The 278,016-nt window shown below is 39.0% G+C and overlaps 6 protein-coding genes and 1 long non-coding RNA gene across 13 annotated transcripts in view; 2 read left to right on the forward strand and 5 right to left on the reverse strand.

The window, feature by feature from the left end:
- The window catches only part of LOC307000435 (uncharacterized protein), a 17,748-nt gene extending 5,747 nt beyond the window's left edge, over positions 1-12,001 (forward strand). Inside the window, exons 2-4 of one of the 2 annotated variants that reach the window (XM_079616041.1) lie at positions 281-524; positions 995-2,498; positions 10,938-11,997. In XM_079616041.1, the coding sequence (XP_079472167.1) occupies positions 491-524; positions 995-2,498; positions 10,938-11,004 (1,605 nt within the window). In that variant the 5' untranslated portion in view covers positions 281-490 and the 3' untranslated portion in view covers positions 11,005-11,997. Of the gene's footprint in view, positions 1-280; positions 525-994; positions 2,499-10,937 lie in introns of both variants that reach the window. The other variant, XM_079616040.1, reaches the window with a different exon arrangement.
- Positions 12,002-18,490: 6,489 nt separating this feature from the next.
- Positions 18,491-232,922, forward strand: LOC307000367 (uncharacterized protein). 5 transcript variants are annotated; one of them, XM_079615922.1, is made up of 3 exons: positions 210,406-210,494; positions 217,151-217,455; positions 230,737-232,596. In XM_079615922.1, the coding sequence occupies exons 2-3, from the start codon at positions 217,422-217,424 to the stop codon at positions 232,305-232,307; spliced, it is 1,605 nt and encodes a 534-aa protein (XP_079472048.1). In that variant the 5' UTR covers positions 210,406-210,494; positions 217,151-217,421; the 3' UTR covers positions 232,308-232,596. The 5 variants fall into 5 exon arrangements, with proteins under 5 accessions (XP_079472045.1, XP_079472046.1, XP_079472049.1 ...); XM_079615921.1 differs by lacking the exon at positions 210,406-210,494 and adding an exon at positions 213,009-213,056 and having other exon boundaries at positions 230,707-232,922; XM_079615919.1 differs by lacking the exons at positions 210,406-210,494; positions 217,151-217,455; positions 230,737-232,596 and adding exons at positions 18,491-18,767; positions 140,048-142,313.
- Positions 58,688-66,350, reverse strand: LOC306988813 (uncharacterized protein). The gene is made up of 2 exons (XM_079593959.1): positions 64,393-66,350; positions 58,688-59,555 (listed from the first exon to the last, which is right to left on the reverse strand). Exons 1-2 carry the CDS (start codon positions 64,579-64,581, stop codon positions 58,761-58,763), a joined length of 984 nt encoding a protein of 327 aa, XP_079450085.1. The 5' UTR covers positions 64,582-66,350; the 3' UTR covers positions 58,688-58,760.
- On the reverse strand, positions 203,564-210,334 carry LOC307000916 (uncharacterized protein). Its single transcript, XM_079616883.1, has 4 exons — positions 210,237-210,334; positions 207,842-208,017; positions 206,780-207,002; positions 203,564-205,235 (listed from the first exon to the last, which is right to left on the reverse strand). The coding sequence occupies exons 3-4, from the start codon at positions 206,811-206,813 to the stop codon at positions 204,166-204,168; spliced, it is 1,104 nt and encodes a 367-aa protein (XP_079473009.1). The 5' UTR covers positions 206,814-207,002; positions 207,842-208,017; positions 210,237-210,334; the 3' UTR covers positions 203,564-204,165.
- Positions 232,923-259,844: 26,922 nt separating the features above from the next.
- LOC307006673 (BEN domain-containing protein 5-like) lies at positions 259,845-270,891 on the reverse strand. Its single transcript, XM_079627874.1, has 4 exons — positions 270,881-270,891; positions 270,181-270,391; positions 269,499-269,624; positions 259,845-259,951 (listed from the first exon to the last, which is right to left on the reverse strand). Exons 2-4 carry the CDS (start codon positions 270,371-270,373, stop codon positions 259,929-259,931), a joined length of 342 nt encoding a protein of 113 aa, XP_079484000.1. The 5' UTR covers positions 270,374-270,391; positions 270,881-270,891; the 3' UTR covers positions 259,845-259,928.
- A 534-nt stretch (positions 270,892-271,425) lies between these two features.
- On the reverse strand, positions 271,426-273,299 carry LOC307002690. 2 transcript variants are annotated; one of them, XR_013798519.1, is made up of 4 exons: positions 273,220-273,299; positions 272,523-272,707; positions 272,188-272,282; positions 271,426-271,706 (listed from the first exon to the last, which is right to left on the reverse strand). It is a non-coding gene; the product is annotated as an uncharacterized lncRNA (long non-coding RNA). The 2 variants fall into 2 exon arrangements; XR_013798520.1 differs by lacking the exon at positions 273,220-273,299 and having other exon boundaries at positions 272,523-273,091.
- Positions 273,300-274,037: 738 nt separating this feature from the next.
- The window catches only part of LOC307009839 (GTPase IMAP family member 7-like), a gene marked incomplete at its 3' end in the record, with an annotated part of 7,417 nt that continues 3,438 nt past the window's right edge, over positions 274,038-278,016 (reverse strand). Inside the window, exon 4 of the mRNA XM_079633986.1 lies at positions 274,038-274,124. Within this exon, the coding sequence (XP_079490112.1) occupies positions 274,038-274,124 (87 nt within the window). The remainder of the gene's footprint in view (positions 274,125-278,016) is intronic.

Consider the following 278,016-nt stretch of genomic DNA (forward strand, 5'->3'; position numbering starts at 1 on the left):
ATTAGATTTTTGCTATTTTTAAAAAATATAATATCAAAAGGATTAACAATGCAGATTTATTTTTTACAGCCATCTTTGATCATATTTACCAAGGGGGCAAATATTTTTGACAAGCACTGTATTTGTTGGTTACTATATGTAGCCTATGTTTATTTCTGTTTCTGCTTTATAATAAATAATAAACCATTATTTATATTTGGAATAATTGACATGATTTTATTCTGTTATCCATGAGCATAAAAACAAACTCAGTAACTTTATATATTTTTTATTTTAACAGATCAACTCCTCACATCTTCAGTGAAGCTCCTCCCACTGTAATTCGTCATCAGTGAAGCTCCTCCCACTGTAGTTGTCCAATAAATGCTGGTATATTCCCATCAGCTGCAAGTGAAGACGAGCAGCAAAGCATCAGGAAGAGCTGAAATCTGCAGAGACTGAGTTTATTAAAGAGGACAGTGAGAACACGAGTGATCCAGAACCCTGCAGAATGAAACACACTGAAGATCCTGAAGAACAAAGAGGTGTGTGTTTATTCTTCATTCATTCATGATGCTGGAGAACATTCATGTTAGAAACATTCAAGCACTTCATCACATTTAGATTAACAGTTTTACTGTGAAATCAGGTCAAACTAAATTTACATATTTTAACTGTTTTATTTTTACATTTATTTTATATCTGGTCTACAATTTGTAACAGTGTTACCAGAATTTTGACCAGAATTTTGTGTATATTTTTACAAACATGTATAACAAATAATAATAATTTCAAAATGTACAAATTTACAATCTACTCTGCTTTTCTGCAAACATATTGATAGTTTCAAGGACGTATAATTCATTTATAAAAATACTTAAATTATTGTAATATTTTATAGCAGTTGTCTATTACATCTGGGATCATTTTTATCTCCATTCACTCCATATTTCTCTCTTTGAATTATTTTGATTATTAAGAAAATTTGAAAATGAACCTTTTTCTTTCATTTCAGACCCGATGGAAGAGAGTGAGGAGAGTGAAGAACTGAGTGAAGTGGAGGAGGAACATCATGTCAAACCTGGAGAAAAACCGTTGAGTCGCTCAAAGACTAAAAATAATTTTTTAAAGAAAAGAAAAGACAAGAAATCTTTCACCTGCACTCAGTGTGGAAACAGTTTCGCATGCAAACGTAATCTTGAGCGTCACATCAGACTTCACACCGGAGAGAAGCTGTTCACCTGCAATCAGTGTGGGAAGTTATTCGGCCGATCAACACACCTTGAAAGTCACATGAGAGTTCACACCGGAGAGAAGCCGTTCATGTGTGAACAGTGTGAAAAGAGATTCTCAGACAAACATTCTCTTAAGAGACACATGAGAGTTCACACCGGAGAGAAGCCGTTCATGTGTGAACAGTGTGAAAAGAGATTATCAGACAAACAATCTCTTAAGCTTCACATGAGAGTTCACACTGGAGAGAAGCCACATCTATGCAATCAGTGTGGGAACAGTTTCAGTCATTCAGCATCCCTTAAGAAACACATGAGGATCCACACCGGAGAGAAGCCGTTCACATGCCATCAATGTGGGAATAGTTTCAGTCAATCATCATCCCTTAAAAGTCACATGATGATCCACACCGGAGTGAAGCCGTTCACATGTGATCAATGCGGCAAAACATTTCTTAGTGCATCAGACCTGAAGACACACCTGAGAGTTCATACAAAGGAGAAGCCACATTCATGTTCTGTGTGTGGAAAGAGTTTTTCACTGCAGCAAAATTTACATAGACATCAGAAAACTCACACTGGTGTGAGAGAGTACATGTGCTTTGAGTGTGAGAAGACTTTTGCTAGAGGTAAAAATTTACAACTGCACCAGAGAATTCACACTGGAGAAAAACCTTACAAGTGTTCACACTGTGACAAGAGATTCAGTCAGTCAGGACATCTGAAATTACATCAGATTATTCACACTGGAGAAAAACCTTACAAGTGTTCACAATGTGACAAGAGATTCAGTCAGTCAGGACATCTGAAATTACATCAGATTATTCACACTGGAGAAAAACCTTACAAGTGTTCACACTGTGACAAGAGATTCAGTCAGTCAGGACATCTGAAATTACATCAGATTATTCACACTGGAGAAAAACCTTACAAGTGTTCACACTGCGACAAGAGATTCAGTCAGTCATCACATCTGAAAATACATGAGAGGATCCACACTGGAGAAAAACCTTACAAGTGTTCACACTGTGACAAGAGATTCAGTCGTTCAGGACATCTGAAATCGCATCAGATTATTCACACTGGAGAAAAACCTTACAAGTGTTCACACTGCGACAAGAGATTCAGTCAGTCATCAAATCTGAAAACACATGAGAGGATCCACAGCAGAGAGAAGCTGCACACGTGTGATCAGTGTGGATTGAGTTTCTCTATTAAAAGTCTCCTGAAGATACACATGAAGATCCATGCAGTGGAGAAACCACATCACCACAGTCTGAGATCACGGTAAGTAGTTCATCTTTATGTGCTGAGCAAAAAAAGGAAACCACCTTTGAAAAAGTACGGTACGGCACGGCACAATTACAAACCGTTCTCTGCCCTGAACTCTCAGCACACTTGGCTACCCGTGCCGAACCGTGATGGTAGATTGTGTGTACTAGTGGTGGAAATTTGTATTCTTTCCAGAGATTCGTTCATTTTCAGTTCGTTCACCAAAATGATTTGTTCAGATTCATTCACTGATTCGTTCAGTGACAATTTCTTCATATTTACATAAATACATTACAGAAAAAGAGTGTTTTATGTGTTATGTCTTAAGTCAACTAACGTTTCCTTCTAACAAAAAAAAACTGATTTGGCTTTATTAAAATGTGTGCCAAATTTACTCATTAAATTAATTAAAATAAGTCGAAGTAGAATAAGTGGTTCAGATGACCAAAGCACAAGGTTTTCTTGCATAATTAACATTTTAATTGTTTGGTCAGACATTTACACATTCATAAATCTGGGATTATGTTAAACGTTGAGTTATGTTCTATGTTAAATATGAATATATAAACAATCGTATGTCCACAGTACCGATAATTGCGCTTTGCATCCGCTTTCTGCCGATTGCTGAATGAGATTGACTCGCATGCTAAATGACTGACCTACCCGTTACACTCTCATTCATTTAATTCAGGATTGAAAAGTACAAATTTGTTCAATTCGTTCACGAACGAGATCTCTCTCTCGTTCAGTCTCTAAACGGAGCAATCTCATTCAGTGATGGGCGTATTCGTTCAGGAGATCCAACCAAGTACATGCCCTTCACAGCCTGAACTGAAATGCTATTTGCTGACCTAACCAATGCTGTTATATTTTTTTGTTAGTTTTACAGTTTTTAGAGAAGTGCATGACATTGATCAAACGTAATGAATTCATTTTTGATAAATAATAATACAAAATCAAACACCAGTGCTTACAGTATTGTACAGTAGTCAAGGAAATTGTTCAAAGTGCAAAATACCACAAAACTAAGTCTAAAACACACACATAAAATATAAGAAAAGCAGGTAAAGAGTAGTGTAAAGTTAAATCATGTTAATTTGTCTTTGTTACATTTAACCATCAGCTTGCGTGATTAAACGATTTTCATTACAATGCTAAAGTGTAAATTTCTTTCTTTGATGTAAATATGCCAACTACACTGTTCGCCATCATTATAGTTCAAACAACTGGTTCTTTTCGTTCACGAACGACATGTACCAGTTTGTTCAACTCGTTTACGAACGAGAAGATCTCTCACGCTCAGACTCAAAAGCAACTCGTCACGGTCGGTCAGTGAAGGGCGTATTCGTTCACTACATTCAACAGCGCGTCTACACATCGACGTCGGCTGAGTCTAATCCTCTAATAATAATAATAATACATTTTATTTGATGGCGCCTTTCAAGACACCCAAGGACACCTTACAGAAACAGAAAACAAGACATTAATACAAGCCCAACAATAATATCAATAGTAAAATCAAATGAATATGTACGATCTTGATGCTAAAAACCATTAAGTCCAGTAAGTTGAATTGTAATGATACAAGTTATGTAGGATGAGCTAATCTAAACAGATGTGTTTTAAGTTGTGATTTGAATTGATGGAGAGAGTCCAATTGGCGAATGTGAAGTGGGAGAGAGTTCCAGAGACGTGGGGCAGAGCGACTGTAGGCTCTAGCCCCCATGGTGCTAAGTCTGAATGTTGGTACAGTTAAAATTTCAGCCGTGGAGGAACGAAGTGTTCGAGAAGGATTATAGGGAAGAAGCAGGTCTGAGAGGTATGAGGGGGCAAGGTCATGGAGGGCTTTGAAGGTAAGCAGCAGAATTTTGTAATTAATCCGGTGAAAAACAGGAAGCCAGTGGAGCTGCATAAGAAGTGGTGTAATGTGGTCAGTTGATCTGGTGCAGGTGATAATCCGAGCTGCCGAGTTCTGAATGGACTAGAGACGATGGAGAAGTTTACTTGTGGAGCCAATGAGGAGGGCGTTGCAGTAGTCAATGCGGGATGTGATCAGGGCATGAACAAGGACCTGTGTACTGTGTTGGGAGAGGGAAGGGCGGAGTCTAGAGATGTTGCGGAGGTGAAAGTAAGAAGTCCGAGTGATATTGCTGATGTGAGGGCCAAAGGAAAGTGTACTGTCTAGAATGACACCGAGACTTTTGACTTGGGAGGAAGTGGGAATCGGAGAACCATCAACGGACATAGTAAACGGTTGACTTTTGGAGAGTGTGGCCTTTGAACCAATGAGGAGAACCTCACTTTTATTTCCATTGACTTTGAGAAGATTGATTGACATCCAGTTGTTGATAGCTTGCAGACAGGAGGTGAGAGCGGAGGGGGGAAGAGAGGTGTTAGGTTTTGTGGAGAGATATAATTGTGTATCATCAGCGTAACAATGAAAATTAATCCCAAAGGAACGGAGAATGTTGCCTAGAGGTAATATATAGATGATAAAAAGCAGTGGTCCCAGCACTGAGCCCTGAGGAACACCATGGGTGACTGTTGTAGATTTTGATGTGACATTTTTCCCCTGAATTAACTGTTTTCTATTATGTAGATATGACTTGAACCAGGCAAGTGCATTGTTAGCGATCCCGATAGCAGTCAGACGGTTCAAGAGAATTGTATGAGAGATGGTGTCAAATGCTGCAGTGAGGTCGAGAAGCATTAGGATGGATAAAAGGCCATTGTCAGCTGCAAGTAGAACATCATTTGTGATTTTTACCAGGGCTGTTTCAGTGCTGTGGTTGTGGCGAAAACCAGACTGAAAAGGTTCGTAGAGGTTATTGTTGTGCAAGTGGGCTTGAAGTTGGGTCGCTATAGTCCGTTCCAAAAGTTTGGTGATGAATGGGAGATTGGAGATGGGGCGATAGTTATTTGGGTCATTAGGATCCAAACCAGGTTTCTTCAGAATGGGGGTGACAGAAGCAGTTTTGAGAGATGTAGGAACAGTGGAAGTAAGTAGAGAGGAGCTGATTATAGACGTTATGATCGGTAAGATAGAGGGGAGACATGTTTTAACCAGGGGGGTAGGGATGGGATCAAGCAGACAGGAAGAATTCTTGGACTTATTGATGAGTATAGTGATTTCTTCAGCTGATGGAGGCTGGAAAGTTGATATAATGGAGAGTGGTGGAACCCATGTGGTACTCAAGGGTGGGCAGCTGAATGCAGAGACAGGAGAATTCAACTGATGGTGAATATTGGTAATTTTTGTACTAAAAAATTCCAAAAAAGTGTTGCACTGAGCTGTAGAGTTGAGGTGATTAGCAGTGTCTACAGGTTTAAGTAGATTCTTGATAGTAAAAAATAAAGTCCGGGTGTTATTTTCATTGATACTGATAATGTCAGAATAAAAAGAGGATTTAGCAGCAGTCAATGCACTTTTATATGAAATAAGATAATCAGTATACATTTGTTGATGAATGGTTAGACCCGTTTTCTTTGACAGTCTCTCAAGTCGTCGACCCATCATTTTCATATGTCGGAGTTCAGGGGTGTACCATGGAGAAGACCTAGTAAATGAGACTGTACGAGTTTTCAAAGGAGCTAAAGAATTTAGTGAATGAGATAAACAGTCATTGTAATGATCCACCAGGTTAGCAGTACAAAGTGAAGAGGGTGTAGGACAAACAGAGGTATTAACAAATCTATTAAGATCATCTGGGTTAATGTTTTTAATATTGCGGAATGATATTGAGCGCTTCATATTTAAATTTTGGAGTGGCAAACTAATATCAAAGAAAACCATTTTATGGTCTGAGATGGGAAGCTCTGTGGAATTAAAATTGCATGGTGTCACTCCTAGGCAACAGACTAAATCTAAAACATGGCCTTTATTATGAGTAGGGAAATTAATGTACTGAGTAAGGCCAAAACTATCTAAAACAGAAATAAAATCTTTAGTACTCGTGTCAGTTTGTTTATCACAATGGATATTAAAATCACCCATTAAAATGACATTGGGACACAATGCACATAAATCAGATAAAATGGCAGTAAGTTCGCTAATAAAAATGGCAGAGGTTCTAGGGGGACGGTAAATAGACACAATAAGGGTTGGAGTACGAACGTTAAGTTGAACAGTCAGGATTTCAAACGAGGACGGCTTTGTGACTGAGGCCCCGTTTACACGATGGGAAAACGCAGATATTTCTCTGCGTTTTGGCCTGTCATTTACACGAAAACGTCGTTTTTATCCCAGAAAACGATTATTTCTAAAAACTCCGGCCAAAGTGGAGATTTCTGAAAACGCCGGTTATGTGTTGTCGTGTCAACTGGGAGAAACGGGGTTTTAGGTTCTCTCTTGTCGATTCTGAGGATTCTGATTGGCTTGCATGGCTTTATCCTTCTCCCTACACTGCCGCCCATAGGTTTGGCATAGTTATAAAGGCGCTCGACGGCGTATTTATGCGGGTTGTGTGCACGATGTTATTATTGAAAACGGAGGGGGGGAAATATTCGTTTCTCTAAATACCCGGCTATGTGTAAATGTGGCCTGAGACTAGTGAGATTTTAAGGTTCTCACGATAGATTAGAGCGAGACCACCACCTCTTCCAGAGAGGCGTGGTTTGCAGGTGTAAAGAAACCCCGGCGGCAAAGCATGGTTGAGGTGGAAATAATCCTCGGGTTGTTGCCAAGTCTCAGTAAGACACAGAATGTCGAGTATTGAATCCACGATGATGTCCGCGATTAAAAGCGCTTTATTGGAGAGAGATCGGATGTTAAAAAGAGAAAATTTGAATCCTTTAGATCAGTGTTTCCCAAACCTGTCCTGAAGGACCCCCAACACTTCACATTTTCTTTGTCTCCCTAATCAAACACACCTGATTCAACTCATCAGCTCATTAACCCATTACATACATGTAATAATGAGCTGATGAGTTGAATCAGGTGTGTTTGATTAGGGAGACAAAGAAAACGTGCAGTGTTGTGGGTCCTTCAGGACAGGTTTGGGAACCACTGCTTTAGATGGAACAGCGGGGTCAGGTAGCAGAGAAGCTAGAACACTATGGTCAACCTTTCTCTCTATCCTGTGGGGTTTGCGGGGACCAATAGACCAAAAGGAGCTGATGGAATTAGAGTTATTGTACGAGAAGTTCCTGCGGGATCCACGGTGGATGTATTTTGGTCGGCGGAGAATGTCACGATGGCTGAAGAGGCAGGAAGAGGCCACGGAACGTAATCGAAGCTGGTGTAGTTCCGCTGCCGAGTACGACAGCCGTGGAATGGCAGTTGCTATGTTAACAAGTAGGATAATCCAGAGTAGCATTTTAAACGTCCACATATTGCCGCCTCGGTGATGCTGCAGGATCGTCAGAAGGCTCCGACAGGTAGCCTACACCGGCGGCGTTTATAGTTGACGTGGAAGCAGTCAGCAGCAGGGTAAGCCGATAATATTCCCAAACATAGACAGCAAATACCACAGCGGTAGAGAAACAGGTTTAAGAATTAACTTAGCACAGTAATAGTTCAAACAAACGTCCGGTGAGCAGCGGCAGCAAGACACGCCAGCGTTCACTCCCGCGACAACATGCGCCCTGTGTAAGTTTACTGAGTCTATACTCTATACTCTATACTCCAGCACGTCTACACATCGACGTCGGCTGAGTCTAATCCTCTATACTCCAGCACGTCTACATAACGACATCAGCCGAGTCTAATCCTATATACTCCAGCGCGTCTACACATCGACGTCGGCTGAGTCTAACCCTCTATACTCCAGCGCGTCTACACATCGACGTCGGCTGAGTCTAATCCTATATACTCCAGCGCGTCTACATAACGACGTCAGCCGAGTCTAATCCTATATACTCCAGCGCGTCTACACATCGACGTCGGCTGAGTCTAATCCTCTATTCTCCAGCGCGTCTACATAACGACGTCAGCCGACTCTAATCCTATATACTCCAGCGCGTCTACACATCGACGTCGGCTGAGTCTAATCCTCTATACTCCAGCGCGTCTACACATCGACGTCAGCTGAGTCTAATCCTATATACTCCAGCGTGTCTACACATCGACGTCGGCTGAGTCTAATCCTATATACTCCAGGGCGTCTACACATCGACGTCGGCTAAGTCTAATCCTATATACTCCAGCGCGTCTACACATCGACGTCGGCTGAGTCTAATCCTCTATACTCCAGCGCGTCTACACATCGACGTCGGCTGAGTCTAATCCTCTATACTCCAGCGCGTCTACAAATCGACGTCGGCTGAGTCTAATCCTCTATACTCCAGCGCGTCTACACATCGACGTCGGCCGAGTCTAATCCTATATACTCCAGCGCATCTACACATCGACATCGGCCGAGTCTAATCCTATATACTCCAGTGCGTCTACACATCGACGTCGGCCGAGTCTAATCCTATATACTCCAGTGCGTCTACACATCGACGTCGGCTGAGTCTAATCCTCTATACTCCAGCGCGTCTACACATCGACGTCGGCTGAGTCTAATCCTCTATACTCCAGCGCATCTACACATCGACGTCGGCTGAGTCTAATCCTCTATACTCGAGCGCTTACACATCGACGTCGGCTGAGTCCAATCCTCTATACTCCAGCGCGTCTACATAACGACGTCAGCCGAGTCTAATCCTATATACTCCAGCGCATCTACACATCGACATCGGCCGAGTCTAATCCTCTATACTCCAGTGCGTCTACATAACGACGTCAGCCGAGTCTAATCCTCTATACTCCAGCGCATCTACATAACGACGTCAGCCGAGTCTAATCCTCTATACTCCAGCGCATCTACACATTGACGTCGGCTGAGTCCAATCCTCTATACTCCAGCGCGTCTACATAACGACGTCAGCCGAGTCTAATCCTATATACTCCAGCGCGTCTACACATCGACGTCGGCTGAGTCTAATCCTCTATACTCCAGCGCGTCTACACATCGACGTCGGCTGAGTCTAATCCTCTATACTCCAGCGCGTCTACACATCGACGTCGGCTGAGTCTAATCCTCTATACTCCAGCGCGTCTACACATCGACGTCGGACGAGTCTAATCCTATATACTCCAGCGCATCTACACATCGACGTCGGCTGAGTCTAATCCTATATACTCCAGCGCATCTACACATCGACGTCGGCTGAGTCTAATCCTCTATACTCCAGTGCGTCTACACATCGACGTCGGCTGAGTCTAATCCTCTATACTCCAGCGCGTCTACACATCGACGTCGGCTGAGTCTAATCCTCTATACTCCAGCGCGTCTACACATCGACGTCGGCCGAGTCTAATCCTATATACTCCAGCGCATCTACACATCGACATCGGCCGAGTCTAATCCTATATACTCCAGTGCGTCTACACATCGACGTCGGCTGAGTCTAATCCTCTATACTCCAGCGCGTCTACACATCGACGTCGGCTGAGTCTAATCCTCTATACTCCAGCGCGTCTACACATCAACGTCGGCTGAGTCTAATCCTCTATACTCCAGCGCGTCCGCTGAGTCTAATATACAAAAACTACCCAAACATTGGGCTGATACGTCTGAACCAGGATCTGGGTAACAAAAACTACCCAAACATTGGGTTGATACATCTGAACCAGGCTCTGGGTAACACAAAAACTACCCAAACATTGGGTTGATGCGTTTGAACCAGGATCTGGGTTACACAAAAACGACCCAAATACTGAAAAAAATAACGCAAAAAATGTACCTAAAAGGCTCAACCCATGATTTGGGTAGAAAAGATAACCCAATATTTTTAGAGTGTAGTGATGGGAAAAACAAAGCTTTTCAAAGGTTCGAATCAGTTGAACCAAGTGCTAGTAAAGCGTTTGAAATGCCACACGCTGGTCAGAACAGTGTAAATGCAACAAAAACTCAGGCCAAACGTGCATAAAAACACTTCATGCAAACCATTGCAAATGTGTTATTGAAGGTAATCAATCAAATGCTATCAACAAATAATTTTATATCATAATATCATAAATATTAACTATAATATGTGGGTTTTAATACATTTAGCTTGTTTTGTTTGTTTGGTGGATTGCTCAGCTAAAAAGGCGAATACGAGACTATCAACTACTATTCTTTTTAAATGTCTCATTGAAATGTCTACAAATGTTTAAAACTGATCAGAGATCAGGTAAAACCCATAGACACTTGTTCAATAGTTTGCCAAATGATGGGTTCACAGAGATCATTGACATTTAAAACATTTTGAAACGGTAATGAGGCAACGAAGCCTCGTTTACTGAAATCACATGACTTTCGCAGTTTGATACACGCTCAGGAACCACTGATTTGAAACAAAAGATTCATAAAGGTTTCTGAGATTTGTGAAGAAGTGTTTCGAAATCGCCCATGAGTAAGACATGATTAGCAAGTTGTTCTCAGAAAATAGTCCATTGAAACTCACTTGATTTATTGTTTCTTTTAGACCTGATGGACGTGAACAAGAAAGGAAAAACAGAAGCCAAAAAATCTGTCTCCTGCCCTCGGTGTAAAAAACACTTCACATGTAAATCAAGTCTGGAGATTCACATGAGAGTTCACACTGGGAAGAAGCGGCTCAGACTTTCTCTCTGAAATCACTTCTGCTTCTCAGTCTGAAGAAAGATCATTTAACTGTGATCAGTGCGGTAAACAGTTTCATTGATCATCAGTCCTGAAGAAACACCTGAAGATTCACACAAAGGGAAAGATGAGTGCCAGCAAATTCACACTGGAAAAACCTTTGGAGGCAAAGTTCAGGGAAATGAAGAAGAGGCCATAAAATTTTTAAGAGAGACATGAATCTGATATTAATATTTAACTCGTTCTTCATTGTTTTTCCTTAGAACAGTTTCTCTTCCACTTCTACTCTTCATTGCAAACACATATACTTTCATGTATCTTTGAAGCTACACTTTTCTTCTCTTCTTCTCTTGAGATGCTTTGGCTCTTATAAGTCAGTACAGAGAGAGAATCTGTCTCATTCTCTTTCACTTTTACTTAATGTTTGTATTTGCTTCATGCAATTATTGATTAAACTCTTTAATCATTTTATCAACATCTCATTGTTATTGTCCATTTTCTTATTTTCTGCTGATTCTGCTTGAGTTAGGAATCATTTTAGTTCTGAAAGTCATGAAGTATCCTGATATGATTGCTTTTTGAGCATTTCCATGGTTTAATTTTCTCAATAGAGCTTTTAAATGCCTTACTGTGTGTTCACACCGCCGCCGGCGAGAGCGGCAAAATTCGCCGCCCAGCCAACGACGCCGTAGAAAGATTCGTGGACATTCTGACGTAGATCGAATACTTGGTCTTTTTTTAAACTTTATTTAAAGGGGCCGCAAAGCAAACAAGCATGTTGATCGTTATTTGTGCAGACTGACCAAGTAGGGTATAGTTAACCTCATGGAATATTTTAATTGTGAAAGTAAGAAATTGATAGATGGAAAGAACTTAACACTTATAGTGACATGTTTGCAAATTAAATAAACCAATTAAGAGCCATTTATGTGGTGTGTCTTTTGTGTTCATGGTTAAGTGCTAATCTAATTTGAATTCCCACTGAAAAACAAGCTTCCTAGCGTGGAAATGTTGCTTATAAATAGTGTTGCACGCCGCCTTATCAAATTCACATGATCAACCTCTCCTTTATTTTGCTTGGGAACTAATGTGGTCGGAACCAAAGTTTACTTGACTGCGTTTATTTATTTAAGTTTATTTGAATAGGGAAAAGTATCTTACATAAGTTACATACTACAACATTTAGCCGAAGCTAATTCTCAATGTTAGTCCCTAGTGGGCCTTTACATAAAATGAAACAATACATAGTTAAAATAAACATAATAATACAGTATAACACAATATAAATGCAGCGGACAGTAAGTGGTCACATTTCTGACCTCGGATTAAAGAGTCTTTAAGTTTGTGTTTGAAAAGGACCCAGTTTGACTCTCCTTTCAGTTCAGTGGGTAAACAATTCCAGGCTTTAGTGCCTTGTACAGAGAAAGCTGATTGTCCAAATGAAGTATTACATTTCGGGATCTGACAGTTCCCGTTCTGAGCTCCTCTAGTCCTTGAACCCACAGCCCTGAGAGAAACTATGCACTCACTCAAGACCTGTGGGGCTTGCTGATTTAAACATTTATGCATCAGCTTCAACAGAGAAAATTTAGTGAAATTCGCGATAAAAAGATCATGGGCCCTATTTTAACGATCTGAAACGCAAGTGTCAAAGCGCAATAACTTTGTGGGCGGATCCCGGCGCTGTTGCTATTTTCCCAGCGGGATAAATGACTACTGCGCTTGGCGCAAATCTAATAGAGCATCACAGTCCCGCCCACAGCCGGTGCCGGAAGTAAAAATTCAATACAATTTCTCCATAGACATTTGGGGTATAAGCCATAAAAACGTAACCATACATGGTAGACTTAAAACCAGCAACGGCTGTACTAAGCGATTGTATATGCTTATATAAACGACAAAAGTTCATGGGGCACTAACCTTGATTTGAGATAAATGCCTTTTATTCGCGATGTCTTGGATAAGTACTTCATTACCCACAATCCTAAACAATCCCACAATCCCACAGTGATGCATCTGATTGGTGGATGTCGTGTAAACCCCGCGAAGGTCCGGAGAGCGTTGCCATGGAAGCAGGATTCTAACAGTAGAGACTGAACGGACTGTTTAGCGGAAGCCATATAAATAGTTTTTAAATCAATACATTCCTTTTTAAATTAATATTTTGTGTCAAATTATTTATTTATTTGGTAGGTAGCCATGTAATAAGCGGGATAATGTATAGTGAGTTGGTTGTTATAGCGAATACAACTCCCTTCAGGCTCCTTCGGGCTCATAATCAGCCTTTCGCGAGTTGTATTCGCTATAACAACCGCCTCGCTCTACTTATCCCTTACTTATCGTTCACTTTAGATAGGCTACTGTAGCCTTCATATGGTATGAGTCATATCAAGCATTTTATGATGCCACTGTCAAAACAATATTAAGCCTAGGCATACCTCTTCATGCATTTACTGAACATTTGTGTAATAATTCATGGCAAGTTAATAAACTGAATATGACGGTCCAAGAGCAGACCATGCACCGGTCCAAGCATCAGACCGGTGGCACTGTGCACTTTCTGGTTTGCTGACCATCACTTTTTAATTTTCACTTGTTGTGGATATTAAGAAAATACATTAAATGTTATTACAATTAAGGATGAACTATAACATCATGAAAATGAGCATGGACCTCAACCTGTCCTGTCAGCAGAGTGTCCTGTGTCATAAAGGGCTCTGAAATAAACACACAAACTAACGTTATATACACTGACTGAACACACGTGTGTTGATGACTGAGCTGCACCATGTTGCTAACGCTATCGTTAACCGCTTTCACACACGCACACAATATATTATTATTTTTATTTACACGATTATTACTGAAAGAACTGCTATTAACTACACATTTACTATATAAAATTCACTCAAAAGGCTCTTTCGCGGTTGGCTTCAGTCAACTTCAGTGAGGCGCGGTGGTTTATGGGATGAGTAGTTCCATCGCTCGGAAATGAAAATATGTACACAGTCTTGTACCTTTGCCTTTTTTTGGATTTTCTCTTCGTTTTTTCACTCGAAATGATATGTTGTATGCTTATGAGTTCAGCCATAGCTGGTTATCCTCAGACATGCTCTAAAACTCTTTAGATACGGATTTTTCCAAAAGTCAATGGGAGAAATGAATGGGAAATTTACTTCCGGCACCAGAGCTCTCTCGGGCTGTGGGCGGGACTGTGATGCTCTATAGGGGTTGGTCTGAAGCAGCTTCATTATTCATAGGTGTGGTTTGGGCGTAACGTGAAATAAACCAATCAGAGCGTCCTCTCACATTCCCTTTAAGGGCCGGCGCGCTTGTTCCATGGAGGATCGCTATAACGGCGGATTTGCCAGCGCACGCCAGGAGCAGTTCACAGCCGAGGAGACCGACGTTCTTGTCAGGACCGTAAAACTCAGAGAAGTGACATTGGGGATGATGGGCGAAACCCACCCAAATTAGCTTCGGTTAAACAGGCGTATAATTTGGGTAAATGTGTAGCCTAATCTAGAATTAAAAAAAAAAAATCTAGATAGATCTTTTTCACATCTTCACGGACACAACAATGATTTCCCTCGTGTGCTAATATTTTTCCTTGTAATAATGTATGATATGCAAAAATGAAAACTGCTGCGTCTGTTTATATTAGAGAATCAAAGTGGATGCGCGTTAACATTATGGCCAAGCACGCGCCCTTAAAATACCATATCACTAACGCGCAACGCGCCGCTGTCTTTAGACTGTTTTTTTCCTGGTTAGTGGCGCAATTGCTTTCTAAAACTGGAAAATAGCACCATGGAAGTTTTGCGCCGGAACACGCTCCTCTTTGCGCCGAACCGCCCCTGCGAGCGCAAGTTCATTCCCTAATTTACCGACGTGCGTCTGTGGAGGGAAAAGTCCGCTGTGCGCGGGTGCAAAATAGGAATGATACATGCGTCGGTGTTCAAAGTCAATTGCGCTGGGTGCAAGCTAGGGCCCCATATGTTTAAATTCCTCAAACTAACACAATGATGATGTGACCTAATGGGCTTCCTATCTAGGATTTTAACCGCTCTGTTATAAATAATTTGCGGTGGCTTAACTGTAGTAACAGTAGCCTGTGACCATGAGCAGATGCAGTAACTCACATGCGAGAAGATCATGGCGTGCATGAAAGTGTGAGCAGCATGAAACGGTAGATAGTCCCTGATCAGTCTGAATGTGTAAAGATTTGCTTTGGCTACTCGACAGATTATTTTTAATATAACTGTCAAATTTAGGTTGAGAGTCAAGTACAAGGCCCAGGTATTTGACCTCTGAAACCTGCTGGCTCTTATGCCCATTTATCCGTAAATGTAGTTCTTCTGATATGGACTTGAATCTTGAGGCAAAGCAAACAGATAGTGGGCCCTATCTTGCACCCAGCGCAATTGACTTTGAACACCGACGCATGTATCATTCCTATTTTGCACCCGCGCACAGCGGACTTTTCCCTCCACAGACGCACGTCGGTAAATTAGGGAATGAACTTGCGCTCGCGGGGGCGGTTCAGCGAAAAGAGGAGGCGTGTTCCGGCGCAAAACTTCCATGGTGCTATTTTCCAGTTTTAGAAAGCAATTGCGCCACTGACCAGGGAAAAAACAGTCTAAAGACAGTGGCGCGTTGCGTGTTAGTGATATGGTATTTTAAGGGCGCGTGCTTGGCCATAATGTTAACGCGCATCCACTTTGATTCTCTAATATAAACAGACGCAGCAGTTTTCATTTTTGCAAATCATACATTATTACAAGGAAAAATATTAACACACGAGGGAAATCATTGTTGTGTCCGTGAAGATGTGAAAAAGATATATCTAGATAAAAACATAAAAAAATGTAGATTAGCCTACACATTTACCCAAATTATACGCCTGTTTAACCGAAGCTAATTTGTGTGGTTTCTCCCATCATCCACAATGTCACTTCTCTGTGTTTTACGGCCCTGACGAACGTCGGTTTCCTCGGGTGTGAACCGCTCCTGGCGTGCGCCGGCAAACCCGCCGTTATAATAGCAATCCGCCGTGGAACAAGCGCGCCGGCTCTTAAAGGGAATGTGAGAGGACGCTCTGATTGGTTTATTTCACATTACGCCCAAACCACACCTATGAATAATGAAGCTACTTCAGACCAACCCCTTTTAGATTTGCGTCGGGCAGTCTTTTATCCCGCCGGGAAAATAGCAACAGCGCCGGGATCCGCCCACAATGTTACTTGCGCTTTGCACTTTGACACTTGCGTTTCAGATCGTTAAAATAGGGCCCATAGTCTTTTTAACATTCAATATCAGACCCGCATTTTGAAACCAGACCGCCACAGTTTGCAGGTATTTTGCCAGTTCATCAATCGTCGCTTCAGTATCTGCGAACTCAAACATGTGTAAGTACCGAGCTTTTATACAGTGAGCATAAGAATATGATTGGATAGAAGTGAAGCAAAAGTTGACGTAGTAATTGAGTCTTCCCGGCAGAACTTATGCTAAAGCTTCCATTTCTCTGGACAATATACAGTGTAAAAAGCAAGTTCTCTGGACTCCTCTCAAGCGGAGGACTTCTACATTCCGATTGGTTGCCGACGAACCGCATCATAGCTCATTACCATAAAGTTGACCTAACTTCAACTTTCCTCGCCGCTCTCACCGTCCAAGACGCGCCGCGCTGTCCTCGCCGGAGATCGCCGCTGACTCTTATTGAAAATTAATGACTTCGGGCCACTTTGACGCTCTCGCCGGCAGCGCTGTGAACGCACAGTAATACAATATATTTCACTCACACATGACTGACATTGAATGAGATCTGTCTACATTATTAACAGTTTCACCCTTGATATCCAGTATTATATATACATTTCAAAGAGTTTGCTTGAGTCAGTTTGATGTTTCATTCACACCATGATAAGGCTTCATGAAGTCAGAACAATTACTATATGAACTTTAAACATAGACAGTATATAAACTGGACACAGCGACCCCATAGGTTTCAACAGAGAAAAGTGAAGTCAATTAGAAGCACTCACTTCCTGATGGCTGGGCGAACTGCGCAAGCTCAAACTGAGCTTGACGAGGTAGATGTGACGTGAGCCTGTCTGACAGCTGTCAGTCTTCTAGTCGCTGTGCCGAGAGAAATCTGAATCATTCCCTTCCGAATCTCGCAGAGACGGAGAGCGTGAGCATTAGCTGTCCATGAGCTAGCAGCAGGATCAACTTTATCACTCTCTATGGGCTTCTCCCTTCACTTTATCAGACTTTATGCCTCCACGTCCCCCCGATTGCCTGCGAGCTTCTCCGCCGGTCTATACGGTAATTTCTCGACTGTGCGACAGAGAGTCGTGTGGTTATGACGCAATCGTTAGCCTATTTTTACAAAAACTGCTTGTACGGGGCCATAACGTAAGATACAAGGTAACGGAGCCTTTTATACATTGTCGTGTTTCTTTAGAAATAAATAATGGACAAATGGAGTCTTTAAACGCCAAGTGAAATTCTTATTTTAAATATTATTCAATTGGAAATACCGCCCCATTGTTTATCGTGGAGAAGGAGCATTGTTAAAAAAAAGTTGTATGTTGAATTACATATTTATGTCTTTGTGTCAGTTTATTGTTTAAACTGGTCCTTTCGTGTGCGTATCCTGGATGTTTAAGGATGTCCAGCGTGACCTCTCCAACGTGATAACAGCTAAAACCTCACAATTTGGCATATTTGGTTATATCTAGTCAAATATGTTGTAAAAAAAAAATATAACAACAATTACATATATATATATATATATATATATATATATATATATATATATATATATAAGTAGCCTACTTTGTGGCTACATATAGGCATAAAAAAAAAACGGGTAGGAATAAACAATAAACCTCACAACTCTATAAATATACAATGATGGCATCAATAAACCTTGCAGTAGGACTTTTATCTGACTTTGAAGTGTGTGTGTGTGTGTGTGTGTGTGTGTGTGTGTGTGTGTGTGTGTGTGTGTGTGTGTGTGTTTTGCACAGTGGTTGATATTTAAAAAAAATGCTCAGTTGGCTCATTCAATTATATGTTTGTGTATATTTGTTTGACTGTTCTTTAATTTTTTAATTATAAAAATAAACGCTCCATTATTGGCTCATTCAATGGCTTTCAATGCATGTGTGTGTTCAGGTGGCAAACTTTAGCCTGGCTCCGCCCTCCTACGTACTTCCGCTCAATATTAATTTTCCTTCGATCAGTACTATAAAATGAAAACCAGGCTAGGCAAACGTAGGAAAAGTAGCAAAAAAAAGCATGCAAAGTCTTCTACCGCTATGTTTGATTATGCCCACATTTCACTCTCCAGTCCAGTGAGTGGCGCTAAGTCACAATCGTTTGTTTTCCGACCGCCATTAAACCTCAGAGGAAGAAGATTTGTTTTCAGCTTGATCTCTGGTGTTGTGTCGCGCTACTGGCATGACACAGACTGTTATGACTGTAGAAAGATGCCAATTTTGAGTCGGGTGAGTAAATGACTGTAATATTATCGTCCTCATAGACGTGACTAGAAGTTTTGAATCGAGCAGGAATATCTGGAGGTGCAGCAACTGAACTGAGAAGATGGTGTTTGTTAAAGAGGAGATTGAGGAGAACTCGAGTGAACCAGAACCCTGGAGAATAATAAAACACGAGGAACAAACAGGTTGGTGTCAATTCATCATTCATCTTTAGTGACTGTTGTGGTACATTAAGCTAACAGAGCTTTAGACAGGTATCCGCGGAAAAAGGTATCAAAACTAGAGCTTTCAATTTCAGATAAATGTTCTTTTGAACTTTCTATTCATCAAATAATTCTGAAATAAAAATGTAAATAACCGTTTTCAACATTGATAATAATCATAAATGTTTCTTGAGCATCAATTCATCATATTAGAATGATTTCTGAAGGATCATTCATGTGACACTAAAGACTGGAGTAATGATGCTGAAAATGCATTACTCATGAAGTGTAAATATATTACACTTTATATTATTATTCACATAGAAAACAGCTGTTTTACATTGTAGGCTAATATTTCACAATGTTACGGTTTTCTTCTTCTAAAAATACGTAAATGTATGTTTATTTGTATAAAACTGCTAATACTTTGTGCATGTCTGAAACTTAGTTACAACTTTGAGTAAAACATCCTTGAGAACCTAAAAGCAATCGTTTTAAAGTCGGCCACACTCAACTAATTACATTGCACAGTGTTAATATATTGTCACATTTTTCAATGTATGAAAAGTGACGATTCCTTGAGTATTATTCACGCAATATATTATTTCATATATTTTTCGATATATTTAAACCATTTAATAAATGTATATTGTAAATACAGTCAGCTTTTGAAGTGTATAACTTTGATGAAAGGGTTTGATCCACTTCAGATGGTACTGTATTGACTACTGTATAGCAATATATACTGAACAAAAAGTCAATTTTGAGCAGTGAGGGGATTCTAACTTAAATGCTTCTGATTGGCCATTGCGTTCAAGAAATCAACACATGTCTGTGATTGGCTACATCGCTCAACGCTGCCAACATGTTAGAAATAGATAGAAACTCTGGCCTGTAAATCGTTTCTATTTTATTTTAGTTGTTCTTGTTGCTTTTGTACAGCAGATGAATAACAATTTATTAGTTTTTAGATGTTTAATTTATAGATGTTTCTATTTTGCGGGAGTATTGCGGGCCATCAAAACTAGTCTTGCGCCGCACTCTGTTGCGTTGGTTACCGCGGGAGTGCAGGTCTCGAGTCTACATGTGCATAATACACAACTTTTAAAAACTGTCAAATGCACTGAAAGCTTTTGTTGACAGATGTAAGTTGAAGTTATAAATTAGGCTAAGTTATAAATTCAGTTGGCTGAACATTCAGCCAACATTCAGCTTCTGCTCCCGCTCATGGTGAAAATGACAATCTGGCTTTATCACATTTGTTATCACATAAAGCCAGACCACGTTCATCCAAAGTATGGGAATACTTTAAACTACGTCCGAACAGAATGGTGCTTTGTTCACTATGCAAAGCTGAAATGGCATACCATGGCAGCAAAACTGCTATGAACGAGGTCTGGCTTTATGTGATAACATAAATGTGATAAAGCCAGATTGTCATTTTCACCATGAGCGGGAGCAGAAGCCGCCATTACTCGATATTTAAACGTAAATAATTAATGTGACGCGTCGACGCATTTCACGCGTCAACGTATTTTCGTAGTTGACTTAATCGATGATGCCGTCATTGCGGCCCTAATCTGAAGTGTCAGCGCTCTCCGTGAAGCGTGTTCTCTGTGCTGCGCTCAGCCTCACGTGTGAAAGTAAACAACTCAGCCAGTGATACAGGGCTCTAGAGTGCGACCAAAATTTGTAAGGATGCGACTAAAAATGTTCCTAGGTCGCACTGGTGCACCTCGTCCTCGCATCCGCTGCCTCTCCAAGAACGAAGCACCTGTTCTCTATTGACGGAACTCACTCTCATGGTTGGATCATATCATGGTCTAAACCAATCAGAGACAGAGATGAGGCGGGTCTTTGCCTCTGATTGGCTGTGGTCCAGACATTCCTGTAGGCCTAAAATGCTCCGTGCTGTGTGATTGAAATTGCGACCTGGGCACCAGAGACTCAGTTATGGCAATCAGCATCAGCTAATGCCTAGTTCACACTACAGGATTTTAAGCCCGATTTTCAAATCGTTGAGCTCGCCGACAGGTCGGGTTGTTATCGCGTGCAAATCGCGGGGGATTCGCGGCCGATGAACACTTGCCAATCTGTTAGTATGAAAGAGCCAACAACGCATCAAAGACGCTCGCTGACGCCTCGCGGACGCGTCACCGAGCCCAGAAAATATCTAGCATGCTAGATATCCGGAGCTGTCGCACGACTCAACCACATGTGATGTCATGAGCTACAGCCAATCAGAGCAAGGTATGGGTTGAGGTCACCAGGAAACTACGCATTTTTTTTTTTTCAGAGCAAATCAAACAGTTTGCAGCACTAATTTCTGTCTGACGTCCATATTCAAACAAAGACTCGCGTGTTGTTTACTTGTGTTCTTCTTCGTCTTCTTCGCTGGGTAGTGGCGCGCGTGCTGTATTGCATCATTTCCGGTTCGTTTTATGGTGTTATTTTTCGTGACAAAACGTGGTTTGTAGACCAGATATAATCTTTGGGTGACAGGGTTGTTGTCAACTCGTGTAGTGCGTTACCTCCTGTTGCGGATCAATCACGTTGTGTCGTGTGGTGTGAACAGCTCAACAACTTGAACACTCCTGATTTCACAGAGAGCAAGTCATGTAGTGTGAACTGCACAGTTCAGCCCGACGTTTTAAAATCCTGTAGTGTGAACTTGCCTTAAATAAATGCAAGAAAACAGATGAAGAACAAACATTTAAAAATGTACTTGAACTAGGGCTAGGTAAAAAATATTGATTTCTCGATTTTAATCGATTCTCATTTTTACAAACTGTTATCGATTCTTAAATCCCAAGAATCGATTAGTCTCTCCTGTTTTCAGTTGATGAATGAAGGAAACATTGTAGCGCACATCCCATCCAATAAATCGCAATAATCTTTGTGCTTTGTTACTGAAACAAAGTCTCTGATTTTGAGACATTTGACAAAGATGTCAAATTTCAAAGTACGTCCATTTTCTTACGAAATTCAAAAACATAAATACCGTTTTGTCGCTGTGGCGTGAGATCGCTGTGGCGCAGCTCAAGAGAAGCAGCAGCACATGATCTTCTCTTCCGCCTTACTACCAGTTACAGCGCAAAATAAACATGAATGAGCATCTGAAAGTGTGTTAAAAGATAGAGTACAACTTCTCAAAATCCGTATCATGTCACATGGAATCGGATAAAAGCGTCTGCTAAATGTAAAATGTAAACTTCGCCGTCCATGAAAGACTTCTTGGGTTTTGCAAATACATGACTGACACGATAATATGCTATATTTGCAGCCTTACCCTTTGTGTTTGGCCTGGTAAAAATGGACTTCTGAGCTGCTAACTGCCCCTTCAATTCCCAGACTTTTCGGGTGCGTGGAGCTGATTTAGCTGGGAAATCTGCGTCATAGCTTTTGTGCACGGTCTTGAAATGCCGCTCCAAATTGCCCTTCTTCGGTAAGGCCACGCTTAAATTGCGAATAAGACAGATGGACTTCGAATTTGAATAAACAAAAAAGTAATCCTCTTCCCAGTCAGAATGAAAATATGTTTGTTTTTTTGGCTTCTGCCATAGTTGTGTTTTATTTTGCTGACGTCGCGACTCGCAGCTCTCTCAACGTCTCCATAGTAACAGTGAGTAGTGACGCGAATGAGGCGGCTCGAGGTGAACGTCGGGAGCTCGCATATCTGAAGAGCCGACTCTATTTTTAAAAATATTGCCTGTAGAAATTAAATAATTATGAAATAATTAAATATTGAATAATTTTATTTAAAAATAATAGTGTGTTCATGCTAGTTATAATGCTAGAGTGCTGGTTATAACATGGCAATAAAAAAGAGAGAAAAAAAGGGACCAGTTTAATCCTTTCAGTTATTGATTTTTCTGAAGATTTATTATTTTTTTCTTTAATATGGGTTCTATTATATTATTGTTTTGAATATTGTTTCTATGCATTAAAAATATGTATTTTAAATGGAAAGGTTTAGTATTTTTATAATTTCGCTGTTATTTTTTTCATAAATCAATGCTATTGATCAAACTTTGTCTGTCGGTGAATTTTACAAATATTTAACAACCAATGAAAAGCATTAAAACAGCTTGTGTTAAATCTTGTTACTCGATTAGACTGTCAGGCAAAACCTCACAGCTCATAGCTCCGCCCCTCCTCCTCCGGCCAGCGCATAGCTGAACGTAATCAATGATCTTGTAAGATTAAATAAATATATATATATATATATATATATATTTTTTTTTTTAAATAAGTACAGCGTTTTTCTTTACTCAATAAATACTATGTTTATAAAGGTTAATATTTTATGTTTTTGAGGTCTGAGACGCGGGAGCGGTGAAGAGAGAGAAAGGGCAAACCAGAGTACAATTTACTCTCACGATCGACTGGTAGACCGCGATCGACTTTTTTTTTTCTTGAGCACGTCTATTAACTGAAACAAAACTCTGTGAATAATTGTCACTCATACATGAAAAATATATCTTTATAAACATTAAAGTGTGTACTTTTAAATGATCTAATTCAAAACAAAAACAAATATTCTCTAAGTAATTTGTATGAAACCAAAATGATGCCCAGTTTCTCAAACGCGTGCTCATTAGTTATAATATGACCACACCCATGCGTGCAAAACAGATACACATGCAAATCGTCCTCATGAAAGAATGCAAACCTGTAAAGCCCTCATTACCTCAAAAACAAAGAATCAAACTTCATCAGTCCTGAGTCGAATTTAGATGAGCTCACATTTGATTTACCTCAGAAGAACGCAATTTGAAGAAGAGAAAGATTTTAAGGTAAGAAATGTATTTTGAATTATGTTAGTGTTATTGTTGCATAAACTTCACATTGTAGTTGAACTGTTGCTAGACTATAATGTATGAAATAGACAGAAACATGTTGAAATATGAACTATGGACAGGTTGGCAACCTTTAAAATGCTAAATAAATATACCGGACACAAGAATGTTTTTATGCTCTTTAATATTAAACGTAGCATGATATAAAAGTAGGCCAGTATGAGTGTTTAAACACTAACATGATGAATAGTATAATGTATAAACGTGTTTACTTTGAAATACTGTATGATAAATAAATATGTATGATAAAATGTATACTTTTAAAAAAGAAGGATTACACTTTTAAAGAAAAACTTGCGAAATGCATGTTCTCTTCTGTATACAACGTAATTAGTGTAACATTTAATTAAAGCATGTATATATATTGTTAGGGGGGGGCTAACAGTTATAAGACCCGAGACCCGATATGATGAAAGAAGACCAGGATTTGTGAAGTTCAATCAAAAAGATCAAAATTTACTGAAGAATAGTTTGCAGTTTCATTGGTAGAGCGAGCGTCAAAGTCTCACGAGGAGGTCGCAAGCCAACTCTACCTTACACAAAATAATACACCAATTATACCATTTTGCAAGGGCAAGCATCGCATCATCATACATCTGATTGGCTAAGAGAACATAAAACCATAAAAAATTTCACATGTGAGCAGATAAAATGTGCCTATCGCCATTAGTTAGGATAGCTGTCGCCAATCCGTAGATTTAGGTCTTGTGGTGACCTCGCAGGTTAGAGGAGGGCGCCCTCCTATGCGTCTGTGTGTTGTTGTTCCAAATGGTCAGGACCTACGTAGAAAGTCAAACACACACACACATAACACCACCAAATAACATCATCAAGGCCGAAGAGTGCTTGAGCTTCGTATTATCAGTTAGCCAAAACATAGCTCCTCAGGAGGAAAGGCAGAGAAATGGCATTGCTCTCAAGAGAAAAATATAATTTCACAAGCACAAAAGAATATAGAAATGATTATGTGATAATGCATATATTTGATTATTAATTTGTATAAAAGTAATGTAAGCATTCAAAAGGATATAGAATGAAATATATATATAAATGACTGAAGAGACAAGGGATTTTGACCAACCCTTCAATATATATATATATATATATATATATATATATATATAGATATATATTAGGGCTGTCAAAAGATTAATCGCGATTAATCGCATCCAAAATAAAAGTTTGTGTTTACATAATATATGTGTGTGTAGTGTGTATAGTTATTTTGTATAAATACACACACATTCATGTATATATTTAAGAAATATTTGCATTTATATACTGTATATACATTTATATAATTTATATTATATATAAATATAACCAATTTTTCTTAAATATATACATGATTGTGTGTGTTTTTATATATATAAATAATTATACACACTACACACACATATATTATGTAAACACAAACTTTTATTTTGGATGCGATTAATCGCGATTAATCTTTTGACAGCCCTAATATATATCTATATATATATATATATATATATATATATATATATATATATATATATATATATATATATATATATATATATATATATATATTAGGGCCGGGACTCGATAAAAAAAAAAAATCTAATTAGAGGCTTTGTAATTAATTAATCGATTAATCTTATATAAATATTTGACCTGAGAACAGTGAGAAGTAATTTTTTTTCACATGGATTTTTAGTATACCATTGAATAATGACTGAATACATAAGCTTAAGCAACAAAATATTGTTTATTTTTGTTTAACCAAGTCCAGCAGACCAGTGCTATTTTTGCCATTAAGTGTAACGTTAGCAATAGCCGTTCCGAATTCCTTGTTGCACAGCTTGCACACAACCATGCTCTTATAGGTTGTAAATCGTTTTTTCTTTGACACTGGTGGCTCATCCGATTTTGTTGTGTTATCCTCCTCGTCCATCTCTCCCCCAATTTCACACAATAGATGTAAATAGAACGTTTTTTAAAGCTAGCTAGCAACTGCTCACGCTGTTCAGTCCTGGATGTGTGTTGAAGCGCACGCGCGCGACCGACCGACCGACAGTGCAGGCAGTTGCTAGGCGATAAGTTGAGCTTCCAATCAAATAAAAGTAAACGCCTGGCATTGGCCAATCCACTGTTTTACCCGTTTACGGACACAGGATTGGATGTACACAACCATGAAGAAAACAAAGTAACAGTAGACGGAAACGGTTTAATTTGAAACCAGGAAATTCTACTTTAGAATTTTCACAAAAAAACGGGACAATTCGTGTCCCGGGAAAGAATATACATTTTCCGGGACTGTCGCTCAAAAAAGAGAACAATCCCTGGATAACCGGGACGGGTGGCAACGCTAGAAGTTATCGTTTAAATACTGTCTATGGAAGTTGTGAAAGCTAGTTGGTGCTCCAGTATAATCGGTCCGCCTAAACTCATCCAGTGAGAAACGTTCCGCGGTGCAAAAATAAGTGCGATTAAAATGCGTTAAAAATGTTTAACGCGTTATTTTTTGTGTAATTAATTAATCTTAATTAACGCGTTAAAGTCCCGGCCCTAATATATATATATATATAATATATATATATTTATTAGGGGTGTAACGATATTCGAACCAAACTTCTTCTTCGAGTCCTTTGCAACTTCAGATGTCGTTCTGCCAATATCTGGCGCAGGTTACAGCTGATGGGGTCGGTTCAGCCAAGTCCTGGGGGCTGCACTGGGGAGCATCCTCACACTCCAGTAGGTGGGACATTGTCTGTATTGCTCCACAGCTGCATGTGTCGTCTGTCTGATAGTTCCATGCTTTCATAAGTGCTTTGCACCTCCCTTGTTCCACTCGTAGTCTGTTGAGCGTCTTCCAAGTTAGCCATTCGAACCGAACTGAAAAAACGAGATACACCACCCACGATACGAATCGCGATACTCATGGCATACCGAAACCGCCCCGCCCTGCCTGTCTCATTGGACCTCATGTCTTATGTGTACACAACGAATACAGCTCCACATTTAATCACAATAAGCTCAGTGTTTTGATACTTTCGATAATAAGCAAGGTGTAATCTTTCAAATTCTGTCTATTTGATCACGAAATTCAAACATGAAATGTCGTTTTGGCGCTCTTTGATGTGGTGTGACAGATCACTGTACTAGCTCCTCATTTCATGCGGCAGCGCGAGTAAACGTGATCATCTCTTCCTCAGTTACAGAATAAACATGAATGAACACCTGATGGTATGTTGAAAGATACATTATAGGCCTACTTACTGAAAGGCATCATAACTCGTGTAATCGCTCGGTGTTCCAACAGCGGAAATGCGTCAATAAAACGTTTAGTTTTTCACATACCGGTAGCTTTATTTACCTCGGGCAAGTCATTCGGTGTCCACAGCTTGTTGGTTTGCTAAAGAAATTAACTCGTTCACTAAATAAATGCACTATATTAACCTATATATTATATTTTAATTAACCTGTTAATGATATCTTGATTATTTAATGTATGTTTAAATTATCTTTCATGAAAATGACAGCAGCTGTGTAAATTATTATATTTCAATAATTAATTAGAGTAAAAACGTGTTAATCTAAAAACTGCCTTATGTGCAGTTTACATGGTTTCATACAATTTGTTATTTGAGTGTTGATTATTATTATTATATCTAAAAATAAATAGCAACTGAATTTAGGCTAAAAGTCTAGGCTCTGTTGTTAAGCTTTAATGTTATAGTAATGTGCAAGTAACGGCTCCTATATAGTTTACAGCATTAGCAGAGAATTTTTTTATCCTTGCGAAACGTTTACTTGTAATTGAATTAATTTAAAGACAAGGATGCAATTTGTTAATTAAAGCACTGTTTAAAAAAGAAAAGAAGCAATTTTAACTTTCTAAACCCCCCCACCCCACCAAAATGAACCGAACCAATAAGTCAAAACCGTGGGACGTACCGAACCGTCAGTTTTGTGTATCGTTACACCCCTAATATAAATATATATATATATATATATATATATATATATATATATATATATATATATATAGAATATATAGAGCCGGGACTTTAACGCGTTAATTAAGATTAATTAATTACACAAAAAATAACGCGTTAAAAAAAATTTACGCATTTTAATCGCACTTATTTTTGCACCGCGGAACGTTTCTCACTGGATGAGTTTAGGCGGACCGATTATACTGGAGCACCAATAGCGTTCATAACCGTCTATGTTCATAACTTGATAATTTCAGACAACAACAAACCACAGTGCACATGAACAAAGAAGCTGACAGGACCGCTTTGGTCGGCCCCTTGGATGGGACATTTTGTTATAAAAAACGAACGGATGGAAGCGTCGATAAGAGCATGGTTGTGTGCAAGCTGTGCAACAAGGAATTCGGAACGGCTATTGCTAACGTTACACTTAATGGCAAAAATAGCACTGGTCTGCTGGACTTGGTTGAACAAAAATAAACAATATTTTGTTGCTTAAGCTTATGTATTCAGTCATTATTCAATGGTATACTAAAAATCCATGTGAAAAAAATTACTTCTCCCTGTTCTCAGGTCAAATATTTATATGCGATTAAAATGCGATTAATTTCGATTAATTAATTACAAAGCCTCTAATTAATTAGATACATTTTTTTTTTATCGAGTCCCGGCCCTAATAATATATATATATTGCGTGTGTGTGCATTCGCGCTTGTGAAGTCGAACTGCGCGGACATGGATCTATACAAAATAATAGCTTTTTACTTTTATCTGGGCTTTCAACAAAAGGAAATTCTACAGGTGCCAATCTACCAACATGGCATTAGGCTACCATTATAGGACGTTACAGTTCACGATTGTCGAGTTCACGCGCATAGGTTTAGTTACCTATGATGAGCATGAACTCGACAATCGACTACTTTGGACTTCGACCGAAAACAGGAACTAAATACAGGTCTGTGCGCTGGCTGATATAACATCATTTTTATTCATATCTTTCACATCTGCTGCAGTCAGATTCACTCGTGTTCACTCTGAAGGAATCACTCAACATGGCTGGGCACTTGTATGACACATCAAGGATGATAAGAGAAATAAAAGCAGGTTTAAAATTAGACCCCATTCAAGTCAATAGGGTGCAAATTTTAAAAAGAGGATAACACGGTGTAGGCAACACCGATTTTTGTCGTTGTTCTCTGTATTGACAGCACTCCAAATGTACTAAAAATTAGGGATGGCCCGATACTGAGCTCATGTACTCGTACTCGTAAAAACGCCCCGATACCAACAACCGATACCAAGCAGCGTGTGTACAGTGTTTGTGTCCAGACAAAGAAGCACTGACAACAGAAAGTATAATGGGGATAAAAAAGAAGGCTGTCTATGAAGTAAATGTATCATATTAGTGAAATATTAAACAAAATATAGTAATGCCTATATAGCTGTGGTGCGCCAGCTGATAAGAGAAAAACGCGCAGTGGATTGAGCGCGCCGCGGCACCGAAGCGCGAGCTGGTCGAGCGCATCAGACGTCAGTGGAAAGTTTGTAGTTCAGTCGGATGTCAATGGCAAAGAAAGTAAAATGAGGCATGTAGCTTATTATTAACCATAACTGACCAGAGAGAGAGAGAGAGAGAGAGAGAGAGAGAGAGAGAGAGAGAGCGCGCACTATATATATAGCGCACTATGTATATTTGGATTAAAACTAAATCGTATATGTAAGTAAAACATGAACTGTTACCTTATTTATGTTTAACGACATTATTACAGGACATTTGCAGGTCAAGAAGTTACATGAACTTCAAACATCCAAAGCGCGCGCCCCGAAAACCATCGCCTCAGACAGCGCGCGAACACTGAGTGGAAGTCTTTCACTATTGCGCTTGTACGGATGAATTCACACAAAACTATGTAAAAACGCCCGTCTTGGCGAGTATCCTAGTAAACAAAGTATATTATATGTCAAGTGAACGTAGACAGTATAATTCAAATGGGGTCCGTGCGTTCGGTCTTAACCCTTAATCACTGTTAGAAAAGGATAACACTTAAGATGTTTGGGGTCAGACTGACCCCAAGCATTTTAAAGAGCGATTGCATAAGGAAATATAATTTTTTTTTATGGAAAACTATATATAATTTTTTTTATTTACTTGTCAACTATACATTTATGCTGTGTTTTTGTGGAAATTTTTAAGTTTTTTACCTATTTACGGAATGAAAGTGCAATGACCACATGTATCCAGAGAGGGCCATAGAGACTCATTCATTTTCACTTTATTAGGTGTTCAAGCACGAAGTGTTGAAAACCTATTGTAATTGTACTGATTTTTATTAGGTGTTCAAGCACGAAGTGCTGAAAACCTATTGTAATTGTACTGATTTTTATTAGGTGTTCAAGCACGAAGTGCTGAAAACCTATTGTAATTGTACTGATTTTTATTAGGTGTTCAAGCACGTAGTGCTGAAAACCTATTGTAATTGTACTGATTTTTATTATTATTATTATTCTTCTGCCGTAAAACGCATCGTGCAGCCCAAACCGTAAGAGCTAGAGACTTGAAACTTTGCCAGTAGGTAGTACAAAAATCGAGGAGAGGTTATCAAATTATGAGCTCGATTGGCCCATAGGTGGCGCTATAGCGCAAAAAACAAAAAAAATTCACTATTTTGCTTATATCTCAATAACCCTTTGGCCTAGACTCAAGTGTCTTATATCATTGGAATCCTTGGCTCAAGACGAACAAAAAATCGCGCAGGTTTTTTTTTTCCGCCATGATAGATTTTCCGCCATTTTGAATTTTGTCAAAAACCTACTTTTGCGAACTAGTCCCTGGTTTTTTGCCCGATCGGAACCAAACCAGTGCAGAAATGTTCTCTGGAGTCTGAAGATCAATAATTATTGAAAAAAAGTTGAAATTTCGATTCACGGTTGCTAGGGGGCGTCAAAACGTTAATATGGGCGGAGCCTGTTTTACTAAAATGCCTATAACTCAAGTAGTAAATGAGATAACTTTACCAAACTTGGTACACATGTGTAGGAGGTCAATCTAAAGTCACGATAAAAAAACCGCGTCAATTGGCCACATGGTGGCGCTATAACACAGAAAAAACTTATAAACACCTGACCGTTTGTCCGATTGACTTGAAATTTGGTATGCAGGGTCTTGGCCCTAGGGACCATCTATGTCTAGAAGGATATTGGCGTATCTAAAAAAACATGGCCGCCATTGGCCAATTAAGTTTAAGACAAGGTTAACGATGGCCAATCAGAACGAAACTCAGTGGACATGTTCAACTCATGGCCCTAGAGGTCTGTAAGAGTTTTGAAAGAAATCGGCCACTAGTTGGCGCTAACGAGTTTTACGGCTCTGTAATCACGTGGTGTAACAAATATCGTCAGAATATGCATATCATTAGATAGATCTCCTCATGTTGAACAACTTTGCCTCTAGAACTAATGCTGTCAATCGAATTGTTCATTAATTATTCGCAATTACGTTAAAAACCTACTTTTGCGAACTAGTCCCTGGTTTTTCGCCCGATCGGAACCAGACCAGGCTAGAACAATTCTCTGGACTCTCTAGATCAATAATTATTAAAAAAAAGTGTAATTTTTGCATTTGGGTGGCTGTAACAGGGTCATTTTAAAAAATGGGCGTGGCAAATTACACTCAAAAGCCTATAAATCCTAAAAAAAAACTCAGAACTTCACGAAAATTGGTGGGCATATGTGAAATAACATCATTAACAAGCATGCAAAATTATATGGAGATCGGACTATAGATGGCGCTATAACAGTTAGAAACAGTTAAAAACCATATATTTCCTATGGTAAATTGCCTGTATTGGCTGTAAATGGTGTTTTCCATCTATGATCAAATAATGTTCATATCATAATGTTCAAAACCCGTGCAGAATAATTATCTGGACTCTCTAGATCAATAATTATCAGAAAAAGTTGAACTCCTGCATTTGGATGGCTATAATAGGGTCACTTCAATATGTAGCCTTGACCAAGTGTCCCCGAAAGCCTATATCTTTTCAATGAATGCTCAGATCTTCTTAAAAACAGGTCAGAACATGTGAAATAACATGATAAAGAAGCATGAAAACTGTGTGTGTGTGTTTGTGTTTGTAAGCATGCAGATTACTGGTGAAACCAAGTAGTTCAAAATGAAAGTGAGCCAATAAGTGGTCTTCTACTGCCCTCTGCTGGCCATACTAATTATTAATAGTCTTTTCACATGTGCTTTTGCATTCATATATTTAGACACTAAAAAATCCCTTCTATAACAATTACTATTATAACACAATCATATTTTGTCAGAGTTTATCATTTCATTTGTTCTGATGCTTCACATAATTGCTAGCAACGTGGTAAATCGTGGTAAATAACTCTAGAAACATGGTAAATCATAATAAATAGGGTAAATCATGCTAGAATCCTGGTAAATCATTCTAGAATGTGGTATATCATGGTAAATCATCCTGTAACATGGTAAATCAAGGTAAACTAAGATAAATCATGGTAAACTATGGTAAATCATGCTAGAATCATTAAATCATAATAGAATGTGTTCAATTGTTGTAAACCATGCTAAAACAGGGTAAATCATACTAGAACTTGGTATATCATGGTAAACTATAGTAAATCATGCTAGATTCATGGTAAATCATACTGGAACATGGTAAATCATGAAAAATCACACTAAAATGTGGTATATCATGGTAAATCATGCTAAAACGTAGTCTTTTCCATCTATGATGTCAGTGGTTAAATGCTTGCTAAATAAAATTTAATGTCTTAAATGCTTAAAGGCCTTAAAAGCTTGAACACCGACAAATGCTGCTTGCAGCTTTAATTATTATTATTATTATTATTATTCTCCTGTAAAACGCATCGTGCAGCCCAAACCGTAAGTGCTAGAGACTTGAAACTTTGCCACAAGGTAGTACAAAAATCGAGGAGAGGTTATCAAATTATGACCCCGATTGGCCCATAGGTGGCGCTATAGCGATCAATTGCGCGAAACTGGTCATAACTCCTAGACCGTATGTCGTAGACTCAAGTGTCTTATATCATTGGAAAGCTGACCACCTGACGTAAAAAACGTATATCTCCGATTTAATTTCCGCCATGATAGATTTTCCGCCATTTTGAATTTTGTCAAAAACCTACTTTTGCAAACTAGTCCCTGGTTTTTTGCCCGATCGGAACCAAACCAATGCAGAAATGTTCTCTGGAGTCTGATAATCAATAATTATCGAAAAAAAGTTCAATTATCGATTAACGGTCGCTAGGGGGCGTAAAATTAACGTTGTAGGCGGAGCCTATATTACTAAAACGCCTATAACTCAAGTAGTAAATGAGATAACTTCACCAAACTTGGTACACATGTGTAGGAGGTCAATTTGAGGTCACGATAAAAAAACCGCGTCAATTGGCCACATGGTGGCGCTATAACACAGAAAAAACGTATAAACACCTGACCGTTTGTCCGATTGACTTAAAATTTGGTATGCAGTGTCTTGGCCCAAGGGGCCATCTATGTCTAGAAGGATATTGGCGTATCTAAAAAAAAAATGGCCGCCATTGGCCAATGAAGTTTAAGCACCCATTAGACATGGTTAACAGAGGCCAATCGTAACGAAACTCGATGGCCATGTTCAACTCATGGCCCTAAAGGTCTGTAAGAGTTTTGAAAGAAATCGGCCACTAGTTGGCGCTAACGAGTTTTACGGCTCTGTAATCACGTGGTGTTACAAATATCGTCAGAATATGCATATCATTTGATAGATCTTCTCATGCTGAACAACTTTGCCTCTAGAACTAATGCTGTCAATCGAATTGTTCATTAATTATACGCAATTACGTTAAAAACCTACTTTTGCGAACTAGTCCCTGGTTTTTCGCCCGATCGGAACCAGACCAGTCTAGAACAATTCTCTGGACTCTCTAGATCAATAATTATTAAAAAAAAGTTGAACTTTTGCATTTGGATGGCTATAAGAGGGTAATTTAAGAAAAGGGGCGTGTCAAAATACACTCAAAAGCCTATAAATCCTAAATAAAAACTCAAAACTTCACAAAAATTGGTGAGCATATGTGCAATAACATCATTAACAAGCATGCAAAATTTTATGGAGATCGGACCATAGGTGGCGCTATAACTGTTAAAAAGCTTTTAAACCATATATTTCCTATGGTAAATTGCCTGTATTGGCTATAAATGGTGTTTTTCCATCTATGATGTCAGTGGTTAAATGCTTGCTAAATAAATCCTAATGTCTTTTGATGCTAATGTGCTTAAAGGCCTTAAAAGCTTGAACACCGACAAATGCTGCTTGCAGCTTTAATTATTATTATTATTATTATTATTATTCTCCTGTAAAACGCATCGTGCAGCCCAAACCGTAAGTGCTAGAGACTTGAAACTTTGCCACAAGGTAGTACAAAAATCGAGGAGAGGTTATCAAATTATGACCCCGATTGGCCCATAGGTGGCGCTATAGCGATCAATTGCGCGAAACTGGTCATAACTCCTAGACCGTATGTCGTAGACTCAAGTGTCTTATATCATTGGAAAGCTGACCACCTGACGTAAAAAACGTATATCTCCGATTTAATTTCCGCCATGAAAGATTTTCCGCCATTTTGAATTTTGTCAAAAACCTACTTTTGCAAACTAGTCCCTGGTTTTTCGCCCGATCGGAACCAAACTAATGCAGAATTGTTCTCTGGAGTCTGATAATCAATAATTATTGAAAAAAAGTTCAATTATCGATTAACGGTCGCTAGGGGGCGTAAAATTAACGTTGTAGGCGGAGCCTATATTACTAAAACGCCTATAACTCAAGTAGTAAATGAGATAACTTCACCAAACTTGGTACACATGTGTAGGAGGTCAATTTGAGGTCACGATAAAAAAACCGCGTCGATTGGCCACATGGTGGCGCTATAACACAGAAAAAACGTATAAACACCTGACCGTTTGTCCGATTGACTTAAATTTTGGTATGCAGTGTCTTGGCCCAAGGGGCCATCTATATCTAGAAGGATATTGGCGTATCTAAAAAAAAAATGGCCGCCATTGGCCAATGAAGTTTAAGCACCCATTAGACATGGTTAACGGAGGCCAATCGTAACGAAACTCGATGGGCATGTTCAACTCATGGCCCTAAAGGTCTGTAAGAGTTTTGAAAGAAATCGGCCACTAGTTGGCGCTAACGAGTTTTACGGCTCTGTAATCACGTGGTGTTACAAATATCGTCAGAATATGCATATCATTTGATAGATCTCCTCATGCTGAACAACTTTGCCTCTAGAACTAATGCTGTCAATTGAATTGTTCATTAATTATACGCAATTACGTTAAAAAGCTACTTTTGCGAACTAGTCCCTGGTTTTTTGCCCGATCGGAACCAGACCAGTCTAGAACAATTCTCTGGACTCTCTAGATCAATAATTATTAAAAAAAGTTGAACTTTTGCATTTGGATGGCTATAAGAGGGTAATTTAAGAAAAGGGGCGTGTCAAAATACACTCAAAAGCCTATAAATCCTAAATAAAAACTCAAAACTTCACAAAAATTGGTGAGCATATGTGCAATAACATCATTAACAAGCATGCAAAATTTTATGGAGATCGGACCATAGGTGGCGCTATAACTGTTAAAAAGCTTTTAAACCATATATTTCCTATGGTAAATTGCCTGTATTGGCTGTAAATGGTGTTTTTCCATCTATGATGTCAGTGGTTAAATGCTTGCTAAAAAAATCTTAATGTCTTTTAACGTTAATGTGCTTAACGGCCTTAAAGGCCTTAAAAGCTTGAACACCGACAAATGCTGCTTGCAGCTTTAATTATTATTATTATTCTCCTGTAAAACGCGTTCTGCAGCCCAAACCGTAAGAGCTAGAGCCTTGAAACTTTGCCAGATGGTAGTACAAAAATCGAGGAGAGGTTATCAAAATATGACCCCGATTGGCCCATAGGTGGCGCTACAGCAACCCAAAGTACTAAATTGCTCATAACTCCTAGGTCGTTTGTGCTAGAATCACAGTTTTCACATCACTGTAATCCTTGGCTCAAGACAAACAAGATGTATATCTCCAAATTCGATTTGGAGCAAAAAAAAAATGTTATGGCCAGTTTTGTCCAAAACCTACTCTTGCGAACTAGTCCCTGGTTTTTTGGCTGATCTGAACCAGACCAGGCTAGGACCATTCTCTGGACTCTGCTGAACAATAATTATTGAAAAAAAGTGTCATTTTTGCATTTGGCTGGCTATAAGAGGGTCATTTCAGAAAAGGGGCGTGTCAAAATACACTCAAAAGCCTATAAATCCTAAACAAAAACTCAGAACTGCACAAAAATTGATCAGCATATGTGCCATAACATCATTAACAAGCATGCCGAGTTTCATGGAGATCGGACCTTAGGTGGCGCTAAAACTGGCAAAAAGGTACCGTCATTATTAGGTGTTCAAGCACGAAGTGTTGAAAACCTATTGTAATTAGGTGTTCAAGCACGAAGTGCTGAAAACCTATTGTAATTGTACTGATTTTTAGGTGTTCAAGCACGAAGTGCTGAAAACCTATTGTAATTGTACTGATTTTTAGGTGTTCAAGCACGAAGTGCTGAAAACCTATTGTAATTGTACTGATTTTTATTAGGTGTTCAAGCACGAAGTGCTGAAAACCTATTGTAATTGTACTGATTTTTATTATTATTATTATTATTATTATTATTCTTCCGCCGTAAAACGCATCGTGCAGCCCAAACCGTAAGTGCTGGATCTCTGAAACTTTGCCATATGGTAGTACAAAAATCGAGGAGAGGTTATCAAATAATGACCCCGATTGGCCCATAGGTGGCGCTATAGCGATCAATTGCGCAAAACTGGTCATAACTCCTAGACCGTATGTCGTAGACTCAAGTGTCTTATATCATTGGAAAGCTGACCACCTGACGTAAAAAACGTATATCTCCGATTTAATTTCCGCCATGATAGATTTTCCGCCATTTTGAATTTTGTCAAAAATCTACTTTTGCGAACTAGTCCCTGGTTTTTCGCCCGATCGGAACCAAATCAATGCAGAAATGTTCTCTGGCGTCTGAAGATCAATAATTATTGAAAAAAACTTCGATTATCGATTGACGGTTGCTAGGGGGTGCAAAATTAACATTGTAGGAGGAGCCTATTTTACTAAAATGGCTATAACTCGAGAAGTAAATGAGATAACTTCACTAAACTTGGTACACATATGTATGAGTTCAATCTGTGGTCGCAGTAAAAAAATCGGGACGATTGAGCACTAGGTGGCGCTATAACACGATAAAAACATAAAAAGGGGTCTGGACACCTGACCGTTCGTCCGATTGACTTGAAAATTGGTATGCAGTGTCTTGGCCCAAGGCCCCATGTATGTATATAAGGACATTGGTGTATCTCAAAAAACATGGCCGCCATCGTCCAATGAATTTTGAGCACCTATCGAACAAGGTTAACGGAGGCCGATCGGAATGAAACTCGATGGCCATGTTCAACTCATGGCCCTAAAGGTCTGTAAGAGTTTTGAAATAAATCGGCCACTAGTTGGCGCTAACGAGTTTTACGGCTCTGTAATCACGTGGTGTTACAAATATCGTCAGAATATGCATACCATTTGATAGATCTCCTCATGCTGAACAACTTTGCCTCTAGAACTAATGCTGTCAATCGAATTGTTCATTAATTATACGCAATTACGTAAAAAACCTACTTTTTCAAACTAGTCCCTGGTTTTTTGCCCGATCGGAACCAGACCAGTCTAGGACAATTCTCTGGACTCTCTAGATCAGTAATTATCGAAAAAAAGTGTAATTTTTGCATTTGTATTGCTATAATTGGCTCATTTAGAAAAGGGGTGTGTCAAAATACACTCAAAAGCCTATAAATCCTAAGTAAAAACTCGGAACTTCACAAAAATTGGTGAGCATATGTGATATAACATCATTAACAAGCATGCAACATTTTATGGAGATCGGACCATAGTTGGCGCTAGAACTGTTAAAAAGCTTTAAAACCATATATTTCCTATATGGTAAATTGCATGTATTGACTGTAAATTGTGTTTTCCATCTATGATCAAATAATATTCATATTATAATGTTCAAAACCATGGCAGAACAATTCTCTGGACTCTCTAGATCAATGATTATCAGAAAAAGTTGAACTTCTGCATTTGTATGGCTATAATAGGGTCACTTCAATATGTAGCCTTGACCAAGTGTCACCAAAAGCCTATATCTCTTCAATGAATGCTCAGATCTTCTTAAAAACAGGTCAGAACATGTGAAATAATATGATAAAGAAGCATGAAAAATTTCAGACAGATCGGACAAAATATGTTTTTAACAGTTAAAAAAGATTAAAATGATATGAATAACATGCCATATTAAGCCAATAAGTGGTATTATACTGCCCCCTGCCGTCATTTCATCATATTACTCCCTAATATTGTTATATAATTCATATTTAGACTTTATAAAATAATTATTTTAACATTTACAATCACATTTTGTCAAAATCTATTGAAGTATTACTATTGACAATTGTCATATTGAGAAATGGGAATCCTGCAAATGCTTATTATACAGCATTAAAACAGATTTTCACAATAACATATCCCAAAAGTGTGTGTGTGTGTGTGTGTGTGTGTGTGTGTGTGTGTGTGTGTGTGTGTGTGTGTGTGTGTGTGTGTGTGTGTGTGTGTGTGTGTGTGTGTGTGTGTGTGTGTGTGTGTGTGTGTGTGTGTGTGTGTGTGTGTGTGTGAACATGCATCATGGAGTTAACATGAAAAAACTGTTTTGCTTTAATGTAGAATACTGGAGAAACCAAGTAGTTCAAAATGAAAGTGAGTCAATAAGTGGTCTTCTACTGCCCTCTGCTGGACATTCTAATTATTAGTAGTCTTTTCACATGTGCTTTTGCATTCATATATTTAGACACTAAAAGATCGCTTATAAAACAATTACTATTATAAGACAATCACATTTTGTCAGAGTTTATCACTTCATTTGTACTGACACTTCACATCAATGCTAGCAATGTGGTAAATCATGGTAAATCTTGCTAGAACATGGTAAATCAAATAATAATAGAACGTGATGTATCATGGTAAATCATGCTAGCACTGTGGTAAACAGTGGTAAATCATGCTAGCAATTTCATAAACCATGATAAATCATGCTAGAATTGTGGTAAATCATGTTAGCAATGTTGTAAACCTTGTTAAGTCATACTAGCAATGTGGTAGGCTAAACCATTGTAAATCATGCTAGAACAATGTAAATCATGCTAGATTGTGGTAAATCGTGGTAAAACATACAAGAAACATGGTGAATCATGATATAACATACTAGAATGTGGTATATCATATTAAAACATACTAAAACAGTAAATCATACTAGAACATAGTAAATCATGTTAAACTGGAAAATCATGGTTAACTATGGTAAATCATGCTATAATCGTGGTAAACTCTAGTAAATCATAATAGAATGTGGTACTGTTGCATTTAGATGGCTCCATTCATTCCTTCATTCTCCTCTAAAACCATGTTCTCAATTGTGCTACAGAATAATTACTGTGAACCCTGAAAATGGTGTTACAAAAAGGATTTTAATACCTATTATTTATTTATAGATCTGGTATTGCCCATAATTAGTAACATCTCTATATATTGTTTTGCACGAAGTAGAAACTTTACAAAGCTTTGTACATGTTGAGAACAAGTCAAGTTGAAGAAACATGCCAAATTTCTTGGACGTCAGATGCTCAGAGGGCTTACGGTACATTCTAAACTATCAATAATTTCAACTGTAAGATGGAGGCTGTAATAGCACTGTTGTCCACTAGAGGGAGCAGTAGGATTAGACATATTGTTTATGTTTTTATCAGCTTTCAGCATGGGCTAATTTGTATTGTCATGGTGCACTGTAATATACGTTTATATTATTGGATCACAAAGAAAAATATGAAATGCTTAATGACCATTAAACATTATTTGCACAATAACATATTTCAAAAACTTTGCGTGTGTGTGTGTACGCATGTGTAAAACTGTGTGTATCAAATATTATTGTTTAAGCTTCTCTTTTCTTTGGGTTTTAGCATATCCTTTTTCATGCACATTTAAATGCGCCAGCCATACATTTATGTACATTACAAGAAGCATAAATGGCAAATGTTTACAACTCCTCAAGGAATCGTCAAATTTCCTTAAAATAACTAAGTACAATAGACATATGACTCTAAACAAGCATGCACAATTTCATGGACATTGGGCAATAGCTGCCTCTATAAAAGTAAAAAAAAAACTAAAGAATAATAATGTTCCTATTATTTTATGGAAAATTCTCTGAAATTCCCACTAGATGGCAGTAGAGGATCACTTATTTTTTAATTGCGCTCATTAATATTGTAACAATTTTTTTTTTTCATTTCAAATCATATTTAAACTTTATAAAATCATTAAATAACATTACAAATACTTTATTTTTCAAGGTTTACCACTTTATTGTTCATTTGAGGCATGTTTTTTTTCAATAATATTACATGATTACAATGAAAAGTGAAGATTATGTTTTAAACGGGAAACCTGTAATAAGCATTTTTTTACGTATCATTTATTTTAAATATCTACATCTACAACAAAATGTGTGTTAGCACGTTTATTAGAGTTAATATGGAACATGTGCCATAAAAACAAGTACATGGAATCAAACCAAAAGTCAAAGAAAACAAAAATGTATTTAAAATTTTGAAGACAGAATAATAAAATGCATATGAAAATAAGAAATATGAAATTGTAAGACAGAATTAATTAATTAATTCAATTTCAATTTAAAATGTCAAATAGTACATATCAACATTTTTTAAATGTCAAATAGTAACCAAAAAAAGCACAAATGAAAGAATAATATATTTTAACTTAAGAGAAAAAGATTCAATAGTTGTAAATAAATATTCATTCATTCATTCATTTTCAATTGTTTGCACATATGAAAATGGCAAAGTCTATATTTGTTCAAAACTATATTGCATATTAAAAAGAATTTTGAAGTATGAAATAAAATGTGCAATTACAAAATATAAAAATTAATAAAAAACACTCAAAATATCAACAATAAAAAATAAACCATTCATTCATTCATTCCATTTGAATGCATTGAAGAAAAATTACATTTTAAAAGCAAAAATAACATGTTCAATTAAAAAGCATATTTGTTAAATAGCACATTAAAGAGCCAATAAAGAGTAAAAGACATTTCCACATGAAATGTGAAATTACAAAATATACAAAAAAAAAATTATAACTCAAAATAACAATAAAAAAATAAACCATTCATTCATTCATTCCTTTTAAATGCATTGAAAAAACATTACATTTTAAAAGCAAAAATAACATATTCAATAAAGTACAGTTATGTAGTACATTAAAGAAGAGATAAAGAGTAAAAGAGAAGTCCACATTCCTCAAGAGAATCTTGAACACTCATGTCTGAACAGTTAATCAAGGTGTTCAGGCAAACAGGCATGATACAGCAGAGTTGGGAAGTAAGGTAGGGTAGCCAAAGTGTAGGCCTACATAAAAAAATAAATAAAATACAAATAAAAAAATAATAAAAACCTTAACAAGAACTTGGGCAAGTGGTGACAGGGAAAGTGAAACTGAATATGATAATGAAAGTAAACAGAATGCTATTGTGACATAACCTCAAATCACACACCACCAAAAATGTTGTGCTCATGCTGCAAAATTTTCAACAGAGGTAACAGAGGTTGGCATTGAGGAGACAAATACCAATGAGACCCAGGATTTGGCAAAATGAAACATCACAGTGGAGATGATGGAGGAAGAAGCCAGGCAGGATGCAATAGAGGGAGGAGGCAAAGGATGATTTAGAGGAGATGGTGGAGCACGACAGAACTGATGGAGGTGAGAGGCAGAGTGGGACCAGCAGCCAGACTAACACAGGTGTAGTTGTAAACAGGGTAGATCCAGGCTGAGATGATGATGAAGGAGACTTGGAGATGACTGTAATCAGCTGCAGAAAAACACACTTGGAGCTGGGCAGGACCAGCGGTGATGAAGATTACTTTTGGCTGTACTGAAGCAGTGGCAACGAAGAGATGTAATGACTGGACATCCAGCAGAGATGAAAATATGCTGTAACTTGGAGATTGGAAGTTGGAACCAGAGGAAACTGAAGATCTTTTAACGTGGCATAATCCAGCTCATCGCAGGACAATAATTCAGTGGGCGGTCAGCTTATAGACTATCCTCAGTGATGACAGTGTGGTTGGGGATTCAGTCCATTGAGGACAACACCACTAAAATACCCTCAATGACAGACAACATTGGCCTCTGTCAAACACAAAAACTCATTTCAGAATGTTCAATACATGTTAATGTAAAATTACTAGATTATGTTGATTTCTTGTTGACAGACAAGAACAGAAAGATAAAGCTGCAATGAGCTCAAAATCACAAAAATGAACAGGGGATAATTTACCTTGTACTGTGATGAATCTGAATTGCTGCTGCCTTACAGATGTGGTCAGTATATGATACAGAGAGCAGGAATCCATGACTTTCCTTGAGTCAACAGTCTACAATGGTGGTGTGATGATCTGGACATTGTTGTCTGTAGTCAAACTGTTTCCCTGATTTGCATAAAATACAATCTTGAATATTGTCATAATAATGAAGATGTCTTCATCAAAGCAGCATAAGACATTTGATGTACCTATAGACAATGAGGATGTGATTAGGATATATATTTATATATCTATCTATCTATATATATATATTTTCACTTTACAACTTATACAAGTGACTTATGTACTTATAAAAATTGTTGTGGTTAAAGCAACCATTTATTTAATAGAATATCCTTATAACACAAGCATATAAACAGAGGCATATTATGTCCATGTAATAAAAGTTATAACCAATTTAAAAGATAAACATAGTCTTACCTGTTTATCAATATTTGAAGTATTTGAATATGAGGAGAATGAAGCAGTAAAGATAGTCTCATCATCATCATCATCATCATCAATCGCCTCTACACTCATTTGGGACATAGGTTGTCAACAAGAGCTCTCCAACAGTTCCGGTCCTGGGCCAGTTTCTCCAGTTGTTTCCATGACAGTCCCATTTTATTGGATTCTGGCTCCAAGTCTCGTCGCCAGGTGTTTCAGGGGCGGCCTCTTTTTCTCTTGCCTTCAGGGTTCCAGGTCAGCACCTGTCTGGTGATACTGTTAGCAGGTTTCTGGACGGTATGGCCAATCCAGCGTCATCTTCTTTGGAGGATTTCTTTCTCTATTGGCTGCTGTCTGGTTCTCTCCCACAGTTCCCTGTTACTAATGTTTACTGGCCATCTGATTCGTAGTATTCCCCTGAGGCAGGGGTTGATGAATGTCTGGATTTTCTTCATGGTTGAGTCTGATAGTCAAAGATAGTCTTATATTTCTTAAAGATCATATTTGATCATATTGATCAATTCAAAGAATTGGTTTAATTTTTTACACCAGATTTTAAAGTAGTCTATTATAAATTGGATTAGCGCCAAATGATGCAAGTCTCCATACAAATTCATTGTAAAAGGACATTATATAAAAATTTTGAACAATAAAACACATAAAACAAGAAATAAAGAGAATGAATGAATTAATTAATGAAAATGAAAACTAATAGAACATTTCGTTGGGTGTTAAGGCCAATGAATATATATATATATATATATATATATATATAATTGTTTTAATACATATATCTGTATTAAGATGCATGTTTAAATTATAAAATATTAACAGTTAATTATGAAAATTCAACAGGAATATGGAAATGTACTGTACGTGGCCTTAACACCCACTAACAATCCCATTGACTAATGCTGCCTTCACGTGCTATCGGAAATGTCCTATTTCTGACTCCTTAAGTCATGATTATGAGTTTGACATGTTCATGTTTTTTGTTGTCCAGAAAAACAGGATTTTTGATAGAAGGCAGGGTGATTCTTGCCTATTTATTTTGTAAATCTTATTGATCAACATCTTTTTAAAGATTTTTTGTAAATATTATGTTCATGTTAAATTTCCAAGTAAGAAAAATTATTTAAAATAATTTCGATAGCACGTGAAGGCAACATGAATTCCCACAGAGGCCGTCCAGTGTTAAACATCCACCTCTGTATCCCCCTCCCCCCATTTGTTGGACGTTCCATTATAACAGCCACTTCAGCACAACACAGTCATGATAGCTGAAGTACGTGGGCATTATGTCAATCTTTATTTGATCCAAGTCAATATCTTTAATATATACATGGTCAATTAATGTGCCATTTTCAGTTGTTGCATTTTCAACTATTTGTGTGAAGCCAAAATGCTGCATGACATCATGAATTGTTGATTTATTGAAAATGTTTTCATTGAAATCGCCTAGAATTATTTTGCCACCTGATAAGCAGTTTATTTGATTAATTAAGGTAATCAAGTTCTCTCTAAATAATGGCATGTTATATGATGATGGTCTGTACACGACTGCCACAGTTGTGTTTAAGTCTTGTATGTTGCACATTAGACATTCAATGTTAGTACAAGGTAAATCAACTAAAGCAGCTTTTACATTCTGTCTGTGATATATGCCAACACCACCATGATTTTCCTCTTTAAGTGTAGCAAAAACCTCTTCACTAGTGTCATATGCAACACTTCGTGGTTTGTTATGGAAATGATATCCAGAAAGACTGATATCGTTCTCCAAATAGTTTGGTTTTAGCCACGTCTCTGTTACACAAATCATATCTGCCTGACAATATCTGTTATCTTGCCGAATATCTAAAATATGTGGAATGAGCCCTTGGACATTGTGTAACATCATTTGAAATTTGAAATTTTCTATGGTTTCACATGGATCAATGAACAGAGGCATTCTCTGTAGAGCTTCCTCAATGTTGTCTTTAGCATAAATAGCTTTTTCTTTGAAATCTTCTATTATGAGTCCATCAAGAGAGGTCACTCGACTTAATGCTACATATGCTTGTCCTGGAGCAAATATCTTTTTCAATGAAACAACCGCTTTGCTCACTGTCAGACCTTGCACTTTGTGAACTGTGGAAGCCCATGCTAGCTTCAAAGGAAACTGTCTTCTGACACCACCACTGCTTGTCACTTTCTCTTCTTCAGGCTTGATTGCTGTGCTTTTCTCCAGTCCAGGTTTTAAACATGGATTTTTACCTCTAGCTTCTTTACCAGCTCGTTCATCATCAAATTCAACATATATTTTTGATGGAAATATTTCATCATTTTCATAACAGAAACACTTAAGTGTTCCAAAAATTCCGTTCACTAAACCATCTGATATATTTATATTTTTCAGTAGCATTACTCGAGCATCGATCGCTAATTCAAGGGATTTTTCCAAAGAACTGTTGTGAACTCTGAGATGAAACCCATCCTTTTTTTCCATTCGGCCAGTTTTAGCATTTCTCTCAAAATCTTGGGCGTTAACAGTAACCGTGTCAGAGCATATTTTGTGCACCATTTTTAGGTTATGTCCATCAACCTCACTATTAGTTGCATAAATATGGATATCTGTACTCTCATCACCATCACCTGTTTCACAAGTTTTAAGCATAGCAATATCTTCTTCAAGCATTACTTCATCTTTCTTACGTTGCCTTAAACGATTTAATAATTCGGCAAACTGTTTGTCCTTCTGGCGCATAATCTCTGTAAGTTCAACAAAACTGAAGTTAGTTTCCCAAAGATTCACACTGTTCACTGGTTCGGTGTAAAGTGGTTTTCCTTTCACAGGAGGCAGCTGATAAAAATCTCCAACTGCTATCACACAGACTTTTCCAAATGCAGAGTAATCACCGGTTTGTTTGATTTGTCTCAATCTTCCATGAATATATGCTAGAAGTTTATGATCAACCATTGAAATTTCATCGATTATTAATATTTGCAGTTTTCCAAATTTGGCTCTCAAGGAATTAATTTTTTCATCTCCAAGTGGCTGATATGGCAGTGAAGCATTTATTCCGATGCAGAGACTGGAATGTACAGTAGACCCGTTAATCTGGTATGCAGAGACTCCGGTAGGAGCCGTTAATAGCACATGTGTCTCATCTGGGTTGTCTGTTAACTTTGAAAGTATGCGAGAGGCTTCATAATAGATGGCTTTAATCAGTACTGACTTTCCAACACCTCCTGGACCAGATATGAACACATGAAATGGATCTGGGTTTTCACCTTGCACTTTTGCTAAGCACCATTGTCGCACTTTGTAAAAGATTTGTGACTGCTTTTCGTTCAAAGAGCGCAGTAAATCCATGGCATCTTGCTTTTTCATAGCAGATGGATTGTTTTCTATCTTGGAAGTACCCACATTTGGTAATAGATCAGGTATGATATCAACACCCTCTTCTGTTTCTATTTGGTCTTTCCTACTCTCCAGACATTCGAGACGTTCAAGTTCTGCTTCTGGACAGATTTGGGCCCAAGCATCTTCCATTGGTCCATGTTGTTCTAAATCATCTTGAGCTCTTTGTATTGTGTCTGCTTCTTTTTCAAATTTTGCCATGTTACTGTCCACTATCATTTTCACTGACTCAAGTTCATCATTTAAAATAGTTACAAATCCAGTCTCATAAAAATCCTTATGTGTAGTGAAATTTGTTGGTTTCAATTGTTCTCGCACAAAATGAGGCAAAAATAATTCTAAAATACTTTGATGATAATTCTCTGGATTTTTAGTGGGTGAAAAACGAGCATATCGCACAATAGCAGAGTCTGTACGAGTTCTTTTTCTCACAAATCCCATGTCATTTTCCAGTCTTACTTTGTCTGAACATTTTTCAGAAGCAGTCAAAACTCTGTAGTCTGATGCAAAGGTTGCTAAACACATTCTACTGAATTCATCTGTATGTGGACGGGCTCTGTATCTGTCTGAGATGCTTTTCATCCATATGCCATCACCGACATCTTCTCCACATTCAGCTTTTCTTTGTATGGTGTTTAAGGGTAAACTCATTCTTATTTGATTATTACCAGTTGGAATAAACACCACTTTCCTTGATCCTTGTTTTAGTTTCATGTTAGTCAGTCGATACACACTCTCTTGAGCTGAGACCTCACGATTATGTAAAAACACACTTCCTAGTTTTCTTAAAGCCTGTTTAGCATCCATATTACCTTGATTGTGTGCTTCTTTTTGAGCGTTAGCCAGCAGCAATCCCATTTCTCTCTCAGCTTTCGAAATATACGAAATGATATATACTATACATGAGTAAGCGTCAACAACAAACTGTATGTCCATGTTTGCATTCCAGCATCGTAACAGATCTGGGTTATATTGATTAACCCATACATCATTTGGCTTTCTCTTCAACACAACACTTGTTTTCTTCGTCATTTTATTGTAAGCCATTTCAAAAGTCTCTTGATTTATACCAATAGATGCAAACATAGAGTCAACTGAGTCAAAGACATCATCACTATTCAACAAACATTCTCTCACTCTTTTCATTATAGCTTCAGCGAGCTCTTTTGATATTTCTTGACAGTTGTTTGTCTTTTTGCATTTACTTTCATTTTTTTCCTCATCTGTTTCTTTTTCATCCTTATCACTCTTGCTGCTTCTTGTAATGAAAGTATTTTTGCTTGGTGGACGTGGAAAGTTAAATCTACACACAGTTCCTTTCTTTTTACATGTTTTTGAATGTCTTTTGCTGTGTTGTTGGACAGTGCTCACAATTTCATGCATTTCTTCCTCCTGTTCAGGTGGCATTTCACAAGTGACATATTGATCAACAAATGCTGCAACTTCATCATCGTCATCTCTGTCCACTTGAGGTGCATTTTCAACCCAAAAGAGACAATGTGTGTGAGGGGATCCACGTTGCTGAAATTCTATTCGATAGAAATAATCAATTATTTTTCCGATTGGCTGGGCTGGCGACATGATCACATCTTTTAGAAAGCAATGAAATCGATGGTCAAACATTCTGGCAGCAGTTACAGGATTGCGTTTAAGCATCCCACATCTATCAGACCAGTTCAGTTCATCAATAGGAGTTTCACAGCGTTCTTGTTTCACGATAGATTGCATTAGCTCTGGCCATCGCAAGTCTGCTGATGAAAATGAGCAAAACCATGTTGGGATACCTAATTGTCTCACCATTGCAAACAAATCTTTTTGAGCACTTTGCCAAAAAACAGGACTCCCTCTCACTGGCTTCAAAAATTTATAACCCTGATCAAAATGTAAAATCTTTTGCAAGGACTCTTTGTTAGTCAGCATTTCTGCAGTAATTTTTGTTTTGTTGCTGGTGTCATGGCCTTTCCTCAAAGCAATAGATACATTTGAGATAACTTGATTAAGCTCAGACAAATATTGTCCATAAAAGATGTAATCTAGGTTTTGAGCAAAACGTCCATCTGCATTTAGGATTCTATTATTTAAATATCTAGAGAGAGTTAATTTTTCAGGTCGTGGATCATGAAATGTACCTGTTCCTTTTGGGAAGAGAACTGGAAAACATTTGGCTTCATTGGTTTCATCCATTAACATTCTCACTGGATTATTGCCCTCTGCTGGTGCAAGTGACATAATTCCATCAAAATGTTGATCTAAAACCTCTTGTGCAATATCTACTGGCTGTAAGCATGAATCCATAAACAAACCATGTTGCTGTCGATCATGAAGTGTTTCATCAGTGATTTCTTCATCCTCATTCTCAATATTGTGCTCTTTATCAACACTCATGTCCTGACATTCATCCATATCATGTTCAGTGTTTTCACTTGTATCATTGACCTGTTCTTCTGTTTTACTCAGAGGATTAATCCAAGTTTCATTAAACTCTACATCTTCATACCATTTGTTATTTTCTTTTAAGTATTCCAGAGCACTTTTGACATGATCAGTGTGTACAAATTTGTATTCATAATGTCCTTTGTACGTTAATTTCCTCTTAAGTTTTACTCGTATCATTAAATCATCATTTTCTGATCTTGGTAAAACATTGACTACATCTGTGACATTAGACGGAACACAAGTCACTGGTCCATGGACACCATTCTGTCCTCCTCGTGGTAATGCCAGCATCTTCATGAATGGAATATTCTTTGCTATTAGATGTTGTTCAAGAGAGTTTAAACAGCTCAATTCAACAGGAATAGGATCCAGAGCAAGATTGTTTGCTACACTTTCAGCAGGCATTTTACCTTCACTAATCTTTCTATCACATGTGTGACAAATCCACAGAGATTCAGCTGGAGAATTGTTATAAACACAATCTTTACTGCAATTTTCATTACACTCATGCAGATAATCTAGTGTTATACATTTTTCTGCAATACAGCCAGCATGGACTGATTTTTGTAAATATTTACTTATTTTACAGTGTTTGACCTGCATCTTAAAGCAGCAACGATGACAAACTGAACAGACATAATCAGGACCAGTAGATATTTTTTCTTTAAATTCTTCAATTACACAGTCAATCTCTTTCCTTTTGATTTGCGCGTCTTGTCGAGTTTCAGCATTTCTAAGTTTAATACTTCTGGCAAAACTATTATCATTTTTATATTTTTCTGTGTTGTAATCAATCACCTTAGACTTGTGCATTATATTTTCATTATATTTTTGAATACTGTACTTTTTCACAGATTCTCTGTGTGATATGTCTTCTTTGTATTTGTCAATACTGGACTTTTTAAGTGATTCTCTGTGTGCTATGTCTTCTTTGTATTTGTCAATACTGGACTTTTTAAGTGATTCTCTGTGTGCTATGTCTTCTTTGTATTTGTCAATACTGGACTTTTTAAGTGATTCTCTGTGTGCTATGTCTTCTTTGTATTTGTCAACACTGCACTTTTTGACTGACTGTTTATGTATTTCATTTTCCTTGTATTTATGAATACTATAGTTTTTCACAGACTTTTTGTGTGTTTCATCTGTACTATACTTAAATATGCTATATTGTTTTACAGCATTACAATGCAAATCATTTGAATCGTATTTATCTGTGCTATATTTTTTAACTTTTTCTTGAAACTGTTCATTTTGCTTGTATTTTTCAATGCTGGATTTAATTTTTTTCTCTTTGTATATTTCATGTTCATGATATCTTTTCTTTGTCTCCATTTTTTTCACCTCTTTTAAGTTATCATTACTGCTGTATTGGACTTTCTCTCTATAAAGCTTACGTGGGTCTGACTTAGCTTTTAACGATGCATGAAACACCGAAGCTTCAAATTGTGACTTACAAATGGAAGCACAGCTATGATCTTTTCTCTTTACACATACAACAACTTCATAGTGACAGCTATTTACATGTTTCAAATAAATCCCCTTGTGTTGACAGCTATGACCATTAGATGACACATTTGAGGCTGAATATTTAAGCCATTTCTCTTCAGTAAATGTAAATATGTCCACACCAATTAAATCACTGGCTGCTTGTATTTCCATCTCTGTTGCCCAAGTTCCGACATATTTCATTCTTGAACTGTCAATGTAGTTCGCAACAGAAGAGTGTCCTTGTCTGAGATACTGAATGTACCTTCCTTCATTCTGCAGTATATGTGTTACAACAGCACGTCTCAGTTTTCTGTGTTCTCGTTCACTTCCACTTACAGCATAAGCTACCGATCTGAAAAAGCAGTTACCATCACCTACAATATCTTTGGTTTCACAAGGTTCAGCCATGTCAACAAGCTCATTTGGATTATTATGTTCTATTACAACGTGTACAATGTTCAGCTTCAAGCAAATACTTTTTTGTTGCTGTACAGTTAATGGACTAAACTGAAAAGAAACACTGTCAGTTTGTGAAATAAATTCAACCTCAGCTGCATTTTCATTGGGGCAGGTAGAAAACAGTCCTGTTTTCTTTATTTGATGTGTGCTTGTGAAATCAGTCAAAGAAACACTGCCAGTTTCTGAAATAAATTCAACATCAGCTGCATTTGTTTTGCTTGGGCATTCAAGCAACATTCCTGTGTTCTCTTGTGGTTCATTCACAGGCATTTGATCTGTGCTTATGAAATCAGTCAAAGAGGGACTGCAATTTGCCATTTCTGAGTTTACACCTTTACTCACTATTTCTGCATCAGTATTTTCCTCCACCACTGGATGGCACACCAATCGATCATGCTGAGTGTGTTTGTCAATCACATTTGCCTGTACACCAGTTACCTCAAATGGACGATTATGTGCTTTCAAGGACGCACCAAGTCTCCTGAAATGAATGACCAAAGAGTCTATGCTGGGATGGAAAACCACTACACTCTTACCACGACCGGACACTGTTCCATCAGTGAGTCGTGAATGTGGATCAATCACTGCATACCACGAACCTTGTCTGACAGCTGCACATATGGTTTGCTTAATGTTTACCAAACACGCATCAAACCTCTGGAATACTTGATTTAATGCTTCATCAAGTGACATGGCAACTCCTTGCAGACCAACATCATATTGATCAATTCCAAACAACCCAGTATATGACAAAGAATAATTTATTGAAAAACAAAACATTTTCAGTGTGTGTGTGTCAGGCAGCTCAGCAACTTCGATGTAGCCATTCACAAGATCGTTGATTTTGCCGGCGTCTCTCATGGCACTGTACAGGTCATCTCCAAGCTTCAGAACATCATTCAGGTCACTTGGGGTCCATCTCAACACATTTTTAACCTTACACATCAAGATTGCAGTTAAACTGTTTGAAGCACATTGTCTGCCACTATTGGGGACAAAACACTTATCCCCCTGATGGAAAGAGCCTCTGATGAAAGATTTCTGTGGACACAAATCAGAAACAGCTTTCATGGTCATATTAGTATGTTGCTTAAACAAATCAGAGTTTGGTTCAGAGTTTGGTTCAGAGTTTGGTTCAGAGTTTGGTTCAGAGTTTGGTTCAGAGTTTGGTTCAGAGTTTGGTTCATAGTTTGGTTCATAGTTTGGTTCATAGTTTGGATCATAGTTTGGATCATAGTTAGGCCCGTTGTGATGTACACAACGTTCAGTTACTTCTGCCAATTTTTTAAGAGGTGGCAGAGCCTCTTCAGGATCAGAAGCCATCCGGTCGGCCATCCTCTTCTTCGCTGCCTGGGAGCGTCGAAGCTGCTTTGTACGAGGCATCTGTACACACAAAAACAGAAAGACAAATTAAATAACACATTACTATATCACAATTCACAAACTGTACAAATGTAAAATGTTTTGAGTTTAAAATTCTATAGCTAAATAACTGGCAACTATTTAGATATGATAAACTGAGGTGTCCTATCTAAACAGAACTAAATTAATTTTCCACACATCTGACAAAGATAATATCATTACTCTACATAGTAATTATACTTTTAAATAAACTATTTAAGAAAACAAAAAGGAGTACAGTAAAAATCCTAATCATCAATGCATCATACTCTCAATCCCCAGATATAACCATATATCTGAAACACTTCTAAAAGCAACTACAGATTGCACAACCCTATTTTAGTTAGTTATACTGACATCTAGTGGTAAAACGATGGTATTTTATATTTATAACAATCAAGACTTAAAGGATCAGTTCACTTTAAAAAAAAACTTTTGCTGATAATTTACTCACCCGCATGTCATACTATGTCCATGTCTTTCTTCAGTCGAAAAGAAATTAAGGTTTTTGATGCAAGTATTCCAGGATTTTACTCCATATAATGGACGTCAATGGGACCCAAACGGTCCAAATGACAGTGTCAGTGCCGCTTCAAAGGGCTTTAAACGATACCAGACGACGAATAAGGGTCTTATCTAGCGAAACGTTCGGCCATTTTAAAAATAAATAAAAAAGTTTAAGTTTTATTAGCAAAAATGCTCGCCTTGCTCTGTTATGTGATGCACGTTCTTTTCAATGTAATTGCCAATTACGTGACGTCACAAACATGCATCACAGAAAAGAGCAAGGTGAACATTTGTGCTTATAAAACTTAAACTTTTTGATTTGTTTTTAAAATGGCATTGCGTTTCGCTAGATAAGACCCGTATTCACCGTCTGGTGTCGTTTAAAGCCCGTTGAAGCGGCGCTGACACTGTCATTTGGACCGTTTGGGTCCCATTGACGTCCATTATATGGAGGAAAACCCTGGAATGCTTTCATCAAAAACCTTAAGTTCTTTTCGACTGAAGAAAGAAAGACATGGACATCTTGGATGACATGGGGGTGAGTAAATTATCAGCAAAAGTTTATTTTTAAAGTGCACTAATCACAAATCTAAAGCTTACAATCTCAGCTTGTGCTAATGCATCTGATAATCACTTTCATCAACTACTAATGAGTACCGAGTAATCCCTCTAAAACAGAATGTACCGCCCACAAGCACCAATTACCTGCAAAAATATACATTATCATATTTTTAAAAAAATAATGCCTTGATTAACACAAAATTGGTATAATTTAAAAATCTGAGTCTGAACTTTACAGTAAATGTAGCCAAGTTAAAAAACTCCTAAGTATTGCTGAGTTATTTGCTGATACATATAATTTCTTTTTTTCATAATCTATAAAATACTTTTTTGTACTATTACTGCAATGAGTCAAAAACATCATACAGCTCATTAACTATTCAAAGATCATTAAAAATGCCAATGAATTTTATTACAACATATTATTTCAACTAAAATGAGCCCAACATGAACATAATCTATTGCTTTTATGATAAGAAATTCTTCATAGAGAAACAATTTTAAAAATGCCCATCAGGGGGCGTCAAGGACTGAACAAAAAGGCTATCTTGGAACCAAATGCTGTAACTTTTGATTCCTTAGTCCAATCACCACAAAATTTTATCAAGATGTAGCTCACATGTAGAAATTCCTCCTACTTTTTGTCCTTCCTGAATTATTCCATGACAAATAAAAAAAGATATGCAAAATCATTAAAAAAATATACATTTTCTGTCTTTTCTCAGCAGGAGAATGTCCAAATGTAATATAATTTATATTTTAAAATAAGTTGAAAAGTGTTCTTTCAAACAATACCTACCATTTGAGTCTCCTTCCTATAGTTTTGAAATTTTGAATATTTAGTTTTGTGTGTGTCACTCAGACAAAACAACTCTAAAAATGCCTTCAGTGCTTAATTGATATTTAAAATATCTTAAAGGGCACCTATTATGGAATTTTGAAATGTACCTTTCATGTAGTGTGTAACATAGATCTAAGTGAACAAAAACATCCTGCAAAGTTTGAAATATGAAAGTGCACCGTATATAAAGTTATTGTCTTTCAAAAGTTAGAGTCGACTCTGAGTCATTTTTATGAATCGTTGGAAGACCGAAGCTTTTTCTCTGACTAGATGACGTCAACTTGTAAAGTTATTTGAATACGATACGCCCACTTATTGCGCTCCAAGGCCAGCAGGGAAACATCAGGGCGACGAGACGCTGTGTTCTGAAGTGCGGCTCAAAAGACAACTTTTTTCATCTGCCCAAGGAGGAGCATTTGAAGACTAAGTGGCTACAATTCATATATACAACTATACCACAGAAGTATAGTCCGAGCCTTGTGCTGTGTTCGCGCCATTTTTAAGACGATTGCTTTTTAAATGCAATCAAACCTGGATTCGCGAGCCAGCTGATATTGAAGGAAGGTTCAGTTCCAAGTGTATTTGCATCAGCTTCCTCCTCCGTATCACAACCTGTAAGTGTTATTAATAATTGTTGCTTTTATATTTTATGTAGCATGCTTAATAATTATTTAGTTTGTTGTGTAAGCACCGTTTAGCTTCTAGGTCTTCAATGGCAATTGTATTGAGATATGTGAAGTGTTTGTCGTTGTTTTCGGAGTTGTCTAAAGAATAGAGTAATACCTCGTAGTAACGTAACTGCTTTTTTTTTGTGTAAAAACGTTATGTTTATGCATCGGGCTAACGCAAACAAAGACTGATTGTGCTTTTACAATATGAACTCTGGGCTATGCTCGCTAACATAACATTAAATTATTTATCTTATTTTTCGTTTTTTACTACAAACTATAAAGCAGTGGACTATAATCATTATTATAACACAATTTAATTGATAAAAGCATCATTGTACTCCGTGTTAAAAATAAGTATTATCTCTGTAAACTGCTGGGTCATCTGACCAATCAACGCAGATTAGCATCGCGCAAAGGAGGGGTTTGGGAAAACGAGTCGTTGAACGATTCATTTGGGAGTCGGTGAGCAAATCAGGTAAAAATAAATGCATATTATACGACAACAAAAGTGTTTTTTGTCATTGCATGCATGTAAAACTGTTGTTGGGGACTCCCTAAACAACATTAGGAACATTTTAAATGTCATAATAGGTGCCCTTTAAGATATTTAAGAAAAATTGGGCAATTTATTTAAGATCATAATTACGTCAGTATATAGCCGTTCAATTCCTCTGTCAGTCACTACTGGAGGTGTTACAACATACGGTGACATGTTCCGCAATAATGTCAGTGACACCAATGAAGACTGGATGTGCCAATAAACATAATGACATGCCATTGCCTTCTGTGCATCTGATGCCATGTCACTTAATGTTAATACCACCTCTCACATTTACACCTTTCCCAAATGGTTTCTTTTCTTATACTGTTGTACACTATTGCCTACATCATCACTGCATACTATGAAAAAAGTAAAATCTTACCTCAAATCAGGTTACACCGTCCACTGCAACATAAGAATAAAAAAAAAATTTAAATTACATTTAAGAACAATATCATATATAGACTTCACACTCACGCGATTTTAAACAATAAATATACATGCATTTATTTGAAATATATAAATTATATATATTCATTTGTGTATGAATAACACTGATCAATATGACCAAAATAAATCTCACAATACGAGGTATTTTATTTTACACTGATATATAAATATAGGCCTATATTTATTTGTTTGAGTGTGTGTCTATATATATATATACACACACACACACACTGAAGTCGATTGTATACAATACCACAAAAAATACCCTACGTTAATTTTAGCTTAACTTAACAATACAATGAAAGTAATAACAATAATAATTAAACAAAATCTGCATATAATAATTAAATGTAGATTTCTTTTTATTTAAACTTTTTTCGTTCTTTTAATGACACTTTCACTTTAAAACCTCACGCGCGAATTTAATATTAATTGATGCACTTGTTCATTTAAAATATAAGCGACTGCATTCACAAAAACACTACCCAAGACCTTTATTCACAAGCAATGTTTCGGCATTTAACCACTCAACTTCGATAGGTTGCAAATGCAAATTAATTCAGATTCAACACCAAGCACGTCCTGCTTCAGTTATGCATTTTTCATATTAACTACTTTAACAGCCATGCGCTGTACAGACACATTAACCTCTAAGTCTATAGAATTTACATTATCATCTTAATTTAAAAGAGAGCAAATAAATGGCAAACATGTTAGTCAGCATAGTTTTGTGAACAATAGTTTAAAATGTAAAGGTTATTTACAAAAAAACGTATATTAAACCATTCAATACTATTGTATGCATTTACTATTAAACTAATAAGAACAATCATAACAACAAAAATGTTTCAAGTAACAACTTATTTGTTCTTCTAATCAAAACGCTGGTCACACGAATTGCATGAATTTAATATTGGAACAAAACAGTGTCTTTATACAATTAATCAGAAAATACAACCACAAAACATTCAAACAGACAAATAACAACTTAGACGGCTAAGAATGGTAAAGATGATTAAGATTCACTGGATGATTAAGATTCACAAGATACACAGAGAATCACCGCATGTCTTACCTTTGCAGAAAGTACACAAAATGGTTTCCCTTCCGGTCAAACCGGACAGAGACAGAGCGTATTTAGGCCACGCCCACACCCAGGGGGAACACAATCAGACCGTCTCCATTGATTTGCATTGCAAGAGGCTGCCTCCTTGTCATTTATGACTTATAACAAAAAATAAAGCAATGTCTAAAACCTGCAATGTGACAAGTTGTACAGCAAACAAGCTAAATAACCCAGAAATACATTTTTATATGCTGTCAACCACAAAAAACGGTTGTTTCTGGACATAAAATTGGATCAATTGAGACAGAGCGCAACTCTCGACCTACTCTTGAGAACTAGCAGCTACGCCCACTGGAACGCGACATTATATTGTAAACATAACAAAACATTCATAATTTTAACCATGTCGATTGATTATTTCACCACCCTATGTGAACCTGAGAGGAATATTGCTAAGTTAAATTTTATTGGTCTATGTCAGTGCCCCTTTTTTGGAAAAATGATCCGACTGAATGGCCCAACGTGAAATACCCTGATATACGTTATACAACTATTTGATCGAATCACCATGTAACGGCTTAATTTCACCTACGATCAGATCAGATGTCAAAAACGATGCAATATTTGATTACATACAAAAAGGAGTTATTCTGTTTCAAACGAGTTAATTTAAGAGTCATATATGTTCAAAAAAGTATTTATTGATTTTAATGACTAATTCACTTGCAATTGAAGTAACTGATATTCTCTTTTGGGTCTGATTATTTTTAGTAACTATTTTAAATTTTTGGATAACGTAAATTGTTGCACTGTTTGAATGTGGACACAGCTGTATTGTATTGTTAGTTGTGGTGATTATATAATAAACCTCAGGGTATATTAAAACCTCTTTTGGTCAACCTGTTTTTTTTTTAGTATTCTAAAACATGTGAAAATATATGCTTATTAATTGGAGACACCTCGCTATATAACAAATTATATTACAACCATCTTCAAGGGAAAGACCAGACATTACCCTACACTGCTGGGATATCACGTCTCCTTTTTACCAGCATTAGCCTATACAAGTGTACCCAGCTGGAGAAGGTTACATCTCTCTAGCATTCATGTCAATTAATATTTGTATATCTACAAAAAGTCTCTACAAGTATGTCTACTGGTTTGACCTATATAAAGACATTTTTATTGCCACGCTTGACTCTTAAATGTCATAAATAAAAAAATGTCTTTGTAAACCAAAATGCTAGCACATTGCACACTAAGACCATGCATCTAATATTAATTTAAATGAAATATTTTTCCCCCCCGCATAATCGAACAATTTTGTTCAAGTTAACAACAGAGTTTCTATTTCCACTACATGCAAGTAGCCTGCCTGGTTTGCAAACCTCCACCCACCAATGTCTGATTGTGCCACACAAGATTAAAAAATACTCTCATTAATCAATCAACCTTTTGACAAACTTACACTGTGTTGTCAAACAAGTGTTTAATAATGAAATAGGCTAATTCATTAAGTAGGGTTTAGGATTACATATTGCCCCAATTAAGTGTCGTCCATAAAATAATTGTAATAAATATAACTTATTGCATCCTGTTCGTAAATAAAACTGAGGTGCAAATAGTTTCTGCTACAATTTAGAAGCATAAAAATAATCTAATAACTATTGGCACTTATTGCAAAGAACTGCTATTTTTAATGTAAATAGAATATATCGCTAAGAAAATATGCTTAGTGCAAACAGCCACTGACAGTTAAAATAAATATATGTAGCCTATATACACACACAAATATCAAGAAACATGTTGAATGACTGTTGATTTCTAAAGTTACACATGTTTAATGTTAACTACTGCAGCACTGGATAACCTATAAATGTAACAGCTGAAAAACAAACCGAAACAGCCAACTAACGCCGATCACTGATACTCCCTTCATTACGCATATATGTATAACACAAATTCAATACATTTAAAGAATTCTTTAATTGAAACACTTAAAACATCACAAAGCCAACAATACAAACAAACTTTCCAATTTAAAAAATACACTACAACTTAAATTTTCAATGATGTCAATTTAAAACTACATCTTTAAATGTCTAACATCTTTAAAGACATTTCAGAAAAAAAAGTAAACAAGTGCAAACAGTTAAAAAAATAAATTTAAATTACCACTACAAATAAAATTATAAACCACAACTGTCACACAACATATTTTTCAAGAAAACTATATATATATATATATATATAACAAAAAAACGTTTGTTGACCTACTCAGAAACTGCTCTGAGTTTTATTTGTTACTTGTAGTTGGCACAGGCTCCTCAAACAAATCAGCACCTTCAGGAAACCAGCCATCCATTTCAGTGGTTTCACCTTCATTAAGATTTTCCCCTTCAGCCACAGCCTCGACAGCATTCTCCACCTTCTCCACGTCAACCACAATGTTGTCCAGCATTTTAAAAGTGCACAATCCCACCTCAAACAAATGCTCCTCAACATCCTGTCCATCTGACAGTAGGTCAAGGAGCCCCTCTTTTCCCAAGTACTTTCTCAGTACTGAATTGGACACTTTAACCTCTTCTTCTCCAAAGTCTCCAGACAAGGAGACTTTGGCAGTCGCATTGGCCTGAAAGCTATCAAACCTCTGCAGCATCCCACACTTTTCACAGCGGTGATATTTCTTTTTTCCCTCCACCTCTGCCTGCCAGGCAAAGCACTTGGTACAGCATCGCCGTACAGTGACCTGTGCACCGGTAACATGGCCGGTCAATGTTCGGGTTTCACCTTCATCCACTTCAAATGAAGCATCCACCGTCACACCAGACAAAGCTGCCACCTCATTCATCTCGGTGAATCTATTGGCAGTCAGGAACAGCTCACCACCAAACTCCCTGGTAGACAAATTGATTATGTCATACCATTGACCACTAATCAACGCTCCCAGCTGCCTCTCCCACAACTGAATCTTTATATGATCCGTGTCATCAGCTATATGGCAGGTTTGCATCTCAACAGACACACCATTGTACTCCACCATTTTAGGCACAGAAGCGACATGAACCACCTTCACTTTAATAGCAGGAACCTGAAACAAACAGAAAATATTTTTATTAACCTAACAACAAAACAAACACAGAAAAACAACTATTACATAGTCATATTTTTTATATTCAGAATAAAATATATTTCAAACTTAAAAATCCAAAAAAAAAAAATTTACCCAAACAAGCAACTTTTTTTTATTCAAACACTTGAATGACTTATTTACTTACACATAACAAGACTTACTTACACATAACAAGACTTAATGTCTAGCCATGATTTATATGGATAAATGCATGCATGTATCTGTGTGTGTATATATATATATATATATATATATATATATATATATATATATATATATATATATATACACACACACTGTGCTGTAAAAACTAAATTTCTGCTAATAAATTACTGCTACAAAGTTAAAAAACTGACACTCAAGCCCCAAAATTATATAGGACAGCATAACAAAAGTAATTTTAGTATTACCATTTGCTCCAATAGTTAAATAAAACCCACACCATTTCTTTTCTGGGACTTTACGATTAATTTAATAATCATTTAAACGGTTGATTATTTTTTCCAATAATCAATGAATTGGATAAAAAATAAACATTTCCAACACTATATTAAAATACAGAACTGACAGTGCAAAGTGCACAAACTAATTGCTCCTTGAACATCTCTGAGCTGTTAAAGTAATAATAAAAAAAATATTACAAACACACACATGCTTTACATCTGCCAAATATATTGGCTTTTTTTAAATACAATGCACAAAAAGATGTATATGTTTAAAGGGACCTGAGCTGTCAGAACAATACATAATTTATAAAAAATAAAGAATAGGCTATTACAAATCAACAACTTAACGAAAAAATTTTGAACGTCAAAACTTGTTCTCTAGAGTCTACTCTACACTCACACAAACTTATTTTGTTGTTTTTTGTCAAAGATCTTATCTTTAACAAAATGTTTTACATTATTTCACAAGCACATCTACAAACGACAAATTACACGCAGTTGAATAATAATAAAGCAATAATAATTCTTATAACAGAAGATAATATGTCTAATCTATCCTAATATTAATTTTAAGTACAATGTAGTCGAACGCACACTCAGACACTCAATATATCTCTCGCGTGCGTTCTCGAACACACTCTCTCGTACTGTTAAACGCACTCAGACACAATCAGTCTCTCTTTTGCACTGTCGAGTACGTTCTCGGACACTCAGTCTGTCTCGCAAGTTCGCTTCACTTTTGTCCAGCGCATAATAGCTCTGCCCTGCGCTAAACTCAACTTTTTTTTTTAATTATACACAAAAATCTCCACGACTTATTGAGTGGTGCAATACTCACGCGACAAAATGAATCAAGTTCATAAACAATTATTTTGGCCAGGTCTCTCTTGCAAAAGAGGTTTTAAATCTCAATGAGATCATCTGGTTAAATAAAGGTAAAATAAAAAATAAAAAATTTTTAATAATAATTTTGTTGCAGCCCTATTTACAATAGAATAAAACATATGAAAAAAATATGTATGTGTATATATATAGCCTATTAATTACATTTTATCCATTAGACCAAGATTTTACAAACTCCTATGGACTGTTGAAAATTCTATCCTAGCCATTTATAAAGTATGCCTATCATACTACATATATTGAATAGTCATCAATTATTATATATATATATTAGAGCCGGGACTTTAACGCGTTAATTAAGATTAATTAATTACACAAAAAATAAAGTGTTAAAATTAAACGCATTTTAATCGCACTTATTTTTGCACCGCGTGTACACATTGATGACCTCAGACACGAAACGAGCGTTTTGTGTGAGAAAACGAACAGTATTTATATCGTTTTTACCTCTTGTAACAGCCACGTACAAGTGATCTGAGGGCGCGGGCGCATCCTTCTGTGTGACGTGTGCGCAGACTGGTGCATAGAAGTATACACTAGATGTCGCATTAAATACATTCGTTCCAATGAACTGCCGTAACCAATGTGACATCTATTGTATATATCTATGCACCAGTCTGCGCACACGTCACACAGAAGGAAGCGCCCGCGCCCTCAGATCACTTTGGACGTGGCTGTGTATAAGAGGTAAAAACTATATAAATACTGTTCGTTTTCTCACACAAACCGCTCGTTTCGTGTCTTAGGCCATCAATGTGTACTTACATTTACGAGTCATTAAATCATGTTTAATTTGGACTTCTCTGTGCATGCTCTTTGAGGTGGACCCCATAGACCTGCATGATATGACTGTCAGACAACGGTTTGACCTAAAAATATCTAAATTGAAAATACTGTGGAAACAAAGACATATAAAGCTAAAACAAATTAATTTTAAAGTGAACTATCCCTTTATTGGCAAAAATAGCACTGGTCTGCTGGACTTGGTTGAACAAAAAAACAATATTTTGTTGCTTAAGCTTATGTATTCAGTCATTATTCAATGGTAGGCTATAGCCTACTAAAAATCCATGTGAAAAAAATTACTTCTCTGTTCTCAGGTCAAATATTTATATGCGATTAAAATGCGATTAATTTCGATTAATTACAAAGCCTCTAATTAATTAGATTTTTTTTTTTAATCGAGTCCCGGCCCTAATATATATATTATATATATATATTAGAGCCGGGACTTTAACGCGTTAAGATTAATTACACACAAAATAACGCGTTAAATATTTATGCATTTTAATTGCAATTATTTTTGCACCACGGCAACTCATCACTGGATGGGTTTCGGCGGACCGATTATACTGGAAGCACCCGGGTTGCAGCGTTCATGACTTCAGACAACAAGCCCCGTGGATGGGAAATTTTGTTATAAAAAAACAACGTATACAAGCTAGAGCTGCATGGGCGATATATCGCATGACATTGTTAGGGGCATCTCGTCAGTAAAGCCGGTTCCTTGATTAGTAAATCGCCATCACCTGCTTTCAGATGTAGCGACATTTACTACACAGAGCCAGCCGTAGTTAACTGACAAGCTGAGCAATATCGCATAATTATCGCAGACGTATCGTCTGCGATAATTATGCGATATGGCTCAGGCAGCTTGTCGGTTACCTACGGCTGGCTCTGTGTAGTAAATGTCGCTACATCTGAAAGCAGGTGATGGCGATTTACTAATCAAGGAACCGGCTTTACTGACGAGATGCGCCTAACAATGTCATGCGATATAAGTTATCGCCCAGTCCTAATGCAAGCGTCTATAAGAGCATGATTGTGTGCAAGCTATGCAACAAGACATTCGGAACAGCTATTGCTACACTTAATGGCAAAAATTGGACCCACTTATAAACTGGAGAAAGTGTCTTGGTTGAACAAAAATAAACAACATTTTGTTGTTTAAGCTTATGTATTCAGTCATTATTCAATGATATACTAAACATCCATGTGAAAAAAAAAATCACTTCTCACTGTTCTCAGGTCAAATGCAATTAAAATGCGATTAATTTCAATTAATTAATTACAAAGCATCTAATTAATTAGATTAATTTTTTTATCGAGTCCCGGCCCTAATATATATATAAAATAAACGTTTGCAATTTATAAAAAACAAAATGCTACAAAAGCTACGCCAACAGCAGTCCGTGATTTTTTATTTTCTTTGATTACAATCACTGAAAGCACCAAACCACTGTACTATGCTGCACTCACTTTAACACCGACTGCACACATCAACTAATATGACTGACGTGCATCTAACGATCTACTTATTGTAAAAGTTAATTTAAAATATGACAGACTTTAAACGCTCGAGCACAGACTGAAAACTTTCACTGCGCACGCTTCAAGTAGCCTATATGGATCCACGCACGCTTTAAGCACGCGCATCGCACCATACAAAACAAAAACTCGCATTTCATTCTATATTCCTCTGATAAACCCTGACATTTAAATAAACATCTTAAACTTAATGCTTTCAAACTACAAGATTAACCACATAGAAGCTGGGTAACACTTTACAATAAGGGTGCCCTAATAAGCATTAATTCATGCTTAACTAATGCACAGATAATACTGAATTAATGTATTACTAATGATTATCTAAGCTATTCATTAATGATTGCCTCATTAGCAACTAATGAAGAGTCTGTCTGGTTAATTTATTAGTTCATATATTAATTGTTATTAATTAAATATGTAATTGTGGATAAATTCCAGAATACCTTATTTTATTAACTAATAGGCTAGTGTTCATTAATTTGTTAATTACCACAATGAGCCTAAAATGCATTAATACATTATTAATTACAACATTAGTAGTGTGTCAATTACTACAATTGCTAGATGAGTTAATAATGATGTGCCTCCCTCAACAAGTAAAGTCACAACGTAATGATTGTTAGCTAATGATTAATCAATCATTAATTACCATCACTATAGTTTATAAAAGCTGTTTATTAACCACTGGTTTCCAAAAACATAGTAATTGACACTACTAATGCTGTAATTAATCATGTATTAATTAGTTTACCTGTAGGCTATTAGCTGGAAGTTGAAATATAAGGCTGTGGCTCATTGTGGTAATTAAATTAACACTATTAGTTAATAAAATAAGGTATTATGGAATTAATACACACTTACACATTTAATTATTAACAATTAATATATGAACTAATATATTAACCAGACAGACTCTTCATTAGTTGCTAATGAGGCAATCATTAATGAATAGCTTAGATAATCATTAGTAATACATTAATTCAGTATTATCTGTGCATTAGTTAAGCATGAATTAATGCTTATTAGTGCACCCTTATTGTAAAGTGTTATCAACGCGGTATATACCCCTCTTAAACAAATTACTTCTAAATTAATAAAACAAATCAGTAACTTCTTACGTTCTGCTTCGGGGCCATTGACTTCACCTCGGCGATCTTCTTGTAGTTCAACGGTGGATTTTTAATCGGAAAGCCAAGGTTGGGCACCACAGAAATGTCGGTGGAACTACCGCACTGAATGTCAAATTCGCCGCCATCTCTACCTAGGAAAAAAGCCAAATTAATACACACATTAATAACCAGTAACATTACATAAAAGCGTAAATATTTTAATTAACGAATAGATAGGCTACTTACTGACTCCGCGTTTGAAATTCTTCAATTTCACTGCACTTTTATTTCTATTCGCCTGCAAAAACGAAGTCCGTTTCTCTGCCGCAAAAACTACAACATGACGAAAGTCATCGCGGCTAGTTTGAAACACGGCATTAAAAAAATAGTTACCAGTTTTAGCTTTTCTCATAGGACTAACATTGTGGACATATCCACAAATGTCGTCTTGAAATTCCTGGACCTTCACTTTTTTTACTGGAGGAGCCATTTTGCACGTTGTTAGCAGAGTACACAGACAATACCACAAAATACTGTTTCACAACTACCAGTCTCTCTGACTGGCACACTTTATTTAAGACACCTTTATTTAAGACACCTTTATTTAAGACACCTGCATTCATTCAGCCACTGATTAGGTCACATGACCTGGGTCACAAAAAAAATACAAAAAAAAAATACAAATGAAAGCATAATATTTGTACATCTTAACACCCCCACTTGCTCTCACATTTCTATTTTATCATTTTTGACATAAGTATACAAAGTTCATACACCAAACATAAACGAGTCAAATTTCATTAATGGTTCATTTCCTCAGCATCATCAGTGTAATTTAGTTTTTGTTCGCAGGGAGTAGCTCTGGACTTACAATTCTCCATGTCAAATCTCTCACGTATTTTCACAATATACCCCTGTTGTGACATTTTAACACAATCAAAATCTTACTCATAATCAATACCAAGAAAATGTGTAAATTTTCCCAAGTCCTTCATTCTAAATTTAACACTGAGCATCTCTTTCACACCATCAAGTACATTCATATCGTTGGCTGCAGTAATCAAGTCATCAACCAATATGATTATGAAAACTTAGTTTCTGTAACCTTTGTGTAAACACAATGATCAGCTGGATTTTGAACAAACTTGATTTCACAGAAATACTCATGCAACATTCTGTTCCAGTTCTTGCCCGACTGTTTAAGTCCATACAGTGATTTTTCCAATTTATACACCAGTTTTGTATTACCTTGACATTTTACCTCGTAACCCTCTGGCTGTTTCATATAAATGTCACACTCTATTGGCGCATGTAAATATGCGGTCTTCACATCCATAAGGGCGGAGCTAGACTCTCAGTACAGTGGGGGCGGAGCTTCATCATGGGGCCCTCTGCTACCAAGTAATTTTAAAATGAAAACCGTTAAAAAAACGTAAAATATCTGATGAATGCATATGTAATAATGTGGCACTTGTTGAGCCAAGTAAGCTTATATGTTAAATAAAACACAAAGAAAACCCAAATTTTTTGACAAATTTGTATTGACGAACAAAGAAAACAGTCTGCCAGTCAAGTAAAAAAGTTTTTAGCACCACGGACAGCGGCATGGAAACTTTGTGTAAAACAACTGATTTATTATAACACAGACTTATTCATAACTAAAATATACATTTTTAAAGACGATTTTTTTTCTTACCATTTTTTTTAAACAATCTTCCAAGAACAAATAAATCTAACAAAACTATATATACATATCATGGTCCCTTATTATTAAATCTTCATCCTCCTCTCCTTCATGGTGGCAAATCTGCCACCGAATTTCTCCCGATTTCCACTTGGACAACAATATTGCTACACCATCCGTCACTGGGCGCCGTTTCAGACTGAACAATAATACACCTCGAAGTCAAGCGCGGCAATCAGAACGGAAAAAGAAGCAGTCTATGCGCTGTCTATGGGTTTGCGAGCCTCCGCTGCGCGCGCGCGCGCGCGCCTCTGTTGACTGCGCGCGCCTCCCCAACAGGCATTTATACTTCGCGCTCGCCGGTTTACTATTCTTTGAAAAGACAGGGTGCGACTCGGTGTAATTGTCATCTAAACCATCAGGAATCAGCGGTGAGAAGAAGTAAGGTACACTCGTGAATGTTTATTTTAGTACACTTTAGTAGACTACACCAAACCCACACTACAAAAGAATCGTGTAAAGCAGTAAACCAGATTATTCCTTGTGACATTAGAAGAAAGAAAAAAAAGAACGTAACCTACAACTAAATGAACGTTATCTTACATAATTTCTAAACATTTTTATTTAGTTTTGTCAACTTTTTTATAAACCATGGCCATTTATTTTTATTTCAAGGGCTTATGTCTGCTATTGTAGGCTCATTTAGTTAATGTAAGCAACTAATTTAGACGCAAGAATTGGGTGAGAATTGTCTCACTACAACAGCTGTCTGGACTGCATAGGTCCACAGTATCTTTGGTAACCCACTTTCTATTAACATGCTCCTAGCCATGTCGAATACGGTTCTCCAGTTTTGTTCAGCAGTGCCGTTTTGGTGTGGAGAGTATGGTGCAGAGGTCTCATGTCTAATACCATTTCAACAATGCCTGGTACTCTCTTCCTGTGAACTCTGTCCCATTGTCAGACCCGATGCATTTAACTTTCATATGGAGCCATATCTGCGAGGAATTTTTCTGTGCCGGTCACTGTGTCACTCTTGCTTCTCAAAAAATATAGAAACACCGCACTAGAATAATCATCTGTGAAAGATAATGCATATTTATGTCCGTCTTTGGACATTGGATCTATAGGCCCTGCTAAATTGGTGTGTACCATTTCTAGAGCTGCTTTTGCTCTTGCATCTGGCGCTCTGCTTCTAGTCTCAATAAACTTCCCTTGCGTGCAAATCTTACAACGTGGGATATGTTTGTCTGCTCTACTCTTAATTTCCATACCATCAACAACATCCTCCAGCTTAATTATATCCCCATAATTGCAATGACCTAATATCTCATGCCATGTCTGCAAATCATAACATAGTACAGTTTGTTGTGCACGTGTATGGGGAATTCGGTACCGTCTTTATGTAGCAGGACGTTCTTCCCTTCTCTGAAGGGAAGAACCCCCATGTATGTGTAGATGTCCTGTAGATATGTTGGGATGTACAGCGCGTTTCTTAGTGTTGTTTTGAAACGTCGTCCTTTGCTGTCCACCAAACATACTAATGCGTCCTCTCTGTATTTAGCGACTCCGTTGCACCTTGTGGCATCAGCTAATTCCACGCATTGTTTACTATTCCTCTTCTCTTATCCTCATGCCTCCACATCTCAGCGTCGCTTGCCCGAAAAACATACTCCCGGTCACCCGTCTCCTCGGACACTTTTCTTGTGTTATCCCGCTGCTTTCTCCGCCTGCAGGTTGCATCGCGGTGAGTGGTACTTTTGCATTGATTGCACCACTGTTTACGCTGGCATGTCCTTGCTTTATGGCCTTTTTTGCCACACCTGTAACAGACAATGTCTGCACTTACAGCACAGTCAGAAAAAGTGGATTTCGTTCCAAGCTGCGCTCTTGCTTTCATTACATTATCCCCGGACGCAGTGCGCATATTCTCGATGTCCTCATAACTTCGGAGCTTTGTTTTAAATTCGGCAAAAGTCATTTTTTCGTCGCTCTGAGTAACATGGATAGAAAATGGTTTAAATGTATCTGGAAGTCCTTTCAAAATCATGCTATTAAGAGTCCGTCACTCAGATTCTCCTCTGCATTTCTCAAAGCAGTGATTGCAGTCTCAGCTCTGATGACATATTCCGTAACACTCTCACTGGGCGACTTTTGCAGTGAAGTTAGCTCTGTGTACAAGCTTATTACCCGGGGCTTCCCTTGCCGGCATAATATCCGCGCAAAATCAGCGTTTTTCGCCGTGTCTTCCTCATCTTCGTCAGAAGGCTCATATAAAATAGTCTCTTTCAGTTCCTGCAAAGGTGACCCAAAAATTTAGTTAATGGTAAATCATGAAAAATCATACTAGAAAAAGGTAAATGGTGAGCATATGTGCAATAACATCATTAACAAGCATGCACAATTTTATGGAGATCTGACCATAGGTGGCGCTATAACTGTTAAAAAGCTTTTAAACCATATATTTCCTATGGTAAATTGCCTGTATTGGCTGTAAATGGTGTTTTTCCATCTATGCTTTATGCTTGCTAAATAAATACTAATGTCTTTTGATGCTAATGTGCTTAACGGCCTTAAAGGCTTGAACACCGACAAATGCTGCTTGCAGCTTTAATTATTAGGTGTTCAAGCACGAAGTGCTGAAAACCTATTGTAATTGTACTGATTTTTATTATTATTATTATTATTATTATTCTGCCGTAAAACGCATCGTGCAGCCCAAACCGTAAGAGCTAGAGCTTTGAAACTTTGCCATATGGTAGTACAAAAATCGAGGAGAGGTTATCAAATTATGAGCCAGATTGGCCCATAGGTGGCGCTATAGCAACCAATTGCGCGAAACTGGTCATAACTCCTAGACCGTATATCGCAGACTCAAGTGTCTTATATCATTGGAAAGCTGACCACCTGACGTAAAAAACGTATATCTCCGATTTAATTTCCGCCATGATAGATTTTCCGCCATTTTGAATTTTGTCAAAAACCTACTTTTGCGAACTAGTCCCTGGTTTTTCGCCCGATCGGAACCAAACCAATGCAGAAATGTTCTCTGGAGTCTGATAATCAATAATTATTGAAAAAAAGTTCAATTATCGATTAACGGTCGCTAGGGGGCGTAAAATTATCGTTGTAGGCGGAGCCTATATTACTAAAACGCCTATAACTCAAGTAGTAAATGAGATAACTTCACCAAACTTGGTACACATGTGTTGGCGGTCAATTTGAGGTCACGATAAAAAAACCGCGTCGATTGGCCACATGGTGGCGCTATAACAAAGAAAAAACGTATAAACATCTGACCGTTTGTCCGATTGACGTAAAATTTGGTATGGAGTGTCTTGGCCCAAGGGGCCATCTATGTCTAGAAGGATATTGGCGTATCTAAAAAAAAAATGGCCGCCATTGGCCAATGAAGTTTAAGCACCCATTAGACAAGGTTAACGGAGGCCAATCGTAACGAAACTCGATGGCCATGTTCAACTCATGGCCCTTAAGGTCTGTAAGAGTTTTGAAAGAAATCGGCCACTAGTTGGCGCTAACGAGTTTTACGGCTCTGTAATCACGTGGTGTTGCACAAATCCCCATAATATGCATATCATTTGATAGATCTCCTCATGCTGAACAACTTTGCCTCTAGAACTAATGCTGTCAATTGAATTGTTCATTAATTATACGCAATTATGTTAAAAACCTACTTTTGCGAACTAGTCCCTGGTTTTTCGCCCGATCGGAACTAGACCAGCCTAGAACAATTCTCTGGACTCTCTAGATCAATAATTATTAAAAAAAAGTTGAACTTTTGCATTTTTCGCATGGTAAAATAGGGTAATTTTGAAAAGGGGCGTGTCAAAATACACTCAAAAGCCTATAAATTCTAAATAATAACTCGGAATTTCACAAAAATTGTTGAGCATATGTGCAATAACATCATTAACAAGCATGCAAAATTTCATGGAGATCGGACACCAGGTGGCGCTATAACTGTTAAAAAGCTTTAAAACCATACATTTCCTATGGTAAATTGCCTGTATTGGCTGTAAATGGTGTTTTTCCATCTATGATGTCAGTGATTAAATGCTTGCTAAATAAATCTTAATGTCTTTTAACGTTAATGTGCTTAACGGCCTTAAAGGCCTTAAAAGCTTGAACACCGACAAATGCTGCTTGCAGCTTTAATTAGGTGTTCAAGCACGAAGTGCTGAAAACCTATTGTAATTGTACTGATTTTTAGGTGTTCAAGCACGAAGTGCTGAAAACCTATTGTAATTGTACTGATTTTTATTATTATTATTATTATTATTATTCTGCCGTAAAACGCATCGTGCAGCCCAAACCGTAAGTGCTAGAGACTTGAAACTTTGCCAGTAGGTAGTACAAAAATCGAGGAGAGGTTATCAAATTATGAGCCCGATTGGCCTATAGGTGGCGCTATAGCAATCAATTGCGCAAAACTGCTCATAACTCCTAAACCGAATGTCGTAGACTCAAGTGTCTTATATCTTTGGAAAGCTGACCACCTGACGTAAAAAACGTATATCTCCGATTTCATTTCCGCCATGACAGATTTTCCGCCATTTTGAATTTTGTCAAAAACCTACTTTTGTGAACTAGTCCCTGGTTTTTCGCCCGATCGGAACCAAACCAGTGAAGAAATGTTCTCTGGAGTCTGACGATCAATAATCATCTAAATAAAGTTGAATTATCGATTCACGGTCGCTAGGGGGCGCAAAATGATCGTTGTGGGAGGAGCCTATTTTACTAAAATGACTATAACTCGAGAAGTAAATGAGATAACTTCACCAAACTTGGTACACATGTGTAGGAGGTCAATTTTTGGTTACGATAAAAAAATAGCGTCAATTGACCACACGGTGGCGCTATAAACCAAAAAAAACTTATACACACCTGACCGTTTGTCCGATTGACTTGAAATTTGGTATGCAGTGTCTTGGCCCAAGGCCCCATGTATGTCTAGAAGGATATTGGCGTATCTAAAAAAAAATGGCCGCCATTGACCAATGAAGTTGAATCACCTATTAGACAAGGTTAACGGAGGCCAATCGGAACGAAACTCGTCAAGCATGTTCAACTCGTGGCCAAAGAGGTCTGTAAGAGTTTTGAAAGAAATCGGCCACTAGTTGGCGCTAACGAGTTTTACGGCTCTGTAATCACGTGGTGTTACAAATATCGTCAGAATATGCATATCATTTGATAGATCTCCTCATGCTGAACAACTTTGCCTCTAGAACTAATGCTGTCAATCGATTCGTTCATTAAATATTCGCAATTACGTTAAAAACCTACTTTTGCGAACTAGTCCCTGGTTTTTCGCCCGATCGGAACCAGACCAGTCTAGGACAATTCTCTGGACTCTCTAGATCAATAATTATTAAAAAAAAGTTGAACTTTTGCATTTTGCGCATGGTAAAATAGGCTAATTTAGAAAAGGGGCGTGTCAAAATACACTCAAAAGCCTATAAATCCTAAATAAAAACTTAAAACTTCTCAAAAATTGGTGAGCATATGTGCAATAATATCAATAACAAGCATGCAAAATTTTATGGAGATCGGACCATAGGTGGCGCTATAACTGTTAAAAAGCTTTTAAACCCTATATTTCCTATGGTAAATTGCCTGTATTGGCTGTAAATGTTGTTTTTCCATCTATGATGTCAGTGGTTAAATGCTTGCTAAATAAATCTTAATGTCTTTTAACGCTAATGTGCCTAAAGGCCTTAAAGGCCTTAAAAGCTTGAACACCGACAAATGCTGCTTGCAGCTTTAATTAGGTGTTCAAGCACGAAGTGCTGAAAACCTATTGTAATTGTACTGATTTTTATTATTATTATTATTATTATTATTCTGCCGTAAAACGCATCGTGCAGCCCAAACCGTAAGTGCTAGAGACTTGAAACTTTGCCAGTAGGTAGTACAAAAATCGAGGAGAGGTTATCAAATTATGAGCCCGATTGGCCTATAGGTGGCGCTATAGCAATCAATTGCGCAAAACTGCTCATAACTCCTAAACCGAATGTCGTAGACTCAAGTGTCTTATATCTTTGGAAAGCTGACCACCTGACGTAAAAAACGTATATCTCCGATTTCATTTCCGCCATGACAGATTTTCCGCCATTTTGAATTTTGTCAAAAACCTACTTTTGTGAACTAGTCCCTGGTTTTTCGCCCGATCGGAACCAAACCAGTGAAGAAATGTTCTCTGGAGTCTGACGATCAATAATCATCTAAATAAAGTTGAATTATCGATTCACGGTCGCTAGGGGGCGCAAAATGATCGTTGTGGGAGGAGCCTATTTTACTAAAATGACTATAACTCGAGAAGTAAATGAGATAACTTCACCAAACTTGGTACACATGTGTAGGAGGTCAATTTTTGGTTACGATAAAAAAATAGCGTCAATTGACCACACGGTGGCGCTATAAACCAAAAAAAACTTATACACACCTGACCGTTTGTCCGATTGACTTGAAATTTGGTATGCAGTGTCTTGGCCCAAGGCCCCATGTATGTCTAGAAGGATATTGGCGTATCTAAAAAAAAATGGCCGCCATTGACCAATGAAGTTGAATCACCTATTAGACAAGGTTAACGGAGGCCAATCGGAACGAAACTCGTCAAGCATGTTCAACTCGTGGCCAAAGAGGTCTGTAAGAGTTTTGAAAGAAATCGGCCACTAGTTGGCGCTAACGAGTTTTACGGCTCTGTAATCACGTGGTGTTACAAATATCGTCAGAATATGCATATCATTTGATAGATCTCCTCATGCTGAACAACTTTGCCTCTAGAACTAATGCTGTCAATCGATTCGTTCATTAAATATTCGCAATTACGTTAAAAACCTACTTTTGCGAACTAGTCCCTGGTTTTTCGCCCGATCGGAACCAGACCAGTCTAGGACAATTCTCTGGACTCTCTAGATCAATAATTATTAAAAAAAAGTTGAACTTTTGCATTTTGCGCATGGTAAAATAGGCTAATTTAGAAAAGGGGCGTGTCAAAATACACTCAAAAGCCTATAAATCCTAAATAAAAACTTAAAACTTCTCAAAAATTGGTGAGCATATGTGCAATAATATCAATAACAAGCATGCAAAATTTTATGGAGATCGGACCATAGGTGGCGCTATAACTGTTAAAAAGCTTTTAAACCCTATATTTCCTATGGTAAATTGCCTGTATTGGCTGTAAATGTTGTTTTTCCATCTATGATGTCAGTGGTTAAATGCTTGCTAAATAAATCTTAATGTCTTTTAACGCTAATGTGCCTAAAGGCCTTAAAGGCCTTAAAAGCTTGAACACCGACAAATGCTGCTTGCAGCTTTAATTATTATTAGGTGTTCAAGCACGAAGTGTTGAAAACCTATTGTAATTGTACTGATTTTTATTATTATTTTTCTTCTGCCGTAAAACGCATCGTGCAGCCCAAACCATAAGTGCTGGAGCCTTGAAACTTTGCCAGATGGTAGTACAAAAATCGAGGAGAGGTTATCAAAATATGAGCCCAATTGGCCCATAGGTGGCGCTATAGCAACCAAAAGTACTAAATTGGTCATAACTCCTAGGTCGTTTGTGCTAGAATCACAGTTTTCACATCACTGTAATCCTTGGCTCAAGACGAACAAGATGTATATCTCGAAATTCGATTTGGAGCAAAAAAAAAAAAGTTATGTCGATTTTTGTCCAAAACCTACTCTTGCGAACTAGTCCCTGGTTTTTTGGCTGATCTGAACCAGACCAGGCTGGAACCATTCTCTGGACTCTGCTGAACAATAATTATCGAGAAAAAGTGTCATTTTTGCATTTGGCTGGCTATAAGAGGGTCATTTCAGAAAAGGGGCGTGTCAAAATACACTCAAAAGCCTATAAATCATAAATTAAAACTCAGAACTGCACAAAAATTGGTCAGCATATGTGCCATAACATGGCGAGGAAGCATGCCGAGTTTCATGGAGATCGGACCATAGGTGGCGCTATAACTGGCAAAAAGGTATCGTTCTTATTAGGTGTTCAAGCACGAAGTGTTGAAAACCTATTGTAATTGTACTGATTTTTATTATTATTTTTCTTCTGCCGTAAAACGCATCGTGCAGCCCAAACCATAAGTGCTGGAGCCTTGAAACTTTGCCAGATGGTAGTACAAAAATCGAGGAGAGGTTATCAAAATATGAGCCCAATTGGCCCATAGGTGGCGCTATAGCAACCAAAAGTACTAAATTGGTCATAACTCCTAGGTCGTTTGTGCTAGAATCACAGTTTTCACATCACTGTAATCCTTGGCTCAAGACGAACAAGATGTATATCTCGAAATTCGATTTGGAGCAAAAAAAAAAAAGTTATGTCGATTTTTGTCCAAAACCTACTCTTGCGAACTAGTCCCTGGTTTTTTGGCTGATCTGAACCAGACCAGGCTGGAACCATTCTCTGGACTCTGCTGAACAATAATTATCGAGAAAAAGTGTCATTTTTGCATTTGGCTGGCTATAAGAGGGTCATTTCAGAAAAGGGGCGTGTCAAAATACACTCAAAAGCCTATAAATCATAAATTAAAACTCAGAACTGCACAAAAATTGGTCAGCATATGTGCCATAACATGGCGAGGAAGCATGCCGAGTTTCATGGAGATCGGACCATAGGTGGCGCTATAACTGGCAAAAAGGTATCGTTCTTATTAGGTGTTCAAGCACGAAGTGTTGAAAACCTATTGTAATTGTACTGATTTTTATTATTATTTTTCTTCTGCCGTAAAACGCATCGTGCAGCCCAAACCATAAGTGCTGGAGCCTTGAAACTTTGCCAGATGGTAGTACAAAAATCGAGGAGAGGTTATCAAAATATGAGCCCAATTGGCCCATAGGTGGCGCTATAGCAACCAAAAGTACTAAATTGGTCATAACTCCTAGGTCGTTTGTGCTAGAATCACAGTTTTCACATCACTGTAATCCTTGGCTCAAGACGAACAAGATGTATATCTCGAAATTCGATTTGGAGCAAAAAAAAAAAAGTTATGTCGATTTTTGTCCAAAACCTACTCTTGCGAACTAGTCCCTGGTTTTTTGGCTGATCTGAACCAGACCAGGCTGGAACCATTCTCTGGACTCTGCTGAACAATAATTATCGAGAAAAAGTGTCATTTTTGCATTTGGCTGGCTATAAGAGGGTCATTTCAGAAAAGGGGCGTGTCAAAATACACTCAAAAGCCTATAAATCATAAATTAAAACTCAGAACTGCACAAAAATTGGTCAGCATATGTGCCATAACATGGCGAGGAAGCATGCCGAGTTTCATGGAGATCGGACCATAGGTGGCGCTATAACTGGCAAAAAGGTATCGTTCTTATTAGGTGTTCAAGCACGAAGTGTTGAAAACCTATTGTAATTGTACTGATTTTTATTATTATTTTTCTTCTGCCGTAAAACGCATCGTGCAGCCCAAACCATAAGTGCTGGAGCCTTGAAACTTTGCCAGATGGTAGTACAAAAATCGAGGAGAGGTTATCAAAATATGAGCCCAATTGGCCCATAGGTGGCGCTATAGCAACCAAAAGTACTAAATTGGTCATAACTCCTAGGTCGTTTGTGCTAGAATCACAGTTTTCACATCACTGTAATCCTTGGCTCAAGACGAACAAGATGTATATCTCGAAATTCGATTTGGAGCAAAAAAAAAAAAGTTATGTCGATTTTTGTCCAAAACCTACTCTTGCGAACTAGTCCCTGGTTTTTTGGCTGATCTGAACCAGACCAGGCTGGAACCATTCTCTGGACTCTGCTGAACAATAATTATCGAGAAAAAGTGTCATTTTTGCATTTGGCTGGCTATAAGAGGGTCATTTCAGAAAAGGGGCGTGTCAAAATACACTCAAAAGCCTATAAATCATAAATTAAAACTCAGAACTGCACAAAAATTGGTCAGCATATGTGCCATAACATGGCGAGGAAGCATGCCGAGTTTCATGGAGATCGGACCATAGGTGGCGCTATAACTGGCAAAAAGGTATCGTTCTTATTAGGTGTTCAAGCACGAAGTGTTGAAAACCTATTGTAATTGTACTGATTTTTATTATTATTTTTCTTCTGCCGTAAAACGCATCGTGCAGCCCAAACCATAAGTGCTGGAGCCTTGAAACTTTGCCAGATGGTAGTACAAAAATCGAGGAGAGGTTATCAAAATATGAGCCCAATTGGCCCATAGGTGGCGCTATAGCAACCAAAAGTACTAAATTGGTCATAACTCCTAGGTCGTTTGTGCTAGAATCACAGTTTTCACATCACTGTAATCCTTGGCTCAAGACGAACAAGATGTATATCTCGAAATTCGATTTGGAGCAAAAAAAAAAAAGTTATGTCGATTTTTGTCCAAAACCTACTCTTGCGAACTAGTCCCTGGTTTTTTGGCTGATCTGAACCAGACCAGGCTGGAACCATTCTCTGGACTCTGCTGAACAATAATTATCGAGAAAAAGTGTCATTTTTGCATTTGGCTGGCTATAAGAGGGTCATTTCAGAAAAGGGGCGTGTCAAAATACACTCAAAAGCCTATAAATCATAAATTAAAACTCAGAACTGCACAAAAATTGGTCAGCATATGTGCCATAACATGGCGAGGAAGCATGCCGAGTTTCATGGAGATCGGACCATAGGTGGCGCTATAACTGGCAAAAAGGTATCGTTCTTATTAGGTGTTCAAGCACGAAGTGTTGAAAACCTATTGTAATTGTACTGATTTTTATTATTATTTTTCTTCTGCCGTAAAACGCATCGTGCAGCCCAAACCATAAGTGCTGGAGCCTTGAAACTTTGCCAGATGGTAGTACAAAAATCGAGGAGAGGTTATCAAAATATGAGCCCAATTGGCCCATAGGTGGCGCTATAGCAACCAAAAGTACTAAATTGGTCATAACTCCTAGGTCGTTTGTGCTAGAATCACAGTTTTCACATCACTGTAATCCTTGGCTCAAGACGAACAAGATGTATATCTCGAAATTCGATTTGGAGCAAAAAAAAAAAAGTTATGTCGATTTTTGTCCAAAACCTACTCTTGCGAACTAGTCCCTGGTTTTTTGGCTGATCTGAACCAGACCAGGCTGGAACCATTCTCTGGACTCTGCTGAACAATAATTATCGAGAAAAAGTGTCATTTTTGCATTTGGCTGGCTATAAGAGGGTCATTTCAGAAAAGGGGCGTGTCAAAATACACTCAAAAGCCTATAAATCATAAATTAAAACTCAGAACTGCACAAAAATTGGTCAGCATATGTGCCATAACATGGCGAGGAAGCATGCCGAGTTTCATGGAGATCGGACCATAGGTGGCGCTATAACTGGCAAAAAGGTATCGTTCTTATTAGGTGTTCAAGCACGAAGTGTTGAAAACCTATTGTAATTGTACTGATTAGGTGTTCAAGCACGAAGTGCTGAAAACCTATTGTAATTGTACTGATTTTTATTATTATTATTATTATTATTATTATTCTTCCGCCGTAAAACGCATCGTGCAGCCCAAACCGTAAGTGCTGGAGCTTTGAAACTTTGCCATATGGTAGTACAAAAATCGAGGAGAGGTTATCAAATTATGACCCCGATTGGCCCATAGGTGGCGCTATAGCGATCAATTGCGCGAAACTGGTCATAACTCCTAGACCGTATGTCGTAGACTCAAGTGTCTTATATCATTGGAAAGCTGACCACCTGACGTAAAAAACGTATATCTCCGATTTAATTTCCGCCATGATAGATTTTCCGCCATTTTGAATTTTGTCAAAAACCTACTTTTGCAAACTAGTCCCTGGTTTTTAGCTCGATCGGAACCAAACCAATGCAGAAATGTTCTCTGGAGTCTGATAATCAATAATTATTGAAAAAAAGTTCGATTATCGATTAACGGTCGCTAGGGGGCGTAAAATTAACGTTGTAGGCGGAGCCTATATTACTAAAACGCCTATAACTCAAGTATTAAATGAGATAACTTCACCAAACTTGGTACACATGTGTAGGAGGTCAATTTGAGGTCACGATTAAAAAACCGCGTCGATTGGCCACATGGTGGCGCTATAACAAAGAAAAAACGTATAAACACCTGACCGTTTGTCCGATTGACTTAAAATTTGGTATGCAGTGTCTTGGCCCAAGGCCCCATGTATGTCTAGAAGGATATTGGCGTATCTAAAAAAAAAATGGCCGCCATTGGCCAATGAAGTTTAAGCACCCATTAGACAAGGTTAACGGAAACCAATCGTAACGAAACTCGATGGCCATGTTCAACTCATGGCCCTAAAGGTCTGTAAGAGTTTTGAAAGAAATCGGTCACTAGTTGGCGCTAACGAGTTTTACGGCTCTGTAATCACGTGGTGTTACAAATATCGTCACAATATGCATATCATTTGATAGATCTCCTCATGCTGAACAACTTTCCCTCTAGAACTAATGCTGTCAATCGAATTGTTCATTAATTATACGCAATTACGTTAAAAACCTACTTTTGCGAACTAGTCCCTGGTTTTTCGCCCGATCGGAACCAGACCAGTCTAGAACAATTCTCTGGACTCTCTAGATCAATAATTATTAAAAAAAGTTGAACTTTTGCATTTGGATGGCTATAAGAGGGTAATTTAAGAAAAGGGGCGTGTCAAAATACACTCAAAAGCCTATAAATCCTAAATAAAAACTCAAAACTTCACAAAAATTGGTGAGCATATGTGCAATAACATCATTAACAAGCATGCAAAATTTTATGGAGATCGGACCATAGGTGGCGCTATAACTGTTAAAAAGCTTTTAAACCATATATTTCCTATGGTAAATTGCCTGTATTGGCTGTAAATGGTGTTTTTCCATCTATGATGTCAGTGGTTAAATGCTTGCTAAATAAATCTTAATGTCTTTTAACGTTAATGTGTTTAAAGGCCCTAAAGGCGTTAAAAGCTTGAACACCGACAAATGCTGCTTGCAGCTTTAATTTGTCTTGTTATTGTTATTATTCTGCCGTAAAACGCATCGTGCAGCCCAAACCGTAAGAGCTAGAGACTTGAAACTTTGCCAGTAGGTAGTACAAAAATCGAGGAGAGGTTATCAAAATATGAGCCAAATTGGCCCATAGGTGGCGCTATAGCAATCAATTGCGCAAAACTGCTCATAACTCCTAGACCGTATGTCGTAGACTCAAGTGTCTTATATCATTGGAAAGCTGGCCACCTGACGTAAAAAACGTATATCTCCGATTTCATTTCCGCCATGATAGATTTTCCGCCATTTTGAATTTTGTCAAAAAACTACTTTTGTGAACTAGTCCCTGGTTTTTCGCCCGATTGGAACCTAACCAGTGCAGAAATGTTCTCTGGACTCTGAAGATGAATAATTATCGAAAAAAAGTTGAATTATCGATCTACAGTAGCTAGGGGGCGCAAAATGTACGTTGTGGGAGGAGCCTATTTTACTAAAATGCCTATAACTCAAGAAGTAAATGAGATAACTTCACCAAACTTGGTACACATGTGTAGAAGGTTAATCTTTGGTCACGATAAAAAAATCGCGTAAATTGACCACACGGTGGCGCTATAAACAAGATAAAACCTATACACACCTGACCGTTTGTCCGATTGACTTGAAATTTGGTATGCAGTGTCTTGGCCGAAGGCCCCATCTATGTCTAGAAGGATATTGGCGTACCTAAAAAAAAAATGGCCGCCATTGGCTAATGAAGTTGAATCACCTATTAGACAAGGTTACCGGAGGCCAATCAGAACGAAACTCGTCGGGCATGTTCAACTCGTGGCCAAAGTTGTCTGTAAGAGTTTTTAAAGAAATCGGCCACTAGTTGGCGCTAACGAGTTTTACGGCTCTGTAATCACGTGGTGTTACAAATATCGTCAGAATATGCATATCATTTGTTAGATCTCCTCATGCTGAACAACTTTGCCTCTAGAACTAATGCTGTCAATCGAATCAATCATTAAATATTTGCAATTACGTCAAAAAACTACTTTTGCGAACTAGTCCCTGGTTTTTTGGCTGATCGGGACCAGACCAGTCTAGGACCATTCCCTGGACTCTCTTGATCAATAATTATCGAAAAAAAGTTGAACTTTTGCATTTTTCGCATGGTAAAATAGGCTAATTTAGAAAAGGGGAGTGTCAAAATACACTAAAAAGCATATAAATCCTAAATAAAAACTCAGAACTGCACAAAAATTGATCAGCATATGTGTCTTAACATTATTAACAAGCATGCAAAATGTTATGGAGATCGGACAATAGGTGGCGCTATAACTGTTAAAAAGCTTTTAAACCATATATTTCCTATGGTAAATTGCCTGTATTGGCTGTAAATGGTGTTTTTCCATCTATGATGTCAGTGGTTAAATGCTTGCTAAATAAATCTTATTGTCTTTTGATGCTAATGTGCTTAACGGCCTTAAAGGCCTTAAAAGCTTGAACACCGACAAATGCTGCTTGCAGCTTTAATTATTATTATTATTCTCCTGTAAAACGCATCGTGCAGCCCAAACCGTAAGTGCTAGAGACTTGAAACTTTGCCACAAGGTAGTACAAAAATCGAGGAGAGGTTATCAAATTATGAGCCCAATTGGCCTATAGGTGGCGCTATAGCAATCAATTGCGCGAAACTGGTCATAACTCCTAGACCGTATGTCGTAGACTCAAGTGTCTTATATCAGTGGAAAGCTGGTCACCTGGAGAACAAAACGTATATCTCCGATTTAATTTCCGCCATGATAGATTTTCCGCCATTTTGAATTTTGTCAAAAACCTACTTTTGCGAACTAGTCCCTGGTTTTTCGCCCGATCAGAACCAAACCAATGCAGAAATGTTCTCTGGAGTCTGATAATCAATAATTATTGAAAAAAAGTTCAATTATCGATTAACGGTCGCTAGGGGGCGTAAAATTAACGTTGTAGGCGGAGCCTATATTACTAAAACGCCTATAACTCAAGTAGTAAATGAGATAACTTCACCAAACTTGGTACACATGTGTAGGACGTCAATTTGAGGTCACGATAAAAAAACCGCGTCGATTGGCCACATGGTGGCGCTATAACACAGAAAAAACGTATAAACACCTGACCGTTTGTCCGATTGACTTAAAATTTGGTATGCAGTGTCTTGGCCCAAGGGGCCATCTATGTCTAGAAGGATATTGGCGTATCTAAAAAAAAAATGGCCGCCATTGGCCAATGAAGTTTAAGCACCCATTAGACATGGTTAACGGAGGCCAATCGTAACGAAACTCGATGGCCATGTTCAACTCATGGCCCTAAAGGTCTGTAAGAGTTTTGAAAGAAATCGGCCACTAGTTGGCGCTAACGAGTTTTACGGCTCTGTAATCACGTGGTGTTACAAATATCGTCAGAATATGCATATCATTTGATAGATCTCCTCATGCTGAACAACTTTGCCTCTAGAACTAATGCTGTCAATCGAATTGTTCATTAATTATACGCAATTACGTTAAAAACCTACTTTTGCGAACTAGTCCCTGGTTTTTCGCCCGATCGGAACCAGACCAGTCTAGAACAATTCTCTGGACTCTCTAGATCAATAATTATTAAAAAAAAGTTGAACTTTTGCATTTTGATGGCTATAAGAGGGTAATTTAAGAAAAGGGGCGTGTCAAAATACACTCAAAAGCCTATAAATCCTAAATAAAAACTCAAAACTTCACAAAAATTGGTGAGCATATGTGCAATAACATCATTAACAAGCATGCAAAATTTTATGGAGATCGGACCATAGGTGGCGCTATAACTGTTAAAAAGCTTTTAAACCATATATTTCCTATGGTAAATTGTCTGTATTGGCTGTAAATGGTGTTTTTCCATCTATGATGTCAGTGGTTAAATGCTTGCTAAATAAATCTTAATGTCTTTTAACGTTAATGTGCTTAAAGGCCTTAAAGGCCTTAAAAGCTTGAACACCGACAAATGCTGCTTGCAGCTTTAATTAGGTGTTCAAGCACGAAGTGCTGAAAACCTATTGTAATTGTACTGATTTTTAGGTGTTCAAGCACGAAGTGCTGAAAACCTATTGTAATTGTACTGATTTTTATTATTATTATTAGGTGTTCAAGCACGAAGTGCTGAAAACCTATTGTAATTGTACTGATTTTTATTATTATTATTATTATTATTATTATTCTTCCGCCGTAAAACGCATCGTGCAGCCCAAACCGTAAGTGCTGGATCTCTGAAACTTTGCCATATGGTAGTACAAAAATCGAGGAGAGGTTATCAAATTATGACCCCGATTGGCCCATAGGTGGCGCTATAGCGATCAATTGCGCGAAACTGGTCATAACTCCTAGACCGTATGTCGTAGACTCAAGTGTCTTATATCATTGGAAAGCTGGCCACCTGACGTAAAAAACGTATATCTCCGATTTCATTTCCGCCATGATAGATTTTCCGCCATTTTGAATTTTGTCAAAAACCTACTTTTGCGAACTAGTCCCTGGTTTTTCGCCCGATCGGAACCAAACCAATGCAGAAATGTTCTCTGGAGTCTGATAATCAATAATTATTGAAAAAAAGTTCAATTATCGATTATCGGTCGCTAGGGGGTGTAAAATTAACGTTGTAGGCGGAGCCTATATTACTAAAACGCCTATAACTCAAGTAGTAAATTAGATAACTTCACCAAACTTGGTACACATGTGTAGGAGGTTAATTTGAGGTCACGATAAAAAAACTGCGTCAACTGGCCACATGGTGGCGCTAAAACACAGAAAAAACGTATAAACACCTGACCGTTTGTCCGATTGACTTGAAATTTGGTATGCAGTGTCTTGGCCCAAGGGGCCATCTATGTCTAGAAGGATATTGGCGTATCTAAAAAAAAAATGGCCGCCATTGGCCAATTAAGTTTACGCACCCATTAGACAAGGTTAACGGAGGCCAATCGGAACGAAACTCAGTGGGCATGTTCAACTCGTGGCCAAAGAAGTCTGTAAGAGTTTTGAAAGAAATCGGCCACTAGTTGGCGCTAACGAGTTTTACGGCTCTGTAATCACGTGGTGTAACAAATATCGTCAGAATATGCATATCATTTGATAGATCTCCTCATGCTGAACAACTTTGCCTCTAGAACTAATGCTGTCAATCGAATCGTTCATTAATTATACGCAATTACGTTAAAAACCTACTTTTGCGAACTAGTCCCTGGTTTTTCGCCTGATCGGAACCAGACCAGTCTAGAACAATTCTCTGGACTCTCTAGATCAATAATTATCGAAAAAAAGTGTAATATTTGCCTTTGGGTGGCTATAATTGGATCATTTAGAAAATGGGCGTGGCAAAATACACTCAAAAGCCTATAAATCGTAAATAAAAACTCAAAACTTCACAAAAATTGGTGAGAATATGTGCAATAACATCATTAACAAGCATGCAAAATTTTATGGAGATCAGACCATAGGTGGCGCTATAACTGTTAAAAAGCTTTTAAACCATATATTTCCTATGGTAAATTGCCTGTATTGGCTGTAAATGGTGTTTTTCCATCTATGATGTCAGTGGTTAAATACTTGCTAAATAAATCTTAATGTCTTTTAACGTTAATGTGCTTAAAGGCCTTGAAGGCCTTAAAAGCTTGAACACCGACAAATGCTGCTTGCAGCTTTAATTATTATTATTATTCTGCCGTAAAACGCATCGTGCAGCCCAAACCGTAAGTGCTGGAGACTTGAAACTTTGCCATATGGTAGTACAAAAATCGAGGAGAGGTTATCAAATTATGAGCCAGATTGGCCTATAGGTGGCGCTATAGCAATCAATTGCGCGAAACTGGTCATAACTCCTAGACCGTATGTCGTAGACTCAAGTGTCTTATATCAGTGGAAAGCTGGTCACCTGGAGAACAAAACGTATATCTCCGATTTTATTTCCGCCATGATAGATTTTCCGCCATTTTTAATTTTGTCAAAAACCTACTTTTGCGAACTAGTCCCTGGTTTTTTGCCCAATCGGAACCAAACCAGTGCAGAAATGTTCTTTGGAGTCTGATGATTAATAATCATCGAAAAAAAGTTGAATTATCGATTCACGGTCGCTAGGGGGCGCAAAATGAACGTTGTGGGAGGAGCCTATTTTACTAAAATGACTATAATTCAAGAAGTAAATGAGATAACTTCACCAAACTTGGTACACATGTGTAGGAGGTCAATCTTTGGTCACGGTAAAAAAACCGCGTCGATTGACCACATGGTGGCGCTATAAACAAAAAAAAACGTATAAACAACTGACCGTTTGTCCGATTGACTTGAAATTTGGTATGCAGTGCTTTGGCCCAAGGGGCCATCTATGTCTAGAAGGATATTGGCGTATCTCAAAAAACATGGCCGCCATTGACCAATGAAGTTGAATCACCTATTAGACAAGGTTAACGGAGGCCAATCGGAACGAAACTCGTCGGGCATGTTCAAGTCGTGGCCAAAGAAGTCTGTAAGAGTTTTGAAAGAAATCGGCCACTAGTTGGCGCTAACGAGTTTTACGGCTCTGTAATCACGTGGTGTTACAAATATCATCACAAAATGCATATCATTTGATAGATCTCCTCATGCTGAACAACTTTGCCTCAAGAACCACTGCTGTCAATCAAACCGTTCATTAAATATTCACGAATATGTTAAAAACCTACTTTTGCGAACTAGTCCCTGGTTTTTCGCCCGATCGGAACCAGACCAGTCTAGGACAATTCTCTGGACTCTCTAGATCAATAATTATCGAAAAAAAGTGTCATTTTTGCCTTTGGATGGCTATAATTGGCTCATTTAGAAAATGGGCGTGGCAAAATCCACTCAAAAGCCTATAAATCCCGAATTAAAACTCATAACTTCACAAAAATTGGTGAGCATATGTGAAATAACATCATTAACAAGCATGCAAAGTTATATGGAGATCGGACCATAGGTGGCGCTATAACTGTTAAAACGCTTCAAAATCATATATGTCCTATGGAAAATTGCCTGTATTGGCTGTAAATGGTGTTTTTCCATCTATGATGTCAGTGGTTAAATGCTTGCTAAATAAATCATAATGTCTTTTAACGTTAATGTGATTAAAGGCCTTAAAGGCCTTAACAGCTTGAACACCGACAAATGCTGCTTGCAGCTTTAATTTGTCTTGTTATTGTTATTATTCTGCCGTAAAACGCATCGTGCAGCCCAAACCGTAAGAGCTAGAGACTTGAAACTTTGCCAGTAGGTAGTACAAAAATCGAGGAGAGGTTATCAAAATATAAGCCAAATTGGCCCATAGGTGGCGCTATAGCAATCAATTGCGCAAAACTGCTCATAACTCCTAGACCGTAAGTCATAGACTCAAGTGTCTTATATCATTGGAAAGCTGGCCACCTGACGTAAAAAACGTATATCTCCGATTTCATTTCCGCCATGATAGATTTTCCGCCATTTTGAATTTTGTCAAAAATCTACTTTTGCGAACTAGTCCCTGGTTTTTCGCCCGATTGGAACCAAACCAGTGCAGAAATGTTCTCTGGACTCTGAAGATGAATAATTATCGAAAAAAAGTTGAATTATCGATCTACAGTAGCTAGGGGGCGCAAAATGTACGTTGTGGGAGGAGCCTATTTTACTAAAATGCCTATAACTCAAGAGGTAAATGAGATAACTTCACCAAACTTGGTACACATGTGTAGAAGGTCAATCTTTGGTCACGATAAAAAAATCGCGTAAATTGACCACACGGTGGCGCTATAAACAAGATAAAACCTATACACACCTGACCGTTTGTCCGATTGACTTGAAATTTGGTATGCAGTGTCTTAGCCGAAGGCCCCATCTATGTCTAGAAGGATATTGGCGTACCTAAAAAAAAAATGGCCGCCATTGGCTAATGAAGTTGAATCACCTATTAGACAAGGTTACCGGAGGCCAATCAGAACGAAACTCGTCGGGCATGTTCAACTCGTGGCCAAAGTTGTCTGTAAGAGTTTTTAAAGAAATCGGCCACTAGTTGGCGCTAACGAGTTTTACGGCTCTGTAATCACGTGGTGTTACAAATATCGTCAGAATATGCATATCATTTGTTAGATCTCCTCATGCTGAACAACTTTGCCTCTAGAACTAATGCTGTCAATCGAATCGATCATTAAATATTTGCAATTACGTCAAAAAACTACTTTTGCGAACTAGTCCCTGGTTTTTTGGCTGATCGGGACCAGACCAGTCTAGGACCATTCCCTGGACTCTCTTGATCAATAATTATCGAAAAAAAGTTGAACTTTTGCATTTTTCGCATGGTAAAATAGGCTAATTTAGAAAAGGGGAGTGTCAAAATACACTAAAAAGCATATAAATCCTAAATAAAAACTCAGAACTGCACAAAAATTGATCAGCATATGTGTCTTAACATTATTAACAAGCATGCAAAATTTTATGGAGATCGGACAATAGGTGGCGCTATAACTGTTAAAAAGCTTTTAAACCATATATTTCCTATGGTAAATTGCCTGTATTGGCTGTAAATGGTGTTTTTCCATCTATGATGTCAGTGGTTAAATGCTTGCTAAATAAATCTTATTGTCTTTTGATGCTAATGTGCTTAACGGCCTTAAAGGCCTTAAAAGCTTGAACACCGACAAATGCTGCTTGCAGCTTTAATTATTATTATTATTATTATTCTCCTGTAAAACGCATCGTGCAGCCCAAACCGTAAGTGCTAGAGACTTGAAACTTTGCCACAAGGTAGTACAAAAATCGAGGAGAGGTTATCAAATTATGAGCCCAATTGGCCTATAGGTGGCGCTATAGCAATCAATTGCGCGAAACTGGTCATAACTCCTAGACCGTATGTCGTAGACTCAAGTGTCTTATATCAGTGGAAAGCTGGTCACCTGGAGAACAAAACGTATATCTCCGATTTAATTTCCGCCATGATAGATTTTCCGCCATTTTGAATTTTGTCAAAAACCTACTTTTGCGAACTAGTCCCTGGTTTTTCGCCCGATCAGAACCAAACCAATGCAGAAATGTTCTCTGGAGTCTGATAATCAATAATTATTGAAAAAAAGTTCAATTATCGATTAACGGTCGCTAGGGGGCGTAAAATTAACGTTGTAGGCGGAGCCTATATTACTAAAACGCCTATAACTCAAGTAGTAAATGAGATAACTTCACCAAACTTGGTACACATGTGTAGGACGTCAATTTGAGGTCACGATAAAAAAACCGCGTCGATTGGCCACATGGTGGCGCTATAACACAGAAAAAACGTATAAACACCTGACCGTTTGTCCGATTGACTTAAAATTTGGTATGCAGTGTCTTGGCCCAAGGGGCCATCTATGTCTAGAAGGATATTGGCGTATCTAAAAAAAAAATGGCCGCCATTGGCCAATGAAGTTTAAGCACCCATTAGACATGGTTAACGGAGGCCAATCGTAACGAAACTCGATGGCCATGTTCAACTCATGGCCCTAAAGGTCTGTAAGAGTTTTGAAAGAAATCGGCCACTAGTTGGCGCTAACGAGTTTTACGGCTCTGTAATCACGTGGTGTTACAAATATCGTCAGAATATGCATATCATTTGATAGATCTCCTCATGCTGAACAACTTTGCCTCTAGAACTAATGCTGTCAATCGAATTGTTCATTAATTATACGCAATTACGTTAAAAACCTACTTTTGCGAACTAGTCCCTGGTTTTTCGCCCGATCGGAACCAGACCAGTCTAGAACAATTCTCTGGACTCTCTAGATCAATAATTATTAAAAAAAAGTTGAACTTTTGCATTTTGATGGCTATAAGAGGGTAATTTAAGAAAAGGGGCGTGTCAAAATACACTCAAAAGCCTATAAATCCTAAATAAAAACTCAAAACTTCACAAAAATTGGTGAGCATATGTGCAATAACATCATTAACAAGCATGCAAAATTTTATGGAGATCGGACCATAGGTGGCGCTATAACTGTTAAAAAGCTTTTAAACCATATATTTCCTATGGTAAATTGTCTGTATTGGCTGTAAATGGTGTTTTTCCATCTATGATGTCAGTGGTTAAATGCTTGCTAAATAAATCTTAATGTCTTTTAACGTTAATGTGCTTAAAGGCCTTAAAGGCCTTAAAAGCTTGAACACCGACAAATGCTGCTTGCAGCTTTAATTAGGTGTTCAAGCACGAAGTGCTGAAAACCTATTGTAATTGTACTGATTTTTAGGTGTTCAAGCACGAAGTGCTGAAAACCTATTGTAATTGTACTGATTTTTATTATTATTATTAGGTGTTCAAGCACGAAGTGCTGAAAACCTATTGTAATTGTACTGATTTTTATTATTATTATTATTATTATTATTATTCTTCCGCCGTAAAACGCATCGTGCAGCCCAAACCGTAAGTGCTGGATCTCTGAAACTTTGCCATATGGTAGTACAAAAATCGAGGAGAGGTTATCAAATTATGACCCCGATTGGCCCATAGGTGGCGCTATAGCGATCAATTGCGCGAAACTGGTCATAACTCCTAGACCGTATGTCGTAGACTCAAGTGTCTTATATCATTGGAAAGCTGGCCACCTGACGTAAAAAACGTATATCTCCGATTTCATTTCCGCCATGATAGATTTTCCGCCATTTTGAATTTTGTCAAAAACCTACTTTTGCGAACTAGTCCCTGGTTTTTCGCCCGATCGGAACCAAACCAATGCAGAAATGTTCTCTGGAGTCTGATAATCAATAATTATTGAAAAAAAGTTCAATTATCGATTATCGGTCGCTAGGGGGTGTAAAATTAACGTTGTAGGCGGAGCCTATATTACTAAAACGCCTATAACTCAAGTAGTAAATTAGATAACTTCACCAAACTTGGTACACATGTGTAGGAGGTTAATTTGAGGTCACGATAAAAAAACTGCGTCAACTGGCCACATGGTGGCGCTAAAACACAGAAAAAACGTATAAACACCTGACCGTTTGTCCGATTGACTTGAAATTTGGTATGCAGTGTCTTGGCCCAAGGGGCCATCTATGTCTAGAAGGATATTGGCGTATCTAAAAAAAAAATGGCCGCCATTGGCCAATTAAGTTTACGCACCCATTAGACAAGGTTAACGGAGGCCAATCGGAACGAAACTCAGTGGGCATGTTCAACTCGTGGCCAAAGAAGTCTGTAAGAGTTTTGAAAGAAATCGGCCACTAGTTGGCGCTAACGAGTTTTACGGCTCTGTAATCACGTGGTGTAACAAATATCGTCAGAATATGCATATCATTTGATAGATCTCCTCATGCTGAACAACTTTGCCTCTAGAACTAATGCTGTCAATCGAATCGTTCATTAATTATACGCAATTACGTTAAAAACCTACTTTTGCGAACTAGTCCCTGGTTTTTCGCCTGATCGGAACCAGACCAGTCTAGAACAATTCTCTGGACTCTCTAGATCAATAATTATCGAAAAAAAGTGTAATATTTGCCTTTGGGTGGCTATAATTGGATCATTTAGAAAATGGGCGTGGCAAAATACACTCAAAAGCCTATAAATCGTAAATAAAAACTCAAAACTTCACAAAAATTGGTGAGAATATGTGCAATAACATCATTAACAAGCATGCAAAATTTTATGGAGATCAGACCATAGGTGGCGCTATAACTGTTAAAAAGCTTTTAAACCATATATTTCCTATGGTAAATTGCCTGTATTGGCTGTAAATGGTGTTTTTCCATCTATGATGTCAGTGGTTAAATACTTGCTAAATAAATCTTAATGTCTTTTAACGTTAATGTGCTTAAAGGCCTTGAAGGCCTTAAAAGCTTGAACACCGACAAATGCTGCTTGCAGCTTTAATTATTATTATTATTCTGCCGTAAAACGCATCGTGCAGCCCAAACCGTAAGTGCTGGAGACTTGAAACTTTGCCATATGGTAGTACAAAAATCGAGGAGAGGTTATCAAATTATGAGCCAGATTGGCCTATAGGTGGCGCTATAGCAATCAATTGCGCGAAACTGGTCATAACTCCTAGACCGTATGTCGTAGACTCAAGTGTCTTATATCAGTGGAAAGCTGGTCACCTGGAGAACAAAACGTATATCTCCGATTTTATTTCCGCCATGATAGATTTTCCGCCATTTTTAATTTTGTCAAAAACCTACTTTTGCGAACTAGTCCCTGGTTTTTTGCCCAATCGGAACCAAACCAGTGCAGAAATGTTCTTTGGAGTCTGATGATTAATAATCATCGAAAAAAAGTTGAATTATCGATTCACGGTCGCTAGGGGGCGCAAAATGAACGTTGTGGGAGGAGCCTATTTTACTAAAATGACTATAATTCAAGAAGTAAATGAGATAACTTCACCAAACTTGGTACACATGTGTAGGAGGTCAATCTTTGGTCACGGTAAAAAAACCGCGTCGATTGACCACATGGTGGCGCTATAAACAAAAAAAAACGTATAAACAACTGACCGTTTGTCCGATTGACTTGAAATTTGGTATGCAGTGCTTTGGCCCAAGGGGCCATCTATGTCTAGAAGGATATTGGCGTATCTCAAAAAACATGGCCGCCATTGACCAATGAAGTTGAATCACCTATTAGACAAGGTTAACGGAGGCCAATCGGAACGAAACTCGTCGGGCATGTTCAAGTCGTGGCCAAAGAAGTCTGTAAGAGTTTTGAAAGAAATCGGCCACTAGTTGGCGCTAACGAGTTTTACGGCTCTGTAATCACGTGGTGTTACAAATATCATCACAAAATGCATATCATTTGATAGATCTCCTCATGCTGAACAACTTTGCCTCAAGAACCACTGCTGTCAATCAAACCGTTCATTAAATATTCACGAATATGTTAAAAACCTACTTTTGCGAACTAGTCCCTGGTTTTTCGCCCGATCGGAACCAGACCAGTCTAGGACAATTCTCTGGACTCTCTAGATCAATAATTATCGAAAAAAAGTGTCATTTTTGCCTTTGGATGGCTATAATTGGCTCATTTAGAAAATGGGCGTGGCAAAATCCACTCAAAAGCCTATAAATCCCGAATTAAAACTCATAACTTCACAAAAATTGGTGAGCATATGTGAAATAACATCATTAACAAGCATGCAAAGTTATATGGAGATCGGACCATAGGTGGCGCTATAACTGTTAAAACGCTTCAAAATCATATATGTCCTATGGAAAATTGCCTGTATTGGCTGTAAATGGTGTTTTTCCATCTATGATGTCAGTGGTTAAATGCTTGCTAAATAAATCATAATGTCTTTTAACGTTAATGTGATTAAAGGCCTTAAAGGCCTTAACAGCTTGAACACCGACAAATGCTGCTTGCAGCTTTAATTTGTCTTGTTATTGTTATTATTCTGCCGTAAAACGCATCGTGCAGCCCAAACCGTAAGAGCTAGAGACTTGAAACTTTGCCAGTAGGTAGTACAAAAATCGAGGAGAGGTTATCAAAATATAAGCCAAATTGGCCCATAGGTGGCGCTATAGCAATCAATTGCGCAAAACTGCTCATAACTCCTAGACCGTAAGTCATAGACTCAAGTGTCTTATATCATTGGAAAGCTGGCCACCTGACGTAAAAAACGTATATCTCCGATTTCATTTCCGCCATGATAGATTTTCCGCCATTTTGAATTTTGTCAAAAATCTACTTTTGCGAACTAGTCCCTGGTTTTTCGCCCGATTGGAACCAAACCAGTGCAGAAATGTTCTCTGGACTCTGAAGATGAATAATTATCGAAAAAAAGTTGAATTATCGATCTACAGTAGCTAGGGGGCGCAAAATGTACGTTGTGGGAGGAGCCTATTTTACTAAAATGCCTATAACTCAAGAGGTAAATGAGATAACTTCACCAAACTTGGTACACATGTGTAGAAGGTCAATCTTTGGTCACGATAAAAAAATCGCGTAAATTGACCACACGGTGGCGCTATAAACAAGATAAAACCTATACACACCTGACCGTTTGTCCGATTGACTTGAAATTTGGTATGCAGTGTCTTAGCCGAAGGCCCCATCTATGTCTAGAAGGATATTGGCGTACCTAAAAAAAAAATGGCCGCCATTGGCTAATGAAGTTGAATCACCTATTAGACAAGGTTACCGGAGGCCAATCAGAACGAAACTCGTCGGGCATGTTCAACTCGTGGCCAAAGTTGTCTGTAAGAGTTTTTAAAGAAATCGGCCACTAGTTGGCGCTAACGAGTTTTACGGCTCTGTAATCACGTGGTGTTACAAATATCGTCAGAATATGCATATCATTTGTTAGATCTCCTCATGCTGAACAACTTTGCCTCTAGAACTAATGCTGTCAATCGAATCGATCATTAAATATTTGCAATTACGTCAAAAAACTACTTTTGCGAACTAGTCCCTGGTTTTTTGGCTGATCGGGACCAGACCAGTCTAGGACCATTCCCTGGACTCTCTTGATCAATAATTATCGAAAAAAAGTTGAACTTTTGCATTTTTCGCATGGTAAAATAGGCTAATTTAGAAAAGGGGAGTGTCAAAATACACTAAAAAGCATATAAATCCTAAATAAAAACTCAGAACTGCACAAAAATTGATCAGCATATGTGTCTTAACATTATTAACAAGCATGCAAAATTTTATGGAGATCGGACAATAGGTGGCGCTATAACTGTTAAAAAGCTTTTAAACCATATATTTCCTATGGTAAATTGCCTGTATTGGCTGTAAATGGTGTTTTTCCATCTATGATGTCAGTGGTTAAATGCTTGCTAAATAAATCTTATTGTCTTTTGATGCTAATGTGCTTAACGGCCTTAAAGGCCTTAAAAGCTTGAACACCGACAAATGCTGCTTGCAGCTTTAATTATTATTATTATTATTATTATTATTCTCCTGTAAAACGCATCGTGCAGCCCAAACCGTAAGTGCTGGAGACTTGAAACTTTGCCATATGGTAGTACAAAAATCGAGGAGAGGTTATCAAATTATGACCCCGATTGGCCCATAGGTGGCGCTATAGCGACCAATTGCGCAAAACTGGTCATAACTCATAGACCGTATGTCGCAGACTCAAGTGTCTTATATCATTGGAAAGCTGGTCACCTGGAGAACAAAACGTATATCTCCGATTTAATTTCCGTCATGATAGATTTTCCGCCATTTTGAATTTTGTCAAAAACCTACTTTTGCAAACTAGTCCCTGGTTTTTCACCCGATCGGAACCAAACCAGTGCAGAAATATTCTCTGGAGTCTGATAATCAATAATTATTGAAAAAAAGTTCGATTATCGATTAACGGTTGCTAGGGGGCGTAAAATTAACGTTGTAGGCGGAGCCTATTTTACTAAAATGCCTCTAACTCAAGTAGTAAATGAGATAACTTCACCAAACTTGGTACACATGTGTAAGAGGTCAATCTGAGGTCACGATAATAAAACCGCGTCGATTGGCCACATGGTGGCGCTATAACACAGAAAAAACGTATAAACACCTGACCGTTTGTCCGATTGACTTAAATTTTGGTATGCAGTGTCTTGGCCCAAGGGGCCATCTATGTCTAGAAGGATATTGGCGTATCTAAAAAAAAAATGGCCGCCATTGGCCAATGAAGTTTAAGCACCTATTAGACAAGGTTAACGGAAACCAATCGGAACGAAACTCGTCGGGCATGTTCAACTCGTGGCCAAAGAGGTCTGTAAGAGTTTTGAAAGAAATCGGCCACTAGTTGGCGCTAACGAGTTTTACGGCTCTGTAATCACGTGGTGTTACAAATATCGTCAGAATATGCATATCATTTGATAGATCTCCTCATGGTGAACATATTTGCCTCAAGAACCAATGCTGTAAATCGAATTGTTCATTAAATATTTGCAATTACGTTAAAAACCTACTTTTGCAAACTAGTCCCTGGTTTTTCGCCCGATCGAAACCAGACCAGTCTAGGACAATTCTCTGGACTCTCTAGATCAATAATTATTAAAAAAAATTGAACTTTTACATTTGGATGGCTATAAGAGGGTCATTTAAGAAAAGGGGCGTGTCAAAATACACTCAAAAGCCTATAAATCCTAAATAAAAACTCAAAACTTCAAAAAAATTGTTGAGCATATGTGCAATAACATCATTAACATGCATGCCAAATTTTATGGAGATCGGACAATAGGTGGCGCTATAACTGTTAAAAATCTTTTAAACCATATATTTCCTATGGGAAATTGCCTGTATTGGCTGTAAATGGTGTTTTCCATCTAAAATCATATAATGTTCATATCATAATGTTCAAAACCAGTGCAGTACAATCCTCTGGACTCTCTAGATCAATAATTATCAGTAAAAGTGTAACTTCTTCATTTGGATGGCTATAATAGGGTCACTTCAATATGTAGCCTTGACCAAGTTTCCCGAAAGCCTATATCTCTTCAATGAATGCTCAGATCTTCTTAAAAACAGGTCAGAACATGTGACTTATGACTCTAAAATATAATGAAAATTTTCAGACAGATCGGGACTCTATAACAGTTAAAAAAGGTGGAAATTGTATGAATACCATGGCATATTAAGCCAATAAGTGGTATTTTACTGCCCCCTGCTGTTTAAAATAGTCATTTTGTCACACTACTCAACTATAATTCATATTTAGACTTTATAAATCACTATTTTAACATTTACTTATCAATCACATTTAGACAAAAATCATCTATTGAAGTATTACTATTGACAATTGTGGCACATTGAGAAATGTGAATCCCGAAGGAGACTTGCAGTAAACATATTGTTTCCATCAAATAGTTCAAATGTCTGTATCTACAACAGAATGTGTGTGTGTAGTCCTAGGTTTCTGAATAAATTCTGAATAATCTGATTAATAGTTTACAAAGACATCTGTGAAATGTTTATAGATCATATTTTCTCAATGACATTACAGTAGCATTGGAAAAACAAGTGTGTGTGTGTGTGTGTGTGTGTGTGTGTGTGTGTGTGTGTGTGTGTGTGTGTGTGTGTGTGTGTGTGTGTGTGTGTGTGTGTGTGTTAGAGAAAGAGAGCATGCATAATGGAGTTAACATAGAAAAACTGGTTTTCTTTAGTGCAAAATACTGGTAAAAATCAAGACTTGTAAAATGAAAGTGAGCCAATAAGTGGTCTTCTACTGCCCTCTGCTGGACATTCTACTTATTAATAGTCTTTTCACATGTGCTTTTGCATTCATATATTTAGACCTTATATAACAATTACTATTATAACACAATCATATTTTGTCAGAGTTTATCACTTCATTTGTTCTGATGCTTCACATTATTGCTAGCAACGTGATAAATCATGGTAAATAACGCTATAAACATGGTAAATCACAGTAAATAGGGTAAATCATGCTAGATTCCTGGTAAATCATTCTAGAATGTGGTGTATCATGGTAAATCATCCTGTAACATGGTAAATCAAGGTAAACTAAGATAAATCATCTTAAACTATGTTAAATCATGCTAGAATCATATTAAATCTAAACACGCATGCAAAATTTAATGGAGATTGGGCAATACGTGCCTCTATAAAAGTTAAAAAGGTCAAGAATAATAATTTTCCTATTTTTTTATGGCAAATTCTCTGAAATTCCCACTAGATTGCAACTAATTTCATTTGAAATCATATTTAATCTTTCTAAAATCAATATAATAACTATAAATCACATTTCTTTCAAGGTTTACCAGTTTATTTTTAATTTGAGGCACATTTTTTCAATAAAATTGTACAATAAAAACTGAATTTTGTGTTTTAAATGGGAAATCTGTACTAAGCATTTTTTTTTCCCTACCATTTATTTCAAATTTCTATATCTACAACAAAATGTGTTTAAGCATTTTTATTAGAGTTATATGGAATATAATATGGAAAATGTGCCATTAAAAAAATACATGGAATCAAAGTCATAGAAAACATAACTATATTTTATTGACAGAATAATACAGTGTTTCTTTTAAAACAATGCATATGAAAATAAGTAACATTAAATAGTAAGAGAAAATTAGTCAATTAATTTATTATATGTAAATTTTTTGCATATTGAAGTTTTTTTTATAATCACATTAAATGAAAATACATAATTGTGAAGTATTAAGATTTTAAATGACAGAATCTAGAAATAAAATTTAAAATACTACATATCAAAATAAAGAAAAAGTTAAAATAAAGAAAAAGTTAAATTGTAACCGAAAAAACCCATAAATTAAATAACATTTTTTAAACAAACTGTAAGAAAATATTTCAAAAATATTCAATAGTTGTAAATAAATATTCATTTCAATTGTTTGCACATATGAAATTAAAAAAGTATTTGTGTTAATATATGTTCAAAACTATATTGCATATTAAAATAAGAATAATTTAGAAGTATGAAATAATATGTGAAATTACAGAATATAAAAATAAACTAAAAATATCAACAATAAAAATAAAGTATTCATTCATTCATTCCTTTTAAATGATTTGAAAACATTTTGAAAGCAAAAATAACATTCAATAAAAAAGTATAGTTGTTAAATAGTACATTAAAGAGGCAATAAATAGTTATAAAAAAAGAAGTCCACATAAAATATGAAATTACAAAACATAAAAATTATTAAATAAAAAAACTCAAAACATCAACAATAAAAAAAGAAACCATTCATTAATTCATTCCTTTTAAAATGCATTGAAGAAAAACTAATTTTTAAAAGCAAAAATATCATTCAATAAAAAATTATAGTTGTTAAGTAGTGTAGGCCTACATTATTAAAAATAAATAAAAAACATAACAACAAACAAGAATTTGGGCAAGTGGTGACAGGGAATGTGAAACTGAATAATAATAATGCAAGTAAACAGAATACTATTGTGACTTAACCCCCAAATCACATACCACCAAAACTTTTATGCTCATGCTGCAAAATTTTCACCATAGGCAACAGAGGTTGACAATGAGCAGACAAAGACCAATGATACCCAAGATCTGTCTAAATGAAACCAGACAGTGGAGATGATGGAGGTGAGAGTCAGGGTGGAACCAGGAGCCAGACTGATATTGGTGTAGTTGTGAACAGTGTAGATCCAGGGAGAGATGGTGATGAAGGAGACTTAAAGCTGTGACCAGCTGCAGCAAAACACATTTGGAGCTGGGCAGGACCAGCGGTGATGAAGATGACATGGAACTGGACTGAAGCAGTAGCAACAAAGACATCTAATGACTCGGCTGAACCAGCAGAGAAGAAGACACCTTGTAAGTTGGCTGAAGCAGTGGAAACTGAAGACCTTTTAACGTGGCATAATCCATCTCGTCCCATGACAATAATTCAGTGGGCACTGTATCATAGGACAATCCTCAGTGATGACAGTGTGGTCAGTGCTTCACTCTAAGCAGGACTACACCACTACAATTCCATCAATCACAGACAAGATTGGCCTCTGTCAAGCACAAATACTGGAGATAAGCATTTCAATAAGTTCAATAGATGGTGATTTCCTCTTTTGAGAGCCAAGAACAGAAAGCTAAAGGTGCAATGAGCTCAAATATCACAAAAATAAACAGACAACAATAGAAAAATGTACCTCGGTCTGTGATGAATCTGAATTACTGCTGAACTGAGCCACACAGGTGTAGGGTCCGTAATTGATACGGAGAGCAGGAGGGAATCCATGACTTGCCTTGAGTCAACAGTCCACAATGGTGATGATGGTGTGATGATCTGGACATTGTTGTCTGCAGTCAAACTGTTTCCTTGATTTACAGAATGTAATCTTCAGCTGGTTCCGGAGTTGAATATTGTCCTAATAATGAACATGATCTGGTCATCAAAGCAGCGTAAGACTTTTGATGTACCTATAGACAATGAGGATGTGATTAGGACTTTTTTTACACTTTACAACTAATACATATTAATAATGTACTATTAAAACATTGTGCTTAAAACAATCATTTATTTAATATAATATCCTTATACCACAAACATATATTACAGAGTAATGAAAGTTATAACCAATTTAAAAGATATAAATAGTCTTACCTGTTTATCAATACTTGAAGAGTTGGAACATGATGAGAAGGAAGCAGTGAAGAGTGTAATATTTCTTAAAGTCCTTCTTTGCTTTCCTTTCTTTTTTATATATCTTCCCATTTCTTGTTTTGCTGCGAATATTTTTTTTTACACCACCTTTTGAAGTACTTAACTATAAATTAGCCAACTGTATGATGCAGGTCTCCATACAAATTCATTGGAAAATGACATTACACAGACATTTTGATCAATAAAATACATAAAAAAAGAAAGAAAAAAGGAATGAATGTATGGATAAATAAATAAATAATAAAATGTTTGTGTGGGTGTTAAGGCCATTGAATTAATATACATATATATATATATTGACATGTATATTTAAATAATAAAATATTAACAGTTAATTATGATAATTCAACGGGAATTTGGGAAATGTATTTGTAGGTGGCCTTAACACCCACTAACAATCCCAATGACTAATGCTGCCTTCACATGCTATCGAAAATGTCCTATTATTGCATAAATCTTATTGATTAACATTCTGTTGTTGAAGATTTTTATTAAATATTATGGTAAATTTCCAACAAAAAAATTTATTTACACTAATTCCGATAGCACGTGAAGGCAGCATGAATTCCCACAGAGGCCGTCCAGTGTTAAGCATCCACCTCTGTATCCCCCCCCCCCCCCCCCCCTTCTGGATGGACGTTTCATTATAACAGCCACTTCAGCACAACACAGTCATGATAGCTGAAGTACGTGGGCATTATGTCAATCTTTATTTTATCCAAGTCAATATCTTTAATATATACATGGTCAATTAATGTGCCATTTTCAGTTGTTGCACTTTCAACTATTTGTCTGAAGCCAAAATGCTGCATGACATCATGAATAGTTGATTTGTTGAAAATGTTTTCATTAAAATCTCCTAGAATTATTTTGCCACCTGATAAGCAGTTTATTTGATGAATTAAGGTAATCAAGTTCTCTCTAAATAATGGCATGTTATATGATGATGGTCTGTACACGACTGCCACAGTTGTGTTTAAGTCTTGTATGTTACACATTAGACATTCAATGTTAGTACAAGGTAAATCAACTAAAGCAGCTTTTACATTCTGTCTGTGATATATGCCAACACCACCATGATTTTCCTCTTTTAGTTTAGCAAAAACATCTTCACTTGTGTCATATGCAACACTTCGTGGTTTGTCATGAAAGTGGTATCCAGAAAGACTGATATCGTTCTCCAAATAGTTTGGTTTTAGCCACGTTTCTGTTACACAAATCATATCTGCCTGACAATATCTGTTATCTTGCCGAATATCTAAAATATGTGGAATGAGCCCTTGGACATTGTGTAACATCATTTGAAATTTTATATTTTCTATGGTTTCACATGGATCAATGAACAGAGGCATTCTCTGTAGAGCTTCCTCAATGTTGTCTTTTGCATAAATAGCTTTTTCTTTGAAATCTTCTATTATTAGTCCATCAAGAGAAGTCACTCGACTTAATGCTACATACGCTTGTCCTGGAGCAAATATCTTTTTCAATGAAACAACAGCTTTGTTCACTGTCAGACCTTGCACTTTGTGAACTGTGGAAGCCCATGCTAGCTTCAGAGGAAACTGTCTTCTGACACCACCACTGCTTGTCACTTTCTCTTCTTCAGGCTCGATTGGTGTGCTTTTCTCCAGTCCAGGTTTTAAACATGGATTTTTACCTCTAGCTTCTTTACCAACTCGTTCATCATCAAATTCAATGTATATTTTGGATGGAAATACTTCATCATTTTCATAACAGAATAATTTAATTGTCCCAAAAATTCCATTCACTAGGCCGCCTGATACATTGATATTTTTCAGTAACATTACTCGAGCATCGATCGCTAATTCAAGGGATTTTTCCAAAGAACTGTTGTGAACTCTGAGATGAAACCCATCCTTTTTTTCCATTCGGCCAGTTTTAGCATTTCTCTCGAAATCTTGGGCGTTAACAGTAACCGTGTCAGAGCATATTTTGTGCACCATTTTTAGGTTATGTCCATCAACCTCACTATTAGTTGCATAAATATGGATATCTGTACTCTCATCACCATCACCTGTTTCACATGTTTTAAGCATAGCAATATCTTCTTCAAGCATTACTTTATCTTTCTTATGTTGCCTTAAACGATTTAATAATTCTGCAAACCGTTTGTCCTTCTGGCGCATAATCTCTGTAAGTTCAACAAAACTGAAGTTAGTTTCCCAAAGATTCACACTGTTCACTGGTTCGGTGTAAAGTGGTTTTCCTTTCACAGGAGACAGCTGATAAAAATCTCCAACTGCTATCACACAGACTTTTCCAAATGCAGAGTAATCACCGGTTTGTTTGATTTGTCTCAATCTTCCATGAATATATGCTAGAAGTTTATGATCAACCATTGAAATTTCATCAATTATTAATATTTGCAGTTTTCCAAGTTTGGCTCTCAAGGAATTCATTTTTTCATCTCCAAGTGGCTGATATGGCAGTGAAGCATTTATTCCGATGCAGAGACTGGAATGTACAGTGGACCCGTTAATCTGGTATGCAGAGACTCCGGTAGGAGCCGTTAATAGCACATGTGTCTCATCTGGGTTGTCTGTTAACTTTGAAAGTATGCGAGAGGCTTCATAATAGATGGCTTTAATCAGTACTGACTTTCCAACACCTCCTGGACCAGATATGAACACATGAAATGGATCTGGGTTTTCACCTTGCACTTTTGCTAAGCACCATTGTCGCACTTTGTAAAAGATTTGTGACTGCTTTTCATTCAAAGAACGCAGTAAATCCATGGCATCTTGCTTTTTCATAGCAGATGGATTGTTTTCTATCTTGGAAGTACCCACATTTGGTAATAGATCAGGTATGATATCATCACCTTCTTCTGTTTCTATTTGGTCTTTCCTACTCTCCAGACATTCGAGACGTTCAAGTTCTGCTTCTGGACAGATTTGGGCCCAAGCATCTTCCATTGGTCCATGTTGTTCTAAATCATCTTGAGCTCTTTGTATTGTGTCTGCTTCTTTCTCAAATTTTGCCATGTTACTGTCCACTATAATTTTCACTGACTCAAGTTCATCATTTGAAATTCTTACAAATCCAGTCTCATAAAAATCCTTATGTGTAGTGAAATTTGTTGGTTTCAATTGTTCTCGCACAAAATGAGGCAAAAATAATTCTAAAACACTTTGATGATAATTTTCTGAATTTTTAGTGGGTGAAAAACGAGCATATCGCACAATGGCAGAGTCTGTACGAGTTCTTTTTCTCACAAATCCCATGTCATTTTCCAGTCTTACTTTGTCTGAACATTTTTCAGAAGCAGTCAAAACTCTGTAGTCTGATGCAAAGGTTGCTAAACACATTCTACTGAATTCATCTGTATGTGGACGGGCTCTGTATCTGTCTGAGATGCTTTTCATCCATATGCCATCACCGACATCTTCTCCACATTCAGCTTTTCTTTGTATGGTGTTTAAGGGTAAACTCATTCTTATTTGATTAGTGCCAGTTGGAATAAACACCACTTTCCTTGATCCTTGTTTTAGTTTCATGTTAGTCAGTCGATACACACTCTCTTGAGCTGAGACCTCTCGATTATGTAAAAACACACTTCCTAGTTTTCTTAAAGCCTGTTTAGCATCCATATTACCTTGATTGTGTGCTTCTTTTTGAGCGTTAGCCAGCAGCAATCCCATTTCTCTCTCAGCTTTGGAAATATACGAAATTATATATACTATACATGAGTAAGCGTCAACAACAAACTGTATGTCCATGTTTGCATTCCAGCACCGTAAAAGATCCGGGTTATATTGATTCACCCATACATCATTTGGCTTTCTCTTCAACACAACACTTGTTTTCTTCGTCATTTTATTGTAAGCCATTTCAAAAGTCTCTTGATTTATACCAATAGATGCAAACATAGAGTCAACTGAGTCAAAGACAGCATCACTATTCAACAAACATTCTCTCACTTTCTTCATTATAGCTTCAGCTAGCTCTTTTGATATTTGTTGGCAGTTGTTTGAATTTTTGCATTTACTTTCATTTTTTTCCTCATCTGTTTCTTTTTCATCCTTATCACTCTTGATGCTTCTTGTAATGAACGTATTTTTGCTTGGTGGACGTGGAAAGTTAAATCTACACACAGTTCCTTTTTTTTTACATGTTTTTGAATGTCTTTTGCTGTGTTGTTGGACAGTGCTCACAATTTCATGCATTTCTTCCTGCTGTTCAGGTGGCATTTCACAAGTGACATATTGATCAACAAATGCTGCAACTTCAGCATCGTCATCTCTGTCCACTTGAGGTGCATTTTCAACCCAAAAGAGACAATGTGTGTGAGGGGATCCACGCTGTTGAAATTCTATTCGATAGAAATAATCAATTATTTTTCCGATTGGCTGGGCTGGCGACATGATCACATCTTTAAGAAAGCAATGAAATCGATGGTCAAACATTCTGGCAGCAGTTACAGGATTTCGTTTAAGCATCCCACATCTATCAGACCAGTTCAGTTCATCAATAGGAGTTTCACAGCGTTCTTGTTTCACGATAGATTGCATTAGCTCTGGCCATCGCAAGTCTGCTGATGAAAATGAGCAAAACCATGTTGGGATACCTAATTGCCTCACCATTGCAAACAAATCCTTTTGAGCACTTTGCCAAAAAACAGGACTCCCTCTCACTGGCTTCAAGAATTTATAACCCTGATCAAAATTTAAAATCTTTTGCAATGACTCTTTGTTAGTCAGCATTTCTGCAGTAATTTTTGTTTTGTTGCTGGTGTCATGGCCTTTCCTCAAAGCAATAGATACATTTGAGATAACTTGATTAAGCTCAGACAAATATTGTCCATAAAAGATGTAATCTAGGTTTTGAGCAAAACGTCCATCTGCATTTAGGATTCTATTATTTAAATATCTAGAGAGAGTTAATTTTTCAGGTCGTGGATCATGAAATGTACCTGTTCCTTTTGGGAAGAGAACTGGAAAACATTTGGCTTCATTGGTTTCATCCATTAACATTCTCACTGGATTATTACCCTCTGCTGGTGCAAGTGACATAATACCATCAAAATGTTGATCTAAAACCTCTTGTGCAATATCTACTGGCTGTAAACATGAATCCATGAACAAACCGTGTTGCTGTCGATCATGAAGTGTTTCATCAGTGATTTCTTCATCCTCATTCTCAATATTGTGCTCTTTATCGACACTCATGTCCTGACATACATCCAAATCTTGTTCAGTGTTTTCACTTGTATCATTGACCTGTTCTTCTGCTTTACTCAGAGGATTAATCCAAGTTTCATTAAACTCTACATCTCTGTACCATTTGTTATTTTCTTTTAGGTATGCCAAAGCAGTTTTGACATGATCAGTGTGCACAAATTTATATTCATAATGTCCTTTGTACGTTAATTTCCTCTTAAGTTTTACTCGTATCATTAAATCATCATTTTCTGATCTTGGTAAAACATTCACCACATCTGTAACATTAGACGGAACACAAGTCACTGGTCCATGAACACCATTCTGTCCTCCTCGTGGTAATGCCAGCATCTTCATGAATGGAATATTCTTTGCTATTAGATGTTCCTCAAGAGAGTTTAAACAGCTCAATTCAACAGGAATAGGATCCAGAGCAAGATTGTTTGCTACACTTTCAGCAGGCATTTTACCTTCACTAATCTTTCTATCACATGTGTGACAAATCCACAGAGATTCAGCTGGAGAATTTTTATAAACACAATCTTCACTGCAGGTTTTATTACATGTATGCAAATAATCTAGGGTTATACATTTGTCTGCAACATAGCCAGCGTGTACTGATTTTTGTACATATTTATTTATTTTACAGTGTTTGACCTGCATTTTAAAGCAGCAACGATGACAAACTGAACAGACATAATCAGGACCTGAAGATACTTTTTCTTTAAATTGTTCAATCACACAGTCAATCTCTTTCCTTTTGATCTCTGCCTCACACCGAGTTACAGTATTTCGCATTTTAATACTATTCGCAAAACTAATATCATTTTTATATTTCTGTTTGTTGTAATCTATCAACACATTTTTGTGTACTTCATTGTTATTATATTTGTCAACACTGTACTTTTTTACAGCCTGTCTGTGGGAGGTATCGTCACTGTATTTGTCAACACTGTATTTTTTTACCGCCTGTCTGTGGGAGGTATTGTCACTGTATTTGTCAACACTGTGCTTTTTTACCGCCTGTCTGTGGGAGGTATTGTCACTGTATTTGTCAACACTGTATTTTTTTACCGCCTGTCTGTGGGAGGTATTGTTACTGTATTTGTCAACACTGTATTTTTTTTACCGCCTGTCTGTGGGAGGTGTTGTCACTGTATTTGTCAACACTGTATTTTTTAACATTTTGTTGATGCTGTTCATTTTGATTGTACTTTTCAGTGCTGGATGTCATTAGTTTCTCTTTGTAACCTTCATCATCATGATATCTTTTGTTTACATTGCTTTTTTTTCTCTGTTGTAAGTCATGATTACTGCTGTATAGCACTCTCTTTCTATAGAGTGTACGTGGGTCCAAGTTATCATTTAACGATTCATGAAACATTGAATCTACAAATGATGATTTACAAATGGAAACACAGCTACCATCTGTTCTTTTTACGCATACAACAACTTCATAGTGACAGCTATTTACATGATTCAAGTAAATCCCATTGAATTGACAGCTATGTCTATTTGATGAGACAGTTAAGGCTGAATATTTAAGCCATTTCTCTTCACTGAATGTAAATATGTCCACACCAATTAAATCACTGGCTGCTTGTATTTCCAGCTCTGTTGCCCAAGTTCCGACATATTTCATTCTTGAACTGTCAATGTAGTTCGCAACAGAAGAGTGCCCTTGTCTCAGATACTGACTATACCTTCCTTCATTCTGCAGAATATGTGTTACAACAGCACGTCTCAGTTTTCTGTGTTCTCGTTCACTTCCACTTACAGCATAAGCTACCGATCTGAAAAAGCAGTTACCATCACCCACAATATCTTTGGTTTCACAAGGTTCAGCCATTTCAACAATCTCAATTGGATTGTTCTGTTCTTTTACAATGTGTACAATGTTCAGCTTCAAGCAAATACTTTGTTGTTGTTGTACTGTTAATGGATTAAACTGAAAAGAAACACTGTCAGTTTGTGAAATAAATTCAACCTCAGCTGCATTTTCATTGGAGCAGGTAGAAAACAGTCCTGTTTTCTTCATTTGATGTGAGCTTGTGAAGTTAGTCAAAGAAACACTGCCAGTTTCTGAAATAAATTCAACATCAGCCGCATTTGTTTTGCTTGGGCATTCAAGCGACATTCCTGTGTTCTCTTGTGTAAATGGTTCATTCACAAGCATTTGATCTGTGCTTATGAAATCAGTCAGAGAGTGACTGCAACTTGCCATTTCTGAGTTTACACCTTTACTCACTCTTTCTGCATCAGTATTTTCCTCCACCACTGGATGGCACACCAATCGATCATGCTGAGTGTGTTTGTCAATCACATTTGCCTGCACACCAGTTACCTCAAATGGACGATTATATGCTTTCAAGGACGCACCAAGTCTCCTGAAATGAATAACCAAAGAGTCTATGCTGGGATGGAAAACCACTACACTCTTACCACGACCTGAAACTGTTCCATCACTGAGTCGTGCATGTGGATCAATCACTGCATACCACGAACCTTGTCTGACAGCTGCACATATGGTTTGCTTAATGTTTACCAAACACGCATCAAACCTCTGGAATACTTGATTTAATGCTTCATCAAGTGACATGACAACACCTTGCAGACCTTCATCATACCGATTAATTCCAAACAACCCAGTAAATGACACAGGAGAATAGTTTATTGAAAAACAACAATTATTCATTGTGTGTGTGTCAGGCAGCTCAGCAACTTCTATGTAGCCATTCACAGGATCGTGGATTTTGCCGGCGTCTTTCATGGCACTGTACAGGTCATCTCCATACGTCAGAACATCATTCAGGTCACTCGGGGTCCATCGCAACACATTTTTCACCTTACACATCAAGATTGCAGTTAAACTGTTTGAAGCACATTGCCTGCCACTATTGGGAACAAAACACTTATCCCCCTGATGGAAAGAGCCTCTGATGTACGATTTCTGTGGACACAAATCAGAAACAGCTTTCATGGTCATGTTAGTAGGTATAGATGTAGAGGGAGATTCAGGTTCAAGTTCAGAGTTTTGTTCAGAGTTTTGTTCAGAGTTTTGTTCAGAGTTTTGTTCAGAGTTTTGTTCAGAGTTTTGTTCAGAGTTTTGTTCAGAGTTTGGTTCAGAGTTTGGTTCAGAGTTTGGTTCAGAGTTTTGTTCAGAGTTTTGTTCAGAGTTTTGTTCAGAGTTTGGATCATAGTTAGGCCCGTTGTGATATACACAACGTTCAGTTACTTCTGCCAATTTTTTAAGAGGTGGCAGAGCCTCTTCAGGATCAGCAGCCATCCGGTCCGCCATCCTCTTCTTCGCTGCCTGGGAGCGTCGAAGCTGCTTTGTACGAGGCATCTGTACACACAAAAACAGAAAGACAAATTAAATAACACATTACTATATCACAATTCACAAACTGTACAAATGTAAAATGTTTTGAGTTTAAAATTCTATAGCTAAATAACTGGCAACTATTTAGATATGATAAACTGAGGTGTCCTATCTAAACAGAACTAAATTAATTTTCCACACATCTAACCAAGATAATATCATTACTCTACATAGTAATTATACTTTTAAATAAACTATTTAAGAAAACAAAAAGGAGTACAGTAAAAATCCTAATCATCAATGCATCATACTCTCAATCCCCAGATATAACCATATATCTGAAACACTTCTAAAAGCAACTACAGATTGCACAACCCTATTTTAGTTAGTTATACTGACATCTAGTGGTAAAACGATGGTATTTTATATTTATAACAATCAAGACTTAAAGGATCAGTTCACTTTAAAAAAAAACTTTTGCTGATAATTTACTCACCCGCATGTCATACTATGTCCATGTCTTTCTTCAGTCGAAAAGAAATTAAGGTTTTTGATGCAAGCATTCCAGGATTTTCCTCCATATAATGGACGTCAATGGGACCCAAACGGTCCAAGGTCCAAATGACAGTGTCAGTGCCGCTTCAAAGGGCTTTAAATGATACCAGACGATGAATAAGGGTCTTATCTAGCGAAACGTTCGGCCATTTTAAAAATAAATAAAAAAGTTTACGTTTTATTAGCAAAAATGCTCGCCTTGCTCTGTTCTGTGATGCACGTTCTTTTCAATGTAATTGCCAATTACGTGACGTCACGAACATGCATCACAGAAAAGAGCAAGGTGAACATTTGTGCTTATAAAACTTAAAGTTTTTGATTTATTTTTAAAATGGCAGAGCGTTTCGCTAGATAAGACCCGTATTCATCGTCTGGTATCGTTTAAAGCCCTTTGAAGCGGCACTGACACTGTCATTTGGACCTTGGACCGTTTGGGTCCCATTGACGTCCATTATATGGAGGAAAATCCTGGAATGCTTTCATCAAAAACCTTAATTTCTTTTCGACTGAAGAAAGAAAGACATGGACATCTTGGATGACATGGGGGTGAGTAAATTATCAGCAAAAGTTTTTTTTTAAAGTGCACTAATCCTTTAATTTAGATTTTAAATACATTTTCAGCATGCCAATCAAATACAGACATGATACAAGTCACATGTTTGAAAAAATATTACTGACTTTAATGTGTTTAATCCCTTAAACCCAAAGTGTCCTGCCAGCAGAAAAAAAAATCATAATCAAATTACTAAGCAACCACTGAATGAAACAACACAAAATATAATTTTAAAGCTTACAATCTCAGCTTGTGCTAATGCAGGGCTCCAGACTAACTTTTTTCACTAGGAGCACAGTGGCCCCCAACTGAAAATTTTAGGGGCACAACCAGAAAATTTAGGAGCACACATCGTAAATCAACATACTAACCAAATATTCACATTTCTACTAATTTCCAGTGTATTACTAATAAATATTTAGATAATAGATGCAGAAATTACAATGGCTTTGCGCTCTGATTTAACGTTACAGCCTCTTGTCTTCTAAAAGCAACCGGCAGTTGATTTATTAACATGTCACGGCATACTCTATGCTTGAGGCTAATATTGTGTTTAAATAGAGAATTGTGTTTAAACTGTGAAGTGCCTGCACTGTCGGCAAACTTCGTGTTCCCCGCAGTTATGGGGTAGCGACTACAACATTCACAGTTCATGGAATTAGTCTTCTTACAGCACTACCTCAACCAGCTGAATTCTCGCATCCAGTCTTCCAGAAAATGGTGGGTTCTGCCTTTTTTCGCCACTAAAACCTCTCACTCTGAATCATCATCCGACTGTGGCAATGTACTAGGGCTGCAACGTTTCAAATAGCTCACGGACACAGTTCAGTTTGTATCACGGTTTTAGGTTCACGGTTTCGGTATGATTCGGTATGTGCTGTGTTCAGGGGGAAAAAAAAGACTACTGTAAAAAAAAATAAAGAAAATAAGAACAAATAATCTAACCACAAGCAAAAGCACAAATAAATGCATTAGAGCATAGCCTACTAATAAAATAAACTATGCTTTTCAGGTAGGTCTAACATTAGTTTTCAGGTACAGAAATTGAATAAAATAATCAAATGTAAAATAACATTGAATATTTGACTGTATAAAATTAAAGAAAGCTATTCAATTCAGAGCTGATTCTGTAGGCCTACACCGATACAGTGATGAATGTTCACTTAAGGCATAACTATGTCTGCTAGGATACTCATCAAGACGGACATGTTGACATACTTTTTGTATTAATTTGTCCATTCAAGTGCAAGACTTGAAAGATAACTCAATATTTGCGCGCTGTCTGAGATGAGTAGCCTACGCATACACACGCGCGCGCACGCACGCACGCACGCACGCGCACAAATCTAGACGCGAGTTCTCTTTCGCGTCTTCCTCTTGAATGTTTACATTGGCAAAACATAAATGATGAGTTTAGTTTAAACACCGATGGTAACGTCTGCAGTTCAGGTCTCGTCTGCGCTCGTGCGCTATCAACTCCCGGATTATGACGGCGTAAATGACAGGTCGTGTTTGAGCATTTGGCACTTGCATTGAACAGTGTTTACAAAGAGTAATCGTTTTGTTCACGTTTTTTTTATTTTCGCTGTTGTAATGTATTATTTGGGAAGCCAGCAAGTGAATTTGACTGGCACACTAGCCGCAGAACGAGTCAATAGTTCGCTTGCTCGTTGCTCAGACGCACATAGCAGGTTGTGATATTTGTCTCCGTCTCCTTCCCACAGACGTTTAAACGCGCGCTCGATTATCTCTGGGACCCTCCCCCTCCACACATTAGTCACTTACAGTGGCCATTCCCTATTCTTCTCGCACTCATTGGCCTGCCACACATTCCGGATTCATTGATAAGCCCCTTCCACGTTTAACGTGTAAAAAAAAAAAAAAGGGACAAATTTACTGGTCGCACATGTACGACTGGATGTAAAATTCAGTCGCACACACTAAAATTTTGGTCGCAATGCAGTCTGGAGCCCTGTAATGCATCTAATAATCACTTTCATCAACTACTAATGAGTACCGAGTAATCCCTCTAAAACAGAATGTACCGCCCACAAGCACCAACTACCTGCAAAAATATACATTATCATATTTTAAAAAAAATAATGCCTTGATTAACACAAAATTGGTATAATTTAAAAATCTGAGTCTGAACTTTACAGTAAATGTAGCCAAGTTAAAAAACTCCTAAGTATTGCTCAGTTATTTGCTGATACATATTTCTTTTTTTCATAATCTATAAAATACTTTTTTGTACTATTACTGCAATGAGTCAAAAACATCATACAGCTCATGAACTATTCAAAGATCATTAAAAATGCCAATTAATTATTTTACAACATATTATTTCAATTAAAATGAGCCCAACATGAACATAATCTATTGCTTTTATGATAAGAAATTCTTCATAGAGAAACAATTTTAAAAATGCCCATCAGGGGGCGTCAAGGACTGAACAAAAAGGCTATCTTGGAACCAAATGCTGTAACTTTTGATTCCTTAGTCCAATCACCACAAAATTTTATCAAGATGTAGCTCACATGTAGACGGATTTCACCAAAAAAAAAAAAATTCCTCCTACTTTTTTTCCTTCCTGAATTATTCCATGACAAATAAGAAAGATATGCAAAACCATTAAAAAATATATATATTTTCTGTCTTTTCTCAGCAGAAGAATGTCCAAATGTAATATAATTTATATTTTCAAATAAGTTGAAAAGTGTTCTTTCAAACAATACCTACCGTTTGAGTCTCCTTCCCATAGTTTTGAAGTTATGAATATTTAGTTTTGCGTGTGTCACTCAGACAAAACAACTCTAAAAATGCCTTCAGTGCTTAATTGATATTTAAAATATCTTAAGATATTTAAAAAAAATTGGCCTATTTATTTAAGATTAATAATGACATGCCATTGCCTTCTGTGCATCTGATGCCATGTCACTTAATGTTAATACCACCTCTCACATTTACACCTTTCCCAAATGGTTTCTTTTCTTATACTGTTGTACACTATTGCCTACATCATCACTGCATACTATGAAAAAAGTAAAATCTTACCTCAAATCAGGTTACACCGTCCTCTGCAACATAAGAGTAAAAAAAATTTTTTTTAATTACATTTAAGAACAATATCATATATAGACTTCACACTCACGCGATTTTAAACAATAAATATACATGCATTTATTTGAAATATATAAATGATATATATTCATTTGTGTATGAATAACACTGATCAATATGACCAAAATAAATCTCACAATACGAGGTATTTTATTTTACACTAATATATAAATATAGGCCTATATTTATTTGTTTGAGTGTGTGTCTATATATATAAGTCGATTGTATACAATACCACAAAAAATACCCTACGTTAATTTTAGCTTAACTTAACAATACAATGAAAGTAATAACAATAATAATTAAACAAAATCTGCATATAATAATTAAATGTAGATTTCTTTTTATTTAAACTTTTCTCGTTCTTTTAATGACACTTTCACTTTAAAACCTCACGCGCGAATTTAATATTAATTGATGCACTTGTTCATTTAAAACACTACCCAAGACCTTTATTCACAAGCAATGTTTCAGCATTTAACCACTCAACTTCGATAGGTTGCAAATGCAAATTAATTCAGATTCAACACCAAGCACGTCCTGCTTCAGTTATGCATTTTTCATTACTCGTATTAACTACTTTAACAGCCATGCGCTGTACAGACACATTAACCTCTAAGTCTATAGAATTTACATTATCATCTTAATTTAAAAGAGAGCAAATAAATGGCAAACATGTTAGTCAGCATAGTTTTGTGAACAATAGTTTAAAATGTAAAGGTTATTTACAAAAAAACGTATATTAAACCATTCAATACTATTGTATGCATTTACTATTAAACTAATAAGAACAATCATAACAACAAAAATGTTTCAAGTAACAACTTATTTGTTCTTCTAATCAAAACGCTGGTCACACGAATTGCATGAATTTAATATTGGAACAAAACAGTGTCTTTATACAATTAATCAGAAAATACAACCACAAAACATTCAAACAGACAAATAACAACTTAGACGGCTAAGAATGGTAAAGATGATTAAGATTCACTGGATGATTAAGATTCACAAGATACACAGAGAATCACCGCATGTCTTACCTTTGCAGAAAGTACACAAAATGGTTTCCCTTCCGGTCAAACCGGACAGAGACAGAGCGTATTTAGGCCACGCCCACACCCAGGGGGAACACAATCAGACCGTCTCCATTGATTTGCATTGCAAGAGGCTGCCTCCTTGTCATTTATGACTTATAACAAAAAATAAAGCAATGTCTAAAACCTGCAATGTGACAAGTTGTACAGCAAACAAGCTAAATAACCCAGAAATAAATTTTTATATGCTGTCAACCCCAAAAAACGGTTGTTTCAGGACATAAAAGTGGATCAATTGAGACAGAGCGCAACTCTCGACCTACTCTTGAGAACTAGCAGCTACGCCCACTGGAACGCGACATTATATTGTAAACATAACAAAACATTCATAATTTTAACCATGTCGATTGATTATTTCACCACCCTATGTGAACCTGAGAGGAGTAGATATATTGCTAAGTTAAATTTTATTGGTCTATGTCAGTGCCCCTTTTTTGGAAAAATGATCCGACTGAATGGCCCAACGTGAAATACCCTGATATACGTTATACAACTATTTGATCGAATCACCAGGTAACGGCTTAATTTCACCTACGATCAAAACACACGCTATTACTAAAATAATGGGACAAGTTAGCTATTGGAAAGCTATAGCTAATTAGCTTTGTGTGCACGTAGCTGCGCAGCTTGGGCCATATTATTTTAAACGATGATTTGTTGTAAATAGAAGTGTATGAAATTAAAAGTATTTTTAAAGTATTTTTTAAAAGGATCCCACAGTTTACCCATTCTTCCTGCTGATGCTTCACGTCTTATTGCCTGTATCCACTTTTGTCTCCTTAAAGGCTGGCTTTTACGGTTCGGAAGCGTATAAAAATGTAATTCTGGGTTTTTTAGCTTGTTTGCTGTACACCTTGTCACACAGCAGCTTTTAGGCATTTTTCTGTCTTTTGTTATAAGTCATTAAAGACAAGAAGGCAGCCCCTCGCAGTGCAAAGTCAATGGAGACGGTTGGTTTGTTTTCCCCCCTGGGTGGGCGTGGTCTTCAGATTATGACGCGTTGCGCTCTGTCTCTATACAGCACGCAGTCATTTGACTCAAAACCCCCTATTTTTTTTTTACAATCTATCTCCCAAACAAGGACATTTGAGTCTTTTTGTTACAAGTGAATCAGTTTCAAATTACTCTGTTTAAGAATGATTTTGTTTAGAACAAGTCAATTTAAGAGTCATTTGATTCCATACAAGGACATTTTGAGTCTTTTGGATACAAGTGAGTCACTTGCGAGTCATTTTAACAGTTATTTCGAACGAGTCAATTTAAGAGTCATTTCATTACATACAAGGATATTTCAGTCTTTTAGTTACAAGCAAGTCTTTGTATAAGTTATTTTGTTTCGATCAAGTGAATTTCAAAGTCATCTGATTACAATTGAGTCAACTTAAGAGTCATTTACATTTAATCATTTAGCAGACACTTTTATCCAAAGCAACTTACAAATCAAAACAGCAATAAAAGCAGTTCAACTAACAATAGGACAAAGTGTATATACTTTTTATAAATAGATACCAAATAAAAAAGAAAACAATAGAAAGCATTAAAATTAATGAATCACGTGTTGCCAAAAACGATGCAATATTTGATTAGGCCTACATACAAAAAGGAGTTATTCTGTTTCAAACGAGTTAATTTAAGAGTCATATATGTTCAAAAAAGTATTTATTGATTTTAATGACTAATTCACTTGCAATTGAAGTAACTGATATTCTCTTTTGGGTCTGATTATTTTTAGTAACTATTTTTTAAATTTTTGGATAACGTAAATTGTTGCACTGTTTGAATGTGGACACAGCTGTATTGTATTGTTAGTTGTGGTGATTATATAATAAACCTCAGGGTATATTAAAACCTCTTTTGGTCAACCTGTTTTTTTTTTAGTATTCTAAAACATGTGAAAATATATGCTTATTAATTAGAGACACCTCGCTATATAACAAATTATATTACAACCATCTTCAAGGGAAAGACCAGACATTACCCGATACTGCTGGGATATCACGTCTCCTTTTTACCAGCATTAGCCTATACAAGTGTACCCAGCTGGAGAAGGTTACATCTCTCTAGCATTCATGTCAATTAATATTTGTATATCTACAAAAAGTCTCAAGTATGTCTACTGGTTTGACCTATATAAAGACATTTTTATTGCCACGCTTGACTCTTAAATGTCATAAATAAAAAAATGTCTTTGTAAACCAAAATGCTAGCACATTGCACACTAAGACCATGCATCTAATATTAATTTAAATGAAATATTATTTTTTCCCCCCGCATAATCGAACAATTTTGTTCAAGTTAACAACAGAGTTTCTATTTCCACTACATGCAAGTAGCCTGCCTGGTTTGCAAACCTCCACCCACCAATGTCTGATTGTGCCACACAAGATTAAAAAATACTCTCATTAATCAATCAACCTTTTGACAAACTTACACTGTCTTGTCAAACAAGTGTTTAATAATGAAATAGGCTAATTCATTAAGTAGGGTTTAGGATTACATATTGCCCCAATTAAGTGTCGTCCATAAAATAATTGTAATAAATATAACTTATTGCATCCTGTTCGTAAATAAAACTGAGGTGCAAATAGTTTCTGCTACAATTTAGAAGCATAAAAATAATCTAATAACTATTGGCACTTATTGCAAAGAACTGCTATTTTTAATGTAAATAGAATATATCGCTAAGAAAATCTGCTTAGTGCAAACAGCCACTGACAGTTAAAATAAATATATGTAGCCTATATACACACAAATATCAAGAAACACATGTTGAATGACTGTTGATTTCTAAAGTTACACATGTTTAATGTTAACTACTGCAGCACTGGATAACCTATAAATGTAACAGCTGAAAAACAAACCGAAACAGCCAACTCTAACGCCGATCACTGATACTCCCTTCATAACGCATATATGTATAACACAAATTCAATACATTTAAAGAATTCTTTAATTGAAACACTTAAAACATCACAAAGCCAACAATACAAACAAACTTTCCAATTTAAAAAACACACTACAACTTAAATTTTCAATGATGTCAATTTAAAACTACATCTTTAAATGTCTAACATCTTTAAAGACATTTCAGAAAAAAAAGTAAACAAGTGCAAACAGTTAAAAAAATAAATTTAAATTACCACTACAAATAAAATTATAAACCACAACTGTCACACAACATATTTTTCAAGAAAACTATATATATATATATATAACAAAAAAACGTTTGTTGACCTACTCAGAAACTGCTCTGAGTTTTATTTGTTACTTGTAGTTGGCACAGGCTCCTCAAACAAATCAGCACCTTCAGGAAACCAGCCATCCATTTCAGTGGTTTCACCTTCATTAAGATTTTCCCCTTCAGCCACAGCCTCGACAGCATTCTCCACCTTCTCCACGTCAACCACAATGTTGTCCAGCATTTTAAAAGTGCACAATCCCACCTCAAACAAATGCTCCTCAACATCCTGTCCATCTGACAGTAGGTCAAGGAGCCCCTCTTTTCCCAAGTACTTTTACTGAATTGGACACTTTAACCTCTTCTTCTCCAAAGTCTCCAGACAAGGAGACTTTGGCAGTCGCATTGGCCTGAAAGCTATCAAACCTCTGCAGCATCCCACACTTTTCACAGCGGTGAAATTTCTTTTTTCCCTCCACCTCTGCCTGCCAGGCAAAGCACTTGGTACAGCATCGCCGTACAGTGACCTGTGCACCGGTAACATGGCCGGTCAATGTTCGGGTTTCACCTTCATCCACTTCAAATGAAGCATCCACCGTCACACCAGACAAAGCTGCCACCTCATTCATCTCGGTGAATCTATTTGCTGTCAGGAACAGATCACCACCAAACTCCCTGGTAGACAAATTGATTATGTCATACCATTGACCACTAATCAACGCTCCCAGCTGCCTCTCCCACAACTGAATCTTTATATGATCCGTGTCATCAGCTATATGGCAGGTTTGCATCTCAACAGACACACCATTGTACTCCACCATTTTAGGCACAGAAGCGACATGAACCACCTTCACTTTAATAGCAGGAACCTGAAACAAACAGAAAATATTTTTATTAACCTAACAACAAAACAAACACAGAAAAACAACTATTACATAGTCATATTTTTTATATTCAGAATAAAATATATTTCAAACTTAAAAAAAAGTTGCTTGTTTGGGTAAAAAATTTTTTGGATTTTTATTCAAACACTTGAATGACTTATTTACTTACACATAACAAGACTTACTTACACATAACAAGACTTAATGTCTAGCCATGATTTATATGGATAAATGCATGCATGTATCTGTGTGTGTGTGTGTATATATATATATATATATACACACACACACTGTGCTGTAAAAACTAAATTTCTGCTAATAAATTACTGCTACAAAGTTAAAAAACTGACACTCAAGCCCCAAAATTATATAGGACAGCATAACAAAAGTAATTTTAGTATTACCATTTGCTCCAATAGTTAAATAAAACCCACACCATTTCTTTTCTGGGACTTTACGATTAATTTAATAATCATTTAAACGGTTGATTATTTTTTCCAATAATCAATGAATTGGATAAAAAAATAAACATTTCCAACACTATTAAAATACAGAACTGACAGTGCAAAGTGCACAAACTAATTGCTCCTTGAACATCTCTGAGCTGTTAAAGTAATAATAAAAAAAAATATTACAAACACATGCTTTACATCTGCCAAATAAATTGGCTTTTTTTAAATACAATGCACAAAAAGATGTATATGTTTAAAGGGACCTGAGCTGTCAGAACAATACATAATTTATAAAAAATAAAGAATAGGCTATTACAAATCAACAACTTAACGAAAAAATTTTGAACGTCAAAACTTGTTCTCTAGAGTCTACTCTACACTCACACAAACTTATTTTGTTGTTTTTTGTCAAAGATCTTATCTTTAACAAAATGTTTTACATTATTTCACAAGCACATCTACACAAACGACAAATTACACGCAGTTGAATAATAATAAAGCAATAATAATTCTTATAACAGAAGATAATATGTCTAATCTATCCTAATATTAATTTTAAGTACAATGTAGTCGAACGCACACTCAGACACTCAATATATCTCTCGCGTGCGTTCTCGAACACACTCTCTCGTACTCTTAAACGCACTCAGACACAATCAGTCTCTCTTTTGCACTGTCGAGTACGTTCTCGGACACTCAGTCTGTCTCGCAAGTTCGCTTCACGTTTGTCCAGCGCATAATAGCTCTGCCCTGCGCTAAACTCAACTTTTTTTTTTTAATTATACACAAAAATCTCCACGACTTATTGAGTGGTGCAATACTCACGCGACAAAATGAATCAAGTTCATAAACAATTATTTTAATAATAATTTTGTTGCAGCCCTATTTACAATAGAATAAAACATATGAAAAAAATATGTATGTGTATATATATAGCCTATTAATTACATTTTATCCATTAGACCAAGATTTTACAAACTCCTAAGGGACTGTTGAAAATTCTATCCTAGCCATTTATAAAGTATGCCTATCATACTACATATATTGAATAGTCATCAATTATATATATATATATATTAGAGCCGGGACTTTAACGCGTTAATTAAGATTAATTAATTACACAAAAAATAAAGTGTTAAAATTAAACGCATTTTAATCGCACTTATTTTTGCACCGCGTGTAAGTACACATTGATGACCTCAGACACGAAACGAGCGTTTTGTGTGAGAAAACGAACAGTATTTATATCGTTTTTACCTCTTGTAACAGCCACGTACAAGTGATCTGAGGGCGCGGGCGCATCCTTCTGTGTGACGTGTGCGCAGACTGGTGCATAGAAGTATACACTAGATGTCGCATTAAATACATTCGTTCCAATGAACTGCCGTAACCAATGTGACATCTATTGTATATATCTATGCACCAGTCTGCGCACACGTCACACAGAAGGAAGCGCTCGCGCCCTCAGATCACTTTGGACGTGGCTGTGTATAAGAGGTAAAAACTATATAAATACTGTTCGTTTTCTCACACAAACCGCTCGTTTCGTGTCTTAGGCCATCAATGTGTACTTACATTTACGAGTCATTAAATCATGTTTAATTTAGACTTCTCTGTGCATGCTCTTTGAGGTGGACCCCATAGACCTGCATGATATGACTGTCAGACAACGGTTTGACCTAAAAATATCTAAATTGAAAATACTGTGGAAACAAAGACATATAAAGCTAAAACATAAATTAATTTCAAAGTGAACTATCCCTTTAATGGCAAAAATAGCACTGGTCTGCTGGACTTGGTTGAACAAAAATAAACAATATTTTGTTGCTTAAGCTTATGTATTCAGTCATTATTCAATGGTAGGCTATAGCCTACTAAAAATCCATGTGAAAAAAATTACTTCTGTTCTCAGGTCAAATATTTAGGCCTATATGCGATTAAAATGCGATTAATTTCGATTAATTACAAAGCCTCTAATTAATTAGATTTTTTTTTTTTAATCGAGTCCCGGCCCTAATATATATATTATATATATATTAGAGCCGGGACTTTAACGCGTTAAGATTAATTACACACAAAATAACGCGTTAAACATTTATGCATTTTAATTGCAATTATTTTTGCGCCACGGCAACTCATCACTGGATGGGTTTCGGCGGACCGATTATACTGGAAGCACCCGGGTTGCAGCGTTCATGACTTCAGACAACAAGCCCCGTGGATGGGAAATTTTGTTATAAAAAAAACAACGTATACAAGCTAGAGCTGCATGGGCGATATATCGCATGACATTGTTAGGCGCATCTCGTCAGTAAAGCCGGTTCCTTGATTAGTAAATCGCCATCACCTGCTTTCAGATGTAGCGACATTTAGGCTACTAGAGCCAGCCGTAGTTAACTGACAAGCTGAGCAATATCGCATAATTATCGCAGACGTATCGTCTGCGATAATTATGCGATATGGCTCAGGCAGCTTGTCGGTTACCTACGGCTGGCTCTGTGTAGTAAATGTCGCTACATCTGAAAGCAGGTGATGGCGATTTACTAATCAAGGAACCGGCTTTACTGACGAGATGCGCCTAACAATGTCATGCGATATAAGTTATCGCCCAGTCCTAATGCAAGCGTCTATAAGAGCATGATTGTGTGCAAGCTATGCAACAAGACATTCGGAACAGCTATTGCTACACTTAATGGCAAAAATTGGACCCACTTATAAACTGGAGAAAGTGTCTTGGTTGAACAAAAATAAACAACGTTTTGTTGTTTAAGCTTATGTATTCAGTCATTATTCAATGATATACTAAACATCCATGTGAAAAAAAAATCACTTCTCACTGTTCTCAGGTCAAATATTTATATGCAATTAAAATGCGATTAATTTCAATTAATTACAAAGCATCTAATTAATTAGATTATTTTTTTTATCGAGTCCCGGCCCTAATATATATATAAAATAAACGTTTGCAATTTATAAAAAACAAAATGCTACAAAAGCTACGCCAACAGCAGTCCGTGATTTTTTATTTTCTTTGATTACAATCACTGAAAGCACCAAACCACTGTACTATGCTGCACTCACTTTAACACCGACTGCACACATCAACTAATATGACTGACGTGCATCTAACGATCTACTTATTGTAAAAGTTCATTTAAAATATGACAGACTTTAAACGCTCGAGCACAGACTGAAAACTTTCACTGCGCACGCTTCAAGTAGCCTATGTGGATCCACGCACGCTTTAAGCACGCGCATCGCACCATACAAAACAAAAACTCGCATTTCATTCTATATTCCTCTGATAAACCCTGACATTTAAATAAACATCTTAAACTTAATGCTTTCAAACTACAAGATTAACCACATAAAAGCTGGGTAACACTTTACAATAAGGGTGCCCTAATAAGCATTAATTCATGCTTAACTAATGCACAGATAATACTGAATTAATGAATTACTAATTATTATCTAAGCTATTCATTAATGATTGCCTCATTAGCAACTAATGAAGAGTCTGTCTGGTTAATTTATTAGTTCATATATTAATTGTTATTAATTAAATATGTAATTGTGGATAAATTCCAGAATACCTTATTTTATTAACTAATAGGCTAGTGTTCATTAATTTGTTAATTACCACAATGAGCCTAAAATGCATTAATACATTATTAATTACAACATTAGTAGTGTGTCAATTACTACAATTGCTAGATGAGTTAATAATGATGTGCCTCCCTCAACAAGTAAAGTCACAACATAATGATTGTTAGCTAATGATTAATCAATCATTAATTACCATCACTATAGTTTATAAAAGCTGTTTATTAACCACTGGTTTCCAAAAACATAGTAATTGACACACTACTAATGCTGTAATTAATCATGTATTAAGTTTACCTGTAGGCTATTATCTGGAAGTTGAAATATAAGGCTGTGGCTCATTGTGGTAATTAAATTAACACTATTAGTTAATAAAATAAGGTATTATGGAATTAATACACACTTACACATTTAATTATTAACAATTCATATATGAACTAATATATTAACCAGACAGACTCTTCATTAGTTGCTAATGAGGCAATCATTAATGAATAGCTTAGATAATCATTAGTAATACATTAATTCAGTATTATCTGTGCATTAGTTAAGCATGAATTAATGCTTATTAGTGCACCCTTATTGTAAAGTGTTACCAACGCGGTATATACCCCTCTTAAACAAATTACTTCTAAATTAATAAAACAAATCAGTAACTTCTTACGTTCTGCTTCGGGGCCATTGACTTCACCTCGGCGATCTTCTTGTAGTTCAACGGTGGATTTTTAATCGGAAAGCCAAGGTTGGGCACCACAGAAATGTCGGTGGAACTACCGCACTGAATGTCAAATTCGCCGCCATCTCTACCTAGGAAAAAAGCCAAATTAATACACACATTAATAACCAGTAAAATTACATAAAAGCGTAAATATTTTAATTAACGAATAGATAGGCTACTTACTGACTCCGCGTTTGAAATTCTTCAATTTCACTGCACTTTTATTTCTATTCGCCTGCAAAAACGAAGTCCGTTTCTCTGCCGCAAAAACTACAACATGACGAAAGTCATCGCGGCTAGTTTGAAACACGGCATTAAAAAAATAGTTACCAGTTTTAGCCTTTCTCATAGCACTAACATTGTGGACATATCCACAAATGTCGTCTTGAAATTCCTGGACCTTCACTTTTTTTACTGGAGGAGCCATTTTGCACGTTGTTAGCAGAGTACACAGACAATACCACAAAATACTGTTTCACAACTACCAGTCTCTCTGACTGGCACACTTTATTTAAGACACCTTTATTTAAGACACCTTTATTTAAGACACCTGCATTCATTCAGCCACTGATTAGGTCACATGACCTGGGTCACAAAAAAACAAAAAACAAATACAAATGAAAGCATAATATTTGTACATCTTAACACCCCCACTTGCTCTCACATTTCTATTTTATCATTTTTGACATAAGTATACAAAGTTCATACACCAAACATAAACGAGTCAAATTTCATTAATGGTTCATTTCCTCAGCATCATCAGTGTAATTTAGTTTTTGTTCGCAGGGAGTAGCTCTGGACTTACAATTCTCCATGTCAAATCTCTCACGTATTTTCACAATATACCCCTTGTGACATTTTAACACAATCAAAATCTTACTCATAATCAATACCAAGAAAATGTGTAAATTTTCCCAAGTCCTTCATTCTAAATTTAACACTGAGCATCTCTTTCACACCATCAAGTACATTCATATCGTTGGCTGCAGTAATCAAGTCATCAACCAATATGATTATGAAAACTTAGTTTCTGTAACCTTTGTGTAAACACAATGATCAGCTGGATTTTGAACAAACTTGATTTCACAGAAATACTCATGCAACATTCTGTTCCAGTTCTTGCCCGACTGTTTAAGTCCATACAGTGATTTTTCCAATTTATACACCAGTTTTGTATTACCTTGACATTTTACCTCGTAACCCTCTGGCTGTTTCATATAAATGTCACACTCTATTGGCGCATGTAAATATGCGGTCTTCACATCCATAAGGGCGGAGCTAGACTCTCAGTACAGTGGGGGCGGAGCTTCATCATGGGGCCCTCTGCTACCAAGTAATTTTAAAATGAAAACCGTTAAAAAAACGTAAAATATCTGATGAATGCATATGTAATAATGTGGCACTTGTTGAGCCAAGTAAGCTTATATGTTAAATAAAACACAAAGAAAAGCCAAATTTTTGGACAAATTTGTATTGACGAACAAAGAAAACAGTCTGCCAGTCAAGTAAAAAAGTTTTTAGCACCACGGACAGCGGCATGGAAACTTTGTGTAAAACAACTGATTTATTATAACACAGACTTATTCATAACTAAAATATACATTTTTAAAGACGATTTTTTTTCTTACCATTTTTTTTTAACAATCTTCCAGAACAAATAAATCTAACAAAACTATATATACATATCATGGTCCCTTATTATTAAATCTTCATCCTCCTCTCCTTCATGGTGGCAAATTTGCCACCGAATTTCTCCCGATTTCCACTTGGACAACAATATTGCTACACCATCCGTCACTGGGCGCCGTTTCAGACTGAACAATAATACACCTAGAAGTCAAGCGCGGCAATCAGAACGGAAAAAGAAGCAGTCTATGCGCTGTCTATGGGTTTGCGAGCCTCCGCTGCGCGCGCGCCTCTGCTGACTGCGCGCGCCTCCCCAACAGGCATTTATACTTCGCGCTCGCCGGGTTACTATTCTTTGAAAAGACAGGGTGCGACTCGGTGTAATTGTCATCTAAACCATCAGGAATCAGCGGTGAGAAGAAGTAAGGTACACTCGTGAATGTTTATTTTAGTACACTTTAGTAGACCAAACCCACACTACAAAAGAATCGTGTAAAGCAGTAAACCAGATTATTCCTTGTGACATTAGAAGAAAGAAAAAAAAAGAACGTAACCTACAACTAAATTAACGTTATCTTACATAATTTCTAAACATTTTTATTTAGTTTTGTCAACTTTTTTATAAACCATGGCCATTTATTTTTATTTCAAGGGCTTATGTCTGCTATTGTAGGCTCATTTAGTTAATGTAAGCAACTAATTTAGACGCAAGAATTGGGTGAGAATTGTCTCACAACAACAGCTGTCTGGACTGCATAGGTCCACAGTATCTTTGGTAACCCACTTTCTATTAACATGCTCCTAGCCATGTCGAATACGGTTCTCCAGTTTTGTTCAGCAGTGCCATTTTGGTGTGGAGAGTATGGTGCAGAGGTCTCATGTCTAATACCATTTCAACAATGCCTGGTACCCTCTTCCTGTGAACTCTGTCCCATTGTCAGACCCGATGCATTTAACTTTCCCATATGGAGCCATATCTGCGAGGAATTTTTCTGTGCCGGTCACTGTGTCACTCTTGCTTCTCAAAAAATATACAAACACCGCACTAGAATAATCATCTGTGAAAGATAATGCATATTTATGTCCGTCTTTGGACATTGGATCTATAGGCCCTGCTAAATTGGTGTGTACCATTTCTAGAGCTGCTTTTGCTCTTGCATCTGGCGCTCTGCTTCTAGTCTCAATAAACTTCCCTTGTAAGATCAAATCTTACAACGTGGGATATGTTTGTCTGCTCTACTCTTAATTTCCATACCATCCACAACATCTTCCAGCTTAATTATATCCCCATAATTGCAATGACCTAATATCTCATGCCATGTCTGCAAATCATAACATAGTACAGTTTGTTGTGCACGTGTATGGGGAATTCGGTACCGTCTTTATGTAGCAGGACGTTCTTCCCTTCTCTGAAGGGAAGAACCCCCATGTATGTGTAGATGTCCTGTAGATATGTTGGGATGTACAGCGCGTTTCTTAGTGTTGTTTTGAAACGTCGTCCTTTGCTGTCCACCAAACATACTAATGCTCAATGTCCTCATAACTTCGGAGCTTTGTTTTAAATTCGGCAAAAGTCATTTTTTCGTCGCTCTGAGTAACATGGATAGAAAATGGTTTAAATGTATCTGGAAGTCCTTTCAAAATCATGCTATTAAGAGTCCGTCACTCAGATTCTCCTCTGCATTTCTCAAAGCAGTAATTCCAGTCTCAGCTCTGATGACATATTCCGTAACACTCTCACTGGGCGACTTTTGCAGTGAAGTTAGCTCTGTGTACAAGCTTATTACCCGGGGCTTCCCTTGCCGGCATAATATCCGCGCAAAATCTCCAGTGCCGCATGTCCGTCGTCTGCTGCTTCTCTCATGACCACCGGAAGACTTTTGTCATCCAGGAACTGTATCAGCTCTGCATAGGCTTCAGCGTTTTTCGCCGTGTCTTCCTCATCTTCGTCAGAAGGCTCATATAAAATAGTCTCTTTCAGTTCCTGCAAAGGTGACCCAAAAATTTAGTTAATGGTAAATCATGAAAAATCATACTAGAAAAAAGTAAATGGTGAGCATATGTGCAATAACATCCTTAACAAGCATGCAAAATTATATGGAGATCGGACTATAGATGGCGCTATAACAGTTAGAAACAGTTAAAAACCATATATTTCCTATGGTAAATTGCCTGTATTGGCTGTAAATGGTGTTTTCCATCTATGATCAAATAATGTTCATATCATAATGTTCAAAACCAGTGCAGAATAATTATCTGGACTCTCTAGATCAATGATTATCAGAAAAAGTTGAACTTCTGCATTTGGATGGCTATAAAATGGTCACTTCAATATGTAGCCTTGACCAAGTGTCCCCGAAAGCCTATATCTCTTCAATGAATGCTCAGATCTTCTTAAAAACAGGTCAGAACATGTGAAATAACATGATAAAGAAGCATGACAAATTTCAGATAGATCGGACAAAATTTGCCTCTTTAACAGTTAAAAAAGATGAAAATTATATGAATAATATGGTATATTAAGCCAATAAGTGGTATTATACTGCCCCCTGCTGTCATTTAATCATATTACTCCCTAATATTGTTATATAAGTCATATTTAGACTTTATAAAATAATTATTTTAACATTTACAATCACATTTTGTCAAAATTCATCTATTGGAGTATTACTATTGACAATTGTGTCACATAGAGAAATGGGAATCCTGAAATGCTTATTATACAGCAATAAAAGAGATTTTCACAATAACATATCCCAAATGTGTGTGTGTGTGTGTGTGTGTGTGTGTGTGTGTGTGTGTGTGTGTGTGTGTGTGTGTGTGTGTGTGTGTGTGTGTGTGTGTGTGTGTGTGTGTGTGAACATGCATCATGGAGTTAACATGAAAAAAGTGTTTTGCTTTAATGCAGAATACTGGTGAAACCAAGCAGTTCAAAATGAAAGTGAGCCATTAGTGGTCTTCTACTGCCCTCTGCTGGACATTCTACTTATTAATAGTCTTTTCACATGTGCTTTTGCATTCATTTAGACACTAAAAAATCCCTTATATAACAATTACTATTATCATATTTTGTCAGAGTTTATCACTTCATTTGTTCTGATGCTTCACATAATTGCTAGCAACGTGGTAAATCATTCCTGATAAATCATTCTGGAATGTGGTATATCATGGTAAATCAAGGTAAACTAAGATAAATCATGGTAAACTATGGTAAATCATGCTAGAATCATATTAAATCATACTAGAATGTGTTCAATTGTTGTAAACCATAATAGAACAGAGTAAATCATACTGAATCATAATAGAACTTGGTATATCATGGTAAACTATAGTAAATCATACAAGAACATGGTAAATCATGAAAAATCACACTAAAATATGGTTTATCATGCTAAATCATGCTAAAACATGGTCTATTCCATCTATGATGTCAGTGATTAAAAGCTTGCTAAATAAATCTTAATGTCTTAAATGCTTAAATGTGCACAAAGGCCTTAAAAGCTTGAACACCGACAAATGCTGCTTGCAGCTTTAATTATTATTATTATTATTATTATTTTTCTTCTGCCGTAAAACGCATCGTGCAGCCCAAACCGTAAGAGCTAGAGCTTTGAAACTTTGCCAGATGGTAGTACAAAAATCGAGGAGAGGTTATCAAATTATGACCCCGATTGGCCTATAGGTGGCGCTATAGCGACCAATTGCGCAAAACTGGTCATAACTCATAGACCGTATATCGCAGACTCAAGTGTCTTATATCATTGGAAAGCTGGTCACCTGGAGAACAAAACGTATATCTCCGATTTAATTTCCGTCATGATAGATTTTCCGCCATTTTGAATTTTGTCAAAAACCTACTTTTGCAAACTAGTCCCTGGTTTTTCACCCGATCGGAACCAAACCAGTGCAGAAATATTCTCTGGAGTCTGATAATCAATAATTATTGAAAAAAAGTTCGATTATCGATTAACGGTTGCTAGGGGGCGTAAAATTAACGTTGTAGGCGGAGCCTATATTACTAAAACGCCTATAACTCAGGTAGTAAATTAGATAACTTCACCAAACTTGGTACACATGTGTACGAGGTCAATCTGAGGTCACGATAAAAAACTGCGTCGATTGGCCACATGGTGGCGCTAAAACACAGAAAAAACCTATAAACACCTGACCGTTTGTCCGATTGACTTGAAATTTGGTACGCAGTGTCTTGGCCCAAGGGGCCATCTATGTCTAGAAGGATATTGGCGTATCTAAAAAAAAAATGGCCGCCATTGGCCAATTAAGTTTAAGCACCCATTAGACAAGGTTAACGGAGACCAATCGGAACGAAACTCGTCGGGCATGTTCAAATCGTGGCCAAAGGGATCTGTAAGAGTTTTAAAAGAAATCGGCCACTAGTCGGCGCTAACGAGTTTAACGGCTCTGTAATCACGTGTTGTTGCACACATCCCCAGAATATGCATATCATTTGATAGATCTCCTCATTCTGAACAACTTTGCCTCTAGAACTAATAATGTCAATCAAACCGTTCATTAAATATTCGTAATTACGTTAAAAACCTACTTTTGCGAACTAGTCCCTGGTTTTTTGCCCGATCGGAACTAGACCAGTCTAGAACAATTCTCTGGTCTCTCTAGATCAATAATTATTTAAAAAAAGTTGAACTTTTGCATTTTTCGCATGGTAAAATAGGCTAATTTAGAAAAGGGGCGTGTCAAAATACACTCAAAAGCCTATAAATCCTAAATAAAAACTCAAAAATTCACAAAAATTGATCAGCATATGTGTCTTAACATTATTAACAAGCATGCCAAATTTTATGGAGATCGGACAATAGGTGGCGCTATAACTGTTAAAAAGCTTTTAAACCAAATATGTCCTATGTTAAATTGCCTGTATTGGCTGTAAATGGTGTTTTTCCATCTATGATGTCAGTGGTTAAATGCTTGCTAAATAAATCTTAATGTCTTTTAACGTTAATGTGTTTAAAGGCCCTAAAGGCGTTAAAAGCTTGAACACCGACAAATGCTGCTTGCAGCTTTAATTAGGTGTTCAAGCACGAAGTGCTGAAAACCTATTGTAATTGTACTGATTTTTATTAGGGGTTCAAGCATGAAATGCTGAAACCCTATTGTAATTGTACTGATTTTTATTAGGTGTTCAAGCACGAAGTGCTGAAAACCTATTGTTATTGTAAGGATTTTTATTATTATTCTTCTCCCCTAAAACGCATCGTGCAGCCCAAACCGTAAGTGCTGGAGCCTTGAAACTTTGCCAGTAGGTAGTACAAAAATCGAGGAGAGGTTATCAAAGTATGAGCCCGATTGGCCCATAGGTGGCGCTATAGCAACCAAATGCGCGAAACTGGTCATAACTCCTAGACCGTATGTTCTAGACTCAAGTGTCTTATATCATTGGAAAGCTGGACTCCTGAAGAAAAAAACGTATATCTTCGATTTTATTTGCGCCTAGATAGATTTTCCGCCATTTTGAATTTTGTCAAAAACCTACTTTTGCGAACTAGTCCCTGGTTTTTTGCCCGATCGGAACCAAACCAGTGCAGAAATGTTCTCTGGAGTCTGATAATCAATAATTATCGAAAAAAAGTTCAATTATCGATTAACGGTCGCTAGGGGGCGTGAAATTAACGTTGTGGGAGGAGCCTATTTTACTAAAACGCCTATAACTCAAGTAGTAAATGAGATAACTTCACCAAACTTGGTACACGTGGGTACGAGGTCAATCTGAGGTCACGATAAAAAAAACACGTCGATTGGCCACATGGTGGCGCTATAACACAGAAAAAACGTATAAACACCTGACCGTTTGTCCGATTGACTTGAAATTTGGTATGCAGTGTCTTGGCCCAAGGGGCCATCTATGTCTAGAAGGATATTGGCGTATCTAAAAAAAAATGGCCGCCATTGGCCAATGAAGTTTAAGCACCCATTAGACAAGGTTAACGGAGGCCAATTGGAACGAAACTCGTCGGGCATGTTCAAATCGTGGCCAAAGAGGTCTGTAAGAGTTTTGAAAGAAATCGGCCACTAGTTGGCGCTAACGAGTTTTACGGCTCTTTAATCACATGGTGTTTCAAATATCGTCAGAATATGCATATCATTTGATAGATCTCCTCATGATGAACAACTTTGCTTCTAGAACTAATGCTGTCAATCGAATTGTTCATTAATTATACGCAATTACGTTAAAAACCTACTTTTGCGAACTAGTCCCTGGTTTTTCGCCCGATCGGAACCAGACCAGTCTAGGACAATTCTTTGGACTCTCTAGATCAATAATTATCAAAAAAAGTTGAACTTTTGCATTTTGCACATGGCTATAACAGGCTGATTAGAAAAGGGGCGTGTCAAAACACACTAAAAAGCCTATAAATCCTAAATTGAAACTCAGAATTTCACAAAAATTGGTGAGCATATGTGTAATAACATCATTAATAAGCATGCAAAATTTCATGTAGATCGGACCATAGGTGGCGCTATAACTGTTAAAAAGGTTTTAAACCATACATTTCCTATGGTAAATTGCCTGTATTGGCTGTAAATTGTGTTTTCCTATCTATGATGTCAGTGGTTAAATGCTTGCTAAATAAATCTTAATGTCTTTTAACGTTAATGTGCTTAAAGGCCTCAAAAGCTTGAACACCGATAAATGCTGCTTGCAGCTTTAATTAGGTGTTCAAGCACGAAGTGCTGAAAACCTATTGTAATTGTACCGATTTTTATTATTATTATTATTATTATTATTCTCCTGTAAAACGCATCATGCAGCCCAAACCGTATGTGCTAGAGACTTGAAACTTTGCCACAAGGTAGTACAAAAATCGAGGAGAGGTTATCAAATTATGAGCCCGATTGGCCTATAGGTGGCGCTATAGCAATCAATTGCGCGAAACTGCTCATAACTCCTAGACCGTATGTCGTAGACTCAAGTGTCTTATATCATTGGAAAGCTGACCACCTGACGTAAAAAATGTATATCTCCGATTTCATTTCCGGTATGCAAATTTTTCCGCCATTTTGAATTTTGTCAAAAATCTACTTTTGCAAACTAGTCCCTGGTTTTTTGCCCGATCGGAACCAAACCAGTGCAGAAATGTTCTCTGGAGTCTGAAGATCAATAATGATCGAAAAATAGTTGAATTTTCAAATCGGGCTCGCTAGGGGGCGCAAAATGAACGTTGTGGGAGGAGCTTATTTGACTAAAATGCCTATAACTCGAGAAGTAAATGATATAGCTTCACCAAACTTGGTACACATGTGTAGGAGGTCAATCTGAGGTCACGATAAAAAAAACGCGTCGATTGGCCACATGGTGGCGCTATAACACAGAAAAAACATATAAACACCTGACCGTTTGTCCGATTGACTTAAAATTTGGTATGCAGTGTCTTGGCCCAAGGCCCCATGTATATGTAAAAGGATATTGGCGTATCTCAAAAAACATGGCCGCCATTGGCCAATTAAGTTGAATCACCTATTAGACAAGGTTAACGGAGGCCAATCAGAACGAAACTCGGTGGGCGTGTTCAACTCATGGCCCCAGAGGTCTGTAAGAGTTTTGAAAGAAATCGGACACTAGTTGGCGCTAACGAGTTTTATGGCTCTGTAATCACGTGATGTTACAAATATCGTCACAATATGCATATCATTTGATAGATCTCCTCATGGTGAACATATTTGCCTCAAGAACCACTGCTGTCAATCAAACCGTTTATTAAATATTGACGAATATGTTAAAAACCTACTTTTGCGAACTAGTCCCTGGTTTTTTGCCCAATCAGAACCAAACAAGTCTAGGACAATTCTCTGGACTCTCTAGATCAATAATTATTGAAAAAAAGTTGAACTTTTGCATTTGGGTGGCTGTAACAGGGTCATTTTAAAAAATGGGCGTGGCAAATTACACTCAAAAGCCTATAAATCCTAAACAAAAACTCAAAACATCACAGAAATTGGTAGGCATATGTTTCATAACATGCTGAAGAAGCACGCCGAGTTTCATGGAGATCGGACCACATGTGGCGCTATAACTGTTAAAAAGCTTTGAAAACCATGTATTCCCTATGGTGACTTGCCTGTATTGGCAGTAAATGGTATTTTCCATCTCTGTAATCACGTGGTGTTAAAAACATCCACATAATATGCATATATTTTGATAGATCTCCTCATACTGAACAACTTTGCCTCAAGAACCACTACTGTCAATAAAATTGTTCATTAAATATTTGCTATTATGTTAAAAACCTACTTTTGCAAACTAGTCTTATAAGTGGTTTAATACTGCCCCCTTCTGGTCACTTGGTCATACTACTCACTAATATTGTTCTATAATTCATATTTAGACTTTATAAAATCACTATTTTAACATTTACAATCACATTTTGACAAAATTCATCTATTGGAGTATTACTATTGACAATTGTATCACACTGAGAAATGGGAATTGTGGAAGTGAAAGTGAAACGGAGGCCGCCATTTAGGCCACGCCTCCCGCAGTACAAATTCACTCATAACTCGAAAACGGAAAGTCGTTGCGCGCTCAAATTTTGATGGTAAGGTCCTCTCCAGGCTCTTAATCGAAATCTATTGTCGCGGAGCTCAGGAACGCCCCCCCGCGAATGTCGAATTCGCGAGACCTCCGAATTTGAACGGCTGTAACTCCCGAACCAGACCACCCCGATCCTTGTGGAATAGCTTGATGGAAAGGGCCCGTCCCCGCCTAGCTTCGATTCGATTTTGGTGCGATTTGGCCCGGGCATTCCCGAGATATAAGCCAAAAAAGGATTGCATTTGAAGGGGAATAACTCCCGGCCCCAATCACCCACCAACACCAGGATGGTCTCATTACACAGGGCACCTCGAGCACTATCTAAGCTCCGATTTTCAGATTTTTTCGCCTTCTCGTTCCCGAAATAAAAGTGAAAAACCAAATTTCCATTCATTCATTCACTTCAACTGTAAGATGGAGGCTGCAATAACACTGTTGTCCGCTAGAGAGAGCAGCAGGATTATACTTGTAATCTTTTTATCAGCTTTCAGCATTGACTAACAAACAAATGCTTAAAGCTATATCTTTGTTATTTTGATGGACGTGTAATGTGTGTAAGCATGCATAATGGAGTTAATATGGAAAAACTGGTTTGGTTTAGTGCAAAATACTGGTAAAAATCAAGACTTGTAAAAGTACATGTTAAAAGACTATTAATAAGTAGAATGTCCAGCAGAGGGCAGTAGAAGACCACTTATTGGCTCACTTTCATTTTACATGTATATATTTAGACACTAAAAAATCCCTTACATAACGATTACTATTATAACACAATCATATTTTGTCAGAGTTTATCACTTCATTTGTTCTGATGCTTCACATTATTGCTAGCAACATGGTAAATCATGGTAAATAACGCTAGAAACATGGTAAATCACAGTAAATAGGGTAAATCATGCTAGAATCTGGTGTATCATGGTTAATCCTCCTGTAACATGGTAAATCAAGGTAAACAAAGATAAATCATGGTAAACTATGGTAAATCATGCTTGAATCATATTAAATCAAACTAGAATGTATTCAACTGTTGTAAATCATGCTAGAACAAGGTAAATCATGGTGAATCATACTAGAACTTGGTATATCATGGAAAACTATAGTAAATCATACTGGAACATGGTAAGTCATGGTAAATCATGGTGAATCATTCTAGAACATAGTAAATCATTATAAATCATCCTAGAACATGGTAAATCATGGTAAACTTTGATAAATCATGGTAAACTATGGTAAATCATGCTAAATGTATGGTAAATTGTAAATCATGGCAAATGGACTTTTCTATCTATTATGTCAGTGGTTAAAAGCTTGCTAAATACAACGTAATGTCTTAAATGCTTTAATGTGCTCAAAGGCCTTAAAGGCTTGAACACCGATAAATGCTGCTTGCAGCTTTAATTATTATTATTTTTCTTCTGCCGTAAAACGCGTTGTGCAGCCCAAACCGTAAGTGCTAGAGACTTGAAACTTTGCCAGATGGTAGTACAAAAATCGAGGAGAGGTTATCAAAGTATGAGCCCGATTGGCCAATAGGTGGCGCTATAGCAACCAAATGCGCAAAACTGGTCATAACTCCAAGACCGTATGTCGCAGACTCAAGTGTTATATATCATTGGAAAGCTGGTCACCTGAAGAAAAAAACGTATATCTCCGATTTCATTTCCGCCATGATAGATTTTCCGCCATTTTGAATTTTGTCAAAAACCTACTTTTGCAAACTAGTCCCTGGTTTTTTGGCAGATCGGAACCAAACCAGTGCATAAATGTTCTCTGGAGTCTGAAGATCAATAATTATCGAAAAAAAATTGAATTATTGATCCACGTTCGCTAGGGGGCGCTAAATGATCGTTGTGGGAGGGGCCTATTTTTCTAAAATGACTATAACTCAAGAAGTAACGGAGATTTCTAAACCAAACTTGGTACACGCGTGTAGGAGGTCAATCTGAGGTCACGATACAAAAACCGCGTAGATTGGCCACATGGTGGCGCTATAATCAAGAAAAAACAAATACACACATGACCGTTTGTCCGATTGACTTGAAATTTGGTATCCAGTGTCTTGGCCCAAGGCCCCATCTATGTCTAGAAGGATATTGGCGTATCTAAAAAAAAAATGGCCGCCATTGGCCAATGAAGTTTAAGCACCTATTAGACAAGGTTAATGGAGGCCAATCGGAACGAAACTCGTCGGGCATGTTCAACTCGTGGCCAAAGAGGTCTGTAAGAGTTTTGAAAGAAATCGGCCACTAGTTGGCGCTAACGAGTTTTACGGCTCTGTAATCACGTGGTGTTGCACACATCCTCACAATATGCATATCATTTGATAGATCTCCTCATGCTGAACAACTTTGCCTCTAGAACTAATGCTGTCAATTGAATCGTTCATTAAATATTCGCAATTACGTTAAAAACCTACTTTTGCGAACTAGTCCCTGGTTTTTCGCCCGATCGGAACCAGACCAGTCTAGGACAATTCTCTGGACTCTCTAGATCAATAATTATCAAAAAAAGTTGAACTTTTGCATTTTGCGCATGGCTATAATTGGCTTGTTTAGAAAAGGGGTGTGTCAAAATACACTCAAAAGCCTATAAATCCCGTATAAAAACTCGGAATTTCACAAAAATTGGTGAGTATATGTGTAATAACATCATTAACAAGCATGCAAAATTTCATGGAGATCGGACAACAGGTGGCGCTATAACTGTTAAAAAGCTTTTAAACCATATATTTCCTATGGTAAATTGCCTGTATTGGCTGTAAATGGTGTTTTTCCATCTATGATGTCAGTGGTTAAATGCTTGCTAAATAAATCTTAATGTCTTTTAACGTTAATGTGCTTAAAGGCCTTAACTGCTTGAACACCGATAAATGCTGCTTGCAGCTTTAATTATTATTATTATTATTCTTCCGCCGTAAAACGCATCGTGCAGCCCAAACCGTAAGTGCTGGAGACTTGAAACTTTGCCAGTAGGTAGTACAAAAATCGAGGAGAGGTTATCAAATTATGAGCCACATTGGCCCATAGGTGGCGCTATAGCAATCAATTGCGCGAAACTGGTCATAACTCCTAGACCGTATGTCGTAGACGCAAGTGTCTTATATCAGTGGAAAGCTGGTCACCTGGAGAACAAAACGTATATCTCCGATTTTATTTCCGCCATGATAGATTTTCCGCCATTTTGAATTTTGTTAAAAACCTACTTTTGCAAACTAGTCCCTGGTTTTTTGCCCAATCTGAACCAAACCAGTGCAGAAATGTTCTTTGGAGTCTATTGATTCATAATCATCGAAAAAAAGTTGAATTATCGATTCACGGTCGCTAGGGGGCGCAAAATGAACGTTGTGGGAGGAGCCTATTTTACTAAAATGCCTATAACTCGAGAACTAAATGAGATAACTTCACCAAACTTGGTACACATGTGTAGGAGGTCAATTTGAGGTCACGATAAAAAAAACCGCGTCGATTGGCCACATGGTGGCGCTATAACACAGAAAAAACATATAAACACCTGACCGTTTGTCCGATTGACTTAAAATTTGGTATGCAGTGTCTTGGCCCAAGGCCCCATGTATGTGTAAAAGGATATTGGCGTATCTCAAAAAACATGGCCGCCATTGGCCAATGAAGTTGATTCACCTATTAGACAAGGTTAACGGAGGCCAATCGGAACGAAACTCGTCAGGCATGTTCAACTCGTGGCCAAAGAAGTCTGTAAGAGTTTTGAAAGAAATCGGCCACTAGTTGGCGCTAACGAGTTTTACGGCTCTGTAATCACGTGGTGTTCCACAAATCCCCAAAATATGCATATCATTTGATAGATCTCCTCATGGTGAACATATTTGCCTCAAGAACCAATGCTGTCAATCGAATCATTCATTAAATATTCGCAATCACGTTAAAAACCTACTTTTGCGAACTAGTCCCTGGTTTTTTGCCCAATCGGAACCAGACCAGTCTAGGACAATTCTCTGGACTCTCTAGATCAATAATTATTAAAAAAAAGTTGAACTTTTGCATTTTTCGCATGGTAAAATAGGCTAATTTAGAAAAGGGGCGTGTCAAAATACACTCAAAAGCCTATAAATCCTAAATAAAAACTCAAAACTTCACAGAAATTGGTGAGCATATGTGCAATAACATCATTAACAAGCATGCCACATTTTATGGAGATCGGACCATAGGTGGTGCTATAACTGTTAAAAAGCTTTTAAACCATAAATTTCCTATGGTAAATTGCCTGTATTGGCTGTAAATGGTGTTTTTCCATCTATGATGTCAGTGGTTAAATGCTTGCTAAATAAATCTTAATGTCTTTTAACGTTAATGTGCTTAAAGGCCCTAAAGGCGTTAAAAGCTTGAACACCGACAAATGCTGCTTGCAGCTTTAATTTTTCTTGATGCTTCAACTTCTCCTCACAAATTTATGATATATATGCTGTGAATATTTATTTAAACATTTTGAAACACATAAAAAATCTGTAGTTTTGTCAGAGTTAGAATTTTTTGTTGTTTTCTGATATATATTTTGAATTATCTGCTTTTGCAGAATTATCAGTGTGTGTTATTATTATTATGCAGTGTGTGTGTATGAGATAGAAAGTTCGTTCCACTTTGGGTTTATGCTCTAGGACCAGACCTTGATTTAAATGTAAAAAAAAATTTGATTTATGCCAGGTTTGTTTATTTTATTGGCCAATTTCTGTAAAAATGCTCTCTGTTGTAGTCACATACATTTGTGTGTTTGTGTGAGTGTGTCTGTGTGTGTGTATAAGATAGAAAGTTCGTTCTACTTTTTATTTATGCTCTAGGACCAGACCTTGGTTTATTTGTAGAAATTTTCAGATTTATAATGGATTTACTTTCATTTTTTTGACAAACAAAATAAAAAAAAGTCATTTTTTTCATTTTCCCATTCATTTTCAATGCGGGGTCATTTTGACCCCAAACACCTTAAACGGTAAAACATTTTTTACACACCTTTAGAACAACCAAATCAAGCCCAGGTTTTTTGTGCATGTTTAGATAGATTATTTAGGAAAAGTCACAGAGTTTCATGCCCCTGAGATGAAGGTAACACTTTTAAAAAATGAAGGAAAAGTCCATTGGGGTCAGCCTGACCCCAAACAGTGATTAAGGGTTAAAGGGGCAGCAGTTGAATTAATCTGCTGCTGTGTTTTAATGTTAACCAGACAAAGGATTAACTCTTGACTAAATAGGCTACCTTTTTTTGTAACTTCACAAAAAGATCCATCTATATTTAATTTATACAGTAATGAATATGCAGTGCATTAAATATATTTGATGAACAAATTAAATGTGGGGTATGTGATTTGCAAAACGGCCGGTAGATTTTGAAAATACACAACTCAAATGGTCCTACCTTCTTTCCTTTGACTCCACCCATTCAAAGAACATGGACCAATCAATGGTACGACCGATTGATTGACACACTTACTGTCCAATGATTCTAGGTGGTCTTGGAAATGATTGGCTGGTGTTTTTTGAGTCCTGCCTGCTCCACAGATGATTAAATTGCTTAATTTTTATTTCAGTGCTTCTAACTCAGTGGCTGTAAGTGGGTTAGGAATAGGATTTTAAGTGATTTTGAAAAAATGGCCAAAAAAGATAATTACATACCCCACCTTTAAGTTTACATTTAATAAACAAATATGATTTGACATTCTTTTGGTTTTTCTACCAATACATTTAAAAATGACAAATGCATGAATTAAGTTAATTGAAAATAAAAATACAGGTTTCGGTTACGGTATCGGTATCGGCGAGTACCAAAAATGAAAGTATCGGTATCGGACTCGGCCTGGAGGCCATCCCTACTAAAAATTGAGCTCAATGTTAAAATTGACCGGAGTTCTCCTTTAAAATGTATCCAGAACGTAGTCTGAGCGCATTTACACACACATGTGCGTGTGCGCGCAACGTTATGAATGCACACACACTCAACTTCTACGGAAGACTGTACTTTATTCTCGAAATGTTTCGACTTTATTCTCGAAATGCTACGTTGCGTTTGCAATGAAATTACTTTGCGTTTCAGGGCTTCTGTAAAATGTTACACTATTTACGTTATATACAGAACAGAACATCCATTTCGCGAGTGCATGTGTTAACATTTATTTAAAGCATATATATATATATATATATATATGCTTTAATTAAATGTTACACTAATTACGTTGTATACGAGACAACATGCATTTCGTGAGTGCATGTTTTTACATTCAATTAAATGTGTGTATATATATATATATATATATATATATATATATATGGCCTATATGCTTTAATTAAATGTCATACCAATTACGTTGTATACAAAAGAGAACATGCATTTCGTGAGTTTTATTTGCACTATTAAAAAGTTAGATGACATATTTCAACTAGCTAGCTTGTATGTTAGCGAAATGAAAGCATTCTTTCGAGCTATGAACCGCGTACATGGGGCAATGCGATCCTCCAAACTCCACCTGAGTTCATTTTGCCCGATGCCTTTTAGTCTGAGGCTGTTTCGTCTGATCCCTAATTGTACGAGACCTGACACTAGACATTGTTTTTCTTGAGATCTGAAGCTTTTCAGTCTGAGGCGCGATGCCGTTCTGTCCAATGACTGAAGCCTTTTAGTCTGAAGCATGATGCCTTGTCTTCATATGGCTGAGGTCTGAGGATGTCCTAAAATGTACACCGTACAAGTAACAGAAATAAGACTTGTCAGAGCATGTCAGAACTCCTTCAGGACCCAGAAAACACCTTCAGGACCCAGAGAGTTGAATTCCAAATCAAGATCAATGTACCTCATTCATGGAAAGATACTTACCGTAAAACTTCAAATAATAGCCGAGTCCCAAATAGACGCCTGTCTCTTTTACACGCCTGGTGTGGCTACAGGTTTGGATAAATAAAGGCCGGTCTCAAATAGAGGCCGGGTCTTTTTTTTGTTTCGGGTTGTATTTAATCTTCTAAAACCCGTGCAAGCAAGGCAGGAGGTATCGCACACCGGACGAGATGCGCCGCGTCTATGTATCGCACACCGGACGAGATGCGCCGCGTCTATGTATCGCACACCGGACGAGATGCGCCGCGTCTATGTATCGCACACCGGACGAGATGCGCCGCGCCGCGTCTATGTATCGCACACCGGACGAGATGCGCCGCGCCGCGTCTATGTATCGCACACCGGACGAGAAGCGCCGCGCCGCGTCTATGTATCGCACACCGGACGAGAAGCGCCGCGCCGCGTCTATGTATCGCACACCGGACGAGAAGCGCCGCGCCGCGTCTATGACAACTCGAGTTATCACACACCGGACGAGAAGCACCGCGCCGCGTCTGTGACAACTCGAGTTGATCACACACCGGATGAGAAGCACCGCGCCGCGTCTGTGACAACTCGAGTTGATCACACACCGGACGAGAAGCACCGCGCCGCGTCTGTGACAACTCGAGTTGATCACACACCGGACGAGAAGCACCGTGCCGCGTCTGTGACAACTCGGGCTGGGTACCGAGTCTCGATACTTTTTAGGTACCGACCGAATTGCCTCGATACTATCGAGTATCGAAAAATGACATGTTGTTCGGTTCCAGATTTCGATACCTAAGGAGTTAACTCGTCAACGTCAGTGCTCAAACAAATACATATGAAATGCACAACGACACACATAAAGTCGCTCACGCACATACACGCAAACTCTATTCACACGAAACGCGCGGAACTCTCCGCGCACACTCATATGAGACGCGCGCGCGCACGCACAAACTCTCGACACGCATACTTGAGACGCGAGCACACACACACACATACACACACACAAACTCTCCGTGCACATATTCATAGACGCGAGCACACACACACAAACTCTCCGCGCACATATTCATATGAGACGCGAGCACACACACATAATACCTTAAAGATGTGGAAAAGTCGATCAAAAGTGTGGGTACATTTCTCCAGGCTCGATGCCAACAGCGCGCGATGCAGTATTTGCAGTAAAATAATTGCTGCAAAGACCGGTACCACGACAAATACGATGAAGACCTTGACAGTGCACGGAGTAAACATAAGAGCAGAAAGTTGCTCCGTCTTCGACTGGTAAATGAAGAGATACCTTGTTGATCATTCCAGTTTTTATATTGCAATAAATAATAACCTACTGAATGTACACCGCCGTTCAAAAATGTGTTGGTTAGTCCGAATTTTTTTTCAGTAAGGATGCATTAAAGTTATCAAATGTGAGATTAAAACATGTGTAATGTTACAACATATTTAGTTTTTAAATAAATGCTTTTCTTTTGATTTTTTTTAGTCATCAAAGAATCATGAAAAAAATGTATCATAGTTTCCAAAATATTAAGCAGCAAACTGTTTTCATATTTCTGAAGGGTCATGTGACACCGAAGTAATGATTTTGAAAATTCAGCTTTGACATCACAGGAATAAATTACATTGTGAAATATATTCAAATACTATTTTAAATTGTAATACTATTTCACAATATTACTTAGGTTTTACTGTTTTTTTATTTAAAAAATTCAGCTTTGGTGAGCATGAGCGCTTTATAAAACATTTTTTGTTCCTTTGTGCTCTGGCTAAGGAGCATGAGTCAAACTGAAAAAATAGAACCAAAGTTTTTCTGAGGTAATGTTTAATGTAATCTTGTTAAAATGGATTTCATAAAATTGGTATCGAAAAAAGTATCGTTAGGAACCGGTATCGAAACTGAGGTATCGAAATTGGCATCGGATCGAAAGATTTTGAACAATACCCAGCCCTAATTGCAGCACAGGGTGAAGTCTCAACACTAAATTAAAGGCCTGTCTCATATAGACGCCTGCCTCCAATACAAGCCGGTGCAGTTCGGCGATTTGGGAAAATAAAAGCCCGGGCTATTATTTGAAGTTTTACGGTATTTGATCAAAATGATTGTAGTATTTTATAGCAGTTGTCTATTACATCAGTGCTCGCTTTTATGTCCTTTCACTTCATATTCATATATCGCTTTGTTTGAATTAATGTGATTTACTGAAAATGAAATATTTTTTCTTTCATGTCAGACCCGATGGAAGAGAACGAGGAGAGTGAAGAACTGAGAGAAGTGGAGGAGGAACATCATGTCAAACCTGGAGAAAAACCTTCGAGTCGCTCAAAGACTAAAAATAAATTTTTAAAGAAAAGAAAAGACAAGAAATCTTTCACCTGCACTCAGTGTGGAAAGAGTTACACATGCAAACAAAGTATTGAGCGTCACATGAGAGTTCACACCGGAGAGAAACCACATGAATGTGATCAATGTGGGACAAGTTTCACAGAAAAATTCTATCTTAATGTTCACATGAGGATCCACACCGGAGAGAAGCCGTTCTCCTGCGATCAGTGCGAGAAGTGTTTCACACAAAAAATACACCTTAAGATTCACATGAGGATCCACACTGGAGAGAAGCCGTACACATGCGATAAATGTGAGAAGAGTTTCAGGGATTCATCACACCTTAAGAGTCACATGATGATCCACACTGGAGAAAAGCCATTTATGTGTGATCAGTGTGAAAAGAGCTTCGTGAAATCTGATATACTTAAAATACACATGAAAATTCACACCGGAGAGAAGTCGTTCACATGTGGTCAGTGTGGGAAGAGTTTTCCATACAAATCAAGTCTTGATGTTCACATGAGAGTTCACACCGGAGAGAAGCCGTTCTCCTGCGATCAGTGCGAGAAGTGTTTCACACAAAAAATACAGCTTAAGATTCACATGAGGATCCACACTGGAGAGAAGCCGTACGCATGCGATAAATGTGAGAAGAGTTTCACGAATTCATCACACCTTAAGAGTCACATGATGATCCACACTGGAGAAAAGCCGTTCATGTGTCATCAGTGTGAAAAGAGCTTTGTGAAATCTGATCAACTTAAAAGACACATGAAAATCCACACTGGAGAGAAGCCGTACGCATGTGATAAATGTGGGAAGAGTTTCAGGGATTCAGCAGATCTTAAGAAACACATGAGAATTCACACTGGAGAGAAGCCGGTCACATGTGATCAATGTGGGAATAGTTTTGCAAAAAAAACATGGCTTGAGCATCACATGATGATCCACACTGGAGAGAAGCAGTTCATGTGTGATCAGTGTGAAAAGAGATTTACTTGGAGAAAAAATCTTAATGCTCACATGAAGATCCACACCGGAGAGAAGCCGTTCACATGTGATCACTGCGGCAAAACATTTAATGATACATCAAACCTGAAGTCACACCTGACAGTTCATACGAAGGAGAAGCCACATTCATGTTCTGTGTGTGGAAAGAGTTTTGCACTGCTGCAATATTTACATAAACATCAGAAAACTCACACTGGTGTGAGAGAGTACATGTGCTTTGAGTGTGAGAAGACTTTTATTTCAGCGAGCGATTTAAAACAGCATGAGAGGATTCACACTGGAGAAAAACCTTACAAGTGTTCACACTGCGACAAGAGATTCAGTCGTTCATCACATCTGAAAAGACATGAGAGGATCCACACTGGAGAAAAACCTTACAAGTGTTCACACTGCGACAAGAGATTCAGTCGTTCATCACATCTGAAAAGACATGAGAGGATTCACACTGGAGAAAAACCTTACAAGTGTTCACACTGTGTCAAGAGATTCAGTCAGTCATCAACTCTGAAAAGACATGAGAGGATCCACAGCAGAGAGAAGCCGCATGTGTAATCAGTGCGGAAAGAGTTTCTCTTTTAAAACTCACCTGAAGATGCACATGAAGATCCATGCAGTGTAAAAACCAATTAGTTTCCTAACAGCCATGATGATTGACGGACATTTTGTTGTTTGATTGTAGGGGTGGCCGTTCTGACAATTTTATACCGTGATCTTAAAGATGTCTACAAACTACTTTTCAATTTAATCATCAAGATTGTAATCTTTATGTCTCCATAAAATGTTAAAACTACAGTGTTCACCATGGGAGAAAAAAAAGTTTATCTATGCTTCATCTTTTTACTCTTTTAATTCCTTTTATAACTGTATCATATTTAAGCAATAAGTTACTCGAGGCAAGTGCTGTATCATGAATAAGTCACGGCTGAAGGGCGTTGTTAGACGCGAAGCGGAGTGCCTGCAACTATTGCTTTTATAAAACGTTTACAACACAATACACACAAAAAGTTAAAAAAAAAAATGTCAGCAACATTAGTGCAACTTTCATGAAGTTAAATCAATAAATGCATTCCTTCCGCTAGAAAAAAATAGTCCCTGACCGTGAACAACAACGTTCCAATGTGTAATATGCATGAAACCTCAAATAAAAACAAACCGTTCTCATTCTCAGTCTCATTCTTTTAATTATTTTTACAACACAATATATTTGTGAAATTTCCTCACACAAATAGGCTTAGCTTATCTCTCAGCATGAAATTTTGTTTTTTGTTTTTTTGTTTATACCGTTATTTTCTCTCTGCACAAAACTAAATATTTACATAGCCTAAATAAAAACACAAGGGCACATATTTTGATAGATAACAGGTAGGTCTTTAATCTATTATATTAATGTTATTAATTTAGTTGCTAAAATGCTGCCTAACAAGAGATACTTTTTTATTGTTGTTTATTTAAATTTATTTGAACATCTCCGTTTATTGTGCACGCATTAAATATTTGTCTCATTTCAATCGGCTCCACTGTGGTGATATTTAACGGGGTTCTCTTTAGTTGGGGCTCAGCACTGTCAGCAGTGTTTTCTGTTGCAGCAAGAATGTCACTCCAGTGCTTTCTTTAAGTTTGGCCTCCAGTAGCTCTGTAGTGAACTTTCACACTTATGTCCACTCACAGACGTAATTTCCCTCGATTCGAGACCAGCATCGGACAATCTCTGCACCATGGTGCTGCGAAGGCAGTGATTTGTGTAAATCTTGGAGGTGCCTGCTGCTTTACAAATTGTCGGCAACATTGTTGCGGGGTAGTTCACACCCATAGGCTCTCTTGTGTACCTGCAACAGTCAAAAACGAGAAACAACTTTAAAGATGCACTTGGTAACTTTTTCAACTTAATAAATCCGTTTAGAAATAATTTGGATGGTTAAATAATCTGTTCTGGTGAGAATGGTTACTTTCCCCACTCCCCCCAGAGTTCCCAGGCGGAAAACCAGCCTTGCAACATTGGGACTAACGTCCCGTTAAGTTGAAAATAGGAAGTCTCGTGAGAAGCGAGAACGAGCGAGAAAGAGCGAGAAACACGAACTGCTTTACGGAATACAAAATGTACATGTCAATGTTAAATGATACTGTGTATGATGTATTACCCACCTCGGTAGACATGCTCCACACGATAAAGTTGGTGCGTCTGGGACTCCACACCGGCTCCGACCATAACAAAAGCACATGAGCAGCGGTAGAAAGGGGGAGGAGGGTCGCCGGCGCGCCGCAAGTGACTTTACGACAGTGATGTGAAAAATATACACACCGCAGCTGTGGGGGGAGCTCGTTGAGAAAATCAGCAAAGCTTATTTAGCTATCAAAGCTAGAGTTACCGAGTGCCGCTTTAACACAACAAGATTTAACACAAATTATAAATAGCTAATATGATTTATGTGCTGCTGCGTGATCTACGTACCAAACACATTTAGAGAGGTTTTGCTTTTTGGGGTGAAGGTAAAAAGCAGGGGGGTTAGATGGCAGAAGAGAAAAGTACTTCTCTAGAGAGGCAACGGGACAAAGCGGGTTCCCAGTTTGTTGGAACATGAAGCTACGCCTGTTCTCCTTATTTCTGTCATGTAAGTCCTTATGTTTTTTTGTGTCTTCATTGAAGCTCATTGTGACTAGACCAGGGGTCACCAAACTCTGTCCTTGAGGGCCGCTGTCCTGCAGAGTTTAGCTCCAACCAGGTCCAACACACCTGCCTGAAAGTTTCTAGTTTGCCAAGTGATACCTTGATTAGTTGGTTCAGGTGTGTTTAATTGGGGTTGGAGCTAAACTCTGCAGGACAGAGCAAACTCTGCAAACCCTTCAGGACCGAGTTTGGTGACCCCTGCTTTAGACCATTTTCGTTTGTTAAAATGCGGAATGAGTCTGGAATGAGTTCTCGGTTCCCCTCTTTTCTTCTACGTCCGAAGTGTAACTGGACGTCAAACCAGACTTTGTTTACGAGTCCTTCAGGTGTGTTGGGATTAAGCCCATCGGACAGTTTTATGGTGCTGAAATCTTTAGTAGAAATCAGTGTGTGATGCTCCGTTTTATCACGACCCTCTCTTCTCATTGTCTTTACGACTCCAACGAAAACATTTTTGCATGAGGTGAATTCGCTGTCTCTCATCAGACACCAGGACAAACTCAAAGGTGGATCATTCAGGAATCTGTTCAGACCCGCACGTAACGCTACATAGCTACTGATCCCATATTTTTCGCCTTTGGAGCTTCTGACAGTTCCGTAGAAGTCACGGAGAAATGCGTTAAGTTCCGTCTTGGTGATTTGTTTAAAATCAATGCTGCAACCCTTTCACCAGTCACCGAAGAATTTCACTGCTCATTGGGTTTGCTGCACGGTATTTTTTTCATTACGAGTCTTCTCGAATGTATCAATGTTACATTGAAAAACATGATAAACGGAAAACGTGGACTAAATCGCAGAATCCAGTCAAAAAAATTGAATTTACTCCATAACAAGGAATATCATGGAATCTATAATGTTTTTGAAGAAAAAATCAAAAGCAGGTCAGTGGACTTGAATTAAATCCGATCACGATATGGACTAGTGTCTATGAATATTAAACCACAAAAGACTGTTCAAAATATAAATCCTGCATAGGGGTGTGCAATATTACGATTTTTGATCGTAGACGATTAAAATGTCTCCACGATCTGCTTTTGAAGAAATATCGTAGGATCGTCCATTTTATCAGTTTGCATTTCTGGCGCCTCCGTCTCAACATACTGTACAGCGCGACGTATATCCACATGAAATGCAGAGGAACGGGACACTGTAGTTCATAAAAATGTATTATTTGCATGTGCTTTAAAGCCTTGCCGGTTAAACATGTCATTCGCTGCTGATGCGCTGTTCTAACGGGCGCTTTGAGCGCAAACACCCGACGCGCGCACATGCACTAAAAGCCTGTCTAACAGCGCCCGTTACTGAACTAAGTAATCTTTCGAGTCTTATTGCGCTAATACTGTCAAATACACACAAGGTTTACATAAACAAAGTTGGTTATGTCTAAAGTGAAAGAACAACAGAAAAAAATGAAGAAAAAATCTGCTTGTCAAATGCGTGTAGACTCGTTGCGCGCAGATCTTAAAGTGACAGTAGCCCTAATAGTAAACATGCTGCCGCTTGTCCTTAAAGGAACAGTTACCCAAAAATAAAAATTCTGTCATTATTTACTCACTCTCTAATGTTGTTCCAAACCTGTATTAATTTATTTCTTGTGCTGAACACAAAATAAGATATTTTGAGGAGAGTGGCTAACCGGGCGGTTGCTGGTCCCCATTGACTACCATAGTATAGGAAAAAACTATTATGGAAGTCACTGGGGTACATCAACTGTTTGTTTACCCACATTCCTCCAAATAACTTTTATTTTCAACAGAAGAGGGAGACTTATTCGGGTTTAAAGCGGCTTGAGAGAATTTAAATTTTTGGGAGAACTATCCCTGTTAATAAAACAACAAAATACAAAGAGCATCTCACTCACTCTTGACTGAGAACTTTAATAGTAGCTTTAATAAGAATCAATGTAAAATTTATACAGTGAAGTCGATGTTGTTTTATTTTCATATTTGTTCATTTAATTACTTTCTTCAGTGCTGTTAAATAAACCTACAGCTGAAAAAATAAAACACTGTTTATTTAATTTGTATATTAAGTTGTGTATGTGTATCTTTGTTCTTAATTTTTAATAACAAAGACAATGACAAATATTTTTTATCTTCGCCACTTTGGCCTAAATGTCTGCCATTCTTTTTTATTTTATATTTTGTTACCTAAGGCTTTGTTTTTAAAATAGGGACATTAGTTTGGCTGTGATGCTCAGTCAATTGCAAAATAGTAAAACCAACATGAAAAGGAATCTTGATAAAATCGTGAATCGTGATTTTCCTGGAAAAAATCGTGATATGATATTTTTGCCATATCGCCCACCCCTAATCCTGCATGTTCTGAGTGTAAATAAATCCTCTCAAACGAATTACATTTACTCGCGTTATGTAATTGAGTAGTTTTTTTGTGTACTATAAGTAGTTTTTAAAATCTGTAGTTTTACTTAAGTACGTTTTGATTGAAGTATTGTACTTCACTACATTTGAAATCATATCCGTTACTGAGTAAAAAAAAAAATTATATATATATATATATATATAATACAAGGGGGTAAAAATCGCGCTCCGGAAACTATTGCAAGGGCGGGAAAATAAATGTGCAAAAGAAAAAAAGAGAAATGCAACACTGTCGAAAGCGAACCTTTGCCAGTATGGGAAATATTTGGATGTATAAAAAATGCGTGGTTGTCCTCGAGGATATATATAGGCCTACAATTTGCACAAAATGTGGACGCAAAGTGGCTGCAAACGGAGGAAACGCATAGAACACTATCCCTACATGCGGATTAAGGTATGTCCCGTTTATATTTAGATGCAGAGGAAATCCCAGAATCCATTCATGCAAATTGAATTTACAGTAGGCTATATAACGCAGATGTCACATAAAAGACGCAAACTGATGGATGGATAAATAAATCGAAAGTAGAGCTGTGCAATAAATCAAATCGCGACCTGGTCCATGAATATTAAAGTGCAAAAAGACTGCTACAGTGAAGAGAACAAGTATTTGACATACTGCCTATTTTTCAGGTTTTCCCACTTACAAAGCATGTAGAAGTCTGTAATTTTTATCATAGGTACTCTTCAACTGTGAGTGACGGAATCTAAAACAAAAATCAAGAAAATCACATCGGATTTTTAAGTAATTAATTTGCATTGTATTGCATGACATAAGTATTTGATACTTCAGAAAAGCAGAACTTAATATTTGGTACAGAAACCTTTGTTTGTAATTACAGAGATCATACATTTCCTGTAGTTCTTGGTCAGGTTTGCACACACTGCAGCTGGGATTTTGGCCCACTCCTCCATACAGACCTTCTCCAGATCCTTCAGGTTTCGGGGCTGTCGCTGGGCAATACGGACTTTCAGCTCCTCCAAAGATTTTCTATTGGGTTCAGGTCTGGAGACTGGCTAGGCCTCTCAAGGACCTTGAGATGCTTCTTACGGAGCCACTCCTTAGTTGCCCTGGCTGTGTGTTTCGGGTCGTTGTCCTGCTGGAAGACCCAGCCACGACCCATCTTCAATGCTCTTACTGAGGGAAGGAGGTTGTTGGCCAAGATCTCGCGATACATGGCCCCATCCATCCTCCCCTCAATACAATGCAGTCATTCTGTCACCTTTGCAGAAAAGCATCCCTAAAGAATGATGTTTCCACCTCCATGCTTCACGGTTGGGATGTTGTTCTTGGGGTTGTACTCATCCTTCTTCTTCCTCCAAACACGGCGAGTGGAGTTTAGACCAAAAAGCTTTTTGTCTCATCAGACCACATGACCTTCACCAATTCCTCCTCTGGATCATCCAGATGGTCATTGGCGAACTTCAGACAGGCCTGGACATGTGTTGGCTTGAGCAGGGGGACCTTGCGTGCACTGCAGGATTTTAATCCATGACGGCGTAGTGTGTTACTAATGGCTTCTTTGAGACTGTGGTCCCAGCTCTCTTCAGGTCATTGACCAGGTCCTGCCGTGTAGTTCTGGGCTGATCCCTCACCTTCCTCATGATCATTGATGCCCCACAAGGTGAGATCTTGCATGGTGCCCCAGACCGAGGGAGATTGACCGTCATCTTGAACTTCTTCCGTCATCTTGAACTTCCATTTTCTAATAATTGCGCCAACAGTTGTTGCCTTCTCCCCAAGCTGCTTGCCTATTGTCCTGTAGCCCATCCCAGCCTTGTGCAGGTCAACAGTTTTATCCCTGGTGTCCTTACACAGCTTTCTGGTCTTGGCCATTGTGGAGAGGTTGTAGTCTGTTTGATTGAGTGTGTGGACAGGTGTCTTTTATACAGGTAACAAGTTCAAACAGGGGCATTTAATACAGGTAATGAGTGGAGAACAGGAGGGCTTCTTAAAGAAAAACTAATAGGTCTGTGAGAGCCGGAATTCTTACTGGTTGGTAGATGATCAAATACTTATGTCATGCAATAAAATGCAAATTAATTATTTAAAAATCATACAATGTGATTCTCTGGATTTTTGTTTTAGATTCCATCTCTTATAGTTGAAGTGTACCGGTATATTGTTATAGAGTACCTATGATAAAAATTACAGACCTCTACATGCTTTGTAAGTAGGAAAACCTGTTAAATCGACAGTGTATCAAATACTTGTTCTCCCCACTGTATATAAATATATAACCTGCTTGATCTGCATGTTTCTGTAGGAATGAGCTTTGCCGCTTCGTCGACTACATACTCAAGCTCATGGTGTTTTAAGCGTCTCACAAATAATACGAGGACATGAAGACATGAACTTTTCCAGAACTGCTCTCAGAGAACGCCTGATGAGCATTTTCATAATTTTATTTGAGAAAAAAACATTATCAATAGAACAGGTCTTCACTACAACCCGTCAAAATAAAGGTTCGATTTAACAGTTAAACTGAAAAAGAAAAACAGCTCTTGAATTGAAAACGTTATGGCACTGTTGTATATGTTTAATGTATTTATTACATTAGATAATTGTGTCATTGATCAAACATTTTTAATAGTTCTCTTGACAGAAACATGGGATTTGTGCCTATAATGTTTTAAAAGTAATAATTGGAAGATCAATTTTCCTCATTCATGGAGAATTTCAGGGACATGTGTAATTTATAAAAAAATGTATATTTTAGGGCTCACTTTATGTCCTTTCACTTTATAATCATATTTCTCTCTTTGAATTTTGATGTACTGAAAATGCAATTTGCTAAACTTTTTTTGCTTTCATTTCAGAGCTGATAGAAAGGAAGGAGGAGAGTGAAGAACTGAGTGAAGTGAAGGAGGAGAGTGAAGAACTGAGTGAAGTGAAGGAGGAGAGTGAAGAACTGAGAGAAGTGAAGGAGGAGAGTGAAGAACTGAGTGAAGTGAAGGAGGAGAGTGAAGAACTGAGAGAAGTGAAGGAGGAGAGTGAAGAACTGAGAGAAGTGGAGGAGGAGAGTGAAGAACTGAGAGAAGTGGAGGAGGAGAGTGAAGAACTGAGAGAAGTGGAGGAGGAGAGTGAAGAACTGAGTGAAGTGAAGGAGAAGAGTGAAGAACTGAGAGAAGTGAAGGAGGAGAGTGAAGAACTGAGAGAAGTGGAGGAGGAGAGTGAAGAACTGAGAGAAGTGAAGGAGGAGAGTGAAGAACTGAGAGAAGTGAAGGAGGAACATTGTGTCAAACCTGGAGAAAAACCTTTGAGTTGCTCAAAGACTAAAAATAAATTTTTAAAGAAAAGAAAAGAAAAGCCAATAAATCTATAACCTGCACTCAGTGTGGAAAGAGTTTCTCAGACAACCGAAGTCTTGAGCGTCACATGAGAGTTCACACGGGAGAAAAGCCATTTACATGTGATCAATGTGGGAAGAGTTTCCCATACAAACAAAATCTTGATATTCACATGAAGGTCCACACTGGAGAGAAGACGTTCACATGTGATCAATGTGGAAAAACATTTATTTGGGCATCAAATCTGAAGACACACCTGACACTTCATTCAAAGGAAAAGCCACATTCATGTTCTGTGTGTGGAAAGAGTTTTTCACTGCTGCTATATTTACAAACGCATCAGAAAATTCATACTGGTGTGAGAGAGTACATGTGCTTTGAGTGTGAGAAGACTTTTACTACAGGGACAGGTTTAAAACGACACCAGAAAATTCACACTGGAGAAAAACCTTACAAGTGTTCACACTGTGACAAGAGATTCAGTCTGTCATCAAATCTGAAAACACATGAGAGGATCCACAGCAGAGAGAAGCCGCACACGTGTGATCAATGTGGGGAGAGTTTCTCTTTTAAACGTCGCCTGAAGATACACATGAAGATCCATGCAGTGGAGAAACCACATCAACACAGTCTGAAATCACGGTAAGTTCATCTAATGGCGCTTTTCCACTGCATGGTATGGCTCGGTACGGTTCGACTCGGCGTGGAACGGTTCGGCTCGCTTTGCTTTTCCACTGCGTGGTACGACTCGACTCGGTACGGTTCGGTTCGCTTTAGCTCGGTTGCTTTTCCACTGCAGTTAATACCGCTTCAAAGTGGGTGGGACTGATCGTTAATAGTTGCCGCCTCTACTGGCTCGGTAGTCACTTTTTAGTTGTTTTAATTTGTCCCTACACTGTTTGTAGGTCCGGTGGTAGCCGTGTGCGGCTAAGAGCTGTGCTACTTCTTGGAACACTTTGTGGTATCCACAACATTTAGTAATAATAATAATAATAATACATTTTATTTCAAGGCGCCTTTCTCGGCACTCAAGGACACCGTACAAAGATACATAAAACAATCAAAACTAGTATAAAATAAAAATAAGAAAAGGAACAAGTGAGAGAGGCAGAACATGTGATCAAATATGATAAGCAGTTTTAAACAGATGTGTTTTTAGTTGCAATTTGAAATGAGCAAAAGAATCAATGTTTCTGATGTGTGGTGGTAGTGAGTTCCAGAGACGGGGAGCAGAGCGGCTAAAGGCTCTGCTCCCCATAGTAGTGAGACGGGCAGAGGGGACTGACAGATGTACGGAGGACGATGATCTAAGAGAGCGGGTGGGGGTATGAACCTGGAGAAGATCAGACAGATATGGGGGCGATAGATTGTGGATGGCTTTGAAGGTTAGAAGAAGGATTTTGAATTGAATGCGAAACTGTACCGGGAGCCAGTGAAGCTGTTGGAGAACAGGAGTGATGTGGTGAATGGAGGGTGTTCTTGTTATTATGCGGGCAGCTGAATTCTGGACCAGTTGAAGTTTATGCATTGATTTGTGAGGGAGGCCAAAAAGAAGAGAATTGCAGTAGTCCAAACGTGAAGTGACGAGACTGTGGACAAGGACAGCTGCAGTGTGAGGGGTAAGGGAAGGGCGGAGGCGATTAATGTTGCGTAAATGGAAATATGCAGACCGGGTTATGTTATTGATGTGAGAATGAAAAGATAATGTACCGTCAAGGATGACACCCAGACTCTTAACCTGGGGGGAAGGTGAAACAGAGGAACTGTCAATAGTGAGTGAAAAACTGTCGGTTTTGGATAAGGTGGATTTAGAGCCAATGAGGAGAACCTCAGTTTTATTGCTATTTAATTTAAGAAAGTTTTGTGTCAACCATATTTTTATTTCAGAGATGCAATCAGTAAGGGTGGTGGGTGGGAGAGTGGACGATGGTTTGGTCGAAAGGTAGAGCTGGGTGTCATCAGCATAGCAGTGGAAATGTATATTATATTTGCGGAAGATATTGCCAAGGGGAAGGAGATAAATGATAAAAAGTAAGGGACCCAAGACAGAGCCCTGTGGAACACCTGAAGTGACAGTGGAGGAATTGGATTTGAAAGACTTGAATTGAACAAACTGAGTGCGGCCAGAGAGGTAGGATATGAACCAGTCTAACGGAGTGCGAGTGATGCCGATGGAAGATAACCTGTTGAGGAGGGTGGTATGACAGATGGTATCAAAAGCTGAACTTAGATCGAGAAGGATGAGGATGGTAAGGAGTCCAGAATCAGCTGCCATAAGGAGGTCATTTGTGATTTTGATTAGTGCTGTTTCAGTGCTGTGAAGTGGGCGGAAACCGGACTGGAACTGTTCATATAGGTTATTGTGGGTTAGATGGGAATGAAGTTGAGAGGAAACTGTTTTTTCAAGTATTTTGGAAATGAATGGTAAATTTGATATAGGACGGAAGTTGTTGAAGTCACGGGGGTTGGCGCCAAGTTTTTTTAAAATTGGAGTAATAGCAGCAGTTTTGAAAGATGTAGGCACAGTTCCAGTGGTGAGAGAGGAGTGGATGATAGCAGAAATATGGGGAACCAAGGAGGGAAGACAGGCTTTAACAAGTTGTGTGGGAAATGGGTCAAGTTGACAAGTGGAAGTCTTGGATTTCTTTATGAGGTCTGTGATTTCAGAGATAGCTGGGAGGTGGAAGGACGAGAATGAATGTGTGAATGGGTTAAAATCGTCTGAGTTGCTGAGGTGAGTGAGAGATCCAAGGTTCTGGTGGATATTTTTGAGTTTATCAGTGAAGAATGACATCATGGAGTTGCAAAAGTTGGTTGTATACATGTGGGGAGGGAAAAGGTCTTGGGGTTGAGTGATGTTGTTAAGTATGGAAAACAGTGACTTGGAGTTACCTTTATTAGCAATGATTATGCTGGAGTAGTAGTGAGTTTTGGTGTTTGCAATGGAGTCCTTATAACGTAAGATGTGTGTATTGTACATTTCTTTGTGAATAGTGAGACCAGTTTTTCTGTAGAGGCGTTCAAGTTGGCGACCTTTGGATTTCATGAGATGAAGATCAGGGGTGAACCAAGGGGCGGAAACGGAAAATAAAACAGATCCAGTTTTTACCGGGGCAAGGGAATTAAGAATTTTATGGAGTCCAGTATTGTAGTGGGAGACCAGATCATCAGGAGTGGATAGGTGAGTATCGGGGGGGAGGAATAAGTGGATACTTGAAGTGAGAGCGGTATGATTAATATTCTTTATATTCCGAAATGAAATAAAACGTGGTACTTTGGAAATGGAGAGAGAGAGTTTCACAGTAAATGATATTAGAAAATGGTCAGTTATAGGAAGTTCAGCAGCTGTAAAATCAGAAGGGGTAACACCAGAGCAGCAAATTAAGTCCAGGATATGTCCTTTTGAATGTGTGGGAAAAGTTATATATTGCTGACATCCAAAACTGTCTAAGCAGGAGGAGAAGTCTTTGGTAAGGGGCAGATTGATATTGTCCATGTGGATATTAAAATCACCCAGTAGTATTATGTTAGGTGAGAGAGTGAATAAATTAGTAAGAAAAACAGAAAAATCATTTAAAAAGTCACTATTCAGTTTGGGGGGACGGTAGACAGTAGCAATGATGGTTGGAGTGGGACCAGACAACTTGCAGGCAGCATATTCAAATGAACTAAAAACAGGCACAGACACCTGCGAGACTTTCAACTTCTCGCGATAGATTATCGCGAGACCTCCTCCCCGGCCGGAGCTGCGGGGTTGAGAGATGTAAACAAACCCACTAGGAGTGGATTCATTCAGCTGCGAAAAGTTGTTGGGCTGTTGCCAAGTCTCAGTTAAACAGAAAAAGTCTAGCTTACGGTCGGAGATGAGGTCCTGGATGAGATGTCCCTTGTCTGTCAGTGAACGGATGTTGAGCAGAGCGAAGTTGAGTGCAGTGTTTCCACAGCTGGTGGTGGTGTTAGCCGACCGAGCTAGGCGGGCTAACACGCTGTGGTCGACAGCCCGGTTGTTGGAACGTGAAGGGCGTCGAGTGCTGGACCAGATGGAGTTTATTACTGTTGAGTTGTTATAATGAAAGTTCCGGCGGGACCCTCTATGGATGTATCTCGGGCGAGGCTGGAAGGCGATGTCCGGATGAAGGTGGAGACCCTCTGGCGCAGATCCAGGCAGTTGACAGCGCAGCCGGAGCAGATCAATGGCCGAATAGTGAAGCAAACCCGTCACTAGTAGGTGAGCAGGCAGTAGAAAGAGCCAGAGACAGACGAGCAAAATGTATGTCCTAGCAGCCAACATTTTAGCTTTAATCAGCTTCAACGGCCAGTAAGCAAATGATGAGACACAGACCAGAGCATAACAGGTAAGCTAACAGCGAGCAGCGGCAGCAGGTTGCGCCAGCGTTCACTCGACTGAGCCGAGTATCGGCTAAGTATGAACTTAGTATCGGTACGGTACGCTTGGAACCTCAACAGAGGTGGTACCATTTAAAGCGAGCCGGGCCGTACCGTACCATGCAGTGGAAAAGGGCCATAAGTGAGCCGTACCGTACCATGCAGTGGAAAAGCGCCAAAGCGTGCCGTGGCGTACCATGCAGTGGAAAAGCGCCATATGTGCTGCGCAACAAAATCTCTTCTGGGTAAGTTAGTTACAGTCAAATCTCTCTTCTCCACCTATAGTAGTCGCTGTTTTACTGTGGCTGCTTTTGACTCATCCAGGTTGTGAATGAGGCCGACACCTGATGTGATTGTAAAGCGCTTGTTGTGTACAGTAGTAAATAGTAGCGCTGTATAAATGCCTCATTCATTCATTAGTTTCTTAACAGCCACGCTGAGCAACTGACATTTTGTTGTTTGATTGGTTTCATTAACTCGTGTTCAACCAAACATGAATTTGTGATATAAAAAAAATCTGTCTGTTTTTGACATGTGATTTCTGTTCAGAGCAATGCAAAATCACTCTCTGACAATAGGTGTTGCTAATGTCAAAACATACAGAAATAAAGCAATATACATAGCAGTGTACAACTTTCTGTTTCTGACATTACTTATTATGATGAAGATAAAACGTCAAACAGTATTTTCATGTTTTTTAACTTGTTTTTGTATTTGCTCTGGTGCTTATCAAGAATACAGAGATGAGAAGCTTCCAGATTCTTCCTCTGTTATTGTTAGAAAGGCGTTGGAAATTATGTGATTGCTTACAGTTTACATGTCAAATGTGCCATCTAGAGTTTCATGACCAAACTAGTGATTTATAACACATAATCTTCATGATATTAAAATAGATCATAAACGTGCACATGAGTTGTTGACCAGATTTGATGGGATTAAAATGACTATTGTCAGTGATCTTGACTTTGAGCTTCACTTTTAATTTCACATTTGTCTCTCATTTGAAATCTCACTTGATTTAATGTTTCTTTTAGACCTGATGGACGTGGACAAGAAAGGAAAAACAAAAGCCAATAAATCTGTCTCCTGCCCTCAGTGTAAACAACGTTTCACATGTAAATCAAGTCTGAAGATTCACATGAGAGTTCACACTGGGAAGAAGCGGCTCAGGCTTTCTCTCTGAAATCACTTATGCTTCTCAATCTGAAGAAAGACCATTTAACTGTGATCAGTGCGGTAAACAGTTTCATTGGGGATCAGTCCTGGAGAAACACCTGAAGATTCACACAAAGGAGAAGATTCAGAAAAGACACGGCGGTGTGTGTTCACTGCAGAAGATGAACTGAAAGACCACCAGAAAATTCACACTGGAAAAACAACAACCCTGTAACAAGAGATTCAGTCTGACAGAAACACGTGAAAGGATTCAGTGGAGATAAACACAGAGTTTTATTGTTAATGAATTTAAGAACACTCAGTTCTCTTTTATGAAGGAAAGCAGTAGTTTTTTTAAACGAACTCCGTAGTGTTCTTGTGCTTTAATGGATCAGGAGCTGAAGAAGTGGCAATAACACTTGTAAGAGAGACATGAATCTGATATTAATATTTTACTTGTTCTTCATTATTTTTCATCAGGACATCTACCGTATTTTCTGGACTACAAGTCGTACTTTTTTTCATAGTTTTGCTTGTCCTGCGTCTTATAGTCAGGTGTGACTTGTATATAAAAATGAATTCATACTGACTGATGAACCAAGAGAAAACATTACCGTCTACAGCCGCGAGAGGGCACTCTAGTTAGCGGAGTTGTTCAGAAGCGACACCGAGGAAGAACTCAATGGATTCAGTGTTGTGGGATGAGATCGGGAGCTTGGTGAACTTACTGACCGGTAACTTGTTGGACTCGCTGGCTTATGTTAATTTAGCCTATTCAGCCTCCCAGGTATATGTTCTTTATGCTATTGTGCAGGGTTTCCCGCAGAAAATGTATTAGTTAAGGTGTAACTTAACTTTGTGTTAGCCTACGTGTCGCCACCATACACATCAGCATAAATGCTCCTGATAAATTATTTGTTATTAAAGCATTAACATTCACAATCCACTGTTAATTGAACATAAAAGCAAGCAGGCTGCGTGCATGGTTTGCTATGACTGAATGCGCGCAAAGTGCGCTCCCTTAATAATTCCTAAAAAGCTGACATCAGTTCATCACGATCTCATACATCTCTGTTATTATCAATGAAGCTAACTGCATAATGAATCTTTCATACTATCTTTTATAATCAGAGGATTTGCCAGCATGCCGAATTCAGCACTGAACAAAAAGTCAGTTTGAGCCGTGAGGGGTTTCTATCTTAAATGCTTCTGATTGGCCATTGCGTTCAAGAAATCAACACATATGTCTGTGATTGGCTACATCGCTCAATGCTGCAAGCATGTTACCAATAGAAACTCTGGCCTGTAAATTGTTTCTATTTTGTTTTAGTTGTTCTTGTTGCTTTTCGGAAAATGATAAATAACAATTTATTAGTTTTTATATGTTTTATTCATAGATATTTATTGTATTTAATCGTTTTGTCCTCCCGCAGCCCGCACACACACAGAGTAAATGGTAAATGGACTGCATTTATATAGCGCTTTCATAGACCCATGGCCACCAAAGCGCTTTACAATTTTGCCTCTCATTCACCCATTCACTCATACATGCATACACCGACGGCGGTGTCAGCCGTGCAAGGCGCCACTCAGCTCGTCGGGAGCAGCTGGGGTTAGGTGTCTTGCTCATGGACACCTCGACACTTGGTCCAGTGGAACCGGGGATCGAACCACCAACCTTTCAGTTTGTAGACAACCTACATGAACCACTGAGCCACTGCCGCCCCAGAGTGAGTCATTAGGCTGCCGCTCGCACTCGGCCATCAAATCTAGTCCCGCGCCACACGTCTCTAGATCAAGCGCCCGGCCCGTGTATAGCGGGGGAAATATCGGGCTCGGGCAGAGAATCTAAGCTCTAAACTGGACAGAGTAACACGGTGGATATCGCTCATATAGATTTTTTTGACGACGTAGTTAAGGCGTCGAGCGTGTGTTTTTGGGCGGACGCCTTAGTTCCAAAGTGCTGCAGGAAACCCTGTGTTACGTTAACATGCCGGACACCTATTCAGCCTGTTGTTCTGTGTGCTGTTGTGTAGTTGAATAACTTGCCTTTCCAGAATAAATGTCTGTTCTTGGTCTTGGATTTTGTGAAATAAATTTCTAAATAAATGCGACTTAGTCCATGATGCATTTTTTGACTGATGCGACTTATACTACGGAGCGACTTATAGTCCGGAAAATACGGTAGTAACCTCGTAAGCGAGGAATTTATTATCTTTATTTACATGGTATGGGTAAGTCCATGGAGGCTTCCATGTCGCTCCGCCATCTTGAAAAACTATAATGGCAGAGAGGGACAAAAAGCACTAGGCTACCTCAACGCGTTTCCACAGCGTATTTTCGTTCAGAGCCAGCGTCACGATACTGAAACGGACAAGGAGATCAGTGAGAGGCGCTTGTCATCGCCCCAACAAATGTGAAAGGCTTGATCATACTTATGCCGAGCCACAGGAGAAGGAATCCTCGTTGTCAAAAAAGCAAAACATCTAAATTGCAAGGTTTTTTTTCATTGCTTGGTTGTGCAATTCGTTATATAGGCACCATAACAGTAGAATATGTATAGTTAAACTCGAAGTGATATTGGAAGACATGGTTTCACACGCATTTGAAAAAGCGATGTGCTAGAGAGCACTTCGTTTGAATGCAAAATATAATTTCACCGCTAGATGGGAGAAATCCTTACACAGTGTACATTTAATGTTTGTATTTGCTTCAAAAATTGATTAAACTCATTTTATCAACAACTCATTGTTATTGTACATTTGTATCAATATTGCTTTTTGCTATTTGCAAATGATGTTTTGAGCAAATTTATAATGAAGTCACACACAGACATAGAGATTTTGGATATGAATCACAATATCGGTGACAATCAAAACAAAAAGCTTGGGAATTAGGGTACCCATCATGCATTGCAGCATGAAGCTTTTTTTTTATTGTCATCATTGTTGTGAATCATATGCAAAATTTCTATGTCTGTGTGTGACTACATGATACGTTTGCTCAAAACATGTGCACATGCTTTTTATACACCTTCAAATAAGTGATCATTTTTATGCTTTTGGTACCAATATTGCAGTTTCAAAAGGTTGGTGGTTATGAATGCCAAAGCATCTGACAAGATTAGATGTTCGTTTTGTGATGATTTCATCATCAATAAGCTGCAAACACCTGATCTTACTTGCTTTCTCTACCACAACAATTGTGTTTTACAAATACACAATTAAAGCAGTAAAACAAAAGTTAAAGTAGAAGGACAGGGAACCATGAGGCCAAATAAAGCAAACACTGATCACCACAATGGTGACACAGTTTTCCACTGGAAATATTATTTCAATTCAATTCACATTTATTTGTATAGCGCATTTAACCATAGCATTATTAAGCTTTTACAGCGAAAAAAAGCATAAAATATTTACATATAATCTTTCATATCATAAAGATATCTGTATCATTTACAGATAAGATCCCCAGACCTTTTCCCTAAACCTACCTGTAATGGCAGTTTTTATCTTTCATTGACTTTCAGTAGATTGCAAAGGAATGTCATGTGTTTTTGCCATTTGCAGTACGGTGTGAGAACAGGGAACTGCTCTCAGATTTATGTGTTTATGTACCTGCGTCGGGGTAAAAGCTGCACTTGAACACACCGAGAGAACTACAGCCGACTGTCAGCTAGAATGTGTGTGCTTTGCCTGCGTGTGCATTTTAGCAGTAAATTTTAATCAAATACTCAAATGTTTTTTAAATCATGACTATTATAACCAGATATTTTCTTGTTGTGAATAATGTACCTTTTATCTCTAGTATTGCAAATTTGAGTTTATGAATCTGTCCGCAATTTCCTGCTAACAGTCCGGCATATGTGTTTAATGTCATTAAAGACTAGTAAATACAGTAAACATCCTATGTGGACATAATCTTTTCCGATCTTTTTAATTTATAAAGTGGATACCAAGTTGGACACAACATCTCTTAGAGAAAGGAACGAAGAGTTATGTGTGTCAGAAGGAAACGTGCAAAAGGAATGTGTCAATGTCAGTTTAAATTTTTTTGCATGTTTCCATCACAATGCTGTTCCACCGGTGGCTTTAGTTGGGCTCTTGAACATTTTCTTTAATTAGGTTTGTGCTTTATCAGCAATTGCAGGTGTTTATGGAGAACATTTATTTGCAGTCCTTTGTTACAACAAACTTATTGATCTGCTTGATCAATGCAGACATAAAGTGGTTAAGCAATTAAACAACTGCTATTACTGATTTTTTTTTCTCACTTTTGGAATTTTAACATTATTTGAGAAGAAAGTAATAAACTAAAAAGATGTGGTAAAAAGTGAGTGAGTGTATAAATGACACAAAACATGTTTTAAACAGAAAGTTAACAATGACAGTGTCAAATATATATATTAATCAGTGGTTCTCAAACCTGCTCCTGAAGGACCACCAACAATGCACGTTTTCTTGTCTCCCTAATCAAACACACCTGATTCAACTCATGAGCTCATTATCACATGGGTTAATGAGCTGATGAGTTGAATCAGGTGTGTTGGCTCAGATAAGGTACAGTTCTGGGCCCGTATCCCTAAAGAATTTTTGTGCAAAAAGTGGCTCCTAGCGGCCAAATTCTAAGAAAATTCTCAGAGTCATGACGTTTTCTTAGAATTTCCCCTAAAAGTGACACGAAAATCCCAGTTAATATAAAAGCTATTCCTCAAGATTCCTAGTGCTTAAAAGGGCTCCTAAGGCGAGATCTGCTAAGAGCAGGGAAGAGGACTTTTAGTGGCTTAGGAGTTCCCCTAAGCAGCTGCACAAAATGGCCAACAGAGGAGGCAGGAGAGATGTCCTGCAAACACTGGACAATCACAGACATTGATAAAAGCTGAGCCGTGGACCCTCGTTAAGACCACACTGAGTTGTAACTTTGCAATTTCTACTTCATTAAGGACAGCCCCTTGAGATAGGCCATCTTGTTTTCAATGGGGTCCATATGGGAGTGAAAGTACAAAATATGCCAGCTAGGATATTAATATGAGCAAATAAGACACGAATCATTATTTGAACAGGGTGTAATGAGCTTAAGTTTTCACATATTTTAGATTCTAATGTTATAGGCTATAACCCCTACAGCTTACTATTCATTTTCCAGATATTTTCTTGAATGTGAAATATTATTTACAATTACAGTCTGCATAAGATTAGAGTGTATAATTATGTTTATTGATTTGAGGGTACATCCTTTGCTCATTATCACCAAAAGTTAATTTTCATCAAACTTGTAGGATCAACCAATCACGGCTTTTGAAATGATGACTCATACCTAGCAACGGGGTCAACCACACCTCCTCACTAAGATAGGATTTTCCATCCATTTCTTGCTCAGAGTTCACTGAAAATGTTCTGGAATCACTTCTAAGCTAAAACTCCTGGCAAGGAATATTTAGGTTAAGTTAGGAGCTCTCTGAGAGGATTCTCAGAATCTTTAGGGATACGGGCCCTGGTTTGTTTCTTTGCTCTTGGCTGACATGTGGCATTGCTATGCAGATGTGTAAAGTCCAGGTTCAGAATGTAAAAGTCCTCCTCAGTATTTTGTTCCAATCACCTGGATTTGCTAATTAGCAGTCTTTCAGCCATGGCCGTTTCTCAATACCAAGTATGCAAACTTCGGACAGTGTCCTTGGTAGTTCAGACTTGCCAAGTTCGACTTAGGAGAACGAACTCCCGAGGACGAGAGGACGCAAGTCCGGTTATTCTGCAAATGGAACAGCGGCGTTCTCGATCGCGTCACTCAGCACGCTCTGGCTACTCCGGTTATCACTTTATGTATATTTTAGGCAACAATAAAACGAAATATGGTATAAAACAACACTCTGCCTCTTTTCATTTAAAAAAAATCTTACATTAAATGGCCAAACAAATGTGGTTCAGGCAACGTGTACATTGATTATCTTCACTGCATATATTTATAACAACAGGAAATATAAAACACAACCCTGCTTATTTGTGTTTTTATTTTAAAAATATGAAACATTATTGAACAAAAATGACATTTAAAAAACAGAGACGGGGTTGTGTCATTTTATTTTATTATACATGTACAGTGAAGAGAATGTATAATAAAATAAATATAAAAAATATTCTATATATTTAAAAATATATAGCCTAAAATAAAATTACACAACCCTGACTGTTTTTGTTAAATGTCAGGTTTAATGATCTGATATCCAGTATAAAAGTATAAGTAAATAAAAATAAATAAAGCAAACAATTCAGTCAAACATAAGTCGGCTTAAAGTAGCCTAAAAATAGCTCAAGTTAAATAGCCTAAATATATAAAATTGTGAAAATTCACTTTTCCCTCAGCCAAAACGATTTGCCATGGAACAAATTATATACAAATTATATATCTCGTTTAACCACTAGACTAGAGACACCAGAGCCAGCGGCAAACATCAGAAGCACTAGCCGAGGAAACATCAGATACATTTTTCAAATAGGTGCTATCTTTATAAATAAACCACAGATTTGAGCTTTAAACAACTACATTCTCGACTGAAACGCTCTTAGAATTACATTTCGTGACACGATAACAGTAGTATTTTGATATTACGCGGGTTTTCTCCTCTGCCATTGACGCTTGCTGGTGGTGCGAGATGCATTCTGGGATACCTGTCAGTCTCAAGTCTGCACAAGTCACCTCTACATGCATCCTCGGTAAAAGGGGCGGATCAAGAACACATCCGGGGATTTGAACTGGACTTGGCTAGATGTGAACTTTGAATTGGGACAGTACTTGGGCAGCGACTGATGACGTTTCAGAAATGCACAAGAACACAAGTACAGACAAGAACGCATATTGAGAAACAGCCCATGAGATAGAAATCAGCTGGCTGTGATTTCTATCTCACAGCCAGCTAATCTGTCATCTGAAGAAACGGCCCATGAGATAGACTTATAACAAAAGTCTATTAGCTGGGGAACTGTTCAGGAATGTACACTGTAAAAATTGTTGTAAAAAAAGGGCTAAATACTGACAGTAGCATGCTGTTTTCCATTTAAAAAAGCAATATACGGTAGAAAACAATGCATTCTGGGTGATATGTCATTTCCGAGAAAGTAGCCTACAACAATATACCGTGAATTAATAGCGATCAAAGTCGACACTCTGAGGATGTGTTCCAAATCACACCCTATACCCGCATACACTATTAGTTCACTAGTCCACTTGACTGCGTGAATAAAAACAAGTGAGTTCATTCAGACACTGATGAACACCTGATGTTAACAAGCAGAATCACTGAAGGACAGAGGAACAAGAACAGAAAAAAAGATTAAATCAACTGAAGATAAAGGAAGACATTAAATCTGTGAAGATCTCAGCAGAGGAGGATTAAACAACTCCACAAACAGTATTTTTTATGTTTTTATTAAGGACCATGTACAATTTGCAACATAAATGTTACCATTTGATGCATTGTACAAGAGTTAGCCACAGGCTGATTTACATCTGTAGTCCATTAAAAACAGAACAAAACAAAAATACATACAAATAACACTCCACCACAGCCCACCCCCTCCACACACATACACAAAAACACATTTTGTCAGCACCACATCAGTGTCAGTGGGTACAGATTCATTACCAGCTTCACTTTTTACTAACCAGACTGACTTTATTTCTGTCAGACGTCTACAGAAGTTCTTATTACAGTTTTTCTGAATTTCTTAAACACATTTCTTGAAACCATCACTCACTTTCTCAAAACCTTAAACACAAAACCACATTTTCAAACCATTTTAAGAGAAACTCTGAAGCTTCTGGCAAAATCAAACAATTGCCTCAAAACAATTTGATCTGTGCTCAAAATCAAAAAATGCCTTCAGATGACAGATTATTATGGCTGAGCACAAGATCATCACGTCTTCTCTTTATGGCCACTGATACTGTATGTAAGCACACACACAGTTATTAATAGTTGAATAACTTGCTAAAGCAAATTGCTATATTCTCATTAATTATACTTGTTTAATTTACATTTTGATTAATAGAAAATATTCCACAGAACCTCATTTGATTAGCTTCAAGAAGAAGATGGACCCGCCTTCCTCACACTTGCAAAACTGCAATGAGTGAGAGAATTATGCCAAAAATGTAAGTGCGGATAAAAGAAACAGGGAAGTGTACATAACAGGTTATTTCGGGAACTTCCCAGCCAGTTGGGTTTTTGCCCTATACGTACACAAGTCATTCAAACATTTGCCAGTTGATTTTTTTACACAAAGGTAGGTTTCACGCGATCAATCTGTATTGTAGGTCTTGACTCTGTTGTTTTAGCATGCAAATCACTGTTCACAGGTTTGCAATGGTTTTGGCCATATTTTGGCACCAAAAAAAAAAAAAAAAACCTGCCTAAAGAACACAGATCTTTTTTTTTTTTTGGATTGATAAAAATGTACAATAACAATGAGTTGTTGATCAAATCAGTTTAATCGATCATAACCTGAAGCAAAATACAAACATTAAGTAAAAGTGAAAGCGAATGAGACAGATCTATCTCTTTACTGACTTACAGGTGAAACTCGAAAAATTAGAATATTGTGCAAAACTTCATGTATTTCAGTAATTCAAATTAAAAGGTGAAACTAATATATTTACTTCACTGTAAAAAAACGGGCAAATTTTACAGTAACATGCTGTTTTTCATTAAAACAGTAATATACCGTAAAAAAATACATTCTGGGTGATATTTGTCGTTTTCAAGAAACTATACAGGAATATATTGTGAATTACCAGCGCTCAAAGTCGACACTCTGAGGCTGTGTTCCAAATCACCACCCTATACCCTCATTCACTATTGCCTAGTTCACTAATACAGTCCACTTGACAGAGTGAATAATTTCATAGTTAATTCAGTTAATTTTCGAAGTTAATTGAGACACTGAGGAACACCTGCTGTTAACAAGCAGAATCACTGAAGGAAAGAGGAACAAGAGGAACAGAAAAAAGATGAAATCAAGATAAAATAAATGAAATCTTAGCAAAAGATCTTAGCAGAGGAGGATTAAACAACTCCACAAAAAGCATTACCAGATTCACTTATTACTAATCTGACTTTATTTACATCTACAGAAGGACTTTATTGAAAGGTGGCAGAGGTTTAGATGTCATTTTATTTTCATTTGATGTTACCATGATGGTGATCAGTGTTTGCTTTAGTTGGGCTCTTGACCATTGACCTTTGAACATTGGTGTTTCTTCGGCTGCGGTAGCTGTGTTTGTAAAATACATTTGCTATGGCACAAAAGCTGAAAGAATACAGGATCAGATGATTATGGCTGTTTGATAATGGTCTCAATCATCATATAGTGGCCCAATTCACTGATCTCATTTGTTGTATAATGTTATTATTGAAGTATTATATTATTTATTTAGGTGTTATTGTAATTTTATAGAATGAGATTTTTCAGAAATTTGCCATTCAGAAAATATGAAGGATTTTTAAAAGTTTATACTAAGAACATTTTGAATTTTCGGATCAGCCAGACACACACCACAGACATCAATAATCTGAGTATGAATCTCAACAATGGTGAGAATCATAAGTTTTATGGTGAAATGCATGTTGGGTACCAGCATAGTAAAAAAAAAAAATCAGTCATGACTCCCAGCATGCATTGCAGCATGAATAAATTATGCAGCTGAATTGTCTGGTTATTTTCTTTAATTTGTACTTTTTGCTTTTATTTTTGCTGTTGATTTTGTGTTGACTTTTAGTAGCGTATTCTGTGATGTTCAGATTTTATGTTATCTTTTTTGTTGATTGTCACCATTGTTGAGATTCATTGGCTGATTCTTGATGTCTGTGTGTGTCTAACTAAAACCATAGTTCAACATTTTTTTTATGAATAATGAGTTTAAAAATCTTTCACAACCCATTACGTAGCACTCCTTGATCTTCTGCAGTAGTTTCACAGTATAGTAATATTAAATTATGCTGTGTTAAAAAACAAACACATTTTTGATAAGTGATTAGTAGGGATGGCCCGATACCAGTATCGGGTATCGGCCCGATACTGAGCTCATGTACTCGTACTCGTACTCGTAAAAACGCCCCGATACCAACAACCGATACCAAGCAGCGTGTGTACATTGTTTGTGTCCAGACAAAGAAGCACTGACAACAGAAAGTATAATGGGGATAAAAAAGAAGGCTGTCTATGAAGTAAATGTATCATATTAGTGAAATATTAAACAAAATATAGTAACGCCTATATAGCTGTGGTGCGCGAGCTGATAAGAGAAAAACGCGCAGTGGATTGAGCGCGCCGCGGCACCGAAGCGCGAGCTGGTCGAGCGCATCAGACGTCAGTGGAAAGTTTGTAGTTCAGTCGGATATCAATGGCAAAGAAAGTAAAACGAGGCATGTAGCTTATTATTAACATTAACTGACCAGAGAGAGAGAGAGAGAGAGAGAGAGAGAGAGAGAGAGAGAGAGAGCGCACACTTCTGTTGAATGCTCTGGATTGCTGATCGTTCACTCGGCACGTATATTTGGATTAAAACTAAATCGTATATGTAAGTAAAACATGAACTGTTACCTTATTTATGTTTAACGACATTATTACAGGACATTTGCAGGTCAAGAAGTTACATGAACTTCAAACATCCAAAGCGCGCGCCCCGAAAACCATCGCCTCAGACAGCGCGCGAACACTGAGTGGAATTCTTTCACTATTGCGCTTGTACGGATGAATTCACACAAAACTATGTAAAAACGCCCGTCTTGGTGAGTATCCTAGTAAACAAAGTATATTATATGTCAAGTGAACGTAGACAGTATAATTCAAATGGGGTCCGTGTGTTCGGTCTTAAAGGGGCAGCAGTTGAATTAATCTGCTGCTGTGTTTTAATGTTAACCAGACAAAGGATTAACTCTTGACTAAATAGGCTACCTTTTTTTTGTAACTTCACAAAAAGATCCATCTATATTTAATTTATACAGTAATGAATATGCAGTGCATTAAATATATTTGATTAACAAATTAAGTTTACATTTAATAAACAAATATGATTTGACATTCTTTTGGTTTCTCTACCAATACATTTAAAAATTACAAATGCATGAATTAAATTAATTGAAAATAAAAATACAGGTATCGGTTACCGTATCGGCGAGTACCAAAAATGAAAGTATCGGTATCGGACTCGGCCTGGAAAAAGTGGTATCGGGCCATCCCTAGTGATTAGTAACTGATTGAGATCAGTGACACAAACAACACCTGATCTCGTTTTTGTTGGCTTTGCTTCTGCCACAACAAATGTGTCTTATAAATACACAGTTAAAGCAGCCAAATAATAACTAATGTTAAAGTCAAGGGTCAGGAGCCCAACTAAAGCAAACACTGATCCCCATAATGGTAATGTCAAATTAAACAAAACAACATCTAAACCTCTGTTAATTCTCAATAGGAATTTTAGTAGACGTATGAAAAAATAAATTAAGTCAATCTGGTTAATAATAAGTGAAGCTGGTAATGCTATTTTTTAGAGTTGTTTAATCCTTCTCTGCTGAGATCTTCAGAGATTTAATGTCTTCTGTGGCTGAAGTAAGTTGTAGTTCTTGTGTTTCGCTTTTGTATCTTCTTGTTGTTCCTCTGTCCTTGTCAGGTGTTCATCACTAATGCTCAATCATCAGTTAATTAATCACTGAATTATATAATTACCTTCAACACTGCTTCAGTGTTACTCCAACACCCTGTAGTGTGGACATACAAGTGTTCATTTAAAACTGAAGTTTTTGCAATAAACTTTTTGCAACAGTCAACTTCGCGTATACAGGCAGTAGCCATCTTTGAAAAACAGTCTCTATCAGTCGATCTACGAACGCCGATCCAAATGCGCTGGACCATATGAGATTCTACACAGTTCAGCGCACTTGGATCGGCATTCCTAGATCGACTGATAGAGACTGTTTTTCAAAGATGGCTACTGCCTGTATACGCGAAGTTGACTGTATGTATAAATTATCTTCTTATTAAACTGTCTGGACACTGTGAAAGTTCTCAATGCTTCGGTTTGAAGGTAGGGACCCTCATTATGCTACCGTGTTAGTGTGGGGCTATTTTGAGCCTTGTTAGTGGTATTAACAAGCGATTTTTATTTGTCATTGTTACCGGTGGAACAGCATTGTGATGGAAACATGCAAAAAATGTAAACTGACAGTTCAGTTCAGTTAAGTTCAGTTTCCTTCCTTTTGCACGTTTCCTTCTAACACACATAACTCTTTGTTCCTATTTCCCTAAGAGATGTTGTGTCCAACTTGGTATCCACTTTAAAAATTAAAAAGATCATATTATTGCAACACCAGTAGCTATAAATAGTGGGTGTATGAGATACATGCATGACTGAAGGTGTGGTTGAGGAATCGGCTTATTATATAAGGCTGTTCTTTCACCAACAAGAGAAAACGGTTGTGAACTTCAAAGGTAATACAATGATCTAATGTCAAATTATAATTTGTTTTTATGCAATGCCCTTGTGTTACTGAATTGTAGGAATTTTATTAACAGTGTTATATATATAACTCTTGTTACAGCTTTACATTTAATATCATTAGACTGCTGTACTTTTGACTTTTATCAAATAAATGAACATATAGCCTATTTTAATTGGATTATATTGGTGATCATAAAAATGACGTGTTTTGACTTTAAAACATTTTTTGTACTCTCTTAATTATAAAACTTAAAAACTTAGGCTGAATGCGTCCTGTGTCTGTTTGTGTGTGAATCAGAGCCAGACCAGGCATATTTGTTATAAAATTAAATTTTAATTCCTCGAATCAATTCATTTGTGTGCATTTAAATGTTTTTTTTTAATCATTCAAGTGCAAGAAAACACAAAAGAGAAAGTTTCTGTGCAACATTTAAAGCGTGTACACATAAAGCTGCCTCTCATGTAGGTCACAAATACTGAATTGAATTCTTCTTGGACTTGAATGGATAAATACACAGACATGTCAAAATGTCTTCTTTAAAACACTTTTTTTTAACGTATTAGTTTATTAGACAAGAACTACAAACCCTTTTTCAGAAAAAAAATTACAGTGTACATTTTATAAAATTTAATAAAAATGTAAGACTTGAAGTTTTACATGTCAGACAAATGGTTTAAAATATTTTCACTGGAAGAGTTTAGTGTTATCCTGAACTAGCAGCAATAGTTTAATGTTTGCAGTCATTCATTACAAAGTCTTGTAAGAAAGACAAACACAACACAAAAACCAGTGTATTCAAAAGAGAATCATAGATAAGACCAATCTTTTCATCGTGAGTAAAAATTTTTTATGTATAACACATGTTTGGATAGACTTATTTAGACAATAATATAAGATGGTTGTTTGTATTTATGATTATAAAATGACTTGACATAATAATGTTTTAATGTTTAAAGTTTTTAATCCAAGAAAATGTATTTGAACAAAAAAAAATTAATTTCTCTAAATACCCGACTATGTGTAAATGTGGCCTTAGCGGGAATTTTCCCAGCAGACACATTGGCCTGAACCTCTTAAAAGAGGTCACCATTGTTGAGGTCAGTGTTTGCTTTAGTTGGGCTCTTTGGCCTTAACTAAATTTAGGGATGCTCATATTGACCGTTTAACCGTTAACTGAAAGTAAAACATTTGACTGATTAATAGTCTAAGTTAAACTTCTTTTTTTATTTGTGTTTTTTATTACTACATATAGCCAATATTTGTTATCTCACTGGGCTAACAATATTTGTTATCGACATGCGCAACCGCATGCGCCAAAAGACATATTTCGCTGAGCAAGCAAAATGAAGCGAGCGAAAGAAGTAGCCTACTGTGTGGGACCATTTCGCCAGAAAGGGCGACGAAGTTACTTGCAAAAAACGCTACGCGTCATTAAAACAAAGCAGTAGTGCAAGTACAATGCAATATCACTTGCGATGCAAACATCCACGAGATGTGAGACGTTCTGCGAGACGTTAAAATTAACCGAAATGAGCATCCCTAGTTAGATTTTCTCTGGCTGCTGTAAGTGTTTGATATAGCAAGAGAAAAAATTGATCATACATGTTGGCTACGTAAGCAATAAGGTACGAGAGGCTGTGCTGTATCGTGAATGAGTCACGGCTGTTGTTGTATAGGCACGACGCGAAGCGGAGTCAGCCGTGACTTATTCACGATACAGCACAGCCTCTCGTACCTTATTGCTTTAATAAAACGGTTACCACACAATGCAAATATTAAAGCCGAAAAAGATGTATCTATGCAACTTTCATCAAGTAAAATCAGTGGCGGGCCGTGCATTTTACACCTAGGCCTTCAGTGATGTCCAACCTGAATTAGTAAATTTTAATAGTGTAGCAGCGCACGCACTGGAAAGTTATAGGGTTAATGCGGTGAGTTCGGGAAATGCCGGGTAGAGAGAGACGAGCAAGTGAGTTCGGCTTTTGTGTTAGTGTGCAGTGGTTCTTGCGTTCCGATTATAAGTTTAGAAACGGATCCCTTGTCCCTCAATGGCTACAATAGTATTAATGTTTGAAAAAATAAGTTGTTTTGATCATAAATTTACAAGAAAAATTAGGAAGAAAATCTTATTTACCACGGACAAAAACGGGAGCAAAAAATGCATTATACTCTCCAAAACTACTGATTATTTTTTACACAAAATCCATCCTAATTTCTTTCCTCAAAAATACTTAAATTACTTGGTTGTACAGGTTGTCTGTACGTTTCAGTCCCAACAACCTTTTCTATCGCCATCGAGGCTAATGTGCTGAAAGTCGAGTCTGTCCCGTCGTATTTATGGCATAAGTTTTAATTCGCTTCGGCTTTAGTGCTGAGAGTGTCTGCTCGACAGAAGCAGTAAACCGGGAAAACACCGCAAAACATGACGATGTGTAACGTTACAGCCGACACGAGCTCTCACACAGATTTTTGAACAATATCAATGAGATCAGCGGGACTTTTGCCTTCAAAATCAGTCCTGGCATAACGTTACATTGCAGTCAGTTCTGTTTTTACCCGGACAGATCGACAGAGTGCCGTGACTCTGCGTAAGCTGGATAAGGGATTTTTTCCGGTAGGTTTGAACCTGCTAGTGGTCGAGGAAGGAAAGAAACATTAATTTGTGGGTTGAAAAACGATTAAATCTACAGGAATATATTTTAGTTTACACAGTTCGCTACAGATGCGGTTAGCTAGCTCTGACTACCAGAAATAATAGTACAAGCTCTGACCATCCAATCAAAGAGCGTGAAAATGCTTACGTTATTGTATGCCTGCTAGATGGCCTCGGTGCAGTCAACTCGAAATCTGATTGGCTGATTAAATCTGGCTGATTATCTGATTGGTTAAAGCAACAGTTTCATTGCCATTCATTTTAAGCTACAGGCGCCCGCACTATTGATTCTGAAGGCCTCAGGCAGATAAATTTGGCCATGGCAACACATGATGGCTGAAATATGATTGGATAAAAGTGCTAAAATAAATATACAATACTGGAAGCAGCACAACCAAGAGAAAAGCTATGAAATTAAGAGAATGGACTATTGGAAATAATTTAATACTCATTCATTAAAAAATCTATATTAAAGTGAAAGTCAGTAATTCTGATAGTGTTTAGGCCAGCAGAGAAGGCCTTGCTGGCCCTGACGGCCCACCACTGAGTAAAATCATTAAAAGCCTTCCTTCCGCTGGAAAAAATAGCACCTGACCGAAACAGAAGATACAATCATTGTTGTGTCCATGAAGATGTGAAAAAATAGGCATAAATCTAGATTACACATTTACCCAAATTGTTATACGCCTGTTTAATCGAAGCTTATTTGGGTGGGTTTCTCCCATCATCCTCATACAATGTCACTTCTCTGTGTTTTACGGCCCTGACGAGAACGGCTGTAAACTGCTCCTGGCGTGCGCCTGGCAAATCCGCCGTTATAATAGCGATCCGCTGTGGAACAAGCGTGCCGGCTCTTAAAGGGAATGTGAGAGGACGCTCTGATTGGTTTATTTCACATTACGCCCAAACCACACCTATGAGTAATGAAGCTACTTCAGACCAACCCCTTTTAGATTTGGGCGCAAGAGTCATTTATCCCACCGGTATAATAGCAACAGCGCCCGGGATCCGCCCACAAAGTTACTTGCGTTTCAGATCGTTAAAATAGGGCCCCAAGAGTCAAACTGACCAACTAAAGTAAATCAATCCAAACTATTAGATGCAATAAATCTGCATCTGTTTTACAATAACTGCCAATTTTGCATTGGCACTAACTTATTTACGTAGTGCATAATATTTGAATCATTTATTTGTTTAATTACTAATTAATAATTAATGAATTACTGAGCTCCAGAAAAATATTTAATCTGTATCCTCTGAATAATTGTACACTGACACTTAGAGCAAAAATACTCATTTTTGATGAAATAATTTTTTTAACGTCCTTTCCATTTCTGTTCATATGAACTGTCTATTACATTTGCATTGTAACCCTTTTATTTTTAAAATGTTTGTGTGCTGCTGCGCATCCCTGTGTGTGTAATAAGCAGAGTGTACGCGCGTTGTAGACCCGCCTAAAGGTGCACATTACTAATGCACCCTTTAAATAACACAAAGTTTTAGTTGCCTCACAATAGCAACGCGCCAACAATGCGCCTGAACACACCTTGTTTTCAGGTTGTATGATAGGGCCCTTAAACACACACAGAAACCAGATGTGCACAGGTGTGGAGTGGATACATACCTATCATAACCATTTTATCCAAGTGCAAACTTGAATGGATATGATCAGGCCAAACATTCAGGGTTAACTTAAAACTTAAGCCACACACTTAAGGGTTAAATAGCATTGAATGATCACAGCTGAATATGTTATTACTCTTCACTCTATTCTCCTCTTCACAGAAAGAATGGGACATCTACACACCTCTCTCGTTTTGTTCCTCCTCTTCTGTTCACCGTGGCCGAGCAATGGGACAACTTTCTTGACTCATCTTGGGACGCGGTCTATAGAAGACTGCAAGAACAACTGGGGCGGGTACAAGTGCAAGACTATTGAGAAAGACGGAAAATGCCAAGAAATATATTGTTCACCTCAGGAAAACATGGACTACAGGGGTAGGGAGTGTGGGGATGACAATAAGTGTTTGAAGGATGGTCAAGACTATGATTGGTGCAGAATTGATAGCTTTCATTGGGGATACAGTGAACTGAGTGCGGACGACCAGTACCACTATTCATCTTATTATGGATTGATGTGTAAGGACGACTGTGACAAAAGAAAGCAATACTACTATTGGTGCAATACTGATAAGGGATGGGATTACTGCTCTCCATCTGAAAACACAGAATACAAGAACTATCAGTGTAGAGATGACAGTCCATGTGAAAAGCGGGGTTATAAATATAACTGGTGCTGGCGTAAGGGGGTAAGCTGGGGTTACTGTGGGCTTGTGAGACCAAAGATGTTTCTTCACCGCTCAAAGTATTATTATGTTCGCACAGACGAGTGCCAGTATCATGAGAGTGGTGATTACTACTGGTGCAATACTACCAAAAACTGGGCCTACTGCTCTCCAAATGTAGATATAACCTATCAAGGCAAGCCCTGTCGCTTAGACCACTCCTGTGGCTTACATGATAATAGTTACAACTGGAGCTTGACCCCAGAGTCAGATTCCGATTACTGTGGACCCATTGAATCTGGAGAGTGCACTTCTCTCCTCTCAACCTCTCAAGATTGCAAGAGCACAGCCCCAGGTGACAAAATACTGATATGCACAAAGGTGGACAAAGGTACCAAGAAAAAAACCACCTTTACTGCGGAGCCAGCGCCTGGTGCCATCACCGATGGCAGTGAATGGAAAAAGGAGGCGGAAAACTTAATCAGTTGCTGGGACAATGGCGACCTTGTGGACCAGGCCCGCTCAAACCTGATCCACTCTGCTAATCTCCGTATCGACATGCAGGGCATCATCAACCGCAACAATCTGAGATACTACAAACTGCAGATCCAGGTGAACGTGAGACGGGTGCCTGGGCAAAGCACCACCGTGTCTCAGATCTTCGTGCCTGTGGCACAGGTAATCCCACGCCGCTACATCCGCAGAGCCTTCTTGGAGAGCTTCAGGCGCCGAGCTCGGATTTCTATTGATATTTCAATAGTAAATCAGTGTTAGAGCCATGGGTTGGAAATGTGCAAAGTATGGCAGTTGGAATACATTTGTAACTCTTTTAGTACAACACAAATATTGAGTAAAGTAAACAAGACATTTTTTCACATCTTTAGATATTGTAGAACTGTCCCCATGTAAAGTTTATTTGTAACTAGTGTTCAACAAATGTTTTTTTTATTTTTTTTTTTATGGCTGATACTGGTTAGATCTAGATAGTAGAATGGTTGATTATTATAAATATATTCATAATATAGACAATTTTAGCAAAAGATTAAGCAATAAAAAACTACAACAACTATTAAAACGTAAGTTGTTTACTTTCTTTGACATAGATTTTGGAAATGACCATGGAAACCAGCTCTTTATATTTAGCAGTTTATTAGCTAAGTGATCACGGTTTACAAATATTGTTCAATTAATTGGCCGGTTGGTTTATCACTAATGTGCTAAATTATTCATCAGACTGTTAAGGCGAGACACTACAGGCAAAAACACTGCTTTTTCAAGCATCTGTCAATTTTGAGATTTTGACAGTATTTTTATTTATTTATTGAAGGATAAAAAGAGAAATATAAAATCCCCACACTAAAAACCTTTGACCAATATGTCAAATAAATAAATAAATACCATCAAATTTAAACCTGGCTTTATCCAATGTTCAGATTTATATTCTAGAAATGTATGCAAATGAGTGCTAGTGTGACAATCAGCGGCTGGAGTGCCCGCGTGAGCCACTGGGGGGCACTCCTTCTCTATTTTTCATTCCTTCTTATGGTTTTACTTGGACTGATTATGCTTTATGTCTTTCGCCTGTTTTTGATTATGCTTGTTAGCTTCTCTGATGTAAGCCTTGGTTTTCCTTTGTCTCTTTGCTAAGTGTTGTTAGACTGTCACACTGCAAGTCTGAGCTATTTCTTTATATCCAGTTCTAGTCTGAGTTTCCCTGTTTCCTGGACTCCTCGCCTGTATCTAGTTTACCCGTTTGCGTTGCCCCTGTATTGTACTTCTGCTATATTGGACTGCTTACCTGGACTCTGACCCTCTGCCTGTGTATTCGTTGTGTGATCTGGATCATCCTTCATTAAAGCCTGCATTTGGATCTCCTCTGTCTGTTTCCACGTGCAGTTTCATGACAGCTAGTAAGTCCGGATCATTTTACTGATTTGGATCTTTGAATCTTGTTCATCAAAATGAACAAATCTTTTTTCAAGTCATTTCACAAATTTCAAATTTTGTATTTGAAATGTTACATGTCAATAGCCAAATTCACCAAACATCTCAAATGTTGATCACATTTAGAATAAGAAAAAAATTGCAATGCAAGGAAGAGGCCAAATTATGAGAAACAGAAACAATGAATTAATTTAACTGATCTTCAGGCTATGCAGTCTGTAAGTATATCTCACCTCCCAATCTAAGCCGTTCGTTCATCCCGTGACATCCTCATAAACTGAGCAGTCTGTAGTACCGGTAACAGAATTGATTAGTTCACGTTTCGAGTCTATCGACTTCGGGTTCAAGTCATTCTTTCAACACGTGACAGCCACATAAGCTGAGCTATGCAGTCGGTACCGGATACAGAATTGATTAGTTCTCTCGGGTTCGAGTCGTTTGGTTTTATGTCACGTAACTGTGTGTTGTTATTAGGCTAGAGCCGTTAAATTTGAGAGTTGCGACACACTGTGATCTCGCCGTCACGTGATTCGTGTAGCTCTCAATAGTTCCAAACAAATCCGCGTTGCCAATGATTATAAGCGGGGCAGACAGCAGCAGCTATATATACAGCAATTATCGGTAAATATTGACGAATAATGTACATTGATTATTACGTTGACACTTAAATTGCTTACATAAAATAGATTTTTTTTCTGGGGAGTAGCAGAAACACAGCATTAAAACGTTTTTGTGTTTAATTTTGGTAGGAAATGGGGTGCTCCCATACCGTAGAATACATTTACAGCAACGACCATTTGCTGCAAAGTTTCTGTAATAGAGAGACGGCATTAACGTTAACAGTGTGGTCAGTTGAAATGAAAATGGAGATATGGTTACTGAGTGGAATATGTTCAACATTAACGTTACTGTTGAAGGGATTCATTTCAGTATACATGTTTGTACACACAAAGGATGTAGGGATACATAAGCCATACTAAAATGAATCGTTAATGTTATGGATCGTATTTAGGAACATAGTCTAGTTATTTCACTCAGTAACCATCAGTTACACACACACACACTAATATATATATACATATATATATATATATATATATATATATATATATATATATATATATATATATATATATATATACTTGCATACAGTATGATAATTTAAAATAACAATTTTCTATTTTAATATTTTCAAATGTCATTTATTCCTGTGATCAAAGCTGAATTTTCAGCATCATTACTCCAGTCTTCAGTGTCACATGATCCTTCAGAAATCAGTATAATATGATGATTTGATGCTCAAGAAACATTTGTTATAATTAACAATGTTGAAAACAGTTGTGTACAATTTTTTTCAGGATTCTTTGATGAATAGAAAGTTCTAAAGAACAGCATTTATTTGAAATAGAAGCTTTTGTAACATTATAAATGTCTTTACTGTAACTTTTGATCAATTTAATTCATCCTTGATAAATAAAAGTATTTCTTCCCCCCAAAAAATAAAATAGAAATTTCTACTGACCCCAAACGTTTGAACGGTAGTGTTTAATGTTACAATAGCTTTCTATTTCAGATAAATGCTGTTCTTTTGAACTTTCTATGCATCAAATAATCCTGAAATAAAAATGTAAATAACTTTTTTCAACACTGATAATCATAAATGTTTCTTGAGCATCAAATCATCATATTATACTGATTTCTAAAGGATCCTGTGACACTGAAGACTGGAGTAATGATGCTGAAAATTCAGCTTTGATCACAGGAATAAATTATATTTTACTATATATTCACATAGAATCAGGTTTTTGAATAATATTGTGATAATATTTCACAATATTGCTTTTTTTTCTTCTTCTAATCAAATAAATGCAGCCTCGGTGAGCAGAAGAGACTTCTTTTAAAAACATAAAAAAAATCTTACCGATCCAACACTTTTGACTGGTAGTGTACACACACACACACACACACACACACACACACACACACTTCTTGAAACTGTCATGACAATAAAGCCCTTTGAATTTAATAAAAAATTGTGTGCGTTTAACTTTGGAGGGAAGGGGGACTGCTCCTATAAGGAATAATAATACATTTACAGTATTTATTGTGTTATGTTAAAATACATTCACATAAACCTGCACAACAAGTGAATATCAATTAAAGCTGCTCAGTTTAAGTCAAGAAAGAAGTTTGGTCAACAGTAAAAAATATACAAGGCAACCAATTGCATTCAACAAAACATTTAATTATATAATATATCTAGGGAGAGGGTAGGTAAGTTTCCTTGAATGTTCGGTCTTCAAACCTTGTTCAACTTCCTACAGGGAGAGAAAGATGGCAGAAAGCAGGCCAGAAGAGGAATACAAGTGTTCACAGTAGAGTTATTGCATTCTTCCATCGAAGCTGTAGGACGATCTGGAGACCTGGTGGTGAATCGAGAATCAGTGATAACAAAAGCATTCAAACTCCACGTCATAAGTAATGCTATAGATACTTGAGAGCATTCCACTGCCAGGAGCAGAGCGTGTCACAGACCCAGAGGAGACGGGGTCTGGAGTCGAGTCGAGCCTGTTGGAGAGAACTAGGAGTGGTAAAGAAAGAGGAAGCGGTGTTAAAGTTCATACATTCAAGGACAGATTAAATACACATTGAAAGCCTATGTTTCCTAAACATTTTAATGAGGTTGAAATTACAGAAGTGAGAAAACACACCTACAGTTAGGTCCATATCTATTTGGACATGTCATGATTTGTTATTTTGGCTCTCTGTACTCCTGTATCATTTGACATTAAATGAGAACAATATATATATATTCTTACACAACAACATTATGGAAGAAGCTGGATGATTATTTAGGTCATCCAACAAATTATGCAAATTAGGGAAAATATAATTTAATATTTTTATTGCATTATGATACCGTATATACAAAGCTCAGCCATAAATTCTGCTTTTCTATAATGTTCAGGATTGTTTTATACTGTCAGATAGAGGTGTAAATTCATTTACACTTTTTAGCATTGAGGTCTTATTTGTGGGGGTGCTGCTGTACTTATTTGCCTTATATCCAGATGTATTTCTAATATTCTGACCACCTCATGTAGGTAAATAAGGTTGGCCAAAAAAACTCTGAATACAATGTAGTGCAACATCACATTTAACTATGACCTCAGTATTGAATTTACACATTTCTGCCTGGTAGCTAACGTTAGTGAAGTGTTGGTCACGTAAGCTAACTGCAATTAACTATTATCTTCCAATAAACATTAACTAAAGTTTAATTAACTTAAGCTACATAAATTACAACTACTGACTAGATTCATGAGAGGACGGCTAATGCGTTCAAATGTCAAAAATACACGCACTTGTTTATAAGAAAGTTTGGGAATTAATAACTCATTTATATAGCCCCTAAGGAACTGACAGGAAGAACGAAAGACTCGGACCCGAACCCGAAGTCCAGAGAGATGAACTAATCATTTCTGTTTCCAGTACAGAACCCATAGGATGTTGCGCATGCACAGTCAACACAATATGAACGAATCACTCTCTGAGACAACTCGTTAGTCCCGAGTCATATTAAAGATTCGTTCAAAATGAACGAATCGTTCATGACCGACCTATCACTAATGAGTGCATATTTAATTAGATAATTCATAATTTGCATATTTAAAAACAACATTACAGAAAACTTGCAATACATTTTTTTTCCAATTCTTAATATAATCTATAAACTAGGGAAGTATGGTGATATCTAATAGTTAATTTTTGTTTACCCTATTCATCTGGGGTGTGTTGCCTTAAAGGTGCAAAAGGTGATCTGGGAAATGCTAATTTAGCCTGCTAGCATTTAAAGCACCCTCCCCGCAAATCGCCGTCCAAAGCCTTACCTCCTCCAAAACACATGGAACACGCACAGACCAGAAGGGAATCGACCATAGACAAGACAACATTATTGGATAACATCATGTGTCATTCACCGGGGAGAAAACTTTACAGTAAAGTGAGTAACAGTGCCACAATAACAAACTGTTTAAAAACGTAATTAGTAGCAACAAGCTTTCAGTTGTGTTGCTACCAAAACATGTCAGTGACTACGTTTACATGTGCACCAATAATGTGATTATTTCTAATAATCGGAAAAAAGGTCTTAATCGCAGTAAGATGTTTACATCCCAGATATCAACATTGTGTCAGCCCTATGTTCCCACAGAGTACCCTAACCCTAAACCTAACCCTAACCCTATAGCTGTAGTAGTGTAGAATAACTAGTGTAGACTAACTGTAGTGTAGACTAGCTGCTGAAATTATAGGGAAATGTATGAACACAATACTCAATTTTGAAAATGTCCTAGAAATGTGGGATCATAGAGTTCCTGACAGATTTCTCCGACCTTTTGGTGAACATAGGGTTGTGGGAACATGGTTGTGAGAACATAGGGCATAATTTTCAAAATTTTCAGAATTTTTTTTCCCCTTAAAAATGTGGGAACATAGGGCCGTGGGAACATGGTTGTTGGGACATAGGGCCGTGGGAACATGGTTGTTGGAACATAGGGCTGTGGGAACATGGTTGTTGGAACATAGGGCTGTGGGAACATGCTTGTTGGAACATGGCTGTGGGAACATGGTTGTGGGAACATAGGGCTGTGGGAACATAGGGTTGTGGGAACATGGTTGTTGAACATAGGGCTGTGGGAACATGGTTGTTGGAACATGGTTGTTGGGACATAGGGCTGTGGGAACATGGTTGTTGGAACATAGGGCTGTGGGAACATGGTTGTTGGAACATAGGGCTGTGGGAACATGGTTGTGGGAACATGGCTGTGGGAACATGGCTGTGGGAACATGGCTGTGGGAACATGGTTGTGGGAACATAGGGCTGTGGGAACATAGGGCTGTGGGAACATAGGGCTGTGGGAACATAGGGCTGTGGGAACATAGGGCTGTGGGAACATAGGGCTGTGGGAACATAGGGCTGTGGGAACATAGGGCTGTGGGAACATAGGGCTGTGGGAACATGGTTGTTGGAACATAGGGCTGTGGGAACATGGTTGTGGGAACATGGCTGTGGGAACATGGTTGTGGGAACATGGCTGTGGGAACATGGTTGTTACATGGTTGTGGGAACATAGGGCTGTGGTTGTGGGAACATGGCTGTGGGAACATGGTTGAGTGAGTTCCAGAGGGTGGGGGCGGTGATAGCGAAGGCTCGATCCCCCAAAGTCCGGCGGTTAGTGCTGACGGTCGGAGTAAGGTGGTTGGTGCCAGCTGAACGGAGGTGGCGAGTGGGTTGGTGTTGTTCCAGGAGCTCAGTGAGGTAGGGCGGGGCCAGGTTATGGAGGGACCATATAGGTGAGGAGAAGGAGCTTATATTGAATGCGATAATGAACAGGTAGCCAATGGAGCTGCTGGAGAACGGGGGTGATGTGTTATCCAAGTCCGTATAGAAGGCTATTGCAGTAGTCAAGTCTTGAAGTTACGAATGCGTGAATGAGGATTTCAGCTGTTGACAAGGTAAGGGAGGGGCGAAAGCGGGCAATGTTGCGGAGGTGGAAAAAGGATAGTTTAGTGATATGTTTGATGTGTGGAACACCACTAACTCGGTGAGTTTAACAGTTTTGTAAACGAACATTATTGGCTGTTTTAATGACATTTTCGGACATGCCCATTGACTCCAATGTTAAATGGGTCCATGGCCAATTCTATCATAGTCAAAAACTCGAGAGAGGAACCATTGGCAAAAAAAATTTGTCCACCACTCTTGTTCATCCCAAAAAAACTACAATATAGACTCAAGGTGTTAAATACCGGAATTATCCTTTAGGAAAATTATTGTCCATCCAGGTTTTAATGTCGGAAATGCAATTGGCGATGGTGGAGAGAATAGCCGGGGAGATGGATTTGGTGGACAAGTAGATTTGGGTACCATCGGCATAGCAGTGAAAAAAGCATGTAGATGGTGAAGAGGAGGGGGCCAAGCACGGAACCTTGGGGGGCGCCATGGGTGACAGGGGAGGTGTGGGAGTTGCAGTTGTTAACAGAGACAAAATGGTGACGGTCAGAGAGGTTTCTCTGTGTGTGTGTGTGTGTGTGTGTGTGTTCCTCATTCATGGAGATTTTCAGGACATGCATAATTAATACATAAAATCTCATCAAAATGTTGGGAATATTTAGGGCTCAGTTTAAAGTCAAAGTCAAATTTATTTCTATAGCACCTTAAAACAACATGAGTGTTGACCAAAGACCTATCTCCCTTTGTTTTTAGGCGGGTTTTTGGGACAATTAATAGTAACTTAGATGCTGATCTAAGTGATCTCTGAGGAGAATATAAGCTTAAGAGTTCGGATATATAAATCGGGGCCAAACCGTTTAAAGCTTTGAACACGCAAGTGTTCAAAAGAAATCGAAAATCGATCCTCTGTTTCACGGGTAGCCAGTGGAGAGAGGCCCATATAGGTGTGATATGTTCCCTCTTTTTTGTCCTAGTAAGGAAACAAGCTGCAGCATTTTGAACAAACTGCAAACGTGAAATTGATGATTGACTAATTCCAGCATACAAAGCATTACAGTAATCGAGTCGTGAGGATATAAGAGCATGTATTAATATCTCCAAATCCTTAAAAGTTAGAATATGCTTTAGCTTACGAAGACACACACTTAAGTTGAAAAAAGCTGGCGCTAACTACAGAGTTTATTTGTTTATCAAAAATGACCCCAAGATTTTTTACATGAGAGTTAACTTTTAACTGCGAATTACTTAATGAAACACTGTATTTGTCAATTTGAGTTTTAGAGCCAAACAGGATAACCTCTGTTTTCTTTTCATTTAATTGAAGGAAATTTTTGTCCATCCAAACTCTGATATCCTTCAAACATGCTAACAAGGACGAGACAGATTCATTCCCAAAATCTAATGGTAAATAGAGTTGAGTATCATCTGCATAGATGTGATAGTTGATCGGTCCCACTTTATATTAAGTGGCCCTAATACCTGTAAACTTACATGGTAACTACATGTGTACATAGTATGTAACTACAGTGTAAGTACACATTAGTACATAGTATCTACAGCTGTAACATTTGCGTAACTACACATATGTAACAACCCTCAGAATGGTATGTGTAAGTACAAATGTGTAACAGGACATTGGTAACAACATTTTTTCACTTCAGTAAGTACACATGTGTAACAGTAATTATGTAACTACATTTTGTAACAACAATATGTAGCATATTTGTTGTTCCACTTCCACATGCAGTTTTAGATACTGCAGTTACCAGTTGGAATACATGTATTTATGACTGGCAGGACTAATGTTGAATTACAACTAAAGTTTCACCTTGTGATACCAGTGTTACATGGTAACTCCTCAGGAACTGTCCACTTAATATAAAGTGTAATTGTTAAGGTAATTGTTGTGTACATCAACTGGTAACTGCAGTATCTAAGACTGCATGTGGAAGTGGAACAACAAATAGGCTACATGTTGTTACAAAATGTAGTTACATAATTCCTGTTACACTGAAAAAAGTGTTGTTACCAATGTCCTGTTACACATTTGTTCTTACACATACCATTACGTGGGTTGTTACATACGTGTAGTTACACTAATAATACAGTTGTAGATACTATGTACCAATGTGTACTTACACTGTAGTTACATACTATGTACACATGTAGTTACCATGTTAGTTCACAGGTATTAGGGCCACTTAATATAAAGTGGGACCAGTTGATCTTGTAATGTTCGAAAATCCGGCGCAGAGGTAGCATGTAAAGAGAGAAAAGAACTGGACCCAAAATGGGGCAATGACGCGACACTCAAACAGCAAGCACACGCAAGGAGTAACTACATGTTCTTATTTATACTGTCCCATCCTGTTCGTGATTGGACCTGCACTACCCCAAGCACATTAGTTTGATTACAGGGCCACAATACGTCCCACTACATTATCAAGGAGTCTGCACTGCATAAATTATATATAGACTAATCCTTATTAAAGTTACAATAGTTATTTAGTCAAGAGCAGTGATTGTTTTTCTCTGTTCCCTTTGTTCTTTGATTAACTTTAACGACAGAGATAATTAGTGGCTACTGTGTACTGTCTCTTTAAGACCAGCCGCTACTATTCTCTCACTAGTCACAAATCTTGCTGCTCCTTACGTTATGAAGATGCTCAACAAATTTTTTTTTTGCATTAATTGTGTGTGTTATTGTTCGTTCAAGCACAAACTGTATTCTGGCGTGCTGTCTTGTGCGCACGCACGATACTAGAGCGAGTCTTTCTCTCTCTGTGTGTGTCACAGGCAGGCAAAGCGCTCTTTTTTTGTCTTGTCGCGCACAAATGGTTTAAAAGCATTTGCATGAATAAGAGCGGGATCATGTAACACTTGCCAAAGGATGACAAAAAATAACAGATGCTGTGTTAATTACCGTAAAACTTCAAATAATAGCCCGGGCTTTTATTTTCCCAAATCGCCGAACTGCACCGGCTTGTATTGGAGACAGGCGTCTATATGAGACAGGCCTTTAATTTAGTGTTGAGACTTCACCCTGTCCTGCAATATACATTTAATTTAACATTCATTTACAGAATTCAGCTGGTTGAATGAAAATTGCTGATGCTATCGGATTTTCAGATGATATTCTCAATTCAGTTAACGGACGCTCTGAGATAAAGTGAATTCAGACTGCAGTGCAGACTAAGCAACGATTGTATTTAAATGTACAGTACAATCATAACATAGACATGATCTTAATTCCATAATGTCCTTAAACAACAATATTGCTGGCCATAAACTGACAAAGTGCGCGTCCGGTGTGCGATAACTCGAGTTGTCATAGACGTGGCGCGGCGCTTCTCGTGTGGTGTGCGATAACTTCGAGTTGTCATAGACGTGGCGCAGCACTTCTCGTGCGGTGTGCGATAACTCGAGTTGTCATAGACGTGGCGCAGCACTTCTCGTGCGGTGTGCGATAACTCGAGTTGTCATAGACGTGGCGCGGCACTTCTCGTGCGGTGTGCGATAACTCGAGTTGTCATAGACGTGGCACTTCTCGTACGGTGTGCGATACCTCGAGTTGTCATAGACGTGGCGCGGCGCTTCTCGTGCGGTGTGCGATACCTCGAGTTGTCATAGACGTGGCGCGGTGCTTCTCGTGCGGTGTGCGATACATCGAGTTGTCATAGACGTGGCGCGGCGCTTCTCGTACGGTGTGCGATACCTCGAGTTGTCATGGACGTGGCGCGGCACTTCTCGTGCGGTGTGCGATACCTCGAGTTGTCATAGACGTGGCGTGGCGCTTCTCGTACGGTGTGCGATACCTCGAGTTGTCATAGACGTGGCTCTTCTCGTGCGGTGTGTGATACCTCGAGTTGTCATAGATGTGGCGCGGCGCTTCTCGTGCGGTGTGCGATACCTCGAGTTGTCATAGACGTGGCGCGGCGCTTCTCGTGCGGTGTGCGATACCTCGAGTTGTCATAGACGTGGCGCGGCGCTTCTCGTGCGGTGTGCGATACCTCGAGTTGTCATAGACGTGGCGCGGCGCTTCTCGTGCGGTGTGCGATACCTCGAGTTGTCATAGACGTGGCGCTTCTCGTACGGTGTGCGATACCTCGAGTTGTCATAGACGTGGCACGGCGCTTCTCGTGCGGTGTGTGATACCTCGAGTTGTCATAGACGCGACGTGACGCTCTCTGCCTGCCTTGCGCTAACAGCTCCCGCCCAAATGCGCAGGGCTTTCTTGCGTGCCCAATCTACACCATAGAACTGGCTTAAACAGACAACCTGACGGGTTTTAGAAGATTAAATAAAACCCGAAACTAAAAAACAGACCCGGCCTCTATTTGAGACCGGCCTTTATTTATCCAAACCTGTAGCCACACCAGGCGTGTAAAAGAGACAGGCGTCTATTTGGGACTCGGCTATTATTTGAAGTTCTCTTACGTAGAGTTCTCTCGTACTGCGTCGAAAGACGCTACGGGAAAGATTTCTTTTCCGAGATTGAAGCCTAAAAATTAATCCTTAATTTTGTAAAATTTGTAAAACGCTTTTCTGTAGCATACAACCTTAGGCGGAGCAATTCGCGCGCCTATTGGCTGCTCCGCCAGAAAAGCACAGCCTATGCGAGGCCAGTGACGCTTGACCAATGCCGAAACGGGCGTGGTCTTGGCCTATAAATACGAGCATAGCTGTCTTCCACTCTGATTTTCTTATTCTTCACGAAGCTACACGCATCGTAGGACTGGATTCGAGCCACCACAGCCGTCAGATACAAGCACCTCAGCAGGACGCGCCTCTTACCTGAAGCCGCTGATTCATCGTCGCCTTCAGCCGCCGTTCCCTGCTGCGCTTCTCCGGCGTGGAATATCCTTTACATTAAGTGTGTGTGTTTTGTGTGTGTGTTCGCCGTCGCGTCACATTTTTTCCCACCACTAAAAGAGCCGAGCGTCTTTTTCAAGATGCCTCGCACACCTCCTGTGGCTCGTGTAGAGCCCCGCTCAGCGACGGGGACCACGTACTTGTGTTTCCTGCCTGGGTGAGGATCACGCAGCTTCAGCTCTCGTCGATGGCGGCTGCCATCACTGTGATTTGATGCCTACGGTGACTCTGCGGACTCGCCTGGCGTTCATTTACTGAAGCTGCATCTTTCCGCCCGCTGCAGTGCCGCACCGTGAAAAGCGCCGTGCTCAGCGGAGCCCGGAACCTCCCTCCACCACGAGGTGCTCGCCGCTGCTGCCGCCAGCTTCTCCGCCCGCTTCGCTGGACTCTCTGACCAACGGACAAGGGCCGCTGTGTGCCGCCGCGTCCGTCATGGACGAGGAAGGTGAAGCCGCGTCTGTGGAGGACAACTGCTGTTCTCTCCTCGCTTTGGGTAGCGAGGGATGGGCGAGCTCCGAGGATCTCCCCTCCCCCGCCGCTCGTGAGCGTCGACGAAGAAAGACCAGCATCGATGCGCTTACCGGCTGGATGGCTGCTTTTCTGCAGAGGAACGTACGTTACCATCCTCACGACCCGCGCCTTTTTCTTCCTGAATTCACGAAGAAATCGCGGAGTCCCGGAAAGCCCCGTTTTCAGCCAGGATGCGCACTTCTGCTTCGAGGAAAGCTACAGTGTTAAAATCCCGCCGCGGCCGGATTTCACTAAAATGTCTCGCTCGCACAGTCCCAACATACGCGACCGTGCCAGTGTATTTTGCAGTCACCAAACCGGCATCAAGGCCCGTTTGCCTGCACACAAACGCCGTTTTCACGACGTCCCAAGTAAATCTGAAAATGTATTTTCTGGTGTCCCGGCCACGGCCGATGGTGTAATGTGTGTATCCGTAATGCCCACGACCCAGTGCCCATTCGTACACACAAGCACAGCCCTACACAATACAGGGCTTGCACACATAAAATCGACTCATGTCGATTGTGCATCACATGTAAGTTAGTGAACGTGCCCGCTTTTCAGTGCCCACAATCACTACACACTGCATGTCCCGTGGTTTCTGTAAAAACGAAACGAATGCACGGTCAGTCAGTTCTGATAGACAGTACTCTCAGTGCTACACGGTGTCCCGGCCACGGCCGATGGTGTAATGTGTGTAACTGTATGCCCACGACCCAGTGCCCATTCGTACACACAAGCACAGCCCCACACAATACAGGGCTTGCACACATAAAATCGACTCATGTCGATTGTGCATTATATGTAATGAGCGTGCCCGCTTTCAAGTGCCCACAATCACTACAAGCTACATGTCACACGGTTTCTATGAAACGAAACCGATGCACGGTCAGTCAGTTCTAATAGACAGTACTCCCAGTGCTATAAATGTATCCGCGTTCACGCACCCACATTTATTCTCAAACATGCCGAGCCGTACGGGGCTCGCACCGCGCGCTCTCTCTCTCAGCTGAGAGAGCTGAGCGCGCGCGGGCAGCCCGCTCGATTAAGCGCGCCCCCGCATCATACGCTGCAATGGCGCCCATGTTACAGCACACGGCTGCTCTCGTGTCGCCGCCATTTCGCGACCAGAGCCCAGTTTTTCAACCCGTGCAAGCACAGCCCCGTACAACACAGGGTCTGCACGAAAGAAATCGACTCATGTCGATTGTGCATCACATGTAGTGAGCGTGCCCACTATCCAGTGCCCACAACCACTACACACTGCACGTCCCGCGGTTTTCTGTAAAAACGAAACCAACGCATGGTCAGTCAGTTCAAAAACACAGTATCCCCGGTGTTATAAATGTGCCCGCTACCACGCGCCCACATTTATTCACAAACGCCCCGCGCGCTCTCTCTCAACTCAGAGAGTCGAGCGCGCGCGGGATACCCGCTGTGTTAAACGTGCCCCCCGCCTCAGACGCCATGGCGTCCATGTTACAGCACACGGTTGCTCTCGTGTCGCCGCCATTTCGCGACCAGGGCCCAGATTACATTCAACCCCTAGTCACGCGTGCAGATGCATGGGAAAGACTTCCCGGGGTTTCAGAATGGGTGCTAGAGACCATAAAAAGAGGCTATTCGCTACAGTTTTATCGACGCCCTCCCCGTTACACGGCGAGAGTCGAAACCACGGTAAAAGCAGAAGTAGCACATCTACTTCGAGCCGAAATAGCGAAGCTATTGAGCAAAGGGGCCATAGAGCCTTTATCTCAAGCTCAGAGCGAAGTGGGTCTGTACAGCAGATATTTCCTGGTACCAAAGAAAGACGGGGGTCTCAGACCCATTTTAGATCTGAGGCATCTGAACAAAGCGCTAACAAAGCGAAAGTTCAGAATGCTCACGACCAGAAAAATCCTTGCGCAGATTCGCAGAGGAGACTGGTTTATGGCAATAGATCTGAAAGACGCGTATTTTCACATACAAATTGCGTCACGTCACAGGCGATTTTTGAGATTCGCCTTTGAGGGCCGGGCATATCAGTACACAGTCCTGCCATTCGGCCTGTCCCTAGCACCTCGTACATTTACAGTGTGCATGGACGCGGCGCTGGCACCCCTGAGACTCCGAGGCATTCGAATTCTGAATTATTTGGACGATTGGCTGATTCTAGCTCAATCACCTTCAGAACTCACTCGCCACAAGACCCTAATACTCAATCACCTCGAGTGCTTAGGTCTGAGAGTCAATTGGGAGAAAAGTTCACTGTTTCCCAGTCAAAGGGTCTCCTTTTTAGGACTGGATCTGAACTCACTGTCTATGACAGCACGGCTGTCATCACAGCGCAGGCGAAACACCCTGCAAATGGCAAAATCCTTCCGCAGCGGTCATATAGTGCCGCTCAAGAGATTTCAAAAAATGCTAGGCCTCATGGCCTCAGCCTCGGCAGTACTACAGTTGGGCCTGCTGCGCATGCGCCCACTGCAGTTCTGGCTGGGAGCGCGTGTACCGCGCCGAGCATGGGTTCACGGTCGTTATCGCCTCAAGGTCAATCAGGAATGCATTTCAGCCCTGACACCATGGAGAGCGTCAGACTGGTACCGGTCAGGTGTAAGCCTGGGGACTTCCTCGAGCCTGAAGGTGGTGTCCACGGACGCGTCCACCTCAGGCTGGGGAGCGCTGCTCGAGGGCAGACCGTTCTTTGGCCAGTGGGCAGAACGAGTCAGACTACCGCACATAAACTGCCTGGAAATGATGGCGGTGGACTTTGCGCTGAGGCGCTTTCGTCCTCGGATAAAAGGGCACAACGTCCTGGTCCGTTCGGACAACATGTCGGTAGTAGCCTATATAAACCGCCAGGGTGGCGTGAAATCCCGAAACCTCTTCAGGCTGACGGAACGCATCCTGGTTTGGGCCCAGCACAACCTGCGCTCGCTGAGAGCATTGCATGTGCCTCCCAAGGGGGGTGTTAGACACGATCGAGCAGGCTAGAGCTCCGTCTACTAGACGGCTCTACGCTTCCAAATGGTCTGTGTTTTCTGGTTGGTGTTCAGACCAAGGTCTGTCACCCCTTCAGTGCGGGGAAACAGAGATTCTCTCCTTCCTGCAGGAGCTATTGGATAAGGGTAGAACCCCATCCACGCTCAAAGTCTATGAGGCAGCCATATCAGCGTTCGTTAATCCAACGCTTGGCCGTTCACTGGGCAGAAACGACCTGGTGGTCCGTTTCCTTAGAGGAGCCAGGAGGTTAAATCCTCCGAGGCCTCCTTCAGTCCCCGTTTGGGACCTTTCTACGGTGTTGAACGCTATGAAAGGGGCCGCTTTCGAGCCTATTCACTCAGTTGACATGAAACACCTGTCTTTCAAGACCGTGTTTTCTTTTGGCTCTTGCTTCAGTGAAGCGTGTGGGGGATTTGCAAGCACTCTCAGTCAGAGCGTCTTGTATGGAGTTCGGGCCTAACGACTCTGTAGTCGTGTTGAAACCGAAGCATGGGTACGTACCTAAGTCCCTCAACACACCGTTCAGGGCTCAGGTCATCTCCCTGTCGGCTCTGCCGGCCTCTGAGGACGGAAATAGCTCCCTTTGCCCGGTCAGGGCATTAAGAGCTTACGTGTCCCGCTCCGCTGTTTTTCGACAGACGGAGCAGCTCTTCGTTTCGTCCAGTGGGCGCTCTAAGGGGCGAGCCGTGACGAAACAGAGTCTGTCTCGGTGGGTGGTGGACGCCATTGCGTTGGCCTACGCATCTAGAGGTTTGGAATGCCCCCTGGGCATCAGAGCACATTCTACGAGAGGCATGGCCTCTTCGTGGGCTTGGTATAGCGGGATCTCGTTACAAGATATCTGTATGGCGGCAGGCTGGGCCTCCCCGTCTACATTTATAAGGTTCTATAACCTAGAGGTTCCTGCGTTGCAGGCTAAACTGCTCTCGGTCTAGAAGACTATGTATGGTGTTCCTGCCCCGCGCTGCGGCCCAGGTCATTCCAATGTTTTAAGCATCATTTACTGACAATGTGTCCCATGAGCATGCTATGACCCCTCATATATATCTATTTATTTACATATATATGTTATTATGCCCTCAGGGGCACTATTATGAAGGGATGATGCTAATTCTAGCCGCTCTCCCTATACATTCTTGGTGTAGGCGCTTGTATGCCAGGGCGCGCGCGCCCTTGGGTGTCTGTGTCGGTCCAAGAGCACGCACGGCGTGTCACAGGGGTTCCCGTAGCGTCTTTCGACGCAGTACGAGAGAACTCTACGTAAGAGAACGTACTCGGTTACTAACGTAACCTCGGTTCTCTCTAAGAGGGAACGAGTACTGCGTCTCAGGCCGTGCGTGCCCACGCTGCGTCGCTTCAGTGGCGAAAATCAGAGTGGAAGACAGCTATGCTCGTATTTATAGGCCAAGACCACGCCCGTTTCGGCGGGAGGTGACGCAGAGGGCGCAAAGCGCCCTCATTGGTCAAGCGTCACTGGCCTCGCATAGGCTGTGCTTTTCTGGCGGAGCAGCCAATAGGCGCGCGAATTGCTCCGCCTAAGGTTGTATGCTACAGAAAAGCGTTTTACAAATTTTACAAAATTAAGGATTAATTTTTAGGCTTCAATCTCGGAAAAGAAATCTTTCCCGTAGCGTCTTTCGACGAAGTACTCGTTCCCTCTTCTAGAAAGAACCGAGGTTACGTTAGTAACCGAGTACGTTTTACAGTACTTTAACAGCCCTAATATGTTTATTTCATATAAAATCGCTGCATTTTGCTTCATATAATTACCCTGGAAATCCAGCGTTCTCGCGAGAGCACAATATGAATTTGCTCAGCGAGTTCATTCTGGTGTCGAGTAATAATGCTCATTAAATATGCCCCTCTATCTGAGCTGCGATCACATCGAGTTATCTGATATAGGCGGGCCAGAGGCGAGATGATATTAGTCATTAGTAAACATTGCAAGATGGCTATGGATGAACTATGGATGGGCGCTGCAATGAAATATTTAGACTTGCCTTTTTCTCTAAAAGAGGAACAGAAGACGGCGCTCGAATCGTTCCTTTGCAAGAAGGACATTTTTGCTGCTTTGCCGACCAGATACGGTAATGGTATAATCTACCAGTTAGCTCCGCTCAAGTTCGAACCCGAAGACAGACACGAGAGGCGGGGAACAGAGTAGACGTGATAAATGTGAAGTTGCAAAAGAAAGAACGCCGTGGATCAGGATAGGGATGTTAACCGATGACCGCTTGACCGATGGTTGACCGTATCAATATTAACCGATCAAAGTTGTCGGTAGTCGGTAAAAAAAAAAAAAAGTGATCTCTAAATTAGGCTATTATAGACAGTGGACTAAACGCTACTACAGTTAGCAATCTCATTCCAAGATATTTTTGTGTGAAGTGAGCAAATCCCTCACACTCAATTTTTCATAACTCGCCTGTTTGTACTTAATAAACCAACAAAAACATTTGGCGCGAGGTCACAGCGTTTGGGTTTGCGTGCTCAGAAGGTTTGCGAAAAGTAAAGGCTACAGGCTGAAACACTCAGCCAGAGCAGACGACAGGAGGAAGCGTGCAAAGAAAAGTAGTGTGTGGGACCATTTCACCAAAAAGAATGACACAGATGTAAGTTGCAACTTGTGTGATAACACTACACGTGACAGATGTAAAGGAAATGCAATTTCCCAAAAACTTTTTTTTCTTTCATTTCAGAGCTGATGGGGGAGGAGGAGAGTGAAGAACTGAGAGAAGTGAAGGAGGAGAGTGAAGAACTGAGAGAAGTGAAGGAGGAGAGTGAAGAACTGAGAGAAGTGGAGGAGGAGAGTGAAGAACTGAGAGAAGTGAAGGAGGAGAGTGAAGAACTGAGAGAAGTGAAGGAGGAGATTTGAAGAACTGAGAGAAGTGAAGGAGAATCATCATGTCAAACCTGGACAAAAACCTTTGAGTCACTCAAAGACTAAAAATAATTTGTTAAAGGAAAGAAGAGCCAAGAAGTCTTTCACCTGCACTCAGTGTGGAAAGAGTTTCGCAACACATGAGAGTTCACACTGGAGAGAAGCCATTCACATGTGATCAGTGCAGCAAAACATTTCTTGGGGCATCAAACCTGAAGACACACCTGACAGTTCATACGAAGGAGAAGCCACATTCATGTTCTGTGTGTGGAAAGAGTTTTTCACTGCTGCAATCTTTAAAAAGATCAGAAAACTCATACTGGTGTGAGAGAGTACATGTGGTTTGAGTGTGAGAAGACTTTTACTACAGCGAACTGTTTAAACTATACCAGAGGATCAACACTGGAGAAAAACCTTACAAGTGTGATCAATGTGACAAGAGATTCAGTCGGTTATCAAATCTAAAAACACATGAAAGGATCCACACTGGAGAAAAACTGCACACGTTTGATCAATGTGGGAAGAGCTTCACACAAAAACCAAATCTTAAGGAACACATGAAGATCCACACTGGAGAGAAGCCGTACGCATGCCATCAGTGTGGAAAGACTTTCATAACCAAACGTAATCTTGATGATCACATGATGATCCACACTGGAGAAAAACTGCACACGTTTGATCAATGTGGGAAGAGCTTCACACAAAAACCAAATCTTGATGACCACATGATGATCCACATCGGAGAGAAAACGTTCACATGTGATCAATGCAGCAAAACATTTCTTAGTGCATCACACCTGAAGAAACACCTGAGACTTCATACGAAGGAGAAGCCATATTCATGTTCTGTGTGTGGAAAGAGTTTTTCAGTGCTGCCATATTTATATAGACATGAGAAAACTCACACTGGTGTGAGAGAGTACATGTGCTTTGAGTGTGAGAAGACTTTTACTACAGCCAGTGTTGGGTGTAACGCGTTACTGTAATAATATTACTTTTTTCAGTAACTAGTAGGGGGGGGCGTGAATGGAACAGTGATTGGTCTGGGTTTGGCACGAGGTATCATTTACCATCACCGATTGGTCGACACCCGGCAGCCAGCCGCAGAGCGGCACCCTCAAAGACAGATGGGGGAAATGGAAGCGTCAACAACGGCAAGCTCTTTTCAGAGGAAGGTTCACAGCAACAGAAAGCTAGTTTCGACGGGTGGAGATTCAGTAATTATTTTGAATATGTTCAACGGAAGGAAAATAACTTGACGGTGAAGTGCACACTCTGCCCGGGGAGAAATCTGCTCTCCACCGCTTGTAACGCCCTCCGACAGCACGGACACATCAAGCTCGTTGCGAAGCGACAGAGTGACATGAACGAGCAGCCCCACAAGCAGCAAAAAGTTTGGACTTGTTATCCCATACGGAAATGTAATATATGTACATATATGAAATATATCCACATATATAAAATATATACCATATATATGCCCATATATAAAACCTAAAAGAAAATGGAACAATTGACATATAAAACCAGCCCATATATTTTATGTATGTATAATAGTGTTTTTTTACATACATGTCACATATATATAATTATCAGTTTTCAAATAGAATTTGTGTAGTATTTGTTTTGTTTTTATAAGCTGGTCAAGAAGAGGTAAAATAATAATAAATAATACATTTTATTTATAAAAGATTCGAAAATGAAATGTGGATATGTAGACTTGATCTGTAGACTTGAAATAAATAGTTAAATAGTAAATAGTTTGGCATATATAATAATAATTTAACATTTCCGTATGGGATAAATTGACAATCAAATTTATTGATTGTTTGCACCAGACGGTGTTTGTTAAACATTGAGGAAATTAATACTTGTTTTTTTGTACTTGATTGCACAAGTACAGTTGTTTATTTGTGCTAGACAGTGCCAGTCTGTTGTTGGCGTAATAAAGACCCTTAAGAACACTCCTCCTTTGTATGTTCTCCCGCATCTGATTGCGGGAGGCAATCAGGCAATTATAAAGTAATTAAGAAGAAAAAACTTAACTAGTAATATAACTAGTTACTTTCTCCAGGGAGTAATAAAGTAAAGTAAGGCATTACTATTTTTGAGAGTAATATGTAATATATTACTTTTTTGAGTAACTAGCCCCAACACTGACTACAGCTGAACATTTAAAACGGCACCAGAGGATTCACACTGGAGAAAAACCTTACAAGTGTTCACACTGTGACAAGAGATTCAGTCAGTCTCAACATCTGAAATGAGACAAATATGATGAAGACCTTGACAGTGCACGGAGTAAACATAAGAGCAGAAAATTGCTCCGTCTTCGACTGGTAAATGAAGAGATACCTTGTTGATCATTCCAGTGTTTATATTGCAATAAATAATAACCTACTGAATGTACACCGCCGTTCAAAAATGTGTTGGTTAGTCCGAATTTTTTTTCAGTAAGGATGCATTAAAGTTATCAATTATGAGATTAAAACATGTGTAATGTTACAAAACATTTCGTTTTTAAATAAATGCTTTTCTTTTGAATTTTTTTTTTATCATCAAAGAATCATGAAAAAAATGTATCATAGTTTCCAAAATATTAAGCAGCAAACTGTTTTCATATTTCTGAAGGGTCATGTGACACCGAAGTAATGATTTTGAAAATTCAGCTTTGACATCACAGTCCACTGTGCACTGGCTAAGGAGCATGAGTCAAACTGAAAAATTAAAACCAAAGTTTTTATGTGTTATGTAATCTTGTTAAAATGGATTTCATAAAATTGGTATCGAAAAAAGTATCGTTAGGAACCGGTATCGAAACTGAGGTATCGAAATTGGCACCGGATCGAAAGATTTTGAACAATACCCAGCCCTACGCCAGCGCCGGATGACTCGGTCACCATTATAGACTTTTAAAATAATTTACCTCAAAACTCACTTTCATGTTTGAATGGCTTCTGTTTGTTATCCGATGTGGATTCTGATCAGCGTGTATAAGGTAGAAATATTTACGCGATGCAAAAGACTATGCACGCTAACCATTACCATAGTAAATATGAACGCTTGAAGAAATCAGACAAATCATAAAGGCTATCACAATCATGTGTTTATTTTAGGCTATCTATCAGTACGTCTCATCTCTTCATTCTAAATGTGATAAGTCTGTGTCAAATAAACAGAAACAGACACGACAAAGGAATTAATTGTGTCTTCTTTCTTTTGTGAAATAGACCTTATATGGAACAGGAGGCTAAACCACTTATTTCTGTGACTAATATGCAATTTTTGACACAAATAAATTCAGTATGATCAATGTATCACAAACCTGTGGTAAAACATTGATGCTTAGGTTTTAAATATTCAAGTAGGCTAAACAACAAAAATGCCAGCAAACGGTCGCTTTTATCACGTTTGTTTTACAATCACGCTGTTTCTAATGATTTCTTTCGGATTAGTTTTCTGATAAAACTTCCATTTGTTGGTGAAATGATATCTGTGTGTGACGTACTCCAAAGAGTCATATTACGGGCGTGTTTTAGTGAAGCGCTGTTTTCCCCGGCAGTGGAAACACAGCAGATTTTGGGCCCAGTGCTACGGGCCACGGCCCGTTTAAAGCCCTGGCTCGCACTGGCCTGACAGTGGAAACGCGGCTAATGCCTCATTTATTTATTAGTTTCTGAACAGCCACGATGAGCAACGGACATTTTGTTGATTGATTGGTTTCATTAACTCCTGTTCAACCCAACATGAATGTGTGATATAAAAAAATCTGTCTGATTTTGACATGTGATTTGTCGGTTCAGAGCAATGCAAAATCACTCTCTGGCAGTAGGTGGCGCTCATGTCAAAACATGCAGAAATAAAGCAATATACATAGCACCGCTGTGCAACTTTCTATTTCTGACACTGCTTATTATGGTGAAGATAAAACGTAAAACAGTATTTTCATGTTTTTTAACTTGTTTTTGCTCTGGTGCTTATCAAGAATACAGAGACGAGATTCTTCCTCTGTTAATGTTAGAAAGGTGTTGGAAATGGTGTGATTGCTTACAGATTACATGTCAAGTCTGTGCCATCTAGAGTTTCATGACCAAACTAGTGATTTATTACACAAATCATCTTCATATTAAAATATGCAGTGGCTCGGTGGTGGGAAAAGGTAATATCCATTAACCGCTTCGGGCAGAGGTTCCTGAGGCGCTGCTCATCTGTGCAGGCAATGCCAGTGAGCCCACTGGACACAGCATTTTCCACCTGAGACCAAACATATGCACTAATAAAAGATATTTCAAAACTTTCACTGTTGTCTTATTTAAAAATATGGCCTCTGTAGACACCCCAGGCTCCACAAACAGCAACAAAAACAAACTGGACTAACCCGCACCACGAAACATAACAAACAGTGTTCCAGCCAATAACCGACAAGAAGGATTTGGGGGGTGGGGTTTGGGGGTTAGTGCGCGGATGAGGAGGAGGGAGGGTCTAGCCTCCGTTTTGTTTGACAATAGTTTGAACGTCAACAAGAAGTGACGTCACCCAGGATCACTTAGAGAACCTTTAATGTTACACTTGTACATGTAGGCCTACTAAATTTACCTTTACCTTAACATTTGCATATTCAGTGCATGCATATTGCTTTCCGAGCATATTTTACCAATTCCAAACCACATCAATCTTAATAATTAGCATTCATTTTGTATTTAATTCTTTTTTATCTGACATATAATTGTTCATTAAGACTGGAAGTAAAAAACACCTTTTATTCAGATGTGCATAAAGAAAACCTGCTTAATAATTATGTACATCTAATATACACAATTAGTAGTTAAGATTGATATGGTTTGGAAATGGTCTAATGTGCCATCAGAAAATTAAATTGCATAATAATTATCCATGCACTGTACTTACCTGGACTCCATTCACTTACCTTACTCCAATGTATAATTAAGAGATTTGACAAAATACTTAGCCTGCCGATGGTCATCAGCTGTCAGATGTCACAAACACATGTTAATATACTTAAATATATACAATTATAACATTCTTATGTTAACAACACGAACGTTACAAGATATAATAATAAATACTAATAATGTGTGTGATAGTCTTACCTTCCATAATATAGAGGCTGTGTGGCTACAGGACCTTCCCAAACCAGCGATGCACGAACATCCAGTAGTCTCCACTGATCCCTGTTTACTAACTAGCACCCACGCAGAGAGGGTTGGACTGCTCGACTGACTGGGGTGCACATTTGCTTTTAAAAAGACAAAATCACCTTCACTGTGTAGGAGTACACGACCCACTTTCCCACTATGTAAATATTGATAGGATTCAGTACTTTTATCATTTTTCATTGCTGCTCCATCAAATCCTTCTGACAGGACAAAGTAGTTAAATATGTCCCCATAGGTTACCTCTGGCCACTTCTTCATATCATCTACCCACGTTAACAATGACGATGGGTGGGACAATATGAGACCATCTGATCTTCGTACAAAGTTTTCTCCGTGCTCCTAATTTAAAACATATACAGTATTAACGTTATTTGTCATTTCGCTTAAGTTTTTGCTAGCTATAAACAATCTTTTAACTACTGTACTAGCTACCGGATGTGCCGTGCCAGTTTAGCGGAAGTCGGATGACAAAATGCGGAAGCGCGGAATGTTAAAAGTGGACGGGGCGGAATAAGGTGAATAGTGTGTTCTGTTGTGTGTTAAATGCGTGAGTGGATAAAGAATTTGAAGATATGAACTCTTCCCATTAAACTCATCTTCCCTTCAGATTGCATATTTGAATTTTCGAATCAAGGTTGTCAGAAATAGTTTTAAATACTTGGGAATTCAGGTGACTCGTAAATTCTCTGATCTGTTCAAAGCCAAAATTAGTCCTCTTTATAATTATTTTAAGTCTCTCTGCGTGTCCTAGAAATGCCTCCCTCTTTTTCTGAAAGGAAGGGTGAATATTATCAAAATGTACTTCCTAAATTTTTATATCTTTTCCAATGTCTTCTCACAGTTTTGCTAAGAAATATTTCTTCTTTCATATGGAATAAGTCAAAGCGAATTAATCAAAGTCATCTTCTGAAACCAAAGTGTTTGGGTGGCCTGGCTCTGTCAAATTTTCAAACCTATTATTGGGCAGAAAACATTAGGAATCTGTTATATTGGGTGCAGCAGGATTTGCAATTAAAGAAGTCTCAGTGGGTAATATTGGAAGCTGCCTCTTGTGTGTACCAATTCCCTTTAAGCATACTACTTTGGTAAAAAAAAAAAAAAAAAAAAAAAAGTTGTTAAACATTCATTAAGGATTTGGTCTCAATTATGTTTAGCATTAGACCTTAAAGACCCTTGTCCTATATAGCACCTGTTGTTTGCAATACATAATTTCCAGCGTCTTTGATGGATGGGACTTTTAACATTTGGAGGGAACATGGCCTATCTACAGTTGGTCAACTATACATAAATAACAATTTTGCATCCTTTACGCAACTTCAAGAACAATTTGACTTACCCAGCTCCCACCTATTTAGATACTTTCAGATACGGAATTTTATTCGTAAGCAGTTTCCAAAATTTCCCTTTTTGCTAACTAAAAATATACTAGATATATTACATTTACTTTAATTTATTAATTTAGCAGACGCTTTTATCCAAAGCGACTTACAAATGAGAACAATAGAAGCATTCAAACTAACAGTAGGACAACAGTATGCAAGTACTATGACCCTTCACAGTTCAATCTAATGCAGTACCTTTTTTTTTCTTTTCTTTTTTTTAAGATAGAATAGTGGAGAAAGTGTTAGTATTACTGGATCAAGTGCTGCCGAAAAAGATACGTCTTCAGCAGTTTCTTAAAAATGTATACGGACTCAGCAGCTCTGGTTGAGTTAGGCAGATCATTCCACCAGCAGGGAACAGTCATGGTAAAGGTCCGAGAAAGAGATTTTGTGCCTCTTTGAGATGGCACCACAAGACGCTGCTCGCTTGCAGAGCGTAAGTTTCTGGATGGCACATAAGTCTGAAGTAATGAATTAAGGTACAAGGGAGCAGAGCAAGTGGTTGTTCTGTAGGCAAACGTCAGTGACTTGAATTTGATGCGAGCGGCAACTGGCAACCAGTGCAATTTTGTGAGGAGAGGAGTGACGTGTGCTCTCTTCGGCTCGTTGAAGACCACTCTAGCTGCAGCATTCTGGATCAGTTGCAGAGGTTTGAAGGTGAAAGCTGGGTAGAACAGACCAGCAGTCTGGATAGAACAAGCGCCTGAACAAGGAGCTGTGTAGCATGCTCTGATAGGAAAGGCCTGATCCTTCTGATGTTGTACAAGGCAAATCTGCATTACCGGGCAGTGCTAGCAATGTGGTCTGTGAAGTTCAATTGGTCATCAATTACAACTCCAAGGTTCCTGGCTGATCTTGACGGAGTTATGGATGACGAGCCTAGCTGAATCGTGAAGTTGTGATGAAGTGCTGGGTTAGCCGGGATTACAAGTAGCTCTGTCTTCGCAAGGTTTAGTTGAAGGTGGTGGTCCTTCATCCAGCCATAAATGTCTGTCAGGCAGGCTGAGATGCGAGCGGCTACCGTCGGATCATCAGGCTGGAATGAGAGGTAGAGTTGTGTGTCATCAGCGTAGCAGTGATAGGAAAAGCCATGTTTCTGAATCACAGATCCTAGTGATGTCGTGTAGATGGAGAAGAGAAGTGGCCCAAGCACTGAGCCCTGAGGCACACCAGTAGCTAGATGTTGGGTCTTAGACAACTCACCCCTCCACGACACCCTAAAGTACCTACCCTAGAGATAAGACTTGAACCACAGGAGTGCAGTTCCCGAGATGCCCTTCATCTTTAGGATTGACAGGAGGATCTGGTGGTTAACTGTGTCAAAGGATCAGCAGACAGATCCAGCAGGATGAGAACTGAGGACTTGGAAGCTGCTCTTGCCAGTCTCAGAGCTTCAATTACTGAGAGCAGAGCATTCTCACTTGACTGTCCACTTTTGAAGCCAGACTGATTGTTGTCCAAGAGGTTGTTCTGCGTAAGAAAGGGGGAGATCTGGTTGAAAACAACTCGTTCAAGTGTTTTTGCGACGAATGGAAGAAGGGATACCGGTCTGTAATTTTCTAGATGTGCTGCATTTAGAGTGGGTTTCTTAAGCAGTGGGGTTACCCGACCCTGCTTGAATGCAGTGGGAAACGTACACAGCGTGTTTATGATGTGTGTGAGTGCGGGTATAATCGAGCAAGAAATAACTTGAAGTAGGTTAGTGGGAATAGGATCAAGCGGACAGATAGTAGGGCGATTGAAAAGGAGGAGTTTTGAGACTTCTGTCTCTGAAAGCAAGGAGAAGGAGGGTAGAATGTGTGTGTTAGCTGGTAAAATGTGTGTGTCAGCTTGTGGATTGGTAAATTGTCCGCTGATGGTGGTTGTTTTATTTATGAAGAATGTGGCAAAATTGTCAGCTGTTTGGGTTGATGGCGCAGGAGGAGGAGGAGGAAGAGGGAGGGTTAAGAAGAGAGGAAAAGGTTTTGAAAAGCATGCGAGAGTCAGAAGAATTGTTAATTTTGTTGTGATAGTAAGTAATTTTAGCAGTAGATATATTAGCAGAGAAGGAAAAGAGGAGGGATTGATAAAGACCAAGGTCAGTATGATATTTGGATTTGCGCCACTTCCTCTCTGCACCCCTGAGTTTAGCACGATGTTCACGGAGAACATCAGATAACCAGGGGGCAGATGGCGTGGCGCGGGCTGGCCTGGAGGAAAGGGGGCAGAGGTTGTCGAAGCAGGATGTTAAAGTGGAGAAAAGAGTATCAGTTGCATTGTTAGTATCTAGTGCTGAGAGCTGGTCTGGTGGAGGAAGTGTGGATGAGATCACAGAGGATAGACAAGAGGGTGAGAGTGAGCGTAGGTTCCACCGAAAAAAAACCTGTGGAGGAGTGCATGTTGTGTTCTGAGGCAGGTTGAGGTTGAGAGTGAGGAGGAAGTGATCTGAGGTGTGAAGTGGAGTGACTAGAGTATGGTCAGTGGAGCAGTAGCTTGTGTAAATAAGGTCCAATTTGTTACCTGATTTGTGAGTAGCCGCAGTCGATACTCGTTTGAGGTCGAATGAGGCAAGCAGAGTGTGGAAATCAGCAGCTTGAGTTTTTCCAGGTGGATGTTGAAATCTCCAAGGACTATGAGAGGAGTACCATCCTCGGGGAAGGATGAGAGTAGCACATCAAGCTCCTCTAAGAAACTGCCATGCTACCCTGTGGGATGATCTATAACTACACAATGGATTTTATAGGACTAGTGATGGAAATACAATGTGATTCAAATGAGCTGTTGTTACACAGAGGTGGTAAATTATTAAATTTCCAATCGTTTGAGATGAGCAGACCAGTACCTCCACCCCTTCCAGTCAGGCGAGGGGTGTGTGAGAAAGTTAGTGGAGAGGGCAGCAGGTGTGGCAGTGTCCTTTGGTCTGATCCAGGTCTCAGTCAGGGCCAAAAGGCTGAGACCCGAATGACTAGAAATAGATGTAATGAAATCAGCTTTGTTTAACGCGGACTGGCAATTCCAGAGACCAATAGGAAAAGAGAAAATAGTACTAGAAGACATCGGAAGGGTACGCAGGTTGTTAGGATTCTACTGCCTCCAACGAGTGATATTGGATTTACGCATGTTAGTAATAGTAGGGATTAGAAAACACATGGTGTAAGAGAGCTCACAAACAGAAAGATCAGTTGAAAGTTGAGTAGAAAAGAGAGGAAACAACAAGATGATAAAACAAATAACGAGAAATTAATACCCAAGTGCCTTGACGGTGTCGTCACACAGGTAGAGTTGTTGGTCTTTACACTCTGTCTTCACACGATGAGGACTTCACACCACAGCTGCCGCGACCGCGGTGCACAAACCTATTTATATACGCCTAATACCTTGTTGTTGAATACAGCAGGCCACGCCCTACTCTTTAGCCAAGCGAAAACAAAAGTCACGACACACAAACAAAGGCCGCGTGGCCTCGCGTTTTACCAGAGTAAAACACAGTAAACAAAAAGTTTCCTAACAACAAAGAACCGCGCTAAAATCTACTGAGAAAAGTAAACACTCACAGACTGATGATCTCTCCTGCTGTTCAACTGCTTCTTCTAACAAGACCTTCATACATCTCTGAAGGTGTTATTTCTAAAATCTATACTATAATCAATAGAAGACAGTCCCCCTCAATGCATCCACTGAAGGCTCTTTGGGAGGAGGAATTGAATTTGACGTTGGAGGAAAATATTTGGGATCTAATTCTCGTCCGAATACACTCATCTTCTATAAATGCTAGGCACACCCTCATTCAATTCAAGGTAGTGCACATAGTCCATTGGTCTAGAACTAAATTGAGCAAAATATTCCCTGATCTTGACCCAACCTGCCTTCGCTGCACAACCGAACCAGCCACACTATCACATTCTTTCTGGTTTTGTTCAAGATTATCAGATTTTTGGGGGAAAGTCTTCAGGTGCTTTTCTGTTATTTTTTCTTTACCAAAAGACCCCAACCCCTTAACAGTATTGTTTGGTATCTTGCCAGAATTTGTTCGCTTAAACACATTGCAGGCTGACAGTGTAGCCTTTGCAACTCAACTGGCTAGGCGGCTTATTCTTATGAATTGGAAGGCAACAGCTCCCCCTTCTTACCGCCAATGGGTTTTTTACCTTTTGTATGCTCTCAGGATGGAAAAGATTCGCTTCGCAATAAAATAAAAGCCAAAACTCTTTCTGAAAGTCTGGAGCCCTTTTCTGGAATATTTTAAGGAGACAACTACATCTTTATTTTTTTATTTGTATGTATGTGTGTATAACTATACTTGCCTGCTGTTCTCTTTTTTCTTCTTCTCTGAATTAACCCTCTGGGGTCTGAGGGGTTTTCTGGCTCCTGGAGGTGTTCTGACATGCTCTAACATTTGCGCTTATTTCTGTTACTTGTGACATTTTCATCGCTTAAGTCTTATTACACTGTATTCAGCACAAACTCTGCTACAATAATATGTCAGCAGTATGTATGTAAAATGTTGTAGTTTTAAGATAATAACATATGCGTGGTTTGTGAAAATGACAACAACAAAAAAAAGTCACTGAAATAAGGTCATGAAACCCAAACTGATTATTTCTTCACAAGACTTTTGAAAATTCTATCACGTAGCCTAGAATATTTGCTCCAAAACTATGTGAAAATCATCCTGAATACTCATTCAGATAAGACAATATATTGATTTAAAATTTGTAAGACATGTCTTGTGTAAGAAAGCTTTATGCGAGTAGGCGTAAACCACCATGAATATTGAGCGTTTCACACCTGAGAAAGACAAAGACCCTCCCATAATGGCCCTATTAGGAGCTCAGGCACTATCATTACATTACCTTGCACAAAGAATGAGGAGATTTAAAAAAGAATGAAGAGATTTAAAAAAGAATGGCTTTTTGACAACATAATCCAAAGATACACAACAAATGGCAAAAAAATGCACATTATTTAACACACTGAACTAAAGACAGAGACTTAACCAGTCACACACCTTTGTGCCATTCCTGAAACATAGTACATACCTGTCATTTCCAAGATGTTTGATTTTTCACTTTACCTCCTCATGCTCAGGTTGAAGTCAGCAGGACTGGTACCTAAAAAAATAAAAACCTGTGAACATTGCTGATATCAAGAGAAACTAGGGCTGCATGATTTTGGGAATACACTCACAGCGCGTGCAGGGAACATTTACTGAAGCATCGAGCAACAGTTCAATGGCAATGTGAAGTTTATGCAACAATAACACTAACTAATATAATTCAGAATTATGTCTTACCTTAAAATCTTTCTTGTCTTCAAATCGCGTTCTTCTTCTTCTTCTGATGTAAATCCAATAATCTCACAGCGTGTCTTCCAAACTCGACGACAGCAGAGGACTGATAAAGCTTGGCGGCGCTTTGCTTTTGAGGTAATGAGCGCGTTCAATATTTAATAAATTAGAAATAAATTAGAAAACAAATCTTTAAAAGAAACATTATTATACTTTAGATGGCAACTTCTTGAATCTGCAATCATATTACAGTTATTTTTTCCCCACAAATAAAGTAATTGTTTAAATATATATGACTATGTGAATAAAAAGGAAGTAAACACTGTAACAGGGCACAGGTAATCATTAAAAAAAAAAAAAAAAAAAAAAAAAAAAAAAAAGGTAATGCTAATTTTACATACAGCACACAGTGAAACTGACATGAATATGATATAGCACAGCATATTTTAAAATGAAGGATTTAAGATTTGTAACTGGTAAATGTAACTGGTCTGCAGCTGACCGCGGTTACGTTTCTCTCTCTCTCTCTCTCTCTCCGTGTTGTGTACGAGACAGACCAGGACACTGTTACTGCGGTTCACCAAAATGGGGATGTTTATTAACAGTACTTCTCACCATCTGTGGATCAACATCAATAAAGTTGATACATCGCTTGAGGGCATTTCGTGACAACATTCACCCCAGCGAATGCAATGCGAACTTGGTTCAACAACTGTTTTTTTTTATTTTTTTTTTATGAAATACACTGGTTCTTTTAGTTCATTCACAAACGAATAGACGTCTCTCACACTCAGACTCAAAAGCAACTCGGTCACGGTCAGTGAAGGGCGTAGTTGTTCACTACATTCAACAAATCACATCTCATACTCGAAGTCTATTGGCTTGAGGTTTAGTCATTATTTGATGGGATGAAAAAGTCCACAGAGCTACCCGGTTCACTGAGCTGTGCATCATTTCTCACCATTTCAGGGCCAAGAATGGTTTGTAATTGTGCCGTGCCGTACCAGGCTCAAGTGGAAACACAACTGAAACCTTTTCCGAAGGTGGAAAAGCAGCTTTTGTTTCTCAGCACATAAAGATGAACTACTTACTGTGATGATTTGGTTTCTCCACTGTATGGATCCTCATGTGTATCTTCAGGTGACTTTTAAAAAATAAACTCTTTCCACACTGATCACAAGTGCGGTTTCTCTCTTCTGTGGATCCTCTCGTGTGATTTCAGATTTGATGAATGACTGTATCTCTTGTCGCAGTGTGAACACTTGTAAGGTTTTTCTCCAGTGTGGATCCTCTCATGTCTTTTCAGATCTGTTGACTGAATGAATCTCTTGTCGCAGTGTGAACACTTGTAAGGTTTTTCTCCAGTGTGCACTCTCTCGTGCACTTTTAAACTTATCTTTGAAGCAAAAGTCTTTTCACACTCAAAGCACATGTACTCTTTCACACCAGTATGAGTTTTCTGATGTCTATGTAAAGTTTGCCGCAGTGAAAAACTCTTTCCACACACAGAACATGAATGCGGCTTCTCCTTTGTATGAACTGTCCGGTGTCTCTTCAGGTTTGATGCCCAGATAAATGTTTTCCCGCACTGATCACATGCGAACGGCTTCTCTCCGGTGTGGATCCTCATGTGAAAATTAAGATGTGATGATTGTGTGAAACTATTCCCACATTGATTGCATGTGAACGGCTTCTCTGCAGTGTGGATCATCATGTGTTTCTTAAGGTTTGCTGATTGACTGAAACTATTCCCACATTGATAGCATACATGTGGCTTCTCTCCTGTATGAACTCTCATGTGAATCTTAAGAGTTTTTTTGTCTGAGAATGTCTTTTCACACCGTTCACACATGAACGGCTTCTCTCCGGTGTGAATTCTCATGTGAACATCAAGGTATGATGATTGACTGAAACTATTCCCACATTGATAGCATGTGAACGGCTTCTCTCCAGTGTGAACTCTCATGTGACGCTCAAGAGTTTGTTTGTATGTGAAACTCTTTCCACATTGATCACACGTGAACGGCTTCTCTCCGGTGTGGATCCTCATGTGAATCTCAAGAGTTTGTTCGCGTGCAAAACTCTTTCCACACTGAATGCAGGTGAAGGATTTCTTGTCTTTTCTTTTCTTTAAAAATGTATTTTCATTCTTTGAGCGACTCAAAAGTTTTTCTCCAGGTTTGACATGATGTTTCTCCTCCACTTCACTCAGTTCTTCACTCTCCTCCTTCACTTCCATCAGGTCTGATATGAAAGAAAAACTAATTTTTCAATATTCTGGCTCATAAAAATTGAACATTCATTTATTTAAATGACCTTTAAAGAAAAATACGTTCTTTTTTTAAGATATATATATTTTTTTTTTGTCACCATTTCTGAACAAGCTTACGATTAGGCAATATACACAACAAGCTTACAATATATGTTAAAGTTTTCTTTTAATTGAAAACATTAAACAGTTGGCCTATGTGTAAACAAAAAATATAAAAGAACAGATTTAAGCTCAAGCAGCGCCAACGGATAAAAACGGCTAATAAAGCAGAGATATCGTACAGAACGTACACATACACTCGAGTCCGCATATGGTTATCGTGTTTATATTGTTTCACGTTTATGTTTAGAAAAACAATAATATCCACATGCAGGGGCGCGCCAGCAATTTATGCTCGAGTGAGAACGCGCTGCGCGACAGACGTTTCAGAGACACAAAGATAACGGTGTTCTGAGTTTCTAACAGCACTTTTTGTTTTCTGTTCTTAAACCTCTCCCTCAACGAAACTTAAAGAAAGAATGTGTCTCAAAATCATTTTGCTATTAGATAAGTCATCCTCTCGGATCACTCGCGCTACACTGCGCTTACCTGCAGTCGTGATGCAGTGATTGGCAGCGGTCTTTCCTCAGTCGACTGCTGTTTGGATTCCATGTGATTTCTCATTGTGTTGATGTAGGGCTGGACGATATGGCCAAAATTTATATCACAAAATATTTCTTAATTTCGGTCGATACGATATAATTCCGATACCGATATGAACACTATAAAAGCCTCAGGAAAAACTGCCAAGAACGCCCACAATTAATGTCTGTAGGCTACCTTCAAAAAAAAAAAAAAATTCCAAGTCTCAAACCTCCTCCTATAAAACTATTTTAGAAATAAAAATGGTACTAATAAATTATTGTTAATATTTTATTTGTATTTAGCCTTCATACAAAAAATGTGAAATCACTGTCAACATAAGTTAATAAGTCAACTTATTAATATCTTTAACTTTAAGCTATAGGCTAACATAGGTTGATTATATTATTCTTAAATAAGTGCCACAAAACGTTTTTTTTGTTTTGTTTACATTTCTTGACAAAATTGCCAAATTTGAAAGTTGAGACTTTGTTTCACATCTAAAGTAACCTGTTCTGTCCTATCTGTCGGCGCGTTGTCAGTGTGCTCTTTGCTCCGCGATGCATTTTTCACTGCGTGAGAACATGGTGTCACGTGAGAGAGTGGTGTAGCTTGTTGGACATAGCAACAACAATAAATAAAGGGGCGGGTCTTTTGCGAACGGTCAATTTGGAGACAATGAACATATTAACCGTTGTGCCGTGCTGCTTATATTTATCACGCAGTAAAAATTTAAACGTAAACGTAGTCCATGCCTGCAATGTATATCGAAATATCGGAAATGTGTTTAAAAATCATATTTTTTGAATAATAATTACAGATCGAATATTTGAAAATTCTATTTCTAACATGAATGTTCTCCAGCATCATGAATGAATGAAGAATAAACACCAACCTCTTTGTTCTTCAGGATCTTCAGTGCGTTTCATTCTGCAGGGTTCTGGATCACTCGTGTTCTCACTGTCCTCTTTAATAAACTCAGTCTCTGCAGATTTCAGCTCCTCCTGATGCTTTCATGCTCGTCTTCACTTGCAGCCGATGGGAATTTACAGCATTTATTGGAGAATTACAGTGGGAGGAGCTGAAATGACCATGTGACTGCTGTGGGAGGAGCCGATCTGCCAACATTTAAAATATATAAGTTACTGAGTTTATTGTTTTGCTCATGGACAACAGAATATAATACATGTAAATTGTTCCAAATATAAATAATGGTAAGAAAGGCAGTTGACAGCATAAACAGAAATAAACATAGGCTACATATAGTAAGCAACAAATACCCTCAATGAAATGAGCTTTAACTGGCCATTTACAGGAGATCTGAAGACATCAGCATAATAAATGAGGTGAAAACAGGAACTATTGTCGTGAAATAAAGAGTGTTTTCAGCAGATCTGTTAATATTGATGAGCCTCAGACTATCAACACTCATTCAACAAGCCATTCAGGATCATCAGCAGATCATCTCACTTTATTCTGAGTGTTTGCTGTTAGAAACACATTATTTGAGTCAGGATAAATGATAAAAGCCTGTAAAACAGCTAGGCATACAGCCTATTGTATTGAAAGACAATACTGTTATTTTTTTACAATATAACTTAGATAAATCATCAATAAAAAAACAAAATAATTAAATAAATAGTCCTAACCTATATTTGTTAACCTCTACAGGCAAATAACTTTGACTTTATAATAACAATTAATTCAGTAAGTAATTCCATCATTAACATGTTACAGATTTGTGTAGATCTACAGAAACTACAGTATAAAGTGTAATATAATTAATATAAAGGGCAATATAAAGTGTTGGTAAAGTAGAATAGATGTAATCTGCCAAAGATAAATGTTGGTGCTATGCTAGCGGTACGGTACTATGCATCTATCATTTACAGAGGATGCATAGTGCGGTAAATGATAAATGTACAAAGAAATAAAGGAAAACATAAAAATGGCTTACAGCAACACTTGAGATCAATTCCAGGGGCTGTTTCTTCATTCGGGCGACGCACATTCACATTCAACCACAGAGTTACGCTAGCAGACACTGTTGTTCTGCCTCTGGATATAGTCCAATCAGCGTTGTGTCAGATGTGACGCGAGCAACCTGTCTGACAGCTGTAAGTCTTCTAGTATCTGTGCCAAGAAAAAAATTATCATTCCCTTCCGAATCTTACAGAGCGCGAGTAGAAAACGAAAACATAAACATAAAAAAATTAAAACTAAAACATGAACATAAAAAAATGAATGGGAGTCAATGGAATGCTAACAGCAGGTGATGGTCTGCTAATCAATGGATGCAGCCATAGAAGGTACGCTATATAAATATACCTTTATTAATAATCTAATGCAAGACGTGTATTTTTATGACATCAGTTTTTATTTATTTATATTCATTTTGAGTTTAGTAAGTTGAACTATTTCTTTAAAAAAAACATTATTTTGTTTTTTTAGATTGTAATGTTACAATGTTAGAATGTAATGTGCAGGGCTGCCGACTCACACAATCGACCCTTCATAGGGAGCCTGATTGACAGGTGATCTGACCAATCATACTTCGCCATCCACCATATTGTCTGACAAAGCAGCCAAGAGAGTTAGTAGATTAACAGGGGAGGATTTGAACTTGAGAAGCGGAGTGTACTGACGTCTTTCCACGGTTAAAACAACATTCCTCCTGATGTTTATTCATGTTTATTTGATGCTTGAACTAGAAGGAAGAGATGATCGGTTTACGAGCAGCTTTAACTGAGGATCTACAGCGATCTGACAGACACATTAAAGAGACACAAAACGGTATTTATTGTTTAAATTTATTTTTTAAAAATGACCAAATTTGAAAGGTGAGACTTTGTTTAATATGTTTAATATAAAAAGTAACCTGCTCTATCAGCGTGGTGTCAGTGTCCTCTCTGCTCTGCAATGTATTTTTCACTGCGTGAGAACATGGTGTGTAGCGTGAGAGCGGCGTAGCTTGTCGGACATAGCGACAGTAACTGTCGGGTCTTTGCGAACGGTCAATTGACACTTTTCACACGCTCTCACGCCACACATCCATTTACTCACGCACAGACAAATCACGAAGCAAAGAAGACACGGAGACCGACAGACAAGACAGAGCAGGTTACTTATGATATTAAAAAAATCTCTGCTCTCAGATTCTGTCAATTTTATTAAGAAATTCAAACAATAAAAATACAGTTTTGGCGCTTGTAAATGTGACGTGACACAGATCCCTAGCCTCAGTTCAATCGGCACGTGAACCGATCACCATACTAGCTAATAGTAAATAAACACGAATGAACAATGTTGAAAGATACAGTACAACTTACTGAAATGAATATTCCTCATACATAATATTGACCAATCAGTGTTTTTCAACCGCAGTAAGAGGTCAATAAAACAGCTGGAGAACCATTATCCCAGATAGCAAACTGACATCGAATCAATGTGGAAACAACGTTTCTCGTGACATTGAAACAACATCGTTTTGCTCATCGAATTAACGTTGAATCAACGTCAGACACGCCATTCAACCGCATTTCAATGTTGAATCGATGTTTTATTTTCGGTGTAATAACGTTCTGATTGAACGTAACTGTTGATTCAACGTTGAAATTTGATTGATGATTGATACTAACCTTTACAACTAAAAATCAACGTTGAATCGACATCGGTCTGCTATCTGGGATGTCACATAACATTTACCTCAGGAAAGCCATTTAATAAACCATAACATATAGCATGTTAGTTGGCTAGAAAAAAAGAGCTATAGAGAGTATTTTGCTAAATATGTATATTATATTAACTTATATCATTAAATAAAGTTGTTATAATAATTTAAAAAACCGTATTATATTTAATTGTGATTATTTTTAACCTTAAATACTACCAGCTGATAGGACTCTGCATTAGGTGAGTTTTTTTTTTTTTTTTTTTTTGAGAAAAATTAACCTATCTTGTGTATGCTACCTAATATTTATCCAAATGAGTCAATATTGAATCAAATCACATTGAATTGAAATCGTGAAATTTGTGACAAGCAATAAAATAAAAAACATAGCTTACCAGAAATATCTGTAAACATACTAAAATGTTTTGACAATCACTTATTGTGATGCAAGATTTCTGCATCACTGTAAGTTATGGATAGAGACCCTCCCCCAAACAACACACAAATCGCTCAGGTCTGAATGAACAACATATTCTCCTCATGCTCGCTAAATGATTATTTAAGTGAGAAGACGCCAGAAAAGACGCACAAGTATGTCCTATAAAAACAATACAGAAATCTCTCGCTTAATCAAACTGTGTGATGTTTGTGTATGAGAAATATCGTGAACTGCTCTCCTCACCTCAGAAGACTCGACGCTGAAACTCAACGAGGGAGAGACGGCGGGAGCCGGCTTCCAACGCACGCGCGTACGGGACACCACCGCAGCCAATGAGGGCCACGCAGATTCACCCATGGACTACTTAGCCAGCCTACTGTGCAACGTCATCACATAGATGCGCGCGCATCTAAGAGGAAGAAAGCAACACTCTTTACGGCTATATACAGAAGCAGAGATGACGCGGAGCTGTTGTGCTGTAAACTAACCTAAAAGCATAGGGTATGTCAGGTTTTTATGATTCGCAAACTTAATTGGACAATTTCATTCAGAGACCTGATGGCTAACATTATTAACTTAGCTTACTAGTCAACTAACGTTTTACATAATGTGATGCAAATGAAACACAATCAAACAGATCCAACTTTGAAATTGCAGTTTATTATTGAGTCAACAAGAATTTACAAACAATGCGAAATCTACATTAATTACAATGTTCTTTTACAGAACTTGTCATAACATTTAGCGGTCTTGCCTCTTGGATGCTCGCGCAGCCGGTATTGTTGTATACAAAAAACCTGTGTATTTAGAACTGAAGTGAATCCAGTTCAGTTAGCCTACTAAATGTGAAAGGAACTTAATTAAATGAAGCAAGAAAGTAGAATTATGCTGATAAATCACATCCTGTATTTTATTGTATTTGAAAGACTAATACATCAATGAACATGATAATATATTCATCAGCACATGGTTTCAAAGGTTGTTAAATACATATATTAAATCAGTTCATGTGATCACCTAACATGCATTATTTCATTGCACAGCAAACCTCAAAGCCTTAAATAGCCTATTAAATATATTAATTAATATAATATATTATTGGTTTAGGATGGTTGGAAAACAACCATATGTGGAGTGGAGAAGTAGAAACTGTGAGCACTAATGGACTGTTTATGTCAACGTACAGAAAGAAATATGTAGCTACTGTCGGAAGCATAAAACAATAGTGGATTTAACAGACATTTTTAAAAGGTATATTTTGAATGTAACCTTCTCCCTCTACACACTTTGGTCAATTCAAGAATAATTCATGCACTTGTATATTGTTAATTTGAAAGCATTAGAAGTGCAGTTTCATGTCTCTCCTCCTTGTATTGTTCAAGTGGTTGAGGTTGATATGGGACTTAGTAATTAATAATATAAGTTGACCAATACTTTCTAAAGATAGTAATTATTACATTAATCTAATTATACTGTTGAATATGTCATTTGTAGTTAGTAATTACTAACTATTTTAGAGTAACTTACCCAACTGTTATAATATCAGAGGTGAAACTGGAAGAACAGTTATTCTACCTAATTTTAATTTACATGTAGGCTATAGGTGCAATCATGCAGGCATTAAAAGAACGTGGCAGCAGCTGAAAATGAAATATAAAAACATAATTCAATCAGGTAAGGCTTGAGCATATCATGGGTGTAGGCTACCTGACTTTACAAACATTTGACATGTTATTTTTTATATGGGGTATTTTTGATATTTTCATTTATTTTACTTTGGGTTGGGTTTTTCGTTGGTCCCAACAGATTCTGATAATAATATCTAATATCTGTCTTTTGGAGCCTCCTGTCCCAACAGAACCCCAGGCAGTTGTAAGTAGCATACTCAACACACCAGAAATTTTTACAAATAGTAGGCCTATTATAAAGTGTTCTCAACCAAATGCTCATCTTCACAGGATGATGGGGATGAAGAAACAGTTTCTGCTGCCACAGAGAGGCCAGAGGTAATGTTAAATATTAATATAATATTATTAAAGGGGTCATGACATGGTTTTTTTTATTTTATTATTATGTTCCCTTAGCTGCAATTATAGTATTACTATAGTTTTTTTTTACAAAAAACTTTTAAAATGTAGTGATTTATGACCTTTTCCCACCCTGTTTCTCATCCTCTGATTCAAACAGTCTGTTTTGGGGGTGTTTCCCCTTTAAGAGTTCAGTGTTAACGCCCACTGTTATGATTGGCTAACGTCAGTGCCTATGCAGCAATTATTAACGCCCCCAGCCAGAGGATTCAGCGTATTTAAAAAGTAGTTTAAAGTTTTAAATACATTACTTACAGTTTGCGTCGTCGTTGTTGAGCCCAGAATAGTCGGCACGGACTTATCTTTGAGCAACAGTTTTCTGGCAAAGCTCAAAACAGTCATCCTTCAAATGTATAGAACAAACGCTTAAACTAACACTGCCGTGACTGAGACGTCCGCAAAAAATGAAGTGCATCCATTTTTCCCTGACGACTGGATCTTTCGCAGCGTATTCAAAGATGTTGTTTGTCCACAGCCAGGAACAGCACATCTGCGTGGCATCGTAATTTCCCTGTACACAGACCCACTCGCTGTCCGTCGACTGAACACTTGTGAGGCGCGCAGGCGCGACAACGATACGAAATGAGCGTAGTTGCCTTGCGCTTAAAGCGTAGTTGTCTTGTGCCTGGAGGCGGTCATATGCAAACGCTGGTACGTCACTTCGTACCGTGACGTTACTTCTTACCATGGATCCAGAACGAGCTGTATTTAGAGCTTGATTAAATAAATGATTCGTTTATAATGGGGAGGAAGTCTTAAGCTATGAAACTTGCAGGACGTTTTAATGGTACAAAGACCTCTTATATACCAAAAGATCAAGGCAAATTTGGTTTCTCATGTCATGACCCCTTTAAGATAATGTTTATTAATATAACATTATTAATAATAACATTATTAATATAATATATTTATAATATATACCCCCCAGGGTCCATCAACTTCTGGTGCACAGATGAACACACTGCAGTGATTTTCAGTAAATTCCACAGTTTAATTCTGAATTTGTTTAGAACTACATGATGTAACTCTAATCTACTGTATTTTCAGTTGCCAGTTAAGGAGTTATATTCATCTTATAATTTTTTTTTGTTGAAAAAACAACAGTAAAAACAGCAATGAATAAAAGTACAGAAAGAATGAATGAGGTGTTTAAACACCGCTTCCTCTTTAAAAAAGGGGAGGAGACCGCAAGAAACTCTGGGTTTACCGAAGAAAACCTGCTCCCGACCAGGTTAGGTTCACAGAGTAAGTTACCATGGTAACTGACTCGGAGTATAAGTTACCCCTCTTTCAGAAACGGGCTTGACTTACTCTGCTTTCTCGGGTTTGATATACCTCCCATTCTGAAACGGAAAACCCAGAGTTTCCCTCATTTCAGGGTTAACATACTCAGAGTTTTCACTTAACCTCCTTTCTGAAACAGGCCCCTGTACGTTGAAACAACGTGATGTTTTTAACAACATACAACAGAAATGTCTGCCTTTTACAGTATAATTATGATCATTATTAGCATTTAATAATATTTTGATCATAACAGCTCTTCAATGGATATGTTAAAATATAATTATTATCATTATTAACAACTCTCCAATAATTTCAACCTCAAGAGAGCAGTGCAGCAGAAACTTTTTGCCTTACGTGATTTTGTGTGGATTTACAATAGTGTGTGCTTGCCTAACAGTTTAAGTCAAGTCGCCTTCATTTATATAGCGCTTTTAACAGTATGGATTGTTTCAAAGCAGCTTTACAGTGATGATAGAAATTACTGTAACAGTGAATTTGCGAAAACGCAGACAGCGCGCACATGCGCATCATGTGTTCGGGCGATAGGTATGCGAGTTTGAATATATATGTGCGCAGGCGTGTAGACCTTCTTCACTAATTCCAACAAACTACTTGTTAGGCCTTAAAAATGTATACTACAGAAATGTGTCGCGTCTGCGTAGCCACACGAACCGGAATTATCCCAACAACGTTTTATCTGTATAGGTAAAGGGAAGGAGGCCTTCACAGGGGAGAGACTAGTTGACACTTCAGGACTGCGGTGTCGTCGTGTCCAGGCGCTGGTCCTTCGTCAGATCTGGATACGGCCTGGATCCGGCGACTGCGGTAAACCTCGGGATAAACAGAAAGACTAAAATTAGCGTAGATGCCATCCTTCTTATGATGTACCAAGTGCATCAGGATTTATGGGATGTGTTCCCGATCCCGGCTAATCTAAACTATGCAGCCTAACATTGAATTATAGAAGTCTATAATGTGTTATGTGAATGCTAGGTCAAAGAGATGTGTCTTTAATCTAGATTTGAACTGACAGAGTGTGTCTGCTTCCCAGACAATGTTAGGAAGATTGTTCCAAAGTTTTAGTTTCTAAATAGGAAAAGGATCTACCGCCAGCAGTCGATTTTGATATTCTAGGATATTATTAACTGACCGGAATTTTGCGATCGCAATAGACGTGAAGGACTATAATGCGTTAAGAGCTCGCTCAAGTACTGCGGAGCTAAACCATTTAGTGCTTTGTAAGTAATCAGCAATATTTTAAAATGTATACTCAGTTTAATAGGCAGCCAATGCAGTTGACAGAAAAGCTGCTGCGTTTTGAACTAGCTGTAGTTTGTTTGTTAAGCGTGCAGGGTGAACCACCCAGTAGAGCATTACAATAATCTAGTCTTGAGGTCATGAACGCATGAACTAATTGTTCCGCATTTGTCAATGAGAGCATATGGCGTAATTTAGATATATTTTTAAGATGAAAAAATGCGGTTTTACAGATACTAGACACGTGACTTTCAAATGAAAGATTGGTATCAAAGAGCACACCCAGGTTCCTAACCGACGACGAAGACTTAACTGAGCAGCCATCAAGTGTTAGACAGTATTCTAGGTTATTACGTGTGGATATTTTTTGTCCATTAATTATAATCTTAAGAGCTCGCTCAAGTACTGCGGAGCCAAACCATTTAGTGCTTTGTAATCTCTGTTTTTTCAGAATTAAGTAGTAGGAAATTGCTAGTCATCCAGTTGTTTATATCAGCTATGCATTCCGTTCATTTTGTGAATTGGTTAGCTCTATATTTCTTCACGCCCTGATAAAACTGAGTATCATCAGCATAACAGTGAAAACTAATGCCATGCTTCCTAATGATATCTCCTAAGGGTAGCATGTACAGAGTGAACAGCAGCGGTCCTAGTACTGAGCCTTGTGGTACACCATACTGAACTTTTGATCGATAAGACATCTCTTCATTTACTGCTACAAACTGATAATGGTCAGATAAGTGTGATTTAAACCATGCTAGTGCAATTCCACCAATGCCAACATAATTTTCTAGTCTATTTAAAAGGATGTTGTGGTCGATAGTGTCAAATGCAGCACTAAGATCGAGTAACACCAATAGATAGAGACAACCACGATCGGATGATAAGAGCAAATCATTTGTGACTCTAATGAGATGCCAGTAAATCAAATCAAACCATCTCAAGAAGACCAGAGTGACCTGGTTCCTCTTCTTCTTCCACCCTTGTCCGTTTCGGTTCTGATCCTTCATCTCCACTGGGAGAAACCAGTCTCAGTCGCTCAGTTCTCCTCTGGCCAATGAACGAACAGTGTATGATTATGATTCAGGCTTCATTACAGGTCAGGACAGAGTATACATATAGTGACACATTAATAGATGCATAGATAAAGATATATAGATGAATAAAAATAACATTATGCACAGTGAGGAGCCTACAGGTTACAAGCTCCACATATTAGAACTTTTTTTTTTTTAATGGCTCGTTGTCAAGGTTCTTTCAGATCAACACCTGCAAGTGACCACTAGGTTTCACCGTTGAGACTGGTGTCGGATTGTTTCGAAGACTCGACACAATATGGCACATTTGCTTCAACTGTTTCATTGTTTCACGAAGCCTCCATCGATCTGCCCACCACTAATAATCAGTCCAAACAATAACAGGGTAAAAGGAGCACAAGCAGAGGAAACCAAGATAAAGAAAACCAGGAGAATGCTTGGAATTGCAGACACTAAACAAGACTGTGCAGTGTACATGGTTTAAATAGGCTGAGACTGACAAGGTAATGAGACACCGGTGGATGCAATCAGGGATGATGAGTCCGGGCAGTTAGTTATGGGAAATGTAGTTCATGAGGGAATGACAATTGTCTGGTGGCTCTCAAGGGCACTCCAGCTGGTGACAGTTACACAAACACTCAGAATAAAGTGAGATGATCTGCTGATGATCCTGAATGGCTTGTTGAATGAGTGTTGATAGTCTGAGGCTCATCAATATTAACAGATCTGCTGAAAACACTCTTTATTTCATGACAATAGTTCCTGTTTTCACCTCATTTATTATGCAGATGTCTTCAGATCTCCTGTAAATTGACACTTAAAGCTAATTGTATTGGTGTCAATAGACAGGGAATTTGTTGCTTACAAATATGTACATTTATTTCTGTGTGTTTATGCTTTCAACTGTTTTCTTACAGTTATTTACTACTTTTCTAGATATAACAGAATAATGTTGGAATCAAAAATAAAAACGTGTGACAAAACTTGTTGGACAATTCGTATATTTGTCAAAGACAAAAGGGGATTTACATAGCAAAAAAAAAAAGAAGACTTTTCGGGCATATTTAGAACAAGAATAATTTGATTAATTGTAATTTTAATTACAAAAATACTATTAATTGTAATTTTAAAATCTTTATAATATACTTCAAACCACTAGGTTTTACCCATAATTTTGTCAGCTAGATGATTTGAATTACTTCAAATATAATTAAATTTAGTATGATCTTATACATTTTATAAAGTACAGGTCAAAATAAATGTTTTTTTAATTTTTACATAAATATTTCTGTTACGCTGAATGACGATGGGATACTATGTTGACATTTTGTTTTCACTAAAGTTAGTTGAAACATTAAAATAGACACTTGTATTTAACAGGGTTTCAATGTATGTAAAATCACGTTTGTAAATTGAATTTGATGCAGACATATTTGCTGTTTTACCCTACAAAAATGAATGCAGTAACTGATTTATTTTTTTATTTTGGCAGATCAGTTCCTCTTATCAATCTACAGTTCACTCAGTGAAGCCCCGCCCACTGTAGTTCACATTAATGAAGCTCCTCCCACAGTACTCACATAATCAGTAAATCTCCTCCCACTGCAGTCACATCATCAGTGGTGTCTCCAATAAATGCTGGAATACTCCCATCAGTCTACAAGTGAAGACGAGCATCAGAGCATCAGGAAGAGCTGAAATCTGCAAAGACTGAGTTTATTAAAGAGGACAGTGAGAACACGAGTGATCCAGAACCCTGCAGAATGAAACACACTGAAGATCCTGAAGAACAAAGAGGTTGGTGTTTATTCTTCATTCATTCATGATGCTGGAGAACATTCATGTTAGAAAGATTCAAGCACTTCTTCACATTTAGCTTAACAGTTACACTATCAAATAGGTACTGAATTGTCAACAAAAGTTCAGTAAAGAGAGGATTGAGGAACTTTCTTATAGATTGTCAACATCAGGTCAAACTAAGTATAATTTTAGCTCTGGTTTATATCTGGTTCAAAATGTTTTGCAACCATGTTAACAAAATGTCTGACATTTCTCATTATAGTTTACAACATTGTTTTTAAAGCAATAAACAGTTAACTCTATCAAGTAAATTAACAGCTGACAGGATTGTAATCATAACTTAAGCAAACTCTGAATTATAGTTACTGATAAAGTTGTATTTCTCATAAATTATAGGGTTATTCATATTTATACTACAAAAAAGCTTATAGTAGATCAGTAAGTGAAAGGAATATCAATCTAAAAGTTCTTGTCAGTATTATGGCCCTGTTGTGTATATATATATATATATATATATATATATATATATTAGGGATGCACCGAATCCAGGATTCGGTTTTGGATTCGGATGAATATTGGGGGTTTTAAAGGGGTTCGGTTCCTGCCGAACCTTAGAATTTTTTTCCACCGAACCGAACCCTAAGCATGCAATATAATGCAATATAATGGTCGACGTCACGCCGCCGTTGATTACGGGAAGGTGTTTACGTAGTGTAACGCGTGTGTCAGGAAGAAAAATAGAGATACCGGTAGCTCACAGCTAAAGTTATTGCAGAGGCCAGACATACTCATGGCGATTGGCATCTTACAACTCACACTTTATTCCCCAATCGAACTCATACTAATAATTATATGTTTATTTTTTATAGCGCCTTTCAATAACCCAAGTAAGTAATACAAATAGTAGACAGACAAAAGAAACAGGCAATCAGCTTATTAGGCTATATCAAGAAAACAAGCAGAAAAGCAGATGGAGACAAGCAAACACTACAAATAATGAACGTAAGTCAAAGATAACAAACATATAAGCTTTTTTAGCAAAATAAGATTTTTGACAGAGTATGTAAAATAAAATAAAGGTGAGAGAGTTGTGGACAGAGAAATAGAATTGAAGATTATTTATTGAGCATGGTAAAAATATGAGTTTTAAGTTTTGATTTGAAGATCTGGAGGTTGTCGATGGCACGAAGATTAGGGGGCAGCTTATTCCATAGCTTGGGGCCTACAACACTAAAAGCCCTACCACCCACAGTGGATAGTTTAAACCTGGGAACGACAAGCAGATTTACGTTACTAGATCTAAGAGTCCGGGCAGGAAGATATGGTTGCACTAAATCAGCGAGGTATTGAGGTGCGGGGCCGTGACAGGCTTTATAAACTAAGACTAATAATTTAAACTGGATGCAATTGACCACAGGAAGCCAGTGAAGTTGATGAAGGATAGGGGTAATATGTGCAGATTTTTTATTATATGTAAGTGCTCGAGCAGCAGAGTTGTGTACCATTTGAGGCCGGAATTCTTGAGAATTGGAGTGATGGCCGCTACTTTCAGATTAAGCAATAAATAATAATTAGAATAATAATTGGAATAGGATCGAGTGCACAGGAGGTAGAGTTAGATTTGATAATCAGTTTTTCAACCACAGATGTATTTGTGAGTAAGAAAGTGTCTAGTGGACAACCTATCAAATATGCAGTTGAATAAGAGTTACATGTAACTCATGTAACTGTTTGTCACACGTTCTACCATCCACAGCGTTACTTAATAAAATAAGATGAAAATGAGCATCAAACTGAAATAACCCGCATACATGGGGTATCAAGGCGCATACAATACAATACAGACTGCCGACAGTTCAACAGGGAGCTCGCAGCTCTTAAAGGGCCCACACCTTATCCACACCTTATTTCCACTCGTTACAGTAGTGGACCGTTCGAATGACGTAGGCTGTGAGAAAGTGAAAATGGAACTCATGAGCAGAAAAGGCGTTGTTTGGCAGTACTTTCAGTCAAAAGAAGGCAATTTAAGTCGAGCTACATGTTCAATTTGCAATGACGATTTGTCTCGTGGTGGCAAGGACCCTAAACAATATACAACATCACCGCTGTTAGAATGCATACTGTTGCTTATTCTTTTTTTTTTCTTTTTTTACAGTTAAAATTAAATTAAATAAAAAATCCACTGCTGTGGACGTTGTTTACTTCATTGATGTGTTTACTGTGTTAATGGACTGAGGATGGGAGTAGGATTCGGATTCGGCGGAATCTTAAAGGGTTAGTTCACCCAAAAATGAAAATAATGTCCTTAATGACTCACCCTCATGTCGTTCTAAGCCCGTAAGACCTCCGTTCATCTTCGGAACACAGTTTAAGATATTTTAGATTTAGTCCGAGAGATTTCTGTCCCTCCATTGAAGCTGTATATACAGTATACTGTCCGTGTCCATAAAGGTAATATAAACATCATCAAAGTAGTCCATGTGACATCAGTGGGTTAGTTAGAAGTTTTTGAAGCATCGAAAATACTTTTTGGTCCAAAAATAACACAAAATAAGACTTTATTCCGCATTGTATTCTCTCCCGGGTCTGTTGTCAATCCTTCACAGTTACGCTGATGGCGTAAGACGCTGATGACGTGTTATCTGGTGCGCCCGCGCTTCATTTATAGACTGAGGGAAACGCACGCTGTAAAAGTGTCTCATCCGCGACATGCACATTTACGCACCATTAAAAAAATGATATCCACGCAAACAATGTAGAATAGCTTGAATATAGCGTGCGTCTTCCTCAGACTGTAAACGAAGCTCGGGCGCACCAGATAACGTACTCGGTTACTAACGTAACCTCGGTTCTCTCTAGAGAGAGGAACGAGTACTGCGTTGTCGTAGCAACGCATTGGGAAAAATCCTTTTCCACGAGAATACTGAAGCAAAAAATTATCCTTAATTTTGTATCTATGTAAAACGCTTTGCCACAGCATACAGACCTAGGCGAGACAGCTCGCGCGCCTATTGGCTGCTGTGCGGCAAAAGCTTAAGCCAATCGAGCGAGCCCTTGAGTGACGTCACACCCAATGAGGGCACTTCGCGCCCTCCCGCGTCACGTCCCGCCGAAACGGGCGTGGCTTAGGGCTATATATTCCGCTCATAGGCTTATGAACTCTGATTTTTAACAGCGAAACAACCAGAGCGCATACACGGCAGGAAACGCAGTACTCGTTCCTCTCTCTAGAGAGAACCGAGGTTACGTTAGTAACCGAGTACGTTCTCTTACGAGAGATACTCTCGTACTGCGTTGTCGTAGCAACGCATTGGGGAACACCCTGTAAGACGCCGTGTGTGCAGTGATCCGACACCATAGACCCAGAGCACTGGGCTGGGGTTCATATAGTACATAATCACCTGTAGGACTCACAGAGAATCCTGAAAGAGGTGGGCTCTAACCACCATCTCTCACAAAAATGACTGCCTTAGCAGATCAGCATAGAATTGACTGCGCTTAGCAGATCAGTACAGAATATACTGCGCATAGCAGATCAGTACAGAATTAACTGCGCTTAGCAGTTTCAGCATAATAATACCATAATAGACGACTGAAAAGTCAGTCTAACAAATACGGTTATTTAAACCGACAATATCTTGGCCTGTAAGGCGGGTACCTCGAGGTTATAAAACCTGATAAATGTAGACGGTGAGGCCCAGCCTGCCGCCATACAAATATCCTGTAAGGCAATCCCACTCGACCAAGCCCACGAAGAAGCCATACTTCTCGTGGAGTGCGCCCTAACACCCAAAGGGCACTGAATGCCTTTGGATGCGTACGCTAGAGCTATAGCGTCCACTATCCATCTGGATAGGCTCTGTTTCGAAGTGGCCAGTCCCTTGAGACGCCCACTAAACGAAACGAAAAGCTGCTCTGTCTGCCTGAAAGCAGACGAGCGCGACACGTAAGCTCTTAATGCCCTCACTGGGCAGATTAAGTTTTCGTCCATATTATCCCCGATGACCGGAAGGGCAGACAGGGAAATAACCTGCGCCCTAAACGGTGTGTTTAGGGATTTTGGAACGTAACCATGCTTAGGTTTGAGCACGACTCTGGAGTCATTAAGCCCAAATTCCATGCACGACGCGCTCACTGAGAGCGCGTGTAAATCCCCAACGCGCTTCACTGAAGCGAGAGCCAGGAGAAACACTGTCTTGAGCGACAAGTGTTTCATATCAATCTCCTGAAGAGGCTCGAAAGGAGGACCCTTCATGGCGTCCAGCACCGTGGAAAGGTCCCAAATGGGAACTGTGGGAGGTCTGGGTGGATTAAGTCTCCTAGCTCCTTTAAGGAACCGAATGACTAAATCGTTCCTTCCTATGGACTGGCCGTGTGCGGTTTCAGAGAAAGCCGCTATAGCCGCCACATATACCTTGAGTGTGGAAGGGGATCTACCGCTATCCAACATCTCTTGTAAGAAGGACAAAACCTCTGTCACTCCGCAGTCTGGGGGTGACACGCCGCGAGACGTGCACCAGCCAGAAAAAACAGACCATTTAGACGCATAGAGCCGTCTTGTAGACGGAGCTCTAGCTTGTGTGATCGTGTTTAACACTCCCTGAGGGAGGTCAGCGGATACCCGTTGATGGCCCACACATGAAGGGACCATAGCTCCGGGTGAGGATGCCAAATCGAGCCACTCGCTTGAGAGAGGAGATCTCTCCTCAGAGGCACTGGCCACGGGGCGGTGCTGGCTAACTGCATCACAGCTGGGAACCAGGGTTGATTCGACCAGAGCGGCGCTACTAGCAGCACTGAGCATCCTTCCTCCCTGATCCTCTCCACCACCTGGGTCAGGAGGGAGACAGGGGGAAAAGCATATAGGGGGCGGCGTGGCCACTGATGAGCCAGCGCGTCCTTGCTTTTCGAGAAAAATTCTAGACAGTGAGCGTTCTCTGGGGACGCAAAGAGGTCCACTTCCGCTCTGCCGAATTTCTTCCACAACAGTTGTACTGTGTGTGGGTGTAATGACCATTCTCCTGCCGGAACGCGGTTCCTGGACAGTACGTCTGGTCCAACATTCAGGTGCCCCGGCACGTGCGCCGCCCTTAGTGAAAGGAGGTTGCAGCGCGCCCATATCAGAAGGCGTTTGGTCAGCCTGTATAACGACAGGGACCTGAGGCCGCCCTGGCGATTTATGTATGACACCACTGACATGTTGTCTGAACGTATCAGTACATGGCAGCCCATAAGCAGGGGACGAAAGCGAGTGAGCGCTTTGCACACCGCCAACATCTCGAGGCAGTTTATGTGGAAGAGCTTCTCTCGCTCTGACCAAAGGCCAAACAGCGGTCTGCCCTCGAGCAGCGCTCCCCATCCTGCGTTGGATGCGTCCGTAGACACCACCCTCAGACTCGAGGAAGTCCCTAGGCTTACACCTGACAGGTACCAGTCTTTTGACCTCCATGGTTTCAAAGCTGCAACGCACGCTTGATTGACCTTGAGGCGAAGCCGACCGGTGGCCCATGCTTTGCATGGCACCCTCCCTTTGAGCCATATCTGCAGCGGGCGCATGCGCAGCAGACCCAGCTGCAGTACTGCAGATGCTGAGGCCATCAGACCTAGCATTTTCTGAAAGCTCTTTAGAGGGAGAACAGCGCCGCAGCGAAATGAGCTGACTGTGCGCTGGATGCGCAGCGCGCGCTGTTGTGACAGCTGCGCTGTCATCGACAGCGAGTTCAGTTCCAGTCCCAGAAAAGAAACATTCTGACTGGGGGACAGCGAACTCTTTTCCCAGTTTACTGCGAGACCGAGACTCTCGAGGTGACTCAGCAGCAGGGCCCTGTGCGCCACTATCTCTGAACGAGATTGGGCTAGAATGAGCCAATCGTCCAAATAGTTCAGCACTCGAACACCCTGCAGTTTGAGGGGAGCGAGTGCTGCGTCCATGCACTTCGTAAATGTACGGGGTGCTAGAGACAAGCCGAACGGCAGGACTTTGTACTGGTATGCCTGGCCCTCGAAGGCGAATCTCAAAAATCGCCTGTGACGTGACGCAATCTGTATTTGAAAATACGCGTCCTTTAGATCTACTGACACGAACCAGTCTCCTTGGCGAACGTGCGCGAGGATTTTTCTGGTCGTTAGCATTCTGAACTGGCGTTTCACAAGCGCTCTGTTCAGTTGCCTCAGATCTAGTATGGATCTGAGACCCCCGTCTTTCTTGGGTACCAGGAAGTATCTGCTGTAAAGCCCCCCTTCGCTCTGAGCCTGAGATAAAGGTTCGATAGCCCTTTTCCTCAGAAGTTTCTGAATTTCGGCTCGAAGTAGATGTGCTACATTCGAATCTACCGAAGTCTCGACGCGCGCCGCGTGGCGGCGAGGGCGTCTGCGAAACTGTAGCGAATAGCCTTCTTTTATGATGTTTATCACCCATTTTGAAACCCCGGGAAGCTTTTCCCATGCATCTGCACGTGTAGCTAGGGGCTGAATGAAAAGCGCGCTCTGATCGACTCGCGATACAGCGGCTTTCGTGAGCTGCGACATTTGCAATGTCTCGCTCGCAACATCTGAGGCCGGGGCCGCGCTTATGAAAGCGGGCAGAATGTCCGCGCTCGACCCCTCGACAGCCTTCAGGCGGGAGAGGGAGGGCTGGACGGGTTCCGTAAGAACCCTGATGCTTGTGTGGGAACGCGGGCACTGGGGACCGGGCACGTTTACCACCTTTATAGCATCGCTCGCCGGAGCGGAGCGCCTGCACGCAGGTTTCGTTTTTACAGAAACCGTGCGATGAGCAGGAGGTAGCATTAGTGGGCACTGGGTAGTGGGCACGTGTGCTACTTTTAACGCGCAATCGAACTGAGTCGATTTTATGTGCGCGGGCCCTGTGTGTGGGGCCGTGTTTGTGTGTAGGGATGTGCACATTACAGCGGGCAGATTTACTACACAAGAAACACCATCGGCCGTGGCCGGGATACCAGAAAATGCACTCTTTAATGGATTTATCTGGGTAGCCGTGAAAACGGCTGTTGTGTGCAGGCAAGCGGCCAGTGAGACACGCCTGTTGGCTGCAATGATCGCAGGTACAGTCGCTTCGCTTGGGACTGCACGAGCGGTGAGCTTCGGTGAGGGTCCGGCCGCAGCGGGACTTGAACACCGACGCTTCCCTAGCAGTGCTAGGATGTCTTCGGGGGCTCTGGCTTCAACGCTACCTTCTGTCGCGGGCCACGCGGCGCGGGGCGGCGACCGGCAGAGCGAGAGCGCGGTCTCGAGCTCTGGGTCTGGCGGCGTTGAGATGAGGAGCTGGGCGGCGGTCTCGGCTGTGAGCTCTGAGCGGGCGGTTTCGCACGGCCTGCTGCAGAGCTGGAGCGCTTCGGCAGGAAGTGCTTCATAGCCTGGGTCGCCTTCTGCACCTCCGCATACCTGTCGGTGAAGTCCTTCACCGAAGTCCCGAAGAGGCCAGCAGGGGAGAGCGGGGCGTCGAGGAACGCGGTCCGTTCTGCTTCTGGCATGTCTGAGAGGGTTAACCAGAGGTGCCTCTCAGACACGGTGATCGCCGCCATACTGCGTCCGATGGCTTGGGCTGCAGACTTAGAAGCGCGAAGAGCCAGGTCTGTAGCGCTTCTCAGGTCCGCCATGCAGATCGCATCGGGTCCGTTCTCGTCCAGCTTGCGGAGGAGATCGGCCTGGAAGATCTGCAGCGTCGCCATGGAGTGCAGCGCTGACGCGGCCTGTCCGTTGGCGGCATAAGCGCGACGGAGCAGGGATGACGTCGTGCGGCAAGCCTTTGAAGGCAGCGCCATCTTAGCCCGCCGTCCAGCGGAGGGTGGGCATAAGTGGGCCGCGATAGGCTCTTCGACCGGCGGGAGGGAAAGGTAACCTCTGTTCTTAGCGTCGTCGACCTCGGAGAACGCTAGAGAAACAGATGACCTCGTCCTCGTAGAATACGGTGAAGTCCAAGCTCTCGCGACCTCCTCGTGAAGCTCAGGAAGGAAGGGGGCGGGCTTTGAGACAGGCGTCGACTTCTCCCCGGGCAGAAAATAGCCATCCAGCCGGTTTTTAGCGGGCTGCTCGGGCGAAACCCACTCAAGGCCAAGGCTCGCCGTGGCTTGAGTGAGAACGCGCATGAGCTCCGCCTCGATGCTCGCTCTCTTTCCTTTTGGCGTGGGGGCAGGGGGCGCGAGATCCGCAGAGCTCGCCCAATCCTCACTGCCGGAAGCCAAAACCGAGCACGAGTCCTCGTCCCTCAGCATGGCGTCGATGTCATCGATGTCGTCGACGGAAGCGGCGGCAATCTGCGGTCGCTGTCCGTCGGGTATCGACGCTGAGGAAGCCGGAGACACAGTTCGCGGGCGCGCCGGCGAACTTGGGTGGCTTGCCGGAGGTTCTGGGTTCCGCTGTGCACGGCGCTTTTTACGGCGCGGCACAACAGCGGAGAACACGGGCTCCTGGAACGACGCCAGGCGAGTCCGCAGAGTCGCCAAAGGCAGAAGTTCACAGTGATGGCAGCCGCCATCCGCAAGAGCGATAGCCGCGTGTTCCTCGCCCAGGCAGGAAGCGCAAATCACGTGGCGGTCCCCGTCGCTGAGCGTGGTCCGTTTGCACGAACCGCAAAGAGGCCTCTTGAGAAGACGCCGCTTTGAGATACAAACAGAGTATTAAACAAGTGTGAGTCGCGCCGGCGACCTCACACACACTCAATAAGTGAAAGGATATATAGGTGCCGGAACGCGCAGCTGGAAGGCGACGAAGGCGGCGGTGCCAGCAGCTTGTCGTGACTTCTCCCGCTGAGGTGCTCTCTCGACGGCGCAGCTTCTTCACTCGGATCAGCGATGAGTTGTCCTCGCTGAAGGATAAAAAATCAGAGTTCATAAGCCTATGAGCGGAATATATAGCCCTAAGCCACGCCCGTTTCGGCGGGACGTGACACGGGAGGGCGCGAAGTGCCCTCATTGGGTGTGACGTCACTCAAGGGCTCGCTCGATTGGCTTAAGCTTTTGCCGCACAGCAGCCAATAGGCGCGCGAGCTGTCTCGCCTAGGTCTGTATGCTGTGGCAAAGCGTTTTACATAGATACAAAATTAAGGATAATTTTTTTGCTTCAGTATTCTCGTGGAAAAGGATTTTCCCCAATGCGTTGCTACGACAACGCAGTACGAGAGTATCTCTCGTAAGAGAACACGTCATCAGCGTCTTACGTCAGCAGCGTCACTGCGGAGTCCTGAACGCAGATTGACAACAGACCCGGGAGAGAATACAATGCGGAATAAAGTCTTATTTTGTGTTATTTTTGGACCAAAAAGTATTTTCGATGCTTCAAAAACTTCTAACTAACCCACTGATGTCACATGGACTACTTTGATGATGTTTATATTACCTTTATGGACATGGCCAGTATACTGTATATACAGCTTCAATGGAGGGACAGAAATCTCTCGGACTAAATCTAAAATATCTTAAACTGTGTTCCGAAGATGAACGGAGGTCTTACGGGCTTAGAACGACATGAGGGTGAGTCATTAATGACATTATTTTAATTTTTGGGTGAACTAACCCTTTAACAAGTGGATTCGGTATTCGGCCGAACCCAAAAAATCTGGATTCGGTGCATCCCTAATATATATATATATATATATATATATATATATATATATATATATATAGTTAAGTGTCACTGATCTAATTATTACAGTTTTTCTCGATTGCCAAGACACATTTCTTGAAAGCTGCTCTCCTTTTCTCTAAACTGTGAACACAAAACCCAATTTTCAAGCTACATTCACAAAACCTCAGACTCTTCTTGCAAAACCAATCTTTCACCTCAAAACAGTTCAATCTGTGCTCAAAACTGAACTATGTTGTCAAATCGTGCGTCGAGTCAATCAAAATAATCAAAATTAAAAACACTATGGAACAGTCTCTAAACACTACGTAGAAAAATAGTAAACTGCTCAGGACATGAAGCTGGAGAAATAAATGTTTATTGTTCACTGTAGGCTAAATGCATGTTGCAAAACAAAAAAAACTGTGCATTTAGCACTTGTACAAAAAGACAAAACATAAATACTGTGCACTTGTAAAAACAAACAGAAATGTTATGCGTTTGCCACTTGTGTACAGTAAGCCCATGTAAAAATAAAGTACAAAAGTGCATTTCTCAGCCACAGCATCATGTCTCCGTACTGGGTCAGGCCACAGGACTTCATCCACATCACAGGCCACATTTTGTCTGGCCAGGCAACGGGGGGGGGGGGGGAAACCCTGGCATGCCGTATCCAGGCTTGGCATGCCTCCACACCTATGTCACCACAGGCAAGTCCCATGGCTTGCAGGAGATTTACCCTGGTGTTAGGTTGACGTTCATATACCTTCCACTGCCATGAGGAGAATAATTCCTCAATGGGGTTTAGGAAATGGGAGTACAGTGGAAGGCAAAGATTGATAAAACCTTGGTTCATATTGAACCACTCTCTAACCTGGAGGGCTCTGTGAAAACTCACATTGTCCCAAACAACAACATAGATGGGATGCTCATCCTGCTGCCCTAACAGAGCATCTCGCATGTGATTGAGGAAAATGAGGAGCTTAATGTTGAGTAATCAACATTGAATGTGTCTGGAATATATGCCAACCTGTACATATTGGAATCTTTGCTCTTTGACTCTGTCTGAGTTGCGATCAAAGGGCACTCTGTATAGCGGTTTCATGCGCAGTCTGTTGCGCTTGAGGACACGATCAACAGTAGAGAGGCTGACACTGTTGATACCCTCAAAATTTACATGGTCCTCAATGATCTTCTGCTGAATTTCACTCAGTTTAATGGCATTGTTTTCACAGACCATATCAACAATTAGGGTCTCTTGGTGTGGGTAGAACATACCTGTCCTCCCACCCCCAAGAGATTCAGTGATTCATCATATCTGAAAAAGGTAATTACCTGTTCTCTTCTCTAAACCTTCAGATTATGGTGGACACAGTGAATCTACTGATGTTTGGTTGTACCCTTTGTCCAGCCTCCCTCATGCTCATACCATGGACAAGAACATGGTCAATCACAGTAGCTCTGATTTTATCAGATATTACTGTTCTTTGTCTTCGCTGACCACCTCGACCTCCTCTCACACGAACTCTTCCTCTTAGATTTGTATCCATTGCAGTGCTTTTGAACTGGCTTACTGTACATGTTCCCTCACATCATTAGCCACAAGTGTGATCCATTTTGAGTTGTTGTGTTCAAGTGGTGACACCTGTGCTTTAATTGTGTTTGACTTTTGTCACCTGTGCTCACCATTATGCAGCACGAGTGCATCACAATGAAAATGTGTTGGCAAGTTGTGTCTAAACAGATGAAAAGTGCTTATGGTTTTGCCAAAAGAGTGATTGATTCAATCAGTTGGTTCAGGCAACTGAGCATTTGGTTCAGACAACAGGGTTTATTGTTTTAGCAATTGAGAAAAACTGTAACATTGTACCTTATTCATGTAGATTGTTTAAGGACATACGTAAATAATTTATAAAAGTTAATTTAAAGACCTGTTAATCTAAAGTTAATCATCGACTCTGTGGGTCCAGGTTTGGTATCTCTTTTTAACAAGTGTCTCAATACGGGCTCTGTTCCAGCTAATCTTAAAGTGGCTATGGTCACTCCTCTGCTCAAGAAGCCTTCACTGGATCCCTCTGTTTTACAAAATTACCGACCCATCTCTGTCTTGCCTTTTATTTCCAAGTTATTGGAGAAAATCGTGTTTAATCAACTTTTTGTCAAATAACTGTATCTATGAGGCGTTTCAATCTAGGTTCAGGACTGCCCACAGCACTGAGTCCGCCCTTCTGCGAGTGCTAAACGACATTTATATCTCCACTGATTCTGGAGATTCTGTGGTTCTAGTTCTCTTAGACCTTTCGGCAGCTTTTTACACTGTTGACCACCCTACTCTGTTGGCTAGACTTGAGACTGGGGTGGGCCTAAAAGCGTCTGTCCTGTCATGGTTTCAGTCGTACCTTTCTGACAGAAAGTTTTTAGTTAAGATGGGTAATTTCTCCAGCTCCATGGCACCTCTAACCTGTGGTCTTCCACAGGGCTCCATTTTTGGCTCCCTGTCTATTTTCTCTCTACATGCTACTGTTGGGCGCTATCTTAAGGAAACACAGTGTATCATTTCATTTTTATGCGGACGACACCCAAATTTACATTCCATTCAAGAGAAATAACCCTGCAGCATTAAACTCTCTTCTGCTTTGTCTAGAGGAGGTGAAGGCATGGCTGGCTCAAAATTTCCTCTCTCTAAATGATGATAAGACCGACAGCCCGAGTGAAAGCACCCAGTGTATAAGCCCAGACTTAGGGAGTGCGGAACTTAGGTGTTCTTGTTGACCAGTCTTTAAAATTTTACAAACACATATCATCTGTCATCAGCTCCGGTTTCTACCAACTTCGCTTACTATCTAAAATCAAAGGCTTTCTTACTTCGATAACTTTGGAAATGGCGGTTCAAGCATTCATCACGTGTCGGCTAGATTACTGCAATTCACTTTACTGTGGGATATCAGTTTCTCAAATTGCCCATCTTCAGTTGATCCAAAATGTAAGATATATCAAAAAGACTTATTTTTAACTGTCACAAATATGACCATATCTCTCCAATTCTTAAATCGTTACACTGGCTGCCAGTCCGGCTGAGAATAGATTTTAAAATCCTCCTATTTGTTTTCAAATCTTTACATCACTTAGCTCCTATCTATCTCTCCGAACTTATTCATCCCTATACTCCGTCCAGAAGCCTAAGGTCACACGACCAAGCTCTGCTGGTAGTCCCTCGTGTCAGACTTAAGCGTAGAGGGGAGCGTGCTTTTGCAGTGGCAGGGCCTCGTCTGTGGAACACCCTGCCCCTAGAGATCCGAACGGCCCCCAACCTTTCTATCTTCAAGTCTTTGGTAAAAACCTACCTGTTCTCTTTAGCATATTCTTTTTTGATTATTTCTACTATTTTACATTTGAGTCTCTGATAAGGCTACTCGTAGCTTTGCTGATTTTTATGTGTTTTATGGGTTGTTTTGCTGTTTTTATTTTTCTTATATGTGTGTTCTGTAAAGCACTTTGGTCTGTCGAAGCGGCTGTTTAAATGTGCTATATAAATAAATTAACTTGAACTTCATCTAAATGATTACAATATTTTAGGGCTTACTTTTATGTCCTTTCACTTCATATTTCTCTCGTGGAATTTTGATGTTCTAAAAATGAAATTAATTATTTTTTATTTAATTTCAGACCTGATGGAAGTGAAGGAGGAGAGTGAAGAACTGAGAGAAGTGAAGGAGGAGAGTGAAGAACTGAGAGAAGTGAAGGAGGAGAGTGAAGAACTGAGAGAAGTGAAGAAGGAGAGTGAAGAACTGAGAGAAGTGAAGGAGGAGAGTGAAGAACTGAGAGAAGTGAAGGAGGAGAGTGAAGAACTGAGAGAAGTGAAGGAGGAGAGTGAAGAACTGAGAGAAGTGAAGGAGGAGAGTGAAGAACTGAGAGAAGTGAAGGAGGAGAGTGAAGAACTGAGAGAAGTGAAGGAGGAGTGTGAAGAACTGAGAGAAGTGAAGGAGGAGAGTGAAGAACTGAGAGAAGTGAAGGAGGAACACCATGGCAAACCTGTAAAAAAACCTTTGAGTCGCTCAAGGACTAAAAATATATTTTTAAAGAAAAGAAGAGCAAATAAATCTTTCACCTGCACTCAGTGTGGAAAGAGTTTCACACGCAAACATACTCTTGAGATTCACATGAGAGTTCACACTGGAGAGAAGCCGTTCACATGTGACCAATGCAGCAAAACATTTCTTAGGGCATCAAACTTGAAGTCACACCTGGCAGTTCATTTGAAAGAGAAGCCACATTCATGTTCTGTGTGTGGAAAGGGTTTTATACTGCTGCGATCTTTACATATACATCAGAAAATGCATACTGGTTTAAGAGAGTACATGTGCTTTGAGTGTAAGAAGACTTTTATAACAGCAAACCAGTTAAAACTGCACGAGATAATTCACACTGGAGAAAAACCTTACAAGTGTTCACACTGCGTCAAGAGATTCAGTCAGTTATCATATCTGAAAACACATGAGATGATCCACACTGGAGAAAAACCTTACAAGTGTTCACATTGTGACAAGAGATTTAATCAGTCAACACATCTGAAAACACATGAGAGGATCCACACTGGAGAAAAACCTTACAAGTGTTCACACTGTGACAAGAGATTCGGTGATTCATCATATCTGAAATCACATGAGAGGATCCACACTGGAGAAAAACCTTACAAGTGTTCACACTGTGACAAGAGATTCGGTCAGTTATCACATCTGAAATCACATGAGAGGATCCATGCTGGAGAAAAACCTTACAAGTGTTCACACTGTGACAAGAGATTCAATGATTCATCATATCTGAAAACACACGAGAGGATCCACACTGGAGAAAAACCTTACAAGTGTTCACACTGTGACAAGAGATTCGGTCAGTTATCACATCTGAAAACACATGAGAGAATCCATGCTGGAGAAAAACCTTACAAGTGTTCACACTGTGACAAGAGATTCAGTCAGTTATCACATCTGAAAACACATGAGAGGATCCACACTGGAGAAAAACCTTACAAGTGTTCACACTGTGACAAGAGATTCAGTCAGTTATCACATCTGAAAACACATGAGAGGATCCACACTGGAGAAAAACCTTACAAGTGTTCACACTGTGACAAGAGATTCAGTGATTCATCATATCTGAAATCACATGAGAGGATCCACAGCAGAGAGAAGCTGCACAAGTGTGATCAGTGTGGGATGAGTTTCTCCATTAAAAGTCGCCTGAAGATACACATGAAGATCTGTTAGATCCAGGGCTGGAATTGGCTGAGATGCACTGGTGAGACTAGTTTTTTTTTTTTTTTAACCCTCTGGGGCCTGAAGGGTTTTCTTGATCCTGGAGGTGTTCTGACATGCTCTAACATTTGTGCTTATTTCTGTTACTTGTGACATTTTCATGGCTAAAGTCTTATTACACTGTATTCAGCACAAACTCTGCTACAATAGTATATCAGCAGCATGTATGTAAAAGTTTGTAGTTTTGAGATAATGACATTTATGCGTGGTTTGTGAAAATAAAAATGTAAAAAAGTCACTGAAATATGGTCATGAAACCCAAACTGATTATTTCTTCACAAGACTTTTGAAAATTGTATCTCGTAGCCTAGAATATTTGCTCCAAAACTATGTGAAAATCACCCTGACTACTCATTCAGATAAGACAATATATTGATTTAAATTTGTAAGACATGTCTTGTGTAAGAAAGCTTTATGCGAGGAGGCGTTAACAACTCATGAATATTAAGTGTTTCACACCTGAGAAAGACAAAGACCCTCCCAAACTGGCCCTATTAGGAGCTCTCAGGCACTATCATTACATTACCTTGCACAAATAATGAGAAGATTAAAAAATAATGGCTTTTTGATTGTTTGTATTTATTTACAACACAACATAATCCAAAGATTCACAACAAATGGCAAAAAAACACATTATTTAACACACTGAACTAAAGACAGAGACTTAACCAGTCACACACCTTTGTGCCATTCCTGAAAAATAGTACATACCTGTCATTTCCAAGGTGTTTGATTTTTCACTTTACCATGTTCATGTCTCATGTTGAAGTCAGCAGGACTCATGGTCCCTAAAAATAAAAAAACAAAACGCTGTGAACATGCTAATATCAAGAGAAACTAGGGCTGCACGATTTTGGGAATATATTTTAGATTTGTTCTGGTTTGTCAAGCAATTTTGGTTATTGCTTCTTAAATTTTACAAAATACACACACATATAATGAACACCAGGTTTGTTGTGCCTTGTAGGTGTACAGAGCTGCATATAATAATAATAACAATAGTGTAACAGACTCAGGCTGAGTAGGATCCATGTGCAGTTAAAATAGCATAAGCTCAGTGTACAAACAGGCGGAGTTCGAAATACCAGGGCGAACAACAATATCAGAGACAGGACATCAAACGTTAGCCTGGGTGCCAGCCCGAACCCCACCCACAACATTTTTTGGTCGGGAAGTTCGGTCTGGACTCGATCCGTTGAGGAGAAATTATGCTCGGCTCCCAGAAGGCAGAGTCAATCAAATTGCCAGGGCGGGCTTTAATCGATGATGGACAGATGATCTGCGGTTACGTAATCACCACGTCATCAAATAGCGGTTGGGTTGAATTGGTTTTCAACAAAGATGACTGCAGCTGGAGAATTGAGATGTGTAGATTGCGCTATCGCGTCTGTTATAAAAGAAATCGACAGCGCATTCATTTTAAAAGACGAACAGAGAACCCCAATCAAGGCATTTGTCGATCGGAAAGATGTGTTTGCCGTCCTTCCTACGGGATTCGGCAAAAGTTTAATTTATCAGCTGGCTCCGATGGTGGCTAAGAAGATGGGACGCAATGAAAACCAATGGAAGGGATGGGCTCACAATCTCTTTTCTCTGAAGCCTCAGATGAACACGCTTCTTTAGCCTGGTCTCTTTCGTCGTCTTTCCATTTTTTTAAATCAGTCAAGTCGCGTTGCAACCATGTTATAAAGTTGAGACAGGGCCGACAAATGCGTGAAGATTTATTTGCTATATTGTCGAGATCTAATCCTAAACAGAGAACTTCGTATATTATACATACACCTTTTGTATTTCTCTCAAAAATGCTATTCGTGCTTGTAAGTACTCCGCGAATTCTTCAATTATTTTTACAACAACGGCAAAGATCGTTTTACACTCATTAATTTACTACTTCTTCCAGCGTGCGTGCAGTTGAGCTCTGTTGACAACTATGCATTGCTCTGATTGGTTGTAGATCTATCCAATTGAGTGCAGAGTTTTTTTTTTTTCTGGTTCGGTTAAGACACGCCTCATAATCAAAGCCCTGTGGAGCAGTATCAGGCCACATTTATACATAGCCGGTTATTTAGAGAAACAAATATTTCCCCCCCTCTGTTTTCAATAATAACATCGTGCACACAACCCGCATAAATACGCCGTCGAGCGCCATCATAACTATGCCAAACCTATGGGTGGCAGTGTATGGAGAAGGATAAAGCCATGCATGCCAATCAGAATCCTCAGAATCGACAAGAGAGAACCTAAAACCCCGTTTCTCCCAGTTGACACGAAAACATATAACCGGCGTTTTCAGAAATCTCCTCTTTGGCCGGAGTTTTTAGAAATAATCGTTTTCTGGGATAAAAACGGCGTTTTCGTGTAAATGACAGGCCAAAACGCAGAGAAATATCTGCGTTTTCCCATCGTGTAAACGGGGCCTCAGACTCACATTCTGCCTAGAATATGAGTATGACGAAGTCAGGCTAATCAAACGTGGTCAAAACAGGCAGAAGTTCAGGGCAGGCAGCTGACAACAGAAGTGAGAGTCCAGGTAAAACAGAGATCAAGGGCAGGCAGATAAGAGTCGTAAACGGTAATCAAAACACAGGCAGGGGAAACAATGAGATATATATAACGCTCAGAAATGCAGCCGGGGCAAACAAGACTTCGCAATGTGTGAATGAACAAGCAGGGTTTAAATAGTCTGGTGATGAGGATCAGGTGTGCAGTAATCAGTCCCTGTATGTGGGTTCTTAGGAAATGGAGTTCAAAGCTAACGTTAGTATTCAGGTGAGTGAGACCTCCGACAGGGGAATCTTCTCCGGCGTTCGTGACAAATAGTATAGCAGGCATCGTTAAAAAGGAACACTTCAGTAACTACACTGGAGAAAAATATATTGATTATCATGTTACTTCAAATTTTTACAATCGATATGACTTTATGAAATGAGATTGGAGTAGAAACATGAAGCCTAATGTTTGTTGCGTTTTGCTTTTCAAACGCACAGCGCGATTGACTCGAACTCACAGCGCGTGTAGATAACATTTACAGAAGCATCGAGCAACAGTTCAATGGCAATGTGAAGTTTATGCAACAAAAACACTAACTTATATATTTCAGAATTGTTTCTTACCTTAAAATCTTTCTTGTCTTCAAATCGCGTTCTTCTAGCCTAGAAATCTATACGCACCCTAGCGGCAGCAAAATGTATTTTGCAGCCAGGGCAGTCTAGCAACTCTCCATAGACCTTCTAGCTGCAAAAAACTAAATTGGGTCAGGCCAATCACGTCGTGTATAAAGTAGGTGGGGGCGGGTTTAACATATGACGACAGAGTTGCGACGGCTGCCACTTGAAAACAAAGAATGGCGGCTGCGGATGGAGAACAGCCAAGGGGGTAATCCATCCGCCGGAAACTGAAGCCTCCCCGGGAGCTGCCATTGTAGCAGAACTTCACCTGCTGTTAGCATTCCATTGACTCCCATTCAATTTGGCGTCACTTTGACAGCGAATAACTTTACATCTGAGGCGTCCAAAGACTCCATTTTTCCATTATTTATTTCTAAAGAAACTCGAAAGCCGTTTTTGTAAAAATAGGCTAACGATTGCGTCATAACCACCGACTCTCTGTCGCACTGTAGAGAAATTACCGTATAGACCGGCGGAGAAGCTCGCAAGCAATCGGGGGGACGTGGAGGCATAAAGTCCGATAAAGTCAAGGGAAAAGCCCATAGAGAGTGATACAATTGCTCCTGCTGCTAGCTCATGGACAGCTAATACTCTCCGTCGCTCTCCGTCTCTGCGAGATTCGGAAGGGAATGATTCAGATTTCTCTCGGCACAGCTACTAGAAGACGTACAACTGTCAGACACGTTGCTCACGTCACCAAGCTCAGTTTGAGCCTGCGCAGTACGCCTGGCGATCAGGAAGTGAGTTCTTCAAATGGGCTTCACTTTTCTCCGTTGAAATCTATGGGGTCGCTGTGTCCATCTTATATACTGTCTATGAGAACAGCGGTCTTTCGAATCGGCTTTGGCCGCGACTCTGGAGGACTTGGAGTTAAGTTTTTCTTTAAGAAAAGAGCAAAGAACGGCACTTAAGTCATTTTTTAAAAAGGAAGAAGTGTTCAGAGTTTTGCTGGACCAGATCTTTGCCGGTCTCACTACGTCACCTTCTTCGTTGCTCTGGTTCGTTGTAGCGCTATCCTATTGCGTGCAGAGGTATTTTGAGATACAACCGTTTATCCCGCCCCTCGGATTAAGCCGCGTCTATGGAGAGTTGCCAGACTAAACATCTTGATGTAAGTCTGGCTTGCCAGGCTAGCGTTCTTCTTCTTCTGATGTAAATCCAATAAGCTCACAGCAAGCATGTCTTGAGCAAAAGTTTGAGAAACTGGATATCTTGTTGGTTTTATACAAATGACTTAAACAGAGAATATTTGTTTTCTTTTAGAATCAGGTCATTTAAAAGTACACACTTAAACGTTTATAAAGATATATAGCTCATAAAAGTTTGACAAGTATTCGCTGAGTTTTGTTTATGTTTAGAGACCTGCTCAAGAAAAAAAAGTTCACGAGACGGAGAGGCAGAAAGCACACCCTGTTTTTTTCTTTAGTTTACAAAAGCACAACGTTTTGTTTTGATTGTAAGTGGACACATACAAAAGTAGACATCTCACAGATTCTTTTTTCATATTTCTTAAGTCTGTACGACCATAAATGACGGAGTATTTTAAGTCTATGTTGCTGCTGTGAAAAAAATCAGCAAAACGTGCCCTCTCAGTGCAAGTCCTTGTTTTCCTATATAGAGCAATATGTCAACAATGGATGCTGCATATTCCCTATTGCTCTGCACTGAGGTCCTGTGAGATTCACTTAACTGTACAGCGATGGAACCAGTAGCTTTGGTTTGCTCAAAGCAGTGCCACTGATCACTGCACTGACGATGTGGTGCTCCATCCACGTGTTTCTGTAACTTTGCTAATATATTCTTCCAGTCACATACTCCATTTGCAATAAAAGCAGGATCTCTGTATGCACCACAAACAATCTACATGCGAACAATGTTTTGGGGTATTCGGGCAAGTAGGGTTGTGATGGTCCAGTTTCCTTTGTGCCCAAATCCACAGGTGTGCTGCTTTTATTGGTAACACACTCAAAGATCCGTTCACAAGGCCTGATGCAGCCAGACTCACCGGCTGTATCTGTTAATATTTGTGAAGACGAGCTTTCTTCTAAGTTTTTGTCAGATATTTGCACACTTGAATTGGATGGGTAAGGGCTGTTGTTTACATCGTTGAAGTGTTTGTATTGAAAAATGTTCTTATGTCCATTATGTCAACTAAATTGGCTGCCAGCTCAAAATTAGCCTAATAGCCTAAATCACTTTTTTTCCCCTAAAGCACATAAATGTTTTTAGGCGAGTGCCGGATATGGGTGTCATAAACTATTTTTAAAATGAATGAATGTGTATTTAAAGTGATCACAATTAAATAAAAACATTGTAATTTATTAATTATATTGCTTTCATTTATTTAAAAATTGTTTAGCGAAAAAAAAAATCCTGCATAAATGAATTATCTCTGCGTGTGTGCACGGCATGCAATTTACGTTTTCCACAGACCACAGCTGAGCCAGCCCAGCCGCACTTATCATTTGGTTTTGGAGTGGAGGAAACTGATCCTAGACCAGCAATTATGGGCAGCTTTTCTTTATGAAAGCAACTAGTAGTAGCAGGCAGGCTGCTTTTGAGGGAGAAAATTTCACTCGAATTGTATATTGCTAGTCTCAAGTCCGTGGCTAAGCCTTCTCCAGACTTACACACGCTACGCCTATGGTGCATAGTCTTTTAAACAGTGGTCAGAATCCACATCGGATCACAAACAGAAGGCATTCAAACATGAAAGTGAGTTTTGAGGTAAACTATTTTAAATGTCTTTAATGCTGACAGAATCATCCGGCGCTGTCGTCTCCAGACTAAGGTAAACTCCGCCTCTGTTCATAACCCGCCTCTAGCCCGAGCTGGGCCGCTTTGGACCAAGGTATTCGGCGGGCCAGAAACCCTGGCCGTTGGCCCAGAGGAAGACCCGGCGAGGCCCGATCAAGCCCTGGAAGTGACAGTGGAAACGCGACTGGCCCTGGCGCGCACTAGCCGCTTTTGGCCCGATAGTGGACGCACGCGCATACGGGACATACGCCATAGTACGGACATAGTTCCTCTTTTGATTACGGAGCAGCTACAGGTTTTTTTCAAAAGGGTTTTTTTCATCCCAGTCTGGTTTCTTTCAGGCATATTTCAAATAATATTAGATTAGTGTTAGATCTTATTGATTACTTGGATTTAATTGTAGATGAGAGTTTTATTTTGTTTTTAGACTTTTCCCTTTCAAGATGGCGTCTGTGTTTGGCATTGCCGCTGCTCTCTCAGCCCTTTCTGTTTCTCGGTCCCAGATACTTATTGTAATATGCTTTTTAATGCCACTATTCTTGTCCACAAATATATCAGCGGTGCTTGTTTACGATCGGCAAATGCTGTTGCTTATTAGAGCTGAAATGTCCGGTTTTATGGGTATCGGTGATACACCCCCACTACCACCCTGTGTCCGTTTGTGCTTACCGGTTCACAACCTCTCACTGCACTGGAGAAGAAAGTCGCGCCTATGAAATTACTCCCTCACTTTCATTTAATTAAAAATTGTTTATCAAAAAAAAAATCCTGCATAAATGAATTATCTCTGCGTGTGCGCACGGCATGCAATTTACGTTTTCCACAGACCACAGCTGAGCCAACAGCTGAATTTCTGCTCTTGGATCGTAACATGAATTGCCTGGTTGGCACAAATCCACTAAATGGACCTGGGCCGGGCTCATTCTTTCCAACGGCCAAATACCGGAACAGGTTGGAATTATGGATCAGAGACAGATCTAGGCCAGCCCAGTACAGTTATTAATGCCATGACGTGTGGTGCGGATTTGGTCCAGATCTGCGACTCATATTTCACATCTGGGGATCATCTGGCCCTGGTCTGTGATTCATATTTAGGCTATCAGACAATTAAGGCCCAAATTTTTTATTTTTTAAATAGTTTTTTATTTTAAAAAAGCAAAAGAGAACACTACAGCATGAACAACCATCCGTAGACGTGAATCCAGATGCACAAAAAAAAAAAAAAAAATTCAAACCAATACAATCAAGTGAGAAAAAAATTATATGTTTAAAGATCAATGTTAATTATTCAAATTACAACAACATACAAAACCAAGTAAAACCTAATGTGAACACTGCACACTGATGTGATGCGATCTGGGAAAACCCACCACATGGTGAAATTTGACATATTACAGGTTTTGATAGCATATTAAAGCTGGTTTCAAGCCCTTTGCAAATCTGTTTTTATTTATTTTATCGTTTGTCTGTACAAAAGTTCTGGTTATCTGAAGTCGGCTGATCGCTATGATTTTCAGAAACGAATTTGGAGAAAAAGATAAGTGGGAAAAAGGCGGCCAACAGAGTAGGCCCGCACATGTACATAAGCACACAGAAGGGGATATAAAGAGCGGCACAGCCGGTCTATACTGGATTTTACCAACCCTTATAGTGCAGCTTCTCGAGTCGAATCGAGACTTAGACTGATAGAAGTCTAGCCTGCAGGGCGGGAACTTCCAGGTTATAGAACTTAACAAATGTAGAGGGGGAGGCCCAGCCTGCCGCCATACAAATGTCATGAATAGAAATCCAGCTGGACCAAGCCCACGAGGAGGCCATGTCTCTGGTGGAATGAGCCCTGACGCCCAGAGGGCATTGCAGGTCTTTAGACGCATAAGCTGCCGCAATAGCGTCCACTATCCATCTGGACAGACTGAGTTTCAAGGCGGCGAGACCCTTGGTGCGCCCACCAAACGAAACAAACAGCTGATGTGTGATGTAAATTTTCAGCGCTCTGACAGGGCAAAGGAGGTTCGTGTCGACCTCGCTGCCGGATGTCAGCAAAGCCAGGGGTGAAATGATCTGCACTCTGAAGGGGGTGCCAATCGCCTTGGGGACATAGCCATGTCTCGGTTTAAGGATGACTTTAGAGTCATTAGGTCCGAACTCGAGACACGCGGCGTTCAAAGGGATGAACTTTCAGGGCCTCCAAGACCAAAGAAAGATCCCAGATAGGAACCGATGGGGGCCGCGGGTGATTCATCCTCCTGGCTCCTTTAAGGAAGCAGATGATGAGCTCGTTCCTTCCTATTGCCTGGCCGCGCGTCGACTCAGCGAACGCTGCGATGGCTGCAACATTTACTTTGAGCGTGGAGGGGGACCTGCCCATGTCCAGCAGCTCTTGAAGGAAGCAAAGCACCCACGAAACCCCACAAGTTTGTGGGTCTAAACCTTTGTCAGTGCACCATTTAGTAAACACAGACCATTTGGACGCGTAAAGCTGCCTGGTAGAGGGAGCTCTAGACTGCGTGATCGTGTTCAAAACCCCTTCTTGAGGATGACTTCCTGCTCAGCTACTGTTCGGACGCTCTTGCTTACTGCTCCGCGTTTTGCTCTATCGCTTTTATATTTTTTATATTTTATCTTCTTTTATCAACTAATTTCAGCAAATCAGCACAGTGCTCAAACGCTTGGATTACTACAAAAAAAAGCTGAATTATTTTATTCGACCAGCCTCCCACTGAAAGCTTACATTCCGGGGAAGAGAAAACACAACTGCATAAGGATAAGAGAAAATGCCTCCTCTGGAATCTACTTGCTGCACAAACTGCCACAGACTTTTACAAAGGATTGCAGTTCTTGAAACAAAGTTATTTGCGGGACTACCAAACCAGACGGAACACACAACAGAGCTCCGTCATGGACGCCCTCAGCATACCGGTGAGTGCCATGAATCTACTGCTCCTCAACAGGCCATACTGAGTGTAGAGAAACAAGCCGATCGACTTACAAATCGATGGCACACACAGGGAGCGAGACCCAAAGGCACCCGAGACATCAGATTGTCACGAATATCACATATTGCCGCAGTAGCATCCTCTACCCCAGATATGGCTCTGACAAGGATTGCAAACACTGGTCTCCTACCACCGCCTATACATCTTGAGAACAGATTTGAAGTATTAATGAATGTAAATGAGGAATCTCCAAACGTGATGAATGTGATCGAACACAGACTGGATAAGCCAGTAGCTAACACTGATGCTAACTGGCGCTCAAGGTCGAGCAGACAGTGGCACACAGCTCAGAGCCTAGCCGGGCACACGACTCTGATAGTGGGCGACTCCATTATCCGAAACACTAGTAGCAGGGATACAACTACGTGCTGCCTTCCACAAGCAACAATTTCTGATGTAAACAGGGAACTTGAGAACATTCTGATGAAACATAAGACTGCAAATCGACTCATCATTCATGTGGGGAGAAATGATATTCATAAAGAGCAGTCAGAACTCCTCAAGAAGGATTTCAATGAACTTTTTGAAACACTTAAAAGACTGAAAGTACAAACATTCATCAGTGGACCACTCCCAGCAAGAGGAACAAACAGGTTTTCACGGTTGCTTGGGCTTAATACATGGCTCCAAAAAACCTGCAATATAAAAGGAGTGAACTTCATTGACAACTTCAATCTTTTCTGGAGTCAGAGGCAACTGTTCCAACAGGACGGCCTCCACCCAAACAAACTTGGTTCAAGAGTGCTAAAGGACAATATCTACTTCTCCCTCAATCATCCTTCTGCAGTGTGTGCCAATCCACTCAACCTGAATGGCACACACACACCTGGACACAGTATGGATGACCACAGGACTTCACTCCAGCACCTGAATGGACATGCGGTTGACACGTCACCCAAGGACAATGATAACACCACTCAGCCACAACAACTTCTGCTCACGGACACAATCTCAGCTGAGCCCTGCCCACAGAGCTCAACACCACAAACAGACTGTGACATACTAGAACTGCTCCAAGATTCAGCACCCAAGGACGACTTCCTGGAAAACAGCCAGGGAAACCAGGACAGCATATTACAGCCTCCGATAACACCAGAGCAACAGCCCCTCTCACCAGACACGCTATCTCTATCTACAGCATCTCCACTTCTGTGCTTCTCAGAGAGAATGGAAAAACTGGTCTATGCTGGAACCAAACTATCCCACTCTTTTGCAAGCCCCCAGATATCAACCAAAAAACGGCAGGCCCCAAAACCACCAAAGCCAGCTGGCCCCGCTCGCCCTCCCCCTCCTCCTGCAAGAGTTCTTCGGGCTCTGCCACAACGACAGAGCTCACACCCTCCTCCTTCTGCTCGAGGTGAACTAAAAACAACTGATACCAGCTCTCATTGATATGTGCCGGGTCCCCGCTATGATAACAGTAACTTTCTCAAATGTTTACAGAACAAGCGGGAACCCTGTGTGCCTGTATCTTTCTCTATTGCTGTTCGATTACATGATAGAAAGTCTAAGGCCTTCAAAAGCCGTACAGCAAACCCATCTAATCTGGTGCCTATTACACGCCAAACTAAGACTGCTGTGCGGACAAAAAGTAAGACTGTTAAGTTAGCACTCTTAAACATCTGCTCACTTAAAAATAAATCACTTCTAGTCAATGACTTAATAACCACATACAACCTGGATTTTATGTTTCTAAATGAAACTTGGCTAGAAGACAACTGCAGTGCAACTGTCCTCAATGAAACATCCCCTCCTAACTTTACTTTCATGAGTGTCTGCAGAGCGGGTAGGAGAGGTGGGGGAGTAGCTGCTCTTTTCAAAGATGTCTATCCATGTAAGCAAATATCATTTGGTAATTACCCGTCTTTCGAATATCTGGGTATTGTGTTAAAAGGTGCTCCACGCATTTTAATTATCAATGTTTACAGGCCTCCAAAATACTCTTCAGCTTTTGCTGAGGACTTTACAGAACTGTTATCAACCATTTCCTCAGAGTTTGACTGTTTTGCTATTGCTGGAGATTTCAACATCCACATAGACAATGCAGAAAACAATATGGCAAAAGAAATCAAAACTGTTTTAAAAACTTTTGATCTGACTCAGCATGTACATGGACCGACACACAATCGTGGACACACTCTAGATTTACTTATCAGTAAGGGTCTAAACATTTCATCGATTGTTATTAAGGATGTAGCACTGTCTGATCATTTCTGTATTTTCTTTGATATATTGATCTCTCCTGCCATTGAAGCTAGATCTGTGTCTGTCAAGAAGAGATGCTTAAATGAGAACACTAGTGTACTATTTATGAAGGCTATATCTTCAACACCAAGCATATCTGCTGACTCTGTTGATTTTCTCCTTGATTCTTTTAACTCAAAAGTTAAAAGTGTAATTGATGATATTGCTCCTGTGAAGGTCAGGAAGAGTGGTAGACAAAAGGCACCTTGGAGAAACTCAACAGCAGTGCAAAATATGAAAAGACAATGCAGAAAAGCAGAGCGCATGTGGCGGAAGACAAAACTTGTAGTCCATTATAACATCTACAAAGACACCATCCATGCTTTCAATATGGAGCTAGGCAAAGCTAGACAGACTTTCTTCTCAAATATTATAAACAGCAACTTAAACAACACACGCACTCTTTTTGCTACTGTAGAGAGACTGACAGAGCCAGATTCCCAGTGAAATGCTCTCAGACAGCAAGTGCAGTGAGTTCGCTTCTTTCTTCTCTGAGAAAATCAATAATATCAGAAAGGTGATCAGCACATCCTTGAGTTGCACTGGGGTCAGACAGATCAGACCACAACCTGAGAAAGTAGTTACTATGTCTGATTTCAAAGAAATTGATGGCAAAATTTTGGAAGAAACCGTACAGCACCTTAAAACATCAACCTGCGCCCTTGACGCTCTTCCCACATCTTTCTTCAAAAGTGTGTTAAACAGCTTAGAAGCAGATCTCCTAGAAGTGGTAAATGCCTCACTTCTCTCTGGAAGTTTTCCAAACTCCTTGAAAACTGCAGTTGTCAAACCCCTCCTAAAAAAAGAGTAATCTTGATAAGACTATATTAAGCAATTACAGACCGATCTCAAATCTTCCTTTCATAGGCAAGATAATTGAAAAAGTTGTTTTCAATCAGCTGAACAAATTCTTAAGCTCGAATGGATACTTTGACAATTTTCAATCTGGTTTCCGATCGCATCACAGCACAGAGACAGCGCTCATAAAGATAATTAACGATATTCGCTTAAATACTGATACAGGCAAATTATCAGTGTTGGTACTACTCGACCTCAGTGCTGCATTTGACACTGTCGATCACAACATACTTCTTGACAGGCTGGAAAACTGGGTGGGGCTTTCTGGGATAGTCCTAAAATGGTTCAGGTCATACTTAGAAGCGAGAGGTTATTATGTGAGTATAGGAGACCATAAGTCTGAGTGGACATCCATGACATGCGGAGTTCCTCAAGGCTCAATTCTTGCGCCACTCCTATTCAACCTGTTCATGCTTCCAATGAGCCAAATAATGAGAAAGAACCAAATCTCTTACCACAGCTATGCAGACGACACACAGATCTACTTAGCCCTATCGCCTAACGATTACAGCCCCATTGACTCCCTGTTCCAATGCATTGATGAAGTCAACAGTTGGATGAGCCAAAACTTTCTTCAGTTAAACAAAGACAAAACTGAAGTCATTGCGTTTGGAAACAAAGATGAAGTTCTCAAGGTGAATGCATACCTTCACTCCAGAGGTCAAACAACTAAAAATCAAGTCAGGAATCTTGGTGTGTCTCTAGAGTCAGACCTTAGCTTCAGTAGTCATGTCAAATCAATAACTAAATCAGCATACTATCATCTAAAAAATATTGCAAGAATTAGATGCTTTGTTTCCAGTCAAGACTTAGAGAAAATTGTGCATGCTTTCATCACCAGCAGGGTGGATTATTGTAATGGACTCCTTACTGGCCTTCCCAAAAAGACCATAAGACAGTTGCAGCTCGTACAGAACGCTGCCGCCAGGATTCTGAGCAGAACCAGAAAATTTGAACACATCACACCAGTCCTCAGGTCTTTACACTGGCTTCCAGTCACATTTAGGATTGATTTTAAAGTATTATTACTGGTATATAAATCATTTAATGGCCTAGGACCTCAATACATTGCAGATATGCTCACTGAATATAAACCCAACAGATCACTCAGATCATTAGGATCACATCAACTAGAAATACCAAGGGTTCACTCAAAGCAAGGAGAGTCCGCTTTTAGCTATTATGCCAGCCGCAGCTGGAACCAGCTTCCAGAAGAGATCAGGTGTGCTCCTACAGTAGCCACATTCAAATCCAGACTCAAAACACATCTGTTTAGCTTTGCATTTACTGAATGAGCATTGTGCTACTGTGCGTCCGACTGTTTGCACTGTATTTAATTTTTATTTTTTACTCTAAACTGTTTTAATTATTCTTATTTCTTTTGATTATTTTAATTTCTTCTATGTAAAGCACTTTGAATTACCATTGTGTATGAAATGTGCTATATAAATAAACTTGCCTTGCCTTGCCTTGCCTTGCCTTGCCTTCTGGCAGAGCAACGGGTATCCATTGATTATCCATTATATTGTATAGAGGATGCCAATCCATTGATTATATAGAGGATGCCAATTCGACCCGCCGGCTTGAGAGAGGAGATCTCTCCTCACTGGGATCGGCCATGGGGCTATGTCTGACAGCCGCACCAACTACAGGAACCACGTTTGGTTCTCCCATCGGGGGGCTATGAGGAGCACCGAGTGGCGCGCTTCCATGATCCTCCTGATGACCTGTGGTAGCAGTGAGATCGGAGGGAAAGTGTACAGCGGGCAGCTGGGCCACACTTGGGCCAGGGCATCCTCGTTCTTTGAAAAGAAACTTGGGCAATGAGCGGTGTCTTTTGACGCAAAGAGGTCGACTTCCGCTCTGCCAAAAAAGCGCCATAGTGACTAGACTGTCTGCGGGTGCAGGGACCATTCCCCCGGGGAAACGTTGTCCCTGGACAGTTTGTCCAGGCCATCGTTCAGGAGTCCCAGCACATGCGCGACTCTGAGCGAGCCCAGTGAGTGCTGAGCCCAACGAGCAGGTGTTCCGCCAGATCGCAGAGAGTTCTGGATCTGACACCGCCCAGGTGGTTCACGTAGGACACCACAGACATGTTGTCCGTGCGGACCAGTACGTGGTGGCCCCGCAGGGATGGGAGGAAGTATTTCAATGCATTCTCGACCACTATCATCTCCAGACAGTTTATGTGAAGGCTTTTCTCCGGGTCTGACCAGAGGCCAAAGACCGGTTTGCCCTCGAAAAGACCGGCCCAACCTAGGTTGGAGGCGTCCGTCGAGATGACCTTTCGGTACGAGACGACTCCCATTGTCACTCTCAACTGGTACCAGTCGGCCGCTATCCAGGGCTGCAGAGCTGAAACACAGCTCTGAGTCACTCTGATTCCTTGAGCCGCCGGCAGCCCAAGCTCGGTGAGGCACTTGAGAGTTCAGCCAGCATTGCAGAGGGCGCATACGCAGTAGACCCAGCTGGAGCACTGCTGCGGCCATAAAGCCCAACATTCTCTGAAACGTTTTCAGGGGGACAACGCTGCCTTTCTGAAAAGACGCGGCCAGATGCCGAACACGGCGCGGGCGCTGTGTTGACAAGTGGGCTATCATAGCCACCGAGTCCAGCTCTATTCCCAGAAAAGAGGTTGACTGACGGGGCATCAATGAGCTCTTGGTCCAGTTGACCGTGAGACCCAGCCTTTCCAGATGACTGAGTAGCACTGCTCTGTGAGATATCTCTCTGCCTCTGATTGTGCTAAAATCAGCCAATCGTCCAAATAGTTCAGAGGAGCGAGAGCCACGTCCATGCACTTCGTAAATGTACGGGGTGCTAAAGACAAGCCGAACGGCAGGATGGTGTATTGAAATACCTGACTGTCGACGGCGAATCTCAAGAATGGCCTGTGACGGGGTATGATCTGGATCTGAAAGTATGCGTCTTTCAGATTGAGAGAAATAAGCCAGTCCCTCGGGCGAATTTGCGCGAGGATTTGTCTGGTCGTGAGCATTTTGAACGGTCGCCTCATGAGAGCTTTGTTCAAATATCTCAGATCTAAGATAGGTCTGAGAGCTCCGTCCTTCTTGGGCACGAGGAAATAACGACTGTAAAAGTCTGACTCGCTCAGAGAAGGATGTACCAGTTCTATCGCCCCCTTGCACAGCAGCTTTGCTATTTCTGCACGAAGTAGGTGTGCTACTTCTAGACTCACTCTCGTCTCGATCCGTGCTCGAAAGCGCGGGGGACGGCGAGCGAACTGTAGTGAATAGCCCTGCTTTACAGTATTCAGCACCCATTCTGACACGCCCGGAATCGCTTAAGTTCAGTTCAGTTAATCTTTATTAATTTCCCGAAAGCAATTTGGTTGCAGCAAACAAGCATACACATAAAACTATTTCACAAACACATAGAACTCTGGGAAAAAAGGTACCCAATAAATACATTTACCAAATTAATTTTTTAAATCGATTTGTTTTACCAAGGGGAGTTCTATACCGGCACCCGGAAGGAAGAAGATGGAACTCATAATACAAGGGGTGGGAATTTTCTAACAAAATATTCCGGGCTTTACCCAAAGCCTGTCTATGGTATAACTGAGCCATAGTCATCTGCTTCCTCCCTGTTATTATATTTCCCTGTTTTACCATCCTCTCGATACGATTTTTATTTTTCACATTCAGAGAATTGAACCAGCACAATAATGAAAAGGATAAAAACGACTCAATATAGGATCTATAGAACATGCACATCAATGTTTTATCCACATTAAATGACCTTAGTTTACGCAAGCAATACAATCTTTGCAGCCCCTTCTTACACAAAGCATCAGTATTTGCGGAAAAGGTCAATTTACAATCTAATATAGTACCCAAATACTTGTACTATTCAACACTCTGGATACCTGCTCCATTAATACTTATTTGCTTATCGTGAATTGATTTCCCCCTCACTCTAAAATTAATAGAGCTCCAGACCCCACGTGACTACCGGTGTTCGGGCCACCATTTTGGTAGTAAAAAAAGCCGGGAGAGAATATGAATGAATGATGGAAGCATGAGTTTCAAGGCAGAGGTTACTGCACACTTTAATTCAAAAGACATAGACCAGTACATAGCACAACTTAATAGATTAAACATAACAGATCCCTATAATGCCCCCGGCGTGCTTTTCATGTGTATTGATAAGGAACGCATAGCTTTCCCGACCTGCAGTATCCTGATATCTACAACTATACCTCATCAACTTTCCCTCGTCCTACTCCGGAGACTCCGGAGGGGTAAAATGGACGCAATCAAATTTTGTGATGAACATTGAACTTAGGAGTCTGTCGGCTAAAACCTGCTCTGTCGTCATTGGAAGGGTAACACATCTGTGAAAGTGTAGACCTAACTAACTGTGTACAAATAGAATCGAAATGCTGAAACCATTTTAAATATTATTTATAAAAGATGCTGATAATAAAAAGTTATTTAAAATAAAAATGTTTGAATACATGTTGTTTGTGGTAACTTACAGCAGTTGATCAAACGCAGCATGTGAAAGCACACTAGTGCTGCTCACGCACCGCAAACACACCGCAAACGGAGTATATGTGAAACAGACGTAAGTTAATCATAATTAGACGATTAGCTAACGTAATCGACCCTAGCTGTCCTTGTTTGTAGGTAACGTTAACCAGCATAACTAGGCTATATCACTGTGAGTACAGTAGACACAATAAATGTCATGAAATCTTAACCCTTTAATCACAAATGTTTCTGTTATGGCATCCAGGCGCACAGCAGCTGTCCACTATGTTGAAATATTTAGGTTTAAACAGTCTGGCTTTGAATAATCATTCGACCGCTATCGATACCACTGCTACAGCCGCTCTGGCGCTCTCTTGTTTGACTGCCAAAATGGCGGAGTTTAGATTGCGTGACGTCAGCCTCCGGAGCTCTATAGTCATCTCTTTAGTTTTCAGAACATTAAGTTTTAACCCTCTGGGGACCAAGGTGTTTTTGGGGTCCTTGAGATGTTTTGACATGCCCTGACATTTGGGCTTTTTTCAGTTGCTTATAAACATATTAATGGCAAAGGTGTAATTACACTCTATTTATCACAAACAGGACTACCATAATATGTGAGCAACATGCATGTACATGTTTGTATTTTTGAGAGAATAATGTTTATGCATGGTTATTAAAAAAACAAAACAAAAAAAGTGTCTGAAATAACGCCACAAAACACATAGTAAATATGTGTTCACAATACTTTTGAGTAATGGATGTTTAAGCCTAGAGTTTTACCTTCAAAATGATCTGAAAATCATCATGCCTAGTCATTCACATAAAACAATACATTGATTTACATTTTGTAAAACACTTTTTGTTTGGGAAGGCAATATGCGCAGGGGCGTGGACGATCCAACAGTGTTGTTTTTGGCAGCCCTTTTAGTTTTAGTCTTAGTCTTTTGGACGAAAATGCTTTTTAGTTTTAGTCACATTTTAGTCACTTGTAAACTTGATAGTTTTAGTCAAGTTTTAGTCGACGAAAACACAAAAAGGTTTTAGTCAAGTTTTAGTCGACGAAAACGCAAAAAGGTTTTTGTCAAGTTTTAGTAAAAAAAAAAAAGAAGTAGTCTTTAACAAATTAATTTAGGTTAAAAAGTATTGGAAATTGCTTAGGTTTGACAGGTTACGCGCATCACGCGCTGTGCGTAGGGAACCAAGAGCTGAGGGAGCAGCTTAATGAAAAATCAATAATTATAATGCCGATATTATTTCAGTATAGAAATGCAGACATCCCAAGTCTCCCGGAAGTTCTGGGAGTCTCCCGCATATTGATAGCGGCTCACTGATGCCTGCAAATTAGTTAAAATCTCCCGGAATCTAGAGCGAGCGCGCCCGCGAGACATAGACTGTGCTCCAAACAGCGTAGCGCGTGCACGGCAGAGAGGGAGATAGAGCAAGAGGCCGCGCGTGCTCTGATGGATTATACTGATAGTATGTCCATAAATCATCTCGTCGTTTCCGACCACCAAGCCCGTTTATTGGCGTCGCCGCCATGGTCCTTCGAAGATGTGTAGCGAGTGACTAGCCGCAGGTGTGGTGTTGTTGTGTGGAATCTGGTGCGCGGCAGCCGGGTGGTGGGCGTACCCAAAACAAGGATTAGGAAGCGGCATTGCTGATACTTTTTTTAGCTCAAAACAGACAGATTTCACGCAAAATAGGCGGAAATGACATGCATTGTGAACGTCAGACTTATAATAATTTTTGTTCCGTCTCGTCTCGTCAACGAAATCTCGTCATGTTTTTGTCACCTTAGAGCCATTTTTAGCTAGTCATCGTCGCGTTATCGTCATAAAAAAGGTGCGTCAATGAAATAATTGCGTTATCGTCATCGTTGACGAAAACAACATTGCGATCCAACACCAGCATGAATAGTAAGTGGTTCACACCTGAGAAGACAATGACCCGCTTAATGACCCTGCATAATGAGCCTTTCATTCAGGTGTGTCACACAAGAAAGAATGTGAGGACAAAATAAATAAATAAATATATATATAATCCAAATATAAATTAAAGTCAAAAGCACATTTTTTGTACATAGTCATACCTGGAAACAAATCCTGTTCAAATAGGCTATATGAGCCATTCTACAGAATTGGTTCAAAGTTAGATTTGGAAACTTTTCTTTTTTTTTGCACAATTTTTTTTTATACATCAAAATTATAGAATATCCAAGGTAAACATTTCTAGTAATTGTGCAGTTAATTATCATACTGTATTTTCAGAAAGTTTTGGAATACATCCTCTGCCCAAAACGTGTCACTAATAAAAAACAATAATAAATAATTTAATGAGAAGGCTTATATTGACCTATAAAGATTATTTTACATCTACCTTGTAAATATATTTTTGCTATTTTATTCAAAAGTGTTTGATCCAACATGTCGGCGAGCTAGGCAGACGTACGACTCAACGCTCCTACCACAAACGACCAGATTTCTAGTTTTTAAAACTCCTCAAGACATTTAGCTGACTGAGTATTATCCGAGTTTAGCCGTGACCACAAAGATTGTTGATTCGTCATGGCAAATCGAAGAACCACAAAGAAAAATATGGATAAAACTGAGGAAACTCCTGACGGGAACGAAGCTAGCGTTAAGCCAGTGGGTGTTGTTAGCGTGATCAACGAAGAGGATAATGAGGTAATGAAGGCTATCGCTGACATGAAGACCTTTTTCTCTTAAAAATTCGAAGGCGTCCTGAATGCTATTCAAGAGATAAAAAATGACATTTCCGAATTTGGGGGCAGAATATCAGAAGCGGAGCACCGAATTAGCAAAACCGAGGATAATGTGGAAAAGTTACAGTAAATTCCAGTAAAGTTTTTATTTTTTATTATATATATATATATATATATTCATTATTGTTATTTATTTGTTATTATCCATTGTGTGTATGATCATAGAGTTATGGAAATGTGCTGTTGTAACACATGTCAAGTGAATCTCAGATAACATTTATTTCCTGGAATGTTAGGGGGCTAGGTAAACTTTCCAATTTAAAACAGGTCATGACTAGACTTAAAGGACAAGTTTGGTAATTTACACTTAAAGCCCTGTTTACAGATCGTATCTGATGAAATAGAACGGTTAAGATTAAAATTTGGACACATGCTGCTGTCCCGAGAATTTTAGGTTTATTTCGCTCAGAAACTCACCTTTTGTCCGGTGAACTATTAAAAATACGTAGAAGGTGGCCGGGCCAAGTATTCTCTGCTTCATATACATCTAACTCAAGGGGAGTAATGATTTTGATTCATAAAGCCATTCCATTTAACATTTTAAAAGTAACTCCAGATACATTTGGTCGATATCTAATTGTACAAGGCATTCTTTTAGACAACACAATTACCCTTGTGAAAGTGTATGGGCCCAATTCTGATAGTCCAGAATTTTTTGAAAACTTGTTCTTAACTTTGGTATCCCAACCTGGCTATTTAATCATAGGAGGTGATTTTAACGGACCATTAAACCCAAATTTAGATAGGTACAACAGTAAAGACACAGCTCACATGCAGAGTAGGAAAACACTTCATAATTTCATAAAAGAACTAGATTTATGCGATCCATGGAGGAGAAATTGGAACAAGATATTTACATAGATCAGTCAAATCTGAATCCTCATAAGCAGGAATTGCTCATTTTAAGAGCGCAGTATAATGAACTATCTGCAGCAAAAGCTGAAGCCAGCCTAATCCGTCTCAAGCAAACATTTTATGAATATGGAGAGAAGTCAGGCAAACTTTTAGCATGGCAGATCAAACAACTCCAATCGAGTAAAGCAATAAATAGCATTTACACAACAGCTGGAAATCTGACTTCAGATCCAACGGAGATCAATGAAACTTTCACCAAATATTTGCAAGCGTTATATACTGCAGAATCTACAGGTCAGAGTATGCAGCAAAATATATTTTTAGATAATCTCAAGTTCCCATCTATGAACAGTAAAGCCAAAAGACAAATGGATGAACCCGTAACTAGTGTATAAGTGTTAAATGCTATAATGAAGATGAAAAGTGGTAAAACAGCCGGCCCTGATATCTACCAATAGATATATACAAAGCCTTTAAGGATAAATTAGTGATTCCGCTATTAGAAATGTATAAAGAGTCTTTACTCGAGGGTTGCCTTCCCCCTTCTCTTAGAGAAGCTTTAATAACACTCATCCCCAAACCCGACAAGCCCCAAGACAGATGTGAATCATATAGACCGATTTCTTTAATGAATTCCGATGCCAAAATTATAGCAAAGGTTTTAGCCCTTCGGTTAGAGGATAACATGCCTTCCATAATAGGAATTGACCAAAATGGTTTTGTCCGAAATAGACAGGCAATAGCAAAAACAATATTCCAAACCTTAGATACAGTATAAAAACCTCTGCTTCTGCATGATATCAGTTCAAAAACAATATATCTCAGCTGATAATAAACAAACAATTGAATAATTGACACAGAGCTGATTTATGTTGGGTAAATTGGGTCAACCACAGCTGATTTCAGTCTGGCTTAGACTCAGTGGCAGGGGTTATTTTTTTTCTATTACATTTACACTTATACAGTAAAAGGAGGACTGTGAGGACTGATGTTTTTGGAAACAGAAACAGAAAAAGACAAACACTGTGATGTCTGGACGAGGAAGAGTAAGAGCAAGGGGCCCAGGGAGAAGAGCAGGCCCAGTGAGAGATGCAGTGAGAGATGCAGAAGCAGTGAGAGATGCAGTGAGAGATGCAGTGAGAGATGCAGGTGCAGTGAGAGATGCAGTGAGAGATGCAGTGAGAGATGCAGTGAGAGATGTAGATGCAGTGAGAGATGCAGTGAGAGATGCAGTGAGAGATGCAGGTGCAGTGAGAGATGCAGTGAGAGATGCAGGTGCAGTGAGAGATGCAGTGAGAGATGCAGGTGCAGTGAGAGATGCAGTGAGAGATGCAGTGAGAGATGCAGTGAGAGATGCAGTGAGAGATGCAGGTGCAGTGAGAGATGCAGTGAGAGATGCAGTGAGAGATGCAGATGCAGTGAGAGATGCAGGTGCAGTGAGAGATGCAGTGAGAGATGCAGATGCAGTGAGAGATGCAGTGAGAGATGCAGTGAGAGATGCAGATGCAGTGAGAGATGCAGTGAGAGATGCAGTGAGAGATGCAGTGAGAGGTGCAGTGAGAGATGCAGTGAGAGATGCAGGTGCAGTGAGAGATGCAGTGAGAGATGCAGTGAGAGATGCAGTGAGAGGTGCAGTGAGAGATGCAGTGAGAGATTCAGTGAGAGATGCAGATGCAGTGAGAGATGCAGTGAGAGGTGCAGTGAGAGATGCAGTGAGAGATGCAGTGAGAGATGCAGATGCAGTGAGAGATGCAGTGAGAGATGCAGTGAGAGATGCAGTGAGAGATTCAGTGAGAGATGCAGTGAGAGATGCAGTGAGAGATGCAGTGAGAGATGCAGTGAGAGATGCAGTGAGAGATGCAGTGAGAGATGCAGGTGCAGTGAGAGATGCAGTGAGAGGTGCAGTGAGAGATGCAGATGCAGTGAGAGATGCAGTGAGAGATGCAGTGAGAGGTGCAGTGAGAGATGCAGATGCAGTGAGAGATGCAATGAGAGATGCAGGTGCAGTGAGAGATGCAGATGCAGTGAGAGATGCAGTGAGAGATGCAGATGCAGTGAGAGATGCAGTGAGAGATGCAGGTGCAGTGAGAGATGCAGTGAGAGATGCAGGTGCAGTGAGAGATGCAGTGAGAGATGCAGGTGCAGTGAGAGATGCAGTGAGAGATGCAGTGAGAGATGCAGTGAGAGATGCAGTGAGAGATGCAGTGAGAGATGCAGGTGCAGTGAGAGATGCAGTGAGAGGTGCAGTGAGAGATGCAGATGCAGTGAGAGATGCAGTGAGAGATGCAGTGAGAGGTGCAGTGAGAGATGCAGATGCAGTGAGAGATGCAATGAGAGATGCAGGTGCAGTGAGAGATGCAGATGCAGTGAGAGATGCAGTGAGAGATGCAGATGCAGTGAGAGATGCAGATGCAGTGAGAGATGCAGTGAGAGATGCAGGTGCAGTGAGAGATGCAGTGAGAGATGCAGGTGCAGTGAGAGATGCAGTGAGAGATGCAGGTGCAGTGAGAGATGCAGTGAGAGATGCAGTGAGAGATGCAGTGAGAGATGCAGTGAGAGATGCAGTGAGAGATGCAGTGAGAGATGCAGTGAGAGATGCAGGTGCAGTGAGAGATGCAGTGAGAGATGCAGTGAGAGATGCAGTGAGAGATGCAGTGAGAGATGCAGTGAGAGATGCAGTGAGAGATGCAGTGAGAGATGCAGTGAGAGATGCAGATGCAGTGAGAGATGCAGATGCAGTGAGAGATGCAGATGCAGTGAGAGATGCAGTGAGAGATGCAGGTGCAGTGAGAGATGCAGTGAGAGATGCAGTGAGAGATGCAGTGAGAGATGCAGATGCAGTGAGAGATGCAGTGAGAGATGCAGATGCAGTGAGAGATGCAGGTGCAGTGAGAGATGCAGTGAGAGATGCAGATGCAGTGAGAGATGCAGTGAGAGATGCAGATGCAGTGAGAGATGCAGATGCAGTGAGAGATGCAGTGAGAGATGCAGGTGCAGTGAGAGATGCAGTGAGAGATGCAGGTGCAGTGAGAGATGCAGTGAGAGATGCAGTGAGAGATGCAGTGAGAGATGCAGTGAGAGATGCAGTGAAAGATGCAGTGAGAGATGCAGGTGCAGTGAGAGATGCAGTGAGAGATGCAGTGAGAGATGCAGTGAGAGATGCAGTGAGAGATGCAGGTGCAGTGAGAGATGCAGTGAGAGATGCAGGTGCAGTGAGAGATGCAGTGAGAGATGCAGTGAGAGATGCAGTGAGAGATGCAGTGAGAGATGCAGGTGCAGTGAGAGATGCAGTGAGAGATGCAGTGAGAGATGCAGTGAGAGATGCAGGTGCAGTGAGAGATGCAGTGAGCCAGTGGACCCTATAATACCGAGCGCATCCTTGCCTTTCTCAATGATCTCCACCAGCGCCTGGTTCCAGAGCAGGATCAGGAGGGTGAAAACATGAGGACCTTTGTAATTACCTGGGACAATGTGGCTTTCTATCATTCGCAAGCAATAACAACATGGTTTGAAGTCCAGCCAAGACTGGTAAGTCTCTTCCTTCCACCCTATTCACCTTTTTTGGTGAGGTTTCACCAAGGTTTTTGACCATCAGCCACATGACCATATGTCCCTCCTTGAAACCATGGATGCGGACTGCAGGGACATCACAGTTCATGATTGCCAAGGGTGGATCCGACATACCAAGTGGTTTTATCCCAGGTGCATCGCCTTGGATAATATCAGATGTGATGTTACAGTAATGAAAACATGTGGCCTAACCCTGAAGATCGCAGAGATTAGATACAGTAATTTTGTGCTTTTTGCTGTTGTTTTTTTTTGTTCAGAATGCTCTTATGTGTTTCATGGATATTTTGTTCACTGTAAGCAATACTGTAAAACTTTTTCTGTTCTATATCATATCGTGTTTCTACTGTACCTCCTGTAGTAAACAGTAAAGGGGAAAAAACTGATTTGCTTTTAACTGGAATGCTTTTGAATGAGATCATTACTGTACATGTGGACAGTTCCCAACCAATACATTTAGTGTAAAAATGGTGGATTGCATGTTTTGCATGCAAATACCTGTAAAACTGAAAAATTAAAGTCTATGCAGTTTTTGTAATGTCAACAATAGCCAGTATTTTGAAACCTGGTGTACTTTGATTGACTGCATATACCTTGTGAAATGTGAAATCAAGTGTTATTCTTTGACAGAATAATTTAATTTTGAGTCAGATTTCCAGTGTTGTGGTAAAGTTAGTGTGTGCAGAGAAAGATGTGTTCTATTTTGCAATAAATAGTTAGTATATATTTAACAAAATGTGTTTTTGAGAAGAAAATTATCCATTTGGCCAATTGTGTTAGTAGGTGTGAGTCTGTGTTAAGAGTTTAGAAAAAGTATCTGAAGTATGGGTAAATGCTTGTTAGCGATTGAAAAAAACTGTAAATAAAACTATGTATTTATTGAAAAAAAGCACCCTACAGGTTTGTGTGACTGTGGAAGGGGGGAGGAATCAGCTGAACATGTGATTAGTGAATGTGTCAAATATGAAAATCAAAGGAAAAAGTTAAAAGAGGAATTATTGAAATTTGGGGAAAATATGTTGAACCTTAAAAATCTTTTTAAAATTGGAGAGCAGATAATGGGAGGTTTGTTTAACTTTTTGAGAGAAACTGGTTTAATGAAAAGGATTTAATAGATTAGTGAAGTTATTATAAAGGTAGAAAGAAGGTAAAGTAGAGGATGTATTTTTTTTTTTTTTTTTTTTTCGTGATAAGATGCTTATATTTCTGGCCCACACTCCAGCACAGTAGGTGGCGGATATGCACCTTAAATGCCGGTTGCCACCCGCCAATAAAAAGAAAGAAGAAGAAGAAGATGGGCTCTGATTGGCCAGCTTGGCCCAGTGTGTTGTGATTCGCTAAGCGCCTAGTTCGCGCCTCTGGTTCGCGCTGTCCGGAAAAGTCACGCCCGTTGCCATAACAGTAGTTGCAAAATTGCAATCAATTTCATCCCGAATCAGACTCAGAGAATATTAGTGGAGAGGAATCGAGCAGAACTTGTGCACGAACGGCTGTTACAGGACGTTTCAGAAAGGTATGTTTTTTTGTCACATACTTTGTACACGGTTATTTGTAAATGCTACTGCTGTTAAATGTTAAAACACGCCTTTCATACAATCTCTCTCTCTCTCTCTCTCTCTCTCTCTCTCTCTCTCTCTCTCTCTCTCTCTCTCTCTCTCTCTCTCTCTCTCTCTCTCTCTCTCTCTCTCTCTCTCTCTCTCTCTCTCTCTCTCTCTCTCTCTCTCTCTCTCTCTCTCTCTCTCTCTCTCTCTCTCTCTCTCTCTCTCTGAGTGCATGCTGGGAGTGAACGGAGCGTGGTGAGGGTGAGTGCGTTTGTGGCTGAGTGCTAAAAAACTTTTCTATCTTCTATCTTTTTTTGTATGTGTGTCTGTGTTTGTTTTTATGTGCTGAACTTGTTCGTTTGATCAAAGTTTAGGGGTGTTTGGGCGTCTGCAACCAGCGTTGTGCTGGGAGGCATGACGAACCAAAACACAACAATGAGTTTTAAAGATTTAACCCGTCGCCATGGAGTGAGGGTTGAGTCTAAAATTAATGTGGAGCAGTGTTGTTTAGCGGTAGGAGAGATTGTGGGACATGATCATATTGTATCCGCATCGCGAATGAACAGTGCAATTGTTATTTTTTTTTAAACAGTTGAAAACCATGCTGAAAAAAACAATAGAAACCATTACAGAAATTTTAATGGATTCCACTACAAAACCATTACAAACCATCAGCTGTTAACCATTAAAACCATTACGAAATGGTGTCCATTACGTAGTGTGTTTTGGGCCATATTCCATTAGGATCTATTGGTTTGTATAGGTTTCCATTACAAATTTGTATTGGTCTTGATTTGCACATATTTAATGGTTTCCATTACAGTTTTGTATTGGTCCTGATGGTTTCATTACAAATTTGTATTGGTCTTGATTTGCACATATTTAATGGTTTCCATTACAGTTTTGTATTGGTCCTGATGGTTTCATTACAAATTTGTATTGGTCTTGATTTGCACATATTTAATGGTTTCCAGTACAGTGTTGTATTGGTCCTGTTGGTTTCATTACAAATTTGTATTGGTCTTTTTTTGCACATATTTAATGGTTTCCAGTACAGATTGTATTGGTTAAGATTTGTATGTTTAATGGTTACATGCTTTTAGCTATTAATAATTAGGACATTAATTATAGTTTTTAATAAATTAATTTGAATTATTACTACAATTATACACAATTCACCTTTGGCTAAGCCCTGCCCCCCTTAGTTACTGTTGCTACCTCCGACAACTTCATCTGGGCTCTGGTTTGGTATCAACATGGCTTATGCTGTGACAGCTCTTCCTGCTGAAATTTTATCAAACTTTTATAAAGCAGCAAATAAAGTGTCCGATAGAAGTAGGCAAAAGTGTCTGCAGTATGCGTTTGAAGGCTTTATTCAAGACATACGGTGAAACGCAAGCAACAACAAGGCATCCAAATAGAGGCAAAAGCATAACGTAACGGTCACAGTCAAAAAATGAACCACAGCATATCCTAATGGAGACGGAGGCTGTGACTAACAATATCAGGAGAAACACTGTTCATACAAAGCTGGGTAGGTCTCTATTCACTTCTATAATCGTTATTATTTACAAAGCAAACGGACTACGCGAGTATAAAGTTGTATTTATTAGCAGCGTGTGCTAGCGTATCAACAATTAGGGCAGAGAACCGAAATCATAACCTAAACAGCATAAAACTGTCTAACTAGTATAACTTAACTTCACACACAGTAAGGTTAAAAGGTAAATGTATCTTAGAGCAAAGGTGAGCTTGTTGATCCTTGAGGGGTTTCGCTGACTGAGGACGTCCACACAGTTTAATCCAAAGACGACACTTGTCAGTATTTAACTTCGGTTTTGGGAAGGGGAAAAAACGGACGCCCCCCTCCAACCTCTCTGGGAAACGCATATCTGTTTTACAAATGCCCCAGGCACAACGTTTAACCATATTTTTTATAAAACGACGACGTAATAGCCTGCCGAGACCAAAAATATGAGCCTCCTGCGTTGAAGTCAATGGAGCGCCGTGAAAAAGTGTCGGACCCTCTGTGGGAGCTCGTTCTTGGCTGCGCTGTGATTGGTCAATCTACATTCTAGGGCGTGGCTTAGCCAAAGGCGAATTGATATAAACTGCACACCAACTTTTCAATAGCTTACAGCTCAGGTTTTGTTTAGCAAAGAATGAAGAACATGCACCTGAAATAAAAATTATATACATTAAGACCTGCTTTTGTACTCAACCCAGCTGGAAATAAACATCGGACACAAAACATTATTATTACATTTTATTATTCACAATTCTTCTTTTACATTGGTACATTGTGTGGCTTCACTGGGGCTGACTGATTAGACCTGCAAAAAGAAAGGAGAATTCATTAGGACAATGTACCTCTTAAACCACATTACCAGTATATAAGATTATCTATTCATTACGTAAGGGTTAATGCCCGACGAGGTGTCCATTGTCAGGTTTTAATGGACGACGGCGAGGTGTGAACCGGCCGACGCGCAGCGGAGGGCGGTTGCCTCCGCCGAAGTCCATTAAAACCTGACAATGGACACCTCGAAGGGCATTAACCCGCTTATACCATGGTCACTTGCCAAATAACACATTTTTAAAACATTAGTTTATATTTTAATTAGTTTTACAATCGAAATCTAAAGTTACAAGTTACAAACAATAACTTGGTTTCCTTGGTTACGCCTGACAGTTTATTTAGGTGTCCTCTATCACTTTTTAACGGACACCCTGCAGCCAATCAGAATCGAGTATTCACCCAGACCATGGTATAAATATTTATATATTCATTCAACATCTTTGGGCGTACTTTGCGCAGATTCAAGATCTTTGTAAACTTTGTCCACTAGTCATGTAATGTTCAGCATTACAGTCATCTTTTATTTAATCTTCTCCAGGTGTAGGTTTTAAATTATAAAACAGATAGTTCAGGTTAGGTATGCACCGAAATCAATTGTGTGGTCTGTTCACACACAATCTCTTAACATAAGGATGTTAAGAGGATAAAAGCAGGTTCAAAATTAGACCCCATTGAAGTCAATAGGGTGCACATTTTAAAAAGAGGATAACACAGTGTGGGCAACACCGATTTTTGTCGTTGTTCTCTGTATTGACAGCACTCCAAATTTACTAAAAATTGAGCTCAATGTTAAAATTGACCGGAGTTCTCCTTTAAGAGGATCCTAGACTGTTGATATGTGTTGAATAATATTCTTTAAAGGGGTGGTAAAGTATGATTTCACTTTTCCAACTTTAGTTAGTGTGTAATGTTGCTGTTTGATCATAAACAACATCTGCAAAGTTACAACGTTCAAAGTTCAAAGCAAAGGGAGATATTTGCTTTTAAAGAAATCGTTTTTTTAAGGACTACAACAAACGGCTGGTAGGGACTACACGACATTCCTCCGGGTTTAGTGACATCAGCAAGTCTAAAATGTACTTAAACCCCGCCCCCGGGAACACGCAGTTGAGGGAACAAGTCAAATATTTGTATTTGTAATATTTGTATAGTATTTTGTCACAGAAGTGAGTCAGCTCAAACTTTGGCATCCATCTTTTCACATGCAATCGAAAGTCACTCTGTGTGCATCTCACAACAGTTCCTATACGAGCGATTTATAGATTACCATGACAGAATATGCTAATTGAAGATAGTTAACGCCACATCAGCAACATAAATTCATCAACTAACCTTTCAGAGACGTCCTGTTGCTTCTACATGTTGTCTCTCCAGCTTTGTCTGACTCCGTTTTGACATTAAAGACAGAACAGTTTCTGTCATTTTAGTGTGTCTGCATGAGGTAATAGCAGCTGCTAACACACACATGAGCTCTTGAAACCCCGCCCTCTGCAGCAGCTCATTTGCATTTAAAGGGCCAGACACAAAACGGTGCGTTTTTGCAAATCCTCAAAAAGTGAAAACTTTAACATGCTATATAAAAATATCTGTGGGGTATTTTGTGCTAAAACTTCACATACACACTTCTGGAGACATCAGACATTTATTTTACATCTTGTGAAAATGGCATTTTACCACCCCTTTAAGTGAATATGTGATGCAATCTCGTTTTGGTGAGTGACAGAGAGGAGTAGCTCACAGCTCGAGCACGTTAGTTAGCCGTGGGCTAAAGCTACCACGTGTAATGTTATCAACTCATTGTATCATGAGTTGAGACAATGAGTGATTTTTAAGTGTCGATGTGTTAAACAACTGTCGAAAAGTTGGATTAACGTTAATATGTCATTTGAGATGCGCATGTATATGATTTGTTATAGAAATGTTCAATCAGAAATTAGTTATTGTACGTTTGTGTTTTGCAAGGCTGGGTTTTCTTGTTCTCTGTTTTTTTCCTATGTGAACGTGATCGGCAAGTGTATCCTGTTTTGTGCCATAAATAATCATTTGGAGATGAATCGTCTGCCTAGTCAAGTGGATGCTATTAAATGTGCATAAACGACGAGCTGACCAGTGCTCCTGGACCCGTTTCCCATTTGAACCGTAATTTTAAACCATCAACTGGTAGGATATTTCCCATTTTCTTTTGTTTTTTAGACTCAAAAGACTTTGATTCGTGGAATTGGTTGATTTTATTTATTTTTTGCTTCTGAAATGGAGAGACTTTGTTTTTTTGTACTTGAACTGATCGAGAGTAATGATGGGTCGTTCGCGAATGAGCGAGTAACCCCAGAGTGCAGTCTGGACGATGGGGCGGGGCGACACTTCTCCGCCCACCAACAATTTCATTGGTTTATAATACAGCAATCTTATTGGAGTAGACACTTGAGGCATGAGCATGCGCATTCCTTTATGTGCGAGACTGCGAGTTTATGAATGATCTTCTACGCAGTTTGGCCGTGGCTACTATGCATGGCGATTTCAGTAACGATCAATTAAATGTTTTTATTAACTTAATACGAGTTAAACAGTTAATACGAAATAATAAGTTAAATGAAGTTACTGTACAACAAACAATCCCTTCAATGCAGACCGCCGTGTAATATAGCCTATACGTGCTGCTAAATCTGGGGAACGAATTCTTAATTCGTGGCCACGATATCTAGGTCTATATCAAGTGAAGTCAAGTAAAAAAAAAATTGTATAGCGCTCAATTCACATCGTTTTATAGCAGCTTTACAAAAAGTAATATAGGCCTAAGCATTAATATTGAGCAGTTTTAGAGCTGGGCGATATAAAGAAATATGTTGCTGATATAAATCATACGATGTTTTAGATTTAGCTAAATAATATTTATTAATTTACCCAGCAGATAGCCTAAGTCAATGGCACTTTAAGTGAGCAATGATCATGACTGCATTAAATTACTAGCATTGCAAGGAGAGATAGCCTATTAGGCTGATAGTAGACAATATTTTCCGAATGTCATGCAGGGCTGCATCATTTTACATCATCAATTTATGCTACTTCAATTTTCCATTAGGATTGGTGAATAGAAACAAACTCGGGATTTTACACTAGCCTACATAATGATAATTCACTGTATTTTAGTAAGACACAGTTCCGAAAGCGACAAATAAGACAATAATTTAAAAACCTGCAGTACTGAAAAGTGACAAGTGAAAAAGTGATTCTACTAAAACAGATATTATTATGTCGATCTAGGCCTATAGCAAATATTATTATTTATGTGCTCAATTTAAGTAGGTATAAATAAGTAACTATTTGAAGTAGGCTACTGTTAGGCTATAGGTCTATGCAAAGATTTACAGTGGTGTTTTTTTTTTTTATAGTTAGGCTACAGATAGCCTATGCCAGTGTTAATATTGGAAACTATTTTTTAACAGGCAAACAACAAGGAAATATGAGTTTGCCATTAAACATTTTATTTGCACTTTGTGCCAAAAAATGCAAGCATTGGAGAACCAATCTCGTTTAAAAAAATCAACAAAAAACGGTCGAGCTTTAAATTTAAAAAATGTAAATTTAAAATTTTAAATCAGCTGCTTGCGTTCGGGTTTGTCAATGTCTTTCCTTTAAAGGGTTAGTTCGCCCATTTAAGACATGAGGTTGTATGCAATCCTTACCAGCACTATAGTGCATACACGCTGACCCACTCTGTGGTCACCTCCCTGGTCAGAGTTCTGGCCGCTGGAAGTTTTTCAAGAAAGTAGTCCTGGTTAGTTTCCGGGGCCATGAAACTGCGTTTTTACGTGAAAAAATTATTTGCGTTTCAAAGCTTGATTAATTTACATCACAAAAAACACGCCAGACAAAATTCATACCTCAGTTTTAATCGGCACTATTTTCTTTCCATTTCTATCAATCCGCGCTGCTGTCAACGACCACACTGCGCACGTTCCAGGTAAGGATTGCATACAACCTCATGTCTTAAATGGGCGAACTAACCCTTTAATACAGCGATTCATCATAATTTGCGTAAAATCCCGAGTTTGAGCTGATCCACCGACCCTGATGGAAATATGAAAACAACTCTAGCCTACACTGAGGTGCTGTCACCAAGCGTTCATTTTTAAACAATAACTTTGTCTATTCTGTGTCTTAACAATAAAACATTAGCCAATAGATCTTAACAAAAATTACCATGGTAAACCGATAATAAGATACGATTAGAGTTAGCATTTAATATTTCTTTAATATGGACAAATCATTCACAAAATAGTACATAAAGAATGCGCATGCTCAGGCTTGAATCATCTAGGCCAATAAGATTGCTATATAATAAGCCAATTAAATTGGGGGTGTCACGTGTCGCCCCGCCCCATCGTCCAGACTGCACTCTGGGGTACTACGAATGAGCCGGTGTTGTGCCAAATTTTTTCGACTCCCTGCCAGAACCTGACTCCCCCTCACGTGCACGCGCAATGACGTCACTTCACTTCACGTTCTTTTAATCTCCATGTCAGTCTGTCAGTTCCCTCCACACATTTAAATGTAGGCTATTTACAGTAGTTCGTTTGTGTGTGTGTGTGTGTGTGTGTGTGTGTGTGTGTGTGTGTGTGTGAATTAAGTAAGGAATAATTGACGACAGGCCGTTGAATTATTAGAAAAATAATGCACACCCGAGGTGGTAATGCGGTCACGACACGAAGCGGAGTTACTCCTCGGGTGTGCATTATTTTTCTAATAATTCAACGGCCTGGAGTCAATTATTCCGCTTATACTACAGTTACCACACCTCGAAATATTGTTCAGATGATGTATTTCAAGACGTTTGTAAAGTTTTTGTCATTAAAACGCTCTTGTATGTAGGACTAATTCCTTGCGCATCTAAACTAGTGATGCACCGAAATGAAAATTCTGGGCCAAAACCGATACCGAAAATTTAGGATGCACTTGGCCGAAAACCGAAACCGACACCGAAAATGGCTTTTTTTTTTTTACTTTAATATATATTTATTTATATTGCTTAATTTTTAATGGATCTGAAATGAAAAATCACAAACCAATAGAATAATCATCAAACTTTTATTACCACTAACAGTTACATAACAAAACCTAAAATATTTTATATATTATATATATTTTATATTGCATGTGCTTCATGAGGCACACGTGCGCGGACTTGCTCTCTCTCCCTCTTTGCCGTGCACGCGCTACACGTATTGGAGCACAGTCTCTGTCTCGCGGGCGCGCTCGCTCTAGATTCCGGAGATTTTAACTAATTCGCGGGCATCAGTGAGCCGCTATCAATATGCGGGAGACTCCTGGAACTTCCGGGAGACTTGGGATGTCTGTATTTCTATACTGAAATAATATCGGCATTATAATTATTTATTTTTCATTACGCTATTTTTTGGTGCCCTCTCAGCTCATACGCGTGGTGGGAGCGGCGGCGCTGGTTGTCCTTATCTGAAACTTTAAAATACTTCAATACCGCTGACATGCTCAATCTTTGCAGACGCGTGCAAACAGCTCGACCGTGAGTGAAACCTGCTTGAGCACGGAGGGGAGGGGAGGGGTGGGTGACGAGTGACAGCTCGACCGTGAGTGATACCCAAGCGTTTGCGCGCGGATGGGAGGGGCGCGGTTGACATTCATTTTCGGTTGACATTTTCGGCTGTTTTTTTTTATTTCGGCCCGAAACCGATAATGCCATTTTCGGCCGAAATTTTCGGCGACCGAAATTTCGGTGCACCCCTAATCTAAACCCATGCTCCGTTGCTAATTCCAAAACGTCATTGTAGAGTTAGCGGAGGTTTGAGCCGCTGATAGCAGACTAATGCTGGACACACACTTAACCACTATACATATGAAAACCTTTGTTCCTTTATGTGCTATTATAATTTACTCAGAAATGATTTACTATGCCTTTATTTCTGTTCTGTTTTGGGTCAATTCTGCCACAGTGCCACAGCAAAAACAGTTTATAGAAAACTGCAATAAAAGTGCAATTAAATAAATTGCATACATTCCAAAAAATGCTAACATGTAACCTTTTTATGTAGCATTGTTGGATCATGTTATCAAATTTTGTTTATAATAATTTCAAATTAGATATAGTAAGATTTATAATGTACCAGCCTGATTGTTAAGGGTTTTTTCTTTTCATGTCAGAACCATAGCGTCACTAGCCGCGTTTCCATTACCCTTCAAATTGCGCAAATTGAAATTGCGAATTAAAAATACGCTCAATGGAAACACGTCAATTTCGCAAAAACTCTCGTTTATCGCAAAAAAGTTTTTACGCTCGCATGAGGAGGTTTTTCAGCCAATTCGAAAAAGGAATATTTCGCAAAACTGCAATGGAAACAGTTTTTGCGCATTTACAGTCACCTGACTTAGAAGACGCGGTGTCTTTGGGGTCCGTGTATGCAAATAATAATAATTATCATCATTATTATAACATTTACTATTTAGATGACTCTTTTATCCAAAAAAGGAACAAAGCAATTCGTCAAATGCCATTCATAATACGGGTTAGACAATAATAATACAGAGCTGAGATTATCACAAATAAACACAAGATTTTACAATAGTTTAATAATATTAATGGCTCTTCTTACGGTCCCTAAATGCATTGACTTAACATTGAAATCACTCGCGCCTGACGCGCTATTCGCGTCCGGTGTGAACGCACCATTATTCAGCACTGCGGGAAAATGTCAATTCCAGGTTCTAATTTGGCCTTAGAAAACCAGTAAAATCAACACGTTTTCCATTTTAATTTGTGAATATTTTACATGTTTAATAAAGGGGAAAAAAGTCATTAAACAAACATCTGAAAATTTGTCGATATTTACTTTTATGCGCAGCAGTTGGTGTAGCCAGTTCAAATTAAAATTGTGGTGTTCAACTTTGCGTTTTAAAAAGACAACCGTTTATTTTTCGTTTTTCAATTACGGGTTTAAAAAAAGAAAAAACGAATGGACACAAAAGCAGCCTACATGGATCGTTTGAAATAGGAGACAGAGTTATTTATTAAATTCATAAAAGAAACAATAATTAGCCTATAGGAATACTGGATTCTAAACTTCAAAGAAATGCCATCAAAACCTCAGCGCAGAAATGAGGGTGAAACGCCCAGAAACTCCTTATATTTCGTTTGGAATATAAGGGTCTTTCCCTGCCATTAATGCTTGGATAACACGTAGCCTACGTCTCCTTCCATTAATGATAATAATGTCTAATGCGGTGGCTGTGAGATTATATAAACCAACGTCCGCTGCCGTGATATTTGGAATGACTTATCGCGAGAGAAAAAAGGACGTTTTAGTCGCAAATCTGTAATGGAAACGCGGCTAGTGATGATTGACAAATTGCATAGTTTGGATTGGCGGTATGGTTCTGTTCTGGGCTAAAACTCCCTGCATATACATGCAATTCAATAATTTTATGAACACATAATTTGAGAAATTAGTCTGATTCAAATGGGAATCAAAGACCAAACACTGACTGGACGAGACGGGGAGCTGGGGATGGAGGAAGGTTATTAGCTCCTGAGAAACGCGACTTCTTTATGGATTCTGTGATAGGCGTCGTATACCTGAAGAGACGTGGATCAGCTGAGTCAGCTGATGTGAGCTTGAGACGACAGCTGATACACTGGCATTGAGAAACCATGTGCAGTCCATGATAGATCATTAGTTCTTAATATAGAAATAACAACATACTCTATTATGTAAATCTAACAAGTGCATAGTATTTACTGTGTAATTGACTTCCATCAGTGAGTGGGGAATGTGGTCAACACATTAATGGTGAAGTAAAAACTTTTAATCAGTACTCTTGGCTAATTCCCTAATACTTAGGATAAAGGCCCCAGGAAGTGCTGTCGCCTTGGTTTTGATGTGGCAGTGTGTCACATGCCCATGATACATGAATACCTTTTTCTCTCATGAATGACCTGTTATCAATGGAATAGAACTACTCCACCATTTTTTTTGTCCATCCAATGTTCATTGATGATTTTCCCCATTATAAGAGTTGTTTAAAAGGTTGGATAACAATTATAGTGATTTTGTGTCACTTTATATGCCTATAGTTATATGTTAATCCATAAAAGGAACAAAGGTTTTCATATAAATTTTCTTCTTTTTTCTTTTTGAACACTCAGTACCATAGCAGTTGTCCTTAATGTCCTTAAAGATGCAGTCAAGAGAGGAGACCTGCTGCACCAGCACATAAGTTATCTCCATAAAAGAGGTGTTGGGACTTTTTTCAAACCTTTTTTTCTTCCTCAGCCATGAGATCTAATAAACAGTTGTTGTTGTTTTTTGGCAGGTGCACGTAGGCCTACTGTATGGATTAATTTAATTTTAATTTGATCTAAGAGCCGGCTCTTGTAGGTGAACGTCGGTAGCTGGCTCGCATATATCTGAAGAGCTGACTCTATTTAGAAAAATATAGCCAAATTAAGCCAATAGAAATTAAATCATTATGTAATAAAAAAATAATTAATGATTTTAATTTTATTTAAAATAATTGACTAATTCAAAGAACAATAAAAAAATAATTAGGCTATATAGGCCTAAAGGCGCACACACATTCGTTTTAGTGATGGACAATTCAGCTCTTTTTCGTGAGCTGGAATCGGTATCGGCGAGTACTTGTACCCATGTACCGATCCAATACCATTTTCATAAACAATAACATTACCTAGTTATTGTTGCACGCTAGCTTTGCTTAACGCTGCAAATCGGAGATCAAGTGTTCTTCGCTGCTCTAAACAGTGGTTGCCCGCGGCAACACAGGGAGTTGTGCTGTGTCGCCACCAGCAAATAGAAATAAAAATGCACGCGCTAGCAGTATGTCCGCTGTTTGGCAATATAACCGACAAAATTATTGAGTTTATTGTTCTGGATTACCAGCCACTGTCAGTCGTCAAAAACGTTGGATTTTGCCGCTTCATTGAACATTTGGAGCCCCGGTACAGTTTGCCTGGTCGGAAATACATCTCTGAAACAGCGTGAACACAGTTCATGTAAACTAAAAGATGTGCAAACAATCAGCTTTACTATCGACATCTGGAACTGCGACGCGACCCCGCTGTCTTTACTGAGTTTGACAAGCACACTGGGCACAGTGATGCCGTCATCTTTAAGTTTTAAAGAGATTGTTATCTTAAATTATTCATATATAATTTTTTTGATTCCTAGATTTATTTGTTGTACTGTTTTTTTTATACAGTTAAGTTAAATTGTTAAATTTTTACTAAAATAAACATTCACGAGTGTACCTTTACTTCTTCTCACCGCTGATTCCTGATGGTTTAGGACAATTACACCGAGTCGCACCCTGTCGTGTCAGAGAATAGTACACCTGCGAGCGTCAAGTATAAGTGCCTCATCCATTAGGGATAATGAAATTCGTTGCCAACTCTTTTAATAATTTTATTTTATTGATTCGTTGTTGCAGCCCTAAACATTTCTATTACATTAAGAAATAGGTATTTAAATACTTACCACTAATAGTTTTTGTCCGGTTTATGTCACTGATCTTCTCAGCCAGGTATTTTCGGACACTTAGGAGGCGCTTATTGATGTCCTCTGAGGTGTGACCCCTTTCCTTCAGCCTCTGAGACAGACACTCTGTTTGGAACACACACATGCATGCACGCACACACACACACACACAAATAAATAAATAAATACATTTTTTAATTCAAGTACTGATCATGACTAATGATTTAACAAATAATTTGTAAATACAAAGTGTTTTGTGTACAATGTGATAATGGAATGACTATAATTCGAGGATGAACTGGGAAAAAAGAAGCACCAGGATGCTTCTCAGAGTAATTAAAACATAATTTAATCATTTTAAATCTGACCACACAGGAAATCAAGTAGCATATGATGCTTGAGAAGTCAAATCTGAAGTCATACAGAGACAACTTAAGGAGGTAGAGCACACAGAACCACAAAGCTCCAGAGGCCGGTTGCTCCAGCTGGACATAAACCCGGTTGTCATTTTAGGCAATCAATAACGTGAGAAAGAAGCGAGGATGCGGCTTGAAAATAATGTTTTATGCAATGCATGCGGCGAGTCACTTCAGGAGGAGGCGACGCGTGCATTAATGTTGCTAAACAGTGACATAATGCACAGCGCATTAAATTATATTCTAGCTAAATCTGACAGTTTTACCTTTGACAGCTGATATCTTTTCAGGACTCAGAGGTGGTTTTGCCTCAGCAGATTTTTTAGCGTTGCATTTCATGCCGGTAACGCTCCTCTGTTTGAGGACTGTGGTACCCCATATAACAACAGCCAGGCTCTTACAGAATTTCGAGTCACCCTCAACTCTCCTCACGACGTCCCATTTTTCTGTGGGTATCATGACTCCATGTCCCAGATCCTGAAAAAATATATATATATTTGCATAAGAACATTTTAGCTCATTTAAAAGTAGAGGTCGACCATTATATTGGTTTTACTGATTACTTGGCACCAATAGGTAGCAGGTAGCTCAGGGGACCATGGCGATGCAGGTAGTTTGAGGAGTCATGTAGGACTAGCCTCCGTGGCCTTGACTCTTGGCTCGGCCACGATGGATGGAGAAGTATGTACTTTTTTGCGTATTCCGTGGTCGGGTATTATTTAAATGAGGAACATTATGACTTCATAAGATCCGGAAAAATTGTATTATGAATTTATAATGTATGACTACCATGCTGTTTCATTGTGATTAATTGTGCAGCCCTAGTTTTAAATAAGTATACTAATACCACACCTGAATAAAAAACTTTGTAAGGGTATACAGGGATAACCTGGCTTCTCGAGACTCCCCTGCTTCGCATTAAAATGATAGGAATATGTAGAGTTTGTTTTACAGTCTACAAAATACCTTGCCATCCCTGTGTCTGTGATGGGAGTGTGGCCTGCAGAAGAGGTCTGTGGCTCCTTTTGTGTCACTGTAATATCATAGTAAAGGCCCATTCACACCAAGAAGAACTATATTAGTTGTTTTTATCAATCACCGCCTATAACTTACATTTGAATGTATCCAATTCTTTCTAAGAACTTTAAAAACATGCATGTAAAATGAATAGCCAAACCGTTTTAAAATGCTCACTTTTGAGTATTGTAGCCGTTTGGTCCTCTGCTGGTTCTTTTGGACCGTGAACTGACTGCTGTGGGAGTGGAGTGTGGCCTGCATAAGAGGTATGTGGCTCCTTTTGTGTTACTGTAATATCAGATTAAGCAACAGTTTTAGTAGTTTTGTTGCAATAAAAATAGAAAAATAACAGGCTATAAGTTGCCTTTAAAAGTGTCCAATTCTTTATAAGGACATGATGATCTAATATCTATGTTAAATTAATAGCCAATTAATGCTCACTTTTTTTGTTTTGGAAGAGCTCCTCTTGGAGATGAAGGTTTAACCGCCTTAGTTGCTGCAGTTCAGCTTTCGTGTCCCTATTCTCTTCTTTTAAACATTTAATTTTTTTCTCTTTTTCTTCATTACTCATCTCCTCCTCTCGCATCCTTTTTTTGATGTTGTAGAACTTGTCTTGCAGTTCCTTGTGCACAGCCATGGGGACATACTCATTGTATGTTTCATAACTGCTCTGGACAACTTTTTTTTTTTCTTTTAGGATTTCCATTAAATTTTTCCTTTTTTGTAAGCTTTGGACTGCTGCCTTTTTTTTTGTCTTGTCATTTGTCTTGTCACACTATAAAATAAACAAAAAAATAGGTTGTTAACAGAGGAATTTGTGGTAAAAAACGTCCCTGAAGGAACGACCCACCCTCCGATGCAGCTATCGACAACTGATCGTCGTGGGGAGCACCAAAGGAAACGACTGGTACACACCTCGAAGTAGATTGGCCTCTCTAGCGAGATTCCTATAAGTCGGTCTGACATTAATCATAGTAACCAACTGATAGGGAACTACATTTCCCATGATGCTATTTAGATAATTTCACCAATCAGAAAACCGAAACAAGCATAACGCAAAGTGTGTAATGTTGTGATTCACCTCATAGCTTTGATTGGTTTGGTTCATGACTTGCAACACCACTTTAATGGAGACTATTTTTAAATCCCTATGGGATAAATGTATGGAAAAACTACCTCTGAAACTACGCTGCTGAAAAATGTGCAGCAATAATGCACTCAATTGTATTAATTTAGAGATGCATTACATAGCTTACAGATGGATTCGTGGAGCTTCTGGTAGATGACCATTCCTCATCACTGTTGAGTGGGGGTATTGAGATTCTCTCACGTTTTAATTCCTCTTCAGATTCTGAAGAATAGAAGAAAGAAACTAAATACAAGTACCAACAAAAAAAAAACTCACAAAAATAACTAGGCTAGTTCTTTGTCAGTCACCAGTAAAGATGTTAGTGGTTGTTATCAGAATCTTTTGTAACAGTAACTAATACCCACATCTATGTTTCCAGCAGTGCAACAAATATTTTTACTATTATAAGTTAATAAAGATACAATTAGGGGGGTATAGACAAGAGTAGCTTTAAATACCTACCAGCCAATTTTAATATTTGTGCTTTGTAGTATTGCCCCATGTCCTCTGGCGATTTCTTCCACAATATATTATATATTTTTTTGGTTGAAAATTCTTTGACATCCTTTGGACAAAAGCCCTTTATGTAGTCCAAGGGCACTATTTGTCGGATGTTGTCGTCGATATACCTGACGTAGGCAAACATGCTAACATACAAGACAAATGACAATTAATAAAAACACATTTTTATTGGATTCTTAACTTACTTGCATGCTGTCGGTGTCAGCCTTTAATTACTTTTTTGTATTATTACTATCAACAAAGACTTACGGGGTATGTTAATAAGCAGTCTTACTTACTGTAGCAATGTTGATAAGTTACATTTAACGTTACATTCCGAGACAGAAACAATTTAGCAAAATCTCTATTGACTGACACATTCAATAGCTGCTACTCAAATCGTCCATTCTTTCCAGCAGTCTCCATATTTTTAGGATAACTTTTTGAGTCCACTTTCTCATTTTAAATCGGTAAAATCTTTATTGTGTTTTACTACGACAACATAACCATGATTAACGTTATCTGCTTAGCAGCTAGCTGGAACGTAACTTAATGTTAGCACCGAATAAACACACGTTACGTAACCTCAATAGCTGACAGAAAGTAAATATTGCATCGAAAATAACAGGAATGAAAAGTATTAATGTCACTAACTTACCTGACAGAAAAAGTAAAAAGAGTAACGTTAGTTAGTGAACGGGCAGATCAGTTTAAATTATTATACCGTTATTTCAGTTGGCACTGTCACGGCGCGCAAGCTAAGCTCCGCCCCCTTTTTACGTGATAAGAAATCAACAACTCGTCTCGAGCACTTTTTTCATCAATTATTTTTTTTTTGGACAAATATGCGTAGAAATAGGCAAAAATATAAGCTATACCTAGAACCTCAAAGTAAGACAAAGATACCTCGCCAGACACTGTGTCGACATGACAGGCCAGTTGTTGATGTTGATGAGGAAGAGAGCCAAACAGCCACTGAAACAGGTACCGTTTCGAGCTTATTATCAAGTAGCATTGTCCCGATTATTTGAATCAATTTGATTATTAATTTTACATTTTATAAATAAATAAAAACCCAGAGAAAATAATTCTCATCGGATATCAAAATAAAAGTCCTCACACAACATGTAGGCCTACCTGTTAAATAAAAGTATTAACAGTGAAACAGATAGATAGTGGTTAAAAGTTTTATTTTTTTACATTGTGTAGGAGCCTAGTGTTCAAAGAAACATTTAAATATTACAAGATACATTATTTGTGATATATTTACATATATATTTGTATATAATATTTCTTCAGCTTGTTGTTTTCTTGTTGCTTATGGTATTTTTTTATAGATATGCTCTCAGAGGCAGGGAGTGAGACAAACGGCACAGAGAGTGTGATAGAGAGTGACGCCGGGTTCACACCGCACGCAGAAGCGACGCGGAACGGAGGCCGCTTCCTTTCGGCGCCCATGTTAACCTATGGTGTCGTTCACACCAGACGCGGAGTGCCGTGAAGCGCCAGTTTCGGCGTCTGGTCTATTTTTTGCGCGAGCCGCGAGTGATCCGCGTCTATTTTCTAATAAAATACAGCGAGAACACACAAACAAACAGGGAAACAGAGAGAGAGAGAGAGGCAGGCAGGAGTTGATAAGTGAAAATGGATGATGTCAAATTACTCGCACTGGGAAACAGGAAGAGGAAAATAGATTTAATAAATTTGAAGAGAGGATGTATATTTCAACGATATATCTACACTAGCCTACTAGGCTACTGTCTACCATATTCTCTCTCTGGCTGCAGGTGTGTCTCGACAACGGTTAATAAAAGAAGTGTACAAACTTCTTGGTTACAGAAACATGGTGTATTCATTTTATGAGGTTATTTACTAAACCATGATGTAAAAAATATTTCTGAATAAACAACAACTGAGCAGAAGCGCTTGTCGACCTCGGCGAAGAATACGCGTCTGGTGTGAACAGGCACGCGCCGGGCCGCGCGTGATTTTCCGTTCCGCGCCGCTCCCGCGTCCGGTGTGAACCCAGCGTGAGAGAGACAGCATACAGAACAGTGAGACAAACGGCACAGAGAGAGTGATAGAGAGTGAGAGAGACAGCATACAGAACAGTGAGACAGACAGCATACAGAACAGCCATTCAACGTTGAGTACACCATTTGTGGTATGTGAGAGTTTTGTGATCTGTTTTACAGATGTAATGAAAGCTATCAAATGCCATAAAGTTACACATTCAAAAAATAAGCATGGAAACAGGCAGCTACAGTCAGATGAAGTCATATTCTTCACAGTCCCTCTTCAAGTTAGTGCACTGTCATGATTGTAACATAACTGTAACATTATTGACAGAATGGTCAATGGAAAACAGCTGAACTGATGACAGATGAGTACAGTAGTGAGGTAGACGTTGCACCAGGCTCAAGTAGACCTTCAGAAACACATGTGAGTACTAGTTTGTTCTGATAATTGTTTTTTCTCTCTCTCAGGTACACATGTACTTTAAGTTTTGAATTATACATTTATAATTTTGGAGGGTCTGTACGTTTAAAAAAAGTAATTATGAACCTACGTGAATATTGTATGAGCAGACCTACACACAACCATACCTTTAACAGAGATGTTGCTTTTTTAAAGGCATGCAGTGAAACAGAGTCAGAGTCTGAGATAGACCATAGGACAGGCAGCATGGAACAGAACACTACTGACCCCCTGTCAATGATTGATCTACAGCCTGACATGGACACTGCTTTGACTGCCACAGGAACTACCACAAAAGCTGAGGCCATGCTCATGATTATGAGCCATACAGCAAAGCATAAAATAACTGGTTGCCAGTTACATGATTTACTTCAATTGATAAATAAATTGTTTGGGCAAGAGGTTGTACCTCGATCTAAGTATCTTTTTAACAGAGTGTTTAAAAACAGTTGTGAGGAAGTAGAATTTCAGTTCTACTGTGAAACTTGTTACTTAAACATAGGAACAGTTCAGGAAATCAGTGACAAACAAATTGATACATGCGGATCATGTGGCAGCACTTTTGATTCTGGTTCTATGAATGGAGGTAACTTCTTTATCAATGTTCCTCTTGCCCCACAAATTCAGACTCTGCTTGAAAGCACAGAAGCGAGTGCCCATTTGAATTATAGGTTTGATAGGCAAAAGAGTCAAAATGAGATGTTGTCAGACATCTATGATGGGGAGAAGTACAAACATTTGTCTGGCCCAAATCAGATCCTCTCAGATTCCCACAACCTATCATACATATTTAACTCAGATGGAAGCCCTGTGTTTAATTCCTCAAAGTTCTCTATATGGCCCATCCACATAATGATCAATGAGCTTCCCCCTGAACTTAGGTTTAAGAATGTATTGCTTGCTGGCCTTTGGTTTGGGCCAAAAGAGCCTGTGATGGAAATCTTTCTGAAGTCATTTGTGGACCAGGCCAAGATCCTAGCTGACACTGGTGTCACATGGCATAAAGAAGGGTCTGTTATTAACAGCAAAATAGTTGGCCTCTGTTGTAGTGTTGATTCCAAAGCGAGACCGCTGATGCAAAACACTACCCAGTTTAATGGGTATTATGGCTGCGGATTCTGTCTGCATCCTGGGAAGCTGGTTGATAGGGTAGTAAAGTATCCAGTTTCAGAAGAACAATATTGTGACAGAACAAATGAGGAAATGGTTACGGATATGGAGTTGGCTGTAGAAGGTGGGACAAATATTTTTGTCCACTGTCTATAATAGACTAATTTAGAGATCACTTTTTTTTTTTTTTACCGACTACCAACAACTTTGACCGGTTAGCGTTGATACGGTCAACCATCGGTCAAACGGTCATCGGTTAACATCCCTAATAGTAACTTATACTCAATCTAAGTAGTCCTTTAAAAACACTAAGTGCAGCCACAGTAGTGAAATAAGAGACTTGGGTAATATAGTACACAAATAAACCTCAACTGAACAAGTTAAGATTCAAACAAGAGCAGTATTAAACCCAGAATGAAAATATACATATTTCAAGTAACTTAAACTAGCTTACACACTGCTGTGGGAACTTAAAATTGCTCACAATTTCAATAACAATGGCAAGTTCTTCTTCAGGAAAATGAGCATTTCTGCTCTCTCTCCTCTAGCCTGTTTCTCCTTGCATTCACAATGTTAGATGCTGTGCTGAACAGTCTCTCACTGTCCACACTGTCCAGGGCCGCAGAGAAACTTAAAGAGTGGGAAACCGAACCTGGTTGACTGCGAAGTTGAACATTGTGGTATTTGTATACCACTGTAATCTCTAAATCATCCTAAAACACTCCCACAACCTATTGCCTACATCTAGGAATATAAAAAATAATATATATTCTATATTGTCTTTTTATTTTTTATCTGTTGTTATTTGATAGAATCCACGATACTTGCTCAGATACCTCCAGCAGAAAAATAGGCCCACAACATTAAAGATCCAGTGTTATATTTAACAGTGGGCATGGGGTACTTTTTGTACTTTATTTTTTTAGGTTCATCTGACTATAGATCCGGTCCCGTTTAAGTTCCAGTCGTGTCTGATAACTGAATATGCTTTAGTTTATTTTTGGATAAGCGTAGAGGATTTTTCTTGAAAACCTCCCAAACAACATGTGGGGATGTAGGGGTTGTAGGATTTTTTTCTTTTTTTTTCTTTAGGCTTTCTGACCCCAAGACTAATCTCTGCAATTCTCCGTCTGTGATCCTTGGAGAGTCTTTGGCCACTCAAACTTTCCTCCTCACCTTAAGGCAATATAGACACACGTCCACTTCCAAGCAGATTCGTAACATCTTTAGTTGATTGGAACTTCTTAATTATTGCCCTAATGATGGAAATGCTTTATCTATTTTCTTACAGCCACTTTCTATTTTGTGATACTCAACAATCTTTTGCTGCACATCATAACTACATTCTTTGGTTTTACTCACTATGATTGATGATTAAGGGAATTTGGCCTCTGTGTTTCCTCGTATTTAAACTCCTGTGAAACAAGATAATTTCATGTCCCTAGTTACCCTGGTGTGCTAAAAATGTAAATATGGATGGGAATATACTTACCCCTTAGTGTTTGTTTTTGTGTTATTGATGTTTTATCCATGTCATATTGAGAGAAATACCTGATAAAAATAACGATAAATAAATAAATATAAATAACTAACTGTATCATCTTTCCATAGAGCAGTTTTATAGGCTTTTGTCATATATCCTGACTCAAATAATGTGTTTTTAACAGCAAACACTCAGAATAAAGTGAGATGATCTGATGATGATCCTGAATGGCTTGTTGAATGAGTGTTGATAGTCTGAGGCTCATCAATATTAACAGATCTGCTGAAAACACTCTTTATTTCTTGACAATAGTTCCTGTTTTCACCTCATTTATTATGCTGATGTCTTCAGATCTCCTGTAAATTGACAATTAAAGCTCATTTC

Source organism: Phoxinus phoxinus, assembly GCF_949152265.1.
Source record: "Phoxinus phoxinus genome assembly, chromosome: 1".
Taxonomy (NCBI): domain Eukaryota; kingdom Metazoa; phylum Chordata; class Actinopteri; order Cypriniformes; family Leuciscidae; genus Phoxinus; species Phoxinus phoxinus.

Excerpts from the sequence above, each read along its gene's own strand:
- LOC307000367 (XM_079615919.1), top strand. The coding sequence starts at position 18,686 with ATGGTGTTTGTTAAAGAGGAGATTGAGGAGAACTCGAGTGAACCAGAA. Across the intron at positions 18,768-140,047 it reads AAAACACGAGGAACAAACAG|ACCCGATGGAAGAGAACGAG; the intron begins GTTGGTGTCAAT and ends CTTTCATGTCAG.
- LOC306988813 (XM_079593959.1), bottom strand. The coding sequence starts at position 64,581 with ATGTTACTGGTTATTAATGTGTGTATTAATTTGGCTTTTTTCCTAGGT. Across the intron at positions 59,556-64,392 it reads CAATGGCCCCGAAGCAGAAC|GTTCCTGCTATTAAAGTGAA; the intron begins GTAAGAAGTTAC and ends TGTTTGTTTCAG.
- LOC307000916 (XM_079616883.1), bottom strand. The coding sequence starts at position 206,813 with ATGAAACGCACTGAAGATCCTGAAGAACAAAGAG. Across the intron at positions 205,236-206,779 it reads AGATCCTGAAGAACAAAGAG|ACCTGATGGAAGTGAAGGAG; the intron begins GTTGGTGTTTAT and ends CTTTCATATCAG.
- LOC307006673 (XM_079627874.1), bottom strand. The coding sequence starts at position 270,373 with ATGATACCCACAGAAAAATGGGACGTCGTGAGGAGAGTTGAGGGTGAC. Across the intron at positions 269,625-270,180 it reads AAAGATATCAGCTGTCAAAG|AGTGTCTGTCTCAGAGGCTG; the intron begins GTAAAACTGTCA and ends TGTTCCAAACAG. Across the intron at positions 259,952-269,498 it reads CCGGACAAAAACTATTAGTG|GTCTAATCAGTCAGCCCCAG; the intron begins GTAAGTATTTAA and ends TTCTTTTTGCAG.